Source organism: Ornithodoros turicata, chromosome 4 (assembly GCF_037126465.1).
Source record: "Ornithodoros turicata isolate Travis chromosome 4, ASM3712646v1, whole genome shotgun sequence".
In the NCBI taxonomy this organism is placed as follows: domain Eukaryota; kingdom Metazoa; phylum Arthropoda; class Arachnida; order Ixodida; family Argasidae; genus Ornithodoros; species Ornithodoros turicata.
This window is the reverse complement of record NC_088204.1, coordinates 70633113-70873113: the sequence shown is the minus strand read 5'-3', so window position 1 is coordinate 70873113 and position 240001 is coordinate 70633113. Positions and strand designations below refer to the sequence as shown.

Below are 240001 nucleotides of genomic sequence, written 5' to 3'. Positions count from 1 at the left end.
TAGAAGCAAAACAGACTTCCGCGACATCGATTTCCGACGTTCCGTTAACCACATGCTGCACGAATTTAGCCCGTGCAAAGCAAAAAAAGTATTGACTGCATCGGCTATTTGTGAGGCGTAACCAGGCAGTAAGGCAAATCCACAATATCCAGAGGGTATCCCCTGAGAAACATTATTGGCCGGAGAGATTCTGATAATTTGCGTTCATTCGGAAAATGTTCATGAAAATTCGGAAAATGTTCATGATAACAGTTCTGAAAACATAATAAGACAATCACCGTCTTTCTTCTTGGAGGCAGTCACATTGCTAAGCTTAGATAACTTCTTTTATGGTATCGTTTTCGTAGAATTATTCCGATACAATAAATCTCGCTAATAGGCAGTTTTAGCAAACCGTTGGTAAGGAAACTTCTCTCCGTTGCGGGCACGGAAGCCAGCAATCCAGCCAGGACATCGACATCTGACATTGGCATCGATCGTAGGACACGACAAGAAGCGACGCATTTCATTGCAAAGTCCACATCCCGGCACCAAGCGAATGCTCTATGTAAAACGCGTCTTACCTCGGTAGCAGGTTCTTTTTTTTTTTTTTTCGCTTTTTTTTTCTTCCACTAGAATGTTCCGCCGGGATGACAGACGACGCGGCCTATATCGCAATTTGTGATAGCATGGTTGTGCAAGTACTACCAAGTAGATACCGTTCTATAGGATACCCTAGATATAACGGCGAAAAAATCCGATCCCGTCCGGGAATCCAGGGATCCGCATTTCGGAATCGCGAAATCCCGGGATTGTAAAAACGGCTCGGGATTCCGAACACTGCTCTTTGCATGTTCACGTTGAAGCCGCGAGGATTCCGATCACCAAAAAGAAGCACGCGAATGAGAGGTCTTGTCCGAGCGAGTCTGTTTGTTCCCAGTCTTGGATTGTTTGCTTGGGTAGTATGACACCCGATCACTGCTTCATTAGCATTATTTCACTAATGGGTACTTCCGCATTCCTGCCGAGAAAAAAGAAACTGAGACCAACACCATCGTAAACATTACGGGTACTTCGCTTGAAATGTCATTCGAAAAGCGCGGCAGTATGAGCACCGATAAGAACGCTGCCGTTCCCAAACCATAACGATGGGAGAGACAAAAACGCGGCATCGCTGTAGGCCTCTCCAGAACCGTTATCGTCGTTTGGCCGCACCAGTACGTTCGCTCATATGCTGAATCTTTTACGCCATACCCACGCCAGTACCTCGCAAGCACCCGTGGTGCCTTTCCACAAGGGTAAGTTCCTTTGTTACTGTAACTCGTGAGGCTCACAGTTAGTGTGCGCAGTGAAAACCGTGTCCGCACGTTCCAACAAGGTGAGTGGGAGGCACCCAGTGGTTTTCTTCAAAAACCACCTTTTCAATTCCCAGGTATTTACAAATTCATTAACAGCCTCACAATGTACTGTGCTGGACAAAAGTTTACGGAACACGTTCCTGCGCATCCGGTGGTGGTGGTGGTGCTCGTACGGTACCATTCGCTGCTGGCGTAGTCCGTCTGACGAAGGCATGCATCGGAGCGTGTTCCGTAAACTTTTGTCCAGCACAGTACATTGTGAGGCTGTTAATGAATTTGTAAATACCTGGAAATTGAAAAGGTGGTTTTTGAAGAAATCCACTGGGTGCCTCCCACTCGCCTTGTTGGAACGTGCGGACACGGTTTTCACAAAGTATATAGCAGGGAATACGTACGGTGTGTGGGAAGCAGGTTGAAGATAGATATGCACAATGTGTCATAAGAAGTATTTAAGTTATTATATTAAATGCCACAGTCAGAAAACGTAAACAAGATAAAACACAAACACATCAAAATGAAAATAATTAGAGTAGTAAATACTTCAAAAAGTTCTATTGCTGCACACTACACAAATGTATACCTATTGGTGGTGGTGATGCGATGGAAAAACTAAACTGGTGGAAAAAACTAAACCGATGGTGCGTGGCGCTACTACAGCGATGGTTGCACCCTCCCCCCCCCCCCCCCCCGAAAAAAAAAGAACAAGAAAAACATGAAATGAGCAAGAAAGCTATCGCTGGTGACTTGCCAACGCAGCAAGCAAGAATTAATCCAATGCGTTATCGAATTCCCTTACGAAAAATACCTTTCTAGAAAAGTTCTGAGGGGAAATAAACTATCTGACCTCTAGTTTTCTGAGGTTTCGTCATAACTGAGGTTTTTAATAATAATTGGGGGTTTACGTCGCCACGGCGGTTGGTCTGTGAATTGCTTTTGCCCAGCTTAAGGTTCTTTAACGTGCGATGAGAGCTCATCATACGGCACCCCGTACTTAACGTCCCTCGCGGAAGAGGCTTGTCTAAGCAACTTGTACTCTGCCACTAAGTTACCGGCGTCCTTGGCCGGGTTTGAACCCGCGATCTCGGGATCGGAAAGTGACTGTGTTTCCTAGTTCAAGTTCTATAGGATTAAACCGGACATGCAGAAAATGGGAAATTGGATTTCACTAGAAAATATTACATTGCGGGGGCGACGGGTGTTGTTCCTGCGAAACGATTCATTGGGAGTGTACCGCTCAGTTACGTACAAGTATTTGTATTTTCCTTTTACATTTACTTGTATCCATGTATTTTGATCTATGTGCTTCCATTATGTATTTGTGTCTCGATTTGCATTTTATGTATTATTTAGAAAAAAAAAAGACAAAACTTTCTCCAGGGTATGTATGTGGGTAACCCGTGGGAGAAGCGTATAAAGTGGGTCGAAGCCAACGAATGTCGGTTTGATGAAAACAAATGCAGTGTTGGGTAAATTACAAAAAACAGGACACCACGGAAGCATATGTCAGCCGTCTGCATAGCTTTGCAGTTTTCCTGCTCTCCCTATTGCCCTTGGAGTGACCTCATTGGTCACTCTCACAAAAAGATGACTCAAGAGAGATGACAGATGAACGGAAGTCGTACGTGGTTTCTTAGAATACTCCCTTGTTGCTCTCTTGTGAGTGGACAGAAAGGGGCAGTATATCGCGCCGGTTTCTCCGAGCATTTTCCTCCTTCCTACCCAATGAAAGTTGCCAATGGCCGTTCGTAAAATGCGCAGTCAACCCCTACAGCGAAAAGCCGGATGTGCCTGTCTATGGGCGACCACATATCTGCCTTAGGCGACAGATTTACATATACTAGGAATGCGGTTTACAACTCTGTCCTGCCCTTACACTGTTAAAACAGAACTTCACCATATAGCACGCTCATAGCCAACCAGCATTCCGAATGATATCATTCTGTGTATTGATTTGTTGAAAATGGGAGGAGCAGCCTATCTGGGACACACTGTCTCCTCCCAGATAAGCGCCTCCCCGCTGTTCTGAACGAATCAGGACACAGAATGATATTATTCGGAATGATGGTTGACTAGAAGCGTGCTATGTGGTGAAGTTCTGTTTTCACAGTGTAGTTGATTAGACGAAATATTGTTGCTTAAAAGCTGTAGAGCAACTAATTTCGAAGTCGTTCAAGCTGGAGAAATACTGAAATCAATGAAAACTAGGAAAACGAAGGAGCCATACCCGCATTGTGCCCAGTGGCCTAGCCACGGGGGGGGGGGGGGGGGGGGGGGGGGCTCGAGCCCCCCCTACCTGCCACGACGGACCCACGGAAATCGCGCAAATCCGAATAGAAAATAATATATGGGGAGGGGGGCGGGAACAGTGTGACGATCGCGAAAGTTCTTACAGTTCATGGCGTCTATCTAATCGGCACTCATGAATGGTTTTCAAAGTATGAGCTTTTCAAAATCCTTCCGATCTCGTGACACCGCCTCATTGGACATCACTGCGTAATCGTATTGTGAACGCCCAAATCAATTACCGCATTTTGCGGTGTGCACAAGTATTGTGTGTTGTCGCACCCAGGATCAGCGGGGGGGGGGGGGCGTTTCGTATCGAGCCCCCCCTACCTCGGCGGTCTGGCTACGCCACTGATTGTGCCATACTCAACTTACCTGATACGCGACTTCTTGTTTGAGGAGGATCTGGATTAAACGGTAATGTGGCACTCGGCATAAAGGTCACAACGTCAACAACACATACATTACAACTACGGTGTTTCGCCAGTATGATGGGAATGTTTCGACATGGGTTCTCGTTTCGATGCGATCCAAAGTCCGCCGTGATAATGGGTCATGTATCACATCGATCGATCGGCTGCCATGTGGTCTCCAGAAGCCAGAACAAAAACGTCTCTAACAAACAGTGTCGACGGAATCGAGCTCAGTGCAGGAAAAGCAAGTCAGAGAAAGCTACATGCAACACATGCAATTCCTGCATATTTTTCATTTTCCTTGTATTCAACCTAATCTAGGCACAAAAACACACGCCACTCTGGGTTTGCGACTTGTTGGTGACACTGCACTCTAAAAACGGTGACACTTTAGTGACACGTGAAATTGGTGTGACACTTTGGGGCGAGCCCAAACTTGGATTTGGAATGTGTCACAGAGCGAACTTAGTCCATATACAGTTACCGGAAACGCGTTTTTGTTGCCACCGAAGTGGCTGAGGTGTCGTAGATGATTACTGAAGCCTGGGAGGGCGTTTGAACACTGGAGTTGTGACACTTGCCGCAGCTGCGGCCGTTGCCCGTGACACATGGTTTGATATTTTCGCTGTTTGAACGCTTCGGATCTCTATGTTTTCTCATTCAGTTACCAACAATGTGCAAGTCTTCGGTCAGTTCAAGCGAGGACGCTCACGAGGTTTCTCGCGTCCGGTTTTATTTGCTAATGTAGCTTATTTAACTCGCTTTCGGGAATACTGTGACTACTCAGACGTTGATGTTACTGGAATATATCGAGGAATCTGTGCGTATATGACCTATGCTAGTGTTTGTCATATATGAGGTCACACCGTTCACACCCGTGTGCACGGCAGGATGGTGCATCATGTGAGGGCATCCTTCAGTGAAGCACGGACGTATCGGTAAGTTATTTGGGGTTTGTTTTCTTTTCGGAACGACGAACGCAATGAAATCATGTGAATACAGGGATGCTGGAGGATAAATTGGAGCAAAGTGTGCCGCATTGTCTCTGTGTCTCTGCCCCCTGTCGAACGCGAGCACACTTTCGGAAACTCCACCTTGCTTTCCCTAAAGCATTAGGAAATACTTGACTTTATGCATGTGAAATTGTTACCAAGCAGACAATCGCATGCGCGCGTCTGCACCACGGGCACGGGCGTATTCGCGTAATGAGCGTCCTTCACCAGTGCATCTGTGCGCCATAATTCTTTGACATCCAAAATCAAAAGTTACAGCGATGGAGAGAAATTCAGAGTTTTTTGAGTAGCTCCCGAGAATGGAGGCTTTGCGGCCTGTTTTTCTTCATACTTCATTGCGCCGTTTCTTCCGATTACGTTCTGCATTTCGTTTGTCTTCACTTATCTTTTTTAATGTGCCGTGATCTGAACTGACCACTTTAGGACCTGCAGAACCCCTATTAGGAAATTTCAGAATAGCGTGTGAGTCGCCAACGCAAGCGCAAATGAAGCTCTTTTGCTAATTATTCAGTTACCATGCTTCCCTTCAGGACACCCCTGTATTTCGAGATGCAGTTCGAGCAACGATTGCCATCTTAGTCAGGGTTCTACGGAATCAAGCAACCAGGAGGGTCTTGCACTCCGTGCTTGCCGCGCGATTACCTCGCAGTGTATCGATTCTGAAATAAAATGTTTCTCTTTTCACGTGACCCCTAGCATGTGAGCGTGCCTTCCCCATACGAGTACATCGGGTGTCAGTGTCCGCTGCATGTTTAACCCATCTCTGAAGTCTATAGAGCCACATTCTAAGAGTCTTCTGCGTAAAAGTTAAGTAGCTGTCTCATATTCTGTCTCGTGCTGTCTCGGACGCTTAGGCTCCTTCCCCGTGTGGGCTCGTGGAAGCGCACTCAATGCACTACCAAGATTGTCATGTTTGAGATTGAGACAGTACACTCAACTTTTATGCAACTAGGCGATGTTGCGACCACGAGGGCAACGTCATGACTGACGCCGTGGGGGAATGTCCGTCCTGTGCCGACATCACATGGCTCAGAGTGTCTGAGGAAAACCCAGGAAATACCCCAAGCAGCACAGCAGGCACCTCTGTGAGGCCGACAACCGCAAGCCATTTCGCTAGCGCCACCAGCACAGTCGTGACCACGACACCACCTGCACTCTAAACACAGAGCTCATCCCATAGCACGCCGACGGCTACCATTGTACAGATCGATGTCTTCATCACTGTTGGTTTGTTGAAAACGCGAGGGTAAGCCATTTCGGGACACTTATCATAACTGCATAAGTGTCCCAAAAAGGCTTGCGCCTCCTGTTTTCAGCTAACCAACAGTGATAAATGCATCATTCTGTACCATGGTTGGCCTTCGGCGTGCTATGCGGTGAAGCTCTGTTTTTAGAGCGTGCGACGTTTTTTGTGACTCTTGTTGTGGGAGCTCTCGTGACACATGCTTCAAAAAGCAAAAAGGAACAAAAAGCGTCTGGAAGTGACACTTGAGCAAAGCGTCACTTTTTTGCAAAAAAGTGACGCTTGCAACGCGTCACAAAAGTGTCACCATTTTTAGAGTGTGTGTGAGAAAAACAGGTTTTTGACAACCACATTTTAGCACATTCTATGCAGAGCTTTACGAAACGGTTGGTGATTTGTGCTGCGCACGCTAGATCGCGCGTACATACTCGAGACCAGGTGCGCCGAGTTTGTTTTACGTAAAATAGAGGGAGCTAAGAGCGAACACAGGAAACGTTTTTTCCATTTCAGTAGAAGACGCATGAGGTTATCTCACCACAACGCACTTCTAACAGAATGTCCTTGGGGGAACCACAGGGCCTTCACTGTGAGGGCACGTGGACGACAACAAACAGATAAGAAAGGCTCGAAACGCCAAACTTTGCTTACGGTATCTTTGGCTCCGGTCCCATCCCAAGTAGCACAATCAGTGGCGTATCTAGAGCTGCCTGCGCCCATGGCAACCAGTGAGTCTGCGCTCCTGTTCAGGCATATCGAGGACACAGTTTGCCATGTTTTATATATACTTTAATGAAATCCAGAGAACTACTACACCTGCAGATGGCCCACTAACGTCACATGATAGCCTTTCTGGCTTTTGCTGCTGCAAATTTGTCGATAATGTCACTGAAATCAATTTTTTTCTGTTTCTTCTCGTTCAACACTTAGGACAGCAAGGTCGGAAAGCCTGTCCTGGCCCATTGATGCTCTTAAATACGGAAGTATCAGCTTTAGCTTGCTAAATGACCGCTCACAGCTGGCAATTGAAACCGCGATCGTAAGCTTTATCTGGACCGCAACCCGAAAGTTCGGGAAGACATTCTCATCTCCAGGGAGTCACATCACTTTACACCTGCCCCATCCCGACAGACGTCTGTCTCTAATGTCAGACGAATGTCTCTAACAGTCTTCATTAATCCTGCTCGTAATGTTCACACTAAGCATTCCCAGACAACTTATATTTTCTTTTTCCTTCGACATATTGCCTGCATTTAGTTTTCTTTATTTGGTTTTCAGTTCCCACTGAACGTTTGTTGTTGCCCTAGCATTGCTACGATATTGCTACAATAGCATTCTATTCTGTGATGTTTCCGCGCTGCAGCACGTGAAACATTGCCTGGACATAATCGTAATGTTTCTTAAATCCAGCATCTGAAATGCTGCACCAACATTTAACTAGAAGCATTCAAGTAGCATTACATTTGTGCATGAAGCGTTGACGCAGCATTTGGCCATGTCGTCAAAAACAAACTGATAAATGACAGCTGATCATCATGGGACGTTCCGAAGATTTCATTATTTCATTGTTTACGGGGAAATTACAGATAAAACAAGATGGTGCAAGCATTGTGCTACTGAAACATTGTGCCAATATGTTTGTTTCAATATTGCTGCAATCTTTCAGATGTTGCCTAGAGGCAGTGTTGTACCCGTGACCGAAATATGCATACCGATACTCGTTACTTGAGTAAAAAGCAGTGTTGTACGTAACGCGGTTACAAGTAACGCCCTTAGAGTAATCTATACATTTTTCGGATTTTGCGGATCGCGATATTTTTTTAAATTGGTACTGAAAAGTATTTCCGCTACAAATTGATGGTAACGCCATCTCCATATTGTTACCGGTACCTATAGTTTTTTTAGTTCCCCACACTTTCTTGACCGACCATATTTCTTACTCTTATGCATTGTCACTGGCGGGCTAACGCTCGACAAGAAGCCCGTGGACACGTCTACTGCTCAGGTGGTGCGCACGCGCAGGTGGTGCTCCGAATTATACCAAACACATGTTCAGTTTTTTTTCTTCGAACCTGGAGGAAATGACCAGGCTGTGCTCAACAAAAGAGTTGAGGTCAACGAACAGAGGTGCAGTCCTTGACAGTGCGTTCTGTATTCCACTGCTAAGCTGTGATGTCACACTGAGTCACGCTCACATATACTGTGTAACTGTAACTTCGGATAGGTTTGGTCATTGGACTCCACGGTATGAGTGCGCCTGATACTCACGTAACAATATTGGTTGTCATATTGGCCTCGGTCAGCTGCCGGAAAGGCTGCGGGCTGCCAAGATGGCCGAAGAGGACTTTGACAACCAGCTATGACACGGAGTTTACGTACAACACTGCTTTCTACTCAAGTAACGAGTATCGGTATGCATATTTCGGGGACGGTTACAACACTGCCTCTAGGCAACATCTGAAACATTGCAGCAATATTGAAACAAACATATTGCTACAATGTTTCAGTAGCACAATGTTCACACCATCTTGTTCTATCTGTAATTCCCTCCGTGAACAATGACATAATAAAATCTTCGGAACTTCCCATGATGATCAGCCGTCACTTATCAGTTTGTTTTTGACGATATGTCCAAATGCTGCGTCAACGTTTCATGCACAAATGGGATCTTACCTCAATGCTTCTAATTCAATGTTGGTGCAGCATTTCAGATGTTGGATTTTAGAAACATTACGATGTCCAGGCAATGTTTCACGTGCTGCAGCGCGGAAACATCACAGAATAGAATGCTATTCAAGCAAAATCGTAGCAATGCTAGGGCAACAACAAACGCTCAGTGGGAACTGAAAACCAAATAAATAAAACTAAATGCAGGCAACATGCCGAAGGAAACAGAAAATATAAGTTGCCTGAGAATGCTTAGTGTGAACATTATGAACAGGATTAATGAAGACTGTTAGAGACATTATATTCTGGAACAACACTGCGGACACACGACGGGAGACGACAATGAATGAAAGGACCCGGACGAGGACAACATACGAGGGTGGTTCCATAAGTTTCCGGCCCGAGGTAGAAAATGCGATTGAGGACGCGTGGCGCCATCTGTTGGAGGAACGGAGCACCACCCTCAACCCTCTCCATGCTTTTGTAGGTTAGAGAGCGGCATTTCAAACAGCCAGGATGCACTCTTCAGTTAAAATGGAAAAAATCGAGTACCGCGCTGTGATAAAATTCTTGACAAAAGAGGGACTATCGCCTAAAGAAATTAAAGCGCTACTGGACAACGTGTACAGGGAAGCCTCTCCGTCGTACACAGCGGTAAAAGACTGGGCTAAGCAGTTTCGACTGGGGCGAGAGTCCATTGAAGAAGATCCACGCCATGGTCGCCCAGTGGAAGTGGTAACACAAGAAAATTTGTCTCTTGTCGAGGAGGAAGTGCTGAGCGACAGGCGTCTGAAGGTGAAGGAAACCTCAGAAAGGCTGGGGCTTTCCAAAACAACCGTTTTTCGCACCATCGGTGAGGGCCTTCACATGAAAAAGGTCAGTGCGAGATGGGTGCCACGACTTCTCTCGTCAGTTCAAAAGCAACAGCGCGTCGCCTGTGCCAAAGAGTTTTTGGAGCTCTGTCAAGAGAACGAAGAAGAAATATTAAAGTCAATTGTCACAGGGGATGAGAGTATGGTGCTCTACTATGATCCCCTCTCGAAAAAGGAGTCGATGGAATGGCGCAAACCAGGAGAAGCACCCCCAAGAAAACCCAAGGTCACACAATCCACTAAGAAGATCATGGCAACAATATTTTGGGATTGTCACGGGATCCTCCTCATCGACTTCAAAGAGAGAAACAGCACAGTGAATGCGACTTATTATGCTTCACTCCTGCACTGACTGCGAGACGCCATCAAGAAAAAGAGGTGCGGCAGGTTGAGTCGAGGTATCTGGTTGCTCCAGGACAATGCCCCTGTCCACACGGCTTCTGTTGCCAAGGCTGCACTGAAGGAGTGCGGCTTCGAAGAAATCCACCACCCACCCTACAGTCCAGACTTGGCACCGAGTGACTACTTCCTGTTCTCAAACTTGAAGAGGGATCTCAGAGGACGGAGATTTCAAAACGATAGTGAGGTGCAAGAGGCAGTTTTCCAGCATTTTGCGGACAAAACTTCAGACTATTTTTTCGAGGGTATAAGAATGCTGGTTGAGAGGTGTCAAAAGTGCATCGAAGTTAAGGGTGACTATGTCGAAAAGTGATACACTTGTTTCGTCTCTATGACCATTAAAAGTTGGTCGGGCCGGAAACTTATGGAACCACCCTCGTATCTTCGTCAAAGCGCCTATGCATGCACAGAAAGAATCTGAATATCAGTAGCAGTCTTCTTCGGCAGGTCCGTGGCAAGCCGTGTGGACAGGGGCATCGTCCTGGAGCAACCGGACACCTCGACTCAACCTGCCGCGCCTCTTTTCCTTGATGGCGTCTCGCAGTCGGTGCAGGAGTGAGGCATAATAAGTCGCATTCACTGTGGTGTTCTTCTCTTTGAAGTCGATGAGGAGGATCCCGTGTCAATCCCAAAATATTGTTGCCATGATCTTCTTCGTGGATTGTGTGACCTTGGCTTTTCTTGGGGGTGCTTCTCCTGGTTTGCGCCATTCCATCGACTCCTTTTTCGAAAGGGGATCATAGTAGAGCAGCATAGTCTCATCCCCTGTGACAATTGACATTAATATTTCTTCTTCGTTCTCTTGATAGAGCTCCAAAAACTCTTTGGCACAGACCACGCGCTGTTGCTTTTGAACTCACGCGAGAAGTCGTGGCACCCATCTCGCAATTACCTTTTTCATGTGAAGGCCCTCGCCGATGATGCGAAAAACGGTTGTTTTGGAAAGCCCCAGCCTTTCTGAGATTTCGATTTCCTTCACCTTCAGACGCCTGTCGCTCAGCAGTTCCTCCTCGACAAGAGACAAATTTGCTTGTGTCACCACTTCCACTGGAAGACCATCGCGTGGATCATCTTTAATGGACTCTCGCCCCAGTCGAAACTGCTTAGCCCAGTCTTTTACCGTTGTGTAGTACGGAGAGGCTTCCCTGTACGCGTTGTCCAGTCGCGCTTTAATTTCTTTAGGCGAAGGTCCCTCTTTTGTCAAGAATTTTATCACAGCGCGGTACTCGATTTTGTTTTTCAATTTTAACTGAAGAGTGCACCCTGGCTGTTTGAAATGCCGCTCTCCAACCGACAAAAGCATGGAGAGGGTTGAGGATGGTGCTCCGGCCCTCCAACAGATGGCGCCAAGCGTCCTTAATCGCATTTTCAAATTCGCGCGCATTTTCTGCTTCGGGCCGGAAACTTATGGAACCACCCTCGCATCTCGGCTGGCATACGGTGCCCCTCAGTCGTCATTTAGGCTACTTTAGTGACGTATTTATTCAGTGTTACAGGGGGCACGCATATAAGGTTAAACAGCACGAGGAACCAGCCGCGCTGACGCACACAAATTGACCCCGATTTACCCCGAGCAAGCCGCTAGGTTGCGGCGGCATTTACAAGAAGTCATACACAGAAATTATCAGAAACGCTTGACCAGATTTGATTGACGGCATTCGGCAGGCCGCCCCAAGCGAAGCGGTGAGAGCGATCGAGGGGCCGTGCCTGTAATTATTTATTTTAGAGATGATGCTAGCCATTTTATTCGTCACCGCGGTGAGATGTGCATGCTTCACTCGATTTTCACACTATGGGCAGCGTGCGTTAGCGGGGGTGCGCTTTTCTCGGCTGAACGAAAGCGCCACCCGTGGCAATCTTGGGAGTAACAGTCTGGTACCAAGCGGGCAGCGTGGGTGCAGTTGGCTCCTGATTGACGCGCAGTGATGATTTCGCGAGTTCTGCACGCTGGTTTTGGACCCATCAACCTTCGCGATCACTTCCGTGGAAGTAACTTGAAGTGTATCCGAGTGGGTTACAGCAACATAACACATTTAATACTGATCAATAACGCTACATGTCGAGTACGAGCGAGTGGCTCCGATGCTCGAAGGAAACCGACTGCCAAGCGAGGTGAGAGTCCATCCCGACAGCGGAGGTGCACTCTGACCCGATGTTATGGGCGCCCCGAATGTGGGCCTGTCCGTGTGGAATGCACCATTGGCGTGGGTGCCGAGACTATCGTCTTTTAAACCGCATGTCTGGCACACAGCATAACTTGAAGAAAGGCGATCGACTCTGCAACGCTAAACATGTAAGGTGTATCCGAGAAGATGTTTTCGTAGACGGCACTTCAAAGATGACTGCCCATGCAATGTCTCGCGCAGACAAGCTCACGCAATTAACGCGGCACTAGCCCGCCTCGACAATCGCCCTTTCTGCGTTCGGAAGGTTCTAGGCTGCTGGCCCGCCCAACACGAGGTGCCGGCATTGCGCGCCTTTGTGGACTTCCTTACCGCCTCGAACTTGCTTGGGACTCTGTGACAACTTCGGTGACATTCTGTTCGCACTATATCTGACATTGTGCAGTGAGTGTTTCTCGGCGTCGAACGTCTCCCCCTTTCCTTTCCCCCGTTTTCCTTTATGCTTTATCCTGCTGTACCCACTCTACCCCTTTCTTGTTTCCTGTTTTTGTTTGTTTGTTTGTTTGCTCTTCTCTTTTTCGTAGCTCACCTTTTTCTTTCTTCTTTTTTTCACCCACAAACGCGTTTTGGAGTAGCCAGTTCTGACTGGGTCGGGACTAACCGCTCCATATTTTTCTTCCGTTTTCCAATCCAATCCAAGGTCCGTTTTGCTTCAGAGCCCACATTTCGAACATCGTCCTGCCGGCGCTCAACAGGAAGTACGTCGCGGAAAATCTCAAGCACCCAGGCGCTTGTCGTATGCTCTAAAGCTTCATTTCAAAACAGGTGCGCGGGGAGCGGCTCGGAGTCTCGTGTTCCCCGTGCTTGTGTCGTGCTAAGTGAGTGGAGTCTGAAACACTCGCGCTCCGGGGCTACTACTACTTAACACAACCAATGTGACAAGGATGGAAGTAGAGACGCGGGCTTCTGACGAAAAACAAAACAAAACAAAAAAGAGGGGAATGAAAGAAAGAAGAACAAAATTTTTCTTACAGTGTTTTCTCTGAAGAAATTGGTCTAAAGACTACTCAACTGTCAAAACTGCCGCCAAACACGAAACTGGTAATTCGCATAGGTTGTTGTTGTCAAGGCTGCGTCGGACGCGCACAGGACTGAAATTACATTGTAATTGCTGTTGGTCGATAACTGTCGGGTAAACCATGTACACGCAAGGACAAACATCGAAAAACTCCGATTTCGCAAAAATCAATAAACATCGAAAAACATACGCCGAACCCGCCCAAAAATAAACATCGTAAATGTGAACCCTACTGAAATGCGCAAACAGGCTGGTGGACCAGATCCATGACGATGAAAGCCTGAGCTTGGGCGCAACAAGACCCAACAACCAGCTCGTGTGGGCTCGTCAGCTTGTGTGAGGGCTTGTGTGTGTGACGTCTTGCTTGTTGTGCCCAAGCTCAGGCTTTCATCGTCAGGGGAGGATATACCGCGGAAAATGTTAAAACGAAATGACTTTTGAGCCACCGTGTGCGGCATATTATTATACTAAGATTTGCTCTATAATGTTCTCTGAAAAATAAATGTCGTTGAAAAGTTAAAAAAGAACGGATATTTTACATCCCTATGCGAATTCACGCATTTGGGAACGTAGTGTTACACTTCGAAACTCCGTAGGGTTAAATGAGAAATCCTTCGGAGAAACCCTAGCATCAGCGGAGCAACGAGGAGCGATCGAGGGGCCGTATAACAGGAACTCAATAGCTGTAATTAATTACGCTAGCAGTAATTCATTACTACCAGGCTGACTTTGGATATCACGTAATTGTAACTGCAGCATAAGTACTTTTGTAAGTAATTTGTGATGATGATGTTGATTTTTATGACGCGTTAGCAAAAGAGAGGTCAGAATGTGTCACGACAGTGTTAAAGTAAGTAGCGCGTGGTCGTTAGCACATTCGTTGCACTTGGAGTTTGGAGTTTGCTTTGGCATTTCTATAGGTATGCGCCTTCCCCCTTCACGACCTGGGATTCAACTTGATTCCCAATGTAGACGCCTTTCGCAGCGCCCACGATTTTTACTCACGCAAGAACGACAAGACTACCGTCAACGCAACGTAGCTATGCAGCAAAGTGTGCGATTAGGGGAACGTTCGCATAGCAGGTCGGGAGAGGGGGTACATGTATATTCAGAGAGAAAAAAGAAAGTAAAGGGCATAGGAGGGGATGCACGCTAGCATACCGCATAGCGGAAGTGCCGCATTTTAGGTCTAACGCGAATATTCCGAAATCTTCCAATAAGGTGCGTGTCACAAAGTTGCTCAGAGAAGAATTGAGTTATACATGAATATACAGGGTGTCCACGCTAAGTGTGAACAGATTTTTAAAAAATACAGTCGACCCCCGTTTATCCGGACTTCATTTGTCCGGATCCCGCGGTATCCGGACAAAAAGGCACGGGAACGGATTTTCCTCCATGTATTTTGTTCTCGTTTATCCGGACTTCAGCTTCCGGACTCGGACAAGAATTCCAGGGAACGAAAGTCGAAAATTCTTGTAATCCAGCTTCAGTTATCCGGACTACCGTGAGTAAGAGGAGACGCTGACCCCACTTCGTCACCCTTTTCGCTGTTTTGGGGTTATTCCCGTCACATGTCAGGGACCTACATTCCTCCGTAGGAAACCGTGCACGATGACCCCCTTTTCTATTTGTGTGCGTTGGGTCACGTTAGCCAGTCGAGTCATTTGGAAATATCTCGAGCAACTGTACGGTTCTAGAGGGGAAAACTTCAACCCGAGGGCCTGCTGCTTACGGCCCGTTGGCCGATGAAGACATTCCCCTAGCTGAGCTGCGATCCCTGATGCAGAGGCTCACTGCGACTGCCGTAGATGATGCTGCGGTATCTGACTATGTTGACGTTGATAAGGATGATGACGCGTGTGCAGCTATGACTGATGACGGTGTGATTGCTGCTGTTGCCTCCGATCATGTGCAGCAAGACGGTGCCGATGACGCCAGTGAGAAACAAGGCTCGGACATTGACACTTTGCGTCCGCACTGACATTCTTCGAGCAGCGCAACAGCGTGGCTCAGCTCTATGCAATTAGCAAAAGTTTGCAGGATCGAGTGCCTACACTACTATGTAACAGCTGTCATTGACGAGATTTCTGTGTTTTAATTAAACCTTGCTCTGTAGGACGTTTCTATTCTGTCGTTTCATTTATCCGGATGCCCCGGTATCCGGACGATTTCGCCGGGAACGGCACCGTCCGGATAAACGGGGGTCGACTGTATATCAATCACTTTTTCCGATATACAAATCAATTGCAATATAGCATATGCTGAAGGGCACTCCCTAGGGGGGCATTAACAGACTCCTAAGGCAATGTCTTAATTAACTTTCAATAATTAACTTTTTAATTATAAAAGCTACGAAGTTGCTCCAATGAGAACATCTGATCTCTTCGGTCACCAGATACCAAAGCCGTTTTCGGAACAAAAATCCGTTCGATAGATCGTCCGCAAAAAATTCGTGAAGGAACGCCATTTTTTTCTTTATTTTATTCACTGCGCATCTCTAGAGAAGCGTCTTTCCTTCGCCCCTAATACGAGAGGTTGAAAGAGCACACTATCGCCTCTTGCGTCCTGGAAAAAGATTAAAAGAAAACAGAAAATGCAGCCCAAGATAAGGGCAGTCGCGATAGAGTCACCCGATAGATTTGTGTTTCTGTTTTGTTTCAGCAAGTTAAATCTAATCTTCGACACATCAGGCGGCACTGTGCTCTTTTACTCTCTCACACTGGGGGTAAAGGAAAGCCGCTTCTTTGAAGATGCGCAATAAACCAGATAAAGAAAAAAATGGCGTTCCTTTTTTTTGCTGACGAATTTTTTGCGGACGATCTACTGAACGGATTTTTGTTCTGAAAACGGTTTAGGTATCTGGTGACCGAAGAGATCAGATGTTCTCATTGGAGCAACTTCGTAGCTTTCATAATTAAAAAGTTAATTATTGAAAGTTAATTAAGCCATTGCCTTAGGAGTCTGTTAATGCCCCCCTAGGGAGTGCCCTCCAGCATATGCTATATTGCAATTGATTTCATCTCGGAAAAAGTGATTGATATATTTTTAAAAAATCTGTTCACACTTAGCGTGGACACCCTGTATATTGAAACAAATGTAACTGTATGATCAGTTGCGTTGCCGATTAACTGAAACTGTAGGAAAAGAAATATGGTATTCGTCGAAAAAGCCAGAGAGCGGCGGCATTTGAACCACGCACCTCTCGGAATTGTAATGAAGTTATAATTATGATTTGGTAATTGGTAGTCCAATTACTTCTCAAGGTGCGACAGCGATTCATGCATTCGACATTAATATGAATCACACAGATCACTATTCATCGCCCTGTGGTAGGTACTTTGGTGGCCTCTTCTATAAAAACAACATTAACAAATAAAAAACATCTGTATGCACTATATGCACTATAGTTTCTGATATCCATACATGGTCTTTCCTACAACATTTGCATATTTGTGTAAGTTCCGTGTTTTCTTCACTATGACACACATTTGTTTCTCTGAAGCCAATAAATTCCTTCTCACGTTCATTAGTATCGCTTCGATTTTGTAAATATTTCAGGTCACGAGTCCTCCCAGAGCATACGGAAGGACGACATTTTCGACGAGAAGCCATGCTCCCTCCAGGGAACCGTTTGCAAAAGAAACGGCATCTTCCCCCACCACTATGAGGTGCGTTGCTTTGCGGGTGCAGTAACTCATCCGAGAAGGAGTGCAGATTTCGTGAGGATTACAGAACTTTTCATAGCTGATTTTATAAGGGTAACAACCCTGAAAGTCTGAAAGGTGCTAGCAACCTGAGAAGCTTTATTTGTTCGATACCCTGGGTTTTCAGAAATGTTAATTTTCGTCCCAATTGCTCTCTACCTTCTTGGGAAATTCAAATTGAAAATCACGGGCAACCGTGTATCGAAAAGGTCATCAAGTGAGCATTGCTTATCAAGTACAGCGGAAAATACATTGCATACGGATAACACTGTGTCTAAAACGAAATCAAGCTGGCTACGTGTCGGCTACGTAGCCATCAAGAGCAGCAAGTCTATACTGGACTAGAATGAGTGGTGCGCTGAGCCCAGCCTGTCGGGAGCACGTGTACTTTCCGACAGCTTCCTGACCGCGCTGAATGAGTTCTGTTTCGGAGGGGGGGGGGGGGGGCGTTTACCTGGTGCCTTGTTTGCGTGATATCTTTTTGATAACTTTGTGATAATTTGTGATTACAGCATGACGGCCTTGGCTGCCACTAGGGGTCGGGTGTGCAGTTGGTGTATTTAAGATGTGTCCCTGCCATTAAAGTTGTTTGTCAGTCAGTGCTTCGTATGTCTTGTCTTTTTGTGTCCCCTGCACCGGGGTTTTATCGCTTTCAGCTGAATGTAATCTACAGGAATAATCGGTTTCACAGGCCCCAGTGATAAGGGGGGGGGGGGCTTTGTTGTCACGGAAAGAGTTCAAGGACGAAAGGCTTTCGAAGCATGAAGTACGCACGTGTCTTCTCTCCTTGGATCGTAAACAACGATCAGCACAATGGGCTCGGCGACCCGTTGAGGACCGGATTACAATAGAGCACGATGAGGGAGGTCGTTCAGCCGTGACGTCGCATGACGCCCTTTAAGTTAGGCTCCTCCTAAGGGCCAAACCCTCTCTATAAACAGCTCTGGACAGCACGCGATTCGATCGCCTCTCACGAATTTCTGCCGAACTACTGGTCACGTGACAGCTCAAGCGCACGAGCCCAAGAGCATGCGTTCCATCCTTTTAGCATGCGTTGCCTTGCACCTTGGGCAGGGACAGAGCCAGAACAATGCCACACGCGGATCCCATTTTTGAAACCTGTTGTCTCTATCATATCTGTGCGTTATCTCAGCCAGCATGTTGGTGCCGGGACGTGCGGGCTTCAGTAACAAAATAAACAAGGGGGGCGGGAATATAGTTCAGAGCAACTTCGATGTTTCGCAGCCTGCGTGGGGAAGACTGCAGTCCATTACCTTTACCTCACATATTAAGAAGAGATGCATTGTCTGAATGTGGTCTCGACATGTTCTTAAACATAAGCATGATAACATTCCATGTTACAGATAATAGAATACAATTCAGCACATTATTGAAGGAAGTTTGTTTAACACCACATAACTTCGTTCAATAACTACGACTCCCGCCGACTACTTGTTCCTGCTCCGGCAACCCATGAACGCTCTCCGCCCCACCCCTCCCCGTTCCGGTCGCGTCTCCAAGGTCTTCGAACACCCCGACCTTGACCGCTGCTCGCACGTCTTCGTCCGCTGCGACGGTGTAAAAACACCGTTGCAGCCACCTTACTCCGGGCCCTATCCCGTCATACGGAGAACCCCGGCCTACTTCACGCTTCTCGTCAACGGCAGGGAAGACACTGTTTCCCTCCACCGTCTAAAACCTGTCTTCATCGACGCCTCCACCTTGGCGGCCGTCGCATCGCTTGGTCCCTCCGCCCCGCTTCCCACCAGTCAGCCTGAAGCCCCGTCGCCAGGACCTTCGAGCCCTTCCCGTCCACATGTAACATGGTCCAAGCGCCTAGTCACTAGTCGTCGCTTTACGGAGACTCCCTGGGAGGGGGGCAGCTGTAGCCGCACCACTACCGCCATCGACAGCGCACCCGGAATCGTGGCGCGCGATATATTAAACGGCAGCTCAAGCAGTTCGGCTCTGGCTACCAACCAGAACGGTTGTGTCCGTGATTATTCTAGCTGAGCCAACATTTCCAAATGTAGAGGAGGTGGTCTTCCTCTACACGAGTCCTGATCGGCGATGATGGAATATCCCAGCCGAAAGATGGTCGTGGCCTCACGCTATAGTTCGGTGCCGGTACACTCTAAATCGTTTCACACCTTTAAAGGTGTCAAATAGGTGTATTAACAAAGATCACACCCCTTTCACACCCTACAACTTTGTTTTGGAAGTTTCTGAGGGTGTAACAATGGTGTACTACACCCTCAGGTGAACTATGGTGATAGGTGTGTCGCCTGGGTGCATAAAGGGAGTATGCTTATTTTCGCTCACATGAACAAAAGTAAATATATACAACAACAGGGAACGGGAAGTTACATTGTAAAAGTGCATGGCGTAGATTTACAACACGTCTACCATCTCATAATTTATGCAGATCTAGAAGATCTGTTGAGATAGTGCTTAAATTTCTTAAAACACGATGCTCCTCATTGCAAGACAGAACGTACAAATACATGACAGTGCTCATCATACTCAACTGCAGTTAATATTTGTATGAGAAAAATGGCATCAGAGTTAATAACATATATGCCTGCAATCTCAACGAACACGGGTAAGTCCTCCTAGGATGATTCTTTGGCAACAACACAGCCAACAGCAAATGTGTGATCATTGTCAACTGCACTTTTCACACAGACTATAGATTCTGCGTGAATGTCGCGAACTCTGAATTGCTTCTGGGGCATGTTGAAGTAGTATCTCCTCGGAACCATCAGTAGATGTGGCATTTCCGATGAAGGGCGGCGACCACACATTCATTTGATAAAATTCATGTCTTCTTGCTAATGAAAGGGTTATGTTCTCAAAATTTCGAGTTTTTCTAGTAACATCTTTAAAATACTAGTGTTTCCCTTCGAAACGCATACACCATACAGCTAGGAGAGGACCAAACACCCTGATGAGTCGCAGATAATGAACAATGTAATGCATTTTACAGGGGTTAGATATTTGTGGGTACAACACTGCAAAGCCTTGAAGAAACGAATAAATGCAACGTTCTAAATAATGAACATGCATATGGGGGAGGTACCTGCTCATGAGAAGGTCTACAATTTTACGAAAAGCTATATACAGCTGCCATGCTTCATTGCTATGCACAGCTGCCATGCCATACATGGTTGTCTGTTTGTCGGCTGTGCATGTTTACACATATATTTAATCCCCTTGATCTGCATACATATATGGACCTCAATATGCAATATGCTGGTCATTGTGAATACACAGTTACCAGCATATTGCCACGAACCCAGCAGTTTTATTCGGCGTTACACCCTTTACACCCCAATTGCCATGAGGGTGTTAAAATACACCTTAAAAGGTGTGCGCCGTGAACATTTTGATTTACACCCTTTAAGGTGTAAAACGATTTAGAGTGTAGAACAGGCTGGCAGGCGCTGTGGCGCGCGCCAGCAGAGGCACGTCTTCATCCCATCCTTTATTGCCCACGGGCCGCTACATCACTCCCCCCCGATGCGGACGGTGTAGAGCTAGCGGTCCGAAGGTCCGCGTTGATACTTGAAGAGGAGAAAGAAGGGCCACACGTGGAACAGGGACGGCTGGTCTTGCGTCTTGTGCTGAGTGGGCAGAAGTGGCGGGATGAACGGTGCGGACAAGAGCTGGCCGGGAGATTTCCAGGAGCGGGCCAAAGCGGAGAGCAGAGTAGGCAGGTAGGCAGAACGTAATGCAGGATGGGGCGACAGAACCGCGACCGGTTCGTGAGGGGTGAGCTCGTAATGTCGCCAAGCAGAGTGCCAGGGAGGATTATCGCGAAGCACGGGGAGACCGGGAGTAGAACTCGGTGGCCTCTGTGCGGGTCCCCGGTGGAACGTTGGTCCCGGTGCCTCTTGAGCGGCATTGGATGTGCTGCCAGCATCGTCTATGGAAGCCTGGTGGGAAGGCGAGGTGGGCAGGGTTCTTAGACCGCTAGCGTAGCAGATGCGGTGGTGCGGTCGACAGAGGCGTACCGCGACCGGTACACGAGCTTGATGCTCGGGAAGGTGCCGCTGGTGGAAACCCGAGATGTGCCATCGCGAAGCGTGCGGCGACGTGACATGTGCGACCATGGCGACGTGAGCTGGGTAGATGAGTAAGGTGGGTAGAACCATGGTGCTGCGAGGCCAGGCGTTGCGATGAGCGGAGCCGCTGTAGATTGAAGTCGTCTAGCGGTTCCCCGGCAGAACGATGCACCGTACCTTGGGAGATGGCTTCGGAGTTATGCTTGCAGAAATTTGGGATGGTAACGGGCCGAATTGTGCCGAACATGGTGTTCGTTGTTCGGGTCACCAAATGTAGAGGAGGTGGTCTTCCTTTACATGAATCCTGACCGGCGATGATGGAATGTCCGAGCTGGCAGGTCGTCGCGGCCTCACGCTAGGACGGTGCCGGTAGAACTGGCTGGCAGGCGCTGTGGCGCGCGCCAGCAGAGGCACGTCTTCATCGTTGCTGCAGTAGAACTCATGTAGAGGGACACCACCTCCTCTACAGGTGTGTCATGCCGACGCCTGATGGACACAATGTGTTGGTGGAATGGCCCGAGTTGACTGTGCAGCCCTGAATCCTGGCCGCCAGGTTGGCACGCTACAGCCAATGTTCCAGAGGATGTCCACTGCGAGGCTAAGACCCCCGACGTTCTCGCAGTGCTGCCAGTGATCAACGAGCCCATCCTGCAAGTACGAAAGTACAGCTCGTTCTCCAGACTGCTCCGGGTTACGGCATGGGTGCTTCGGTTTGTTCACAACAGCAGGAGCCCTTCCCGCAAGGACAGGGGTATGCCGAGTTCAGAGGAGATTAATGCGGCAGAGCACTATTGGATTAGAACTGCTCAGCGTGAGTTTTTTTGGCTGCAGCCTATCACCTACACTTCTCTTCGGAACGCCTCTTTGTTTCGCGACGACGAAGGGATCCTCCCCATGCAAGGACATCTCCAGTACGGTGCCTTTCCTTATGCAGTCAAGCATGCTGTAGTCTTGCCCTCGGATCACCCTGTCACAGCCATGATTGTCAGGCAGACTCAGACACTGACAGACATACGGGAGGCCTACTGGATCATTCGAGGACGGTAAGTGGTAAAGAGGGTACTGCACGGCAGTCGCGTTTGCCGGCGAGCAAAAGCCCGCGCGTGTAATGAGATTGCTGCTCCCCTGCCTCGGGACGAAATACCAGCTGCAGCGCCATATGATGTGACAGGAACCGATTATGCTGGGCCACTATTTTGCAGACCACCTTACGGAGAGGGCAATGTCGCAAGAAAGTGTTACATCCTCATCTTCACTTGCACCGTCACTAGGGCAGTTCATTTAGAGCTCACAGGATCTAGGATACTGGGCAAGAGCACCCTATCATACATCAAGCTTGGCACTGTTGTCACCCAGGTGGAAGCCGTTCTGAATTCACGGCCCTTGACTTATGTTTCCGAGGATCCAGACGATCTCTCTGTGCTCACGCCTGGTCACTTCCTGGTTGGTAAACGTATTACAGCCCTTCCCTACTAGCCTACAATCGTTTTGACGTCGACGTCAAACCAGCTGAGGCGACGATGGAAGTACGTCTTTTCTACGTTCGCCATCTTGTAGTAATAAACGGTTACATCGTTGCACTGACTGGGCGTCTGCTTTTCTTGTTTCCACACTTGCCTTTTGATGTCACGATGTTCACACACAATGAACTCAACCCTAAGTGGACACTAAAAGTATGGCAGCTTTTGGTAAAGTGCATTGAAATTATTCTTTCATTAAGTATAGTTGACATAATATCATTTCCCGTGCCATGGTAATGTAAACCGAAAAAAAAGGAAGTTCTCGCCCTGCTATTTTTCGCGAACCATGCAGAGCTGACATAGTAGCGGCAATTAAATTGCGAGAATCATGAGTGCTAATTTGCTGCTCGATTAGCAGAACCGTATTTGTATTTGCAGCATGTCATAAAACAGCAATGAGGCATAATCGATGTTTTTGATTTTCTTTTTCTTTGAAACACAATAGCCGTTAATCCTGTAGCACTTCCGATACTGTGTTTGCTACCAAATTCTTGTCAACAAATGTGGTTTAGATCTGTGTCCAGCATGGCGAGCTAAACGTTTTGAACAAGTTAAGACTGTCCAGGCATGGTACCCAACACGCCAGGGTGTCACGTGGCTTGAGCACAAATACTTGGCAGCAAATTAAATAGTTCAATATCCAGACAAGCAAGCTACTTTTGAAAACTATTACGCCGAAAATAGCTACATACATGAATGCTAAGCTTGTTGTCGTAGTTCAACGAGAATTCGCATGGTGTGCGGCAATCATGTGTGTCAAAGGTCGCGTGCCTGGCTTCAATCGTGGGCACACGCCTGCAATGGTTTGGATGGGCCGCTCAGCACACCACTCATTCTAGTCCACTATAGCAAGCCACTCAGACACATTGATCAGTGTTGCTTGACAAACTGGATATTATTAGAGATGGGACGAATCCAGAATTTTACGAATCCGAATTCGGATTCGAATCCAAGGAAGGTTGTCTGAATCCACGAATCTTACGAATCTCGAATCTTTTGAATCCTTTCTTTACAAAGAGTTTAAAAGAAAAAAAAAACGCCTACTAAAAAGTGTGTTGAAGCAGAATATGATACATTTGTTTAATGAAAAACAAATTAGATAATAGTGCAGCTTCAGGAGAAACTATACCCGTATAGTTTTTTTTAACGTGTTGTTCAACGACTATACAAAAAATACATAAATTCTCGAGTCTGAATTATTTCCATAAAACTAAGCAACTATTAGAAACAAAACCAGGTTACTTTTAAACTTGTAATGTAACAGTTCCTGCCTTTCAGTCTATAGCAATGTAAACAAAGAAACAAGAAAACACCCGTCGGTCATTGAGGCTTTCGGCGGACTCAGGGGGCGCCAATTTGAAAAAGAAGGGAAGAAACGTGATTGGTGGATTCGAAAGATTCGATTCGTCATTTTGGGCAATATGGGATTCGGATTCTCGAATCTCGGATCCCTGCCTAGAATTCGAGGATTCGTGGATTGGATTGGCACATCCCTAGATATTATTTTGTCACCAGGCGTGGCCCCGAGCCGTTTTAGCTCGATTTTTCTAGCAAATTACAGATGTTACTCGTTCTCTGTCGCATTTCGAACTTGTTCCGGTGGGCTTACAGGCAACAAGCTGTTTGATTACGCCGACAATATGGCCTGCAAGAAATCAAGGTGGAGGCCTTGGACAAGTCGTATGGTTGTGCTTCGATTATCACCCATATTACTCCGGCGGATGCGCCCCTGCTTCGTTTGCCCAAATGTGGACAGCAGGGCTGGGCAAGATAGTTCAAAAAAGTATCTTCGATGCCGATACTCGATACCCTCAAAAATTGTATTTCCGATACCGATACAAGATACAGAACCGAAATTTATTTTCGATACAGATACTCGGTACTGTATCGTCGATACTTCAATACATAACTGAAATCCCGAATATAATACAGCTGGTGTTATGATTAGCGAAGTTTACATCACTGAAATAACAATATAATAAAGCTGGTAATATGATTAGGGAAGTAAAAACATTTATTCATTATTTCTAGAGCCTTTAGTGTATTTTTATAACGCACTTTTTCTGACAGGGCTTGAACGTATCCGACCGCACGGATTTAATGAAGCTGCACTGTCTAAGCAGCTAGTCTTGTTAGAACTTTAGACTGAAGCCATGGGTACGTTGAAACGATCGCATCAATAAGCAGCCTAGCAAAAAACAATTCTTTAAGACAATGTTCTTCGTGCGTACCGGTCTGTGAGCACTTGACTATACATACGAATAAACCTGAAACTTTTTTTTCTGCTGCTTTATCGTTTGGTACTGCCGTACTTACCCGGTAGCCTCTGACTTTGCCTCTGACTTCATTTTCTTGGCCGTTGTGAATTGTGAGCTGTAGAACGGGTTACAGTGCTCAAGCTAAGCCGGCGGTTATACTTTCCGCATGGCAGACGCGGAATCCACACTTCAAGTCAAGTGGACGTGCTCTTGCGCACTGAGGAGGGGGACATCAGGCAGGTCCTGTGTAAGGCGTTTTCGGCGCGCCCGCCGTAGAAAGAGACCGAAGAGATTCTTCTGGAACCAACTAGAAGCCGCGCGCGCCCACGAGCGCGTCCCAGGGCAGGGCCCAGAGCCTCCTCTCCGGGCGACCTTGACGATGGAGCGCGCGCGCGGACGTAAGCGTCGAACGAATTTATTGTCTCAATGTCAGAGAAGCCAGGCCGCAGCGGCGTAGACATGTCATATCTACGCCGCTGCGGCCTGGCTTGTACTACCGCCTGAGCGAGCGCCGCCGACCCCAAGTTTCACAACAGCCTCAATATTTGCGTCTTTTTTTAGTATCGAGTATCGTTAAAATACACGATACACTAAAAATGTATTTTCGATACCGATACTCCGATACTCTCATTTCTGGCACGCGATACCTAATACCGATACACAAAATGTATCGAAAGATTGTATCGAAGATACATGTATCTGCGATACTGCACACCACTGGTGGAGAGTTTACTTTTGCTAAGCTGTGGAAAATACCGCAATAAACACTGCACAGGGGAATCACTTAGCATTCTATTGGACAATCTTCGCCGGTGTGACCTCATTCAAATATACACAGCGTAGCAAAATCTTGCGAGAGGAATGTCTCTCACATGCCATGTTCTGTCGAACTGGACATTTCTTCAACATGCAACTGTGCGCGCTCTTGTTTTAATCTGCATTCATGTATTTGGTACTTTTTTGCTATTACACGTTGTACGGACAAAGCGTTGCATGTACAGACTAAATAAAGCAAAACATGCGTTTGGAAGTGAGCCACAATAGTGAACGAAAAGCTACGAAAACGCTGAGAAACTTTCTTTTCAGTATTCAAGTGTGTACGAGGAGGACGGTCAGCGTCAGCCGGATGCAACTGACAAAAAATTGGAGGAAGCCCGGAGATTTAAGTAAGTGAAAACCCGGCCCCTCACACGTGAACAAGTTGAGCATGAACGCATTGCGATTTTCTTTTTTTTCTTCTTCTCCTTTTTTCTTCTTTCTTGAAAGAGACCTCTTCTGAGGGAGAGGTGTCGCCGAATAGAGCCCCTGCCATTTTTACATCTGGAAAGGTCAAGTCCCGGTAGTGATATCATTTCAATGACATCACCACCTCGATTTGACCTCGGGGAATGTTCCAGAATATGACTCACGGACAACGGCCACGTGGCATACTTGCACCGATTGTGACTTCACTTACCGAACCTGAGGGCGTACCAGCTCTCCGTCCCAATGTATTCCTCTGGAACATATTATATGCTTTTTCTCGATACCCACGAAGTCACTCCACCACGAACCACTATCGAAATATTTCAGGAATCGATCGACACCAAATTTATATGTCTGCCACTTTTCGTCATTATAAAAAAGCATCAAATGTGAGTACACATACTCCCCGACTGAAAGCATGTCAGGCTGTGGCGCTCTCTGGTGACGTAAAAGAGAAACCAAGCTGACCGTATCCATCCGCCGAGCAAGCGGTGCATCCTCTCTCTGTCTCTTCTGATTACTTTCATGGCCAACTCACTTAGAGCATGACCTTGGAGACCAGTAGAAAAGGTTGCTTTGCTGCTCGTAAAGGGATTATCCCCGGAGCCTGCATGACCGTGCCTGTATAACGTAAAGAGAAATGACACCGAGACCAACAACCTTCTTCTTTTCTCTCTCGCTGCGCATGGTGTGCGTATATAAGAGTGAGACGATTTTATTAGCTTCACCTGAAGGGGGGGGGGGGGGGAGTCAAATTTGCCCGATTTTGCCGTTGCGAGTTTGCGCGGACTCAATCAACCGTTTGAGCTGTCTCATAAGGCGAACGAGAATCTCTCGTATTTCCGGTTAGCGCAAGCTGGGATTTACAGTCATTCTTTACAGTAACATCCAATAGTACTGTGCTGTAATGTTAGTAAGGCTGAAAAAAATGTTAGAAATTCTACCGTCGCCTCTCATAATATTAATTCGCTGTTTCCGTTTCTTTTCGCTGAGAGTGCACGCTTCTGTCAGTTCCACACTTCTGAAGTTTTCGGTTCTCGATACTCCCGATTGCGAAATCCACGATCCCGAAATTCGCGGGGTATAAGAAAAAAAGGTCCTTGGTTGCGTGGACAGAAAAAATGTTTCCGCAAGCACCTGCGCTGCCAAAACTACAAGGGCGCAGTTGTAGATAGCCGATGGAGCACATCAGAGCGGACCAAGTGTTACTATTCGCTCTCCTGATTTGAAATCCCATTCAATGGGCAACATAAAGTCGATATAATTCGCTGCACTAGTTCGCTGGTGATATCGTTCTCGGATGCCAGTATTTTTCTACAGTTGGCCAGATACGGGTTTTACATTTGACCCCTGCATCTTCTCTGTACGATGTTAATGTACAATGAAAGCAGTACACCCATTTATTCCTTGTTTCATGGCCCGTACAACTCCACTCCACTGCTGAAGGTATGGTTCATCGACATCCAAAGAATGAGAGAACAGCTGCAAAGTCTGCGCTGACCTACAATAGCAGAAGATACGATACAAGAAGCACGATATGTGATATAGGAGCGTCATGATGCTCACCGAGTGAGCATAATCCAAAGATGTCATTTGTTTATTTGACTGATTTATTTTTTAAAATGTTTATTATTTGAAATAAATTATTACTTGAAAAAGGGTTGGGGAAATTAGGATAACGGCATTTACAACTGCAGCTTTCTTTGTTCTTGTCCTTCTTTTATGATTGATTTCTTTATATTTTTATTTTTATCTTGTTTTGTGAACCAACAGGTGAACCAATAAGAAAAAAAGCGATCATGCAACCGCTGCACCAGTATTTCCGGCCACGCAATGTGGAACCATCTTTCCGGAGCCCAAATTCACGTTCTCGAAATAAGGAAAACCAACGAAAATGCTCGATTGCTTCATACAAAAATCGAAAATCCGCGTTCAAAAATCCGACATCACGATTTACCACACAAACTCACGAAATTTCGATGTCTGTTCAAGTCATTTTTACGAACGAACGAAAGCCACAATTTAGCGACTTATACTTAGCAGGCCGGACACGAAGTAACAGCACGTTGGTTAGTGTATTATTAGGCTTGTACAAGTTCGGTGTTTGCATTTTCATGTTCAGGTTGACTAACCTGAGTGCGGTTTGGCAGTTTTTCGCGCACAACTGTGCATTTTATAGCCAGATAACATTTGTTTACAGTAGATTATTTTTCAAGTGGGATTTTGGTCACGCACCCTCCTGCCGCAACGTGGAACCGGTGCGCTCCAGAGCTGAAGTGCAACAACATCAGTTAAATTAACGATGAATGAATGGCAACCATCTGGAGAACTGAAGTGCAGCTGGCATATAGTGTGCGGGAAAGACAGATACCACCATATCTTTATAGGGCCATTGACCTGAGGTGGGCGAGATAAACGTACTTTGGGGTCACATTCCTAACTCATGGTATAGCCCAAGATAAGTCGACACAAAGTCTGTCGTGCCGATCTCGGACACTTCTTTTCAACGACGCACGCGGTCGTCGGAGTCCCTTGTTTCAGGATTCGGCATATTTATGAATAAACAACACGTCCCAGCAAATGGACGCTGATAACCATTAGCTGTGGAGATGAGAGAGGAAGAGACCCCTTTCTTAAGTGCAGGGCGTCCCTGCAGTAGAAATGGAAAGTCCATTATATATATATATATATATATATCTGAGAGGGGAAAATCCATTAAAAAAATAAGTAAATGATGCTAGACGTGTTTGAAATTCAAACTTACAGATTAAAATGGCTTCTATGGCTGCACGTAGAGAAACAGATACTCATTGAACGAAGCGACAGCACCAGAGGACACGTGTTTCGCCAAGTTTGCGGCTCGTCGGCCCTGGGTAGCTGCGCATCGTTCGGGATTGGCAAACCAGGGGTCACTCAGCGAGCGATATACACCTGGGAGGGTGACTGAGCACTCCTCAATGCCAGAGTGCAAGCCAGTGAATTATAAAGAGGGGGGAAAAGCCATTAAAAAATAAGTAAATGATGCTAGACGTGTTTGAAATTCAAACTTACAGATTAAAATGGCTTCTATGGCTGCACGTAGAGAAACAGATACTCATTGAACGATGCGACAGCACCAGAGGACACGTGTTTCGCCGTGTTTGCGGCTCGTCGGCCCTGGGTAGCTGCGCATCGTTCGGGATTGGCAAACCAGGGGTCACTCAGCGAGCGATATACACCTGGGAGGGTGACTGAGCACTCCTCAATGCCACAGTGCAAGCCAGTGAATTATAAAGAGGGGGGAAAAGCCATTAAAAAAATAAGTAAATGATGCTAGACGTGTTTGAAATTCAAACTTACAGATTAAAATGGCTTCTATGGCTGCACGTAGAGAAACAGATACTCATTGAACGATGCGACAGCACCAGAGGACACGTGTTTCGCCGTGTTTGCGGCTAGTCGGCCCTGGGTAGCTGCGCATCGTTCGGGATTGGCAAACCAGGGGTCACTCAGCGAGCGATATACACCTGGGAGGGTGACTGAGCACTCCTCAATGCCACAGTGCAAGCCAGTGCAAGCCCGTGTCCTCTGGTGCTCTCGCATCGTTCAATGAGTATCTGTTTCTCTACGTGCAGCCATAGAAGCCATTTTAATCTGTAAGTTTGAATTTCAAACACGTCTAGCATCATTTACTTATTTTTTTAATGGCTTTTCCCCCCTCTTTATAATTCACTGGCTTGCACTGTGGCATTGAGGAGTGCTCAGTCACCCTCCCAGGTGTATATCGCTCGCTGAGTGACCCCTGGTTTGCCAATCCCGAACGATGCGCAGCTACCCAGGGCCGACGAGCCGCAAACACGGCGAAACACGTGTCCTCTGGTGCTGTCGCATCGTTCAATGAGTATCTGTTTCTCTACGTGCAGCCATAGAAGCCATTTTAATCTGTAAGTTTGAATTTCAAACACGTCTAGCATCATTTACTTATTTTTTTAATGGCTTTTCCCCCCTCTTTATAATTCACTGGCTTGCACTGTGGCATTGAGGAGTGCTCAGTCACCCTCCCAGGTGTATATCGCTCGCTGAGTGACCCCTGGTTTGCCAATCCCGAACGATGCGCAGCTACCCAGGGCCGACGAGCCGCAAACACGGCGAAACACGTGTCCTCTGGTGCTGTCGCATCGTTCAATGAGTATCTGTTTCTCTACGTGCAGCCATAGAAGCCATTTTAATCTGTAAGTTTGAATTTCAAACACGTCTAGCATCATTTACTTATTTTTTTAATGGCTTTTCCCCCCTCTTTATAATTCACTGGCTTGCACTGTGGCATTGAGGAGTGCTCAGTCACCCTCCCAGGTGTATATCGCTCGCTGAGTGACCCCTGGTTTGCCAATCCCGAACGATGCGCAGCTACCCAGGGCCGACGAGCCGCAAACACGGCGAAACACGTGTCCTCTGGTGCTGTCGCATCGTTCAATGAGTATCTGTTTCTCTACGTGCAGCCATAGAAGCCATTTTAATCTGTAAGTTTGAATTTCAAACACGTCTAGCATCATTTACTTATTTTTTTAATGGCTTTTCCCCCCTCTTTATAATTCACTGGCTTGCACTGTGGCATTGAGGAGTGCTCAGTCACCCTCCCAGGTGTATATCGCTCGCTGAGTGACCCCTGGTTTGCCAATCCCGAACGATGCGCAGCTACCCAGGGCCGACGAGCCGCAAACACGGCGAAACACGTGTCCTCTGGTGCTGTCGCATCGTTCAATGAGTATCTGTTTCTCTACGTGCAGCCATAGAAGCCATTTTAATCTGTAAGTTTGAATTTCAAACACGTCTAGCATCATTTACTTATTTTTTTAATGGCTTTTCCCCCCTCTTTATAATTCACTGGCTTGCACTGTGGCATTGAGGAGTGCTCAGTCACCCTCCCAGGTGTATATCGCTCGCTGAGTGACCCCTGGTTTGCCAATCCCGAACGATGCGCAGCTACCCAGGGCCGACGAGCCGCAAACACGGCGAAACACGTGTCCTCTGGTGCTGTCGCATCGTTCAATGAGTATCTGTTTCTCTACGTGCAGCCATAGAAGCCATTTTAATCTGTAAGTTTGAATTTCAAACACGTCTAGCATCATTTACTTATTTTTTTAATGGCGTTTCCCCCCTCTTTATAATTCACTGGCTTGCACTGTGGCATTGAGTGACCCCTGGTTTGCCAATCCCGAACGATGCGCAGCTACCCAGGGCCGACGAGCCGCAAACACGGCGAAACACGTGTCCTCTGGTGCTGTCGCATCGTTCAATGAGTATATATATATATATATATATATATATATATATATACGGCCGTGTATATAAACACGTGTGCTCTGGTGTTGTCGCACCGTTCCATGAGTATCTGTTTCACTGCGTGCAGCCATAGAGGCCATCTTAATATGTAATGTTGAATAACAGACACGTCTAGTGTCATCTGCTTGTTTATTTAATGGCCTTTTTCCTGCATTATAATTCACTGGCTTGCACTGTGGCATTGAGGAGTGCTCAGTCACCCTCCCAGGTGTATATCGCTCGCTGAGTGACCCCTGGTTTGCCAATCCCGAACGATGCGCAGCTACCCAGGGCCGACGAGCCGCAAACACGGCGAAACACGTGTCCTCTGGTGCTGTCGCATCGTTCAATGAGTATCTGTTTCTCTACGTGCAGCCATAGAAACCATTTTAATCTGTAAGTTTGAATTTCAAACACGTCTAGCATCATTTACTTATTTTTTTAATGGCTTTTCCCCCCTCTTTATAATTCACTGGCTTGCACTGTGGCATTGAGGAGTGCTCAGTCACCCTCCCAGGTGTATATCGCTCGCTGAGTGACCCCTGGTTTGCCAATCCCGAACGATGCGCAGCTACCCAGGGCCGACGAGCCGCAAACACGGCGAAACACGTGTCCTCTGGTGCTGTCCCATCGTTCAATGAGTATCTGTTTCTCTACGTGCAGCCATAGAAGCCATTTTAATCTGTAGGTTTGAATTTCAAACACGTCTAGCATCATTTGCTTATTTTTTTAATGGCTTTTCCCCCCTCTTTATAATTCACTGGCTTGCACTGTGGCATTGAGGAGTGCTCAGTCACCCTCCCAGGTGTATATCGCTCGCTGAGTGACCCCTGGTTTGCCAATCCCGAACGATGCGCAGCTACCCAGGGCCGACGAGCCGCAAACACGGCGAAACACGTGTCCTCTGGTGCTGTCGCATCGTTCAATGAGTATCTGTTTCTCTACGTGCAGAAATAGAAGCCATTTTAATCTGTAAGTTTGAATTTCAAACACGTCTAGCATCATTTACTTATTTTTTTAATGGCTTTTCCCCCCTCTTTATAATTCACTGGCTTGCACTGTGGCATTGAGGAGTGCTCAGTCACCCTCCCAGGTGTATATCGCTCGCTGAGTGACCCCTGGTTTGCCAATCCCGAACGATGCGCAGCTACCCAGGGCCGACGAGCCGCAAACACGGCGAAACACGTGTCCTCTGGTGCTGTCGCATCGTTCAATGAGTATCTGTTTCTCTACGTGCAGCCATAGAAGCCATTTTAATCTGTAAGTTTGAATTTCAAACACGTCTAGCATCATTTACTTATTTTTTTAATGGCTTTTCCCCCCCTTTATAATTCACTGGCTTGCACTGTGGCATTGAGGAGTGCTCAGTCACCCTCCCAGGTGTATATCGCTCGCTGAGTGACCCCTGGTTTGCCAATCCCGAACGATGCGCAGCTACCCAGGGCCGACGAGCCGCAAACACGGCGAAACACGTGTCCTCTGGTGCTGTCGCATCGTTCAATGAGTATCTGTTTCTCTACGTGCAGCCATAGAAGCCATTTTAATCTGTAAGTTTGAATTTCAAACACGTCTAGCATCATTTACTTATTTTTTTAATGGCGTTTCCCCCCTCTTTATAATTCACTGGCTTGCACTGTGGCATTGAGTGACCCCTGGTTTGCCAATCCCGAACGATGCGCAGCTACCCAGGGCCGACGAGCCGCAAACACGGCGAAACACGTGTCCTCTGGTGCTGTCGCATCGTTCAATGAGTATATATATATATATATATATATATATATATATATACGGCCGTGTATATAAACACGTGTGCTCTGGTGTTGTCGCACCGTTCCATGAGTATCTGTTTCACTGCGTGCAGCCATAGAGGCCATCTTAATATGTAATGTTGAATAACAGACACGTCTAGTGTCATCTGCTTGTTTATTTAATGGCCTTTTTCCTGCATTATAATTCACTGGCTTGCACTGTGGCATTGAGGAGTGCTCAGTCACCCTCCCAGGTGTATATCGCTCGCTGAGTGACCCCTGGTTTGCCAATCCCGAACGATGCGCAGCTACCCAGGGCCGACGAGCCGCAAACACGGCGAAACACGTGTCCTCTGGTGCTGTCGCATCGTTCAATGAGTATCTGTTTCTCTACGTGCAGCCATAGAAACCATTTTAATCTGTAAGTTTGAATTTCAAACACGTCTAGCATCATTTACTTATTTTTTTAATGGCTTTTCCCCCCTCTTTATAATTCACTGGCTTGCACTGTGGCATTGAGGAGTGCTCAGTCACCCTCCCAGGTGTATATCGCTCGCTGAGTGACCCCTGGTTTGCCAATCCCGAACGATGCGCAGCTACCCAGGGCCGACGAGCCGCAAACACGGCGAAACACGTGTCCTCTGGTGCTGTCCCATCGTTCAATGAGTATCTGTTTCTCTACGTGCAGCCATAGAAGCCATTTTAATCTGTAGGTTTGAATTTCAAACACGTCTAGCATCATTTGCTTATTTTTTTAATGGCTTTTCCCCCCTCTTTATAATTCACTGGCTTGCACTGTGGCATTGAGGAGTGCTCAGTCACCCTCCCAGGTGTATATCGCTCGCTGAGTGACCCCTGGTTTGCCAATCCCGAACGATGCGCAGCTACCCAGGGCCGACGAGCCGCAAACACGGCGAAACACGTGTCCTCTGGTGCTGTCGCATCGTTCAATGAGTATCTGTTTCTCTACGTGCAGAAATAGAAGCCATTTTAATCTGTAAGTTTGAATTTCAAACACGTCTAGCATCATTTACTTATTTTTTTAATGGCTTTTCCCCCCTCTTTATAATTCACTGGCTTGCACTGTGGCATTGAGGAGTGCTCAGTCACCCTCCCAGGTGTATATCGCTCGCTGAGTGACCCCTGGTTTGCCAATCCCGAACGATGCGCAGCTACCCAGGGCCGACGAGCCGCAAACACGGCGAAACACGTGTCCTCTGGTGCTGTCGCATCGTTCAATGAGTATCTGTTTCTCTACGTGCAGCCATAGAAGCCATTTTAATCTGTAAGTTTGAATTTCAAACACGTCTAGCATCATTTACTTATTTTTTTAATGGCTTTTCCCCCCCTTTATAATTCACTGGCTTGCACTGTGGCATTGAGGAGTGCTCAGTCACCCTCCCAGGTGTATATCGCTCGCTGAGTGACCCCTGGTTTGCCAATCCCGAACGATGCGCAGCTACCCAGGGCCGACGAGCCGCAAACACGGCGAAACACGTGTCCTCTGGTGCTGTCGCATCGTTCAATGAGTATCTATATATATATATATATATATATATATATACGGCCGTGTATATAAACACGTGTGCTCTGGTGTTGTCGCACCGTTCCATGAGTATCTGTTTCACTGCGTGCAGCCATAGAGGCCATCTTAATATGTAATGTTGAATAACAGACACGTCTAGTGTCATCTGCTTGTTTATTTAATGGCCTTTTTCCTGCATTATAATTCACTGGCTTGAACTGTGGCATTGAGGAGTGTCCAGTCACCCTCCCAGGTGTAGATCGCTGGCTGAGTGACTCCTGGTTGCCAATTCCGAACGATGCGCAGCTACCCAGCGCTGAGGAGCCGCAAACACGGCGAAACACATGTCCTCTGGTGCTGTCGCATCGTTCCATGAGTATCTGTTTCACTGCGTGCAGCCATAGAAGCCATCTTAATATGTAATGTTGAATAACAAACACGTCTAGTGTCATCTACTTGTTTATTTAATGGCTTTTTTCCCTGCATTATATATATATATAGATATATGCTTGTAGTGTATATATGTATATATATTTATATGTTTGTAAGTCAAACGTTGCCACGCCAGTACTGAACAGCTGTTTCGGCCTTCTTGGGCCTCATCAGCAGTACGCAGGCAGGCAACGTTTGAGCGGATGGCGTCAGAAAGTCACGTGGCACGTGATGACTCCCGTTAGGGTGTCCTAAGACACCTCTGAAAGCCCAGTGCAAAGCCAGTCAAGTGTATAAGGGGGGGGGGGAAATTAGCAGGAGCTCTTTGGCTGCACGTATAGCATATGTTTGTAAGTCAAACGTCGCCACGCCAGTACGGGACAGCAGTTTGGGCCTTCTTGGGCCTCATCAGCAGTACGCAGGCAGGCAACGTTTGAGCGGATGGCGTCAGAAAGTCACGTGGCACGTGATGACTCCCGTTAGGGTGTCCTAAGACACCTCTGAAAGCCCAGTGCAAAGCCAGTCAAGTGTATAAGGGGGGAAATTAGCAGGAGCTCTTTGGCTGCACGTATAGCATATGTTTGTAAGTCAAACGTCGCCACGCCAGTACGGGACAGCAGTTTGGGCCTTCTTGGGCCTCATCAGCAGTACGCAGGCAGGCAACGTTTGAGCGGATGGCGTCAGAAAGTCACGTGGCACGTGATGACTCCCGTTATAGGGTGTCCTAAGACACCTCTGAAAGCCCAGTGCAAAGCCAGTCAAGTGTATAAGGGGGGGAAAAATTGGCAGGAGCTCTTTGGCTGCACGTATAGCATATGTTTGTAAGTCAAACGTCGCCACGCCAGTACGGGACAGCAGTTTGGGCCTTCTTGGGCCTCATCAGTTGTACGCAGGCAGGCAACGTTTGAGCGGATGGCGTCAGAAAGTCACGTGGCACGTGATGACTCCCGTTAGGATGTCCTAAGACACCTCTGAAAGCCCAGTGCAAAGCCAGTCAAGTGTATAAGGGGGGGAAAAATTAGCAGGAGCTCTTTGGCTGCACGTATAGCATATGTTTGTAAGTCAAACGTCGCCACGCCAGTACGGGACAGCAGTTTGGGCCTTCTTGGGCCTCATCAGCAGTACGCAGGCAGGCAACGTTTGAGCGGATGGCGTCAGAAAGTCACGTGGCACGTGATGACTCCCGTTAAGGTGTCCTAAGACACCTCTGAAAGCCCAGTGCAAAGCCAGTCAAGTGTATAAGGGGGGGGGGAAATTAGCAGGAGCTCTTTGGCTGCACGTATAGCATATGTTTGTAAGTCAAACGTCGCCACGCCAGTACGGGACAGCAGTTTGGGCCTTCTTGGGCCTCATCAGCAGTACGCAGGCAGGCAACGTTTGAGCGGATGGCGTCAGAAAGTCACGTGGCACGTGATGACTCCCGTTAGGATGTCCTAAGACACCTCTGAAAGCCCAGTGCAAAGCCAGTCAAGTGTATAAGGGGGGGGGGGGGAAATTAGCAGGAGCTCTTTGGCTGCACGTATAGCATATGTTTGTAAGTCACACGTCACCACGCCAGTACGGGACAGCAGTTTGGGCCTTCTTGGGCCTCATCAGCAGTACGCAGGCAGGCAACGTTTGAGCGGATGGCGTCAGAAGGTCACGTGGCACGTGATACCTCCCGTCAGGGTGTCATAAGACACCTCTGAAAGCCCAGTGCGAAGCCAGTCAAGTGTATAAGGAGAAAAAAATTAGCCGGAGCTCTTTGGCTGCACGTATAGCATATGTTTGTAAGTCAGACGTCGCCACGCCAGTACTGGACAGCTGTTTCGGCCTTCCTGGGCCTCATCAGTAGTACGCAGGCAGGCAACGTTTGAGCGGATGGCGTCAGAAGGTCACGTCGCACGTGATGCCTCCCGTCAGGGTGTCATAAGACACCTCTGAAAGCCCAGTACAAAGCCAGTCAAATTGCCAGCCGCTTGGTTTACACACGGGGTTGACAAAAGATAAGGAACGGCCGCAAGACCGTAGGAGACGCTTTGGTCTTCCCTCTGCTTCTCTACACTCTTAAAATCAGGTGGTGGTGATAGGGCTTGCCGTTGTCGGCCTCACGCATGTGGGCAACGTGACGACTGATGCCCCGGGGGAATGTGCGCTCTGGGCCGACTTCTAAGGGAACTGTGCCGATATATGTCTGAAAGCGTCTGAGGAAAACCCAGGAAAAAGCCCAAACAGCACAGCCGAAACCGGGATTTGAACCAGGGTACCTCCCAGTCTCGACGTGACATGGCCAGCACGCTAACCACTGAGCCATTCATATGGACAAAAACAAAGGCTCTGCCTCCCCTGTTCAACAAACCGGGCGAGAACGTTGTCATTCGGGATGATGGTTGACTACGAGTCTGCTGTGTGGTGTAGTTAATTTTTAAGAGTGTACGGACTAGTTGACAGCGCTTGCGGCGCATTCGTCATCATCCATGATAGTAGCACGCTATCTGACCTACGGAACGACAGAACCGGCTGCGCTGTGTCCCAGTCGCTTTGAGATGGAATATCAACGCATCTCTTGCGGCTGTTCCGAAACTTCCGTCACCCCCGTGTGTCAACCAAGCGGATGAACACGAAATTGAGAGCCGGATAGCTGATCCAAAGAGCGGATTGGTGCACTGCTCCGCGCAAGAAATATGTAAACCGTAACCGATTAATTACTGGAAAAAAAATCACCAATCGTCGATGCGTTTTTTTTTCTTACAATATTTTTCGCTGAAGGTCCCGATGCGTGAAGCAGAGGTTCCGTAAGCGTCCGAAGTAAAAGCTAAAAGTTAAGATGTTTGTCTAATTAGTGAGCGTATATGCAAATGAGCCGCTCACTACTCAATTCATAGTCGATGTCCCAGGGATCTTTACCAAACAGAATTTTTTTCGATAGCGCCACCTGTTCACGAATTATTCAGCCGGGGGATTTTCGTGAAACACCCTGTATACATCCCCTATTCCATTATAGGTGCAGCTCGAAACTAGGATTTTACGGCTACAGGCGATGTTCTTTACCGCGGCAACCTTCTTTGTATGTGTTTGTGTGTGTGTGCGCGCGCGAGGCTGTCTGAGAGAGGATGATAGCTTACTGTTAATATCATTGAAATAGTTGAAATGACAACTGAGTCAGTTGTCTTTGTTTGAGCCAGTTGTCACATTGCACCTAGGTCAGGCTGACCTAGGTGCAACGCAAACCGTATAAAGAACAATGTCAAGCTCTCGACGCAGGCGGTACAAAAAAGCAACGAAAAAAGAAACAAAAAACTAAACGGCTGACAGCATTTATTTAACAGACAAAAGCTATAGACTTTGTGCAGTTGCACTCAGGAAGTGCAGTCGACTGCACGAAAAGCCAGTCTTTTTTTTTTCTGATGTTTCTGATGACCCCCCCCCCCCCAATCTGTCAAACCTAAACTGACCTAACGTCACTAAGGTGAGGTGCGCGCCTTCTGGAAGCTACTGCAAAAAACAAAAACCATGTTAAACAGATGTTCTGAACCGTCTTCTTTTTTTTATGTTTAGTTATGTGCAAAGTAGCACATCAAAAGCAGTCCAAGCAGCACAATGTACTGAAAGTCGAGTGCAATAGGTGTGGACAGGTATTATTTTTTCTTTTTTTGTTGATTTCGTGTTAGCACCGCGAAACAACTGTGGGTATGAGCGGCGTACAGATGTGGAGAGATGGAGAGAGGACAGCAGGAAGGAGGGGACGGGGGGTTAGTATGCGTCCTGGGCCAACTCCATGCGGAACTGTGCCGACATTCGTCTGGAAAGTCTTCGGAAGACCCAGGGAAAACCTCAGAGAGCACAGCCAGAGGTGGGATTCGAACCCACCACCACCCAGTCTTCGGCACGACCTTGGCTACCATCAACGAGCGGGACGCCTTGACGCGCTCGGCCATGCCGCTGGTGGTGAACGTGTAGATGAAATGCCTTGAACAGACTCCGGGGGGGGGGGGGGGGTGAAACTCGTGAACATTGATAAGACACATACCGTCCACCCCTATTTCACTCGACTTTCAGTACATTGTGTTGCTTGGGAAGGCGCCGTCAGTCGCAATGGTGATTGCACGGTCTTTCACCTAGGTGATTCACCAACTTGGTATCTCTAGTTGTAAAAGCAGTAGATACGCTCACACGGTTTATTTGCGGCTGTAACAAGTACATGTACAGGCTATCCTTGCAGGTGTTTTATCAGGCTTAGCGCAGAGATCTAAGTAAACAATACTGTCGTCACCCTTCCACGGCGTTATCAAACAACAGGCTTGTACAGGATGCTCGAAGAAGCGTATTTAAGTTACTGAGTACATGATAAAAAGTATCGAAGTAGAGTACTAAACGATCACAAATGTAACTCTTCAGATTGAGGATGCCATGATGAAGTTACATGTTGTGAAATTTTCTATCAAACAAATACGCACACACGGAAGATAAAAACAGATACCTGTGATGAAGGAGCGGAAGAATCGGACGTGTCCTGTCATGTGTTTTACGTTGTCCGGTGTTTCCGGTTAAAACTAAAATCGTGTGAGTCAAGCTGCGATGATTGCAGGGATGAACAACGGAACTCCGACAGGTGTCAAAAAATGCCGGCCTCAGGTTTTATTTACTCTTTCTGAGTTTCAATGAGTTACAAATGGGACTATGAGGGCGTACCCTGTATAACAGACGCAGCAGTAGATACACAGAAGTACATGAATATAACAAGCCTTGTGGGAAAGCAAGAGAAAAAAAACATTGACATACAATTGACAAAAATACATTGACAAGGAAAGTGAAACATTATGGTGCAACCTGTAGTAAGCAAAGAGCATTACCGACGTAGATAACGCAATTGCATAAGTCATATAAAGGGTGTCTTATGCCGAGAAAGAAAGGAGGACAGCATTACTAAATCATACAGCTTTCGTGTCCCACTACCATTGCGATAGATATAGACGGGAATATCTCTCAAATTGAAAAAAAGAAGACAGGGTTCTGATATGCAAAGGTAGGGAATTCCATACCTTGGAACCAAAGAGAGACATTGAAAATATTCCATAATTTGTACGTGAAGGAGGAAGTTGAAGCATGTCAGGCTGATGACGTAGGCTGTACAATGTATGAACACGATTGAGAGAGATCAAGTGGTTCGTGATAGCCCCATGGATCAACTTTACATGAAAAGTGCGATTTTATGCTTAACAAGAGAATAAATATCTTGTACTGACAAACACTGAAACGCAAACGCTATTGATTCGCAAGGGGGTATGAACAACATAACCCTCAGGGCCCTCCTTTGGGAGTGTAAAATAGGAAGAAGGGTGGAGGGATAAGTCAGCCCATAGACCTCCAGAGGCGTACGAAATATTGGAGTGGACTACAGCATGGTAAACCATTAGATGCGCCTGAATAGAAAGAAATTGTCTTAACTTAGAAAGTGCGAACAAAGCGGAGGAGATTTTAAGTCGGACAAACTTAACATGATCATTCCATGCTAGGTTTTCATGTAAAATAACGCCGAGAAATTTGACTGAAAAGACTCTGCTGAGAGGGCGACCTGCGAAGTATAGCTTTTCCTGGTCTAGGTTCAAATATTTTTGTCGGGGGCGACACATTACGTATGTAGTCTTCTCAATATTTGGAACCAGTTTGTTTGCAGGAAGCCAGATGGAGAACCGACGTAAAACGTTATTTGCCTTTGCAAACAAGCTCGTAGTGTTAGAAGCGTCAATAAAAATGTTAGTGTCGTCTGCGTAAAGGAAACCGTCTTCATGTAGGTAATCATGTAATTCATTAACATAGATAAGAAATAGGAAAGGTCCCAAAATAGAGTCTTGAGGGACGCCTGTTGTCAGTGCTCTAATGCAAGAATTAGAGAAGCTGAGTGATACGTATTGTTTCCGGTTTTCCGAATAACTTGTTAATAAGTTCAAAGCTAAGCCACGTATACCATACCTCTCAAGTTTTTTAAGCAGGATCTGATAATCAATTAAATCAAAAGCTTTTGTCAAGTCGATAAAGATGCTCATGGTAAGTAGTTTTCCTTCGATATTAATCTTTTCAGTGGCATTTACCGACGCTAAGGTTGTGGATTTCCCCGGGCGAAAACCGAACTGGAATGGATGTAGTAATTAATGTTTTTCGAAAAAGAATTCAAGCCTCAAGAACACTAATTTTTCGAACACCTTACTAATAGACCTTAGGTACTACCTAGGGGGTGACTGACATGGGTCCTTAAAGGAGCACAGAGGGCCACCCAAAGAAATTTCAGATTATGAGGTCTGATGAAAGCGTGTGTGTCATTTTACCGGATAGCACGAAATGTTTTGATGTGTGCAATTTGTTTCCCAGAAAAAAAAATACTCACATAAACATGGCTCCGCGCGTTCACCCTTAACTTGCCACTCCAGGAATAACGAGGATGAAGAGGTATGATGCCACGTCACCGATGACGTTATTAGGGGAACTCGTTCTGGTTCGCCGGTCAGTGGGGTCAGCGCCTTGTCCCTTTGCCGCCGTAAACCAGTTTTGCCAGTTCTCCCGGAGAAATGGGGATAGAAGGAGCGGCCGAATCATTACCGAGCCAGAAGAATGGCTTTTTAAGAATTCCGAACAGCCGAGTAGCAGGTGACAGTGAAATAGCAGACATTTCTCTAGACCAGTCAGCGAGCGTTCTCCTGATAGCATCAGCGCGAGGTTCCAGGCAGATCACAGGCTGGTACTGCCCTTCACCACCGTTGCGCACGGTCGCTTCTTGCGGCGTACTTTAAATTCAATTGCTGCGATAATTATGACTCTGTGGTGTGAATTACTTCGCATGGTGCATCTTACTGGCCAACACTCTTAGAAAAAAGGGAGTATGGGAAACTCCCTCGGGGGTGTTCACGCTCGTCACACATATGACTCCCTTTGTGGTGTTCACGCTACTCCCCTAGTAAGGGTGTTTTCTTGACTCCCTTGCTAGGGGTGTTCCCTTTCTGAGGCAGTCCCCTCGGCTCCCCTCCCTGGGGGTGTCCCACTGACACCCTTCCTGCAGGTGTCCCCTTGACTGCCCTATATCCAAGCACATTACAGAGAACACTAAGCACACTGTTTTCCACTCTCCCATTAAGTGATGTTACTTCATTGGTCTTTCTTTTTTTTATTATTGTTTGGCTACTGATCTCCGTTGCACCACGTTACAAAAAAAAAAGACTCCCTGGCCCCAAAACGCCAACAGGTGCAGTGGCCCTTCGTCCCTGTATTGCTCAAGAATCTAGATAGTCCCACAGAACTATCGAAGCGGAACATCCCCTAGAGACCGTCATTGGGATTGCAGTATTATACGACCCAAAATTTAAGACTCGCACCCAGAGTACAAAGGAGCGAAACACTTTCGTAACGCTAACGGACATTACGCCTCTTAGCACTTAACTTTACAGAACAGATATCCCTTTCTATCGGACACCGCGTTTCTTACTTGACCTGCCGCTTCCCTTGTCATTAGAGAGTATTTCCACGGACATTTTCCCTCGAATCAAACTGCCGATCCGAGTGTTAAATATAATTATAACAAGAAAGACCGCATTGTAGAGGCGGCATCTTTATGAGCACAAGAAAACAAGATGTAGGCACGAGCATGCTTGGAAAGTTGCACTAGCTGTTCCTCAGTATGTAATGTGGGACACTTTCCACGGATATCCGCCACCAACGCCTTTTTTTGCACAGTCAGCACTTGCGAAATGTAAATGTCCTCTGCCGACAACTACTTTGGCCGTTTCAGACACAGGCTTGTTCATCTTTTCTTTCATTAGTTGCAGGTGTGTCTCGATAATTTTAACAAATGAATAAAACTACGAGGCTTCATTGTTGCATATAATCAGGAAGAACCTCGCCATAAACATTGGGGAGTGAGGCAAACACCCCTCCATGAAGGGAGTGCACGCAACACCGCTCATTAAATACGATCATGGACGGGGGTCGCTGCAACGCCCTCTCCGTTCGCGAGGGTGTCCGTGCACCATTTGACTCCCTTTTTTTTTTCTAAGAGTGAACTTAACAGTGTTATAGGAAGAAAACAGAGTGTTAAAAATGACTTCCGTGCTACTTTAAGAATTAAGGTGATTCAATAGTTCAATAGTTCATTGAAAACATCAAAAACATATATATGAGCGAATAAAGGACCGGGAGGGCAGGCCCTGTAAATCGATCCTTATAAATAATCAATGATGTATAAAATAAGCATGTGGGGAAACATTATTACACGTAAAAATTACATTCAACATTACATAAGACAGTACTACATGCTACAACACATTCTTACACATATTACATTGCTGCTATAAAAAGAAAGCAAAAGAAGAAGAAGAAAAAAAAGAAAACATATGTCAGTGTCAGCTAAGCATTAACACAAGATTCAACACAAGATAAGCATTCACCCCTTTCCTGAGTCACTGTGAAGCCATATGAGGTTGAAAGTCCCGCGGAATTCGGGGAGAAACCGGGCTACGCCCGAATTTTAGAAAATTGGTTCGGGGTGCAAATATAGTGAAAAATCAGGTTTAACCCGAAAATGAAGAACCCTATAAACGAAGTACTGTATCCGTAAAGCTTGACAAACAACCTATCGGTGCAATACGGACTCGACCACGTCTGCATGTCAGCTAAAATTCCCACATCTCAACGTGAAGAAATGCGAACTGGTTGTTGATGTTGAGTTTCCATTTTTATGCACAAACCCCGACAGGCTGATAAACGACGACGGAATTTTACAAATAAGGTGTTCTTCGTCAGCCAAGATATTTATTTATTTGTCTATTTAGCGTACGTCGAAGGCCCCAAGGGGGCATTAGATGACGGAGTGGTGAGTTCCTAGTCAGAGACAGTATCACTACTATACATGTTATGAAAAGAGTTAGCGAAATACTACACACTAGATAAGAAGACAGAAGAATATTAAGTTACTTGAGAATGACAAAATGCGTGACATGGATTATGACAGAGCCTACATATTATCAAGATAGTTCTCAGAGCAATAGAGAAGAAGACGTAATAATGTTATCCTATGGAAGCACAATCTATACGCTCTCCATTCGCGGACTACCACTGGCAAATATATATCTCTGATGTTGTGTCGGGGTGTAGTTTGCAAACTTACTGACTCGTCACAATTACATTTCTAGACTCCGTGGGGTAACCCCAAGTACTGTCCCAGACGACTTCCGGTTCCTACCAAACGAACTGGACTTGTTCTTAAAATGTTACCCACCGAAGAATGGTGAATGGAAAGACACCACACGTCGACTGAAGAGCTACGGGAATGCTTCAGGCATTTGCAGAAGCATACGGGGCGGTCTCTGCTACGCAGGGCTTTACGCGACAGGTAAGCAGTTTTCATACCCGACACTAACCCGGGTTGTGATATTTCCTTCCGCTTTCACTCGGATTAACCCATAAAGGGCTGTTATGTGAAATGATCTAAACCTGCCACTGAAGCCTCTAGCATGGCTAACCTTTCCCTTTGTTTTTCTTTTTCACTATTAAACATATCCTCCCTGAACCTGCATTCCAAGTTAAAAAGCAAAACTGGTACCACAGATATAAAAAATCGGTACTCGTGCGGCTGTGCCCCTTTTGGTAGATGTCATGTCCAGCGTAATGGGCACGTGAGAGGACACGTGCCTACGAGGACTAATACGAATAGCAGAGGCTCGTGCTCATTTGGCGTTACAGGTCGACGTCGAGGTCTCCCGTTTAATGGGACATGTATAAAAACAAGTATTTTTCACCTGAATATTCTGACGTGCAATGCAATATGTGTGCACCTAATATACAGTGAGTAAGCGCTAACTGTGGACACAATTTTATAACGTACGGAAATATTTTCGTTTGTTCAATTGCAATAAATGGCGTCATATTGCAATTCAAATGCGCCACCTTATGGACGCACCAGCAGCCTCCTGGATCGCTGCCCAAATGAGATTTATAATTACAAGTGAGAAGTTCGTGCGCGATGACCACATGGCATTGGTACCGTTGCTGAATTCAGAAGCAGTTCTACAAACATAACGCGAGGAAATAGCCACCGGAAATAAGATATTTGGTGGTCATTCTGTGACTCTGGTAAGAAGCGCGTATTCCCCCTTAGAAAAAAAAATGCAGTAGAGAGAAAGGGCCACCACAGTGCTCCCTGCGACAAGGAGAAAAACAAATGTGTCACATGACTTTCCTTGTTCTATCCCTCGGTACTAACAACCATGTGCTAGCAAAACTACCAACCACATCTTCATCTCCTAAAAAAAAAGGTTCCTCATCCCAGGAGGAGGAAGGAGGGTACATCACATCATCACAAAATCATCGATAATAAAAATTGGCTGTACCCTTTGGCGCACTGCTTCGTATGAAATGCGATAGCATTATTAGCATTGCAGTAAATGAAGAACAATGACTCCGTTTTGTTTGCGAGAGAAGCATACGTTCGGGAGCTTTAGCAGGTTGGCACCACTCCACAGAAACGACACGATAAAGGAAGCTGTCCAAACAAAGATCGGCAACGTGACGTAAGCCGATTGACTTATCATATTTTCCCAAGGTTGCCGTTGAGAGCTCCCGATGTGCTAAAACTCGATGTTCATTCCTTAGGCCATGAACCGCATCACCATACACGATCACTCAGACGACTCCTCTTCGTCTGGGTGATCTTCAGTTCTATAGCGATGCAGATAACGGGTTTGTGGGTAGTCGCACGTACTTCTCGCGAAACCACAGGCTCTCATTGCACCGTTGCGTCTGGTCGGTACATTCACATCACCCACGATGTCCACATTGAACGTCTCCTTCATATAGTCGATAAACCACCCATTGTTGCCGTTTCTGATAATGATAAGGTATCCGCAGGACACACCATGAGCGGCACGACGGTACAGTGCACATTTTTCAGCTCGGGAAACTTTAGTTGCGTTTTCGGAGCTCATGACAGGAGAGCCCAAGCAGCGGCGCCGCTAGGAAATTTTTCAGGGAGGGGCAAGATCTCCGACCCGGGCGTCACTGCACAGTCCCACATTATGTAAGACAGGTCGTGTCCTCTTTGCGGGTGGCGGAACGAAAATACAAGAACTACGGCGGGAACTTTCAGAGACGTACAGTCTTCACAACGTCGGCAGGGCTCTGGCGAAGTCACGAAAAAAACAAAAAAGGTCTGAGGGGGGGGGGGGCAAGTGCCCCCTTGCTCCCCCTCAATGGCGCCCACGATTCCAAGTGAGGAAGAGTTTCATGTTGTCTCGTGAAATGTTTGGCGAGAGTTAGACAGCGACAATGATGGTTCTACTTGATAGTGCTCTCGATTGCACACATGTCTCCAGCTTCTCGCACCGTTTTGATGGGCAGATGCCGTGGAGTGACCGCATTTTTTCCTTGCATAGCGCAAAGTTCGACACCAGCCGCTCTGCTCTCTTGGCACGTGCGGAACGACATGCATCTGCGTGTCTCACACGGATCATCAGACATGACAACATGCACAAGGTGTTGCGGTTGTGATTTACGACAGGAGCACACTACCTTGTTGTAGGTCGCGCCTTGCAATTTATGAATGCTCATGGCGTTGGCCTAGACGAGAGGATAGTGAACGTGTTTGCGGGTGACACCCGTTTTCACTCTCTCCCTTTCTCTTTTTTCTTTTTCTTTTTTTTGACATCATGGTGGCGGCCGTTTTCATGTTGATGAAACCCTGTCCAAACTGAGAGTTTGATGGCACGTAGCGAAGCGGCCTCTATTTTAGCGGTGCGACCCGCTACGTTACCAACAAACCGGAGCCATAGACGGAGAATGAGGCCTACTTCATCGTTCTCAGTGAATTTGAGAGTCTCCATCGTACCGCTAACGATGCCGTCGCACACATCAAAAATCGTCGTGATCACGTCGTTTAAACTGTAACTGCGTGGTGTCGGAGGTGGTATTGACGATATAACGAAACGCACTGTGCTGTCAATAGGGGGTTTCAGCAGGTCGCAAGTGCTCAACGAAAACAATACAATAGAGGAAGCTGTCAAAAGAAAGATCCATAACAGGATGCCTGCCACTTCAAACAAATGAGGGCTTATCGTGTTTTGGAAACCGCTATCATGAAGACCTTACAACCTGCTAGATCACCGCCCGCAGAGACGTTTCTTATCTGCCGAGGTGCGCAATAACATACGAGGCGCAGTTTACATACCAGGGAGAGCTAACGCATCGCAAGAGTGAAAATGCTCCTCTCCACTGACACTACACTACCGAAACCCTAAAGTGCGTTAAAGAAGTGTTTTTTCGCTTTAAAAAAAATGCTGGTTGAAGTTCTGCGATTGTTCCCGTAAATTTGATTGTGCAGTGGCAGTATACAGCGCAGAGCTAAAATATTTTGCATGGTGGCTCCTGATGTACAGTTGGACAGATGAGTGCGAAGGTTCCGGGCCACGTTAAATATCACCTCATTGCTTCTTTATGGGCAGCGCAAAGCAGCAGACATGCAGTTTTTGTTGACGGCGTACATTAACAACAGCTTGTAATTGCACAGCAGAAAAGGACATGCATGTGACAGAGAACACTTAATATTGTTAATCTTCTAGTAAAACAGTGTCGTATATTAAAAGGGAGTCTGGCCATTAATGGGACCGGCCTATACCTGAGGCTACACCCACTTTTTGAGGCATATAGCCAATCACAGGTCGAAATACAGTTGTCTATTATTACATCCATCCATACTTATATACCTCACCCATATTTACTGGGTGCCATCATTTTGGAGAAAATTGATGGATTTGGATTGAAACGGATATCGCTGGTGAGAGATCAAAACGGCGGATTTTGCGCCCACTTTCATCAACGCCGTCTGCATGGGGAGAGGCATGTTGGGAAGGCTCAGAATTGCAGAAATGGTTGTTGGCACAAGTGATTGGTCAGGAGAGCGGAACAATCGATTCCTCGTAGCAGACGACTGCGAGAGGTTTTAAATTGCATAGTGTAAGTAGATCGCATCAAAAATTTGCAAAGATGTATGTATAAATAAAATTCAATTATATAATGCAAAATCCTACGTATGGGTCGTCCTTCTTGCTTTTCTTGGGATCACGGTCTGAACTAGGCCTAGGTTTAGCGACGAAGCATCCCATTTTCGAGTAAATTATGATGGCGGAGCGAAAGTTAAAATTTTTTGTCACAAAATCTCCCCTTCGCCGTTTCAAGCACCATCCTCCATTTTGGAGAAAGTTTGGGCTCGAACCTCCCCTAGCCCCCCCCCCCCCCCCCCCCCCCGTGGCTACGCCACTGTTTAGGTGGTATCGGATCGCAATCAGCCTGGGCGGCGATCTTGAACTTACACATAGCGATAGTTATCGTTTAAAGTTCGCGCACTCGAAAGCCGTTTTGATTGGCTCACTCGAGAGCTCGTGGCGAATCACGGGACAAAGTAATTGGAAGTCTCGCCGGCAATGCCAATTTCGTCAGGGTCAAGAGGCGAAGCAGGGAAGGGCCGTTTCAACCGGAAGCTGGCTATTGGTTTCGAATTCGATGGTTTTGATGTTTTATGGGGGAAAAAATACGAATGAATTTTACGAAGCTTTTTTGGTGTTTTCTTGCAAGCAATCTCCAAGTGGATATCACATTAACTGTACAATTAAAAATTCCTCGTGGACACCACCTTTAAGGACAGCCAGATAGACGACCGGAAAATGTATATTCTGCTCCAAAAAACTTGCGTTGAAATGTTTAATGTTTGCACTTCCGGATTCATTTCAGACAACATAACCACCTGTTTCCACTGTGGTGGTTGCCACGCCGATTGGACAGACGCCGATGATCCCTTTGTTGAACACAGCCGTTGGTATCCCGAATGCCAGTTCGTCCGTTTCATTGGGGGCGATTACGCTGTGAACTACATCAGGAGACAACACGAGGAGTATCTCCGGACGGTAAGACATAAATTGGACAGCTAATTCAACGGAAATGATTTCTTTCTTGCCCAATGACATTTACTATCAAGTACTTAAAGGGATGAAAGGTCATCCCACGTTATCCCATATAAACGTAAAAGACGGTTCTTATATCGGCGCCAATATCAACTTCCATTGAAAGTTTCACAGCGAAAAGAGTAAGAGAAGCGAAAAAAAAAAAAAAAAATGGGCACCGCACATACCGAAACACGCGCGGCTCTCACATCATGCGCACGCCGCCGCCAGTGAGGCAAGGCACGAGAAGTCACGTGCTTACGGCTGCCAATTGGAATGGACGCATATCTGAGCTCTCTGACGTCGGCGCTTTGTTCGCGAGTGTGTTCGAGGGCTTGTATCTCGCTAAGTATGAGACACAGAAGATATAATTAGTTTTTCTTCAGTATTTCAGCGTGCAGTACTACGCGTCTATGATGTAATGTACCACATCTGTGAAAGTGTCCCAACCCCTTTAAGCTAAAAATCTGTGGGCAGCGCTGATGGCAAAACGGAGGGCTCGGATAGAACACGGCAGACGGGGCTTTTACTCTGCCTTCTCCGCCATTATTGAGTATGAAACATGTTACGGAATTCCTCTCTACACATGTGCAAGTGCATGTTACAGGTCGGAGTTATTATAAATAAATATGCGAACGGTACGCTATGTGCAAGAGTGTATGAATACCGTGAAGTTGTCTGTACTTTGTCGTGTTACAATTACAATTCGCACTGTCCACTCAAGATCGTGGTTTGAAACAGACTTTTAATGGAGACGGCACTCCTTGTGCTCGTGAAGCAGATACGCTTGGATTTGTTTTACTTCTCAAAGATATGCTCTACGTTGCAGGAAGGCACCCAAATACGTTATACTTTCAAATACGTTGGGGAGTTCGGCGGCTATGGCCCTAGAATCTTTGTTGCGTGACGTACCAGATTTCACCTGCCTAATTTGCTTCACAGATTTCAGATCATCAAATGTTTGTTCCCTGAGGATAGCGCTTACATCCTTTAGTATCACCGCCAATTCTAAGGGGGGGAATATGTTTGTTATATAAGAAAGAACTGGAGGCGAAAGGTTAGCTACCGCTACGGCGGCTTGCTATTCCCAGGAAAGAAAAGAAAGGAAAAAAGGACGGAAAGACAAATAAAAAGAATAACACATAAAAAACACAGAAAAAGAAAAACAAACGAAAAGGGAAACAAACAAAAGGAAGACAAACAAAAGGTAAACAAACGAAAGGTAAACAAACGAAAGGAAAACAAACAAAAACAAAACAAACAAACAGAACGCAAAACGAACACGAAATTGGTCACTGTTCTCCCAGAAGGCCACTGATCCGAACAAACTGAAGAAGTGGCTTTGTTACCTGACTATATTGTGTGGAGCCTAGCAGCGTAGCTAGGGACAAGTCAGGAATCCCCAGACGAGTGATGCGCGACCGTAGGATAAGACGATGTTGGCGGTAACGGGTGCAGTGGAGCAGCAAGTGCGGGATGTCTCCTTCGACCTTCGACGTGACAGGTGGGCCACTTTGGTGACAAAAGGTGGCCCATCTTAAACAGAGCAGTGGAGTACGCACCACATTCAGTCGAAGCCTGTGGAGCAAGGACGCTTCCTCCCTGGGGTAGCGGCCTACTAGTGTGTGGGTCATCGAACGGGCAATCGAGCGCAGAAAAGGGTTCGTCCTGGCAGCGTCTTGAAAAAAGGCCTGAGAGCTATTTCTGCAGTAGCGGTGAATGGCTAGTCGCAGGCAGACGGCGTAAGCAGGACAGAAGTGGGAGGCGCAGTTGCACGAGCACTCCTGGCCGCAGAATCGGCAAGGGCATTCCGCGAGATGCCAACGTGACTCGGAATCCACCGGAACCACCGGAAAATGCAGATGATTATCCATCGGACGCCACCGAGCCGTCACTGAAAACCTCCATTCGGTTTCAGTGCACGGAGTGGAGATGTTGCAGCGTTAGTTGGCATGCCACTACAGCTGGGACATAGCTCTTCTTCAGAAGACCAGGAATGGACGTGTGCACGGGGGCAGACTTAAGGTCCACAGTAGCTTCGTATAGGAGACCAAGGTATGCGATAGTGGGATTTGTCCTTGTAGGCGCACAACAGCTTGGCCGTACGCAGAAGCAGGGCAATGCTGCGTAACATCACGAAGGTGGTGACATGGGTGCCGGACAAGACAGCGTGTGTAAATTTGGAGGTTGCCATGTCCCGGATGATGAGTACGGAAGGAACCCGCGCTTCGGCGATAGCAGAGAGAGTTTCCGTGGTCTTCGGGATTCCCAAGCAAGTGCGCAGGCTACGAGCTTAAAGATTAAGCAATTGCCGTTCCTTGACGGGGGAAATACCGTGCAACACAGGCAAGCGGTAGCGTAAAATGCCCATAATGAGAGAGGTGTGTACTTGGAGGAGGTCGGTGCAGGAAGGACCCCATGAGGACCCACAGAGGCGGCGCAGCGCGTTAATATAAAAGCCTGTGGTGGCACAGAGGGCAGTAATTCTCTCGAGACCATGTTAGACCCCGATCAATGATGACGCCAAGGTGCTTGCACACGGGAACGAACGGCAGTCTTGATCCTGTCAAGAAGAGGGGGTAGCTGCAGAATGAGCGCCGCATGAATGCCAGAGCCACGGTTTTAGTTGGCGATACCGATAGTCCTCGATCAGCGAGATATGACACAGTAGCGTCTAGAGCAGATTGTAAGCGGCGTTGCATGGTATCCCGCCGCACAGCAGAAGTCCATATGCAAATATCATCCGCGTATATGGTGATGTGGGTATGGTTAGGCAGTTCAAGGGGCAGGTGCGCTATGATGACATTGAACAGAGGGGGGAGGGATATGTTTAATAGAGTGAATAAAATAAAACAGAAATGTCAGCGAGGCTAGAGGGGCTTAGAACACTGCCCTGCGGAACCCCGCGGCGCACAGGGAACGTGGCGCTATCGCTCTCTCGCGTACGGACAAATAGGGATCTCTCCGAAAGAAAATCGCGTAGCCATGAGAGTGTGCAACCACCCAGCCCGGCTTCCTGAAGCGATGCTACTACTACGCTGTGAAGAACACTGTCGTAGGCTTTTGCGACGTCAAGAAAAAGATTAGCAATGAGCCCCTCCGACTTCGCCTGTTGCACAGAGGAAACGAGAGCTATCACATTATCGGTAGCTGATCTTCCTTGGCGGAATCCGACCATTACCTCAGGGTAGAATTGTGTGCTTTCGAAGGGCCAGTTCAGCCGGGCGTACACCATGCGCTCCATGACCTTCCCGACACAACTGGTAAGAGCGACTGGGCGAAAGGCGTCCAGAGCGTGCGGGGATTTGCCAGGCTTCAACAGAAGCACCACCATAGCACGCTTCCAATCATGTGGGAATACTCCATCTCGCCAGCAACGGTTGCAGATCGTCAACAGTGCGCTGCGGGCACACTGGAGGAGATTCTGGAGAGCTTTGTAGGAAATGCTATCAGGCCCAGGAGAAGTATGAGACGGGGATATCCGAAGCGCAGTGTCTAATTCATGGGACGAGAAGGGAGCGTCCAGAGAAGGCTCCTGCGAAGAGCCCAGGACAACCGTGATAGCACGAGTCGACGAATCCGCTGATAGTGGTATGGCGGGCCCGGTCGCTGTGGTGAGGATGGCACAATAGTCATTCGCAACCTGACGTTCCGAGTGAGCGTTGGCAATTGCGAGGGCTTGAAATGGGTGCCGCTGGGCCACTGGTGTCGAAAGCCCCTTAATCACGTTCCATATGTTCCATATTTTTGATAGCGGTGTGCGCGGAGACAGAAATGTTGCAAACCGGCGCCAGCGAGTAACGGCAAGTTTAACCAAGTGACGGTGTATGAGTTTCTGGACTCGTCGAGCTTGAACAAGGTGGCAGCGGAGACCAGTGCGGCCAGCCTTGCGTTCAGCGCGGCGACGGACAGCACGCAATCTTCTCGTATTCAGCATCTACTGCCGAGAAAGAAGCGGGAAGGCGTCGTTCAGTAGAAGCGCCCTTCACAGCATCTACTACGGTTCGACAAAAGACAGAGATGGGTGCAGTCCCGACTGGCTGGTTCGCAAGGGCCGACCTAACGGTGCAGCGGAACGCGGCCCAGTTCGTAGACTTAACAGGACTCGCTTGATGGGAACCTTGCACACCAGAGATTCCAATCAAGACAGGGAGGTGGTCGCTGCCAAGTGCGTCGGCTACGGTCTGCCAAGAGAAACGTCGCACTATGGATGATGACACAACGGTGAGATCCAAGCATGACGAGAGGCGTCGTGTTGAATGAACGTCGAGGATCCGTCGCTAGGGACGCAGAGACGCATTCGTGCGAACAGGGCCGACAATTGACGACCCCCGAGAGTCACAGTGCGTGCTGCCCCAAAGTTCGTGTTGCGTGCTGAAATTCCCACACAGAATATAGGGAGGGGGGGAGGTTGGTAAGTATGTCTTCAAGATGGTGCACATTATAAGTAGACGCAGGTGGCAGGTATAGCGAAACGACAGCGACGTTCATGGACGCAGGACGTACAGTGCAGCTGACATACTCGCCCGTACCAACAGGTTGCAGTGGTCGGCCGATAACAGGTAGATCGGAGCGGACAAAGATTGCTGCCAAATTGCGCTCTTCATGAGGTCGGGAGACGAAGGTTGTGTAGCCGGACACACGGAAGGTGGCGGGTACCCGGCTTTCGGACACACATATGAGAGGACAAGCTTACGTAAGTCAGATGCTTTAGATTGCAGACTCCTCGCGTTCCATTGAAATATGGCCGTCGACAGATACGAGACTGCTACGCAGCGGAGTCCGCTACTGGTTGTCATTGCAGGCGGTGGAGTCATGCATAAGAGGGGTTAAGTCAAAGCCAGTGCAGATAATAAAGCCACAGCTGCAGAGAACGCACAACAGGGGGCAAGTGGCAGGTTGGTGAAGGTGGAAGCAGTGTCCAATAACGTGAATAAGGCAGATCAGTCGGTAGGGCGGAACAGGGTTGGGCGTCGTCAGGGGTGACATCGTGGGAAAGAATATGTCGGGATTAAGAGCCATGACTGTGCCTGCGGCTACCGTAGTCCTACCGTAGTCCACTGAGTCACAGAGCTTCCACCTTCCGACGCGGGTTCTTCCATGCCAGGCACCTGGTCCACATTAAGCAGAGTAGCGCTCGAACGTTCAGGGACAGCGCTGGAGGAATCAGTCCTGAGTGTCTTGACGGAGGCACCAGCTGGCGACCTGGGGTTCCACTTAGAGGAATGCTCATGGTAATCCATGGCATCCGCCCAGGTAAGAGAGCCAGAGTCATCAGCTCCGTCCCCGCAAGGTCGCGCATTGCGGGCGCAGCTTCGACATTAGTACCGGGAGTACAGGATGCAGCGTCCAGAGCAGCATCACCTGCACGAGCTGCCAAATCCAGGGAACCGGGCTCATGGGGTAGAAGCGCAGGCAAGCCATGGTCACTAGCCCCCAGGAGATCCGTGTCAGGATCCTCCACAGTAGAAGCAGCTGTCATCGCAGCAGCATAGGTCCGGGGACAGCGAGCAGCCTCATGACCGAAGCGCTTGCAGCTGGGGCACTGTGGAGTGCGGCAGTCATGGCGAATATGACCCAATCGTTTACATCGAAGGCACAGTTGGGGTCTGTTTTTGTATAACACCAACACTTGGCAGCCTCTAATGAAGATAAGATGCGCGATGTCCGTGGGCGTGATGTCCCTCTTCAAACGGAGCTTGACAGAGCGAGACAGGGAGCCGACATGGCCAACCTCTGGACCTGACCAGGTGACTTTACTTGCTTCCTCCACGTTGCCGTAGTTGACAAAGGCAGCTCGGATATCCTGTTCGGTGATGACGGAGGATACCCAGTTTAGTCGCAGGGTAAGGACGGGGTTCGATGCCTCGAGCAACAGACAGGTCGTTCCCTCCACAGTCACTGATCTGTGTGACATTGAGGTAGACTTTGCTGCGGCGGTTCCATTGATGACGCAGTCCGCAATACCCCTCCCCCCACACATACATACATGCATTCATGCATCATGCATACGTACGTACGTACGTACATACATACATACATACATGCATGCATACATACATACATACATACATACATACATACATGCATGCATACACACACACACACACACACACATACATACATACATACATACATATATACATACATACATACATACATACATACATACATACATACATACATACATACATACATACATACATACATACATACATACATACATACATACATGCATGCATGCATGCACACACACACACACACACACACACACATACATACATACATACATACATACATACATACATACATACATACATACATACATACACACACACACATACATACATACATACATACATACATACATACATACATACATACATACATACATACATACATACATACATACATACATACATACATACATACATCGCTCAGTTCTTCATCTTCTAATTGAAAAACAGAGGCATAACGGAATACCGATGACGGAGATGTACCTGACCACACCCCACACCCTTCAAGTCGCCTTCGTAAAAGCCAAATGGGAGCATTGTGATGTTTTAACGCAATGTAAACGTGTGAATGTCTGACACAATGTAAATGTGCATTTGCAAACATCTAAGTGCCCCCCCCCCCCCCCCAGCAGCAGTTTCTGCAGCAGTTTCTATCATTTACCAGTGCCATGGTGCGACCGCAGCACAGCTGAGACAGGCCCTTGCGGGTATTTACCAGTTCGTTAGTAAGATTTGTGGCACTATTTTCTTTAGCTTGCAGAACGTGGCCAGCAAGAGGCCAAAGAGTCCCATAAAGCACTGGTTGAAGAGCTTTTCGATGGTGAAGATATACAGTTCTACGAAGCTTCTGACATCAGAGTAGAAGTTCTGCATCTTGCAGCTAGTCTGTTGGCACAACGTACTCAACGTAGCCGTGTGACCAGAGATGACATCGTGCAGGAACTGTCGAAGCTATGTCAACTAAAATTGGATAAAGACTGGAGAAGGTAAGTTTTACGAGAGCTATGGCATATTTTGTGTTTAACTCAGGCAACGCATAAGGGACGACGAAGTCCCGTAAAGGACCGCGGACGCCTTGGCGCGCAGTGTGTCTCCGTGAATGTGTCTTTCGTAATTTTGATGCTGCATTTGACCAATCTGTTCAGAAACAATGACCACGAACTCATCGTCTCTATCGCCCATTGCCTTTGGACACCGATATGTCGGAATGATAGGGAATGATAGGGTTATGGCATCTGATTCGAGGAGAGAAGGAGGCGTACGCCTTCTTGTGTCAATTATCATATACTCAAATTGACACAAAAAGGCGTACGCCCACCTCTCTCTTCGAATGAGAAGCGATAGCCCTATCATTCGTGGCAATGGTTGGCGCAGAGTGTGCTATGTGGTGAAGTTCAGCTTTTAGAGTGCAGATCGATCGTGCGTTCGCAAAATAACTTTTTTGGTCTTATCCTCCACACAGAGTAGCGATTCATACGATCAAAGTCATAATAATATATTCTAGAAAATGTACGACCCGTCGAACGATGTGTCGAATAGTTTCACGCCACACCATGTTACATACTACCTTCGCGGGCACACGGACGGCGACTTTCGTCCGACATGTCACTCTGGACGCGCTGTTCCATGGAACAGCGCAACCAGAACTAGTACCCTCGCTTACACCTTTCTTGACGTAATGGTATTTTCTCATATAGTCAGATGCGATAGACGAGAACGATAATTGTATTTCTTATTCACGAATATCATCTGTCTATCGTTTTATTTTGAACGCACACTGTGTGCAGTTTATTCTCGAGCGCACCGCATAAGCGAATACGAAAGAGGCGCCGTCATTGGCTGATTTTTTCGTGATGTCAACAGCCCCGCGTGAGAACCCGACGAAATGAGCGAATATATCCAACCTGCAGCGTTGACTTACTTCGCCAGAGTTCGTCCTAGGATGTTTTGCGTTCCACATCTGAACACTTTCCTCTATCGCCTGCATAACTCGGTGGTATGCGCTAATATCGTAGGATCTTCATCACCGCGAAGGGTCTATTTGGGCAAGAGCTATCGTCTCTTATGCCGCATGAGATTTAAAATCTGCAAGTGTCGTCCGTTGCGCACACCAGGCCGCAATGTAATTTTTTCAAGCGCTGCATAAATCGGCGGTTTCTTGACCGCATGGGCGCCGCTAGGATTTTCTCGGGGGGGGGGGGGACCAACCTCGGCCCGTTTGGAGGGGGGGGCATATGGGTGCCGCGAATTCAATGCGGGAGTGGAGGTGTTCGGTATTCCTCTAGCTCTGGGTGTCGAATGCGCCCGCAACTACCGTATTTTCACACGTATTAGCCGCGATTTTTTTTTCTCACGGGCGCCCTGCGGCTTATCCACCGGTGCGGCTTATCTGATGACTATTTTTTCCTGGTATTTTCCCCATACGCTGATTTTAACGAAAGGGCCGACAGTGTCTCTGGAACAGCACTGCCCTGCCGATGTACGAACAGTGCGTAACAGGGACGGGTCCACATTCGAGTAGATTGATCTTCCTGGTGCATTCCCCCAATCAGCTTTAAGGAAGGCGGTGACAGTGATTCACGTCTTCTGGAAGATCACTCACCCATCAGTCCACGAAAAACACCCGACAAGGGCACAATCCGATCTTGGTAGAACTCCAGAACTGACCTCCTCTGTTGTACACTGTGCCGATCCCGGAGTATGGACCACAGGGTTTATGGCCTTCTCTATGGTCTCCTTTGTCGCACAAATCTGTCGTCTCGTATTGCCCGCGGCTTATCTGCGGGTGCGGCTTATCTGCCAGAAAATTTTCAAAACGTCCCAAAAAAACGCCTCCTGCGGCTTATCTGCGCTGCGGCTTATACGCGTGAAATTACGGTATATTGTTTTGGCTCAGTTTTGGCTCAGGAACCCTATGCTTCGGAATTTTTACGTTTTGCCGTTTTTTTCGGCAATGTAATCCCTTGTCCATGCCAAGGCTCGCTCCTGTTTTTTGTTTCATACTACGTTTGCTGTCGCTACTACTGCTGCCCTTTGCGTCAGCGATTATATAATAGGAGATAAATATCCTTAGTCAGCATAATGTACAGCAGGCCATGCCACTCACCCGTAACTGCTCACATGAAAAGCCAGTCATTTAATTAACGAGGAACAGAAGGTTCGTTACGCACCGCACCAAGCTAACCACGTAAAAAAAGAAAAGAAAGAAAAAGTGATTGTGTTCAAATGACCATGTTGGATGGGCCAGGGAGCCTGGGACCAGGGGGGGGCAAGTGCCCCCCCCCCCTTTGACGGCGCCCCTGCTTGACAGGGCTCTTGAAGTTCGAGTTTCGACAAGTCGTAGCTTGTAGGTTTCTGCCCACTCTCATTTTCACAGTTTTTTGAATAAATAATTCATAACAATCATCGAGGCAGCAGAGGGAACACAGACGGGCTAGCTACGCAGAAACAACTGGGACTAGCTGTATAGCTAACCCCTCTGCGTTCCTTCTGCTGCCTCGATGGTGGTCATGAATTACGACGAACTACCGCGCAGCATTCCGACATTGAATAAAGTATTTTTAAGCGGAAATTAAAGAAAGCAGGAGACAGGGTGGTACAAACAGCCCAGTTGTCCCTGTAATACGGAGCGAGTCGTCGAAAGACCATGCAGATGACGATGGAGATGACAAGGATAATCAAGCCTCACAGGACGCACAGCCTGACATTGTTATTGTTATAATAGTGCTCCCTTCTGTATTGTCCTCTAAGGCCTTTTGAAGGAATAATGAAAAAAAAATCAACTTGTACTCGCTTTATCGTATTTAGAGCCCAGTTAACCCATACTGACGCAGCACCGATATCCTTCTTGCAGCATTCCACGTAACAAGAAAGGATCCTCTCGTAAGTAAACGACATACTCTCAATATCACCTTAGCCATTCTGGCGAAAAATGGCGAGCACATACGACACTAGAACAACTCTACACCTTGTTTTCCAGCCATCTTGATTGACTTGAGAAAAGAGCATGTGCATGATGGCGACGCACCGGAAGATAGGGTAAATATGTGATGTCCAGTTATCATTCCAAGTAGCAAATTATTAATATATCATAATTATTATCAATAATTATCATTCCAAGTACTGCTTGAAAGTGGATCGAGTTACACGAGACGCGAGCTCTGTCCAATATGTCAAATGCGCGTAAATGGAGCTCGCGGACAGACGGGGACACAGACCAGATATGGACGGGCGCCAACTGCCGACTGAACTGTTCAACTACCAACTGCACATTTATTACAAGTCCGAAAAAAAGAAGCAATTCCTAGTCGCCACGTTCACGACGGAAAGCCAGTTCCTCCTGCGATAATGCTATTGACGGTATGCTGACACATGTAGAGTCAAATCGACTGATTTCTTCAGCCTCTATAATTTCTCTAGTATGTGGGTTACGATGCCTCCCCAATGCACAGCTAAAGGTGCTACAGTGATGAGCAAGCCATCCCCCCCCCCCCTTTGTTGCTAACGTTGTTCTGATGCTCACGTTATCTACCATTAATCTGCCACGTAATCTGCGGTCAACGGCATTTGTTCTTGCTCGGTTTGTGTCACCTCTTGATGTGAATATCATCTAACTTAAGTTTTATTATGCTACATTATTACGAACTGAACTCGAAAATTTGCCAACTAGTAAAGTTCGCTTTTTTACTCCACCGATGTGAAGCGCGTGGCGAACGACAGGGACATTGAGGAGCTATCCCATCGGGAAAAATAGCCGAACATCAGGCTTTCTGGAGCTTCCACACTCTAAAAACAGAGCTTCACCGCATTGCACGCTGTGCGCCAACCATTGTCACGAATGATAGGGTTATCGCTTCTGGTTCGAAGAGAGGGGGGGGGGCGTACTCCTTTTTGTGACAATTTGGATATATGGTAATTGCCGCAAAAAAAAAGGCGTACGCCTCCCCGTCTCCTCGAATCACAAGCGATAACCATATCGTTCGGGACACTGATTGGCGCACGACGTGCTATGCGGTGAAGTTCTGTTTTAAGAGTGCAGAGCATAGCGCTCGACGATGTTTCGAGCGCCTTCGTGCAGTCCGACGAAAGGAGGTTGCTAAACCCAGTCCACAGACTGACAGTAGAAAAAGTGACAGTTCTGAAAATTGGTAGAGGGAAGCATGATTCCAGCAGAAGTGGGATGCGATAAGCCATGCCTGACTTATCTCTTTTTACTATCCCTGTGTGGGCTGAGTTTAGCAACCTTCTTTCGTCGTGCTGACAACGAAGGCGCGCAAAGACTTGTCCAGCGCTGAGCGCCCCGAAAAATATGATGTTCAGCTATTTTTCTCCGATGGGATAGCTCCTCAATATCCGTATCAGTTATCAGGAACTTGAGTAAATTCGGTACGCGCTTCACATTGGGGGGTAAGAAAGCGACTATTAATTGGAAAATTTTCGAGTTCATTCGTATAAAATTGACATAATAAAACTAAAGTTAGATGACATTCACATGAGGAGGAGGCAAAAACCTAGTAAAAACAAATACCGCTGACAGCATGATTCTAGGTGGCGTAGTTATTTTATTATAATTCAATAACACGTTTTCTGGGACACCCTCTATGTATATTGAATAAGATCACGCGTAATGGTGCTCATATGGCGTAATCAGAACTTGCGCGCTCCCAGGTGATCAGTGTCCGCTTTGTTCCCTATCTTCGTTTGCGAGGGGAAGGAAAGATCCCATTTCTAGCAGTACAACTCGCGATCGATTTATTCCTCCGGCACAATGGCATTGGACCATAGAATGTAACGTACGAATGAAGTACCAGTGTTTTACAGAGAAGCAGTGGCGTAGCGGGAAGCGGTCGCCCTGGGCGCAAGCGTTTTCTTTTTTTCTTTTTGCGCAGAGAAAAATTGTTCGAAATAAAAGCATTCAACTCGAAAATTTTCGAGTTCATTCGTATAAAATTGACATAATAAAACTAAAGTTAGATGGCATTCACATGAGGAGGAGGCAAAAACCTAGTAAAAACAAATGCCGCTGACAGCATGATTCTAGGTGGCGTAGTTATTTTATTATAATTCAATAACACGTTTTCTGGGACACCCTCTATGTATATTGAATAAGATCACGCGTAATGGTGCTCGTATGGCGTAATCAGAACTTGCGCGCTCCCAGGTGATCAGTGTCCGCTTTGTTCCCTATCTTCGTTTGCGAGGGGAAGGAAAGATCCCATTTCTAGCAGTACAACTCGCGATCGATTTATTCCTCCGGCACAATGGCATTGGACCATAGAATGTAACGTACGAATGAAGTACCAGTGTTTTACAGAGAAGCAGTGGCGTAGCGGGAAGCGGTCGCCCTGGGCGCAAGCGTTTTCTTTTTTTCTTTTTGCGCAGAGAAAAATTGTTCGAAATAAGACCATTCAAGCTGTTTTTAACTTGAGAAAAGTCACATTTTTTAACAATGGGCGCTCTTGGTACGATCTTCTGGAAGCCAGGTTCGATATACTCGTACCATGCCGGTGTCAAATTGCATCCTGTGTGCTTCGGCAGTAGACTGGGTCCATTGAGACACCTGCTCTTCAATGGATTGTCGAGAGGGACGGCAACTTAATGACGAACTAGATTATTTTTCAGAGAGAGGTAAAAGCTGACTGACGAACACCGTGAAGTGTGAAACTCTTACACAGGGCAAGTAATGTCTGCACTCAAACAGAAAATACAGTAATCACCAATACATATACATATATATAATTATATATTCAAATGGGCTCACTAATTTTGTGACTCATCTACTCAGTCAACAATACATATATAATCAAATTGGGAGTATTTACGCGTAAGGTGAACCATTTACAACTGAGTTGAGTTGAGCTGAAAGAGAGAAGAAAACATGGAGAAAGAGGGACTCATTACGAGAGCCGCCTACTCTAGATCAGCAAGAAAAACAAAAATGTCCTCCTACAATAAGGGCAATGAATGTCTTTGTTTTCTAAGTATTTGCATTGTGTCTTAGGTACCTTCCCCCTTCAGTCTTTAGTGTCATATTTTAGACAGCTTTTAATGTCATCTAGTACGTCTGTTCAGCTGTAAGATCGGTCTCGAGTTTAGAACAGTACTGCCGACAATGTGCCAGGAATCGCTCAAGACCTATTACCTTTCATTGTAGCCCTCACCCTGACCATCATCCGGAAGCATCGGTCCCATTGTTTTGAGAGGAACCCCGAAATATCCACTGTGAGTACATATACATTTCCGCTGCATGCGTCAATCATAGGTCACGGTTTTCTTTTGTGCGTGTGTGTGATCCACCTAACGTGTTAAAAAGTTTGCGAACAAATCTACTTGTCCGAAAATTATGAGGTCAACAGTATTTCCGTTCGTAGAACTTTTGCCTCGACCTACTGCCATTTGGGTCAGCTTTCAATCGCAACTGCATTCTTTTCCCGAATTGAACTCCGGAATTCTTAAAACGGAGGTAACATTTTTCTGTTCTTCTTCTTTTTTTCTTTTTACGAGAAAGCACGCGTAAGACTTACACCATTCCATTACTATGTATTTACTTCGTTCTACAATGGTAATAGGTGGGCAAATATTGTGAGCCGTCGTTTCCAGATCAAGGGCGAATTCAGACCTCCACTTTGGAGGGAGAAGGGTTTCGTTGTTGAGGCGCGCAGTGGGGGAAGGGAGAGAGGGACCCAAATGTATAAAGTGACACTTTGTGGGGATCGCCCCCTCAAAATGTCATCCCTCAGATCCGCCACTGCATGAGATGCATAAGTTGTCGGCAGCCGTGTGTTCACCGTCAAGTCACAGGTACCGCAAAGCAGTAGAGAGCAGTGATGGCCACTAACTACTTCTACAATAGTAACTACTAACTACTTAACGTTGTCCATCAACATCAGTCCCTTGTAGTGTTCTTGGACACCTATATGAATCACAAGCAACGATAAACTTTGGCTCAAGCCATTGCTACGATCGTCAGATACAAAACTTGCGGCATGATTCTTCCTGTGCCTTTGCAATAAACTAAGTTGCAGAATTTTTTCACAGCAAATGAGGCTTCACTAGACAAGAAAAAAAGGGAAGATTTAGTACACATGAACGACACAATTGCTCTGCACCGCCGTTCTCATCAAACAAGTAGCTCAAGGTAAAAGTGGGAACCACAACCGTGCCGTAAAGCTTGCGGCAAAATCGGAAGTAGTTGATACATGTAGTTAACCACTGGCATCACTGGTAGAGAGTGTGCCATCCGATAAGATTTATCTATTAGATAGCCTGAGCTGTAGGTACCCTTACGCCATAGTTTTCGTCACAATTGCACTCGTGAGCCTTCAGAAAATTAAAATTGAAAGTTACGTACATCACTGTGTCGAAGTTGTCACCCATTGCGCTGTGCCCGTTAAGTGCGGCGGGAAAATACATTCCATGCGGACGACACTGTGTCTGATACGAAACAAGTTGGCTACGCGTCGGCTACGTATAACCGTCACGGCCAATTAGTGACATAGGTGACGCCACCTAGATACAGAAGACCTGCTTATTGCCTCCTTTCCCTCCTTCGCTACATGTACATAAAAGGTCAGAATTCGTCTGCTACTGCGAATCGCCGTTCTGGTGAATTAAAGAACTCGCAGATGATTGCAGCTAGCTTGGAACCGGTGGACCAAAAGAACGACGCGGTTTTCAGTAAAACATTCTTGAGAAAGATATGGGTGCGGCTTGCGCTTTATTTTATAGTCGCCATTAGTAGTTTTCCCATTTGGTGCGCGGGGACGTTTAATCACTACTCGCAGACTACGGTTGCTCGTTTCCATGGCTACGACAACTGAAAGCTGGTTCGTGATTGGCTACCGCCGTGGAAAACGTGATCCTGGTTCGCTGATTCTTAGTTGTTACGTCACGTCGACGAGTGAGCAGGCTTTCTTTATCTAGGTGGTGTTGACATAGATCGTTGTTGCTTGGAGAATTGGAGATCAGTTGCCTGACGTCGCCCAGAGCTCGACTTAGCTAGCAAATGAAAAATATTGAGCGTTCTGTGTGACATTCGCAACTTGTTACGCTGGGTTTACAAGCATTTACAAGCAACAAGCTGTTAAACCACGCCGTCAACATAAACTGCCTAACTGCTGCTTTAAGATACCTTTACGAGAACAAAAAAAAAAAAAGAAAAAGAAAAACGAAGCGTCCAAACAAGGACGTATATCTGCCCCATCTGTTTGCTTTGTTCTGCTAATAAAGGCAACGCAAGTGACTTATCTTAAACAGCAATGAGAAAGAATTATGACTGCATAGGATACCGTTATATGTTTCATTTCTCGTTCTATTTTGTTTTGCACCTTCTTTTACACACCCTACAGTAACTGTAGTGTAGAAGAATAAGTTGTCTGTTGTCTGTGTTGAATAACGACGTCTGACTTGTATCAGCAGGACGCAATAAAGCTTGCCTACCACTTTACGACCTTATCGCCCTCCGTAGGGGCCCTCGCCTGTAGGGTAAGGTGGGAAGATGAGAGAGAAATTTGCAATTGAATATCACATTTTTATTTTTCGTGTTTAAAAAAAGAAAAGAACTAGGTATGGGCACATTCTGAGGGGTCAAGATGAGACACGCCGTGGTAATGAACTATACAAATTAGTTTTTGCAATCCAAGCAGACAACGTTAAGCCTGTGGGCCCCCACACAAACCCCTTGAGCCCACCATCCACATGATGTGCAATAAAACTACACAGAACTCCGTGCTATTTTGCACCACCATCCTTTGCAAACAAGGCATCGCAAGTATGATGAGTCGCATTGGTCGCTCGCTTTTACGTGCGCTTCTGCTTTGCTGGAAATATCCTAGGAAGCAAGAAATTTTGCTGGAAAATCCTAGCAAGATGCAAAAAAAAAAAAATATTTGAGGAACAAGCATAAAGACACGTAATAGTTGACTTAGCCGTTTCTAAATTATATTAAATTGCCGCGTCTTGGCCCGTGCATATCATGGGATGCAATTTTTTTGTTCAACACCAGATAACAAAGAGTGCCCATACTTTTCCTATATCTAGATGAATGACTAAAGAAATAGGATGTGGACTTACATTGACAAAACGAGCCTGCGAAACGCTGTCGCACAGATGATAAGAAACAGAAGACTACAGAAAATCGCGGCATTTTGGCGGTTTTTTTACATTCCAGGCAGAAGTCACCGATTTTTCTTTTCCCTTCAATCCGGACAATTCTCATGTGCAATAAAGCGGACGCAGAGCCAGATATGAGTACAGTTTCAAGCGCATGAAGCAACGCGTCTCTGAGACAGAAGGCGCCGAGAAAAAAAAATGTGCCTGTCTCATCTTGCCCCACCTTGCCCTAAAGCTCTCGACGACCACCCGTTTACTCCACGTGCTTAAGGTCATAGGTCGGCGAATTCACTCATGACGTTCATCACCGACATCATTCACCATCACACCACTCAGAATGATGTGATGTTGAGTGATGGGCAATGATGTTATGTGATGTTGAGTGAAGTTGAATGATGGGCAATGATGTTATATGATGTTGAGTTTGATGTTGGATGATGGGCAATGATGTGATGTGAATTTGAATTTTATGTTGAATTATGAGATGATGTGATGGCGACAGTAATGTTGAGTGACGGGCAATGATTTGATGCTGAGTTTGATGTTGACTTATGTGCGAAGATGAGATTGATTTGAAGACCCTGCGATGGGTTTTTCAAGTTGAAATCTGCGGTTTAGGGTATGGGGTTGACATTAGTCGTCGGTGGTTGGATGGGTGCATACAACTGCCCGTAGAAGTAAGCATTGCAAGTATGCATGACTAGACATGAATATGGTACCCCATTTTCAGCGTACCTGTTCTCGTGCCCTGTGATAATCTGAGCTTATCGGTAGTGGGGGAAGGTTTCAGTTGTATGTGTGACCTTGCTGCTGGTGGGTTGGAGGGAGAGGGGACTTTGCAGGTCACCGTTATGTTCAGGCTATGGAGTCGGGGTCTAGGTCGTTTGGGCGGAGCTGCACTTGGATGAATAACGAAGAGCAGGGGAGGTGGGCTGACCTTGGCGCGCTCGCGCTCTTAGTTTTGCGTCGCCTCAGAGCAGGTGTGGTGTTGACTCCAGCATTAAGAGCGGCGAGCTGTTATATCTGATGTGTCATGTGTGGGAGGGGAAGGGCTTGCCGTTCAGCGTTGTATTTAGAGAGAGGGGACTCTGTGGTGCTGCACTTGGATGTCATCCGTAAGGGACAGAAAATGAGTATTGACCTTGGCGTTCTCGCGTTGTTTGTTTTGCATCGCTTTAGAGCGGGTGTCTCAGTTGTCTCGTGACGTAAGCCCCCAATTATTATTAAATTATCAGAGCGGGTGCGTTGTGGAGGTTGGTTCTAGAGCATAAAGAAGTGGCGCATTCGGGCTTATAAATCGGTTATGAAAATCGGTCTCTTGGCACTCCTTCCTTTTCTTTTTATTACTGCTGGCAATGAAACATTCCTGATATCTGGGCGAATGAGCGGGTACATGGAAAAATGGAACGGATATTGTGCAGTATGAACTCGGGGAAAGTTACTGTCACATGAACAAAATGACAGCATCAATTGCCCGACATCGTTTGAGGCAACCAGAGCATACCACGCTTCCGCCTTATGATTTTTTTTTGCAATTTTTTACAAAGGCAGAATGCAAGCATAAATTAAAAATTGTTTAGGGGAATGTGGCATGAAACTGGGTTGGATAATTTTGGCGCGTACTCTGCACACGTACAGCCGACAACCTATTATGCTAAACAGCTTCGGGACGCAGCCCCAATGTTTCGTTGCACACAATTATGTTTTTGTGGTTTCGTTATCCGAACTTGTCTTTTGTTCCTGATCGAGTACGACGGTCAAAATAGTCTTCTGTCAGGAACAGGTTTAGTACAGAATAGGAAACGTAGTGACGACTGTGATGGTCCGCAGGTATGGTCGGTGACTGAATTCGACACGTCAATGAAGTCACTACAAGACAGACGACTCACATAAAAGAAAATACCTGTAGAACGATTCGGCCTCACGTACAGTGTGCTCTCACGCCTGGACATTTATACACTTCGTCGTCGAGAGTTTGATACACTCTGGTTCTGGAATAAAATCACAGATCACTACGACGATCCCAAAGGAACTGCGCATGGGTGCGCGCGTTTCTTCCAGGTTTAGCATAGAGCGTGACTCACATGATATTCACGTTGTTCGGCCCACGTCGTATAGGTGATATCAAACCAAACCAACGATGCTTCAAGCCGAGAAAGCCCTTTGGTATCAGAGCTCAGAGGAAAAGCAGGCCCGCGTACCGCCGAACTAGCGGATGCAAGAAACATGCCGCCAAAGAGGGTTCGCGCCGGTTGAAGCCGACTGTGAGCGGTTGAATGCAGAACCCAGTGCAGTGCTGCGTGGATGGGATGCAGACTGGAGAGACGTGTCGGCCGTTTCAGCAATCACGGCTGCCCATGGGCGTTCCCATGATTTTTTTCCAGGGGGAGGGGGAAAGTGCCAGGGGAGGCAAGCGTGGTATCGCCTGCCACCTCTTTTTCTGGAGGCGGACATTGCGTACTGTGCGGGTGCTCAGAGACATCTGAAAATAATCATTACTACTTATGTCTAAAGTAGAAAGTAAAAATTGGGCACGTATGTGCACTGGTGCGACCAGTTGTTTCAGGACGCTTGACGTGTGAAAGCACTGAATGATTTAGAAGATTATTTCAACACGTGTGTCCTTGAGGTAGTTCGCAAGTGCACACAGCGCAGCGAAAATCCACAAGACAAGGTCTATTCCATTACCTGTTGGAAAAGGATGCCACCGTGCTCACACATCCAGCTGGGAGATTGAGTGATATATTAACAGCGACCCATGGATAATCAAAAAAGAAGTGCTCATAAATATGCACTAAAAACTTTGCAGAAGTATGCATGCAACTATGCACCTCAAAATATGCATTAAACATTGTTAATGTAAGTATTGTTTTTCGTCGTTTTTGGTGTGAACGTATACAACAAAGAAGGCATGCACCCAGACATCGTCTGCTTTTTGCACCATACCACAGTGCATATTGAATAATAATATAACTGGGAGTAAATTTACGCGCATCGTAAGTTAGCCCATTTGTGTGAAGAGATGCTGCACGTACAGCATGGTAGGGCTACTGATAATTTCGACCACCCGGGGTACTTTAAACGTGCCAAAGCAGTTTTAACACACCGGTGCTGGAAGCAAAGTTTATCGCTCCCACATTGCTACCATTCTCGGCCAGGATTGAACACGCGATCATGAGCTCAGCAAGTGAACACGTTACCAACAGAGCAACTGAGGCCCGCAGTGCACATTGAAATGCGAACGCGGTAATTTTCCTAACTGCATACAGAAAGCGAAAAAGCAGAGTACGGCCCACAAGACTCAAACGCCATGCTGCTTACACCAGCGCATCTAGAAATACAGCAAGACATACACACACGCACGCACACACATCCACACACATACGCGCGCGCACACACACAAAGGCAGTTGGAGCAGATGGCAATAGACAAAAAATACGCGCTGTGCGAGTATTTTCCGTATATGCTGTAACGTACGACACATTCATTTATACGCACTATAGAATCCACTAATCATCCCCGAACCATGACCAAATGTGTTTCTGTGGTAGAGATACGACACTATATCGAGAGAGAGAGAGAGAGAGAGGGAGAAAACAAAATATGAATTTGCCTGAATTTGCCGCCGTTTCACGGCTAGATATTTGCAATACACCCCCAGATCAAACAGCCCAGTTAAAACAGCAGCACGTCGAAACCTCTCGACTGGGGAAAAAAAAAAGAAAGGAAATCCCAGCGCACGCAGAAAAACAGGGGCGAAGTCACGATACTCCTCTGCACCGTCTATTGGCACATGCCTCCTTCCCAGATCCCGGTCATTCCCCGATGCAGCGTAACCGACTACCGAACACCGACGAGCGCACTTTCATCACCCCTCCCGCCTCTCTCCACACAACCGCCACCTTCCACATACGTAGCAGAAGACGGAAATATGCCAGCTCTATGAGCATCCGTGCAGCGCCAAGAAACTTGATACCATAAAGCCACAGGATGCCAAGGCCAAGACCTGCCATGCCTTTTCTAATGTAACAATATCAGCAGTCGATCGGCACGTTGCGCAACAACCCGCAAACTAGGAGGACAGCGGCATACCAGCTGCCACGCCACTCGCCAATCCTCACCCTACGCACCTGGTATTTGCATTCACGCTTGTAGTACATCCCTATCGCCACCCCGCCCCGCCAAGCCCCGCCCACCATTGCGACAGCACGAACACAACATTTGTTTAATTTACGAACGTCTCTGTAAACGGCCGCCACCCAATAGATGACATCTGCCCAGGAGCCGGGACGCACGGTCACCGAAGCCCCGAAGCCAAGTCGTCGCCGAAGCGCAAGCATGCGCAGTATACATGGTCGTCAGTCTCATAACTGGTCCCTGCAGTTCAGATTCAAAGTCCATCATACACAACGAAGTTGAACTCAGAACGAGTTCTGAAGCTGAATTCCGACCTATGATATGATGGGCTGTGATGTCGAATAATGAGTAATGATGCTATGGGCTATAATGTCAAATGATAAGTAATGATGTGATGGGCTGTGATGTCGAATGATGGGTATTGATGTGATGGGCTGTGATGTTGAATGATAGATAAGGATGTGATGAGTTGTGATGTTCATGTTGAATGATGGGTAATGATGTGATGAGCTGTGATGTTGATGTTGAATGATGGGTAATGGTGTGATGAGCTGTGATGGTGATGTTGCGTGATGGGTTATGATGTGATGGGCTGTGATGGTGATGTGATGTTATGGGCTGTGGGCTAGGCCGGACATGATGTAATGTTGAATGAATATTTCGAAAAATGCCGACCTATGCTTAAGGAACACCTCACGATCTTTTATTATTACTAGAGTTACTAGATAGGCTACGCTTCAGAGTATGGACATTGAGGAAAAAAAAGGGCGAGCTGGAGCCACCATGTTGTTTCCGTTCACAGCCATTTATAGGGAGAGTTTGGCCATTCTCTGATCTTTTGCCGCCTCATGGGTGGAGCCTATTTTGACGTCAGAGTCGTCGTCGCGCCGCCCTGAAAGCCTGAATCCGAGGAGAATCCGCTTATCAGCCATCTGGTGCGCACCATTTTGATGCTGTCCGCCAGCTGGTCGACAGCCCTGTTGTCGCACAGAATGCAATCTACAGGAATAGCCGACTTGTGACCCACAGCCACCTGTGACCAGGGGGGCTTTGTTGTCAAACTGAAAGAGTTCAAGGACGAAGGGCTCTCGAAGGACGATGTACGCACGTGTCTTTCCTCCTTGCATAGTAAACAACCTTCAGCATCAATATGGCGACGGCGACCGCCTGACGACAAGACAAATATTGAGCACGGTGGGGGAGGTGGCTTAGCCGTGACGTCGCATAACGGGCTTCAAGTTAGGCTCCTCCTAATAGCCAAACTCTCCCTATAAACGGCTCTGTTTCCGTTTGACCTCCAGCCCCACCTCTACTTCGGAAGTAGAAATAGATCAAGTGGAAGATCGGCAGTGGAACAAGACAAGACTTCGAAGAGCGCTTCGTGGATGGCGCTGGAGGGCAAACGGACAGAACATGGCGGCCTTTTGCCTCAGTGTCGATACTTTGAAGCGTAGATTATTTTGTGACTCTAAATATAACCTTATCCTGCCATTTCCCTCTCCCCTCTCTGTGTACAGCACAGCCACCTGGGAACACTTCAGACACTTCTCCTATCCCCAATGTATTACTCTGCGGCATATCTATCCCTCTTACATGAAATAGCATATCGCTTGGCAGCTGCTGCGGTGGAGTACCCCGTATTACGACAGGAGGCCACTTGACCAGTTTGTTCTCCCGGACTAACGCGTCTGCTGCATTTCCTTTTCTTCTTTTCTCACTTCGAGTTTCTTGTGCTGATCAGCATTATGTTCTTATTTTGTCAGTAATACCGTACAGGCACGAGGGGAGGTCGGAGGAGGTCCTTCAATACCACGGAGGAAGCTTCATGGTCTACAGAAGCATTACTTTTGCCAAAACAAATAGTTTGCACCCCACCCCCCTACAGCAGCCTTTTAATAGGTTGTAGTTAATGCACGTTAATACACATTTCTACAGGGTGTGTACAGATAAACCGAAGTGGCATTTGCGCACGTAGCTTGTTGTCTACTTAACTGACGAACTGCCGGTGGAGCACGATGGCGCATTTAGGCTACACAAAAATCGTGGACGCCATACTGCGCGTAAAAAATATACAGGGCGACGAAAACGTCGGCTTTCGTGTGTTATGGACTTAGGCTGTGAGGGCAACATGGCGGTTTCAGGAAAGTTGTGTGCAGGTTCCGCTAGGGGCATTACCGATGAGCATCCATGTGGGACACCCTTTCGGTTTCTCTACCGATACCTCCCCTAGTGGTACGTGAATACAACTCTCCCGAGGCACCCATGTTGCCCTACTCGAATGCACGGAAGCCGGTGTTTTCGTCGCTCTGTTTATTTTATACGCTGAGATTTCCATGAGGTTCCATGATGTTTCTGCAGATTTCGCAGGCATAAAAGCGCCGCCGGAAGGTCGTAGGGTTAGCAGACAATGAGGTACGCAGGCAAATGGACTTAGGTTTATGTGCACATACCCTGTAGATATACATAAGCCATAGAGCAGGGCAGCCAAACTGAAATCAAGTCGCGGGCCGCATTGACCCTAGAGCACATCATGCAGGGCCACATAGAAAAGGATGGCGGGAAGTAACATAGCATAGCCCGATATACTATAAACTAAACATACACAAAGAACAAGAACGCTGTAGTTATTGTGGAGCCGGAACGATGTGTGCAGAATTCATTACTGATAAACTCCACCTGACACAGCCAGAGAAGCTGCCTTTCCAATCGAGTACTGAAAATAGGAAAAACATTTCGAAAGAAAAAAATACTATTTACATTCTCCATTGTTGCCTTTGCTTGCAGTTTCAAGATGGTAAAAGGGTAAGGGAAAAACGAGAGAGAAACAACTAGCTGATGACAAGCAATGGCTTCGAGTTTGCTACCTTAATATGACTCTTAAAAATTAAGATACAATACCCTTTGTACATAACTGTTCCGTCTCTGTTTTGTTAGTGTGCCACTGTGTGACCTCAGAAATATGAAGAGGCCATCATAATCTTCACTGGAGTTATAGTGGTAGCTCAGCAAAGTGCACGCGAAGGCCAGGTGCTGTTTGCGTAGCTTGGTGAGGTTCATGAGGCGCAAGAAGTGCTCACATGCAAAAATTCTGCATTGCACACGGAGAGTGGTGCTCCGGGCAAGGCCACAAATAATGCCTTAAAATCTGATTTTATTAATAATACTTGTTTTCTAGTTTTTATGGGGTAGCTTCCTTCTGTTTGGTGGTAAAGTGCTCGCGGGCCACAGAAGAGGTCATCGTGGGCAGTGAGACCATGAGCTAGAGCCATAGCGGTGGTGTACAAACCGCGCCAAATTCGTGTTGAAGCAGCGTAGCAGAGTTGTGCCTAACTCGTTACAAGTAACTCGTTACTTGGTAACGGTTACTCTTTTTGGTAACGAAGTAACGATTCAGTTACTTTTTAAAAAATAGTAATAGTAACGGAATCAGTTACAAAAATTGGTAACTCGTTACTGACGTTATTCGTTCCTTTTCTTCAGCGCGGGGGAGCACATTTTGGCACTCCGTGTGGCGCAATGCGTGGCCCTGCTGACCCACGACCACGTGTGACTCATCGCAGTCCCTCATTGGATGTGTTGTTGACGTGCTGAATCGTCTTAAACGAAAGCCCTTGTCTTTTCTCTTGTTTCCGCAATCTCCGACCATCATTCCCTCCCAAGAACGGGCACCAATTGTGCTATGGCTACAAAAAACGTCTTTCGACTTCTAGCATTTTCTTGTGTTTGCTAAGCTTCTGAGCGCCTTGAATTATGGCGCAGCCCCTCGTCTGTTTTTGGGAACCTTTGGGGATCGGTGGCACGAAAACCGGTGTCTTTTCTTGTGTTTTCATAACCTCCGATCACCCCCACTTCGGCAGCAGATGTCTTCACACGAAAGAGAACGAAGATCACTGATGTAAATTTCGAGTATCAGCTTCTTGTGAAGTGCAATTTCTCATTATTAATGAGTTGAAGGCAAGTGAGGGCATGTTTGTTGGCTCCTTTAACTATGCGGCGGTAACGTAAAAGTAACTCGTTATCTGTGAGCAACGAGAGCTCGTTACTTTTGTATGTTGGTAACGAGTAACGTATTTAGTTACTTTTTTCTGAAGTAACGGGTAACGGTATTTAGTTCCTATTTTTTGGTAACGGGCACAAGTCTGCAGCGTAGTATACGTACCCTGAGGCCATTTTTTAACGCAGGTACGAGAGCTTCGACGCAAGATACGCTACATTCAACAGATTCCCTCACCCTGCTACCACACTGTTGAACCCTCACAAATTGGCTGACGCTGGACTTTTCTACACAGGTAAGTTGCGTAGTTACACTGTTATTCTTTCTCGCGAACAAGTTGTAGAACCAGCCGTATGCAATCTGAAACGTTGCTCCATGCATCATTCATGAGAAACGTTAAAGGGACTCTCGGATTCGTCTTAGTGGATTCCGAAACTTTCGCGCTCGTCTTACTGATCGTTTATCGCCGACAGCAGCGCCAAGAACCGGGTGCGAATTAATGGGGCAGCTTTTGTACGATTGGACGTAATGCATCGCAAGAGAAGAGTCAAGACGTTGGGAACATGCCCAGATTCTCCCTCCGGAAATCAGAGAAAACGTCACACGGAGATGTCCAATCAGGTAGCGCCCTCTGGCAACCGGAGGGAGAGTCGTCATTTGCATGCCGCAGAGAGTACTCTTAAAGTGCCACTACGGACTAAATCTCGTGTCTTCAGAATCCTACCCATGTTATGTTTCTGAAATACTCTTGTCAAACTTTACATACCTGCTAAATATTTCGGCTCTACGTGACGCGAAAGCTAGAGAAATTTAACTTTTTTTTTAGAACTGTGACGTCATGGTAGGCTCCGGCGGAGCGCCCTGCTCTCATCTGGCAACGTTGGTGCCCTTCGTGTCTTCCGAGGGGCTCACTTGTTGCACTCCGTTAGCGGAGCCCCGCGTGACATATCATCCGACTGCTCCGATCTTCGAGAGAACACAAAAAAGGGAGAAGCCATCTCACTCATTTTCCTCTCTTTCGATCAGTGTCACGTGACTTCTACACCACGTGATACACCCCGAACGCCGCCGTCGTTGCGAGGAGACGAGTGCCCTCTCCAGAACATGCCCTCATTGTAATTTGTGGGCTTATGATTACGTCGCCCGCTCATCGCGTCATCGAAACTTGTGGAGACTCAGCAGATCTTCGAAAATTGACAGAAATGCACAGCGTTCGTAAACAGGATTGAAATTTCGCGTATATAATCCTTGAGGCACCTTCATTTGGTGGGCTAAATAAGATAAACGCTTTTTTTTCTGAGTCCGGAGTGGCACTTTAAGGGTCTCGCGAGTCCCATTGCGGGATAAACTGAGGCGCTGAAAGCTTCCGCGTCTTCAAACGTCATGAAACGTTAAAATTTTTACGTCACAACACGACTTCTCTACCCTCCTCTGCCGATTGGCTCCTGTTCTCGCGGCCCTGGTACGCAAGCTCTGATTGGTCGGTTACAAATTTAGAACTTTCGGTGTCGCGCAAGCCGGGCGACGGTGTGCCGGCGGTGCCGGAGCAATTTCATCGTATATTGTGGAAATTTTTCGGATGTTTTTTTAGTGTTTTTCACTTGAAATGTTTGCAGTATCGAAAGTCTAAAGAGCTCGGGGCACTCGCATACTTCTGCAAGTCAATCCCTGAAAGATATATATGTGTGGCATGTCTGTTTCGCTTCTTTGGTGCGACAACGGTTCAAGATGAACCAATATAGCGTTTTTCCGCTACCAACTCGATACCAGGTGAGTCAGTTCGTATTCCCTTCTGGCGCATAGCGCCACACCTGTGGCATATACATAGCATACTTTTGTTTTGTGGCTGACAGAAGTTTCTTTTTTCACGTTTCTGATTCGTATTCTGATCTTTCATGCTCAGGTATGAGCACTCAAGTCATATCTTCTCCAGAGAAGCATCTGCATGGATAACGTACTCCGATCACTTGGGTGATCTTCATCTTTTTGCACACCAGCTGAACAACCAGTGCCAACAAGTGCCTCACTGACGAGCCCTTTCAACCGAATGCCTACACAAGCAGCAAAAGGATATGGGCATCAGACTTGCGGAGTTGCCACTCCGGAGTTGGAATGATTCCGGAATCATTCCAGATTTAGCAGAGCCCGGAATGGAATTGGAATGAAATGGCGGAAACTGTCCTAGGAATGGGAATGGAATGGTTTGGGTGCCCTGGTGACAGTTTCGGTTTCAACGTGCTGGTTTCTTCCCTCGCACCCTTTGCACCGGACCTCCACACGGCCAAGAGTGAAATAACCTTGTCTTTGTGCTTTTCCGTGCTTGGTAATGTCAATCTTCTATAGCACTGCTGGACTTGCCAGTATGGTTACCGGTCCTTTTCGTTTATTGAGGGAGTTAACGGGATGGAATTGGGTTGCCAAGTCATTCCAGGAGTGGGAACTGACCATACCTTTTCATTCCGAGGAATGGAATTATCGCAAATCTCCATTCCTCGGAATGGAATTGGAACGGAATGGGAGACCCCATTCCGCAACCCTGAATTGGGCATGTTGTTATCTGTCATGTTGCATCTGTGAATGCATATGTCTGTGCAGTCGAATCTACTACACACTACTGTGTCCTTATTTGCCGGAAATGGGGGAATGCGTCCATCTCGGACACATTATGCATGTCCCGGATAGGCTTCTCCCCCTGTTTTGAATAAATCATGAAACAGAATGATATCGTTCCGAATGGTGGTTGGCTATAGCAGCGTGCTATCGTTATCTTCCCTGATTGTTCAAAACGGGAGGCGTACACCTTTATGTGACACTTATGCTGTTCATAATTGTCACAAAAAAGGCGTACATTATTATTTCATTTTGAAGAGTGTACGCGATCCAAAACAGCAGAGGAGAAGGAGGGAGAAGCGAACAGGAAGGGGGGACCCTGTGATTGGCGAGATTAATCAGCCACGTCATCAACAAAATAACAAAATAAGAGCTACTCTGCCTTCCTGCATCGGTCGGTCTGACACTGGACGTCACGTGAGTTTTCTCGACCAATAGGGTAATACCAGTCGTCGGAAGCTCAACAAAAGCCTATCGCTTCGAAAATAGTGCCGCCACTGGCGTAGGGTCCGTGAAGATGATCCGTATTCGCTGCGATAGCTGTCTTGTTGCTGATGAACCTTAAAAACATTGTTGTGAGAGCTCCTGACGTCGATTGGGTGAGAATCATTTGATTGAGGAGAGACGTCCGAGACGGGAAACGTGTCCAGTCGTTCGCGTCTTGTCCGCTACGACCGTTAATTTCTGTGCTGGCGGGCAGCTTCGACGTCTTCGAATGCTTCCGAATTAGATTGTGGCGAACTATCGTGAACGGACGATGCGAAAACGGAGTGATTGATCCAGCTGATCACAGAATAGTGGAAAGAAGGAGGACATCTCAGGAAATCATTGCACCGCCAAAGGATATAGAGAAATCCTTCGTGTGGAAGTCGTCATTCCTTCTTCCGATTTCCCGCCCATGAACGGTAAGACAAGTTTGCTGCTTCCCACTCAAGGAAGCAATGCAGGTCTGTCGTGTGAAATGTATTACAATTCATTCACTAACGTTCGAGGCATTTCAATAGACCACCTGCCCCGACACGTCACATCAAGATGTCATGTGATTGGAAAAGATCGGATCGTTGGCAAAACAAGCCCACCTTGGTGTTGCCGTCTTGTAACTTCGTGGATTTCGCGAGATGAGGTCAGGGTAGCATCTGCCTCGCATCACCTTCGCGCAATGACATCCATCATCGGGAACCACTATCAAAACAACGCATGTGATCGCTGGCTGCCAGCGCACGTGGCTTGTTTTGCCGACGACTGGTTGTGACATCTGGCGTTGTGACGTAGATTATTTGCAAAAACAGGTTGTTTATGTGCGGTGCTGTAATCTGTAGAGTTTGAGTGCTGCTAATCAGCTTACGTGACGTATGCTGGTTGTGCTACCCAAGCCGCACAATGTACTGAAAGTCGAGTGCAATAGGGGTGGACGGTATGTGTCTTATCGATGTTCTTTAGTTATACGAGTCTGTTTAAGGCCTTCCACCTACCCGTCCACCCCTATTGCACTCGACTTTCAGTACATTGTGCTGGTTGGGTAGTTGTCTCTCCCCAAGGACCACAATGTACTGAAAGCCAAGTGCAACAGGGGAGCACGGGCAGGTGGATGGCCTTGGAGACACACTTGAAACTAAAGAACATTGATAACACACATACCGTCCACTCCTGTTGCACTCGACTTTCAGTACATTGTGCTGCTTGGGTCTCGTCGCATTTGCTGTAATCGTCGAACGCTTGTCACACGTGTGTTTTGATGTTTAAATAGGAAATCAGCATGTATTGCCTGCACACAACGGATTGAAGTAAGTGACTTGGCAGACTCAGCTACCAATAATAGGCCGTTGTGCGGCGACCAGCTCACAGTGGGTTGCTTCCCGTGCCAGATTTAGGTTGAAAAGAACAGCTCTCCGTGTTCTTTATAAAGAAACAGCTCAGCGTTCACGTGGCCATCGCTGAAAACTTAACCATAAAATGCTCTTCAGTGTTGGAACACGTAATGATCCAGTGAAGCCTGTTGCAAGACATGTGTATGCATAGTGTTACTTTTCTCTGACAATTCATGACGGCAAATAAATTTGTGCTTTATAAACTTTCATCGCTTTTCGTCCCCCGCTTTTGAGCAACACCTTCCAATGTTATAGCAAGAGGGCAAGTTGAGTGCAAATGAAAAACCTGAGAGGAGAAGGGGGAGGAGGTTAAAAAAGGAGGTCACTCTGCGGATGCTCACTTCACTCTGGACCTGCACTCGCTTTGTCCCGCGCTACGATCCGAGAAGCGATGTCAATGGCTCCTGGAGATCACATGGTTTGGAGGCCCTCCATTTTCCCTGAACCACTACGGCTGTGGGAGCATCCGTCGGCTGACTGTAATACACGTTCGTACCCACAGGGATGACACAAACCAGCCATTGTTGTAACTACCCTCAAGCGGGTGCTGTTCGCAAAAGACCGCCATCTTGTCATAGTCACACGTCATAGGCAATGTCATTTTGAGGTCATGTGACTTTGTTTGTATATTGTCTTAGCGCTTACCGACATATTCCGATCGGCATAAAGTCAGGAGATGGACGTCTTTTTCCAGCGTAAACTATACGATGCTTCTTCGGCGACATTGTAGCACATTTATCAGATCACGTCAGCTGAGTTAGTCGTAACACGGGGTCGTCATCACATTTTTGGAAGTGGTCAGCAGCACGAGCCCTCATGTACAAAACTACGCGTTTCATTAGAGGATTATGGATATAAATAATTACCGCGATTAAAAAATTTCCAAAGCGGCGCACAGAAAGGGCAGACGTATTGTTTACAAGCGGTATAGCCGCCGATTACGGGTGCGCCCATCTTCAAGTTCACAACGTATGCTGTGATGTGCGACCATGACCTACCCAGAATGCATTGCATTTGCCCGGCACGCTTTCGTCTATGCAGCAATACATTACATTGGATGGCGCCCCTGGTGTTCGTACCCCTGGTATCCCTGCAACATGCAGACGGTGACAGACATATCATTACAGACGTCTACAATAATGTCATGGAATGTATCTTCTGGGTTGGCGCCGGACGTGTCCGTACAGGCAGAGTACAACACGGTGTTCCATGCATATTAGTTGCGTCAGAACTCACACTCACCACCGAAAGTTTACGTACTTAATCGAGGACAAGCGTGTTTGCGGGCACTTTCGTGTGTTAAAGGAAATTTTACGCTCCTGTTTCTGTGTTCGAACTGGAAACCTGGTAGTGTTTGTCTGTGTGATGCTGCACACAGAGCCTAAGCACTAGAAGAGCGTTAATTATTGCACAGTATTAATTAGGAAAATTAAATCCGACGGCAGGTTGAGCCCCGCAACAGCTAAAAAAGTCATGATCGGAGTACTCCCGTCATGTGATACCTAAGTAACATACGATGAACTTATGACCGGCTGCTAATTACCTGCCGATAATTTCCTGCCTAATTAGATAATTTTCTGCCGAAATTGAACAGAACCTGACAGCGGTGCCAGGTATCTACTGTAATGTTCGGGGATACACCAAGTGTGCTGTTTCGACAAGTGTGCCACAGGTTTCCAACGGATAATGCGCGGAAACGAAAGTGCTTGCAAGCGCTTGGTTAAGACATTCCTGATCCTCGCCGTATTTGCTCAGCCCATTTCTCTGACGAGTCGTGCGAAATGGTAGCAGCGGATGGTCGAAAATGTCTCGAACAGACCGCAGTCCTGACACCAGTGTTTCTCCTTGCGACGTCTGACGATGCGAACACCAGTGCACACGAGGAATGTATTTACCGATACACGGGAATATCACACACACACACATATATATAGTTCATTTCAAATTCAGATTTCTTTTGTGATGCCTACGCTAGGCAATGTACCAAACGGAACCCTTCCCCTGGGGAGCCCTGCGCTCTCGCAGCAGAATGTAAGTATGAGATAAATTGCGTGCTAGACACTGACCGTACTCTTCATTTATATCAGCGACACAGGCTTCCATCGCGACTGACAAGGAAGTGAAAATCGAAAGTAAAAGCATGCAAACGGATGATTTACCGTCAACCCCTCTCAACCTCTCTACAGGGTGATTTCAACACCCATTGTCCATACACCCTCATGCTCAGTGGTGTGACAAGCGCTTGTTTGTTTAAAATTGTAACTTCTCCATTCCTTGTAGGTGCATGATGGGACAATATCTTCACCATTGGTAGAACCAGCCGTTGAGTCATATCGGGAACCTCAAGATGACAGTTTTGAATGGTACATAGCCTGCTGATACAAGTTCGCAGATACTAAATGCTCGTCTAATTTGTATGTATTGGCATCGAGGCAGAATTTGTAGTGTTATGCCCTCTGCTTCACCAGACCACAAGAAGTACATCATATTCAGAACTCCACTATTAGAACTGTTTGAGAAATGCAGAACTTACGGTGCATCGCACAATGTGGGCACAGATGTTCGCGTCACGCTTCTCACCGCCAAAGCTGAGTGCCCAAGTGAACACAGTTTATCTTGGAAACGTCAGCCAGAGGTGAACAAGATGGCTCATTCCTCTGCCGTCGGCATCGGGACGCATTTGCCGCAAGGACACCTGAACTGAAGTAGCAATACCAGATTTTCGCTGTGAGGCTCTCAACATTTGCACTACACATGAAGACTGTTTCCCACGCGGCCAGGTGACGGCGATGACGGCAATTCATCCTCCGTCGACGATTCTACGGATGGCCTCGTGTCATGCTGTGTCTGCGGCGCGCCCTCGTAAGAATGAAAGTTTTGCCGGCGTTACTGCTGGACTATCCGAAGCTCGAGGGCATTCAGGTTTGGTAAATTCGACATCACACGGCGTGTCCCCAAAACATTTCGGCCATTACGGTTTCGCCACAGACCCGGACGCGGGTAAGGAAGGCGAGACTAGCCATAGCAGACACTGGGAACTCACCCGGGACGACCGGTGACGAATATAACCGAAAAAAAAGAGAGAGAGACGAGGGGAAAAGAAGGCGCGTCTCGCTATCGGACAGAAGACTCACCAACACAGACCGGAAGCCCAGGGAAGCAGCTTTTTGGGACCGACAAGATTGAGAGGCCTTCTGTGCACCAGGAATGCATGCTGCGCTCGTACTTTTTGTGAGAGCATATATCTCGCGGCTTGTAATCCTACTTTCTACTTCTCCTGATATATTTTTCGAGACTTTCCATGTTCCTCTTATGACCAACATTGCGAGCAAGAGGAGGATATCTTGGTTCCCATGTTGGCAAGGTTTTGTCGTGTGTCTTCATTCTACACCTGGACCCTGAGCTCAACATTACATTAACGTTACATCTCGGCCAGTTGGTGACATTCCACCATGTGCGCAGAATACTTTACCACCAAAACAAGACAGCGTCTAGATAGGGAGCCACCATGGCTCCCTATCTAGACGAGCCACCATGGCTTTTACCTCACCTGGAAACTGAGCGTCCTCTGGCCAGCGAAGTGAGGCAGACATGCACGACAAGAAAAAATAAATAAATCTCTCCTGCCAGGTTCGTGTATGGAATTGGCCTGCCATGCGGGATGTCATGTATTAGATAGACACGGCATTGTACTAATGGTAACTTAAGGGAATATGTGGCGGCCCGTGTGTGATGACGAAGACGTGCCTCTGCTGCCACGCGCTACGGCGCTGGCACGGCAGTTCTACCGGCACCGTCCTAGCGTGAGGCCACGACCATCTGCCCGCTGGGACATTCCATCATCGCCGGTCAGGACTCATGTAGAGGGACACCACCTCCTCTACATTTGGTGACCCGAACGTGATGTCCAAGGAATTCTAGAGATGTCTTTCCGAACTCACATTTCTGTAGGTTGATAACGATGCCATGAGCATCGAGGCGGGAGAAAACCTGGCGGAGGTGGTCGTGGTGCTCCTGTTCGGTCGCACTGGCAACCAGCAGATCGTCCATATAAGCGAACGTGAAAGGCAGTCCGCGGAGAACAGAGTCAATGAATCGTTGAAACGTTTGGGCTGCATTGCGCAGCCCAAAGGGCATGCGCAAGAACTCGAATAATCCAAAGGGTGTTATAATGGCGGTTTTGGGGACGTCTTCGGGGGCTACAGGGATCTGATGATATGCTTTTGTTAAATCAATCTTGCTGAAAAACTTCATGCCGGCGAGGTGGAAAGAAAAGTCTTGAATATGGGGCAAGGGGTAGCGGTCGGGCTTGGTGATGACGTTGAGAGCCCTGTAGTCTCCGCAGGGACGCCAGTCCCCGTTTTTTTTGGGGACCATATGAAGAGGCGTTGCCCAGTCACTAGAGGAGGCGCGGACGATTCCAATGGCGAGCATGTGCTCAAATTCACTGCGGGCTACCTTCATTTGATCAGGAGAGAGTCGTCGGGGCTTGAAATGCACCGGCGGACGTCGCCACACGCTTCACGATGGCACTCCTCGGGCTACCACCAGCGGCACCTTCCCGAGCATCACGCTCCTGTACCGGTCGCGGTACGCCGCTGTCGACCGCGCCACCCGCATCTGCTACGCCAGCGGTCAAGGAACCCTGCCCGCCTCGCCTTCCCACCTGGCTTTTGTGCAACATAGTGGCAGTCCAGTCCATCCACTTGCGGTCAAGGGGCACCGGGACCAACGTTCAACCGGGGTCACGCACGGAGGCCACAGTGAGTTTTACTCCCGGTCTCCACGTGCTTCACGATGGTCCTCCCCGGCACTCTCCGTGGTGAAACACTACGAGCTCAACGCTCACGAACCGGTCGCGGTTCTGTCGCCCCACTCTCTTATCACTTCGGCCTACATGCATGCTCTCCGCCTTGGCCCGCCCCTGGAACCCTCCCGGCCAGCTCTTGTCCGCACCGTTCAGCCCACCACTTCTGCCCACTCATCACAAGACGCAAGACCAGCCGTCCCTGTACTGCGTGTCGCCCGTCTTCCTCCTCTTCCTGTATCGACGCGGAATCTCAACCGCCAGCTCTACACCGCTCCGCGTCTGAGGGGGGGAGTGATGTGGCGGCCCGTGTGTGATGACGAAGACGTGCCTCTGCTGCCACGCGCTACGGCGCTGGCACGGCAGTTCTACCGGCACCGTCCTAGCGTGAGGCCACGACCATCTGCCCGCTGGGACATTCCATCATCGCCGGTCAGGACTCATGTAGAGGGACACCACCTCCTCTACATATAGAATTGTATTGTTAGAGATAGAGATCAGTGGCCAGTGGAGGATATTTGTCAACAGATGCGGCTGCACACCTTTGCTTGCTGAGCATTTACAGGTGATGACATACACGAAAAAGAGTAATATTTTAAAGGAAGTCTTCCCAAGAATTCGAAAAAAAAAAATTGGTGAGCATCACACCGAACACGAACCAACTCCTGCATACCGAATACAACATTAGCATTCATTTTGCAAGAGTAATTAATTCGTAAATGATGACAATTGCAAACCGAAACTTAAATACGAAGAGCAGAAAACACAGCTGCATACTACGGCGGTTCGTCCGGAGGAGGGTACCGTGACGTCACCTTGCATTGTCGCCTGCTTCCAAGCCTGCCTTCTTTGTTCCTTGTCGGATGCCGAATGATGTCAGCTGCGTATTGCTTTCAGCGACCTCTCGCTTCACAGAAGCGAAGCGCTCGCTTCGTAATAAAGTCGTTTGAGTAAAATATGCGCAGTTTTGGACCGAGATATTTCGTACACATGTTCCTGAAATCCCAAAGATTACGGATATACAACATCCTTTCTGGTGATTTTTTTGCGGAGCCCTACTTTAAAGGTTTTACTGTTTTTAAAAACGGCACGAGATAGAGGTGATGTATAAACGTGCCATTTTACTACATTCTGAAGCATTTTTGGGTCTCTGTATGGACCATTTCGCATGCGAATGCACAGCGCATACATGGCTCCCGTTCTGGCTGAAAACAGCAGCCGGAACCATTACTACGCTAATGCTACAATATACCATTTTCCCGTTCCTGGAATCCTTCCGTCAGTGAGTGCTAGGCTACGCTTCTCGGGTTTCGGCACCAAAAATGGAGGGAAATGACTCGGGAATGATAACGAGAAGCTTTAATGCAGAATGGCTGCACCATCGCTGCACCGCAAACACCACCTAGACAGAGAAAGCCTGCTTACTCGTCAACGTGACGTAACACCTAATAGTCAGCCAATCAGGATCGTGTTCTCAACGGTGGCAGCCAATCACGAACGTGCTTGCACCGGTCATGGCCATGAACACGAACCACCGTCATCTGCGAGTGGTGATTGTACGTCCCCGCGTACTAAATGGAAAAAATTGAAAACTAAGCGCAAAACGGCCCCAATTTTGCTCAAAACTGATTTTCTGGAAAGTGTGTCGCACGTTTTGTCTAAATATTCGGGTCTGCAGGTTCCAAGTAAGCTGCAGTCATTTGCGGGTTCTTGAATTCGCAGAACGGCGAATTGCAGTAGCAGACGATTTCTGGCTATATATGTTCACGTCGCGAAGGAGGGAGAGGAGGAAATAAGCAAGCCTTCTGTATCTAGGTGGCGTTGGCACTGAACTCAACAAGTGCGAGAATCTTCTTTCACTTCTTCAAAACAGTGGAGCACAGCATATTGGTCTGGCATGGGATGGCATTGCGGGCTCCAGGGTCATGTTGCATACATCAAACGGACTCTTAAAGATTGTACAGAAAGAAGCAGTAGAAACAGGGCTCGAAACCTGAGATTGATACTCAAGAAGTGGACACAAGCAGTACACTGGAACAAAGGACACGAAAACGAAACAAAAACAACAACAACTTTATTTTGAGATGGAGAGTGGGGAGGTTCATCGCCAGAGGCGATACTCTACCCCATTGCTGGTGGGGATGTGGGGAATAAAATAATGAGCCCCTTCACATTAACGATTGAGGTCCGATGGTGTCCGAAAACGAAACCGTGCGGCACTTCCTCACGTGCATTTGGTTTCACCCAGTAGCAGACGACACTCGAGAGGGCGCCACATCTCACGCAAACGGTCCATTTGCAAAAAGACGTGAATACTGCACGAATTCAACACGTTCCTAATTGTTTAAAGAAGCGGAATAGGTACATATTTGTTTGTAGTGTCGCCACTGTGATTTTTCGCCCCCTTTCATGTATCCTTCGAGCTGACCCTGTTGTCTTTCCCGAAAACTGGCAAGCCGGGATATCTGACCCCGCAAGATACATGTGGTATTACATTCCGCCGACTTATGAGACACAATCTTTGTTCTGTTGCAGGTGAAAGCGATACAACCTTGTGTTTCTACTGCGGGTTAAGACTTATCCATTGGGAGCCTTTTGACGACCCGTACACGGAACACGAGAAATGGTGTCCGAGCTGTGACTACATTCGTTCCGTAATAGATCGTGAGTACATCTGCACTGTGAAGGCATATCTCTACTACATCAGTTAGCTTGCATTAGGTTTGCATGCTCGAATGTGCTCAGTGAACATGCAGTCGTACACCGCTAACTGACCCGCAATTTTTTTTTCAAGGCAACAACCGTGACTCACGGATGACCAGCATGGTCCCATGCGCTCAACCACAAGGTTACACAGTCGAATATGAACGTATCGGGGCAACAAACTCCCATGCACATGGCAGTGAAAATCCCATACAAAGTAAGACACCCTCCCGTTTCGGCATCCATGAATAGACCTCGGAAACATTACTGGCGTTTGCATTGCTACGTTAGAAGACATGCTCCCATCAATTGACGAATTTTCTGCCCGTACCGACAAAATACCTGCCCGCTTGGTGTTCTTATAGGCGATAATGTGTACCCGCGCTCGTGTTTTCCAGATGAGCGTACGCCAGACATTTTGGGGCTGAGCAGCTCAGGTCTCGTCCAGCAAGAGCAATATGCGGCATCGAGGAACGCATACACCGTTCCTCATTCGAGACCAGTTCACCCACACTATGCCACGTTAGCAAGCAGGGAGTCGTCTTTTGAGTCTTACCCAAGAAATGCCAAGGGAAACAAGGAGAAGATGGCCAAGGCAGGATTCTTCTTCACTGGTAACACGTAACCTTTTTTTTTCCTCTCGTGAGTCCATATCGGCTTCTCTGCAGTCGCGGTACTAGTCTGAAAACCGTAGGTTTTACAGCACGAGAAATATACCAATACGGTAGCGTTTCCTTGAGTTTGGGGAAAGACACAAGAGAAAACACGGAGTACAAGAACGGCAGAACTCTCGAATGAAAAAAGGGGGTGTAAAATGGGGGTGAAAAAGAAAACAAACAAGAGAAACACGTGTTACTGTGTAGCCCTTCGAGAATGCCATTCTTCTAATTCCACAGGTACTGATGATCGAACTACGTGCTTCCAGTGCGGGAACTCTCTGTGCAGTTGGGATGAAGACGATGACCCGCTACTTGAACATGCCAGGTGGTATCCAGACTGTCCTTATGTGGTCCTCATCCTAGGAGATGAAACGATCAAGGACGTGAGACAGGCGCACAGGAATACCCTTGCACAGGTACGATGTTTTGGTAAACGAGCTGTAGACTGTAGTGCAAAAAAGTTCGAACTCTCACGTTATGAATTTCGAAGTGTTGTGTCAAGTACATAACGAAATTTTGAAGTCCCATATCCGTTGTTTACTTGAATAGGTCCCGGACATAGGTCCACATAGTCTCTATATGTGGACGCACCTGTGTCGCCCAGTCTATGCCAGAATCCTCGCATTGGTTACGGTGGCAGTTTACCAAAGTGCACGCGAAGACCATGTTGCTATGTCCCTCAATGATGGAACGTACTTGAAGCACTAAGTGCACAAATAGTAGTTTAAAGGGACGGTCGCATACGTTCCGGTCGATTGAAAATACTTTGTCACATAATTCCTCGCGGACCACACACCACGGTATCGAAAATCCCACGCGAAATACCGGTGTATATAGTTACACCGTTATCCGACGGAATACATGACAAGAGCAGACGATGGATATTGAGGGTATGCCGGAATTGCCTCTCTGGAAAAAAGAGAAGACGTCATTCTGTAACCAGCCAATGATGGCACACCTTTGAGGAAAGGAATGCCGCGGCCGTATATACCGGCGTCTCATAGAATTACGAGCGCGTCTTGACGACGCCTTTCCTCCTCTGCGTGCCGCCCTCTCACTCCTGACCATATGGAATGACGTCACGCCGCTGGAGCTTCTGCAGCCACAGAGGTGGCGCTGACTTTTAAAATTCGTTCAGTTAATGTCTAAGTACTTTCGGAAGGACAAAAATTTGCCGGGTGGACTGCTGGCCGATGCCGAACACAGTGGTGTCGATTTCGTAGAAGGATTTCCAAATGCGACTGTCCCTTTAAGTGCATTTCTGCATTACTTGTACGTTACTTTAACTACATTTTAAATCATGTACTTTGTAGAGTACTTGAAGTACTTTTTCCCAGTACTTTTCCGTGAAGTACTCCAGGACCCAAACTCGGGCTCCAGACAAGAAATCACAAAAAAGTATAAGACTGCACCCTACTAAAGACGCTAAAATGACAACAAGAAGACGAAAACACGAAGCTAACGCTCTCTGTGTGTTGATAAGTCTGTGTTTTCTGTGTCTGTTTAGTCTGTGTGATCTGCGCGTTTTCGTCTTCGTGACCTCATTTTAACACTTCTTGTCGGATGCGGTACGACAGTCACAGTCCGCTTTTAAAGAGTACCTTTGTGTATTTAAGGAGCACCTTACTTGGTACTCCACTTTAGGTACAATGGTTAGGTACTTTGCCCATCACTGTCTGTAACCTTGTGAGGTTCATAAGGCACAAGAAGTGCACACATGCGTATATTCTGCCTATCATGAACAGGTGCAGCACCCGGTAAGAGCAAAAATAATGCATCAAAATCTGGTTTTATTCCCAATAATTCATTTTTTTCTTTTTTGAGTGGGAGCTTCGTTCTATTTCATTGTCAAGGGTCCATGCGCCACAGACTAGGTCATCGCGGGACACATGGAGCCCGCGGACCTCGTGTTTTGTAGTAGAAGCAGGTGACCACCAGGAGGTGATGACCATTCCGTTTGTTACCAAAATAGCTTCACTTTGACACAGATGTATCCGGATAATCCGGATAATCCGATTTGGGCTTCAGTGCTTAAGTAGGCTATTCTAATAACGACTCAGGCTTGATCTTACAGCGCCAAACCGCAGAAATCTGTCGATCGGATGATCTCAGCAATGTGTTGCTGCGTCATCTGATGTCGTCACCACTTGTACACCGTCTGACAGCGCAAGGCATTGATCACCTCATCGTGGAATTAGCGATACGGAAGAGGCTTAACGGCGAAGGGTTGATTGACGTACTGGACGAACAAGACCTGCGTCGGGCTTTGACGGACGTTGTCTCGTTGCCGGAGAACGTCAGAACAAAAGAAGTTCCAAGTGAGTAGCAAAGCAATTCATGAAATAGCGACCACGCTCACTGATCACGGGAAACACGTTCCTGTATGTTGATAAAGCATACATTCGCTTGGCATAATGCGAGGAAATAAAATGAGTAAGTATAGGGCGTTACGACGACTATGCAAGCATTATCATGAGCACCTGAACAAAATGATATCCGAGCCCTGACAACGACAAAAACAAAACCGGAACCCATTCAATCCTGATGATACCTTATAATATGCAGAGAGAGGATTCCTGTAGCTGTTGCATGCACCAACCTCGGCTAGTGCAATGGGAGTTTAATGCAACAGTAACACGATCCCTGATTTCTCCTCTGTCCCAGCTCCTCTCCCCACTCTTGGGGGTGGATAGGTCTGCCCTAAGATGGCGCTGTGTTCTGCCGTCACTACGGTTGGTGATACAATTGAGAGCGCGTAGCTCTCGTAAAGTGCATGGCGCTACTACCTTCAGCATCTATGGATGTCCTCACACATTTCTTAAGATAGCATAACGGGCCAAGGAAGTGTTCAGATTACATGCTGTATGTCATGGTTGGTAGCTATATCTCTCGGCTATTAAGTTAGCTTCTGCGTGTCAACCCTAGAAACATTTCCATAGCGCTGAGTAGATGATGACACGTGCACACACACATAGAGAACTGATGCTGAGATGGGGCTGACCAGCAAGGTGGGCGCTGCCCCATTGCCAATTGTAGAGAATGAAAGGTGATGGTGGAGATGGCAGTTCAGGTGACCAAAGCATGCTGGAGAGGCCGGTTGATAACCGAAACTCTCAAAAGTGACGGATACGCTGATACATATGAGCGGGACTCGACCACGGGCCCAGTACCTTGCGGAGAGTAACAAGGTGGTGGTCGAATGCATGCATCCTATATGTTGCAAGGTCTCGCGTTCTCGCGCAGTGCATGTGGTACAAAGGTCTGATGGCGCGCGGCCAAAGCGCCGGCTTCATAACTGGGGCAGAACAATATACAGTCAACCCTCGATTTATGAACACCCTCGGTTCCCCGAAAAATCGTTCATAAATCGAGGGATTCATAAATCGAAAATTGCGTTAAGTGAGTACTATCGAGCAAATCGAACAGTATTTCCGAGTTGGAATTGTGTTTACAATGCAATATATTGTGTAATTTTGTTTTCGACCATGCCTTCTGCTGTATCAACCTCACAAAGAACAGACGTTAGTGCAATCACACTCTGTTTATTATGCAATACTAAATTGTTTAATATTGCTTTGGATTTTAATGGTTTTGGACTTTAATATTTGCTTTAATTTCTTTGGACCATGCATTCCGCTGTGTCAATCTTGGAAAGAGGAGATGTCACCACATTCGCACTCGACTGGTCTCGGATTTCCTCCGGGATTTTTAACATCCGTTTAATAATCCCCGGGTGACAGCGACACCTTATTCATCAATTGAGGTCAGGAACAATTGGTCGCCCCTTGTGCGACTCCGGAAAACCCGTTTGTTGTTCGGATTTTGAGGGGTTAAGAACCGAGGGTGCAATAACTGGAAAACGTTTTGTCCGTTCAGCCATCATTCACAAGACCATGAAATAAACCCTTTAAAGGTTTCTGTTGACTTCGGAACGATCCGTTCATAAATTGAAGGCAAAAACGCTGGTCAACTCCTAGTTGGTTCCCAGAAATTGTATTATCCCCGCTGTATTAAAACTGGCTCTTAACTGGGGTAAACGCAACGTGCAGCCGCATGCGGTGAGGAAGGGATGCGCAGTGTCGCAGAAGGCCAGGAGGAAGTGAAAGTGAGAGAGATGGATCCACGGCGTGGAGCAGAAAGTAGGATGTGCACCCACTGAGATCTCCTATTGTCTGCAAGAGTAGAGCAGAGTAGATGACAAAGAGTCGCGTATGATCTTTCCTCTTTTTCATCACTCACAAACTGACATACCTCGAACGTGAAATCTGGTATCATTAAGCGCTAAAGCAACACCTAAATTAACTACGTCCACCTTTTTTTCTGTTTCGTCTACCATGAGCCACACACTCTCAGAAACAAAAAAGGGAATATAGCAAACTCACTTGGGGCTGTTCATGCTCTTCACACATATGACTCCCTTTGGGGAGTGCACGCAACACCCCGCATTAAATACGGTCACGGAAAGGTGTCGCTGCAACGCCCTCTCAGTTCGCAAAGGTGTGCATCATTTGACGCCCTTTTTTTCTACGAATGTACATTCTACATGCCGGAACAGCTGTCCAGTGCTGGTGTGGCGACGTGTGGGAGTTATCAGCACACATTCTACACATTAGTTTGCGAGCGACGGTTAGCCGACGTTGACGTGGTATGCGCAAGGTGCACCATAGTCATACAACAGTACCATGTCAGATAAGATAGCATGATCGCACCATAGTCCCTCCCTACAGAGCGCCGTAGGAGAAACGCGGTGAGTTCACGACCCCCTTTAATTTGAGAGAAAAAACAAGCAGGAAACAAAGCCTTTCCGCTTTCCAAAGCCGTCCTTCCGTTGATGTGTGATTCTTTTACTTTGTGCAAGTGGTTCTTTTCAACGGTAAACCAATGCAGCGACTTGAGCTGTCCCACAACTCTTCTTTCTGATATCCTTTCTTGTTTCCTTTTCCAATAGAGGCTGATACAGGTGACCTAAGCAAGTGCGTCATCTGCAACACGGAGGACCGCCGTATCATATTTCTTCCCTGCAATCATCTGATCGCGTGTATCGGGTGTGCCGCGTCCTGCAGCGTTTGTCCTTCCTGTAAGCGGCCGATTGCAACCAGGAGGCAAGCCTTCTTAGCCTGAAAAGGACGGGGAGAAGGGCCGGTCACATAAAGAGGAATAGGCAGCCTGGGCCTAGCAAACAGACGACATAACGTACACTGGACAGGCGCAGGACGGCAATGGTTCGAAGAACAATACTGCATCTTCCAAAAGCTTCAAAGGACGGAAGAACAATACAATACTGAATAGAACATATAACCATTTTGGATAAAACTCTAAGATTTTACTCAACCAGTATAGTCACTGATAGAAATGTGTGATTGTAAGTGCACACGGTAGAACAGTTGCACATATCTTGGATATATGCACAAGTGCGGCACGGTGTTCCCTCTAGCGTGGAGACATGTGTGCTGTACGATCAAAAGTTCATCACAAACTTTTATTTCGAAAGTCTCCAATCCGACACATGTGCACTGGTGCACAATGTGGCAGTCGCCAGTTAAGTTACTAGTTGGCGGTCGATGCAAGGTGCTATCCTTCAACGCCTCCACACCCGCGAACATTCTTATTACCTTGGACCTCAAAACCTTCAACCCGTTTATTATCAGAAATACCTTGGCTTTTTCTCCAAGTGTTTTGTTTTTGTGTTTTTGTGGTGTATCCAAGTGTTTTTGTGTCATATGTTTTGGTCAGAAAACATTACTCATGTTTTCTCATGTACGCGAGCTGCGCACTTGCACGGTAACCTGTTCAAGAAGGTTGCTTACATATGTTTTAGAGACCCACGCTGGAGTATGCTTCTCCAATATTATACTCTTATCACGTGACCCTTTCCCACTTAATCGAAGCAGCGGAGAATCGAGCCGTGTGCGACATCTTCGGCAACAAAAGCCATAACATAGAATGGTAGACAATCCACCGCGCCGGTGAGGAAATCCTAAAGGAAAAGTTTTAGGACGAGAGCCGCCGACATTTTGGCTAGGCGCCTTGCTGATCATTGCTATGGGTCTCAAAGGGTCAGGAATGACGCTTTAAAGGACGACGACGGGTTTTCGTTAAAATACCCACGCACCATCTTGACCTATAACACGTAAGAACCTTTAACCCGCCTTTGCTGAACGAAAATATTCGCGAGACAATAGACCTCATGTAAAATTAGCTTTCTTCCTACCAACCTTGGGCTTACTTTGCTCTCATTCGTTTACATCTCACGTGTGCAACTGAAATGTGCGAACTCACGCATGGTTTACTCTGCATACAACCCTAAAGATTCCACCGAATGACGCTGTTACTTTTGCCTTCCTGCTCTTATCTGTCATGAGGTTTTCTGCCGTTGAGGATGTCATTGGGTTTTCTCTGGGTCTTTCCGGCAGACTTTCTAAACTGCTAACCCCCCTGTCTCCCACGCCTTCCTGCTGTCCTCTCTGCATGAGTTCCCGTCCGCAGTTGCTTCGCGGCGCTAGCAGCGGATAAAAAATAATAAGCTAATTTACTCCCGAAACGTTTCCCATCCTACAACTCAAGAGCTATTCTATATGAACTATTCAATGCGCCGGGATGCTCTTCACCTGCGATTGCCTTCACCGGTGCATTCACAAGTAGTGAACACAGGAAAGACAGAAGCAGTGTCGTTTACCAACAAAGTAAGCCCTACAGTTTTTGCCTAAACTGTACGGCACAGATCTACGTAGGGTGTCTGCTGTCGAAGACTTTGACATCTGGTTGGATCACCGTCTCGCGTCTAATGTGCGCGTTGATCATGTTGTAAAAAAAATAAATAAATAACAGTGTATTTCTTGGTCTTATTTCCACACTGACTCGTGACTTGAGCGGACCAGATTGTTCGCAGACATCAGTTGCTTATCAGGTTCTCAGCCGCCATCCTGGCCACCAGGGGGTTGGACTCCCTCTTCTTCCATAAACCGGGGATGTTAAGCGTTGTTGCGGGTACGAACCCACGCCATGGCCGCGCAGGTGGACTACCTGGGAGCCGAGGAAGAGCCCCTGTGTTGGTTAGAGAGCTGGTGGCAGTAGCCAGGCGTCCTAGGAATGTGTGTGTCCTTTGTTCGAGGTCTGTGAAGAGGGAATGCTTGTTAATAGATGTTGCCGCATTATCCAGAAACTGGAGTTCTTTGAGCTCAGAGTGGACACTGACAGGCTTTTCCTTAGCTTCCAGGTACGTTTGGGTCACGCTAGAAAAGGTAGGGAGACCAAGCGCAGTTCTTATTCCGGCGCGATGAAGGCGCTCAAGGGCCTGCCACTGTGTAGGCGCAAGGTCTACGTACGGCGCCACGTAGAAGGCGTGACAAGATGAGGGTTTTGTGAAGGGTGAGCAATGACCACGCATTGCAGCCCCACGATTTACCGCTGATTCTGCGAAGCAGGTTCAGCGTTTTCTTTCTCTGTGTGGTTCTCTTACCTGAAACGCAGAGTGCACTACTATAATGTGCTTCATAATGCAGCAAAGCACACCTGACTTCAACAACACGATCTCAGCACAGAACTTCCCAATTTCTAATATGACTGGCGTGGATGGAACAGAGAAATCCTGGATTGGTTGTCCTGTCTGAAAAGCAACGTGCGCTTTCTATGATGTGCTTTATAATGCAGCAATCACACATGGCTTCTTTAACGCAATCGCGGCACAAAGCTTACCTACAAGAGAAAATGACATCTTGTATGCTCTATTGTTCTGTCGGTACCTGCAGTTCTTCAAGAAGGAATGATTCAGTCTCCCCCATACTGCAAATCGTTGGAACCGGCAGTTGTTGCTTATTACGAGCATGATTTCCTGGGCAGTGAGAAGAGATAGCCGAATGTGAAGCAAACACCTCGCTTTGCATCCAGGCGCAAAACATGGAAACTTATACAGTCGGACCTCGTTTTATGAACCCTCAATATACGAATTCCCTCAACTTACGAACGGTTCCACAGGGAACCAAACTTTTTCCGTGTATTTTAACCTCGTTTTACGAACCCTCGATATCCGAACTATGAACGGATTATTAGGGAACGGACCCAAAGTAGCCAAGCCACTCTGACCTCGATATACGAACGGGCGTTATGAACGTACAGAGGACAGGCCAATGGACCGGAGGATAATGAAAGTTCCTCAGTGCATGCTGTCAAGGTCTAACATACAATGTCCCAACGCCACTACGTTCCACAAACATGATTCACCATTTCCGGAAAGTATAATTCGGGCGTTTACAGCCGAACGGTTGTGAGTTTGGACCAGGTCTCCGAGATGGAAACATCTTGCCGTTCCAAGAGAAGGCGTTCAGTCCTGACAGCCGGGGACAAGCGTGATATTTGCCCTTGGAAGTAGTCTCATCCGCGCGCGATACGGTACTTTGAGGACCGGGTGGATGAGTCAAGTGTCAGACTTCTGTCATCTCTTCTAAACAGGATAGACCCTACAGAAAGTAGGGTGCAAAGCACAATTACGCAGTATTTTCAAAAATAAAACTTATTCAAATCAATTTCCCGTGGTTTGGTGAGGTATTTGCGCACTGCACACCTCGGACCTCGATTTACGAATACCTCGATTTACGAACGATTTTCTGAGAAACGAAGGCTGTTCGTAAAGCGAGGTTTGACTGTAGTTGCTGATATTAAGGTGTTTCCTTCGATGCCTAACATCACACAACCGGACCTAAATATACCGCATAATATACCGGACCTATTAGCTGCTACAGACTTCCAACATTAGGAGAACATAAATTGCAGTATACATACCAGCGCTTCACAGGACCGCAGGGCAGCCGACGAGAAAGGCGAAACGAAATGACGGTTGCCACGTCGTCCGTCGGAACTTTGAAACGTTCCTTCGGTTCCTGCTTCCTGCTTCGGTCTTCAGATTCTTCTACAGGGTTACCTGAGTGCTGCAAAAAATACTCCTACTCTCCACAACGGAGACCGCCCCGACGACCTTTTTTTTTTCGTTTTACAGAGCTGCCCTGTTAAAGGAGGTAAGAACTCCTATATGCAAGCATTTAGTCACGGGTGTAATAGTTGTAATATTGTTCTTCTATGCTTCATAATTCTATTTACAATTCATTGTTGAATACTTCTCCTTCATAACGTGTGCAGCGTTAATACAAAATGCACCTTCTTTTCGGATACGGGCGAGTAGACGTACCGCCACCCAGATACCTCTGTCCATTGTTACGTCATTTGAAGGATTCTAGCACCCAATCAGACGCCAACGCCGAAGTACACATGACGTCCTGCTCTACACTCTTAAATAAAAGAAACAAAACAAAAAAAAAACAGGGAAGAAAGAACTTCACCACATAGCGCACCTAGCCAGCCATCATCCTCCATGACAACGTTCACGTCCTTGATTTGTTGAAAATAGGAGGCGGAGCCTATTTTGTAGCCCTAATGCCGCACATAATGGGTACATAATAGACTCTTATTCCCGTTATCAACAAAAGTGCGGGTGTCAAAGCCTTGGAGGCATGGGTGATGGGCTTCTCTTTGCCATCAATCTTATGGTAAATCACAGCGCCAACGCCTACTGACGACGCATCAGCTGCCAGGTACAGGGTCTTACTTGGGTCGAAGTTCGCCAAGGAATCGATGGACGAGGGACGACGATCTTCTGAAATGCTCGGGCGCACGCAGGGGACCATTCCCACCGTACATATTTCCTCAAAAGTATATTCAGAGGTGCGCACGTGTCCGCGAGAGCCTAAATGCACCGTCCGTAATACTGAACAAGACCTTGTAATGTAAGGCATGTAAATGTAAGGCACCTTCTTGGCCTCTTCACCCAGCTCCAGCTGTAACTGTAGGCTTTCGAAAGGTCGAGCATGGAGAACTTCTTTTCACGTTCAACCTGGAAAAAAGTTCTTTGAGACGGGGCAAGGGTTATTGGGCAACATGCAGTTGAAGGTTTACCGTGACGCTGAAGTCGCCACAAACACGTACCACCCCATTTGGCTTAAGTACAACGACGATTGGCGTAGCCCACTGCGAAACTTCCACTGGAGTTGGAACCCCATTGTTTATTCGTCTCTCGAGGTCATCCTCCACTGTGTCCCGCAGTGCAAACGGCATCGGCCTCGCTTTGCAAAATTTCGGGGCTTGCTTTTGACCAAAATTGCAGATGAACCTGCACATTCGAACAGCAGCACAGACCAGCTTCAGAAAGATCTTCGTATTCACGAAGAATGCCCGTCAGACTTTCCCGGCTGATCTCCCACTTGACCTACAAACCATGGCGTTCAGATCTGGCTTCAACTTGCGTAACCATTCCCTGCCAAGCAAACTGATGCCCTTGAAATTTGTGAAGAGTGCTTCAAGCTCATAGCTCTCTCCAGTGAAGGTCACCTTCACCGAAGCTTTACCTTTCAACGGAATCAGCTAATCTGTAAGTACTTTGTGCCGTTGCACAGCCGGATCGAGTTTCGGCTTCCCAAGCATCAGCGAGATATCTATTCCCAGAATTGTGTAGTAAGAGCCCGTGTACACCTGCAGTGGAACCAGCGTTGATGATGAAAGTTAAAACGTCCTCCTCATCCCTAACAGCCACGACACCGGTGGTCGTCTTTGCACGACCATTAGACGGACGTGAGGGCTACTTCTTCTCCGTACACATTCGTTTAATGTAACCCATTTCGTTGCAAGCTCTGCAGCGCTCCTTGGAGAACCGACAGTTGGACTCAGTATGATTGGTGTTGCCGCAACGAAATCACTTTCCCATGTTGTCGGATGTCGCCGTTTCGCACATTACCGGCATTGGACCAAGCTGACGGGTAAGATATACCTCGGCCCAATTAAGGAGACTCTGGTTCTGCCATCAGAAAACTTTCGGAGAGTCGATGCCCTGTTTATGTCGAGGTCGACTTCCTGGACCAACCGGGTTCTAATCCGTTGGTTGCGAAGTCTAACAATAAAAGCCGTAACTAAGGAACATGCGCGAGCGTCAGTTTCTCTTTCGTACTCGCAGAACGCCATGATGGATCTCAGCCGTGCAAGAAAAGTCGTTGCCGTCTCGTGTTCCTCCTGCCGCGCGGAGAACAGCTTCATGCGTTCAAATTCGTTGAACCGCTTTGACGAAAAATGCTCCTCCAGCTTCTTCAACAAGTCAAAAACAGGAAACGTCAGTGATGGTCTGTGGTTGAACCAAGGAATGCAGAACCGCTTATGTCCGCTCCCAAAAGCGCGATCAAAGTGTTCCTTCGATCGACGTCGGTGCTGATTCTAGAAACATTGAGGTATGCTTGAAAACGAATCTGGTACAGAGTCCAGTCTTCTTTCTCGAGATCAAACGTATGGGCCGACGAACCAAGAAGTTCCACTCGGAACCGATGCAGTCTGAGGAGTACTGCGCTGTCGCAAACCGCAGGAGGCGCCATCCCAGTACTTAGATGCCTCCAGAGCTGAGCCTCTTAAATCGTCGGTAATGTAACAGGGTGACCGCATATCCTTTATTTGGACCGTAGATCTCTGCAGGTTCGGAGCACAGCTCCACTCGTGACGCGCGGTTCATCAAGCCACATTTGCGCTGACCACTAGCGCCACTACAACAGAGAGCTAAGGACTTGTTGGAAAACAATCAAGTGTTAGCTTTTTACGACAGCACAAAGCTACCGAAGTCAACCTGTGATGCATCATCTTATGGCCTTGATGTCGTGTTGTACTGACGTATTGCTTTTGGGTCATTGGTACATTTTTGGCTGCTGAGGCGAGTAATTATTCCCGCATTTTAGGAGAGGATTGAGGTATGATATTTGGTGTGAAGAAGTACCATAAGTACCTGCATGCCGGCCACTTTCAAATAGTTACATGTCGTCAACCTCTCATAACAATTTTCAATAGCAAGAGGCATACTAACCATGACAGGAAGAATTCAAAGGTGGATAAACTTGTTCATGGACCATGACTAGGAGCTTAAATAACGGCCGTGAATTGAGCAATGTAGAGTGTTTCTTGCCCGAGACAGTGGATTACTTCTCCTCATTGGTGGAAATACCTTTCACAGCTCACGAAATAAATTCAACAAGAAACTGAACAAGATATTGTACTGAGAGATGTGTATGATATGGCCATCTGTGGATGGCCACAGAAAGTGGAAGAAACGCGCTGGCCATGTTTTGTATGTCGCTACGAATTGTCCACCGAAGAGGGTTGTACCTTGTGGAATAACCAAGTGGCCCTTCCAGACCCGCTCAGAAAAACATAGCGTTGTTGCATGTACATGCATCTTGGTATATATATATGTGATTATAATGTTAGTATGTGTGCTCGGTGCGGTGCCATAAAATGGATGACGATTTCGTTTTTTATTTATTTATTTTCAATACTGTGAGTCCCAAGGAGACCGTTACAGGGGGCTTAGTAATACAGAAGGAAATACAGAAGTCGAGAGTAACACATCAACATTTGAGTAAATGAACACATCAGCACGTGCGAACATAGGCATCAAAACGTTTCTTGCAGTGGTCACGACTTACCAAGTATGTCCAAGGGATACCAGGCTATGAATAAAAGTAGAAATGTCATCTGTACTTTCTACTGACTGGGGCAATGAGTTCCAACAATGTAACAATGCGCAGAAAATACGAATATTTAAACACATCTATTCTAGCATCATATAGCTTCCCAGCCTTACTCTGCAATCCTCGCAGTGGCCGCGATAACAGAGGTTGTATATAGTGTTTAGTATTTATATTTAACGTATTGTGGTACAATAGAAAAAAAATGTTTTTAGCTTTCCCATTTTCCGTCTCTGTGCAAGGCTTTCTTGTCCCAAGACTTCTAACATGCGAGTCACAGAAGTCTTTTGAAATTACCTACTATAAAACGTGCGGCCATTCTCTGAATCTGTTCGATTTGCCTGATCAATTTGATTGTAAATGGGTCCCATACAATATTGCCGCATTCTAATATAGGGCGAACCACAGTTTTGTATGCCGTTAGTCTGACTTCTCTGGTATTTAACTTCAGTTTTCTTTTCATGAATCAGAAACGATTTTTCGCCTTGAACCACACTTGGCCAATATGACTATCCCACTTTAAGTTAGATGCTACAGTGAACGCCTAAATATTTAAACGAGTCCACCCTCTTTAATTTGTGACTTTGTACACTGTAATCAAACTGTGCCGTAGATTCCTTGTTTGTAATGTGCGAATAAATGGTCTTACCGCAATTTATGCACATGCCGCTGTCAGCACACCATTCTGATATTCTATCTTGGCAATTAGCAAGAGAAATTTGATCATCAGCATCTTTCACAGGACAATATATTAGGCAGTCATCTGCAAACAGTCTGATAGTTACAAGGCTATTAACACAAGATGTAATGTCGTTGACATATATCAGGAACAACAAAGGCCCTAACACCGGCCCCGGAAGTAGCCCTGAGGTGACTCGGGCGCAGTCAGACGCGCAAGTCCGTAGATCCACGTGCTGCGTGCGTTCTTTTAGATAAGTACGACGCGATCCAATGAAAAATGTGCGGGCTTATTCCAGTGTCAATCACCTTCTTGATCAATTTCTGATGGGGTATTTTGTCGAAGGCCTTACAAAAATCCTGGCACATGACATCAACTTGAAATCCCTGATTTATGTAACTGGTAAAGTCATGTACAGCCTCAATGAGTTGCGTAGTCGTAGATAAACCTTTCCGGAAACCGTGCTGGTTTATTGAAAAAAAGTTGATGCTCTCACGATAATTTCTGATATATTTGCTAATAATGTGCTCAAGAAATTCACAGCACTCTTAAAAAAATGTATATAAAAGGTATAAAAAGGGTATAAACCAGGTCTAAAGTACGACATTTATATCTCATTACCACTGTCTATACCCTGTTTAAACCATGTGTAAGGTATAGATCACTGAGCTGAGGGTATAATAAAGTACTTCTCTATTACGTTTATATCTTCAGCGTTTTGTGTACCTTTTCTTCCGCAACATGTGGCATCACATTAATTTGTGACGGCGACTATATAATATCAGTTAAACGATAAGTTAATTTAAAAACATAGTCAGAAATACAGTAGCATTCTAATTAGTTTGGGCAGTGACATCTGGAAGCCTATTACTTGACCCCAAATTAAATAAATTTACACGCCCTCACTTCTTAAGTTGCATCCCGGGCGAAGGATGGTCTCCACTATGCGTAGCCGCGGTGTGTTGTATATGTATCTGTTCTCCAGCAAATGCCAACTGCTCCTGCAAATATTTTTGCTAATATCTGTTGGTGTTGCTTCTTGGTTTCCAATTTGATGCTAATTGTTACTTCATATCTTTCCTCTGCGATTCACATGCATGCTTTGTGAGTTTGTGCGCGAGCGTCTTCAGGTATTTTCTTGTTTCATTATCGTTCCTTTGGTCCTTTTTTTTTCAATATTTGTGGAAAGTTGCGCTGGGAAACGGCTACTCGGATATGACGCTGAAATAAATCGAATATTGCCGTTTTCGTCAATTATACCACAGGGTCTGCAAAATATGCCCTGTCGTGCGGATACGTTTATACCCTGAGGTGCAAATAATATATCTTCAGGGAGGTATAAAGATAAATACCTTGAGGAACGTATAGCGTTTATACCTCAAAAGGTATGCGCCCTGGGACAAGCCGTTTATACCCCAAAAGGTATAAATTTTTCTAACGGTGAAGACTGGTTCGTTAGCGATATGGGCCTACTTTCTTATATCCTTTTTATTGCCAGATTTATAGATAGAGCCTGCTTCGAATCTTGTGGCAGTTTACATTCACACAGCGATTTTTCATAAATTGGGGTGTATGCGTGTGCGTTGCAGAGTTTATTGCGTCGAATAAATCTTCCCACTATGAAACAATATCAGTATACCTCCGCAAAAAATCGTTTGGTATTAAGTCAGGCCCGGAAGATTTTTTAGTGTCCACATTTAAAAGCAGATTTAAGATACTGTAGCAGCAGCGTCATAATCATCACCAGCACCGCCATCAGTTACGCGCAGCACTGCGCGTGACCCGAGCTTTCGTTTTCGGTTCATCGCCATTAACCGTCATTAAACCCATCAACCTCAGTAGAGCCTGGTCGCCTCATTTCTCGCTCTACAACTGGTGACCCGAACGTGATCCAACGTTCCACCATCATGAACGGCGACCAGCACTCCACCAGCTCTTCGCCTCCCGGCCGGCCACCGCCACTTCCACCGCTTGAGGCTTCTGTGGCACCGCTCCGCCTGCCGCCTTTCTCCATCTCCGACCCTCAGCTGTGGTTCGCGCAGGCGGAGGTTCTCTTCGACGGACGCCGCGTCACTTCTCAAGCCTCAAGGTTTGGCTACGCCATCGCAAACCTTCCTCCCGAAGCTGCGGCGGAAGTCCGCGACCTAATCATCCGCCCTCACCCCGAATTACCCTACGACACCCTAAGGGACGAGTTAATTCGCCGCACATCTGCTTCGGAGGAGCGGCGATTGCAGCAGCTTCTGGATTTTGCTGGCCTTCCATCACCAGGAGCCGTTGCCGCCCTGGCCCCCCGCACCTCCCCTCCACCGGTGGACGTTGCAATCAATGCCATCAGCACGTCGCTCCAGCAACTCCAGACTACGGTGGCGGCCCTGGTGAACCGGGTGGACGCCATTCCCCCGCAGCGACCACGTTCCCCTCGGCGCCCGTTTTGCCGTCGCTGCTCGCCATCCCGTCAACGGTCTCCTTCGCCCTCTCAGCACCACTTCTGCTGGTATCATCGAAAATTCGGCGATGCCGCAAGGAACTGCCAGGCCCCTTGCTCGTGGCCGGGAAACGCTCCCCCCAACCATTAACGGCTGGCATGGCTGGGGGCAACAACAGCCGGCTCTTCCGGATCACGGACCGCGTGTCCGGCTGTCGCTTCCTGGTGGACACCGGGGCTGACGTGAGCGTCGTTCCACCAACCCCCGCAGAAAAACGACACCGACAACCAGACTTGGCTTTGCAGGCCGTCAACAAGTCCACCATCTCAACTTACGGTCAACGCTCCGTCACCCTTGACCTCGGCCTGCGCAGAGTATTTCGTTGGGTTTTTACCATCGCCGACCTCCCCTTCGCAATCCTTGGCGCCGACTTCCTCCACCATTTCGACCTTCTTGTGGATATTAGACGCCAGCGCCTCGTCGACAACACTACTTCTTTGCACGTTTATGGCGCTCCAGCGCATATAGCCGCCATTAGTCCCACCATACGGCTACCGTTGCCCACTGCTTTCGCCGACATAGTCACGGAGTTCCCCGCTGTCCTGCGCCAATCGCACGCCTCTTGCCCACCTCGCCACAGCGTCACTCACCACATCGTGACACGGGGCCCCCCTGTCTTCGCTCGCCCCAGACGGCTGGCTCCAGAGCGCCTCGTCATTGCCAAGAGGGAATTTGAGCACATGCTCGAACTGGGGATCATTCGGCCTTCCTCCAGCCCGTGGTCTTCCGCTCTCCACATGGTGCCCAAAGCAACACCTGGTGATTGGCGCCCATGTGGGGACTACCGTGCACTCAACATCGTCACGGTACCGGACAGATACCCGCTTCCCCATATTCAGGACTTCACCGCGAATCTTGACGGAGAGACCATCTTCTCCAAGATAGACCTCATCAAAGCCTATCACCAAATTCCCGTCCATCCCCCTGACATCCCGAAGACTGCTATAACCACCCCTTTTGGCCTCTTTGAATACGTGCGGATGCCCTTTGGCCTGCGTAATGCTGCGCAGACATTCCAACGATTCATCAACGAAGTGCTCCGCGGCCTGGACTTCGCATTCGCATACATGGATGACATCCTCGTCGCAAGTCCATCTCCGGAGGCTCATCGCGCCCATCTGCGCGCCCTGTTCTCGCGCCTGGAGGACTACGGAGTCTCCATCAATGCCGCGAAGTGCGAGTTTGGCGTTACCACCCTTACCTTCCTGGGACACACCATCACCCTGCAAGGCATCCGGCCACTCGCATCCAAGGTCCAGACCATCCGAGACTTTCCTGCCCCCACTTCTCGCAAAGGACTTCGTTCATTCCTCGGCCTCGTGACTTTCTACCGACGTTTTGTGCCTCGCTGTGCTGCCTTGCTCCAGCCTCTCTACGCAGCTCTCGGCGCTGACCATCCGAAAGAGGCCCGTGCTGCCCCTCTGGAGTGGACACCGGCAGCAGAACGCGCGTTCGTAGAAGTCAAGCAGGCCCTGGCAGATGCTGTGCTGCTCCACCATCCTCGTCCTGACGCCAAGACAGCGTTGTTCGTCGACGCCTCCACTGCTGCTGTCGGCGCGGTCTTGCAACAGCGTCAGGATGGCAACTGGAAACCTCTCGGTTTCTTTTCCCAACGCCTCTCGCCCGCCGAAACACGCTACAGCACCTTCGGGCGTGAGCTCCTCGCCGCCTACCTGGCATGCAGACACTACCGCCATTTTCTCGAGGGCCGTCCGTTTGTGCTGTACACCGACCACAAGCCTCTCATGTTCGCCCTGCGATCGGCCTCCCTCAACCACTCGCCTCGTGAAACCCGCCACATGTGCTACCTCTTGGAGTTCACGACCGATGTGCGACACGTCGCAGGCGAAGACAATGCCGCTGCCGACGCACTCTCGCGGCCGGACGTCAATGCTCTCCATCCGCCCCCCGCGGTCGATTTGGACGGCATCGCCCAGGCGCAACAGGCCGATGAAGAGCTCGCCGCCCTTCGTTCATCCCCCGCCTCATCCACCACTTTTCGGGAGATCTCGCTCCCCGGTTCGACGGCAAGTCTATGGTGCGACACCTCTACTGGTACCCCGCGCCCTTTCGTTCCCCTGGCCTTCCGCCGGCCTGTTTTCAACGCCCTCCACTCGCTGTCCCACCCTGGCGTGCGCGGCACGCAAAAGATCGTCGCAGAGCGCTACATATGGCCTCGCATGAATGCCGATGTCCGTGACTGGGCGCGGGCCTGCCTAGCCTGCCAGCGGTCCAAAATCTACCGCCACACCATCTCGCCTCCATCGCGGTTCCTTCCGCCAGATGCACGTTTCGACCAGGTCCACATCGACTTGGTCGGCCCGCTTCCTCTGGCCAAAGGCTACCGCTACCTGCTCTCGTGCATCGACCGCTTTACCCGCTGGCCGGAGGTAACGCCGATTCCTGACATCACGGCAGAGACGGTGGCCCACGCATTCCTCTTCTCCTGGGTTTCCCGATTCGGCGTCCCGTCCACTGTAACCACGGACAGAGGACGCCAGTTTGAATCGGCCCTCTTCCGTCACCTGTGCAGCGCCCTCGGAACCCATCGCATCCGAACCACGGCCTACCATCCGGCTGCCAACGGCCTGGTCGAGCGCCTTCATCGGCAGCTCAAGGCGTCCCTCCGCGCCACTGACCACGGCGACACAACCTGGCCCGAGCGTCTACCCTTCGTCCTGCTTGGCCTTCGCGCCGCGATCCGCCAGGATGACTGCAGCGCGGCCCACATGGTTTACGGCTGCCCGCTCCGCCTTCCCGGAGCATTCTTCACCCCATCGGCCCCGCTCGTGCACGACCCTTCCTCCTACATCGACCGTCTCCGCCAGCTCTTCCGGGACCTCAAGCCCACGCCTACCCGCTCCGCTCCCGCAACACGCGTGTTCGTGAGCCCCGACCTTCATCAAGCCACCCACGTCTTCGTCCGCCGGGACTCTGTGCGCTCCAGCTTGCAGCCTCCCTATGACGGCCCCTACAGGGTCATCTCGCGAGCCGGGAAGTTCTTCCACCTCGATCTTCCACGGGGACCTGACACTGTGGCCATCGACAGGCTTAAGCCCGCATTCCTGGAGTCTGCACCTCTGGTATCGCCCGACCCGCCCTCCCTACGTCCGTGCTCAGCTCCTGCCTCCAGCATTCCTTCCCCTCCACGTCGGGTGCATTGGGCGCCGCAGCTCGCACACTACGAGCCGCCCGCTGCCTCGGGTCCGGCTCCTGCACTCCTTGGCCTCGGCGCCCGACCTTTCCGCCAACCTCGGCCCTCCTCGCCAGCCCTGTCATCCGCCACGGGGGGGAGCCCTGTAGCAGCAGCGTCATAATCATCACCAGCACCGCCATCAGTTACGCGCAGCACTGCGCGTGACCCGAGCTTTCGTTTTCGGTTCATCGCCATTAACCGTCATTAAACCCATCAACCTCAGTAGAGCCTGGTCGCCTCATTTCTCGCTCTACAATACCTTGTCTCGTAAGATCTATTGCGGTACTCATGTCACATGTAACTGGCACAACCAGCTCTTCACTGCATGGTGTATAAACCGTTCGGAAGTATTCATTAAAAGCATTAGCTACTTCCATGGGTTCTGAAATGAGTTTACCGTCGTAACATATTTTGTCAACTTACCGACTAGACTCCTTAAAGAAGCCCCCAAAACTTCCTTGGATTAGACTTCGTGAAACTAACCAAATTTGTTTCACAGAAATTAGGTTTTGCTTCTTGCAATTTAAGCTTTAACAATGCCTTATTCGCGTTGAATGCAACTTTGTTACCAGTACGTCGCAGACGCTTGAGTCTCCTCTTTAAATTGATTATTTCTCTGGTCATCCAGGGATTCGATTTGCCAATTATCTTAGTCTTGGTAGGGATATACATTTCTAGGCAATAATGTACACAGTTTTTGAATCGAAGCCATTTGTCATCGACGTCCATGTCATTTAAACATTCGTATACATCCTGAAGAACATTTTCCACGTGTATCAAAACACAATTCTCATTAGCAGCTTTGAAGTTTCGATCGTTATTGTGAAGGGGCTCGTTATTTTATTCCCCACATTCCCACCGGCAATGGGGTAGAGTATCGCATGTGGCGATGAACCTCCCCACTCTCCAAAGCCAGAAATAAAGTTGTTGTTTTGACAGATTTTTTAACAACAGGTTTCCTTTTCCTTTTCGGATCCGTCAAGATAGTTTTCAATAACCATATCAGGATCCGATAGCCCATCACAAACAGAAATCTCAGTATTTCCAACTGTACTTGTTACCAATACCAAATCCAGCACATAACTGCTGGTACCATGTCTTGTAGTTTGACGAACTTTTTATACTGGAAAGCTATCTGTAACAGGATGTCCGATTCATGTTTACCGGGCCCGTGGGCCTGCAACGTATCCCAGTTTATGCATGCCAAATTAAAATCTCCCAAAAGTATAACTTTGTGGTAAGGATTCACATGTTTTTTTTTTTCTCCTATCATCATCATCATCATCACAAGCATATATTCGTACACATTAGACAAAAAGCAGGATTCACACCTCGGTGGCCTATAAACAATGCCAATTATTATAGGCGACCTACCAATTTTAATCTTACACCATAGCGTTTCTAAAGGAAACGGGCCAGGTAACAAGGAACGATGTATTAAACTATTCAAAAAAAGGGCTACTCCACCACCCCGAGTATCAACGCGGTCATTGCAAAATAATTTGGAGGTATTTATATGATATATTAGATATTAGGTTATTATGATAGGTATATATGCTCGCATGTGATGTAATTTGGAACAGCTTGCTAAGGAGTGTGATATCATAATATTTAATATTACCCTTTCTGTACCAAAGTGTAAAAAAGTCTGCTGAGCACGTGCCGTTGCAACCTTGGCCAGTAGCAACTATAGGAAGAATCATGTGGCAACGAGTTCGCATGGACTTCCCTGGTGTGGAAGGAAAAGCTTTGCAATCGTTGACATGCACATATTCAAAGTGAGTGGAAGTCAAAATAATGACATCAACAACAGCAACAGGAACGATTGAAGCTGCAAGAACATGTTTCGCTGGGTATGGAATTCCCATTGAAGTCACAACAGCCAACATACCACAGTTTCGGTCGACGGAGTTCAAGGCACTGTGTGAACTCCGCCTTATCATTCACAGTCCAATGGAGCTCTCGAAAGAGTGTTTCAGTTGGTAAAAAAAGAAAAAAGTTTTGTTGAAGGCAAGAAAGGCTACGGAGACAATGTTCTGACAAAAGCGTATCCTTCAACACCACGTTGACAACTTCCTATCCGTAAACGAAATGTTTCTTAGACTGCAACTCCGAACGCACTTATCAATGCTAAAACCAAATTCAGTGACAAAGTATACCGAGAGTACTGTACATAACAAATTGAGGACTGTGGGAGAACGAGAAGGTTCCGTGTGTTTGTGTGCGGTCAGTATGTGTTTGTTACTACGGCCAGAAATGAAAAGATCAACTGGTGACAAGGAAAAGTAATAAAGGCAATTTCGGATGTCACATTTCTTGTGACGGTACGACCAAATGTTCGGTTTTGTCACGGAGCTCATTCCAAGGTGAGAATCAGTGAGGAAATGTTTGGACAGAATGTGGAGGAGTCGAAGAAAGGGAACAAGAAAGTGCGGATAGGAACGCCACTACGTCGATCAAGGCGCAGCGGAACGGCGGATTGACTGATGCTGATTGTAGTTTTTGCCGTTAGAGTATTAAGTGATGTCACATGTCATATTGTATTGTGTGTGTGCGTTTTTTCTTCGTTTATTTAATATGTAAGCCCTTTTGGGCACACAAAAACTTGGCCAAGTATACACTGTGAAGCGGTGCCGAACATTGCCGCACATCGGTCTCATGCAGGGCTTTTCGGATGCGATAGTCCCATTAAGCGTGGCGACGCCTTTACCATCCGCCGATACCCACTCATTTGCTGAGAGCATTCATTCAGTAAATGAACACCACACATGGGCTTGGATACAACAGTACAATAAACCGTTTGATAGAGACATCCAAATTTAGAGACCACGTACATGGGCCACGTCGATATATCAAGTTACAATGAGCGATTAGTGGTCAGTGCCCTTCCTGTGCTAGAACAGATCACATACAAAGTCCAATCGCGTGCAAGTACTATGTATCTACTGTACTCTTGTACCGCGCCATATGAAATACTCAGATAAGATACAACTGGAAAGCAGCAGTAAAACTCATATCTTGAGAGGTGTCTATACGTGCCTACTGCCAGAAGTGTCCACGCCCTACCGAGGAAAGATCTATGCAATACGCAAAATCTTCACTGGCCAACGGATATGGCATTGTGTACAGCAAGATCTCCGGGTAAGTCGCATAGGATGAGAACATTATCATGTTTTCTCCGTAATATTTGGTAGCGATCTCCATGTCCCCTTGCGGCTTCCTCGATTCGAAAACCCCCGCGTTGTGGAAGAACATTGCATGAAACGGCTTGCAGTTCGCCGTGCTAGTTTGAATGTTGTAGTAAGGTACATGCCCAGGATGGATATATGTCAGTGTATAATTGAAGTCACGAAGAAACCGCGAATGTAGTTCCGTATCGGGACCACTGGCTTTTTTTAAAGAAAGATGAATAAAAACAAAAATCAAACGCTTTGACGTGAAAGAGGAGCTAATTAGTAGCGAAATTAAACAGGAATGACCCTCGTATATTGCGTGAAACGTATAAAAATTGAATTTTATCGCCTGTTTCTGGAAGGCGATCCGCCATCTTTACTCCGGACCTTCTGATCTAACCCGAGGCACAGTCTCGACGCCCGCACCGCCTAGTGCGTACCTGCGGAGGGGGGGGGGGGGCAGCGCCCCTCCTCATCAATTTCTAGTCCACAGAATTTTATAATTCTTACATTTTTAGATTCAGTATATGACCTTCTTCCACTTCTATGGAATATTTACCTTCCTAACGCTTTCACTAATCTTTAAAAACGAGTGGTCCCGATACGGAATTACACCCCAAACAGCCAATTTCGGAACTAAAATCGGAACCATTCCGTCTACACAAAAACCAACATAAAGAAAGCGGGTACTGTGCTCGCCATTAACCTGTAGAGGAGGCGGTATTCTTCTACATGAGTCCTGACCGGCGGTATTGGAATGTCCCAGCGGGCAGATGGTTGTAGCCTCACGCTAGGACGGTGCAGTTAGAACTTGTTGGCAGGCGCAGTGGCGTGCGGCAGCAGAGGCTCGTCGTCGTCATTTTCGGTGGCCATCACAAACCAAATTCCCGTTTTTGTGGCCTCGCTCCGCTACTCGCTCAACTATCACGGAACAGTGGAAATAGCAATGGACTGTTCCGTTGGGTGTGGTCGGTTGCTTGCATGCTATCGCTCGTTGAAAACACGTGTACAGCCGTGCATCGCAGTCGTGCAGACGAAGAGGCCATTAGAAACCGCTATGGAGCTTTGTGACTATCGTTTGTTGCTAAATACCTTGTCAAACTTAAAACGAGTATAGTATAACGTGTGGCTTCGTGTCGCAGGAGGGCTTCGTGAGGAAACCTTTTAGACCGAAATTCGAACTCATGGATAGTGATGGATAGAAGGGGAAAAATTCAATCGAACGAAACTGATTCCATGTCCTTTTTTTTTTACAGGAGTTCCCTGTTTGCGTATGTACAGTTTTTCTTAATTCTTTATATATATATATATATATTTTTTTTTTCATTCAATGTTATGACAGCAGCGTGTATGTATAGTTTCCGCAGTTGAGTTTTACGGTCAGCCAGACATCCTCTCGCAGAGAGTGTGTAACAAATGGCTAATTTCCTGAAAATCATTATTGAGTTATTTGATTTGTGAATTCCGCGCAAAAGCGAGCCAGTAGAATGAGAGAGAATCGTTGTTCAAAGCCATTCTACCTTTGAAAGTCGTGAAACGAAACGGTACCCGTGAAATATCCATCGCCGAAGTTCGCCGTGCAAATGAGCCGAAACCAAAATAGCGCACCTCAGGAGCGTATCACCTTCGCCGACGTAGTCCTGTTTGGGACGGAGGGCTATGAGGGATGATGAGGGAGGGATGATGAAGGCAGATCAGAGCGAGAGATAGTAAAAAGTAAAACCTCGGGGGAACAACACGTCATCCTTATCAAGACTGACAGTGACAAAACAAACATCAACACGTATCAAACATTGGGAGTTCCAAGCACCTAATTGGCTTCATTCATGGCGGAGATACATGATGGCGAAATGCAGCAAGCAGACAAGGACATTGAAAGACATCTGCTTGCTGCATTTCGCCATCATTCACGGTCGGTGAGCACAACAGACGGCGTGCTAAGACATGCGTCTGCAAAGTCCATGATAAAGAATTCTTTATCATGGACTTTGCTTGCAAGCTTCAACGATCTATCTTACTCTTTGATCAGAATGTTTAGAAAAAATTTGTGTGGATACCAAAATGTGGGCACATGAACTCCAATGTGGTGGCGTCAATAGAACTTAGTTGAGAGTTTTCGGCCGTGTTGCTCACTTCCTTAACCATGTTGTCCGTGTCTTCGTTGCAGTATCCTTCTACACTATGAACTGTCACCAACTGCCCCGCCTGATACCCGTTGTAAGCTTCCGTAGAACTTCTCGTTGCTCGAAACCGGCCTGAATAGGTCCGATACCGAATACTTGGTGCATACTACCAGCAAATGAATTGGCAGAAGCTCACGCGTTGTATCAACGGAAAGATGTCTTGGCATAAACCAACATGGTATAATGCCACATTATTTGATACAATATAACCGAATAATTTCCGCATATTTCGCGGATGGCGCATTCCACTCGCGATTAACATGGATTCGAAATTTCCGTGGGGCTGATCTTCTCACGTCCTGCCTTCGATGAACAACACATGCAACCCGTGGATCATTCACGTCACGCGAAACACACTTCCCCTCTCTCTGATATAAGCATACGTCACGGTTGACACGCATGGCCTAACAGTTGATGGGTAGGGTAAGAACGAGCAGAACCGTTCCGAAGGTGGGGCGGGAGGGGCAACCACCCCGTACGCCTTCCCCAGACTTGGGCGCAGGACGACAGGCGAGCTTTTCTCACTTGAATGTTAGTTGCAAAATAGTGTTTTGTACTGGCGGAACATTTATGCAACAAAAGGAACGCTTATTTGTAGGTGGTTAAAAATGATGTGTGTGCTCACACATGAATCCTAAAATGACTAATTGCCCCCCCCCCCCCCCACACACACACGGCTGCACGTTACTGCATGACGGACGCATAATATTGGGAGTACACAATATTGAGAGCAGACTATTTGCGTTCCTGAGCTAAAGCAAGTGGCTGATGCTAAAGGACAGAGGTGCATTCATCAGCAAACCTGCAAGAGAAGGTAGAAAATAGAGCGATCCGGAGAAAGCAGGCTGAAGCAGATGTCTCAGCTCAGGAGATGCCGACGCCTCGAACAGACTTTTCTTTTTTTCCTTCTGGTAGAAGAGACATCTGGAGGAATTTCCACGCTCTATGAAAACAGCAGTAATTTTAGTACTTTGGGGTACTAAATGCGTTGCCACAAAACTTAGTCCCTTTACTCAGAAATACACGGGTCTTAAAGAATGTCACAGAATGGGGATTGCTTTCCACGCTGTGTCCTAAGAGTCCGAGGTACGTAATTCATGTGCGCGAATGAAAATACTTTGAATTAAACCGTCAACCGTGATATGTCGGTGTATGTGGGGGGGGGGGATGTTCGTTTGTCGAAAGAAAGAAAAATAACAAGAAAGGGGGCTGTCTGCCTTCCGAGACGGGCGGCAAGTTGCCACAGCGAGAGAGAGAAAGACAAGAAAGAAAGGGGAAAATGAAAAAAATACGGGACACACTGCCAACAAGACACACGACACATGGCGATGATACGTTCAGCGCGAAGTTCGGTGGCTGTACCATCCGGTGGTCACCTTCGGTTCCCACCATACGGTTCACCATAATAGCTTTCAGTTGGTCACATTTGCTACAGCATGTCACATATTTGATGGTCGCATTAGTTGGTCACAGGTTTGTTGTTCACAGTTGATCACACGTTGTTGGTCACTCAGTTCCCAGCGTTGTTTATTTCTTATTTGCTGTCAGAGAATACCCAAGAGGTTACTGTCCTTCATGAAATCTAGGACTATGCTATGTGTTGCCCGCCGCGTTGACATTGGTTCAGTGAGGTTAATGAGTGACTCCAGAAGGGGGGGGGGGTCTGGGTGACCTAGGTTCCTCATTCTTTCCATTAGACGTTTCCTCTCCTGTTTGTATGTTCTGCAGCGAAGCAAGATATGTTATATATTTTCTTCGACATCCCAGGTGTTGCACAGTTGGTGATATGTAGAGTGGCACAAAATCTTGCGGCATGCATCGCGCACAATTTCGCAAGAAAGAACTTCTCGGAACTCGCCGGAAATCTCCAACGCACGACCTCCCCCACATAGCTACCGCCCTCGGTCGGGATCGAGCCCGCGATCTCGAGCTCAGCAAGTCAACACGTTACTAACTGATCTAAACGAACACAAACCACAAACGATATTAGAAAGCACACATATCTTTGTGTAAACTACACGATCGAGAGCCGATCCTCTCGCAAGCATTCCTGCACTCCGCCAGCCGGCTTTCACGTGTTCTGATTGGCGCACTCGAGAGGATTCCGTATGACGTTTTGACGGTCGCTTATCACCTCATCTCATCTCATCTTGGCTACAGTCGTGACTCAGCCCACATTCGTGAGGCCAACAACGGCAAGCCGGTTTACGCCACCACCACCACAACCACCCGACACCACCGTTTTGACGGTTTTGGGCGAGGAACTTCCGGCATGCACTCAACCTCCGCCGTCTGCTCTTGGCGCACGTTTACTCAAATTGCGTGCAAACTATGACGTTTGGAGTGAAACTTTCATTGTTGTGAATATTATCGGCACGGTGATACAGCCACAACACAGTTTGGGGGAGCGCCGCCGCTGGACGCGACTGTCACCTCATGACGTAACATTATGACATATGGGGAATTCTAGTCACTCTAAAAGGTTCTGGAATTTCAGCATTTGTTCTTCACAACATGCAGGGATAAGCAGGTTGATCACAGGAGTCGTCCGCATTGGTTTGTTCAGAGGAATGCCGACGACTGGACAAAAGTAAAAGCAACGTCTAAGAAATTTGATGCGTTGTTATGTTCACGTGCACGCCACATTTCCTTCATGGACACACACCACATTTCGTGCATTCCAAAAACCTCGCGTATATCCTGGTTAAGCATCGTTCGTTCAGGGTCTTCGTTACAACGACTGATCGCGCAACCACACCAAAGGTGGCGTCTGCCTCCATAGGTAGCTCTCCTGCTTGATGACAATATGTGCATATGGTGGAAGATCGCCTGTGAACCCCATCGGTAACCGGACAGATTGGTTCCGCGTGGAAGGCGCGGCACACATATTATAACATGAAATCATCACAATAGACGCCACCAGCACGGCAAACTACACACACTGCGGAGACGAGTACATCTGTGCAGCACCGATTCTGAGGTTACTGGATATTGTTGAGTAAGAAGAACTGAAACTAGCCTCCGTTCAGGTTGAGAAGCAGACATAGAATGCCTCGTTTATTGCTCAGCGCGAACCCGGTTCGTGCCCGTCTTCCTCCTCTAATGAACCGATCTTCAACATCCTCCCCCGAGGCGCTGTTTGCTTCTGCCTCTAAAAGGTACAGTCGCTGTATCGGGCGTCCGGTCCTTTGTACACTCGGAAGGAGGACCCAGAAGGAGGACCAGATTCTGGCACTGCATGTAACTGATGAAACCAGAGAAAGCGCAGAAGATCCCGCTCTTCCGACCTGATGCAGATCTGCAGGAACGCTTTACGTATGTCGGCGGTGAGGACTCTTGGGCCGCATCTGAACAGCAACAGGAGCTGCAACGACTCTGCCCCGAGCTTCACTCCTTTGTCCAGCACGTCGTTGAGCGAAGGACTCCTGCTGCAGTGCACACACCCAGTCATTACATGTTTACATTAACAATCTGTGCTATATAGAGAGAGCTATTCCGTTGCCGTCTGTAATCTTCTAAGCCTTTTCGAAGCGATAACTTTCCAGTCAACACACTACTGCAGATAGAAAAAACGTTGGATATCAACAAAATGAATGCAGAATCGATGATGAAAGCGAACGTGAATTCATGATGTAAAATGTTGCTTCGGAGACACGTTAATTGAGCAAGTGCCAATCAACGCATATTTAACGTGTATGAAATGAAGTTTATATGTGAATACAACGTACCAGACTGTACGACATGAGAACATAAAATAAACAGCGATTGACAACGTTTCTCCTACGCTGCCATGACGATAAAAATTACACGTTAAGAGTAAGTTTACGTTTATTTAAGTATTTCCCCTTAACACTTCTGTCCCCTGTCTGTCTGTAACCCTGTCTGTCCCTTTAGACATACCCAGCCTGATACACAAATAATTTCGCAGGAAAGTGGGGAATAGAATCATTCTTTACCCGAAGCACACAGATGCTGGCTTGCTGAAGCAAACGATTACGTATCGCTTTCCGAACATTTCATGCAGGGTACTCTTCTCATCTGAACACCTGAGCACTTGGACGTACCATCTGTCAAAGATTCTGAAGGGCGAACTGATGAGCTACTCGTGACTGTATCAAGATCATTTTGAGGTTATTTACGTTTCCAAATCGTACAACGTTCGTTTATACAGATCGCGATCACAATATAGCCACCTGACGTCCTCTCTTCGTCGAAAAACACATGTAATTCGTGGCTCATTCAAGTCACGAGAAACGCACTTTCCCTCTGTCATAAGTCGGTCAGGCATAAGTCACCGTTGACATTCATGACGTAACAGTTGATGAATACGGTAAGAACGAGCAGAACTGTTCCGAGGCCGAGGCGTTAGAGGCAACCACCCAGGACGACTTCCCCAGAAGGGTCGCCGGACGAGACAGGACTTTGACAGTACAATTAAAGTTCCGAGACAGTGTTTTGTAGTGGCGGACCACTTATATGCAACAAAATAAACTCTTATGTTTGTGTGGTTAAACATGATGTGCTCACAGGTGAATTCTAGACTGCCTAATTCCCTCCACGCCTATTATTCGGCACTCGCATTTCCCCAAAAAACATCTAATTAAAAAGTTAATTAACGAACTTTAGGTAATTAACCGTCCAGTCGAACAGAATGTCCGGCCTCATAATCACCCTGCAAGAGTATGCCTTAGTGCTGCTCTGAAACCTTTTCTTTTTTTTTTCAGATATGTAGGGGACAAAAAAGTCACCCCGTATAGGAAGAGACCATTAAAAGCAAAACTCTCGTTTTCTATATATCAAACCAGAAACATGTGCTATAACTTGTTATTTGTCTACTGTTCACGGCGTGGGCACGACGTGATAAGAAAGTTGTCTTGTGTTTCGAAATATTGTCTCTCATATTCCCAACTTTCCAACAACAGAAATCTTTTCATCCTCGGCTCACGTTTCATCTTGGCTCCTGGCGCGAGAGATCAGCACATTATTCCCGGATCACTGTTTCATCATGCTGCGTTCGGCATCGTTCAAGACCTTAACACAATTACATCATTACTACAAGACCAGAGAGGACACCACCAACGCTAAATCAAGGCTATGCAGAGACGGAAGATCGTGAGTATACACCCTTACTAAACATTTCGTTTCAATCGAGGACCTTGAAGGAAATAAAAATACGTGATCGACTTTATAATTAAAATTGCGAATTCATTTACTGTGTTGCATATGTAGTGACAGATACACACCACTACAACCTGTGTGAGTGCCTCAACAATTATAGCGGCTTCAGTTTGAGTTTGAATGTTAAATATCTATATATATAGCAGAAATCGCTGTGCAAGTTGTCATTTAAATGCAAAAGCATTAATGCAGTAGCATCGGGGGCATTTTCCGACGATGGACAGTAGAGGCTGCCTGTGGAGACTGAAGGAGAAGACGTATAGTTGGCAAGCTTGTGATGCCCTTGTCAAAGACACAATCTAGAACCCTTCCAGTACGGGTTGCAGCTTTTTTATCGTCTCTGGCTAATCATGCAAATCGAAGAATTCCTTCATAAATACGCGAGCCAGTTGTTCTCGAGCTTCTTAATGTCCGTATTGGAGTCTCCTACACTGTTAACCAAAAAAGTATACATTGATTCATAAAGAGGAGTAAACGGCTTGTGCCATAGCGAACCCATTTCTTCTTTATTTTCTAACAGCGTTATATTCTCACCCACCCACCCATTTAGGGGATCTTTTTACCGCTTCTAGAAGGAGTAAGCTTATACTCCTCCTGGGCTGTAATAGATATACCCCTTCGATAAAATTTTGTCGCACACGATATACCAAATGAGGAGTGAAATACGAAATACCAAACGGGACAAGTTCAGCACGTAACTTTGGAACCACAGCAGAACAAATGTGAACTGCAACACACATTTATTAGCCATAGAGACACAAAACAGGTTCAAATACACACATGCGCACAATACCCTCAATTTCGATTCCAAACCGGCTCGGCGATTAGTATCGAAGTGTCCAGTATGTATACAATCGCACACAGCAAAAAATAAATGCAAACCTAAAACGTCACAGAATACCTACAGGAACGACACTGCATGTTCTGACACATGAATATCATGACTTCTCAATGCACCATTTCGTTGAAAGCACGTCTTCCAGCGTTCGAACATCCAGCGGCCAATTTCCACGGCTAAACTGCAAAACAACCAAGGCTACGTCGTAAGCGAGTCACCAGGAGAACAATGGAAGGACCTGTAAAACAACATGACCTCACCTGCATATCAGTCACATTGACTCCTCTCATGACCAGTCAAGATTATACGCAGCCTGAAAATGATAAACATACCCTCAATTGACTCCCTTGGACAATGTTATGTCTACGTAGCGGTTTTGTTCAGCCTTACATAGGACTTCAAACGTCCAGCTAAACATGATTGTTGGGTAGCTTAGCCAAAAGTGATTACTGTTAGAGGAGATTGTGGGGACAGCGCTCTCCTGTTGTCTTGAAAACCGAACCCTGCGGTTGACACAACTCTAACTAGTATATGTATACTCAATAAATATCAGAGCAAAAAATTCAGTGGTAATTTATGATAAACGCGAGATAAATGCGTTAGCATTAAGCGCCCTTTCCGGTTTAAGCACCACGAGCAATGAGGTAGAGTACCACGACACGAAACCAACCACGAAATGTAGAATCAACGTTGAAATAACATTGCAAATCTACAACACCATCGTAGAATCTGCGATAGCGTGCAGCGTAGATTCTACGTAGAAAATGTCCGGTCAAAAACACGTAGAATCTACTATAATTTTATAACGCTATTTCTACGTTGACTGTTGTTTTTTCTACGTTGATAGAACTTTCACCAAATGTTGTGAATTACCGTTTATTCTACGTTGTCTATTGCTACCTCTTCCTACTATGCGACACCCCTTCTGCTGGGGCAAAAGCGCAGGTATCCCCAAACCTAACTGTGTCCAAATACAATAGTACAAATGTGTAATAATGAATATTCAATAAGATAACGAGGGGCATGACCATTTACGTGCTTGTTTATTAAAATCTTAAATCAAGTAATGAAACATGTACAAAAAAGATAATCAGTGATAATGGTCATAATAATCATCATCACATGGACGGTCGCTACGCCTCTTCGCAACGGTCATATCTGAAATATAACCAATAACATAGATCATTCCCTCTAGTGGGACAGCGGCTCAAACACTACCATAAATAGACGTCAAAAACAGACACTCCACAACCAGTGGGAACACGTGCATGACACCTACCGCAGCATCTTTCGGAGTATAGATGGTGTGATGCGGAAGCAGCCTAATCACTGGCATATCCAAGCGATGTCTTCGTCTTCTCGTTTATGCCCTGCTCTTTATTGTTGTAGAGATACACCAGGTCCTTTACACATGCTTGACGCTGTCTATCGATGTGACGAAATCACATGCAGTTCAAGCTCTCTGACAACTGTAACAGAAGCTATTAGTTCATACAAAACTACAAACAGCGACACTAGCTCACTCAACAACCAGATTAGCGGTCATAGAAACAACAAGGAACCTTGGAGAACAGCGCAGCCAGATGTGGAAAGGTAACTCATTTCCTTTGCAGCCAATCTTATCTGTACTGTCACACTGCTCATAGAATAGGCCACCGCTGCTTTCACCACTCCCAGCTCAAGATATCACGAATGTTGGTCATATTTTATTGCAATGTGTCGTTGCCAGGGGGCAGCACTTGCCGTTTTAGTTTTGTGCTCGCGGATCTCGAGACATGCCATCTCGTTTTTCTATTCTCGGCTCACTTTCGTTCTTGGCCTGTCTCATTAAACGAGCCTGATCCCCTCGACTCTGAGTCTGCGTCCCTGTTTGCTTCTACCGTCTTACAGCTCCTGCACAACAGGTTATGGGCCCAGGACACCTAGGACTGTGACTCGACGACGACTGTCACTGACCAAGCGCATCTTTGCGGAGAAGCAAGTGAGAAGTTGGGACCAGGAGAGCGGCGGAGAGACATGGCGCTCTCGGACGATAGCGCTCTCAGGATACCGAAACTGACTTCGGAAAACTATCACGCTTGGGCGATTAGAGCAAAAGCAGCGCTGGTGCACAAGAGCTGTTGGGAGGCAGTGGACCCTGGCTACATAGACGGTGAGATGACTATTGACGAAAGGAGGACCAACAACAAGGCCCTCACATTCCTCTTCCTCGTGGTTGAGGACAGTTACTTGGACGATATCGGGGCCTGTACCTCCGCCAAAGCCGCATGGGATATTCTGCGGGAGATCCATACGAAGTATGGTCTACTACATATCCTGCAACTTCTACGGGACTTCGTCAACGTGAGGAAGAAGCGCGGAGAACTGGTGAAGGAGTATTTGAACAGGTTATGGGCCCAGCACGCTTCCACAGGCTAATGGGTTTGCACAGAAAACTCTCCAATGGAGGCTACGCATTTACGGACAAAGAAGTTGCCTTAGTGATGCTAATGGGTTTGCCAGAAGCTTACGATCCACTCATTCTCAAACTCGAGCAAGATGAAGCCACGCTCACAACTAAAGAGGTCAAGGCAAGGCTACTCGTCGAGGAAAAGAGAAAACAGAGGCGCGACGAAGAGCACGTTTCAGAGACGGACGAAGATGCGAAAGCTCTTTTGTCGAAAAGCAAGTTCAGACCCAGGTACAGAAAGACTAAGTACGACTCCAAGACTGAGAGACCTTCTGAGCATACGCCCGGAGGACGCCGCGATGAGGCAAAACGTCATGTGAGATGCTTCGCGTGTGGAAGATTTGGGCATATCGCCAGGGACTGTGAAGAAGGTGACCGTGATGACCGTAGAAACCAGTCTCAAGAAAATTTCAACGAATCACGGGCGAAGAAGGCATCCCACAGGGCGCTATCCGCGAAGAAATCAGGCATGAAGGAAAGTTATATCTGGTACTTAGACAGCGGAGCCACAGACCACATGACATCGGACAGGACGAAGCTCACAGGGTTTCAGGAATACTCATCAGTAGTAGAAGCCGCCAACAAAGAGGCGATGGAAATTCTAGGCAAGGGCGAGGCGACCTTCAAGCTCCCAAAGGAATGTGGTGGAACAGTGGTCACACTGAAAGATGTGCTGTATGTACCGGATCTGGACGGTAACCTCCTATCCGTCGGAAGGATGGAAGAACGTGGATACAAGGTCACATTCAATCAGGGAAGCTGTGAGGTGAGAGACCAGAACAATGAACTCATTGCATCCGCATCGCGGAAGGGAAGATTATACAGAGTAGAGGAAGAGAGGCATGTGCTGAAGCTAGCCAAAGCGGCGGACTACGCACTATGGCACCGTCGACTAGGACACCTTCACCAAGAAGCCGTGCAAGAACTTTGCGGAGAAGTTCTGCATAGAGACGAAATATGCTCCACGTGCGTGCGGGGAAAGCAACGAAGAAAGAGCTTCATATCCAGTAGCGGTTCTTCGTCTCGTGCTGGAGTACCATTGGAGCTCATTCATTCGGACGTCGTGGGGAACATCACTCCAACGTCCATAGGAGGGTCTAACTACTTCGTGACGTTTATCGACGATTTTTCGAGGTACGCAGTCGTATATCCGATGAAGAGCAAAAATGAGGTGTTGGAGAAGTTCGACGAGTACCGACGAATGGTAGAAAATCTCCATGGAACCACCATCAAAGTTCTTCGCAGTGACAACGGTGGAGAGTATACGGGGAAGCAATTCTGCCAATACCTGGTGAAACACGGCATTCGACGACAGCTCACCGTGCCTGGAACACCACAGCAGAACGGAGTGGCCGAAAGGTTTAGTCAGACGCTCTTGGACATGACTCGATGCCTGCTGATCGAATCAGGCCTCACCAAAACACTATGGGCGGACGCTGTTGTTACGGCAACATACCTACGCAACAAGTGTCCATCAAAGGCTGTAGGGGGTCTTGTGCCAGAAGTGTTGTGGCTGGGAAAGGAGGTCAGCATCGATCACCTGAGGGTATTCGGATGCAAGGCCTGGAGCGCACAGAGTCGGCGACAGCAGAGAGCAAAGCTGGACCCAAGGGCAATTGAGTACATTTTCCTCGGCTACCCGGAGGGCGTCAAGGGGTACAAGCTTTGGGACCGGAAACGCGACAAATTCTTTGTGAGCCGTGATGTTGTCTTCGGCGAGAACTGTTTCCCGTACGGTGGTAGACCATGTGGAGAAGGATTTCCGGCACCAGACGACAATGAAGAGGCGCCCACCATGGTCGATGGCACGGAGATCCTCAGCAATCTGCATGACGAACTGCAAGAGATCCCAGAGGTGACATTTACATTTGAAGCACAAGACGAGGGGGATACGAATGAGGCAATAACTCCCGTGCTGCAACAAGACGAGCCGTCAACCTCAGGAGTACCAGGAGTACCCGAAGAGCGAGAACAACCCAATGATCTTCAGATGCCGAGGCGCTCCGAGAGACTAGCGTCGAAGCCACGCCCAAACTATTGTTGCGTTGTAAAGCGAAGCGACTCCATCCCCGATCCAACTACCGTTGAGGAAGCACTGTCTATGCCGGATAGTTCGGAGTGGCGGACGGCAATTGAGGAAGAGCTGGGCAATCTAAAACGAAATGGGACCTGGGAGGTTGTACCAAGATCAAGCGACAGACGAGTCTTAAAATGTAAATGGATATTTCGTAAGAAATATGACAAGAATGGCGACTTGGAGAGGCATAAGGCGCGGACATCATGACAAAGGCTCTAACTGGCAAGAAAACTCATCATCATTGTGAACGTCTTGGACTACATGAACTCTTGCGTGTGGGCTGAAGGTAGCGACGACTCATTGAGGGGGAGTGTTGGTCATATTTTATTGCAATGTGTCGTTGCCAGGGGGCAGCACTTGCCGTTTTAGTTTTGTGCTCGCGGATCTCGAGACATGCCATCTCGTTTTTCTATTCTCGGCTCACTTTCGTTCTTGGCCTGTCTCATTAAACGAGCCTGATCCCCTCGACTCTGAGTCTGCGTCCCTGTTTGCTTCTACCGTCTTACAGCTCCTGCACAACAACGAGCACCTATAAAATAGTGCATGAATCGAAGAGATGTGAACAGATATCTGCATTTTGCAACTTGTAACATATGAAATAACTGCGCTACGTACTGTTTGAACGTGCGACTTCAACAATGGAGTAAAGCTCCGTTGCAAACTGATGTCGACACTGGGAAGGCATTTACAGCAGCCATAAACCAACATTCGGATACACCAAACTACATATCACACACGCGCACCACATACAGTGCCACAGTTCGCATAAATTTGTCAGTGATACGCAACCCGATTCTGCAGGCACAGAAAAGGACACAAAGCTGTTTACTTCGGACACTAAACTGTTATGCACCACACTTCCACCACATGTGCTCGTTGAGAAAACAAGGACGCACATATCTTAAGTGAGGCAAACTGAAGAAAGAAAACTCACCTATGAAACTTGAAGGGCGGAGAACAAAGGAACGCAGCCTCTCGCACACTGCGGCATTCGCTGTTAAGCTCAACATAGTTGTTCACCGCATTGGCCAGTACTGCCTTTTTGCTCCAGAGATTGCAGTACAAAATACGCATGATGCTGACGTTCCCAAGACCTTTCCCTGTGACAAAATGAATGTCCATCCTACCGAACTGCCACGACGACGCGCCTCGCCACTCGCCAGCCTTGCCACACAGCCTTGTCATACAGGCCTTGCTCTACACGCGAACGGCACAATGGAACGTAAAAATAAAATACAGTGCGAAACAATTGGGTGCGCACTGAAGAAGCAACGGGTTTTCATTCGTGATAAAGGTTGACAATATGTTGAAGGTACAATGTAGAACAAACGCAACTATTTGCTGCGTATACTACAGTTGATTTTTTTCATGAAAAATCAACGTCATCAGTCCACCATTGACCAGGTACAGTTGAACCAGCGTTGGTTCAACGTTATCATTCTACATTCAACATTTGTCAATATTAGACAACGTAGATTCTACGTTCCACCAACAGTTGCTGTTAACTGGGAAAGCTGTTGTCGTTGTTGTTCTGGTTTAAGCCCGACTTCCGGTTGTCCACTCCCAGTCTATGCTTGCGGTACAACTCAACATTCGGTTGTCCACTTCAGATCTAACCTGACTTCCGGTTGTCCACTTCCGGTATCCACTTGCGGTCCAACTCTACTTCCGGTTGTCAACTTCCGGTCTAACCTTACTTCCGATTGTCCATCTAAACCCGACTTCCGGCTGCCCACTCCCGGTCTAACTTAACTTCTGGTTGTCCACCTCCCGTCTATACTTAACCTGCAGTATCAATTTCCGGTCCAACTCGACTTCCGGTTGTCCTCTTCTGGTCTAACCTGATTTCTGGTTGTCCGCTTCCCATCTATACTTGGCTTTCAGTATCCACTTCCGGTTGTCCACTTCCCGTCTATACTTGACTTCCGGTGTTCAGTGGTGGTCTAAACCTGTCTTCCGGTTGTGCATTTCTGGTCTAACTTGACTTGCGGTTGTCCACGTCCCGTCTGTACTTGACTTCCGATATCCACTTCATGTCCAACTGGGCTTCTGGTTCTTCACTTCCAGTCTAACCTGACTTCCTGTTGTCCACCTCCGGTCTATACTTGACTTCCAGTTCGAGACTTTCAATTACCATGTGTAAGTCCAATTAATGAACTTTTAATTAGCCTCAATTAGTTTCAATTGTCCTGTAATTAACATTTAACTAACGAACGTAAGCGCAGGTTAGCTGAGATAATTTTGAATTTCGTTTAATTGCCTCTAATTACATTTACTTGCCTTAAATACTCTCAATCCCCTCTAACTGACGTTAATTATATTTAATTACCTTCGGTGATCTGAAGTTACCTTCGGTGATCTGAAGTTACCTTCGGTAATCTCTAATTTCATTGAATCTTTATCCTAATTATATACATATTCATGCAAAATTCATGCCTTCTCCGGCCTCTCACTCGTCGTATCTCGAGCGTATATTTCGGTGCTATTGCAGCTGAAATATTGAAAGTTGACTTACCACTTTGTTGCATACAGAAGTTCAGTAGGTGCATAGCATGTTGGTTCTCGGTTTCCAGGTAATGAATAAGTCTGTTAACACAAAACAATTAATGTTCTAGGTGTCACACGGGTCGCGAGGTCGAACCAGAGTCAGGCTACTCTGTAATTTTCGACGACTTCAAGTTACTACCAAATGAATTGAACTTGTTCCTTGAACACTACCCACCGAAGTCGATAGAGTGGATGCATTATAGTAAGCGACTCAGGAGCTACGGAGATGGGCAGGTGATTCCCAAGAAGAAACGAGGTGCTTTCGCTTACTTTGGGTTCTTCTTGACAGGTAAGTTGTTCGTAACTTCACTATCGATATCGACACTAAGTACTCGTTTCGACCGACACACAGCCGTCCGCGCGTCCTCGGGCCTATATGCACAGCCCTTCATAATCAGTGGATGGATTGCGGAAGCATCGTTTCATTTCTGAACAGAGTGACGCAGGCGACGCAAGGCGCAAGGCATTATAGACGATACGCTTGCGCTTTGTGGCGGAAGATAAATAATCCAGCGTTGCTGCACACGTCCGGAACCCCACGCAGCGTTTTGCGCAGTGCGTGTGACGACTCCTCACCTATTCACCTACCTCACCTACTCAAAGCTCTCGGGTGCCTATTGTAAAACTGTATGATGAAAACAAACGCGCTTCTCCGCCGTACTGTGTAACCAGAGGGTTATTGGGCCCTACTTCTTTCTGAATATACGCGCGGACACATAGAATAACAGTAGCTTTGTCAATAGCGACAGCGGCTGCATGACGGGAGGTCATGTGATCGGCTCTGTTACTAGCTGTTATTGGAAAACAAACAAGTCATTGCGCAGACAAGAAGTCAGTCTGCCTAGACAGGAAGCAGGTTGCTCGAGAGAGAGGAGGAGGAAGGGGAAGGCGCTGGCCTTGACTAGAGACAGCGGTTGAGGAAAAGTCAGCGCGTGCCGTTTTAGGGACGCGCCGACTATTCGTCAGCCGCCGCCTTTCAGATCATAGCTTTGGTGTTGGGAAGGACTAAATACATATTTTGCTTTTCTTAAATGTTCGTTCAGCCTTTGCAGTTTACATTACTGTTCTACTCTTTTCACCTTGGCCTTTAGCAACTCGCACGCGTGGTTTAAGGGCACTTGGAGACTGTGCCAAATGGTTCGATGTAGCACACGGAACAAAAGAGAGCAGGTGTAAGGCTGTTGCTATCAGAGAAGGAGACAACGTCACTATTAAAACCCAGTTTTGGTAATCTGGGTCATCACGAAACTTTAATACTTGCGTTAATAGTGTGCTCAATACAACCAAGTGTTCATCTATTTCAGGAAATATAACCACTTGTTTCCACTGCGGTGGTTGCCATGCCGATTGGACAGACACTGATGAACCGTTTGTTGAACACTGCCGTTGGTTTCCTGAATGCCAGTTCATCCGTTTCATGGAGGGTGATTACACTGTAAACTACATCAGAGGACAACACGAGAAGCATATGAAAACGGTGACGTAATATCTGTTTACCCGCTAACAGCAACTAGAGACTTTTCAATAATCGTAAGCGCAAACCGATTTCCGATTCCGCGTGACTGTCAGCAAAGCCTGCAGAGTGCGAGGCTGATACGTTTTACGGCCCAACGACTCCCTAAGCGTGAAAGGGAGCCCCTTCCTGTATCCGTCCCGTGAAATCAATATGGCGACCCACATGCTCGACCAAGGGTTCGGGAACCTAACGGATTACATGCAAGCGCTTATAGGTGGCCGATACGTTCACGCATCATTTGTCAGGCACTTGATAGACGAAAGGAAGCGATAAAACGATGACACAGCACTTCAATATAACCGTTGAGCAGACGAAACATCATAGTGCGCAGCGCCGCATCCATTCAGTTTGTCCCGTGGCTTATAGTTGCCGTCACGTCGGCATCGGAACTGTACCATAGGGACGCGTCAGTTTCGCAAAAACACTTCAAAGGACATCATATTCGCAAGACGTATAGGAATTGGGAGTCGGAGTGCGCTTATGATTCTGCAAGGCTCTCTACAGTTGAACACCTCCGCGGGATATCAGAGAAAACGACGTAGTTTGGTGCCCAGTATTTTTAAACATGTCAAGCAGATTTACAGGAAGGGGGAACCTATGAGACGATGCCAATGGGGCACGCTTAAAGACCCGGTCGCATCCAGGAACCCATCTATCAAATATATACCATTATATTTGGCATCGGCTGCGAATCTACTTTGTTATTGTAATGCGCTAACATCGAAGGCTCGGGTCAAAGGAAAAACGGCGGTGTCAATATCTGCGGACACGAGAAAGAAACGAGAAGGAAGGAAGGAAGACGTAGGTTGAATGGAAGCAACGAGGACAGCGGAAAACGACACGCGAGTTACGTTTTCGTTAGACTCCGACTGCGACTTTAGACTCTCAGAGACTGCGACGGATCCTGATGTGTCCATCCAAATCAAGGGCGTCTCCTACATCACTGAAGCCACTCCCTAACACGGGGAGTGATAGGGCCTCGCTCAGGGGAGAAAGGCGCCGTCCAGACAGCCGCACCGACGCGGCACCACTTTCTCGGCGCCGTTCTTTGATTGGTGGTGTAGGGAATGACGTTTTGTTTTCGCATTTTTCCAGAGAGAGAATTCCGGCATTCAACATCTGGCATCTGTTCCTGTGATGTATTCCATTGAATATTACTCAAAGTGCGCAACTATTTCGCGTGGAATTTTCGGTACCGTGGTCAGGGGTTAACAAGGAATAAAATGACACCATAGTTTCGAAATCGATTAGAGTGAAGGGATGGGATTGTCGTGTTTGCATGCAGGAACTGTAACTGCGGAGAAGACAGAATGACCAGTACAGGAAACACAGGACGGTGAAGGCACAACCGGCAGGCTCACGGAGCAATTACACAATATCTACCGCCAGAGCGCGCGCTTGCGAACAACTATCGAGATATCAAACAACCAAAACGAGTGCGACACGTCTTGGGGGCGTTTGAATTGCGACAGGCTGCTATCCTGCACCACGGCGATCGTCCCTTTAAACAACGAAGAAAAAAAAGAGGCTGTTTCGGTAGAAAAACCCCTGCTTACTGATATCCAAGTTGTGGGTTCGGGCCTAGCTTGGAATGGCAGCGACTTGGTGGAACTGTAGAAGCTGCTTAGATGTATATTCCTCCGTTGGAGACCTTTACGTACTGGATTCCCAGTGCTGTGATGTCAGGGCACGGGGAGACAAAATTAGTCCATGATTCGACACATCGCTCATCATCACTGTTGTCGCGAAACATAAAGCGCGTGATCATCACGACGTACACATGCGTGTTCATTAAAAAGTTTCTGACTCTCTGTTCTGCAGCTCGAAGATCGTGGACGACAAGAAGCTGAAGTGTTCCACAAAGCACTCGTAGAAGATCTTTTAGATAATGAAGATATCAAGTTTTATGAAGAACATGGTGTTAGCGTAGAACTCCTGCACCTCGCTGCAACCTCTGTGGGTCATCATGAGCACGTAACTGCAGACGACATCATCCAGGAAGTATCCAAGCTGAGCACTCTAGAGCTGCCTCTAGACTGGAGGACGTAAGTTTAACGGGCTTTACAGACTTCGAAGCCATAGCACTTTTGTCCGTATCATGTACAAGAAGGAAGGAACAAATAGAGCGTACTCGCAATTAAACAAGTGATGTCTTGGAAATTCGCTGTCCTAGGGCTCGAACACAGGAACACAACAGCTACTACTAGAACAACAACATCTAGAAGCTACTTAAGATACTTAATAATATGAAAAGGTTGGTAATGGTAGTCGTCGAAAAAGCGGGAATTGCGTGGTACGTTTTTTTCCGCCACGCTCCTGTCTGGCGTTTTTGAAGATTGCTATATTTCTACCTTCACGCAATTTGCTTAGAAACTGCGAACGATGCACCACGCACTTTGTGTCGAGAAGTATTGAGTGTAGACCGCCCTGGGGACAACTGCTCAACATCGCCTGCTTTATTCCACCCTCTTAGTAGTGTCCGGCGTATGCAGTAACTAGTTGCCTATGGCATTGATGCAGCAAATCTTCTAGCCATTCGTCACATGGAATGGAATGTGATGTGATGTGATCTAGCCGGTAGAAAGCTGTCAGTGCCAGTGGCGTATATGGAGCCACGTTGAAGGGTGACTTGTTGTTAAGTTGCATGTGCTTTTTACCTTGCGTCTCTGGTTTCTAACTTGCCTAAGATAAACTTGGTTGTTTGCTAACTAAAATTTGTACCTTTCGCATAGCATTCCACGTAACCAGAAAGGACTTTACCGTAAGTAGACGACGCGTTTTCAATCTCATGTTGGCGGCTCCATTCGTCATCTGTGAGCCGCCATAATTGTGAGTTAATATTGTGACATTCTTCTTTCAGCCACATTGGTTGACTTAAGGTCAAGGCACGTCCAAGATGGAAACACATCAGAAGATGAGGTAAATACACAATATCTCGTTGCCATTTCACGCAGCAAAAAAGAAAAAAAAAAACAAGTTGTTGCAGGAACAGCGGACTAACGCAAAAGTGATGTGAGCAGAATCATCTCAGAGTTTCTCAAGACAGAAAAGGGGAGATGCCAAGGGCTTAGAAGGACAGTCGCATTCATTCCAGTCGATTTCGAAACTAATGTCATTTATTCCTCATGGACCACTCTCCACGGTATATACCAGTCTACTGTGGTATACTTTGACGGTTATTGGATAGAATACATGACAACAGCAGACGCCAGGGGCCGTTTGCATAAAGCGGTTTGAGATCGATCTCACACCTGAGTTCGATCTCAACGTCGTACTCAGTGTCTGAACCGGTTGCATAAAGCAAATTTGAGAGCAAAGATGAGATCGCACTTGAGCACGTTCTAGTGTAGCGTTCTCAGATTTTGAGACAGGTAACTACCACGCTCAAATGGGCTCTCAATTTGAGAATGGCTGCTCTGCTTTCAATAGAGACGGTATAGCTTCTTGATCTGCCACTCGCATGTAGCTATAGTTGCTTTGTAATAGACTGGTACATTGTTTCACTGCGTTTGTAGTCAAATTGAAAATTATTGACCTAATGACATCCATTCGTTTTTCAACTTCGCGTGCCAGCTGTAACCTTCCGTCTATTTAATTTGGGTTCCCTTTCACCGCCGTTCAACCGCTGGGAGACAGCGACGAGATACAGACGGCATGTGCGGCGACATGGGAGATGACATGTAGTCGTCTCCATAATGCAAAACAACAGAGCACACGAAGTTTGATGCCCATTTTATGAACAGAGGTGCTATACAATCTGATGAAGTTATTGAAATATCTGTGTGCAAACCTTCACGCTGTTGTGTGAACTTGCACACTGAATAAAATGCAGACGGCAGAACCTCCCACCACTTTGAAAGCCGTATGCTCGTGTGCCTTCCACAGATCAGATGATGCTACGTGAAGGTATTGCACTGCACAGATTCGCGACACAGTAATATTAGGCCCTGCCCCCTCTAGCTTGACGGGACTGACAAGAGGCAAAAGACGACGACCACGAGAAGTAAACAATCTCCGAGTGTCATAGAAGGAGCACGCTCCGACATCCGTGTTGTATGGAGCACCTTTATCCTTCATGATATTGGACGGTTTGAGCGCATGACGTGGCTTCCGCTCGCCAGTTGCCGTGCTGCCGATCTCAAGTTCGGTCTCACTTGAGTATGAGACGAGAACGGTCTCAAAGTGGTTCATGGAATCGTCTCTGACTCAAGTTCGAGACTTTACTCATTTGAGCACGAACTCACCGTGAGATTGTTCTCATCTCCGTTTTGTTTTATGCAAGCGACCCCAGATGTTGACAGTGTGCCGGAATTTATTTTCTGGAAAGACTACGAAATGTCACTCCCAAAAAACCCATGAAGGCGCCGCTTTAAGAAAAGGAATGCCTGGCTACAGAGTTACGGGGCGTCTGGACGGCACATTTTCCTCTGAACGCCACCCTCTCACTCCTCCGCTCTGGGGAATTACCTGAAGCCTCTGAATCTGCCGAAACAGCGCTGATATTTGAAATTCGTTTATTTGATATTTAAGCACTCCTAGGGAGGAAAAAAATAGCCGAGCAGATTGTCGGCCGATGGCGAACACATAGTGGTACGGGTTTCATAGACGGGGTTCCGGATGCCACCGTCCCTTTAAAGGAATACGAAATGCACCTCGAATATATATACCGGGTGTTTCACGAAGGCCCCCGGCTCAAAAAATCTCAAACAGGTGGCGCTGTCGAAAAGCTTGCTTCTCTGTAAGTATATTGCTGCTGCACTATTGCTGCATATTGCTGCACTTTAATGAAATTTGTTGTACCAGCTGCTTAAACGCTCCTGGCCACCTGCCGGTTCTTTCTACTTTTACACGTGTCGAAGTACGTCAGTTGCGTGTCAGATAAAGCAATGGAAGGAACACTGACACAGGCCTGACCCAAACAAATGTGTTGGAAGTTAGCGCATGTGTTGTGTTCCTTCTTAAGTCCTCGTCTTATAGGGCTCAGCAGCAATATGGTCTCATACCAACAAGCCCAGATTTCGTCACTCTTCTGTGAGTATCCCTGAGACATCAGCCAACAGCTGAGCAGTGAGCGGTTCACTCGCATGCGCTCACCAATTAAATAAAACTTCTGACTTTTAAATTTTACTTTGGACGCTGCTGCGTTCTGGGACCTCTGTTTTAGCAATCGCATCCTTCAGCGAAAAATATTCCAGAAAGAAACGCGCTTCGACACTTTGTGTTTTTTAGCAGTTAGCACACCGCCTAGGGCGGTTCGCTTATGGTGTTTTCGGAGATGTTATCGTTAACACATTCCGATGTACTTAAACTCGCTAATGAACAGACCACAACAGACGTTTCGCTATTCCCTCTCCTTTACCTGACTGGTACACAGTGCTGTCTAACTGTTGCTGTCGTTCAGTAGATAACAGTGTGTTTTAGTGCATCGTGCGCTATCGCCCTTGCGTACGTAAGGGATAGCGTGAGAGCTCTCTCTTTACATTTTGTGAGGGTGCGGAAGTGCCAACGCCATCCTTTACGCATGCTATCGCGTTTACGTACATTAAGGATAGTGCACGCGCAAAACCAGTGCGCGGAACCACCAAACCTACTCCCTTATATACGCATAGGGGTAGCATACGATGCAGCAAAACTCACTCACAGGGTAGTAGCGGGGTAAAGGCAGGATCGGCGCACAGTTGTTGGCCAAAAAGAGGTGGGCGTCGTCACGACCATCGCAAAAAAAAAAAAAAAAAAAGAAGAAAAAGACAGATGGAGGATAGAGGATGGAGGGTGGAGGTGCGTAGAGGGTGCATGAGTTCGTCGGGGAGAGCAAAGTGTTAAATGGGTCGTTGAGCAATACCCGCCGCACTATTGGACGGAAGACATGACTTCGCAGACTGGTAGCCAATGATGGCCCAGAAGACGTTGTCGGAGCTCACGTCCTCTTTCAATAAATCAATAAGAGGGAAGAGCTTGAGCCTTGTGGATACTCGGAACACGAAACTGTTCTCGTAGAACAGCATTCTATCATCTTCATCATTCAAATCTATCTTGCGTTACAACAGATGACATAAGCGCACATTATAGGCAGTTATAGAATGGAGTATCCCTGCGCTTTGTAGCCCAAAAGAAATACGGAATCACTACTGCGCATTGTGCATGATACTGTGTGTTCTGGGCATGCGCTGTGACGGCCCCTTATTTGGGGGGGGGGGCAAAGCGTATGGGTACACTATCCTAAATCTGCCTAACGTTAATGTCGGAAATGAAATCAATTATCTTGGCTATGACTTATGGTGCACTATGTGCTATATGCACTATTCGCCAACAGTAACTAATAGGGTTTCCGAAGACTTCCCAGACAAAGTGTCAGAACAGTTCCCCTTGAAGTCGGCCCAGGACGCATACTAATCCCCCTGTCCCCCATTCCTTCCTGCTGTCCTCTCTGCATATGTCCACATTTGTACCGCTCATAGCCACAGTTGTTTCGCGGCAATAAGGCTCAATAAAAAAATAATTGAGGGAGTTTAAATACGTAGTCTGCCATCGCAAGACGCGTCAGACAACGATACGCCCGAGCACCGGGTGTAGGTAGACAAATGACTGAAAAGTATTTGCGTTACTTTTATGTGGGTACGTCTGTATCCCGTTACGTTATTAAAGGATAGCGAGTCTAGTATTGCACCACATTTGAGCGCAGTAGATTGTAGCGGTATTCGTTTCTTAAGGCTGGTTTAGAGTCCGACGGAGCGGGGCGTAACTACGCGCGGCGCACCGCCGAGCATCGCGAGCCGTCGCTGGTGAGTTCATAGTTCGATGACTCTCGGCGAAGCGCGGCGCGGTGTCAGCGCGTGACTACGCCAGCCGCCGTTGGGGGCGTAGAACAATGCTCTACATCTGGCGCTGGCCAGCGAGCTGTGCACTGCGTGGGACTCCCATTTCTCAACATGGCGTCGCCCATTGAGCTTTTGATCGACACTGGAAAGGAATATCTGTGCCTATATAATAAACGACGGATGGACTAGAGAGGCAAGCAAAAGAACAAGAACAGCTGGGAAGGCGTGGGACTTTCTTATTGAATTCGGTGTTCATGTTTGGGGGTACCAAACGTATTACAGTAATACAAACATAACAGTGCCAACGATGGAAACACGGATTGGCTTTAGTCGGATTGCAGCACGCAGGTGCAGATATGACTGCTTTCCCACTACGAAATGTGAAAAGCTTCGGTGTTTTCGTTGCGGTGCGCCGAATCGCGTCGGACTATGATTCCTGTAGGATGAGGAAGCGTGGCGTAGCGAACGCTGGCTGTCGGCGCGCAACGCGGGCGGCGATGGGCGAAGACTACGTCGAACTCTAAACCAGCCTTTACTTTCGGCACAACACGCACAGTGCGTGTTGTCCCGACACAACCGAACACAACTTCCAACAAATCTCCCCGTTGCCGTGACCTCGCTCCGATAAGCACTGGAGTGGCGGCGAGCATCGCAATCAGTACCGCGTCTGACCCATATTCTTTTGAGGGGTGGCAGGATGTTGACATGCTGTCGTCTGTTGTCAACACCTGTGGAAACGGTGTCGCCAAACAACAAAATCTGGGAATATCTTCCAGACGGCATTGCAACCTGTCTACTTCGCCACCTTTGAGATTATTGACAAGTTTGCGACAAATCGTCATTTTATGCGAGGTAATGATAATTTCTGGACTTGAGATCATGAATTCATGCTTTGAACTTATGAGGTAACACTTATGAGGTAACAATGGATGACCATTGCCCTCGCAGACGTCGCCAAATATCTACCAGAAGACGTTGATGCAACACTTTCCCTTCCATTCAGAGACTGCGCTTCAGCACACCACGCTGAGATATGAAATTTCTTTAGATATCGACACGTGGAAGGTATTGCATTAATTTTGTTTTTCAAATGAAAAAGGAAACACGGTTCATAGGCCGTCTTGACCTTAGGATTTTAGGGCATCTGAAGACAACGTTGTGGTGCTGACCGCAGTTTCCAGATGAGCATACACGAATCCCAATTTTTAAAAAAATGGAATGCTTTTTGGTTGCAGCACCCAGCAGGGCCGTCGCGTGGATATCCCGGCGCGTGTGTCTCCAACAGAGTCTTAGCTAAGCCAAAATACCCACGGTAAGTGTTGTGATAGATTGCAAACGGATGTATCGTACGTGAGAGTACTACTGTTCTTTAAAGCAAACAGTATATCATTTTGAGGTCTCGACATTTACATGTGTTCAATGAAAGACGAACGACTGTATACCGCAAGCGTATCGCTATATAGTTGTCTCGTAAGGTGTAATATTAGCAATGACTCCGATCATGTCTGTCTCACGATTATTCTAATTTGTGGATCGCATAGCTTTAATGTTTCATGTTGTAGGAGTTGTCATTGTAGGCGTTTGCGAAGCTTGTCGACTGTCTACTTGCATTAGCATTGTAGCAGCAGCTTTCAGTCTCTTTCGAGGATGCATGTATAAATTCTGTACCTGTCATTCCTGAAATGTACAATATTTGTGAAAGCCGGCAGGAGAAGTCGAGAGAACACAAAGCTGACGCAATGAGAGCTGATTGCGCTTGTCGAATAAAGCCTTGTATCGTATCTTGGTACCCGGCATAGCGGTGTCGGGAAGTACCGGCAACACCATGCCGCATGCCTTTCTGTAGGGCACTCCTAAGAACAGTGGCGCGAACGCCATGTTCGTAAAATGACCCAGTCCACGACGGTACTTCATTTTGAGGAGACGGGAGTACCCAGAACGTAAAGCCCAGTTAAAACCCTTCTGGCAGCTGTGTTTCCGAAAAATACTTGCTTCGGGGTGTTCATGCCGAACACATTTCCTATATGACACTTCTCAATTACACGTATTGCTGTTTACAGTATGATTTGTCTGGCATGTGCTTCTGGGTTGTAGTGTCGTATTTCTTTGAACGTGCACGGGAAAAAATCACTCAGAGGTATGTTGTCCGTACCAAAGGTGTGAAAGTATATTCGGTTTCATATTTCAATATGTCTTCCTACATTTTAATTATCTATGTATGCTGTGAGAAGACGAGTGACAGAGGAAGAGTATGAATATTATTTTCGTTTGCATCTTGAATGCTTCTTATGTCCCCTGAGTGAAGCACGTATTTAATGGTATATAATTACGCATATCACAAAATGAAAATAAATAAATAAAAAACTAAAAAAGCGTGATACGGTGACTCCCTACCCAGAACAGATCACGATTGCTGATTATCAATAGTGATCTTTCTACTGACTGTTTAAAGCTACATCAATACCTTCTTTGCAATGCCATCGTTTAACCTAGGTTCCAGAGGTTCGAAGATAGGCGTGCGACATTCAATGGATTCCCTGTTCCCAGAACGGATCTCCTGAACCCTGAAAGACTGGCTGGCGCAGGTCTCTTCTACACAAGTAAGTAACGCAGATGCGCTGCACTATCCTTACTCAGATCTTGGCTCACCGGTAAAACGTAAATACCTTCACGTAAAGAAATCTGGAAGTGCGCGGAATCAAAGGACACTCACGAATGGTTTGCATCGCGAGCTGTCATAATGGCACCAGCTTCGGGTGACATAGTCTACGACACATCATAAACACCAGTATTCTAATTAGTAGTTAGACACTTATAGTGCGAGGAAAAGGCCTGGAAATAAGGCGAACTGGCGGTCGTTTTTCGACGCTCAAATAAAACTCTCCTTCCGCGTTTGCCTTTCGTCTGTATGAGGGGGGGGGGGGGGGGGGGTGAGCGATGTCGCAGCGGTCTGTCCCAAGCAATCTGCCCCCGTAGCGACAGCGTTTTCCCTCACCCGCGTACAGGGGAAAGAAAAAACGAAGCGCTTCCACTTGAGCGTCGAACAATGACCACCAGATCGCCTTATTTCCAGGCCCTATCCTTGCTCTATAACTGCCTCGAGTTTTGTTCTGAAAACGGTAATGTTACCAGTGACCCCAACGGACTCGATGTTCTCATTGGGTCAATCCCCTATCTTTGATAATCAAAAAGTTAATATATCGACATAGAAGCTCGCCTGTGCCCTCTTGAGGAGGGCCTTTTGGCGTAGAGGATATCGCCATTCGTTAAAACTCGGCAAAAGTGATTTTTCTATTTTTTAAAAAATGACTTCTATAGTTAGGGTGGACACCCCGTATCATAGATAGCTACGCTGCATGTAAATATTATGATACTGTCAGAATAACTGGGAATAATAATTTTTGTTTTATTGCAGACAAGAATGATGAAACAGCGTGTTTCTACTGTGGAGGATTCATTTCACATTGGGACATTTTTGATGACCCTTACACAGAGCACGCAAAATGGTTTCCGAGCTGTGACTACATATGCTCGGCGATGCAGGGTGAGTTTATTGACGTGATTAGGCGATCCATGCAATATACCAGTTATAGCCGATTGCATAACATGATCGTCGAGAGCCTTTCGCGAAGAAAGAAAGTGTCCACAAGGGTTTCAAGTCTTTGGACTCATGACATTTTAATGATGCCATATATAACCTCGTCTGGTTTCATTCGGACAAAGCTTCCACCTATTTTCGAAGGCTTGTTCCTGTGTACACTCTTAAAACGGCCACTTATAATAGAGCGAAAAAATGTGTATGCGTATTTACTTCTAAAAGTAACAGGGGGTATGGATGGGAATAAACTAGCGTGATCCAGCATTGACACTGCATTGCAAAATGTCGGGTAATCAAAGATGAAAGTCACTGAAAAGGTTAGCCAGCTGCAGGACTCGAACCCACATCTTCTGGATTGCCGGTCCAGGGCTCTACCGGGTAATATCGGGTTGTGGTTGGCTGTCAAGATCGAAAGTAGAGTGAAATTAATTCTCAAATCTGCTGTTTCTCTGCGCTGTGCATGCGGAAATGTTTGTACACAAAGGTTTATAAAATAGGAAGTGACTACTTCGTCCCGCTGCAGAAAGCTGAAAGTATTCCGTTGACACAGTGCACACCAGAACCGCCATACGCGTTACCGGTTCTCGAGTAACAGTTTCTTCACGGGTTACATCGAGCACGTTGTGATCGCATAACTCGATGAATGCGGGTGATCTGGACGCTGCCTCTAACCTCAGGCCACCAGAGAGTTTCGTCTAAGCTCGCTACCCATTATGCAACCTCAACTGCAGGAGTTACGGCCGTTTTCAGAGGTAACGTGAGAAATGATCGTTTTAAGAGTGTACCTTATACTTGTGGAGGTAAAAACGCATATATATTTTTTTACCTCTATTAGTACTGAGCATTGGAAGGTTGTACGTTCTGCACCCTATTACTCAAGTTATGTGCTACCTTAAAACATGAGCACCCTATACCGCAGACGTCGTACGCAACGCCCCTCAAGTCTCTCTGTAATGAACTCCATGTTTAACGTCGATCTAAGAGATGCACGGGTATATCCTAGGACGGCAACTCTAAATATGAGACATTTATGTTTCTACGAAGGAAGACTCATTCTGACGCCTATTTTCTTTTCCTTCAGGGTCCGCGAGGCACCATAGCAGAGGCGAGCAGCGTAAAACGGGAAATACGGCAAAAGATACAAAAAAAAAAAAGAAATGTTATACAAAACGGCTGCACAGGAAGACACAGTTGAGAGAGGCACAATCCTGTTTTTTACGCATCCCATATGCGAAACTTATTTATTTAGTCCCCGGGATCTTTATCTTTGGCAAATATATATTAGCTATATAGTACTAGTATAGGCTATATAGTACTTTTCGGATGCAACAGGGCTCTCCATCCTGCTTTGATTACCGGAATCATTATCTCCATCATGATCTCTCATTACCTACAAATGGCACTGGGGCAGCGCCCAGCCTGCTGGCCAGCATCAGCCCCATCTCATCATCGTATCTTTAAGTGTGTGTGTGTGGCAGTTGCAGTGCTGGCAGTGGTTCTTCTGGGAAATATGGTATCACGATACCGATATTTCTTACTTGAGTAAAAGTATGGAAGTACCAAAATCTAAACTTCTTTTTTAAAGTAACGGAGTAACGCGTACCTTGATCGATACTTTTGAATGAAAATACTAATATGATGCAACGAAATGAAATCTCGCTTACGTGAAAACAAAAACAACAATAGATGATGACGATGTGATGGGGTCGCTTACGTGAACACCTCATTTGTATGATAGCAAATTGGGAAAACAGTTTTGCACTAAAAGGACAGCATATTCATTATGTAGCCCGGACACTTTGACTTTTATCGATAGCTGCTTCTCAATGTCTTCTTCTGCTATCCTAGCAGGCCGTGGTCTCTCCGGCAGCTGACAGAGGCCAATATGCGTGGCCAATATGCCTCTTCTGTGTTTCGACGATGCGACACACGGGACAAGACCTTCACGAAATTAACCCCTTAACAGAAGTCGGGGTAAAAGTATCGGTAACGATACGGAGATCGCGTGCCCAACAATTTGTAACAGAAATGCTTTTCCGATGCCGATTTAAAAAAAAATGTTTTGCGTTCCGCACTGCAATGCCGAAAAAAGTATCGATTACTCTAGCTAACGCCTTACAGTAATTGATACGTTACTTACAACACTCCTAGCTGGTTATGGTGAAACTACCTAAAGCCATTTGATTTTGAACATAATTGCATATTCTTTGCACAAATGCCTATAACACACTTCCTATCTCTCGAATTCAACCAACTCAGGGAAAAGAGGGGCTGTCGCCATGAATCGAATCTGGGTCTTCTGATCTCCGGTTAGATATGCTAACCGCTACACCACACCGCTTCCCAGCTAGACCGCCTCACTCAGAGGGGCAACGGACAACCAACCAGACTATTCCCATTATCTCCTTATAGCTTTGTCACCCACTCTCTCATTCATGGACGATGCATAGCGATTCTTGTTGTTACGCTGTCTCATCGCTCTCACTCTTTCTCCTTTTCTCCTCGCGCGCACACAATAAACGAAGCTGCAAAGAATGAAACTGAATGAGGAATGTGGTAGAGGTAAACATTGCTTTCAGCACCGTGTGTCGAAGATTTCCGGCGCACGTCAAAAGAACTCCAGGTGGTCCAAATTATCCGCACTCCTACCCTGCGGCACGTGCAACATGTCGCCACACTGGACAGACATACGTTACGTATAACATCACGGTACCATTATTTTTATTGAATGAGGAATAAAATGAAAATGAAAGAAGAGTCATGAAACTTCAGTTATTACATGTATAGCTTGCATTCGCAAATTTACTTTTCTACTCTCTGCATCACGCAGCGGCAAAGCGTGACTCCACGTACGGTCGCACCAATGGACATTAAATTACTTGAAAGAAAGAACTGATGTTATGAGGCTGGAACAACATAGAAGGGACAAATACATACAAAGCTTCAATTTGCCTAAGAAATTAACGCTGAAAGTCACTGAAAAGGTTAGCCAGCTCTAGGACTCAAACCCACATCTTCTGGATTACCGGTCCAGGGCTCTACCAATTGAGCTGAGCTAACACGCCTTCTCAGCGACTTCCAAGGGTGCGTCTTCTGAAGGGACAAACCAGCCACTCTCTCTCACTCATCCTCCTTTCACTCTTACATTTTTGCTCACTCATACACACAATCATACGACGGGATCGACACAGGCGGCAATTGTTGAACATGAAAGAATTGATGTTCCGAGGCTGCAACTGGAACTGGCAATCCAGAAGATGTGGGTTCGAATCCTACAGCTGCCTAACCTTTTCAGTGACTTTCATCTTTCATAATTAAATTACTAGTAAGAGGGGTTGGTACACGACACCCCAGATTATCTCAGATAAACGTTAAAGACGGTTCCTTGCACCGATGTGAGCCTACATTTCAAAGTTTAGAACGAAGACGGTAATAGAAGCGCAGAAAATCCGGACTGCGAATACGGAAACTCATCCGGCTCTGACATCACAGCGCGCGTCGCCGCAAGCCAGGAAGCGCGAATGAGGTCACGCGCTTACGGCTACCAATGAGAGCTCTGATGTCTGTGATGTCGCTGCTTACTCGGGCGTGGGTTCAATGGTTTGTATCTTGCTAAGTAGACACGTAGACAATGAGACACGTTGACACGTAGAATCTTTTGTTTTTCCCTGTACACAGCAGAGTATACAATGCGTGCATGATGTCATGAACATATTTCACACTGTCACAAACCCTTTTAACACTAATTAAACTATAGTGCTTCATATCTAAATAAGCTTTAAAGGGATGCAAACTTCCTCTAAGTACGTCGTTTCCGCGCTACTTGAGGGTGTCCACCTTTCCCAATCACAAGCGTCTTTAGATCTTTGGACGAAGTTCACCTGTTTCGATGCATAAGCTACATGGGTGACCCCTTTACCAGGTACCACGTTATGGTGAAAGCAACTACGGAATATAACTAAGACACTTCTATAGTGCCGTATTTTCCACGCGTCAGTTTCTTTGTTTATTTTTACAGTGTGCCAGTGAAAAGGCACTTCGTTAATGAACGTTCATTTCTGATTCAAGGACACATTGTTGACTCTGAATTCTACAGCATGCCACCTAGCGCTCAACCGGAGGCTGTCAATGAAGTCGTCCATGGACCTCCTGTGGCAACCGACGCACACGGTACCATTTTCCGATCACTCGTCAAGAAAGACCACAAACTGCACTCACAATAATACACCTAGTCAGCTTGTTCATTTCTACAGCGTGCCCGTGAAAAGGTACTTTGCTAATGATCGTTCACTTCTGGTTCAAGGACACATTGCTGACTCTGGGTTCTTCAGCATGCCCCCTAGCGCTCAACCGGAGGCTGCCAATGAAGTCGTCCATGGACCTCCTGTGGCAATCAACGCACACGGTACCATTTTCCGATCACGCGCCAAGAAATACCACAAACTACACTCACAATAATAGACCTAGTCCTTAAGTGAACTGCTTGAAGTCATTGGGAGGCATTACCCATATGTTCAAGTTACAAGTATGGGCACACCAGTTGCTCCTACGTGGGCAAATATCTTCATGTAGCCCCTCGAAAATGAGGTCCTTAACATCCCCTCACACTAAAACCCATGACGCACAGCTCTCGACATACTTGTCTGGAATCCAGAGCTTGCGATTTTACGGCATGCTACCCAGCATGTGTTTATTAATCGAACAAAAAATATATCATGCAGCGCCTTGAACAGCATGCTATTACACTATGAAGGATATCGTTGAAACTCTATGTAACGACAGAATTTCTGTACAATTCTGGTTGCAACGCGCTTCTACACACACGGGTAGAAAGTTCTACTTTTTTTTCTTTCGTTCTACTTTTTTTTCGGGGAACACACAAATGGACGAGGCAACAAAACGACACGACACTGCACTGCACGACACGACACATCAGTGCAGTGTCGTGTCGTTATGTTCTCTCGTCCTTTTGTGTGTTCCTCGGCACTGGAGGGTTTTAATCCATTTACAAAAGCATGCATCACATACCTGCCCACATTTTAACCCTATTTACGTAACTGATTTACTATTTTTACAATGTGACTGTAACTGTAACTTACTTTTCCCGAGTAACTTTGCTACGTATGACTTTTTCGTCATGTGTGACTAAAATACTGGGCAAAGCGAAATTAGAAACGTTTTTATTATATCATTTATTATATTAATTACTATTTATTATTTAAAAATTAGAAATTAGAAACGGCAAAGTTTTGCTCGCTTGTTGCAGCGCTTTCACGCTTCCGTGCATTCTCATACCAGGTGCTTAGTTTCAGAAACTGCCGTAGCCGATGACGTGTCACGGGTTACACGTAGGCCTACGTCAGACGTCTTGGGGCTGAACAGCTCCGACCAGGAGGAGGAATTTACTATGCGGAACAGCAGCTACACTGTTCATCCTTCGAAACCAGCTCACCCCCAGTTTGTCTCGTTAACCAGAAGGGAGATGTCTTTTGAGTCTTATCCAAGACATGCCAAGGGAAACAAGGAGAAGATGGCCAAGGCAGGGTTCTTCTACACTGGTAACACATCCACCTTCTTTATATCTAGTGATACCGCGTCGTTCTTCTTCTCTTATGTCGTGCTATTTTTCTCAAGGCTACAACTTCAGACTCGCTGAAGAGATGTAATCAAAGCCTCTGCAAGCGTTTCTAGTGCATTTCTAGGCGCTGGTACCTTCACCATGCGGGGCGAGTACGAGATGCACCCAACATTATTTAGAACAACTGGTATAGCCCATTAACTCAAAACCACAGGCCAAAAGAGAGAATTGGGGCGCGACTCACCTGCCACCGGCAGGAGGGAGAAAGAAGATGTGAAGTAAATGGAAGTAGGTGAAGGTAGATGCCGCAAGTGACGTCAGGTCACTTGTCGGGGGGACAGTGAGCCGCTCTCTGCCTTTGTCGCGCGCAAACTGTGTCCGCGTGATATGGGATAGGAGCAGACTTGTACGTAACGTTTAACAGGTAATTGCGTTACTAGTAATCAATTATTTTTGAATAATTTGTAACGTAATCGATTACTTACATATGGCCAAGTAATTCTCTGAGCAATTCAATTACAATTTTCAGTCATGAATTACCAGGTAATCGATTACTTTAAGAGTCAAGAACCCACATGGTTGGGGACGACAAACCCAACTGCGTTCTGCAAATTCCAAGATCGCCGTCTTATATCTAGGATTTTTTCTGTAACAGTTTCTTACCCGAAGTCAACTGTTACAGTTTTCCGCACCTGTAGTGTATTTTTGAGTGCACTGTCCTCTATCCATTCACGTGGAACACTTTTTCGTAATCCGGCCTGCATACAGTAGGTTGGACTGTAGGTTGTACAGGTCCCGACAAAAGTTTATGGAACACTGGAGCGGTGTATATAGTCATCTGAGCGACACGGTTGCTGCAAACAGGAGCAGATAGACTTACAAACAGTTGACCGGGTACTCAACGCACCTCTCAGTAAGTGTGTCCACTCCTGTTCTCCGCTAGGGTGTCGCTGAGATCAAGAAATACGTAGCACTGGTGTTCCGTAAACTTTTGTCGGGATCTGTACCATGAACCTGATGAGTCACTTGTGGGAGTCCCAGTCGGAACTCTTTTGTCTTCTCTCACTATTCGAAATACACAGAGAACATAGAACTCTCAATCCAGATAACCTATTGCGGCTCTTGTACATTCATGAGCTCCTGTCAGTCTTGTGCGGAACTCCCTTGATGTCACAACGATGTCGACGTTTTGCAATGACTTGTCGCCGTGGCCTAACTATCGGGTATGTTCAGAGCGGCGGAGAGAAACGTCAGACAAAAATCTTGTTCTACTGTGCATCCCTAAAGCAAAGTTTCTGTCAGTTTTGAGCTCTAACTCATGCAATTTCTCGGTGCCTTGTAGCATGCAGTGCTCGAGGGTATGCACGACGGCATTCAGGCACTTCTGTTTGTACTTGTTCCTTCATATATCGAAAGTAATTGGCAAAGTAACGCGTTACTTTTCTAGACTTTACGTCATTACTTTTTCCGGCGAGTAATTTGTAACGTTAAAAAAATACTTTTTTAGTAACGTGTACAAGTCTGGATAGGGCACACATATCACGTCTGTTACATCAAAGTCTTCCTTGAGAACCTTTCTCCACCTGTAACTCTAAATTTACGAATTCTCTACATGGTCCCTTTAATATAAAGTGTCTGCGCCCCGTGTACACGATGCAGAAAGGAATGGACTATACTGATCGGAATGGTTGGGCGATAATCTATACTCCACGAGCTTTAGAGCTCCCAGTAAGCCAGTTGGCTTCTACTTGGCTTATATCTGGTGACTGGGAGCGCTGAAATATATGCGTTCGTCAGGTATGGAAGGGCAGGAGCACGAAACACGCAGCTTCACAGGGAAATGACCCTCTGTATCGATTGCTGACTAGTGAGTAAGCATGCTGGTGCTGGGAGACGCCAGTTTGCGCCTCCCATATTTACCGTATCAGGAACGCTTCTATGGGGAAAAAGATTTGCCTCTCCGTTAAAGGGGCACAAAGCAGGTCGACGAACATTCTCCAATTAGCATGCCCAATGAAAGAACATAGCTCAGTATATCCAAATATGAAATTCTTTTGCTTCTAGCGAGCGACTTTAACACGAAACAATGCCATTCAAAGAGCATAATCCGCGCGAGCCTCTCCTTCTCCTTGGAACCGGGTCACGTCACTATATTCCAACGTATAGCAACACCGAATTCTAGGCGCTGGAGGTGGGGAAGATTTCGCTCTCCTAGCCAATGACGGACCCCACGGAGACTAGCTGCAGCTCGCGAGGGCACCGGCTGCGGGAACATCGCGGTGACCTCGCGGAGCATTACAGCACAAAAAACATAGTGCGCATGTGAAATAGAATATTGAGTGTTTTTGGTACAGTTTGAACTGGTTAACTTGGATTGGACAAGTGGCAATATGTTTAGAGTTGACCTCGCTTCTCGATATTACAACAAAATTAAGGTATAAGCGTCCCGCATTCTAAATGGCTGATGATGCGCCGACGTCAAAGTGACGTGTCGCTATTGTCGCCAGGTCACCGCAGGGCGGGACATGAGGGCGAAAGAGTGCAGTCAATATTTCGTCGGTTTGGAGCCATTGTTTACTTTTTTGCGACAACACTTTTTTTAAAACGTTCACCGTCGGCAACGCATCACAATGTATTTAAAAAAAGTGCGCCTCGTATACCTGTTTATTACCCCTTTAATGTCTCGTCCATGCTGTTCCTCTAATTCGATAGGTATTGGGGACCGCACTACCTGCTTTCAGTGTGGCAACTCCCTTTGGAACTGGGATGAAAAGGATGAGCCGCTACTTGAACATGCAAGATGGTACCCAGACTGTGCTTACGTAATCCTTATGGTAGGCACTGCAACCATCAACGATATTAGAGAGGCACACAAGAATACCCTGGCAGAGGTAGGATATGTTGATACGAGAATAACAACGCTAAAATTCCAATGCTTCACGCCGTCGAGGTCTGTGTGTCGCGCAAACTTGCCAAAGTTATCGCTATACAGGGTGTTCCAGAAAACGTGCCATTGAATTATAATACAAAAACTACGCCACCTAGAATCATGCGGTCAACGGCATTTGTTCTTACTAGGTTTTTTCCGACTACGGATGGGAATGTCATGTATCGTAAGTTTAATTATGTAAATATTTGCGAACTGAACTCGGAAATCTGTCAAGTAAAGGTCACCTTTTTACCCCACCAATTTGGAGAGTGCGCCAAATTCACTCAAGTTCATGATAATTGACAGTGATATCCGCGAGCTATCCTATCGAAAAAAATAGCCGAACATCATGCTCTCGGGGGCTAGCGCGCGATAAATTTTCCAGCGCAATCCTTGTCAGTCCTTGTAGTAAGAACAAATGCCGTTGACAGCATGATTCTAGGTGGTGTAGTTTTTGTTGTTGTTATAATTCAATGACACATTTTCTGGGACACCCTGTATTATTAAATGGGTACATTATTAAATGTGGATTTTGCACATCCGGCAGGTAATTAAGTAAGTCTTGTTCACATGAACGCAGGTGCTATTGGCATCGAAATGTCGTGAGGTCAGCGGCGCTTGTGTAGCTACCTCTTGTTGGCTGTTAAAATCTGCTACCTGTTCATTATTATATACACCCTATAATTAGGACACCTTTGGTTCCCTGTTCAGCTGTCCCACCTTTGGAGGTGTCACACTTACAGAAGATGCCTGAATGAAAATCCCTTAAATGAAAAAAAAAAAAAAAGATTAGAAAGACACCAGATTTGACAGCCTAAAAATATTTTCTTTGTATTCTTTTTACACAGAAAAGAAACTTGCAATTGTTGGTTGTGTGGAATTTTATCTGACATAGTTCAGGTGGGCAGTGTTTATCTTTAATCTGAGGCATTCGTTCCGTCACAGGAATGTCCCTTGCGCGGCAGTCACGAAAGAAATCCAACACCTTCTCGTTCACACTCTCGTAGGAGGCCTTTCGAGCCAGCCGTTTCCTTTTGCTGTTGGTACTGTGCAGCCAACCCCTTAGGATTTCATCCTTGGCCGCGCTTATCCTTGAAATTGTCGATTTCGAGACACCTCAGCAAGGAATCTGCAGGATGCTCCAGCTAGAAGGCGGTCGACAAGTTCCTTCCCCTTGTCCAAACACAGATCCCGGAGCTTCCCTTCTGGCATCTTCACTAGCTAGCTGTCACGTCACAGAAGAAATGGCCACTGCAGCCACCAAAGCAGATTGACCAAGCTTGGGCACACAAAAGGCACATTCCAGAACAGTGTCCCACATAGGGAAAAAACGGCTCTCCCACTTCCGAGATAGGGAGGTGTTCCACTTAGGGAAGATAGCTCCCATGTATTTCTTATGTTCGTGTTCCCTCTCATGCTGTCCCACTTAGGGGAGTGTCCCAGGTACGGAGGTGTCCCAGATGAGAGGTTTCACTGTATAATATGCAGTCTCATTATACCCGGGTACATTCTGTAGTTAAGGAACATTAACCGCACCTGCTCTCGCAGCGACGAACTGCAGAAATCAGCCAGTCAGATGAGCCCACCAATTACATCCTGCAACACCTGATGTCGGCACCAATCGTCTACCGCCTGACCGCGCAAGGCATTGATCGTCTCATCGTGGAACTGGCTATTCTCAAGAGGCTTAATGGCACGGGGTTGATTGACGTGCTGGACGAAGAGGACCTCCGCAGGGCATTGACGGAAGTTGTCTCGTTGCCGGAGAACGTGAGAACGAAGGAAATTTCGAGTGAGTACATATAGGTAAATCCTGGGATATTGATCATGTTACTACAAAAAGGTCTATGGGTATTGATAGTAACGAAAATCTCCAACCAAGGTACAGGAAGAGCGTGGGGCGCGGACAATTGCTCACCAAAAACTGCTGAGGCCGCACAATTGCTCACCGCCTCTTTCACCACACTTATATTGTGATTTTATTTCGCGTTTATGGCGCTTGACTTTTTTATGTTAGCTGAACTTCTCTTTTAGCTGTGTAAGTTGCTTCAAAGAGACCTAGGAATTCACCAGTGAAGAGGGTGAGGCGAGAGGTCGTCCACTTGAAGGCACACCTGAAGCCTCTTTGTCAGGACCTGCGTCCATGGCGCGTTCCTAGAGGATTATTTCCCAAGGGGGGGGGGGACAAAAAGTGCTACCAGGGGTGCAAAGCGAGCAACCACGTAACCTCCTTCCCTGGAAACGGACGCTGCGGACTGTGCGGGTGTTCACAGGTTCACATTGTGATGACTCGGAGAAAAAAATCATGACCTTGGAATAAAGAGTGCGCAATTTTCACAAGTGACCTTGTCCCCCTCTCGGTACGCTCATCTGCGTCACCAGGATCTTCCAAGACACGAGACGGAGAAGATTTAAAATCACATCATTATTTAACCACTAAAATTCACGAATTTTCTATATCTGTCCAAGTCGGTTTAGCGAACGAAAGGCACATCTTAGCGCCCGTTAGGCTTAGTATGGCGGAGACGACTGAACACCACGGTGGTTACTTTATTATTAGGTTGGTCCAAGTTCAGTGTTTGCACCGCTATGTCCAGGTTAGTCTAAGTTCGCTGTTGGCAGTTTCCCGCGCGCCACTGTGCATTGTATAGTCAGATAACATTTATTTACAGTAGTTTGTTTTGAAATGGCGATTTCGATCACTTTATTTCGAGGTACACCCAAGTTCAGCTAACAAATAAAAAGGCAAGTATATGGGGTGTATGAGCACCATAAACGATAAATAAAATCACATCACATAAAAACGAGAAATAAAATTACATACAGGGTGTCCCAGAAAACGTGTCATTGAATTATAATAAAAAAACTACACCACCTAGAGTCATGCGGTCAACGGCATTTGTTCTTACTGGTTTTTTCCCACCTCCTCATGTGAATGTCGTGTAACGTAAGTTTAATTATGTAAATTTTTGCGAGCTTAAGTCGGAAATTTGCCTAGTAAAGGTCACTTTTTTACCCCACCAATGTGAAGAGCGTGTCTAATTTAGTCAAATTAATGATAATTGACAGGGATATTCAGAAGCTATCCCATCGGAAAAAATAGCCGAACATCATGCTCTACGGAGGTCGCACAGAATAGCGCACGATGAATTTTTCAGCGCAATCTTTGTCAGTCGGACGAAAGGAGGTTGGAAACCCAGCCCTCCCCGACATCGCAGAAAGAGATAAAACAGGCACGGCTTATCACGTCCGACTTTCGCTGGGATAATGCTTTCCCTCTCCCAATTTTAGGAACTGTTACTTTTTCTACTATCACTCTGTGGGCTGGCTTCGGAACCTCCTTTCGTCGCACTGAGAGCGATTGCGCTCAAAAAGTCATCGCGCGCTATGGTCCGGTGCTCCGAAAAGCATGATATTCGGCTATTTTTCCGATGGGATAGCTCGTGAATATCACTGTGAATTATCATGAATTCGAGTGAATTCGGCACGCTCTTCACATTGGTGGGGTAAAAAAGTGACAGTTACTTGGCAAATTTCCGAGTTCAGTTCGCAAATATTTACATAATTAAACTTGGAGTACATGACATTCACATTAGGAGGTGGCAAAAACCTAATAAGAACAAATGCCGTTGACCGCATGATTCTAGGTGGCGTAGTTTTTTTATTATAATTCAATGACACGTTTTCTGGGACACCCTGTATAAGTGCGCTGAAAGAGGCGGTGAGCAATTGTCCGGCTTCAGCGGTTCTGTGATGAGCAACTGTCCGCTGAGCAATAAAGCGTGGAATGCGCATGCAATAGCTACACAACTGAAATTACAAAAGGGGGCTTCAGTTTCGTGGCTAGCGACATTATATCGGTTCTGAAGCAGCATGACTGTTCACACACAATGGAGAAGAGCTCTGCACGGGACGACTTTTCCAGCCAGATCCGACCTGGGCGTCCCTGTTTTGATGCGGCCCGAACCGGTGGCTCGCCGAATAGAGCCCGGCCTGGCATTTCCAGCCGTGACTTACGCTTATCTTTCGCAGATTTATCAAAAGTAACGACGACCGTTAAGAGCATCAACTGTTTACTATATGCAAATTACTGTAAATATACAAATACTTGAGCCCTAATTCCCTGAACGCATTCTAAGGCTATTTTTTTGTTAACTGGCCGCTGTGTTTATTCATGTGATGCGCAATGGTTTCCTCCACGTGTACCTCCAACCCATCTGTATGTCTGTCCGAACTTCTCTTGCCAGCTCCTATGGATTGCGTTTTGCTTCTGTTTTCATTTGTATGCATTTGTTTGTATTTCTCTCATGTAACTTGCTGATTGATATTCTTCTCATATTTACCAGGGAGTTTATAAGGAGAGACGACAAGGAACTGGCGGTATAACACCGCAACGCATCACGGGACCAAAGTTAATTCAGGACACACGCAGGCAAGCGTGCGTCATCGATACACTGCAAGTTTTTGTGTAGATAGAGGGAGGGCTATGACTTCGGCGGCAGTGTATTGACGTGACGTAGTTATAGGGGGTCCGCCAATCGTAGCCAAGCTTTCGACGACCACTCAGCCACTCGCAGACGCAGCCTTTATGCATTTGATATCGTCTGGGGCGATTGGCGGTAGTGGGCGAAGCGGAAGACACAACCATGCTGCCTCTGCTTTCGAGTTGACGGACAGGAATGGCGCCGGGGGATGCCGAGTGCCGTCATCGTTACGTACGATGGTGTTATTGAGAGTTTGTACATTTCATGACAGCGATGAAAGACCCACAAACGCAACGAAATCTGCCCCTCTTTAAACGGACGGTCGCCATATTAGAAGGGGGAGAAAAAAAAAACGAATCAATAAACTCCCGCTGACTAAGGTAGCTCTAGAATGTGTCGCTTTAGGCTATCATGTAAAATAATTGCTTTAAGAAAAGGCGTTAGTACCCTCTGCCCCATTTACCGTGAAATACAGCAGGAAATCGCTGGATAAGACACACGTAAACCGCTGGCAAGTGGTTTAGGCAAACCTAGGTAGGCAGTTGGTGGCAGCAAATTGGTAGGCAAACCTACCAATTCGAGGATTTGGTGCTCATGATGGCGTATATGACATACGAGGAGATCATCTTTATCGGTTTACCCGCAAGATGCAGTTGAAAAAAAAAACGTAAAAAGCTTACTTCTGACCGTATTGGCGGTGTCAGTTTTTGCCCCTTCCCTTATTGCCTGCGGCTTCACCCGCACGAAGTCGCTCCTATGGGGGATCGCCACACCAGAAGTTCTGCTATATAGCCTACTTGGCAATGGCCCCCGTACCAGCTCAAATGGCCCAGCTTCACGACAATGATGTGTTCGACGAACCATTTTCGCTCTGGTCACGAAACTTCCCCTATAGGTTGACATAGGGACTGCGGCAGCCGCGTGAGGGCGCGCGGGTTAGCAAGGTGTGAGCAAGGGGTACGTGTGTGCAAGCAGACAGCTTATGATAGCGCGTGTTATGCCGTGCCCGGGATATTCATATTTTGGTATCGAACGCGTACATCGTTGCAGTAAGATGCGGACGTCATGCGTTGACATTAAAACGTGTGATACGCCAAGGGAAGGCGCTAAGTAACGATGTCTACCATGTGAGGACACTAAGTGAGAAAAGCCAACACGCTGGACGGTACGTCGAGTCGACTGCGGACATCGCATAAATGGCATCGCACAAATGATATAAAATAGAACTTAATGGGCTCGCAGTTGGTTTTGGAAAGGAACACGCCCTCTATGGGACCTGCGCAAAGGAGGAAAAGCAGAGTAGCACCATGTAAGTTATGAGGATGCCGGTGTTCGAAGGGCCGCTGTTGAGGATGCGGCTATCTGAAGAAGTTGAATCGGAGGAATAATGGGATGGGATGAAAATAAAAAGGGGGATATGCCTTTAAAGACAGAAAAGAAAGCACATGCAGATAATGCAATATGTACGAGACAGGTTTTATGGATATTTTATTGCTGTTGACGTACTGGCAACAGATAACTTTCATTGCACATAAACACGAAACGAAGCAATTGTAAACATAAGCAGCATAAGTCATTATCCTTCCTTAACACGAAGAATCTTCACTCTGTAGTGAGCACAATGCAAAGATGGTGGAGCCGGGGTAGTCCAGAAGGAATGGGTTCGAGTCTTGCAGCTGGCTAGCATTTGCAGTGACTTCCTTATTTTACATAGGCATTTTATTACAGGCAATATACTTGATGTTACATACACAGGCCTCAGAACGCCAAAAGCGATATAAGGTGAAAATAAATAATAATACAACTCGGTGCATGATTAACATTTAGCTATAGGAACAGTCCAGTGGTCCGTATTTGCACAATTCACCACCACAGTCGAGTTTTGCATTCCAGTGCAGAAAAATTCCTTACTGTGGCATGTCCTTCTCCCTCATGTCTTTCTCACCGCTCGATGTGCCATCGGCATTGTCGCGTCTCACAACGAATTCGTCTTCCCTGATGATGTCAGAAGGATGGAAGTGTTTCTCACACACCCGTGTCCACTTCGAGTCAAAGCTGTTTGTACCGTCCTTGCGAGGGATACCACGCTTCCACTTTTCTCTTTCTGTTGGATCGGATGGCAGCGCGAATAAAGAAACTTTCTCACCAGAATTATCGTACCCGGACCGGCATACCGGGATGCAACACGTCCGTGGTTAGTGATGTTTTTGAACTTTTGGCGAACCCGCGGTTCGACTGCGAACCTGGTGGTTCGCAAGGTTCGCAAGACGAACCTTCGAATTTGTTGTCAGTTTCGCAAATGTTCGCAAAAGTTCGCAGCTGAATTTAGCTGATTTTTTTCGTGGGGTCTTGGATGATAGGTAAGCGACGAAAGTCGTCCCCAGACCAGAGCCCACTAGTGTTCTGGCTTCGTGGTAAACATAGTTTGTACATTTAAGATTGAACTGCTAAGAGTTTTGCGCCGTTGTCCTTGTGTGCTTTGTTTTTCTTAACGCTGTTAACAATAAATCTACCAGAATATACGCTTAAAAATCAATGCAGAAAAAATAATCGCTGAAATATCTCCCGTGTATATAACAACGCAAAGGAATACCGTTAAAACTAAATCGTTTCATAATCCCCTTAAATTCACCGTACGGTTGCTACGGTCACGTGGTGGGGACGTGAGTGACATGAACAATTCGCTTCGAGAAATAGTCCCGAAGTCGGCGAATGTCAGTGGACTCCTACTATGACTATACTTGATAGTTCAATACTTCGTACGCGAAACAGTCGTGCTCCCTTTGAACGTCACTGCAAAGTGAAATCAGGGCACATGCAGGAAAGAACGGACGCTCAACACTGTCACTTCCTTCCTATTGGTGCTATCAAAATAACGCGGGACATGCATATAATGCCTTTCTACACTAGAAAAGAAGACGTAACAACACACACACACACACACAGAAAAAACATGACAGCCATGGCAGTCCTCTAGGTAAGGGGTTTGTGCTAAAAAGGGCAAAAACCACAAATGTAAGCTACATGTACTGCTATCCTTTGCGTGGAGATACATATGTCTTACTCCGCTGTCGCGTTGAACTACAGAAAATATTTTGAAACAGTTTATTTTTCACGATATATTTCGCAACGATATATTTTTCATGGTGGATGATGCATTCCTTCCCCCTATTGAAGACACAGAGAGGTCCAGAATCTGGATTTTAATGAAAGGCGGAAACTCTGGCAGACATGAAGAGGGCCCAGAACAGCCAAGGGGACCATAAGTTCTCGTGCTCCCCAGTTTTGTTGGCTTCCGTGCGCGAGCGGGATGACGTTTGTCCGTGCCCCACGATGACGGTGCTGATTAGCAGTTGTCCGGGGCCGACGGTAGCGACAGAGTCGTGACATGGATTATTTAGCGATTGTTTTTGCGCGGGGAGTTTTGCGCCGTAGATTCCTTATCGCGGAATTTTACGCGGTTTATTGTAAAAAAGATGTCTTTTGATTGCGAAGTTTTTCGATGATGAATAATCAGTGAAAAAGACCCTCGTGTGCTGCGTGAGAATGAACGGCATAACTCTCCATAGAACACAATGGGTCAGACACTGAGAAGGTCAATAATGAAATCAGCACATGCACGTAAGAGTACCTGGGATGGCTCTTATTTGTTTACAATGATGGAATACTTCCTCGGATTAGTTTTAAACAAATGAGGCAATGTTTCGTTATAGAACATGTGTTGTTTGCCTCTCTAACTGCGTGAGTGTATAAACGAGATGCGTTTGAATACGTATCGTACGTAAATATTCAAATACGTAAATATGTTTCATCGGTGGGTTTCCGGTTTGACCGTCCCTTTGATGTGGGCCGTTTTTACTGCGTCACCTTAGTACTCATAGGTTAGTCCGTTGTAGTCGCCTAATCTCAATAGTCTGTCCATGTACTCAGGCCTTATCTGTCTCGTTACCACTTGTTTTACTTTTCACAGAAGCAGACACAGGTGACCTAAGCAAGTGCATCGTCTGCAAAACTGGAGACCGACATACCATCTTCCTTCCTTGCAATCATCTTATCGCCTGCTCCAGATGTGCCGAGTCCTGCAGCGTGTGTCCATCCTGTAATCGCCAGATCGCGACTAGGAGGAAAGCCTTCTTAGCCTGAGAGGGAGATGATTTCATTTACACAAGCGCAGCTTCTATAATGAAACCGCAAATTAACCAACCACGCAGATTTTTAGCATAGAGTAGACATCGTAGAACGGGAAGAAAAACAATGTGCTAGTTTCCGGTGTAGAGTAGACCTTAGAAGTAGACCTTAGAAGTACACCTTAGAATCAAACAGCATCAACAACTTTATTACGGGAGAAAAATTTCTTACCTTAGAATCAATCTACTTACCTGATGTCGTAAAAATGATGGGAATAAAAAGGCTCTTTTTTTCTAATGCCGAGTACCCTTTCGGCTATTCTAAACAGACATGAATGTATAACATACAGTGTGTCCCTGCTAACTGCGAACAGCGTGTATATATATATATATATATGCTACAAAATTGAGGTTCGAACGACCAGGATGTTGAATATAGATAGGGGAGAAAAGACACCAGAGACTGAAGTAGGGAGTGGGGGAAAGTTATTTATTAAGCTGGCATTTAAACTAAGGGTCTGGGGAAGTCTACGTTTCGGCGGAAGCTCCGCCTTCTTCGGGACTGAGACGAAAATCTATGTACAATGTCTTTTAAAAGGTTACAAAAGTGTCGTCACAGCTGGAATTGTACCAGCTGTGACGACACTTTTGTAACCTTTTAAAATACCTTGTACAGAGAGAGAGAGAGAGAGACTCATGGAAGGATGCGACAACACCAGAGGACACGTGTTTCGCCGTGTTTGCGGCTCGTCAGCTCTGGGTAGCTGCGCATCGTTCGGAATCGGCAAACCAGGGGTCACTCAGCGAGCGATATACACAGGTGTATATCGCTCGCTGAGTGACCCCTGGTTTGCCCAATTTGAAATTATTGAAATTTCAAACACGTCTAGTGTCATTTACTTGTTTCTTTAATGGCTTTTTTTCATTTATTTTATATATATATATATATATATATATATATATATATATTTCTTATATATTTCTATATATATATATAATAAATGAAAAAAAAAGCCATTAAAGAAACAAGTAAATGACACTAGACGTGTTTGAAATTTCAATAATTCGTAGCCGTCTGATATATTAAGCCGTCCTATATATATATAGGACGGCTTAATATATCAGACGGCTACGAAGTTGAATAAAAGTGAAATACATAAGACGTGGACTATAGATTACAGGAACGGGTACAAAAAATAATTTATTTAATGGGTAATTTAACACATAGATTAAAAAAAGAGTGGTCGACGTTTCGACAGTGGCACTGTCTTCGTCAGGACAAAAGAGGTACAAGGGTTGCATATTGCTTAAACGGGTTCCGTGAGTGATGTCACAATCGGTGAAAGTATGCCACGTGGCAGTTGTCCGTGAGTCATATTCTGGAACATTCCGCAAGGTCAAGTCCGGGTGGTGATGTCATCTTTCTTGGGGAGCCAGCTCAGGGTGAGCTGTACTGAGGCCATAGCTGAAAAGAAAAAAAGAGGAAAAATAAAAGGAAAAAATGGGATGTATATCCCATCTTTGCGACCAGGTTCCTTGCTGTTGAAAGTACACCGGGATCTTGGTTAATGATTGATTGGAATTTGTAAATGAGGTAAGACTCGCGTTGTTCGCTGCCTCTATCGGAGCTAAAGTTTGATTGAAGAATCAAAAGGGCGACGTCATTTATTGAATGACCAGGCTGGTTGAAATGACAAGAAACAGCGAGATTTGTCTTTTTATTAACGTCCGATCGGTGGTTGTTGAACCTGATCCGGAAATATGTTTTGGTTTGACCTTCGTATTGTGCTTGACACGCGTTGCACTGAATGGCATAAATCACGTTGGATGAATTACAGTCAAAGTCACCATGAATTTTGACGAAGAAACTAGAATTTGTGCTGTTAAGCACGTGGGCACTTCGCATTAGTTTGCATATTTGACATATGCGGCCATTGCAGGGTGGCAGCATGCCGTCGGACTTGTTGGTCGGTTGACTTTGGAGCTGACTAGATTATAGAGGAGGTTTTGTGTGCGCCTGTAGGTCACACGTGGGGGTTCCGGTCGCATGCGCTCTGACTGACGAAGAATACTGTGGTAGCGATTAAGTATACTGTTGATGTTGGAAACATTATTGTTGAATGTTATAACGAGGTTAACGGAACCATTGTCTGATTTGCGGTTGCGGTTTTGAACAGAGCTTTGCGATCTGCCCTGCGGGCTTTCCTTATTGCGTCCTCAACTAAACTGGGTGGGAATTGGCGACTGATAAATGTTTACTTGAGTTGGTTCAAATTTCTATCCAGATCACTGTCGCTGGAACAGATGCGTCTATAACGAAGTGCCTGGCTGTAGGGGATAGCAAGTTTAGTGTGCCGCGGGTGGCAACTTTGAAAGCTAGGTACTGCTGGGAGTCGATAGGTTTACGAAACAGGTCCGTAGTTAGGACCCCGTCCGTTAACTTTACCTGGACATCCAGGAGTTAACAGTTAGAGCTGAGTAAGAATGGGTGAATTTGATAGACGGATGTGCTTTGCTAAAATTGCTAATGAATATATTTAGGTCGTCCTCCGAATATGGCCAAACCATAAGGATATCGTCCAGAAAACGCTTGTACAACGTCGGCTTTTTCTCTCATTGGAACAGAAATGCCACCCATAAATATGTTTGCATAATTTGCACCCTTTGTGCCCACCGTGCCTCTGACTTGCAAGTAATGTTTACCATCAAATGCAAAGTTGTTATTTTTCAGAATAAGGTTAAGGAACGTGAATAGAACACAAGGATCGTAATAGTTGTCCGAATATTTTAAAAATGCCCTTTGAGCTGCAGCAATGCCATCTTCGTGGGGGATGTTGGTATAGAGGGAAGAAACGTCTAGCGTGACCAGCAAACTTGAGGGAGGAGGTTGTCACTGACTTAATATTTCCAGGAACTGATTTCTATATCAAATACAAATCACTGATACAAATGATACAGCGATACAAATCACTGCCATTATCTTTGCGTGGATAATGGCGTGGAAGTTGTTCAATATTAGCAATTCTAAATTTTGTTTTGCCTCTTATGGGTTGCACATTCTCGAGTTCCGCTGTGTTCGAGCTCTTGAAAGATTTTATGTAGAATGGTCTCTCGTAGAACGGGTCGAGAGAGGACGATCGGGCACCAATTGTGCAGTAGACTGAATGCCTGTCTTGAAGTGGGGTTCTTTTCTTGCTAAGTCGTACCTTTGCTTCTGATACGTCTGACTTTCCTCGAGGTATTCTTTGGCTTCCACTCGTCTTTTTGCCAGCTCGTGGAATCTCTGTGCTTCGTCGAGCTGCTCTGAGACGACTCCAATGTTAAGTTGGCTCGGAAGTGTCAGTTCATACCCATGCATCAGAAAGAAGGGACACTTCTTTGTCGCCTTTTGCTTTGAAGCATTGATTGCGAGCGTTGCCTCGTGCAGTGTCTCATCCCAGTTTCGGTGTGAGTCTATGAGTTTTCTGATGACGGTCTTCATGGTTTGGACTGTGCGTTCGATCAGACCGTTGGCTTGGGACCATTAGGGCGGTGTGGTTACGTGGGTGACACCTAGCCTCCGGTGCACGGCTGCTGTATGCTTGTTGACAAACCCTCGAGCCTGATCGGTGATGACGACGTGAGGAAGGCCGAACCTAGGTATCCAACGGTTTCACAGAAAGTCTGCGTAAAACTTCGATGAAGTCAAAGGCACGGCTGATGCGTCTACATATCTGGTGGCATGGTCGATACACACCAGAACGTGAGAGTTGCCGTTTCTCTCAGGCAGGGGTCCGAAATGATCGAGAGAGATGACGGCATTGGGAGCCTCTGGAATCTTTCTTGGAGTAAGGAGACCTTCGTTCGTAGTTCTCCTGTGGTTTATTCGTCTGCAGGTGTCACAACTGCAGACATATTCTGCGATCTCAGACGACATTTGAGGCACCAAAAATTTTCTGTATTTCGTCCTTCGTTCTTGATACATCCATGTGTCCAGTTTAGTCATGGCACACTTTCATTACAGTTTCTCGAAGTGTTTCGGGGACGACGACTACTTGACGACTGAAATTGTCACGGACGATGGTTTTTACTATGATGCCGTTGTTCAACTGATAGCTGTACCCTGGCTGACCTTAGGCATGATGGATCGACAAAATGGGTCATTGGCCTGGTGATCGCGCAGACAAGATCCAGGGCTGGATACGACTAAGTGACACATGGTGTCCTCTGCACTCTATGAGGTTTTGAGCTTCTCCGAGGTATCATGCAATCTGGATAGTGCGTCAGCTGCTGCATTTGACTTTCCTGGACTGTGTCTGATGATGAAGTCGTACTCCGCGAGGTCGAGTGTCCAGCGTGCGAATCTGCGGTTCTTGAGGCCGTTTTGGACAAGATAAGTGAGACACATGCTGTCTGTGACTACGGTGAATCTTGATCCGCGCCTGAGGTATATGCTGAATTTCTCTATTACTGCCCAGTAGAGGGCCATGCATTCCACCATATTTGTTACATTCCAGCGTGCATGAGGGAGTCTCGAGCGTTGAGTGCCCTGCATGCAAATTCGACGACTCTTTCTATCTTGCTGTGTGTTTGGGCGAGGATGGCACCAAGACCAGCCTGAGATGCGTCAACGTACACGGTGGTGGGACGTTGAAGCTGGAACGCAACTAGCGTGGGCGGATTTTTCAACTTTGGTTTGAGGTTGTCAACTAGTCGTCTAAATTTGTCTACGTCGGCTGTGCGCGCGAGGTCGGGAGTGCGTCCTTCGGCGTTGATTACGAAACCAAGAGATGTCACTTTGGATCGTATGAGCTGGCATTTCCTTATGTTGATTCGGAGATCGTTTTGCACTGCTCTGATGAGTGCTGCTTCTAGTATCTCGAGCGCCTCTTCTATCGTTCTGGAGCCTTGTCCCACGTCGTCCATGTAAGTGGTTGTGTTTGGAAGTCCTTCGAATGTCATGCGCATGACTGTTTGCATAGTATGGGGAGCCTTGCAGAAATCAAACGCCATTCTTAGGTACTCGTACTTCCCATCTGGCGTTATGAATGCTGTCTTGTAGACATCTTCTGGCTTTATGCGAATTGTTAGGAAGGCAGTCTTGATGTCCATCGTTGTGAAGTAGTGGGTCTCGTTCCTCGTGATATCACCCAGAGAATCCTCGATTATGGGCATCGGGTAAGGTGGGTTTATAGTCTTGTCATTAAGTTTGCGGTAGTCATGGACCATTCGTCTTGGGGTCGTAGGATGGTGTGGTTGATCCACCACTATTGTTGGGGCGGCGTATTCGCTGTTGCTTCTCCTGATGATTCCTTAATGCAAGTACTTGCGGACTTCATCATGTATGAATTGTCGATCTGCAGGTGAACAGCGATACGGTCGAGACGACACTGGGATATCATCCCGTAGTTCGATTGAGTGCTCTGTGTGCGGGCACGTGCCTAGAGGATGATGGCTGGTCGAGAAGGCTTTGTGATGTTTAGCAAGAATTTCTCGCAGTTGTTTACGCTCTTCTGGAGATGCATCTGGGGTCATCATCTTGGCTGCTTCGTCAATGTCCTGTAGAAGATCTGCTTCGGGATTTTCGGCTTCCGGGTGTAATGCGACGATGGAGCATGGGGCGGTGTCCTGGACTCTAGCGGTCCCGTGTCTGGCGAAAGATACTTATGTGCTTCTGCTGACTTTGGTAATACTGTGGAACTCGATTTTATGTCTGTCAGTGGGACGACCGTGACATCATTTGATGGGTGGAAGGTGACATCGACATTGGCTGCATGTCTCCAGTCTGAACCAAGAAGTTAATCAATAGGAGACGGCAAGGCCGTGATGACCACTTTCGGAAGAGTGACTTGAGTTTCGCCAACCGTGACTGTTATGGCGGTGTACTCGCTTGGTTGGACTTGTCGATCAGGACTGTGATAGGTTCCGATGCTGACCAGGGAGTTGTATTCGCATTTGGCGGCAAAGCTTTGCTGTCAACGTCTGATATGTTGGCTTTGGTGTCGATGCACGCTTTGATTGACGTGTGCTTGAGTGAAGGAAACAGTGCGCACTCTTTGGTAGGGGAGGCCGCTGGCAACGTTTAGCGGTTTCCTTTTCTTTGGCTGCACGTTTCTGTTCAGCTCGTGTTGTCGCTGCAGTTTTCGGTTCGGGACAGCCTCGAGCAAGATGCCCTGGGCTGTTGCAGTTGAAGCATACGTTGCCTACAGTCTTTCGAGGTGTCTTGTCCGTGTGCCCAGGTGTGTAGGCGTTGTCATCTTCTTTGAACGTTCTGTCATCTTCCTGGTTGCCACGTTGAGATGATGGCTGGCAAGTACGAGCACTGATTTGCAGCATTGCGTGGTGAGAGCTAGGGTTGACCCATCTGTCGTCCTCGAACGCGTGAAGGATCAGAGAAATGCGTTCCACAGCGTCCACTCGATGTGGGGCCTTTTCCAGCATGGCGTTTTTGGCGTATATGTACTGGACTATGGTTTCGTTTCGTCGCAACTTTCGCTCCTTTTGATAATCAAGAAAAGCTTGGAGCGCGCGTCATTTTTCGGGGAAAGCGTTCTGTAATCGCGCTCTTCCACGTGTCCGAGTCGTGTATGAGACAACCGTACGACCGTTGCCAATGACGGGCTGCGCCACAAAGACGTGCATTGCGTTGAGCATAGTCAGGTTTGGCGTCCAGTTCGCCAGTGATGCGATTCGTTCGGCCTCCAAGATCCAGTGCTTGAGACTTTACTTTTCGTCGCCAGCGAAGGTTGGGATTGGCACGTGTCACCCGTGGAGTGGACTTGGAACGCCTGCGAGGGACGTTGTAAGGTGTTCATTAAAGCTTCGATGATGCCCCTATTGTCCGTTACGTTCGGTGAGCCTGATGTGTGGGATGCGGAGGTTGACGTTGCCATAGCTTGTGCCGATTCGTCGTTGCGTTGTTCGTTTATTCGGCAGAGCTTCGCGTTGCATTCCGCTCGTTTTTGTTGCGTTCGTTAAGGCATTCAATGCCTTCGTGATGGCACGTATTTGCTCCTTGATTTCCAGTATTTCGTAGCGGAAATCATCGTTCGAGCTGTTTTCTGCCATGTTTCTTACGTCTGTAGCTTCGTGGGTGTCGGCATTTCGATGGGCACGTTCAAACTTTACTCACGGCTGAGATCTGTCGTCAATCCTGTCGACTGCGCCATGTTAGCGGTTTCCCTGGGGTGACCAGCGTTATATTTTTACAGATGGATTTATTTAACTGAGATTACAAACGATGACAAAACGTGCTCATTGCTGGAGCGCGTACACCCATTGTTTTTGATCGGGCCGAAAGTTTTTCTTGATGTCTCTGACACTGCGGCTGGCTCTGTCGCTTTTTGATGTCTGTTGCGCTGGCGCTGACACATACAATACACAAAAAATCTCTATTATGGTATTGAACTCACGATTTTCCCGATAAAACTCTTTTGCAAGCGACAAATTGAAGCAGAAGCATCGGGTCGAGAGTGACGGATATTTCGAACGGAGGTTAATCATTTACAGGGGTTCTGTTCGAAATATCGGCATCTCATGACCTGAGGTCTCTTAAGTAGTATATTATCAGCTCAAGTATCCGGAAACTCACAGAGAGGCCTGGACGCCATTAATTAGCAATTAGAGCACTTTGGGACCCCCCACAGTAATTAGGATCATTCAGCGAGTCATTACACTAATTGGGGAGCACCTAAGATGTGTCCAGACCACTGTGTGAGTTCCCGGATACTTGAGCTGATAAAAAATAAAAAATAGATAGAAAATAAAATAAATAGATAGAAATAGAGTGGAGAGAAACAATTTATTTGAAAATCAGCGATGCCGTGGTGAAGAAACCGCTCCGGAAGACTCGAGTGACCACCGCCCGCCATGTTGGTAGTTGGCACCCAGCAGTTGCAGAGATCGACGACAGGTGGCCACTTAGTTGCCAGGCATCACACCAGATGGCGCCACCATCATAGCTCTAGGCGAGAAAGACAGAACAAGACACTAGCGGCAGGTAGAAAATGCCAACACTGCTACACAAGTCTAGGCATGCGAGAGAAAAGGTGTAACCTCTACTGCTAAACAGCATGGAGAAAACAGTACACATTGGGGAAAAAAGGCAATCAACTAGGCCTAACCACAGCATCACAACACTATGCACAAAGCGGGAACCGCTAAACGTGCGTCAACACGGAAAAAAGGCTTAGTCACTGCTGAACAAGTCTAAACATGCGAGAAAATGCTTAACACGAGCGCAGTCAAACATTGGCAAATCACTCGTTGGTCACCGCTAAACACGGCGAACATGCGAGAAAAGGAGCGCGGCAAATCACTCACCTTTTTCCCCGCGGCGACTGCTCATCAGCCAGGCAGAAACTGAGCGGGCGTGGGGACTGCGAAGCACACGTCTGCTCTCCGCGACAGCCAGCCAGAAACTGAGCGAGCGCGGGGAGTGCGGAGCAACACGTCTGCTCTCCGTGACAGCCGGAGACCAACTGACCTGGATGCCGCGCTGTGGCAGCTATGGATGCGCACGCGCTCCTAGCGCCCTCTGCGCCGCCCGCCAGCGGGTGGTTTCAGTTTTGCCTCTCCGCTCCTCCCGCTGCGCGCGTGCGCTCCTAGCGGCAACGGGTGGCTTCTCAGTTTCGGTTTCACTCTCCTTTCATTGAGGGCGCGTTTATCTGTATAAAGGCACCGCGCTCGCGTCATCATTCTGACCGATACGTGGAAAATGCCATATGTGGTTTATTCTCCTGCGTTTCTCGGCGGCGAGGAAGACAAAAAACGAAGACCTTCGTGAATTTATTCGCGGCATCGTGGAGGAAGCCTTTCAAGTCCTCCGCCTGGAATGGTTGCAAGCGCGTCAAGAAATGTGTCAGGACAAGATGAAGACGCTCGACCGCATCTTAGCGGCGGACAGACTGGCGAAAAAGAAGTCAAACTTTAGCCTGGATAATCTGTATTCCGAACGCAGTTCCGATGTAGACGACGACGACGACGTGTAAATAAAAGCGATGCATTTCTCTTCGAGTCTCAGTCTCTTCTTTTTCTTCGTGCAACGTGTACGCACGCAACATGTCTTCCCTCGAACCTTTTCGTTTCCGTCATCCTTTTCGCTGTATCTTAAGCGGCCCCTCCATGTGCGGCAAATCTACTTTCGTTGCGAACGTGCTGAGGAACCCGAATGACGTGGTGGACAAGCCTCTGTCACAAATATTCTACGTGCGGAAATATGCTTCGCCGAGCATGCAGGACGAATTTGGGGACTCCGTAAAATTTACCAAGGAGCTACCGCGAGAGTGGGACACGTTGCGCGCTACGCTGATCCTCGTCGACGATCACATGACCGACGTCAGTTCCTTGAAGGAGGTGACCTATGTTTTCATTCGGGGTTCTCATCACGCCAACGCGTCGATCTTCTTACTCGTTCAAAACATCTTTTTCGACAGTAGCCATTTTAGAACTATATCCTACAATGCCAGTTACGTCGTCCTGTGGCGCAGCGTGCACCAGATGGAACATTTCGGGCAACAGCTATTTGGCAGAAAAAGATTATTTTTATAATTTTATAATAATATATAATAATTTATATATATAATATATAATTTATATATTTATATAATATATAATTTATATATTTATATAATATATAATTTATAATATATATAATTATATAATATATAATAATTTATTATAAATAAACTATTTTCTGGACGCATATAAACAAGCGATGTCGTCGCCCCACGCTTATTTACTCGTGGATCTTCACAAATATACGCACGAGGATCACAGGTTGCGTAGCAATATCTTTCCGGGCGAACGTCAATATATCTACGCCCCGAAATGAATATCCGCCCTCACCTCACTTTACTCAAAGTACTCTCCACCCTACCCCCTCCGCGCCGTCGCGACGTCTTGAGACGTTCTTCCTCGTCCGACATGAAACACCCCTCCGAAATTTGCCTCAATGCATTGAACGGAAAGGTGGCTCTAGTTCCAGACACGTTCGCGCGTTTGAAGAAGCACAGACGCTTTTTACGACGGTTCGCCTACAAGAAGATTCACAAGAACCCGCAACGTTTGAAGCGCTATCTGTCTCAGCAGCGAGGACAGGGCGTTCTTTCGTCGGTGGTTCCTCTCCTGCTTTCCGCCGTGTTGAACCTTTTCGTCAATGGCCAAGAGAATTGAAGTGAACACCTCCTCCTCCATCAGAAACATTCTTTCCTCGAAGGAGAGTGACGATGTCAAAGTGAATCTCATACTGCAAGCACTGTATCGCATACTCAAGCAGTACAGATTTGACCCCTACGACAATAAAAACACGGCGTCCGATGCTACAAATGACTTTGACTATTCGCTCCTCTCTCCAGAGGTGGACGAAGAGGAAGCGGAAAGGGTCGTCTCGGAATTAAAGAAGGTTCTTTCTTGGGATCGCGAGGGTTGTGTCTCCGTGTCGGGCAAGCCCATCAGACACTCCTCCGTTTACGAACTCGTCAATTATTTGTTACAACCAGACCTGCCAAGTTGGGGGAAAAGGAATTAGGGAGACTCCGCTGAAGGGGGGGGGGGCGTTTTTGCGATTTCGAGACAGTCTTCGCTTCTCGGTGCCACTCGACGTCGACACACTTTAAGAGAGCAGACTCGTTGCTTTTGTGGGTACATTTGTAGGCATTTATTTGTACATTATAAGTTAAAGTATAGCAGCACTTTCTATTGCACGTGTAGGAACTATGTCACACAGAACGTCACATCACACCAGCTACACCAGTTCACCAGGCTGTAGAACCTTTGTGGCAGCAGACCTTGCTCTCTTCAAAAACTCCTCTGAATATGTCTGGCTGTGACATGGTACACTGTTCTGGCACTTTGCCAACAGAACATGCCCAAGGGTCTTATTCGACATGGATGCCCGGAACTGTGTCCTTGTTTTTTTCACAATGCTGAATTGTCGTTCACACTCAGCATTGCTATGCGGTATGGACAAGATACTGAGCATAACTTTTGCAATACGGCCAAGCACCACGTTCGCATTGTCCGATCCAAACGCTTAACAGTTCGCGATTGGAATGTCAAGTGATGCGAACGCATCGGTGACCAATTTGGCGATGTTTCGCCCACTTGCTTGTCCCTCCAAGGTGCTTAAGCTAAGCATATGGCTTTCGATCAGGCCCGTCTCCTCCATATAATATGTCACAACAATCGGGTACAGCTGTGCATGGCTATCATTGCTCCCATCAAGAGCTACTGAGAAAACACTTTGTTTCAGTGCGCGTACCATACGCTCCTGTGCGTAGCTTGCCATTTCACCAATAATTGCCGTAGTCTTAGTTCTAACAGAACCGTACCGCTTCGCGATGTCCGAAGTCGGGAACATCTTGCAAAGCAGAGGACCCACGTGGTCGGCTACAGTCAGAGGGATGCTATGCTCCAGTAGAAACCCGGCAAACAGGCACTCGCGCGGATAACATCGTTGCCACTGTCGTGTTTTTGAAAAAAACGTGAAAGTTCATGCTGATTCTCTTGGCACTCAAGGTGGCTTGCGTGCTTCACGGATGCAATGTGGGCAGCAACGTCAGTCTTCTCGCCGTGCGAAACGCTTACGTCACAACAACGAACTGTGCAGAAGGCATGATGCTTTCCTTTCCGTGACTCCACAATACAACCAAATTCATTCGTATATTGCTTCAAAAATCAGTGCAGATACTTCTTCCGGTTGCGCAGAGCCATGGATGCAGCACCGATGGCATCAAGAAGCAGAGAGAAATGAAAGTTATTCTTCCGCGAGTGTTCTCACGAGTTTACTCCTTGATGCGTCCTTCGTGCGCGCAAAAATGTAGCTCCCCTTTTTATTGGCTAAAGTATGGATGGCAAACAAGTGACCTCTACCCCCTTTATCATTGGCAGTCTCGAAAATCGGATTGGATCGACTGGAGCATGGCTCGGGGTTGCGGTTTCTGCCTATGTGGCCAGACCAGAAGGGGGCGCCTCGCTAGATGCGCCTCCGAAATCTCCCGGAAAACTATGTTTTCCGTGAGATTTCGGACGCAGTCGTACAACCGTACAAAAAGATCAAAATCCGGGAGTCTCCCGGGTAATCCGGGAGTCTCCCGGGTAATCCGGGAGACTTGGCAGGTCCGTACAATGTAAGACGGGAAAGAAACCTTCCTGGTCCCCTAAAGTCTCGAAACTATTGCGTCTGATTTCTCTGCCCAAATCTCGCGAGCCTCAACAGCAGCAGCAGCAGGCCTCCATTGCGTGGAGGACTCATGGAGGGATATGAAAAGCCAGCGGGTGGTTTGGGGTGTGTGGGCCGCTATAGAAAAGCGCGTCACTTGAGCAAAAAGAAGGCTCTCGCCATTCTCAGAAAGCTGGATGCCTACACGCTTCACCATCCGGTCAGAAGAAAGTTTAATAGGAGACGCATCAACGCGCTCAAGATCAACGACGTGTTGCAAATGGACCTCGCCGACTTTTCAAAATACAAGAGATTCAACGGTGGCTACCGCTAAATTCTCGTGGGAATCTATTCCCTCTCCCGCTTTCTGCGCACCCTCCCGCTAAAGACGAAGCGCCCCGCCGAAATGAAAAGGGCCATGATGAGACTTTTTCGGGGAGGTAACGCACCTACACACATCTTTTGCGACAGAGGAGGGGAATTCTACAACAAGACCGTCAAGGAGTATCTCTCACGAAAAAAGGTCCACATGTATTCCACCTTCTCTCCTGTAATCAAAGCATCGCAGGCAGAACGCGTGATACGCACTTTACGCGACAGAATATTCCGCGATTTTAGAGTAACCGGAAAATACCACTTCGTTTCCGCGCTTCACAAGATCGTGCACGACTACAACAATACCAAACACAGGACTTTGGGCATCAGCCTGTCCGAAGTCACACCCGAAAACGAATTGGAGCTGTTCAATAAGATAAATGGGAATCCTGTCGTACCCTCCGTGAAAAAGAAGCTCAAAGTGGGGGATAAAGTCAGGGTCCTACTACACAGAAAAGGTTTTCATAAGAGCTCAGAAGGGAGTTGGTCGCCTCAGATTTTCACCGTCTCCCACCTGAGAGACACCTCCCCTCCCATCGTGCACCTGGAAGATTACCGGGGTAAGGAAGTGGACGGATCTTTCCACCCGGAGGAGGTACTCATCGTAACCCGAGATCCCAATCAGCCTTGGCCAGTAACGAAAGGGCTGAGAAAGAAGCAAGTGAACAGTCAGAGCTTCTCCTTGGTTCGCTGCTTCGGTTACGACAAAGAACACGACAGTTGGGTTCCGAGCAGCGACGTGGTCAAGATTGGGAAATGACGTCAGACATCTACGTCCACCTGCTCTCGAATGCCAGCATGGATAAGTTTCCCTCGAATAAACTCAACGCCTTCACGGTAGCTTTCGATAGTCCGTTTCAGCTCTTGAATTGGTATAAAGTCGGTCTGATGGATCTCAGCATAAGCAACGATTTTTTAAATATCGGGTACAAAAGGCAAGATGCGAAAATCGAGGTTTCTTTAGAGGACACGGTCGAAGCCGGGAGAACTTTTCGTGTCACCTCGGATCTCGAGAGGGATTTGGGAAAAGCCCGTTGCATTTCAAATATGCACCGTAATTCCCCCACAATAATTCCCGTGTACACGGGACCCCTTTTCCAACGAGGGGGCGGTGTGTTGAGCAACATATCCAAGTTTATCGTTCCCATCAGGCAGCAAATAAAACCGATCGCCAAGAGAACGTTGAAGCGCTTGGCGCGGAATTTGGCCAATGGCGAAGGAATATCGCGCGCAGTAAAAAAGACGGCCATAGCAACGGGGAGAGACGTGCTGGATTCCACGGAGGGCTCTGGAAACAACAATGGGAAGAAACGCAGCAAAAGACAACAAAAGGCGCCGACACACGACGCACGATATCTTTGGTACGGCGTGAAGGTCACACATCCGCTGTGCGCGCTCCGTCCATCATGACGTAAACGAAAGGAAAAATACAGACGTCGATCTGTCTAACGAGTGATGTGATGATATTCGAATCCCCTTCCATTCAATACGGCGTGGAAGATACTTCGTACCAACTTTTTCATCCGGTCAACGGGGTAAATAATTCCATGATCGAGTTTTGTATTCAAAATTTACAAAGGGCACACTTGGATCTCTACGGTAGTTTCGTGTCTTTGACCGCGCGCATTGTTCGCGATGACGGGGAAGAAATGGACGAGAAAGATGTCGTTTTCCCAATAAACCATCTGTTGAGCGGCATGTTTAAGACGGTCACCGTTTACGCGAACAACAAGCTTGTCAGTTCCAATGAGTTGTATGCCTACAGGAGTATTTTGGATGTCGTGATTCATTCCACGCCCATGGCTCAAGAAACAGTGCATGCGGCTGGACTCTATGTCGAGGACACACGGACATTTAAAGAACGATTACGACGTCTCGTCTCGCGGTCCGAAACAACGTTACGAGGCGACGAAGGGTGGAAAATACTTTAACCTGGTCGGTCAGATCAATACCGACCTGTTTCAACAGCCGCGCCTGGTGGTACCTGCCGTCGAGATTCGCGCCGTTTTCCTGTTAAACAACGACGAATTTAAACTCATATCGGTCCTCAACGACAAGAAAACGTACAATTACGAGGTGGACATTAAAGAAATGACGTTACACTTGAAAAAGGTGACGCTGGCACCTCCCCTATTTTTGGAATACGAGCGGCGGCTTCAGACCACGCCGGCCATCTACGTGTTACGCGGATTGGAAACCAAGGTGCGGAGCTTGAGTGCCAGGAGCTTGGACGCTCACTTTGAAAACGTTTACCCCGAAAGGGTACCTTCCAAATTATGCGTCGCCCTGCTCGCCACGTCCGACTTTCTCGGCGACATCCAATCGAACCCCTACAAATTCCGTCATTACGACCTGTCTCATTCGATGCTCTCCGTGGACGGACAGCAAGTGCGAGCCGAGTACGACTTTAGGAACGACCTCGTCAAAATTCCCTACTTTAACTTCTTGCAAGAACTGAGTGAGAAACATTTCAAGTATAGCTACGAGCGATTTAAAACGAACGGGTTCCTTCTCTACTTCAACTTGGACGTGGACAAGTGTTCTTCTCCTTCGCATTTGAACGAGTTGCGAAAAGGAAACGTTCGCCTGCAATTACGCTTTGCTAACGCCCTTCCACACGCGGTCACCGTCCTCTTGATTTCCGAGTGTCCCAAGCTCATGTGCGTCGACAAGGACCGTACGGTCACCTTCCCATAGAAAAGATGTACGAGAGCGACATCTTGGAACTCATGTCCCTGAACCCCCTCGCTTTCTCCATGCTGAGAGGCATTTACGCTTCCGATGAAGCCTTCGTTTTACGCAAGCCCGGCTATTTAATCATCAATACGGAAGAGCGAAGAAAGCACAGGCAGCAATTGGTGCTCTACCTGAAAAACTACGACGGGTCTGCCGTGTTTTTCGACAGCTACGGACTTCCCCCCATCAAAGCAAACCTTCGAAGGACTTTACCTGCAGTGGACGAGTATAACGACAAGTGTATTCAATCACCCTTTCCGCCTTACTGCGGGCTTTTTTGTATCTACGTAGCCACGCGCATGTCGAAACGCTACAGCTTGAAAAATTGTGTATCCATATTTTCCTGTAACCACGAAGAGAATGACGAAACAATAAAACGTCTCGTCGTGAGCGAACTCGTTTCATAAAATAGTCTATTTTTTTCATGACATACACAAGACGCTTGCAAGACGATCTTCCAACGTGCTGACCCGACGCTCGTCGTCGCCGGTCACCGTGACGTCGAGGGATGTGTGGAGAATCCAGTAGCGATGGACGATAGGTCGGTTGAAACCCGCGTTGATGAGATACGGGTCGACTGTCTCTCCTCGTCTATACTTTTCCAACAGCTCGAGCTTGTAATCTACGAAACGCTTCATTTTCTTTGCAATCTTCCCACTGACGGTGAACAGACGTAAGGGTATCGTCTTGAGAATCGAGCGAAAGTCACCCTCGCAGCTATCGCCGTGAATATAATCGCGTATTCGCAGCAAGTCCCGATACATTCGTGTTTGCACAAAGGTTGCAAACCTCTGCTCGGGCGTCATGACTGAGACGGAATGAGAGTAGGCAACCTTTTTTATTGATCGTGAGAGGTTACACATGAATCAGGCTCCAGCTTTGGTTTCGTAGCCGGGAAGACAGCCCAAATACGGACCAAGGCTCGAGTCTAACCAATGGCTGGGGTTTCTCGACCAGAGTCCACCGCAACGACAGGTGGTCAGTTGATCGCCGATCCGCAAAAAGAAGGTGTTCGGAGGAGGCTTGAAGGTTAGGACCAGAGGTAGATCTCCCGTCAGTAGCCATTCATAATCTGCACGAAAAGAGCGTGAGAAACGCGTGTTTTTTTTTAATCTCAAACACATGTACAATCTTCGTCAGTCACAGAGTGACACTGATGGTCCATCTTCTCTATCTTCCTTCAATAGTCGAAGTCCTTCGCAACGTACGTTGAACGGTACCGTCCGACAGGCGAGAAACGGGCGAATCAATGGGTCCGTCCAATGCTTTTGCTCTGAAAAATGTGAACGATTATAGAACGTATTAAAAAATAACGAGGAAGCGTACCTTTGGACCACAATCCACCGCAGTTGGTGCAGAAGAAGCGGGCGTTGCCAATCTCCCGAAATATGTGAGGCGGGAAAAAACCGACTTCACGCACCGCAAAAGTGTTGCACACTGGAAACGAAACTCTTCAAACATTTCGACGATGATGACGTCATGTGTATTACTTACGAGGATCTACCAAGCTGATCATGATGGCACGAGAATGACGATCAAACATTCGCTTCGACATTTATAGCAAAGCTTTTCCTCTCACTCTCTATGACGTCATTGATCGTGTTTGAACATGTTAAGACGTGTTTGAACATGTTTGGACGTGTTCAGACACGGGCGGCGAACCGTCGAAGTCGCCCCTGGACACCAGGGATCGGAACCGAAACTGAACCCGAACCGAAAACCGGAAAAAAACCGTTATTTTCTGACGAACCCGAACCGAACCGAACCCGAACGATTTTTTGCTTGTCCTGAGCCGAACCGGAACTGAACCGAAAAAATTGATACGGTTACCGGTTCGGGAATCGGTTCAGAGGTGAATTAATTTTACTACTGACCGACCTTTTTTTGCTCACCTGAAACGGTTATCTCACGCCTTTCTCTTACAATCGTGTACAGTGAGCGTAAGCTTGCTTGCATGTAGCAAAATTACTGCCCGTGGACCGGTTAAACCGAGGCCGAAAAAAGTAACTGTTCCAATCCCTATAAATGCCCCGACCGCTGACAGATTTTTTTTTTGTCTGTGTATGTGCGGGGGTGGGGTGGCTCTCCCTGAGCCGAACCCGAACCGAACCGATATACCTGAACCGGTTCAAGCTGATAATTTCGGTTCAGCGGAGCTAAACCCGAACCGAACCAATATGCGTGAACCCGAACCAGAACCGAACCAAAAAAAATACCGGTTCCGATCCCTGCTGGACACACTAGTTCTTCTCTATCTCTCCCTCTCTATGACGTCATTGAACGTGTTTGAACATGTTTGGACGTGTGTAGACACGAACCCCGCAATACGAAAAACGTCACGCAGCACGAATTAGACTAGTGGTGAGTGTGTCGCGTCCAGTGTAGGAGGTTCCTGGGTTCGAATCCCACACTGGGTCTTCTCGTCGTCATATAGAAGTCGTCCCAGAGTGTTAGTTAGACATTAGTGTAATGTTTTATTCAACGTCGACGGTGTCGTTGTTATATGCGACATCGCAAAAAGACGCGAAAGACGGAAGGCGGGGTGGTCAAAGTACAGACGACACCGTCGCAATGCGAGGAGGAGGAGAGCAGTGTAGCGACTATAAAAGGTGCGCTGGTTCTACGACGATTGATCGAAAGCGACGAGGGGCATCCATCCACGGGGTGAGTCGTTTCGTGGACCAAAATGTAAGTCGTCCGTCGCTGCTGTGAGCGTGTATTCTATGTATGGTATTGTTTTTTTTTTCAGGAACCAATAGCCGCTGTCACCGCATGACACTGAACACACACACAGGGACTCACCCCATCCTCTCTCATCATCAATCTCAAGCGTTCCTCAACTGAAGGGAAAAGTGAGCATTGTTTCGTGAGAGGAAATCTCGTACTGATTTTGTTTGACCACAGTGCCACGCTGTCTCGTATGTCAGTATGACCCAATCGATGCCATGCTCGTGGCCGTAGAAAGAGAGCACGAAGCTAGAATAGAGAATCTCGGTAATAGCCCAGTCGTCCTTTCAGATGACGACGATGACGACAGAGTCAGTAGTCCGCCTTTCGTAATACCTGAAACGGACGGCGACGACGACGAACCCCTAGATGGACATGACAATGCAGACGAATTGCTCATGTGGGAAGGGGATCAGTCGTATGCAGATTTCATTCCTCTGTCTGGTAGGGTTCGAGATGAATTACCAGATGCAAGCCCATAATTTGAAAACGAAGCTGAGCCTGTCCAGGGTCGTAGAATCGTTGCATTGCGAGAACACGTCGTAGAGAATCATCCCTCCGTCACGGAGAGACGATTCCTTCCTTTTTTTGTCACAGATGAGGCATTTGACGGAACGGCTACTAGGTACACGCTTCTCTGTTCCCCACACGACGACAACGTCGACGATTTGTGACTTTCTACCGAGCATAGCTCCAGTCCTCGAAGCTTATCCCATGCCTTTCAAATTTTGTCTGTGCTCGAAGGCGCTCATGGTTAAGGACGCAGCCGACGGGTTGACCTCTCATCTCCTCCACGTGAACCTTCACTTGAGAGTTGTTCATAACCGCCAAGAAATCGAAGGCGCGATAAATGCTGCCATTGCAGAGTCCTCGCAACGCATAGAAAACTATGCGAGAGAAGGATCTGGTTTCACCTCGACCGACGTCCAATGTGTCGACTTAAAACTAACGCGCGTGAAACCGAAGCGGATTGGGTGCACGATCGAGCTTCCCGTAATGTTGAAGAGAAAAACAAAGACTCTCACAAACGTTAAACTACCGCCGAATCACGAAAACGAGTGTTTCAAGTATAGCGTGCTGGCACTCTTGCATCCTTTGAGGAGCAAACCAAACCTTTATGTCAGATACCACAAATATATGAATCCTTCGAATCCGGAGACGCGTGCAACGTACTGGCCGCCCTGCTTTCCAGTCACTTACGAAGACATTTCCCTGTGGGAGAGAAAAAACAAAATCTCTGTGTACATCTACGTGTTTGACGAGCAGACGAGTTCGATATCTACCGGGCGGATTACCTGTACGCTCTATCAGGATAAAGTCCACCTGCTCGAGGTTAGGGAGCATTTCTATGGAATCAGAAAATTTAGCTCTTTCATGGGCCGAGGTGACTATTTTTATTGTGAGAAATGCACGAGCGGTTATAGGACGAGAGGGGCGTTGGAACAACACGAACTTCTGTGTCGAGACGTAAACGAAGTAATTCTCGAAATGCCAAAAGCGGGGGAAAGCGTATCCTTCACCAAGATACAGTACATGCATCCCTACCCCTATTTTGCGGTGTTGGACACGGAAAGCATACCGGAAAAGGATGCACTCGTTCAGGACGCCTCGAGTGTGCACAGGATGAGCTCGTATAGCATCGTGCTAGTGAGAAGTTGTGATGGAAAAATAATGGGCGTAGATGGCTATTTGGGACCTAACGCGGCAGAAAAATGCTTGCTCGCGCTGAAGGCATTTAGCGATCAAATCGATAGGCTGAACCGTCTTCCCTCACCGTTGGTCATGAGTGTGGTAGACCTTGTTCGACACGAGTGCGCGACGCACTGCGAATTTTGCGGGTGCGAATTTAACCGACATACGCGGAAGGTGTCGCATCACGACCACACCCGTTTCGTGGACCCCGGTTCATCGAATTTTGTTGCAACGCTGTGTGATACGTGTAACCTTACATGTCGTAGCACCAAAGAACTCGTCGTGTGCGTGCACAACCTGCAATACGACTTGAGCTCCATTCTCCGTCACATGCACGTTCTAAATATGGGAGAACCGTGGATCTTCGCGTCTACCTCAGAAAAAATACGAGGCTTCAATATTGGCGAGCTCCATTTCCGCGATACCCCGCAGTTTTTCAACCTCTCGTTGTCTAACCTGGTAGAAACGCTCCTCTCCAGCAGTGGTGAGAGTGCGTTTCATTGCATTCTCTCTCGCAGACAGGAGAAGCACGGGTCATCGTGGCAGTGTGGTAGCAGAATGGGTGTACGAAAAGAATGACCATTCCTTCATCGTGCTGGTACCGTGAGCCGCGCAATGACGTCGGCACGATGAAGATTCCCCTTTTCTGGCACGTCTGATCATCTCATTCTGTTCGTGAGATCAGACAAGTTAGGGAGGGTGCAGGCATGTATCGTCCAACTCCTTTGTTTGTATTCAATAAAGATGTTTCAGTGAAAGAAAACACAGAGACTCGTGTTATTCGCACTGTTTAATGTGTTGCATGTCGATAACCAAGCGGTATTTCAATATATCGGTAATAAAGTTGGCGATGTAGACTGCTTGCAAATGTCGCTGCTTCCGCAGGGCGTGCTTAATATGAGCGATGGCACGAGCGAGAAGGTCCACGATGTCTGCAGCGATGTAGTTGAATTCTGCGTTGGCCAGACTCACAAATTCGCTCATCAGTCCCAGGGGTCCATCCGGAACCGTTATGCAGACGTTGTTATAACGGGCGTAGATCCGACGCACCATCTCCTGCAGCGGCCCCAGTGAGATCTCTCCTATATTGCCAAAGCCTACCATGTCTATCACGTAGTGAAAAGCAGTGATGACGAGCTCGTTGCGGGGACTTTCGCTGCTGAAACATTCCTTCTCCACTTCTTCCCAAGAAGCGTGGGTGCGGGAACAATTTTGTAACGAGTGGTAGCTGAACATCTTAACGTATTGATGACGCGAGCGCAGTGCGCGCTGCCTTTATACAGATAAACGGGCGCGCAAAGATAGGAGAGTGAAACCGAAACTGAGAAGCCACCTGTCGCCACTAGGAGCGCGCGCGCGCAGCGGGAGGAGCGGAGAGGCGAAATGGAAACCACCCGCGGGCGGGCGGCGCAGAGGGCGCTAGGAGCGCGCACGCGCATCCATAGCTGCCGCAGCGCGGAATCCCAGTCAGTTGGTCGCTGGCTGTCACGGAGGGCAGATGTGCGCTCGGTTGCTCTGCAGTCCCCGTGCTCGCTCAGTTTCTGGCTGGCTGTCGCGGAGAGCAGACGTGTGCTCCGCAGTCCCTGCGCCCACTCAGTTTCTGCCTGCCTGATGAGCAGTCGCCGCGGGGGAAAAGCTGAGTGATTTGCCGCGCTCCTTTTCTCGCATGTTCGCCATGTTTAGCAGTGACCAACGAGTGATTTGCCGATGTTTGACAGCACTCGTGTTAAGCCTTTTCCACATGTTTGGACTTGTTCAGCAGTGACCAAGCCTTTTTCCGTGTTGACGCACGTTTAGCGGTTCCCGCCTTGTGCATAGTGTTGTGACGCTGTGGTTAGGCCTAGTTGATTGCCTTTTCCCCCCGATGTGTACTGTTTTCTCCGTGCTGTTTAGCAGTAGCGGTTACACCTTTTCTCTCGCATGCCTAGACTTGTTTAGCAGTGTTGGCATTTTCTACCTGCCGCTAGTGTCTTGTTCTGTCTTCCTCGCCTAGAGCTATAATGGTGGCGCCATCTGGTGTGATGCCTGGCAACTAAGTGGCCGCCTTCGTCGATCTCTGCAACTGCTGGGTGCCAACTACCAACATGGCGGGTGGTCACTCGGGTCTTCCGGAGCGATTTCTTCACCACGACATCGCTGATTTTCGAATAAATTGTTTCTCTCCACTCTATTTCTATCTATTTTGTTTTATTTTCTACCTATTTTTTTATTTTTTATCAGCTCAAGTATCCGGAAACTCACACAGTGGTCTGGACACGTCTTAGATGCTCCCCAATTAGTGTAATGACTCCCTGAATGATCCTAATTACTGTGGGGGGTCCCAAAGTGCTCTAATTGCTAATTAATGGCGTCCAGGCCTCTGTATGAGTTTACGGATACTTGAGCTGATAATATACTACTCTCTTTTGCTATTTTTCCAAATACACCAAACACATGACATACACAACACGAAACATATTTCTGTCGCGGCAGGTCGCGGTGGAGTGCAAAAGGACGTAATTCATTGGTGTAATTCATCGATGTAAGGACGTAATTCATTGGTGGGCATTGGAGTGGAAAGGCTTCCTCTTGCGCTTCATAGCGACCGGCCGCGACAAAAATATGTAAACCGAAACCAATTAATTACTACAATAAATGACCTTCTTTGGTGGCAGATTTTTCTCTAAAAGGCGTCCACTGAAGGTCCCAAAAGTGGTAGTACCCATTTTAATGCCGACGGCGCCCTGCTTTAGAGGTTACGTTTTTTCACGAAACTCATTTGATTTTTTATTTAAACAATGAACGCCTCCCACTCATTCACACGGTGCGCAGGTTGTAGGCAGTATCGGACAGATACCTGTAAAAAAGAAAGCTCTTCGATTGGTGCACCGGTTCGCGAATTATTTAGCCTGAGACACCCTGAGACTGAGACACCCTGTATATCCAAATTGCCACAAAAAGGCGTACGCCCACCTCTCTCTTCGAATCAGAAGCGATAACCATATCATTCGCGGCAATGGTTGGCGCGCAGCGAGCTATGCGGTGAAGTTCTGTTTTTAGAGTGTTGCGACATATAAAATTACGTAGTACAGGCGAGCTAGTGGATGAACTTCATAACGGCAACCCTGAGCGGGGAAAAAACACATCGACAACACGACACAGCTGATTTGTCGTGTTGTTTATGTGTTTTTGCAGGCTCAGGTTTGCCGTCAGGAAAAGCGTCATGGGATGCATCTAGCGCTTGCTACGGGATATTCCGTCATATAGGATATGCGGTTAAATTGCGTATTCGGAGCCACACCTCAGTTGCGCGCACTGCTAGGGGGAACTGCGATTGGCCACTCGGAGTAGCTATCGTGTGGAGAGAGAAACTTCCCGAAAGCTTCCCGAAAGGAGCTTCGGCCATATAGTAGGCGCGTGGCGTCGAGGAAACAACGCCATGCCATTTGGATACACTGTGCCGCAAGAGGCTCCTTTCCACCACGGTAAGCTTATGCGCTTTATACGCTCCCTATACCTTATAGGCTGTATAGAGCTATAGGGAACGTGTTAGACACCTGCTTGGATCGTCCAGTCCAGGAACGTGACGTGCGTTTCTCCCTCTGTTTCTATTACACGTTTCCTTCCACTCGGAAGGATATTTTAGTTGCAATGCTCTCGCAGGCTTCCAGCAAAGTACATCACATTGACACGCCCGATTTGTGCAAAGCACGCGCCAAGCATTGCATTACATTTATTTCAGCACCGAGTTTGAACGTCTCATCTGAGTAGGGAATTGAAATTTTTAGTGAAAGGTTGGTTGTCTTTACAGTCCCTAATAACAATTAATCAAGATTTGAGCCATTTTACCCGGAAAAAAGAAAGTACGAAGACTATCTCACCAGTTCGCAAAGATTTCCTAATTCAAGTGTCACAGAATTGTATTAGCATTTGTACACGGTTTTTGGTATTATAGTAAATGGTATTTCGCTGGTAAATGTGACATCGCGAAGGGGACGCGCGTCGTTCAGGCGACAGCATTGGGTGGATGTGCGCCACGCCATTATGTATTCGTCATCTACTTGCTTTTGCGTATTCGTCACGTAAAATATGAAGATGGTGGCAAGAGTTGGTAAAATAGCAGAAACAATCGCTGCGTGTACATGCATGCGACAGAAGCTTATCGCATCGACTGATCGCAATAAATCCACTGCGACTGGGCCACACCAACCAATCCACTAGTCGGAATAGCTGCGATAACTCGATCTGATACGCTTCTTTGGCATTCATGTAACCACGGCTAATAGAGATTGTGCAGTGACGTCAGGCTTGGTCACGTGACATTGGTAAACATATTGCCGCACGGGAGTCATAGCAGGGCATGCCGTGAGTTGTCACTGAACATTTGGGGGGTTGTTAAGGGGGTGTACGGTGGGGGGTCTGGATAAATCACTGGTGAGAACACACGCTGCAGCCTCATTCGGCCCGTAGTTAGACGCCTGTGACGCATCCCCGTGTTTTCCCATATCACGTGGCTCCAAGGCGCTCCAAGGCTGTGCGTGACGTCATCTGCACGGGCCTCATTGGGCTTGCAGCTTTCCTCCCTTTCAATCCCAATGCAGGTCCCATCAGGGTCGAGGAATTAAAGACGTCATGTGCCGCTAGACAACAGATATAGACGTGCGTGGGGTGTACGGTACAAGTCCGCGCTACCCTCAATCCCTCACAGAAAATATTACTGTGGAACAGGTGTCCAGTAACTAGCTCACCTTCAAATTTCCATCTCGGTATAGTTTGAAAGATATGGAAATTCAGGAAGCAAACAATCGGAGCCATTGGGATAAGGAAGTTTTTGAAAGTCCTACGCAAGCGCCCGATTGCGACTCCGTCGGGAACGTACTGGAAGCCACTCCAAGTGCATCCGCAATTCACTTCTCAGGTACCTGGAGACGTTATCGTGAAACGTCTACGTTACCCTGACAGTCGCTGACGCATTACGGAATACACAGCTCGAAAACAACTGATAAGCGGCGAAAGGTCGTTTTCGACACGTGAGGCAGAGCCTATTTTGTAGAACATTGTACAAAATAAGCTTCGCCTCCCGTTTTCAACAAATCAGGGGCGAGAACGTTGTCATTCCACAGCGTTATCCGTTACTTACGGAAACGCGACAACGTACGACGAACTAAAACTCCCTAATGATTCGCTGTCAGGCGACGTAGCACGCCACCGCAATCGTAAACGCCGCGGTGTGAATCACCACTTAAACGTTATTCTCTAAAGCGAGGCTTAGAAGGACACTCTCAAACGCTAAACGAGGAATGGGCTCGACTCTCCAGGTTCGCGTTGATTTCCAAGACAGAACATTGCCGTCTCGTCACGCCATTCTTTGTCATTACAACCACCACCTTCCACCGTTTTATTCCACTCGCTCCACACGTTTCAACGCACACATGTGTAGCTGCGAAACATTTCACCCTCACTCTCACTTGCCCTTCCTCAACTGCTTACACCTCCGGTCAATCCTGCGCGTCATCTACGAGGTCTTCAAGCCCTCATCACCTTTCTTACACTGTTAAACAGAGCTTCACCACATAGCACTCTCCTAGCCAACCGTCTTTCTCACCGGACACTCTGTATACTACATGCCCGTTACTTCGGCGAAACAGTGTACTACAACTATGATCACATTCTTCAGAAACTTAACCTACCCACCTTATCTCAACCTTAGAGCATTACGCGATTGTCATTTCCTCTACAAGCTTGTACACGGTATCATTGACTGCTCTGACTTGTTATCTTTGGTGCCCATTCAGATTGCGTCCAAATAACTGTGCTCCAGTACCTCATTTATTGCAGAATATGAACGCACTTAGCCACAGGCATGATGTGATGTGAGATGATGTGAATAAAGAAAAAAAGGGGATGTGAGTTTCGATGAAGTCAAACTGGCTAACCCAGTACACATAATACAGAAAGTTCAAACCGATGATGAGATGATGAAAACACAAAGGGATGATGTCCAGAGACGAACAGAGATGATAATGGAGTTCAGCATGTAGTTCAAAAGTTCAGGCTCGGGAGTCCACACGAGAGAGGCTTGTCTCTAATGCCCTTCGAGCATCGACATACTTCTGACACCTGAGAAGGATGTGTTCTACATCCTCTACAACGCCACACTCACTACAGTCCGCAGAGTATCGCTTTCCGATTTTGAAGATGAGACATGCGCTGTACGGTACATTGAGCCGTAGCTTATGTAGGACAGTTGTCGTTTGTCGCGTAAAGGAAGGTGGTACTCGAAAGCGTAACCCTGGGGCGACCTTGTACAGAAGCGAATCCCGAGCCGGAGGTGTTGCACATTCGTTGTTTGAACTCGTTCAGCATTCGCCCCGCGTCACCCTTGGTGAAATAAATGGGCATCACCTGGATGCGCCTGAGTTGAAGGGCACCGGCGTGCAGCAGCGTCCACAGCTTCGTTACCTGCAATGCCACAGTGGCTAGGGATCCGCTGCATTTGGATGTCATGAGCTTATAAAACTGCTGCATGGTGTGCGCGTAAGACATCTTGTGCTGCTGTCGCCAGAGATCCCGTAGTAAACATGGTAGCTAGGGTCTATAATGCACATTTTGAGTCGTTATAGATGGTCGAGCGAGCAACTGAAGATTGTGAGTTGATGAAACTTATTGCCAAGAGGACACCATAAAGTTCAGCGGCCGTTGCAAAGGTGACGTGAGACAGCCGCACCGCTCTCTCGATATTCGCCTTCGGGATAACAAATGCACACGAGGAGCCGGATGATGTCGTAGAGGCATCCGTGAAAATCTGCATCCTGCCTGCAGAGCTGTTTAGTAGCTCAAGACTGAACTGACGAAGAACATGCGTTGGTATATCCTTCTTTCCCGGGAGTCCAGGCGCACTAATTCTTACGTCAGGAAGCTGCAGGACCCATGTTGGGATATCCGGTAATGCATGTGGCTTGTGTTTAGGAATAAGACAACGTTGTGTCTGGATAGCTTGGGTAAAAGAAGAGTGGTGACTACTCATAATGGCTCGAAGCTGAGGATGGCGATGGTGACGCGTTGCCAACCGCACGTAGTGGCGGAACGTTTCTTGCATCCTGAGAGCTGACACAGATGGTTCCCGTGCTTCTGCCATGGCGAAAGCGTTTGACGTTGCTCGAGGAAGACCAAGACAGAGTTTGACGCTCTTTGCTAGGATAGACTATAACACCGTCTCTGTGGTAACAGGGAGGTTGTGTTGCAAGGGAATGTGATGAGCAACCATCTGACTTATAAGAGATCGGTGAACTCTGAGCATTGCCCGAGGAGATGTGCTCCACCGGAAACCGCATAAGTAACAAAGAACATTAAGACGACTCTCAGCTCTTGCTTTTAGACAGCGCACCTCCGCTACCCATGACAAACGCTTGGCGAGAGTAACGCCGAGAAAGCGCTGATGTGGTACACGACGTACCTGATGATGATCAATTTGTAGCTGAAATCTTTTAAGATGGCGACGCGTAAAAGGCAGCATTACAGTCTTTTCTGAAGACGGGTCCATGCCTCTCTCCAGGAGGAAGTGCACTTCGCGATCAAGTGAAGTCCGAAGGCGACGCTGTAAAGCAGGCCACTGCTTTCCCGATGACCATATGCAGATGTCATCTGCGTAGAGACTAACAAATACCCCTCTGGGCAAGAGGCGAGGCAGGGCAGCCATGACAGCATTGAAAAGTAAAGGATTGAGTACGCTCCCCTGTGGTACCCCTGCTGACAATGTATGTATACTCGTGTCGCCTTTTGCTGTTCTCACGAAAACAGACCGACCATTAAGAAAAGCAGCAATCCAGCGAAGAGCCCGGCCAGTGACGTTGAAATTGTATAGGTCGTAAATGACATGGTTGTAGCTCGTCGTATCATATGCTCTCTTTATGTCCAAGAAAGGAGCTGCTGTAAGCTCACCCCGAAATCTAGCTTCTTCAATGTGAGTGACCAAGTTGTGATGCAGTCTATCGAGGTCGGAGCCTTTCTGAAACCTGCCATTTCGGGAGGTAGCAGACGCCGGAACTCTAAGAACCACTCTATTCGGCGTAGGATAATCCTTTCCACAAGCAGCTTGTGAGACTGATGGGCCGAAATTACGTCAACTCTCTAGGTGATTTTCCAGGCTTCAGGACTGGCACAACTTGCGATGTCTTCCATGACGGAGGGACAAAGCCGGGTCTCCAAGAGTCGTTGATCAAATTCAAAAGTAAAGTTCGCGACGTCGGTCCCAAGGAGGCTCTAGCTTTGTATGAGACCCCATCGGGCCCTGGAGCTGACCGTTTCGTGGACAGGTGGATGGCAGCCTCCAATTCCTGTATAGTGATGTCACTGTCCATATATGGGTCTTCAGCTGGCTGTGTAAAATCAACCGCCCTATAGCGCGGCGTGTGCGGAGTCCCTGTGGGATGTTGTGTATGACGCATCTGAGGGCCGAATAAAAAGCCTGCAAAAGTCTTCCCCAACAGATTTTTCGGGCGTGCCCTGATGAACGGCTAGTGCTCCAAACGGCTTAACTTGTTCAACCGGGGAGCTTAGGCCCTTGGTGATCCGCCAGACATGTCCCGTAGGTGTGTATGGAGATAATGTAGAACAGAGTGCCATGATGTTGACATTTTTTCGCCTTATTCTTCTTTTACTTTATCCCTTCTAAACAATGCGCAACCAGATTAACACTTTTGACTTCTTTCACATTCCTACACTTTCCCGATGTTTGCTTGATGTTTTGTTTTGCTATTTTTGTTTGTTTTTTTCTACCATGTTAGAACAGACATTGACCTTGTTGGAGCACCATCCGGTAGACCGCACGGTTGTTGATGGGCACCGTTCAAAATAAAGTAGTATTCTTATTATTACTATAAAGCGCTTGATTTGGGTAGCACATCAACATCCCATCATTTTCATCGCCCGAAAACACCCTACACCCTCTGACGTGAAATGACGTTGTACTTCCTACGCTTCTGATCCGTACGGTTTCGGTTTCAGCTCATTTGCATACCCGGCAAATTGCAGCTCATAGCATACTCATTGCCGCCAACGATGGTGTAGAGTATTGCACATGAAGATGAAACTCGGCAATTATAATTATTAAAACAGAGTTGCTGCCGTTGCTGTTCAGAGATGCATATTTCAACGGACGTGTTCCTTTGATTATTCTTTTTTAATTAATGGCTTTCAAAAAGGATTCTCTCGCGTTCTGGTATCTCGATTTTGTTCGAAATCCCTTAATTAAAGAGTTTTTTTTTGTGGAATGGGGTAAAGTATCGCCCCTGGCGATGAAACTCCTCATTCATCATTTCACAATGAAGTTGCTGTTGTTGTTGTGAAATTTTTGGTAATTAGTCGTCTAGTAGTTATACGTACTCTACATATACTCTTGAGCAGTTGTCCGCTTGGCCGTCTCACTGAACTGAAAAAAAAGAAAAGAAAAGAAAGAAACAACATATATATACAACATAAACAACATAAAACATATGTTCTATAGGGTGCATATATGGTTCTAAAGTACTATGTAAAGGATAAAAAAAAAGCTTCCTGTCAAGACACGTCATCAGTGAACATTACGCGTTTCCACGAATTAGCGAATGTGGCCGGAAAACGTCATCGGAAGTTGGCGTCCCTCTTCTAGCCACAACGCGAGCGCCTCCGCTCTTCACCCAACATTGGAAGGGTGCCAGCAGCTGATCAGACGAACATCTATCTTCGGGGAGCAATGTTTATTTCTTTCTTTATTTAAAAAAATGCCGACCAACAGAAAAATCCTCCTAGATATGTGCACTGTACCCACATTAAATTACATCTTGCAGCAAAATGATGAGTACAGCACCATAAGGAGTTAGAATCCTGATCCACTCACACGCACGACTATGGGTCCGTGTTTCGTTCAATCAACATCTAGCAATCGAATACAGAGACCCGAAAACGTTATGCTGAGATATCACTGTAACGCATTACAAGGGTCTGCTGGACCTGGGCCACTGCATAGTGTTACAGTGTGTACCTGGTCATGTTGGCATACCTGGCAATGAAGAGACTGACCGGGCTGCCCTACGAAGTGATCAGATACCTTCAGCCCACTCTATCATCTTGCCCAAAGGTGACCTTCGGGCCCTTGTCCGTGCTATCTCTGCAGACAAGACGAAATCACAGTGGTTGCATGACACGACACCCTACTCTCTGCTCCACGCAGTGGATCCGTCTGTCTCTCTTTCTTTGTCGCTTCCTCATCGCCTTCCGCGACACTACGCATCTGTTCTTCACCGTATGCGGCTGAATGTTGTATTTACCCCAGTTATGAGGCAGCGTCTTGGGCGTGCGCCAACGGACCTTTGCGTATCATGCAATGTGAGCGCTGACCTGCATCACCTACTTATGGACTGCCCTGACTACCAGCGGGAACACGAGATGTTGCCGCACGGGCTGCATGCAATCGACCACCGCCCCTTGGCAATTGACGAGGTGCTGGGCCCATGGTCCAGTACTGTTCATACGCACCAAGGTCTCCGTCACCTGTGGGATTTCCTGTCATCAACAGGGCCCTCTACCCTGTTTTGATTAGCGGACTCCTCATCATCTCCATCATCTTCTCTCATTAGTATAAGTGGCACTGGGGGCGTCCAGCCTGCTGGCCGGCATCAGCCCCATCTCATCATCGTATCTTTATGTGTGTGTGTGTGTGTGTAACGCCATTTATCTCCACCACACATCTTAGGTTGTCTTCTTTTTTTTTTTTTGAGCGCTGTTTTATGTTTTACAAATTTCCGGTTCAGAGTTCGAGTCCTGGCTCCGGGTGTGTTATCTGCGTGATGGGCTTGAGTTTTCGTCAGACTATGTAAAGGAAGTACCACCACAGTTTCCCGTGAAGTCGACCCAAGACGCAGAATCATCAGAATCAACAGGCCGCCGTATCGGCACACACTATCACATGGTCTTATATCAGTTTTGTAGGACTCCGAAAGATATGCGGATGCATGCAAGAAAATCTAATCGGCTTGTTTCTAATACACCAGAAGGGAACTGCATTATTTGTCGTTATCAACGGCACGTTATATATCGTTATGCTGTTACGTCGCCAGTGCGTTTGAGTTATGAGAGTGCACAGTTGATATCAACGATAACGGCGATTATTAACGTTCGCTATCTTCTAGGCTGAGAACGAGCTAGAATGTTTATCTTTTTCTCTCCTCTTCAAATTTTCCTCTTTCTTGTTCCTGCTCACTCTTCTTCCAATCTTTTCTGCCACTTTCCGTCTTCCTCTCTTTTTTCTTTCCTCAGCATCTTCTCCTCTTTCCTGTTTCTGCTGCCTTGTTCTCTTTCCTCTTCTTTTCCTTCTTCCTCTCTTTCCTCTCCTCATCTTTCTCGTTCCTGCCAACAAGATAGAACCGGCAGCCATATTTGAAGCCATCCTGGATGGCGCCGTGTTGACCTCGCCTTAACTAGTTTGCAAATGGCGGACATTAGGGACTCATGCGGTTAGCGTCTTTGCCTGCGTACGCTTCGAGATTCCATGGCACTTATTGGTTCCGTTATGCTGCCAACAATTTTTCCCAAGCGTATACAGAATATATACTATGACAACCACATAACTAAACAGTGTGATAGCGAGATGTATGAATAAGACCACCAGAGAAATCATTGAGGCCGAAGGATAGCAGAACTCGGAACGTCACGTGTCAGCACCCCGTCTTTGGCGCTGTCTGGCTGTTTGGAACTGGCTTTTTAGCGAATTCAGCTGATTGTTTTCGTGTAGAAAAAGTTGCACTGGCTCGAGCGTGCACGTCCCACGGCCGCGTCAACCCAACGTGCGTTGCGCACTCGCGTTTCATTGGTCCTTCGGTTTGCTCTTCGTTCGTTTTTGCCTTGACAGAAGGAGTGCGAGAGAGAACGGAGAGGGTTGCCTACTGGCATCGAAGCTTGCCAAGCCGGTTGCGCACACTGTTCCCTCTCTATCTCGTTGGTTCCGCACCCTACGTCCTCTCATTTTCTCGATATGTTCCTTCTTCCTCTCTCTTTCTCTCCCCCTCCTCCCCTTCTCCTCTTTATTGTTCCTGCTCGTCTTATATCTATGTCTTTTTGTCTCTCTTTTCCTTCTCCCTCTCTTTTTCTCTCCTAATCTTCTCCTTTTTCTTGTTCCTGCCCCCTCTTCTTCCTCTTGCAATGGTGACGGTAATAGAACAACAACAACAACTTTTTTTAGCTTTGGAGAGTGGGGAAGTTCATCGCCACAGGCGATACTCTACCCCTACTGACGATAATGGGAAGACCATAATGGAAAACGCTATGCTGATCTATTGAAGCCCAAGACATGAAAACTATATATTAATGCATGTATCAAACCATGTACGAGTATCAAAACCAGTGATATCTCCCCGAATGGCAGGCCAATAAAAGCAGAATTGGCAGGAAGATGCGTTCTCGGTCTCTGTCTTATTTCTCTGTGTCCCACACGTGATATCTCACAGAAAGTGATGGTAGCCGGGAAAAAGATTGGCGCTACCAGCATTTGAGCGAAAGGGTTGCGGGATTCCCATTCATCATCATAAAAAGGAACGTTGTTTTCTGTTGTCGCAGGATGTTGTTGCAGTGAACGTTGTAGCGGGGCTACTAACAGCACAACTATGTACAACGCACTGAAAACGTCAACGAAGCAGGGTAGTAAATACGTGCACCTTAGACACATCACCTTTTATAGTGTTGCACACGCATACTCACACAGACCAAAAGGTACTCAGCGGCCCGCATCTTTGCTCAAATTGCTGGCATAGCCTGAGTTACCTGATATGTTGCTCACTGGTGTCATTCTAGTGAGCATGCATTCAACGCCAGTAAAAATTGAACTTACTAATCGTGGCTACTCTGGTCGTGTCCGGTATCCTAGTAGAATAATAATAATGGATAAAAGAGTGAAAGGCGCTCTATGCCCTACGTTGCCTACTATCATTATGGTCGACACTATAGAATTTACTTGATGTTTGTTTTGTCAGTGATACCTTCATGTATTTATATACTACAAATGTTACGTGTATTTATATGCTAAATTTATATTTATGCTATTTATATGTTACGCCAAGTACTTCACACGACGTGTACTTCACATGTATTGAAGGTTGCATTTTATAACTGTTGCAGGAAAAAGGACTGTTCCGAAGAGAAGGAAGGTATGACATTTTCTTCGGAAGAATCCCGCCCGTAGTCTTTTAGGATCTCGCTTTGGGGACAAACATGTTCATCGAGAACGAATAGCGTCATCCTCCCTTGCAAAATAGAATGTTCTTCGCCCAGCAGGTGACGTAGCCATACGGTGGGGCGAACAAACTCACTGAGGTGGTCAACGGGATGCGTAGATGCGAGATAACTCCAGCTACTTCCTGAGTGTATGCTAGGAAACAATAATATGGAAACAAAAAGAATAAAAAGAAACCAAGTAAGCAGGTCGCGGGCTTTCGGGCAGTTGTATCATTGTGATCGTATATCATTGTTCTTCTTCCAGTTGGCTGACTTAGATTCATCTTGTAATACCCAAAATGATTCCAAACAAAGACCAGTCCCCGTACCCTGCTATCGCTTAATTAAGGAACTGTGAACTGTTTACTTTTCGATTAACTGTGGGAGATGTCATGGGAAACGCACTGCACCTGGATCCCCATTCATTTATTTTGTGGGGTCGTGCTTAGTGTGTCCTAACTCTCACGCGCATCCCAATCTTGCTAGAGGAATGCAATTCGAATATCAAGCTCAATCACACTGCGCGTTTTGGCACATTAGGCCCTATCTGTAGTATCTGCAGCACCGTTTAAATGAACGCGACAGAAACGGGTCGAGTTGGTTTATAACAGCAAATCCTCTCCCATCAGGCTGTATCAATCAATCTTCCAGGGAGGATTAATGTGAGGAGGTGCGCTAAGGGCAACACTATTCGTTTCTGTCGGGTTCATGTAACCGCGGCTTGTGTGTGTGTTTTTCTTGTGCCGTCATGTCTTTAGTATCTGTTGGATGTTCCCTGTGCTTTCCGTACGTGTACGTGCAATTGTATCCGAAGCTCTCCACGTGAGTGTGCAACGTACCTAAAGGCTGAGAAGCAAACGGAAGCTCGCGTTACGACTGACGCGGCGGACGCATGTTTCGCCAGTCGAAGCTGCTGGGGGCTGGGGCAGAGCGTGAACTCCTGTATCACGGGCGACTCGTCCGTCTGTTGCATATTGTGTCCTCCTATTAAAGAGTTGAACATAACATGGGTTGTCAGCAGAGTGCGGATAAGGTTCCACGCATCAGCCGACCGACCCATCGCTGGACACAGGTGCGAACTTTTAGTATCGTTTCTCATCGTGTGTCAACGAGCATACGACCAGTAGGCCTAACATTCCGAAACTATGGACGGTTATTCGCAACAACCGCCCCTGACCTACCAGCTCGCTGCACCAGAGCCGTTTACATTTGTACCAGAGCAATGGAAAACGTGGAAAAGACGATGGGAACGGTTCCGCACCGCCTCAGGTCAGGTCTCTATGCAAAGAACGAAGCTGAGCAAGTCAACTGCTTCGTGTACCTTATGGGTCCCAAAGCCGAGGAGATTTTCGCAACTCTACCTTTCCCTGCAGGAAAGAAGGAATCGTACGCCGATGTCGTCGCGACCTCCGAAGAGTTTTTCATCGTAAAAGAGAACCTTGTGTACGGGCTGTGTTCAACAGCCGCTCACAACGCGAGGGTGAGCCGGCAGCGGACTTCATCCCTGCGCTGTATGCGTTGGTTGAAACATGTGATTACGGCAACCTCAAAGACGAGCCTCTTAGGGATCGAATCGTGGTCGGAGTTCGAGACAAAATACTGTCCACAAAGTTGCAAATGGAGAGCGACCTGACCTTGGAACGAGCCGTACTGCTTACCAAGCAAACTGAAATCGTCTGCGGCAGCAAGAGAATCTGAAACATTCCGCCAACGCGGTGCCAGCTCAAGCCGTCCATGTTGACAGACTACAAGCGAAGTCACAACAGACAAAGAAGATCCAAGCAAAGGCTGTTTCAAGTTCAACGGAGGAACATCCTGAAGCGACACAATCGTGCTACTGGTGTGGGAAGCCAGGAAAACATCCGAGGCCACAATGCCCTCCAGCAAAAGCTCGGTGCAACAAGTGTGGCAAACCGGGTCATTTTGCCTCAGTATGCGAAGCGAAGCGGCTACGACAGGTTGTTCAGATGCCTCAAGGCACACAGAATGAGGACGAAGTGTTCTTTGCTGGAGCAATCGCCACTGCTCAGAAGAAAGTGCCATGGGAAATATCGGTCCTTGTTAATGATCAGGATGTTACTTTCCGTCTGGACACCGGTGCTGATGTCACTGTCGTGCCAACTAACCTGCTATCAAAACTAAATAGCGTCGACCGTTGTGAAGCCAGAGATGGTCATCCTTAGACCAGCTAGACAACGTCTTGATGTCCTTGGAACTCTGCATGCAACTGTTGCATTTCAAGGTAAAAGTGTCGAGGCAAATCTCTACGTCACAAAGGGCCTGGATGAACCACCCCTTGGGTTAGACCTTATCGAGAGTCTCGATATTCTGCGCCAAGTGAACGGAGCCTGCGTAGGACCGCTCCTGGATCCAGTCAACGAGTACCCAGAGCTGTTTCAAGGCTTTAGGCAAACACTCTACGAATGCGAAATCAGATTGAAATCCGAAATTGAGCCCGTTGCTGTGGCATCACCACGGCGGATACCGGTTCCTTTGTTGAAGGCTGTAGAGAATCAGCTCCTGAAGATGGAAAGTGAAGGCATTATTACCAGAGTTGATGAACCAACTCACTGGTGCTCTCCCATTGCAGTAGTGCCTAGAAAGAACGGGGATGTGCATATGTGTGGACTACAAAAATCTCAACAAATGTGTGCAACGAGAATACCACCCAATTGCAAGTGTAGAACCGCTCCTCGCTACACTGGGACAAGCCAAGTTCTTTTCTCGCTTGGGTGCATATTCACGGTTTTATCAGGTCAGGCTGCATCCAGAGTCAACTCTTCTTACCACATTCATGTCCCCGTTTGGCCGATTCAAGTTCAACACGCTGCCCTTTGGTATCTCCTGTGCTCCAGAGCACTTCCAGAGAATGATTCACCAGCTGACAGGAGGACTAGATGGCATTATATGCCATATCAACGATATTCTAGTCTGGGGCAAAACCAGGGAGGAACACGACAACCGCCTAAAAGAAGTCTTGAAGAGACTAAAAGAGAAAAGGCTCACACTCAATCGCAAAAAATGTGCGTTTGCACAAGAAACAATCACTTTTTGGGGCATGTGATCAACAGAGATGGGGTCACACCAGACCAGAGTAAGATAGCTGCCATCGTGGGCATGCCAGCACCTACAAATGTCACTGAACTCAAGAGGTTCCTCGGAATGGTTAACTTCGCAAGAATGTCTCACTTACTTGGGACTGTGCTCAACAACGTGTATTTGAAGAAGTAAAAACCTGGCTCATGTCACCACCAGTCCTGGCACTGTACTGTCCAACGAAAGAAACAATACTACCAGCCGCGGCTTCAAGTTATGACCTTGGAGCAGTCCTCAAGAGGACAAAAGTTTGCGGGTCGTTGCCTACGCATCCAAGTCAGTCACAGAGGCGGAAGGTGGTTACTCTAAAATAGAAATGGAAGCCCTTGCAGTCACATGGGCATGTAAGAAATTCAAAGACTACGTGGTCGGATTGAAGTTTCACATAGAAACAGATCACAAGCCACTTATTTCCCTGTCCACCAGGAAACCAGTAGACGATCTCGCACCGCGCCTTCAGCGCTTACGTCTTAAGATGATGCACTTCGACTATACAATGCCACATGTTCCAGGCAAAGAGCTCGTAGTTGCCGATACATTGTCCAGACAACCACTCCCCAAACAAGAAAATGCACATCTCGCGGAGGAAGTTGCAGGGCTTGAAGAGGCTCTTATCCATCACGAACGTGTCCCAGATGTAAGTCACCAGAGACTTTTCCATGCGCAAAACCAGGACTCCGTGTGCAAAACTTTGCGTACACACACAAGTCACACACACACACACACACAGTAGTACACACACACAATGTCACAAGTGTGAAAATAATGCTTACCATTCTGGCAGTTCAGAAATGAACTTAGTTTGCATGAAGGAATTCTGATGAGAGAGCAGAGATTCCTCATACCTGCGGCATTGCGTCCTTCAGTACTTAGCCCTCTCCACGACAGACACGAGGGCATAGTCAAATGCAAAAGGCGAGCCAAAGAGTCTTGCTGGTGGCCAGGCATATCGCATGATATAGTTGCTATGGCGGAGAAATGTGTGAGTTGCATGAAGCAAAGACTGGCTCGGAGCCAACCTCTTATTTCAACTCCTTTCCCTGACCGCCCATGGCAAAGGGTGGCAATGGATCTTTTTCATGCCAATGAGAAGAACTACTTGCTAGCAACGGACTATTACTCCCGCTACATCGAAATCGCTCTTCTGGAGAACCAGAGGCCGAAGACAGTCATCATTCAGTCAAAGTCGATTTTTGCGAGACATGAGATTCCGGAAACGGTGGTCACGGACAACGCGCCACAGTTTCACTCAGAGTTCACCATTTTTCCCAAGGATTGGGGTTTCGCCCACACCACTTGGAGCCCCAAATATCCACAAAGTAATGGTTGTGCTGAGGCAGCGGTAAAAATGGCGAAAGCGAAGATCTCGAAATCTTCTGACACTTACAGAGCGCTCTTAGCGTATCGAGCTACGCCCCTGGCCAATGGTTTCAGCCCTGCTGAACCGCTGTTGAACAGACGGTTGTGCACACATGTACCCATCGCGGCGGAACTGCTGCTACCATCTGTGACCAATGCTGATCAGCTGAGCGCATTTGAAGGCGAAAGAAGAAAGCGTCAAGAAATAAATTTCAACAGGCGCCATTGTGTCCGAGAACGTGAGGAGTTCCAACCTCAGCAGAAGGTCTGGGTAACTGACCTTAAACGCCACGGAACGATATTGAGTGTGGCTGACACTTCTCGGTCCTACTGGGTTATGACAGATCAGGGCACCGTTCGCCGAAATGCAAAGCACTTAGTGCTTGACCACCGAGGAAGCAGCAGTGATCAGCTGTCTGTTTTCAGTTTGCCCTGCGTCCCTCCTCTAAGTCCATCCGATGGGACAACTCCACAAACAATACCGGAAGCGTCTGGACCTTCGTCACGTTACGGAAGACATCTGAAGCCACCAACGCGTTACGGGTACGACCAGAGTTAAGGACGGAGACGTTGGATGTTCCCTGTGCTCTCCGTACGTGTACGTGCAATTGTATCCGAAGCTCTCCAAGTGAGGGTGCAACGTGCCTAAAGGCTGACAAGCAAAAGGAAGCTCGCGTTACGTCTGACGCATTTTTCGCCAGTCGAAGCTGCTGGGGCAGACCGTGAACTCATGTATCACGGGCGTCTCGCCCGCCTCTTGCATATTGTATCCTCTTATTAAAGAGTTGAATCTAACTGTATCTACTTTTCCCGTTGTACCCCATATTAACATGAAGATTAGATGTGCACGAAGGAAGATAGGACGGAACTATTAGGCATGTTTCACACCAACGTTTTTTGTGTTTTCATAGTGATCGGAGAAGCGCGAAACAGTTGAGAAAATAGTGCAGCATTTTTCTTCTTTTTTCCTTTTTTAGCGTCTACAACAGTACGATGGAAGCGATCAGCATGAATGGAATGCACAATTATTGCAACATATCATCAGACCTTCGGTGACTTTTGAGATATTGAGGTAAGTGCAAGAGAAGCACCGATTTCTTAGATATGAACAAGTTTAGCAAGAGAGCATTGTGTATCATAGTTAAAATAGTTCTCTCATCTACTTACTCACTGTTTCAGAGCCATAACATATTTTCAAAACATCTTGACATGACAGAGGTGTCGTCGAACGGAACAACTACAAAATTTTACGGTTCTAAAACATGGAGAGATGATAAGGTTTCATTAACTGTACTACACAAAGTGTAGAACACACACACGGGGCTCTTGATTGATATACGATTAAATGATGAAATGGCGATTTTCTTCAATATGTGTACCACCAGTGGCTGCGACCCTCCATACGGCGCTGTAAAGACAGGTAGTGTCTGCTTCTGTGCGTTCAGTCTTGAGTTAGCACAGTTTTCCTTGTACGGTATATAATCGAACTAGCTATCTAGATCTCCTATCGATCTACAGCTCCTAGACTTTTGTTGAAAGTCGTTAAGTACGTGCAATATCTGTAAAGGTGCAAAGCTCTTTCTGCTTTGAAAGTGTGATGAGTATTTATGTTTGCACTTTACTATGGGATGCCCTGTACTTAGAAACCGGTTTCCTCGGTAGTCCCAGTGCTTGAGAACGTGCAGGAACGCGTAGGTTACAAATATACAGTGTGTTTCCTCGAACGTGTTAAAAAAATGCCATTAAAACTAACTTGTCCGAATGTTATAGGGCCAAAGTTATTTATCTTGGGGCAGCTTTTGTCATAACTTCCGAGCGCTTTTATCGATTTTAATTCGCGAGAAATTGAATTTTTGTGCACGAAATTCCAAAATTTGCCGAGTCAACCCCACGTTCCTTTGCCAGAAACAAAAAGCACATGCCAGACTTAACCCATTTCATTGCGAAGCACACTCCTTCCTACAATGGTATTAACAAACAAACAAAAAGTTGTTCCCACAAGTTGTGGACCGTTGAACCCATAATCTTCAGAGAAGTAGACTTTTTTAAATACGTTAGGTGAAATACGCTGCATGTGTACCTCCTCCTAAAACACGAAACTACTATAGTCTCCATCTTTGTTGAACTTACTTGCTCCACAACTGCAGAACAAACTTTTTTGTCGTCTCATCCTCGGCGGTCGTATAGGGGAACGTGGGGCACACTGAGACGAAAAAGTTTGTCGATTTTTTGTTCAGAAAAGAAAAAAAAAACTTGCATTTTTAACTCCACCTGCTAGAACAAAAATTGTTGTATATAGAGATGGGACGAATCTCGAATCTTTCGAATCCTTTCTTTAAAAAGAGTTTAGAGAGCCAGAAAAAAACATCTACTGAAAAGTGCTTTGAAGCAGAATATGATATATTCGTTTATTGAACAACAAATTAAATAATAGTGCAGTTTCAGGAGAAAATATACCCGTATAGTTCTTCTTGAACGTAGTTTATTTAACGTGTTGTTCAACGACTACAAGAAATACGTAAGTTCTCGAGTCTCAACTATTTCCATAAAACTTAGCAACTATTCGAAACAAAACCATGTTACTTTTAAACTTGTAATGTAGCAGTTCCTGCGTGAACTCTTTTAGTCTAGAGCTGTGTAAACAAACAAACAAGAAAACACCCGTCGGTCGATGAGGCTTCCGGCGGACTCCTGCGGCGCCAATTTGAAAAGAGAAACAAACGAACGTGGTTGGTGGATTCTACAGATTGGATTCGCCGTTTTAGGCTGGGATTCGGATTCCCGGATCTCGAATTCCTGCCTAGGATTGGAGGATTCGATTGGCACATCCCTAGTTTTATACTAGTCATACAAAATAAACGTTATCTTTGAAGAGGTACTCCGACACACTGCGAAAATATAAACGGGCGAGTGGCTACGAGCGGCGTACAGATGGGAACAGAGGACAGCAAGGAGGAGTGGGGGACAGGATTTTTTCTCTCTTCTGAACTGCTAGATAGATATAGTAAAGAAAGTAATCAAGACGTAGGCCGAACTGGTGCGACCAGCTCTTTGAACAACAGAGTTGAGTTTGGGCTTGAATTATTTCGCACGCAAGACAGTTCCCCGGCAAGAACAGTGCTCACTTAAAAATCCCCGCGACTACCAACTTCAAGCTCTTCTCGGTTCTTACTGTCGACAGATGGATCAACGTTCTCTGTGGTCAAGCCGCACGACAGCCATCATAAGCGACCGCTTACTGAGTCATCAATAAGTAGCGAATGCCTGGTAAAAGGATCAAAGTAATGATATTTGCAAGCGCTGTAAAAAAAAATCTCTTGAAAGTTAATCGCGTATGAAAGCAAAGGTGCAAAGGCCATTGGTGCATCGACAGAAGGGCAACGGCATAGGCTAGCTGGTATATATGTGTAGATGAGCAAGAGGAACGAGCAAGACACGGGCTGAAAAGGACGGACACAATACAGATTCTCAAACACAGCAAAGTTTGTTACGACAAACGCAGCACCGAATACCCAGAAACCTCCGAAAGGGAAGGAGGGGACAAGGAATGGTTTGCTAACACGCTTGCTGCAGTTGGCAATTTGAACAGACTCTTTCAGTGATCTCCTCCAAGTGCTGCTTTCCTTGAAAAGTATTTAATAATCTGCCCAGACAGCACAATGTGTTGCAAATGTGTTGCATCTATGTTACCGGAACGTTGAAATGTTGCAGGATGTTTCATGCCCACATTCATCGTTGTATCACTATATATTTTTCAATGTTCATTCGATGTTTCAGAGGTTGCGTAAAGCTAACAATGCGGTGATGTTACTGAAGCAATGTTGGATATGTTATACTGAGGTAATGTGGCGTTTGCATTGTTGCAAGGTTTATTGCATACCTTGACAAACTAAGGCCGCTCCCTCGATCGTGCCGCTCGCAAAAGTATCTCCTCCCACCTTCCCGCCGTTCCTTTTTACCAGGTCCTGTCTTACTCCCTTTCCACCCTTTGGCAATCGCGCCCTCCCGTGGCGGCTCCTTCGTCGCCTTCGCTGCCTTGTACTGGCGCCCCTATAGTCTCCACAAGCTGCAGAGGAAGGAATGACCTTCAGTCCGAAAGCAAGAAAGTCAGTCAAAATGTCCATCAGCAGATTTCGAGTACCTCGATATTGACGGCTACAATGAAACGACCTTTATTTCTCACGAAGACGTCGTTGATATTGGACGAAAGAGTAGAGAACTTCGACTTAACATAACAAAATAACAAGGTTTACTCAGACGTTTCAGACGGACATCATCAGTGCCAAACTGAATGAGAGATTACACAATCGGTCGCTATTTAAGGAGATGGGAGTATTGTTCGGGAAGTATGTGCCAAGACTCTAGAAACTTTCTGGGTCCCTATCTTTGTTCTCGAGACAAGGTCACCGTGTTGTCGAAGTCAAAACAACCTCCCGTGTCCCAACAATGTTCGTTTGGCACTGATGACGTCCGTCGCATGACGGACGAAACGTCTGAGTTAACCTTGTTATTTGGTTATGTTAAGTCGGAGTTCTCTACTTTTTTTGTCCAGTTATGTCGTCTCCCGGCTTTTGGAGTATTCTTGCGTCATTGATATTGTCGGTTGGAATGACCACAGCCGTCAATCAGATGACGACACTGAAAAAGCACGTGTGGTGACACTCCAAGAGGCCCGAAACGCACTCGCAGCTGCTCTACTGTTTTTTTTTTTTTTAGCAAGACAGTAACGTTCCTGGAGTTAGTGCCATAACTAAGAGCTTAGGAAAGCTTCGTGCTTTAGTAATCTTGCACAAGTGAGTATGGACAGTTTCATATGCATTACGATATAAGTATTGCCTTCGTGGACAGCTCAAAATATTGTGTTTCACTGATCGGAATGCCCCACTATCCGGACATTTCCGCTGGGAACGGTCAAGTCCGCATAAACGAGGTCGACCGTATACGACGTCTAAGACGTTTAAGAATGTTTAGGGTGACCATTCTGGGCAGAATTAATTTGGACTGGGTGATGCATTACGTTCTGGGACAACACTGCAAACGCGCGATTGGAGACGACTATGGACGGAAGGCTCTCCAGACGAGGACAACACAGGATAAAGAAAGTTAATTAAACACAACACTTGAAATTATCTACAATCCATTCTTGTCCACATGCGAATGCGTGCTGGGACCCTCGATATGGCGTTCTTCCATAGCGTCAGTGCAACCAGAGTTCTTGAGCCCTCGCGTGGCATTGTGGTTAGAATGATCGCTGTCCGTGTTAAGACTAGAACGCGACACGGGTTCGAATCCTGGATGTGATGTCTGCGGGTTTCCCAAGGTTTTCCGGTAGGCTTTTCACACGAATGTCGGCATCATCCCCCTGAAGTCTGTCCAGGACAATTCCTGAATATGTAGGCACACTATGCTTATAGCACATATATCACCAAGACAACACTGCAGTGCTCCTTCACTGTTGCTTTTGTAACGTTGCTACAATGTAAACTAACTGGTCATTAGCAATGTTGCATCAACACTGTAATGTCACATTTTTGCAATGTTGTTTCTGTAACAATGCCGCAACATAAAGAAGGCGGTGATTAGCAACATGACACCAATATTTCATGGCAATCTTGGAGGAATGTCACTGCAACCATTTGTATTGATTGGGCATCAGGTGGGAGTAAGAAGGAACAAGTCTGCCGTCGCGCTTGCTTTCCTCTGTCAAACGTTTTCCAGCTTACAGAAAGTATAACGGTAGCGGAGAAAGAGTGCGCCGCTACCCAAATCTGTAGCGGTAGTAGGTTTTACGCAACCATTTTTCAATGTTGCGGCGTCGCTAGTCCGCTAAAGAAGAGGGAAGGGCGCTACTACTAGCGCCGCTGTGTATTGAGACACTGCCGTGCATTGCACAAAGCAGCGTTTGTGTTCGCTGAACACACAACTAGGATATCTTGCAGAAGGAAAAAACAAAATGGAAACAAGCTGGTCTAAGCTAGTTGCTGGTAAAACTCTCCTGAGTCGGGAGATATATGCAGACGATGGACGCAAATGAACGGTAATATAATTCCCTTCTACTTCCATTATCATCTGTTATGTTCTGCATGGCCACTACTTTCTTTATTGCATGCCACAACTTTGTATTACAAAAAAAAAGACCCTTTGCTCGTTCTGGAATTTTCCCCACGTAACCACTAACCTCCTTATCTTTCGCTATGCTTGCCAATTCTTGCCTGTTGTCCCGTTTCGTCCACGTGTTCGTGAACCTTCCCTTTTTGCTGTAACCGGTCTGTAGCCTAGATCACTACGTTCACATAATCCCCTCCACACTCTAACAAAGCAGCCATTCACTCCGGCCGTAGAAGCCCGTTCGGACCCTTTCTTCCCTCCGGGCTGTTGACCCACAATTCGCATGAACCTTTAAACAGGTCACACCTAATCCTTTAAATACCATGCCAATGATGAGGACGGTGCCCAGAAGAAGAACAGTCTCTGTTCGAAATATCGGCGGCTTCTGTCCTGAGGCAACTCCCTTCCTACATCTCTACCGGTTCGCTGGATTTCTACCCATCTACGTAATATATGTTAGTTCTCTGGGGCCCCAAAGCGCTTGTATGCTCGACCTCAAGTTTTCTCACTAAAAATTAGTCGTGGTTCTTGCTGGACAACGTCTCTGAAGAAGCCCTTCTCATAGTTACTGTATAGTCATCTGGCTGGTCTAGTCCCCAAAGAAAGCGCATGCAGTCATGCACGTTTGTCAAGGCCTACCTATAAAGTACGCACGCCATACTGGACGCTCGACCTGTGTGCTCTTTCCGTGTGTACGTACACACTTGCGTCCCTTAGCAGGTAACCGCCGGATACATCCTACTAGAACATCTAATATCCTTGTATCAGAAATAAGTCGTCCACGGGATTGATAAGAGCAACGTTCGGTATTACTTTATCAGAACATAGTACTTCGCATGCTCTGTTGCTTGTACACACATCACGTTGGGAAAGACACTCGTGGGAAAGGATGCACTTAAATCACATTTCCCTTCTTAAAAAAAGAGAAAAGGACACGCAAACAAATTGAACCAACGAAACATGTTAAGCACCCCCGACCTCGACGTATGCCCCACTCTCAATTCGCGGACTACAGTCTCCACCGGCGGATATATATCTCTGATGTTGTGTCGGAGTGTAGTTTGGAAACTTACTGACTCGTGACAATTACTTTTCTAGATTCTTCTGGGTAACCCTAAGCACCGTCCCAGACGATTTCCGGCTCCTACCAGACGAACTGGACTTGTTCTTAAAACATTACCCACCGAAGAATGATGAATGGAAAGACGCCAAACGTCGACTGAAGAGTTACGACGATGCTTCAGGCATTTCCAAAAGCAGACGTGGCAGTTTCTCCTACGTAGGACTTTACCAGACAGGTAAGCCGTTTTCATACCCGACAATGACGGGGGTTGTGATATTTCCTTACGCTTCACCTATTACATTAACCTATAAAGATAACCTATAAAGGGATGTTATGCGAAATGATCTCAACCTGCCTCTGAAGCGTCTAGCGTGCTAATCTTTCCCTTTGTTTGTCTTTTTCACCATTAAACATTCCCCCTCCCCCCCACCTGCATTCCAAGTTAAAAAGCAAAAGTGGTAACACACTGATATAAAAAAATCGGTACCGCGAATACCGACACTCGTGTGGCTGTGCCGTTTGGTAGATTGTCTACGGAATGACCAAGGTATATTTAAACAGGTAGCGCAACCCCCATAGGCCCCTGTGTCTTCAGAATGACGCCATGATTGAGACGGTCAGCGCCATCACCAGCTCCGGTGGCGCAGCGGTAACGCGTGCGCTTGGAGACTGGGAGGTCCGCGGTTCGAATCCGCGGGCCGGCTGTGCCGTCTGGGGTTTTTCCTGGGTTTCCCTCAGATGTGTAATAGGCGTATGCCGGCACAGTTGTAGAGGAGGTGGTGTCCCTCTACATGAGTCCTGACCGGCGATGATGGAATGTCCCAGCGGGCAGATGGTCGTGGCCTCACGCTAGGACGGTGCCGGTAGAACCGCCGTGCCAGCGCCGTAGCGCGTGGCAGCAGAGGCACGTCTTCGTCATCACACACGGGCCGCCACATCACTCCCCCCCCTCAGACGCGGAGCGGTGTAGAGCTGGCGGTTGAGATTCCGCGTCGATACAGGAAGAGGAGGAAGACGGGCGACACGCAGTACAGGGACGGCTGGTCTTGCGTCTTGTGATGAGTGGGCAGGAGTGGCGGGCTGAGCGGTGCGGACAAGAGCTGGCCGGGGCGCTGGCGCGGTTCCAGGGGCGGGCCAAAGCGGAGAGCATGCATGTAGGCCGAAGTGATAAGAGAGTGGGGCGACAGAACCGCGACCGGTTCGTGAGCGTTGAGCTACCACGGAGAGTGCCGGGGAGGACCATCGTGAAGCACGTGGAGACCGGGAGTAAACTCACTGTGGCCTCCGTGCGTGACCCCGGTGGAACGTTGGTCCTGGTGCCCCTTGACCGCAATTGGATGGACTGGACTGCCACTATGTTGCACAAAAGCCAGGTGGGAAGGCGAGGCGGGCAGGGTTCCTTGACCGCTGGCGTAGCAGATGCGGGTGGCGCGGTCGACAGCGGCGTACCGCGACCGGTACAGGAGCGTGATGCTCGGGAAGGTGCCGCTGGTGGTAGCCCGAGGAGTGCCATCGTGAAGCGTGTGGCGACGTGACGCAGAGTACGAGACCATGGCGACGTGATCTGGGTAGATGGGTAAGGTGGGTAGGACCATGGTGTGGCGCGGTCGGGCGTTGCGATGAGTGGAGCCGCGGTGAATTGACGTCGTCGCCTAGCGGTTCCTCGGTAGAACGTTGCACCGTACCTTCGGAGGTGGGCTTGCGTGTTCAAATCACGTTCGGGTCACCAAATGTAGAGGAGGTGGTGTCCCTCTACATGAGTCCTGACCGGCGATGATGGAATGTCCCAGCGGGCAGATGGTCGTGGCCTCACGCTAGGACGGTGCCGGTAGAACTGCCGTGCCAGCGCCGTAGCGCGTGGCAGCAGAGGCACGTCTTCGTCATCACACACGGGCCGCCACACAGTTCCCCTGAAGTCGGCCCATGGACGCAGCTATCCTTCTCCCGAGCAGATTCCGCTCGGTCTTCCACTTCACCCTTTCCTCTCCTCCTCTCCACCACCTTTCCCTTCCCGAGAAACATGCCGCCTAATCAGGCAGGCAGACCTCTCGGGTTCCTCCCAACGACACTCCTCCTCATCCTCCTCCTCCTCCCGTCAGCGCCATCCATCCGTTGCGCGGACTACTACGATTGTAAATAAATGACGTCACAGATGACGTCACTGGTATGAATAATAATTAGTGCATAATTAGCCATGCACGTTTACATTGGCCCACTTCACTTGCTCTGTATTCCCTTTTCCGCGCCCAGTCAACAATACCAGATGAGAACACAGAAAAATAAAGCATATCAGGTCTAATGTATCATATCAATTCCAAATACATACGGTTATCACAGATTTTGACAACTCCAAACAGAAACGCATCGTGATGACCATTCAGAAATTAGGAAGGCTCACATAAGGCCCATTTCTCACCCAGAGCTATACGTATACCTAGTGATTAGACATTTGCATTTATTCAATGAGTGGCCGTTATAGGTCCATTGCAACAAAACACGACTTCGTTGGTGCACAGTTGGTTCCTGCTAACACTCACACTATCATGGCCGCTCGTCCCATGGCGAAATCTTTTTTTTTTTTTTTTCGCGGGCCCAGCAACAGGGGATGCATTGTATTCACCTGTTCACACGTGTTAATCTTGGTCTACAGCACGGGAATGTGAACGTCGCTTCCTGTTTGACCCAAAGAGTGTACGAACTCCGTGTATTACAATGCACGGACACACGGTACGGATACAGAGACGCACGGATAAACACCCCCAACTGTGGCACATGCGCAAACGAGCAGGATACGGAAATGTAGTGAGCGGTAGATGATCTCGTATATGTGCACGAGCGGGGCAACAGAAAGTTTTTTCTACATTGAAATTATGAATAACCTATTAGTACACACACAAGCGACGCCCATGTTGCAAAGTTTTTCTGTTTACAACCGTACCTCTACTGTCAACACCCAGGATCGCTCGCGCCTCTTGCTGGTGGCCTTGCCGATGGGTCTGATTTGGTATTTTCGCTAGTTTTCGCTACCAGTTTAGATATACCTTGGAATGACCGCGGAAGAGATCACGTGCTTACGAGCGTCAATAACAATAGGAAAGGCTCGTGCTCATTTGACGTCACACCTCGATGTCGACGTGAGCATATGCGTGTATGTCTCCAGTTTACTGGGACCATGTAGAAAAACGAGCCTTTTTCCCATGAATCTTCTGACTTGCAATACCATGTGTGTTAACCTCATATACGTACAGCGCGTAAGCGCTAACCGTGGACACAATTTTATAAAGCACGGAAATACTTTATTGTTCAATTACAATAAATGGTGTCATATTGCAATTCGAATGAGCCACCTTATGAACGCACCAGCAACCCCCTGGATCGCTGCCCAAATTAACTGTCATAGATGTGCGGTTTAATTACAAGAGAGAAGAGAGAAGTTTGTGCGCAATTACAACGTGCCTTCGGCACCGTTACTGTATCCAGAAGCAGGTCTACCCAACATAACGCGAGGAAATAGTCATCGGGAATAATGGACTATTTCGTGGTCGTTCTGTGGCACTATGCAGAAGCTCGCATTCCTCAAGGTAACCAAATGCAGTAGAGAGAAAGGGCCACCACAGTGCTCCCTGCAACGATGAGGCGAAAAACAGTCTGGAACTGGAACAAGGAACAAGCTGTTCCTTGAAGTGTCTTATCTCTTAGCTCGAGAAAATCTAGGAACTATGGGCTCATCTGCTAAAAAAGAAGTCTCCTCAGACCAAGAGGAGGAACGAGGGTACATCACATCATCACATAATAATATCGTAGGTACTAAAAAATATGCTGGTTGAAGTCGTAACCTTCGGTTGCAACAAGGCGCAAGGAATGCTAGGGAAACAAGCTTTTTGTGTACTGGCCTTTCCCAAAAATGTCTTCCTGGCTCTGTCAGAGCTTGGGGCACGCTAAATTGAAAGTGTATAAGCTCATATGTATGGGAGCTGTTTTGCTTTAGGGCTTCAAGAGCCTTATGCGATATCCTAATTTTCTTTTCTTTCTGCAAGTTAAACATTACCTTCGCCAAAGGGAACACTGTATCTGCTTGTGTTCCGGATTGAAGAGCCACGGAGAAAGCGCCCATTTGCCGGGGCGGCAAAAATTGCCACGAAATCTGCCTTTCTTTCTCGGGCCATTTCCTCGTTTTATATGCGATCCCTGTACCACGAACGACAATGACGTTAGTGCAGCAAAATGAACAGTTCTTCAGTTAAAACTCCACAATCAAAAGAGAGTTCACTGGTGAAACTCATTTAGGACAATGAGGCAAGAGGAGTGGGTAATTGAGTGATCCATTTCCCTATATTTTCAAATTTCGTCCATAGTTTAGTAATATGAGTGAGACGTTGTCGCAAAAGGCTATAATAAATAAACCATGACCAATAAAAACAGAGATATACAGAGTCTTTTTTTAGGCCATACAGATTTTTCACCAAGAAACTTTAAGGGCTATAGACATGCTGTTTTCACTTCTATCATCTCTGGGCCGGCGGACGTTCTTGGCTATATGTTGCTCGACCGTCAAATGACTAATTACCTAAAAATCGATAATTATTATTTTTTAAGTATAAAAGGTACGAAGTTGTCCCAATGAGAACATCTATTCCTTTCGGTGACCTGATATCGTAGCCGTTTTCAGAACAAAAATCCATTCGTTAGATCGTCCGCAAAAAATTCGTGAAGGAACACCATTTTTTCTTTATTTTGTTCATTGCGCATCTTCGGAGACGCGTCTTTCCTTCACCCCCAATGTGCGATGGTGAAGGAGCCTCATGCGTCGAAGATGCCGCCACAGTGCCGCCTCGTGCGTCGAAGATGAGCTTTAATTTGCGGAAACAAAACAAAAGCGCATGTATCGGGTGACGCTATGGGAACTGCCCTTATCTTGTGTTGCATTTTCTGTTAATCTTTTTCCAGAACGCACGAGGCGACAGTGTGCTCTTTCCTTCACTCACACTCGGGCCAAAGGAAAGACCGGTCTCCGAAGATGCGCAATGAACAAAATAAATAAAAAAATTGTGTTCCTTCACGAATTTTTTGCGGACGATCTACCGAACGGATTCTTGTTCTGAAAACGGTTACGATATCAGGTCATCGAAAGGGACAGATGATGTCATTGGGACAACTTCGTAGCTTTTATAATTAAAAAGTTAATTAATGATTTCTAGGTAATTAGTCATTCGACGGTCGAGCAACAGATGGCCAAGAACGTCCGCCGGCCCAGAGATGATAGAAGCGGAAACAGCATGTCTGTAGCCCTTATAGTTCCTTAATGAAAAATCTGTATGGCCAAAAAGCGACACCCTGTATATGTCTCATATACTCACATATTCGTATACGAAGAGGGGAGTCAAGTCCTGTAGATCACATAAACAAAATAAACAAAATACAGAAGCCGGCTTCTGTATTTTGTTTATATACTCACATATTCTTAGTTGTTGTTACCACACCTACATGTTAATTCGTATATTTGCAATTGCGATTTTTATTTTTTTTTTTGCAGAAAGTTACGAATGAGTTGTACGAGGTCGCGTTCGCAACAGCGTCTATCATTAATTGGCGTGTGTTGTTCCTCAAAAATGTGTCCCATAGGCGAGGGGCAAACCAACGACAGGGAAGGATATTCTGCCTTGTAATTATGTCAGTTGTTGTAGACAATGCAGTGAAGAGTTCTTACGATAGCCCTCACCGGGTATGAAAAGAGCGAAAATGAGCTCAGCGAAAGAAAAACTTTAGCTGAGAGCTGAGATATTTCTAAACTAAAATGTTTATGTACGATGTCACATAGAATCACGCTCCGGCGGCTGTCTTTCTTGGATAAATCAGCGAGCTTTTGCGCGTAAGGTTTACCTCTAATTCGCATTATTGAATTTTATTTCGTCATACGTACGAGTAAGTCGATCGTGAATGAAACGTTTATTAATAACGTTACCGAATTAATAATTATAAATTAACCAATCGCATTAGTTCGGTTAACTTAAAAGGACGATCGCATCTGTTAACTTCGATTTCGAGACTACAGTGTCATTTAATTCTTGGCGGACCACTGATCACGATATCGAAAATCCCACGCCAAATACTGGTGTAGTTTAACTATTATTCGACGGAATACAGGGCAAGAGCAGACGCTTGATGTTGAGGGTATGCCGGAATTCCCTCTCTGGAAAAGCGAGAGGACGTCATCCCGTAACTGGCCAATGAGGGCACGCCTTTGAGAAAAGGAAGGTCGCGGCCGTGCGGGTGTCCCATAGAGTTACGGGGCGTCTGGACGGCGCCTTTCCTCCTCTGCGTGCCGCCCTCTCACTCATCTGTTTACGGAGTGACGTTACACCACCGGAGCTTCTGCAGACGCAGAGGCAGCGCTAACCTTTAAAATTCGTTCAGTTAATATCTACGCACTTTTCGGAGGAAAAAAATATAGCCAGGTAGACTGTTGGCACCGCCGAACACAGGGTATCATAGATGAGTTCCGGGATGAGACCGCCCCCTTTAAATCTACACCAAACCATAACGCCAAACTGCTACATGAAACAGTTGAAAGGATAACATAAGGTAGAACACGGTTTTTGCTCTTTGTAACTGAGGTGACCCCAATTATTGTTCCTTTTTTTTTTCTTTTTTTTTTGTGGGGTGGGGAGGGGCAGCTCGCCGTTGCTGGAGACACATGAGTGGGCATCGTCACGACTATAGTAAAAAAGAGTTTTCTTTTTACTTTGGCTGTCGCGTGTTCTGCAACGAAGAAATCGAGCTCTGCCGAAAAGAACGACGAGTGCAGGTGACAGAGAGAGCGTGCGCGAGGCACCTATTTCAGTACATCTTTATGCTACGTTCACACTACGTCAGTGATGGCCGCGAATGTCGCGAACGACGGAGATGCCGGTGAACTTGTCACGTGCACACAGCAATCCGTGAATCCCGCGGACGCCGCGAAGGTGCCGAAAGCCGCAGCGCGAGAGTAGAGATTGCTTCTACTTTCGACGGGAGTGCCGGGAAAGACGCGAGCCTGGACCAATCAGCGCGCTCCGCGAGCGAGAATGCTGGGACGGGAGAACAGCGGCGTAGACAACAAACATGGCGGATGTGTAACCTGGTCTACGAAATTCTAATCAGGACTCTAAGGTAGGATTAAATCGTGTACGACAACAAACGCAAGAGGAGCGGAAACGTAGATACGAAGACCGCATCATAGCAGCTGCTGAAAGAAGACGAGGAAGTAAGTGTGTCAACTGTGTTGAGACATGTGTAGATGCACGTCGTCTGCTGCTCGAAGCGGGCATCGCTTTGCAGGTAGCTGTATAAAACGCAATAAATACGTATTTGGCAATTGTTATTCTGATGTATCACAACGACATTCTACTTCTTACAGGTGTGGAGCTTGAGTACAGTTCCAAGAATGAAACGGATCAGTTTCTGTAGCGGAGTACGGTGGTGCCAGTAGTTCCCGGCATTCGGAACACAGTGTGAACGAGAGGGTCGCGAATGGCGTAAAAGCGGTGAATGAGTTATTTATTTATTTATTATTCCAAAACCCAAGGGACGACAAAGGGTCATTACATGGGTAAACGATAAAGAAAAAACTAACAACAGCCTTTGCACACTATTAGTTTAAAAGGAGAACAAACAAGAATTATAACAATAATAACAATAGTATTTCATTGCATAACGATGGTACACTGGCCACAGTAGACCTAGGGAAGGAGGTCTATGTGACAACAGAGTTATTAATGAAACAAATGGGAAAGTAAATGCCTGCAGAAGGTTAGGGGATCTGCGATGTTAACAATGTTCTGTGGGAGTGAGTTCCACTCGGTTATCAAAGAGGGAAGACCTAGATTAAGTTTCATTAAGGACACACTTGATTGAATGGAATAGTCCGATAGGATGAAGCGGACGCACCGGTTCTGGACTGACTCAACAAGTGTTTCCAAATATGACTGATGGGGATCCCATATCGAGGCTGCATACTCCAACTGAGGTCGAACCAGGGTGTTATATGCAATTATTTTAACATTTGAGGGCGCTTGTCTTATGTTGCGTCGAAGGAAAGCAAGTGAGCAATTGGCCCTCTTACAGATGGCTAAGATATGGTCCTTCCATAAAAGGTTAGATGAAAAGGTAAGGCCCAGGTACTTGCATGATGTGGAAGGGAAAGAAAATGATTGGATATAGAGTAGGTAACAGTTACAGGTTGTGCGGAACGGGTGAAACGAACAAATACGCACTTCGGCAAGCTGAGTTCCATTTGACAGACTTTGCACCATTCACCAATTAAGTTAAGATCGCGTTGTAATATGACCTGGTCTGATATACTCGATATTGCTCGGTACACCACACAGTCGTCTGCGAAAAGCCGAATTTTTGAAGTGATGTTGGTGGGGAGGTTGTTAATGTATATGAGGAATAATAACGGACCGAGAACGGTGCCCTGAGGGACACCCGACGTGACAGAACAGAAGGATGATAAGGTACCGTTAACTATCGTGGGGTACCGTTAACTATCGTGGGTTCCCCGCGTTCGCGGCTTTCGATGATGTAGTGTGAACGTAGCATCAGGAAGTGGTGTTGGCGGTGTCGATAACAGCTTGCCGTTGCTAGCTTCGCAGCTGTGGGCATCGGCACGACAAAAACACCGTTAAAAAATTTATCCATCCGTGGACAGAAAGTGTCAAGGAACGAGGGGAACATCGTGACGTAACGCGGTTCCCGGGCACCTGACTCGTGACGTAGAGCGGCACAGTTCAAGGAGGTATAAAAGTAGCACATGGGATGAGGGAAAAGGAACAAAGAAAAAAGGCACGGGGGTCTCCCTACGTCACGCGAGGGTGGTTTCGACCGGTCGCGGCTGTGTTCTTTGATTGTTCCCGTAAATTTGATTGCGCAGTGTCAGTACACCGCAAAGCTGAACTATTTTGCATGGTTGCTCCTGACGGACATCTCGACAGATGAGTAAAGGGTCCGAGTCACGTTAAATCTCACCTCATTGTGCAAGGCAGCAGACACGCAGTTTATGTTGAAGGCGTATAAGCTTACGGCGGGTTGCTTGTACACCCAGGAGAAAAAGTCTTGCACATTACAGAGAACACCAGATATTGTTAATCTTCCAGTAAAACAGATCGGTGCGACATCTTGTGGGAAATAATGCGCCTGATGGCTACGTAGTCATCACGTAGCCAACTTTTAATGCAGACTGCACTCCTCGTGCTCGTGAAACAGATACACTTCGATTTGTTTCATTTCTCAGACATATGCTCTACGTTCTAGGAAGACACCAAAATACGTTATACTTCGAAATACGTTGGGAAGTTCTGCGTCTATCGCCGTAGAATCTTTGTTGTCTGCCGTACTAGATATTACCTGCCTAATTTGCTTCACAGATTTGAGATAATCAAATGTTCCCTGAGGATAGCGCTTACATCCTTTAGTATCACCGTAAATTCTAAGTGAAGCTCGTTTCCATTGATGACGCAATTCCAATATCCAACAACAACACCAACATCAACAGCTTTATTGCGAGATGATGGATAGGGAGTCTCATGGGCTGGAGCGATACTCTACCACATAGAAGATGAGATCCAATGACTTCATTGTGGCCCCTGAGCAAAAAATATTTTTAAAAGAATATTGGGGTCAAGCTTCATGAACGATCGTGGCGTTATCACTGGGTGCGTAGGTGTTGAGGGTTCAACGGTTCAAATCAACCGTGACTGTGGATGTATTGGATCATAACATGGGTTCCCACATTGACTCTGATGTAATTGTGGTAGCCATTCTGTGCATCATGACAACATCGCTCAGTTCTTCAGCTTCTAATTGAAAAATAGAGGCATAACGGAATACCGATGACGGAGGTGTAGTTGACCCACCCTTCAAGTCGCCTTCGTAAAAACCAAATGGCAGCATTGTAATGTTTTAACGCAATGTAAACGTGTGAATGTCTGGCACAATGTAAATGTGCATTTGCAAACATCTAAGTGCCCGGGAGCAGCAGTTTCTATCATTTACCAGTGCCATGGTGCGACCGCAGCACAGCTGAGACGGGCCCTTGCGGGTATTTACCAGTTCGTTAGTAAGATTTGTGGCACTATTTTCTTTAGCTTGCAGAACGTGGCCAGCAAGAGGCGAAAGAGTCCCATAAAGCACTGGTAGAAGAGCTTTTTGATGGTGAAGATATACAGTTCTACGAAGGTGTTGGCATCAGGGTAGAAGCTCTGCATCTTGCAGCTAGTCTGTTGGCACAGCGTACTCAACGTAGCCGTGTGACCAGAGATGACATATTGCAGGAACTGTCGAAGCTATGCCAACTAAAATTGGATAAAGACTGGAGAAGGTAGGTTTTACGACAGCTAAAGCCTATTTTGTGTCTGACACAGGCGACACATGAGGGTCAACGAAGTCCCGTAAACGACGATGGACGCCTTGACACTCACTGTGCCCTCTGTGAATGTGTCTTTCGTAATTTTCATGCTGTATTTATCATCTTACCAATCTGTTCAGAAACAATAACCACGAACCTGAGATTATACTCAAAATCAAAGACAGAGGCAGGGTGGTATAAACAGCCCAGTTGTCCTTGTAATACGGAGCGAGTCGTCGAAAGACCGTGCGGATGACGATGGAGATGACAACGATAATCCAACCTCACAGGCCGCGCAGCCTGACATTATTAGTGTTATAATAGTGCCCCCCCCCCTTCTTTAATGGTCCTCTAAGGCCTCTTGAAGGAATAATGAACAAAATCAACTTGTACTCGCCTTATCGTATTTAGAACCAAGTTAACCAAAACTGACGCAGCTCCGCTATCCTCCTTGCAGCATTCCACGTAACAAGAAAGCATCGTCTCGTAAGTAAACGACATACTCTCAATATCACCTTAGCCATTCTGGCGAAAAATGGCGAGCACATACGACACTAGTACAGCTCTACACCTTGTCTTGCAGCCACCTTGATTGACCTCAGAAAAGAACATGTGCATGAATGCAACGCACCGGAACACAGGGTAAATATGTGATGTCCAGTTATCATTCCAAGTAGAATATGAGGCAGGCTCTAGAAAGTGGATCGCGTTACACAAGACGCGAGCTCTGTCCAATATGTCAAATGCGCGTAAATAGGGAGCGCAGACAGACGGGGACAAAACCAGACATGGACTGGCGCTAACTACCAAATGAACATTTATTAGAAGTCCAAAAAAAGAAAAAGAAAACAATTCCTAGTCGCCACCTTCACGAAGGAAACCAGTTCCTTCTCCGATAATGCTACTGACGGTGTGCTGACACACGCACACTCTTAAAAATGAACTTCCCCGCATAGTAAACTCCTAGCCAACCATCATCTCGAATGATATCGTTATCTGCCCTGATTTGTTGAAAACAGGAGGCGTACGCCTTTTTTGTGACACTTATGCTGTTCATAATTGTCACAGAAAAGGCGTAAAATCAAATGAAAATATTTTTGCAAGATGGCAAATTCAGTTGCCACACAAATGCCGTTTACCCCGTATTTTTCCGTCGCTCCGTTTTTTTAGAAATTCCGCATGACACGTTTTTTGAAACACCCTTTATACCTATACATCTATCAATATCTCTATCTATATCTATACACACTACATGTTTATACTGCAACCTGTATGCATAACGGCAAAAGGTGGGAGGAAGGAAGACTGGACCGAGTCATTACGCACATGCTAGCCTAGGAGATGGCTTGTGAGGGCGGCTTTGAACTTCTGTGGATCGTGAAGCAGGATTATGTTCGAGGGAAGAGCATTCCAAAGTTTGGCTGTGCGAGGAATGAAAGAATCAAGGGAGTAGTTATGGTGACAATGGACCAAGCCCACCTTGTACAGGTGGCCAACCCTCTGGGAAATAAATGTAGCCCTGGTAAGCATGTCTGAATTAATGGAATTGTTATGAAAGATACTATGAAAAAGTGATAATGCAGCGATGGTGCGACGTGCTTCAAGCGAAGGAAGGCAGAGTTAGTCTTTCATACTCGTGATGCTGGACTCGGGACTGAAATTATTACAAATGTACCTGACCGCTCTGTTCTGGACAGCTTCTAACGCTTCTATGTAGGTGATTTGGTAAGGGTCCCATATAGGAGAAGCATATTCAAGTTTTGGACGTACAAGCGAAGTATATGTACGTTTCTTAACGGCGCTAGAACTATGATGTAAATTACGGCGCAAAAACCCCAGGGAACGGTTAGCAGTTGAGACGACGTGGGAAATGTGTCTGGCCCAAGACATGTCGTCAGAAAGGTACACGCCCAGATATTCGCAGGACGAGACGCGTTGCAGTGCACTTGGTCCAAGTCGATAACTGTACTCCATCGTTTTGCACCGTCCGAACGACAGGACCTTGCTTTTGTCTATGTTAATTGGTAACTGCCATGTTGTACACGACTGCGAAATTTTGTCAAGGTCGTCCTGAAGGGCCCAGAGGCCAGAGAATCAGAGATGGTACGGTAAACTACGCAGTCATCGACAAACAGTCGTATTCGTGATAATATTCCCGACGGTAAATCATTAATAAAAAATAAAAACAAGAGTGGACCGACCGACCTGGGGGATCCCGGAGGATACCGATGACGGTGAAGAAGAAATCCCGTTAGCAACGACGAATTGTACCCTATTGGTTAGAAAGTTGCGAATCCCGGTAAACGTTAAAGGGTCTAATTGAGTTTCGATAATTTCAATAAAAGTCTATGATGTGGCACCCGGTCAAAGGCCTTCGCAAAATCAAGGAAGACTGCGTCAACCTGGTTTCCCGTATCAACTGATAAAATAATATCATGGGTTAGACCCGAAAGTTGTGTCTCACACGATAAGCCTTTCCGGAAACCATGTTGACAAACATAGAAGAAATTATTTTCCTCAAGAAAGAGAATAATATTCTTGACAATGATATGCTCTAGGAGTTTGCAGGCGACGCAAGTTAGGGATATCGGTCTATAGTTAGTTGGGGAGTGCTTGTCGCCACCTTTGTGTATTGGGACAATCTTTCCCATTCGCCAGTCACTAGGGATATCGCCGCTTTCAAGAGACTGGCGAAAAATCAGAGTAAGAAACTTCGCCGACTCCAGTTTAGTGTTTTTCAGAACTTTTGAGTTGATGTTATCCATGCCGCATGAAGATGAAAGCTTACAGTTGTCGATTAATTTAACGATACCCTCGTATGTGATGCAAAATGACGGCATTAGCGGGATATCAGGGGAAGAAATGATGGGAATATAACGTCAACGGCATTTGTTCTTGCTCGGTTTTTGCCACCTCTTGATGTGAATGCCATCTAACTTAAGTTTTATTATGCTAAATTATTACGCACTGAACTCGAAAATTTTCCAAGTAAAGGCCGCTTTTTACTCCACCAATGTGAAGCGTGTGGGGCATTTACTCCAGTTCATGAAAAACGACAGGAGTACTGAGGAGCTATCCCATCGGGAAAAATCGCCGAACATCAGGCTTTCTGGAGCCCCCCGAGCATAGCATTCGACGGTGCTTTGAGGAGGTTGCGAAATCCAGCCCACAGGCTGCTAGTAGTAAAGTGGCAGTTCTTAAAATTGGGAGGGGGAAGCATGATTCCAGCAGAAGCGGAATGTGATAAGGCATGCCTGACTTGTTTCTTTTTACTATCCCTCTGTGGTCTGAGTTTAGCAACCTTCTTTTGTCGTGCTGACAACGAAGGCGCGTAAAGGCTCGTCCAGCGCTATTGATTTTTTTTTTATTCCGCAGAAGAAAATTGTTGGAGCATTCAAACCGATTATAACTTGACTTTATAATGGGCGCCTCAAGAACTGATGGGATTCAAGCGAGGTTCGATATACTCGTACCATGCCGGAGTAAAATTGCATCCTGTGTGCTTCTGCAGTAGACTGGGTCCGTTGAGACACCCGTTTTTCCATGGATTGTCGAGAGGGACGACAACTTAATGACGAACTAGATTATTTTTCAAAGAAAGATAAAGGCTGACTGATGAACACCGTGAAGTCCGAAACTCTCACACAGGGCCAGTCATGTCTGCGCTCGAAGAGAAAATACAGTAATCATTTTTGTGACTTACGTATACTTATTCAGATTGGGAGTAGATTTACACGCATGTACAGGTACATTTACAGGTTTATTTTTGAAGCGTGATGTGGGCATGCTAACGCTTGTCCCATCCTACAGTTGGCGATACAAGATTTACACGTGAGGTGAGTCAGCCTATTGGTGTGGCGACATGCTGTACGCGCCGCAGGGTAGGACTGCGGATAATTTCGACCACTTTCTGAACCATTTACAACTGAGTTGAGTTAAGTTGAAAGAAAGAGGGAAGCATGGAGAAAGAGGCACACGTTACGAGAGCTGGCTCCTCCAGATCACTTAGAAAAACAAAAATGACCGACTACAATGAGAACAATGAATTTCTGTGTGAATTTTCGTATATTATTTGCATTGCCTCTTAGGTACCTTCTCCCTTCAGTCTTTAGTGTCGTATTCTAGATACCCTTTCATGTCATTCAGTACATGTCTGTTCAGCTGTAACATAGGTTTCGACATAAGAGCAGTATTGCGGACAATGTGCAAGCAAGGGCTCAAGAGCTATTACCTTTCATTGTAGCCCTCACCCGGACCATCTTTCGGAAGCATCGGTGTTTTGAGAGGAATCCCGAAATATCCACGGTGAGTACATATACATTTCCCCTATACGTCAATCACAGGTCACCGTTTTGTTTGTGCGTGCGTGTGTGCGTGTGTGATTCGCCTGACGGGTTAAAAAGTGTGTGAACAAACCTGCTTGTCCGAAAAGTATGAGGTCAACGGTATTTACTTTCGTAGAGCTTTTGCCTCGACTTACGACCATTTGGGTCAGCTTTCTATCTCAACTGTCTTCTTTTTCCGAATGGAACTCCGAAATTCTCGAAACGAAGGCAACATCTTAATTTTCTTTTTTTTTCCCCCTTTTTACGAGAAAGCACGTGTAGGATTTGCGCCATTCCATTACTATGTAGACACTCCGTTCCACAATTACCATTGTAGAACGGTGTGTGCAAATATCGCGAAAGCCGTCGTTTCCAGATCAATGGCGAATTTAGACGTCCATTTTGGAGGGTGAAGGGGATCGTTGTTGAGGCGCACAGTGAAGAAAGGGAGAGAGGGAACAAAATGTATAAACTGACATTTTGTTGGGCAAGATCCGCCAAAACCCCCAGAAGATCCCCCAGATCCGCCGCTACATGAGACGCGCAAGTTATCGGCAGCCGTGGGTTCTCCGTCAAGTCACAGGTACCGTAGAGCAGTAGGCTCTGTTGAAAGACGGAATTCACTGAAACATCTTCTGGATTGCCTGTCCAGGGCTCCACCAATTGAGCTAAGCTAACACACCTCCTCATCAACTCCCAAGGGTGCGTCATCTGAAGGGACAAACCAACCACACTCTCTCTCTCTCTCTCACTCATCCCACTTTCACTTTTACCCGCATGTAGCATGTTTTCTTACTCATACACACATTCATCGCAAGCAGAATCGGTTGAACAGTATGGTAATCGATGTTCTTGGGCCTTTCTGGCCTGGGGGATTTGTCCTTTCTATTCGTGTTCCAGCCTCAGAACATAATTTGCTATCAGTTTCAAGTAGAGACTGTACCATGAGGGAATATTTGTCTATATGATTGCTTGAGCCGTCGGTACTCTTACGTCACAGTTTTCGTCACAATTGCACTCGTCAGTCTATAGAAAATTCAAATTGAAAATTACGTACAATACTGTGTCAAAGAGGTAACACACTGCGCTGTGCTCCTCAACGGCGGGAAAATACATTGCATGCGGACGACACTGTCTCTGATACGAAAGAAGTTGGCTACGCCTCGGCTACGTATAGCCGCCAGGGCACGCACGTCAGTCAGGGACATAGGCGACACCACCTAGATACAGAAGAGCTGCTTATTGCCTCCGCTCCCTCCTTCGCTACCTGCACATAGAAGTCAGAATTCGTCTGCTACTGCGAATCACCGTTCTGGTGGATTCAAGAACTCGCATGTGATTGCAGCTAGCTTGGAACCTGTAAACAGAAAACCCAACGCGCTTTCGAGGAAAACAGCCTTGAGAAAGATACGGGACCGGCGTGCGCTTTACTTTAAAGTTTTCCCATTTAGTACGCGGGGGCGTTCAATCACTACTCGCAGACGACGGTTGCTCGTCTCCATGGCTACGACATGTGAAAAAGCTCGTTCGTGATTGGCTACCGCCGTGGAAAACGTCATAACTGACGTCACGCCGAGATGTTTTCCCTCGACAAAGCTAGCTAATGAAAAATACTGAGCGTTCTGTGTCACATTTGCAACTTGTTACGCTACACTCTTAAAAATGAACTTCACCACATAGCACGCTCCTAGCCAACCATCATCTCAAACGATATTGTTATCTGCCCTGATTTGTTGAAAACGGGGGTCGTACGCCTTTTCTGTGACACTTATGCTGTTCATAATTGTCACAAAAAAAGGCGTACGCCCCCCGTTTTCAACAAATCAGGGCAGATAACGATCTCATTTGAAATGCTGTTAAACTACGCCGTCAACATAAACTGCCTAACTGCTTGTTTAAGCTACCTGTACGAGAAAAAAAAAGAAGAAACGGCGAAACAAGGACGTACATCTGTCCCATCCGTTTGCTTCACCCATGTCCTGCTAATAAAGGCAACGCGATTGCACGTGACTTATGTTATACAGTAATGAGAAAGGATTATGACTGGATAGGATACCGCTGTTATATGTTTCATTTTTCATTCTTGTTTGTTTTTTGCAGCTTCTTTTACACACCCTACAGTAACTGTAGTGTAGGGGAACAAGTTGCCTGTGTTGAATAAGGACTTCTGACTTGTATCAGGAGGATGCCATGAAGCTTGCCTACCACTTTAGGACCTTATTGCGCACGTGCTTCAAACCGTAGGGGTCCTCGGCTGTAGGGACAAGATGAGACAGGAATTTGCAATTGAATATCAAATTTTTATTTTTCGTGTTTCTAAAAAAAAAAAAGAGAGAGGAAACTTGCCACAGGCACTATCTCAGGGGTCAAGAGCTCCCGACCTGTAAATGCTGAACGGACGTAGCCGGTCTCAAATAAACACAGAATAAACTTCTTTTTAAAGAAAAGATTGCACCACCATCCTATGCAAACAAGGCATTGCAAGTTTGATGTGTCGCTAAACACCAGATAATCAGGAGTATCCATACTTTGAATATATCTAGATGACTAGAAGACATAGGACGTGGATTTACACTGACAGAGGAAGCCTGCGAAAGTCTGTCGCACAGATGACGAGAAACAGAGGACTACAGAAAATCGCGCCCTTTTGACGGACGCTTTACATTGCAGGCAGAAGTCAGCAATATTTCTTTTCTCTACAACGCATACACCAATGCGGACAATTCTCATGTGCAATAAAGCGGACATGCACAGCCACCTATGAGTTAAGTTTCAAGCGCATGGAGCAACGTGTCTCTAAGACACGGGGCGTCGAGCAAAAAATGTTGCTTCTTGCCACGTGTCTCATCTTGCACCACGATGCCCTAAGGCTTTCGACGACCACCCGTTTACTCCGCATGCTTAAGTCACACGTCACAGTCTTTCATTATTGCTAGAGTTACTAAATAGGCAGCGCTACAGAGTATCGGCCCTGAGGCAAAAAAAGAAACGAAAGGGCGAGCTGGCGCCGCCATTTGTTTCCGTTAGGCCTCCATCCGTTGCCGCATAACACGCTGTGAACTAACCATTGCCACGAAAGATAGGATTATTGCTTCTGATTCGAAGAGAGAGATGGGCGTACGCCTTTTTGTGACAATTTGGATACATGAAAATTGCCCCAAAAAGGCGTACGCCCCCTCTCTCTTGGAATCAGAAGCGATAACCCTATCATTCTTTGCAATGGTTGGCGCACAGCGTGTTATGCGGCGAAGGCCTGTTTTTAGAGTGTACAGAAGCCCTACCTTTGCCAAAAGAAACAGTCTTCACATCCCACAGGCGCACAAAAGCCTTCTAATGGCTTGCAGCTAATGCACCTTAATACACATTTCTACAGGGTGGGTGCAGCTACACTCTTAAAAATGAACTTCACCGCATAGCACGCTCCTAGCCAACTATTATCTTGAATGATATCGTTATCTGTCCTGATTTGTTGAAAACGGGAGGCGTACGCCTTTTCTGTGACAATTATGAACAGCATAAGTGTCACAGGAAACGAAACTGAAACAAACGCGAAAAACAAACTGCGAAAAAACTCACGAAAGCTGTTAGGTGGCAGCTGGCTGCTGTGCGAACGGCGAGCACAGTGAAGGTAGCGCACGACACCGGGACCAGCAAGCGCCTCAGACTGGATGTGACGCATACGAGCAGCCCCAGCTGACGACCGAAGGAGGAGCCTATATCGCTCCTGGAGACTCTGAAGGTATTCCTCCATCAAAGGGGTTAACGGGCGCCCCCTGCGCAGCCCCATTTTTAAGCAGACAATGCTCTATCGATTACGCACAGGATCTGCGTTCACGAACTCGCAACTGTTCAAGATCGGCTCCAGGGAGGACTCCAGTTGCGGACACTGTAATCATCCGGAGACAATTGCGCATATCCTGACAGAATGCCGTGCATACCATACTATGCGGGAAACTCATCTTCCCCACGCCAGGCCTGGCATACTGACGGACGTCCTCTTCCCCGAAGGTTCTTGTGCGGAACGACTTTCAAAAACTCGCGGCCTCGTGCGCTTTCTTCAAGAAACGGGCCTAGCGGAGAGACCACTCTAGTGCACCTCTCACCTACAGTGTGCTTTGTGCCTCCGTCACATCAGTATCGGTCATCCTGCCTATGCATCACTTTGAAGTACTCAACTCCCCTCTCCCACTTCCTTCTTCTTCTTTTTTTTTTTTTTGGCTATAGTCGTGACGACGCCCACTTGAGTGCGGCCAACAACGGCAAGCTACCTCGACCCCCCCCCCCTCATTTTTAAGCGTGTAGACCTAAGCAGCATTCGCGCACATAGCTTGTTTTCTACACTCTAAAAACAGAGCTTCACCGCGTAGCACGCTGTGCGCCAACCATTGCCTCGAATGACACACTCTTAAAAATGAACTTCACCACATAGCGCGCTCCTAGCCACACTCTTAACTCCGTACCCTTTAGTAAAGGGTAAAAAATCGCAATATTTTACCCTCTATTTCAGAAGCTACCAGGTACCCTCTGAGCGACCCCTTTTATAAAAGTTACAAGGAAACCCACTAATTAGAGGTTACGGCCTTCAATCCAGCACCTGCCCGTAAAGGTTACGCCAACGTGCGGCTTTTTACACAGGATGTTCATTTTTATTCGCAACAGAGTAGCGCTCATTTCGCAGGTGGGTTATGTGAATCTTTGCTAATTAGTCGATCCGTAGTTACAAACACATGCGTCAGGAAATGTCGGAAATGTTTGTAACTACGGATGGGTTAATTTGCGAAAATTAACATAACCCACCTGTCAAATGAGCGCTGGTGTGATGCGAATAAAAACAAACAACCTGTGCGTGGGATATGGACAGACATTTACAGAACACACCAAGGTACCAAAATGAACCAGCAGAAAAGGAGATCTTGAACATATGTATATTACAAAAACAGAAGTCTGTCGAGAGGTGACACATTGTGCACAAGTGCGATTCTGGTGTGAGGAGAAACCATGGTCGCTTTACCATGTATGTGGAAAAAAGAACTATCTTCTAAGTGAGAAGCAATGCATAAAAGTGCGAGGAAGCTAGCGAGTCAAAACAACTGACCTATGTTTGCTAAGCTGAACACACCCAACGAAATGGAGAACTGCAGCAGAAAAAAAATTTATTCCATATTCGTGTTGCAGAGGCGAGCGCAAATGGCAATACAGTATTACATAAAACGCACACAACCTTGAGGAATATGAGTGTACAGTAACGCAGGAGACACTACATTACTGCGTTATCAGCGTTGGAGGCGCTCTGGGACGAGTTTGTGAGGTACTGCATTGCGCTGGTGACGGTATGTGAACCTTCATGTGGGATCCTGGGAACAAAAGTTTGGGCAATGAGAGTAACATTTACGGAACCATTCAAATCCGTACAAAGCACAAGGTACAAAGCAGCATAAATGCGGTAAGGCGTTCACTCCGCGATTGAGTCTTTGAATATCGTAAGAATACAACAAGTAGGAAGCTGCGAATTATATATCTCGATGCATATATCCGCAGCTCGCAAAATGCACGCCGGTGTATTGACTTGGCGACCAAGTAAGAGCAGAAAAGTAGCAAGCGTAAGTGGCGTTCATATGCAGGACCGCAAAACGCTTGCCATAATCACAACAAACCTGCGCTAAGAGCTCTTGCTATCAAAATAACGCACGTACCTAGCACAAAATGTACACTTACCCAGTGTATGAAGTGTGTGAATTAGGGCTGCGGTGGTGACGTTCGTTTTCGGTTATATATTCTTTGCAATCTTCGCACTCACTACACTTTCCCCTGAGAACACCGAAAATATACTTGTTTGCTAGCGACATCTAGCTTTTCCGTTGTTCCTGACGATACTATGATAAACGCGAGGAAAACCACTGATTAAAACAGATTACACTTGTTAACGGACGGACGACGAGCGTTAAGCGTTTCAAGGAAACCGCTCTCAGTGTGGATAGACCTAGACCAGGCTCGGCTACGCAGCGAAATCGGAAATCTTGGTGGTTGCGGCATTGACAATTGTTTTCCACCCTTTAGAAAGAAACATACTATCAGTATTTCAGACTGCGAACATATAATCTGTGTTCATACAGCATTGATAACATGTAGTTGACGTATAGGTGACGCTGAAACAGATAAAAAATAACAGCGTAGATTCGCAACTGTCGTCTCGAATGGGAGGCTGAAACGCGGCATTATGCTGAAAAACAAAAGGAAAAGAAACGATAAGAAACTAACAAAGAGATTATCGTTGGAGATTTCGCTTAGAAGTTACAGTGTCGGAGTAGAGGGTACATTTATAAGTTACAACAAGCTGTTTTTGTTTTTTCCGAGATGTGACTTCTATTCGTGTTGTAAAGACATGACCTTGGTCGCTTTTAACCTCTAAATATACGTTACAGTGGTGTAACCTATAAGAAATCTCGAAATCTACGTCTATATAGAAGTTACATGTTTCTAAAAGTTACAATAAAAGGTACGGGTTTAAGAGTGCAACCACCATCACGAATGACAACGTTCTCGCGCCTGATTTGTTGAAAACGGGAAGCGGGGCCTATTTTGTGCACGGCATTATGCACGGCACAGAATAGACTCCCCCTCCCGTTTTCAACAAATCAGGTGCGAGAACGTTGGTATTCGTGATGATGGTTGGCTAAGAGCGTGCTTTGTTGTGAAGTTCATTTTTAAGAGTCGAATCCCGGTGCCGGCTGTGCTGTCTGGGGTTTTTCCTGGGTTTTCCTCAGACGCTTTCAGACATATGTCGGCACAGTTCCCTTAGAAGTCGGCCCAGGACGCACATTCCCCCAGGGCGTTAGTCGTGACGTTGCCCACCTACGTGAGGCCGACAACGGCAAGCCCTTTCACCACCCACCACCACCACCATCATTTTTAAGAGTGTAGGGTTATTGCTTCTGATTCGAGGAGAGAGGGGGGCGTACGCCTTTTTGTGACAAATTGGATATATAGTAATTGCCACAAAAAGGCGTACACCTCCCCGTCACCTTCACGTTGAAGCGAAAGCGATAACCCTATCGTTCGCGACAGTGACTGGCACCACTACGTGCTATGCGGTGAAGTTCTGTTTTTACAGTGTATTTAATTGATTAACTTCTGGTGGCACACGATTGCGCATTTATGCGTTGGAATGCTACAGAAAAATCGTAGGAGCAATACTGAGCGTAAACAATGTACAGGGCGACGAAATCGTCGGCTTCAGTGTGTTAGAATAGGGTAACATGGCGGTCTCAGGTGAGTTGTTTGCAAGTACCGCTAGAGGCACTACCCCGATGAGCATCCATGTGGTACATCGTTTCGGTTTCTACTCCGATACCTCCCCTAGTTGTGCCTGATTACAACTCTCCCGAGGCAGTCATTCTGCCCTATTCTAATGCGCAGAAGCCAGTGTTTTCGTCGCTCTGTTTATTTTATACGCCGAGATTTCCATTAGCTTCCATGATGTTTCGGTAGATCTCGCGTGCATAAAAGCACCGCCTTAAGGTCGTGGGGTGAGCAGACAATGAGGCACGCAGGCAAATGTACTTAGGTTTATCTGCACATACCCTGTAGATACATGAGCTAGACTAGGGGCATCAAACTCAAATCAAGTCGCTGGCCTCATTGACCCCAGACCACATCATGTAGGGCCAAATATAAAAGGATGGCGGTACTTACCATAACATGGCCCGATATACAATAAAGAAAATATACACAAAGAACAGGAGCGCTGTAGTTATTGTGGAGTCGGAACCATGTGTACAGAATTACTGTTACCTCCACCTGACACACCAAGAGACGCTGTCTTTCAAATCGAATACTGAAACTATAAAAAACGTTCCGAGAAAAACACTATTTACACCCTCCATTGTCGCCTTTTCTAACAGTTTCAAGTTGGTAAAAGAAAGCGAAAAATGAGAGAGTAACAACTAGCTGATTGATTGATTGTTAAGAGAGTAACAACTAGCTGACATTAATGACAAGCAATGGCTTCCAGCTTGCTACTTTAATACGACTCCTAAAAAATAAAATACAGTAGCCTTTGTACATAACTGTTCCGTCTCTACTTTGTTAGTGTGCAACTATGTGACTTATAGTGCGAGATAGATTAGCCCATCTTAATCTTCACTAGAGTTACAGTGGTAGTTTAGCAAAGTGCTAGCGAAGACTATATAGGTTCTGCTTCCGTAACTTGGTGAAGTTCATAAGCCGCAAGACGTTTCTTTTTCCTTTTTTTTTTTCTCATTGGGTAGCTTCCTTTTCTTTGGTGGTAAACGGGCTCGCGGGCCACAGAATAAGTCACTGTAGGCCTTGAGACCATGAACTAGAGCCACAGCGGTAATGCATAAGCCGCGCAAAAATCGTGTTGAAACAGCATATAGTATACGTGTCCTGAGGCCATTTGTTAACGCAGGTTCGAGAGCATCGACGCAAGATACGCTACATTCAGCGGATTCCCTCACTCTGCTACCATGTTTTTGGACGCTCACACATTGGCTGACGCTGGACTTTTCTACACAGGTATGTTGCGTAGTTACACTCGTGATGGTGGTTGGCTAAGAGCGTGCTATGTTGTGAAGTTCATTTTTAAGAGTGTAGGGTTATTGCTTCTGATTCGAGGAGAGAGAGGGGCGTACGCTCTTTCTCGTGAACACGTTGTAGAACCCGCCGTATGCAGTCTGAAACGAAACTCTATGCATGATGAGAAGCAGGTTGCAGCAACGCAGCCATACCGGCACTACCTTCGGATGTTTTTTTTTTCTGCGTTTTTCACCTAAAAATGTTTTCAGTATCGAAACTGTAAAGAGCTCGGGGCACTCGCATAGAGAGAGAGAGAGAGAAATACATGATGACGATGATATGGGGATGACTTCCGCTCATTGAGCAGAATGCTACCCCATTGCTATTGGGGGAAAATGAGAGGATGGTGATGAGGATGATGCTGATGACGCTGACAGAGTTTTAGAGAGAGTCGTACAGGCCGGTAGTTTGCAGGAATTTGATGAAGGGTCGCAAGACGGACATCTGCTTTCGTGTTTCCCATGGTCTCAAAATGAGTCTGAGGTCAAGGGGTCGGCTGTCAATCCGCGCAAAGTCGTTTGCCAACAAGTGACGCTCCCTCCGATAAGTGGGACATGCGATGATCACATGGTCCGCGGTCGCGGGCACACCACACTCCGGGCACAAGGGATTACTGGCACACCCTATCTGGTAACGGTAGTACGGCGAAAAGGCAACATTCAGCCGTAAGCGATGTAGGAGGGACTTAATGACGCGCGGTAAAGATGTCGGTAAGCGACACGAGAATGTTGGTTCTACAATTCCCAGTATGGTACAGGCCGGGACATCCCGACGCCATTGTTCGACGGATGACGAGGCAGCCCAGTCACGAAGAAGGGACCGTCTGTCGCCCCTTGGGAGAACAATCGGAAGACACTTGCCCTGGTGGTGAGTGGCCGCTGCGGCAGCGTCGGCAACGTGGCTGCCAGAGATTCCGCAATGACCCGGAATCCATAGAAAAGCGATGGTGTGGCCGTGGGCAGTTGTGGACTTCAGTAGGCGTAGAATGTTTATCACAAGTGTGGCCAGTGAGCCGCGGAGACCTGAGGTTTTCAGGCATCGAAGAGCTGACGTGGAGTCCGTACAGACTACCCATCGCCGTGGATCGCAGGTGGCCGCATATTGTAAAAACAGCAGGATTCAGTACAGCTCGGCTGAGGTCGAAGAGGTGCGATGGGACAACCGGCAACCCCGGGTGAGCGGTATCGAGGGTACCACAAAAGATGAGGATGACGAAGTTTTCGTTGAGGAGCCATCCGTGAAGACCGTGCAGAACCCGTCATATGCGGTGCCCATGAAATCCATAGTCAGTTGCTGTAGTACGAGGTCGGGGTAGCTTCTTTTGTTGTCCGTAATCCCTGGGACAGAGGCGGTGACGCCTGGCGACGGAAGTGTCCACGGGGCCGTGCTTTCAGCGGCGAGGCTGATCACGAATTTCGGAACGCGGGATTTGAATGACATTATACATCCGTGGATCGGCGTGCTGCGCCTTGCCCGAAGTTTCCGGATGAGCGGGTGGTGGCGATGGTGTGGAATCAGGCGGAGATACTGGCGCACAGTTTCTGTGTTTCGGAGAACTTCAAAAGGGATGTCGCGGGCTTCCGCAACCACTAGCCTTGTCTCGGCCCCGCGGGGGACACCGAGGCACACCCGTAGGCTCCGTGCCAGCATAGCGCGGATCCTCTGTGCTAAGGTGCTGGGGAGATCGTGAAGCACAGGCAGACTGTAGGCGACTGTGGCACGAATCAAGGCGTTATGCAGCATCAGGAGGTCCTTCTCATCGCGTCCCCACTCGCATAGTTCTGCAAGTGGATCACTGAAAATATATGTGTGTGGCATGTCTGCTTCGCTTCTTTGGTGCAACAACGGTTCAAGATGGACAAATATTGCGTTTTTCCACCAACTCGATACCAAGTAAGTCAGTTCCTATTCCCTTCAGTCGCATAGCGCCACGCCTGTGGCATATACGTAGCATACTTTTATTTTGAGGCAGGTAGAAGTTTCTTTTCACATTTCTGATTCGTATTCTAATCTTTCATGCTCAGGTATGGGCGCTCAAGTCATATCTTCTCGAGAGAAGCATCTGCATGGATAAGGTACTCCGATGACTTTCGGCACACTAGCTGTACAACCAGCGGCAACCTTTATGTCTCTGACGAGCCCTTTCAACCGAATGCCTACACAAGTAGCAAAAGGATATGGGCATGTTATCTGTCATGCCGTATCTGTGAATGTGTGTCTCTGTGCAGTCAAATCTACTACACGCTGCTGTGTCCGTATTTGCCAAAAATGGGAGGAGGCGCCTATCTCGGACACATTATGCATGTCCCAGATAGGCTTCTCCCCCTCTTTTGAACGAATCATGACGCAGAACGATATCATTCAGAATGGTGGTTGGCTAGGAGCGTGCTACGTGATGAAGTTCTATTTGAACAGACGCTCAGACGCTTTCAGACATATGTCGGCACAGTTCCCTTAAAGGTCGGCCCAGGACGCACATTCCCCCAGGGCGTGAGTCGGGACGTTGCCCACATACGTGAGGCCGACAACGGCAAGCCCTATCACCACCACCATCACCACCATCTATTTTAACAGCGTATTGTTCTACTGTCAAATCTTCCTCGCGAGACATCAGATATCTGTGAATGCAAAGTTACTTCGGCAGATAACGTGAACTTCAGAAACAATGTTCATGCCATGTCAAGCTCGTGTTCGGTGCAGCTAACGACACACAGCATGCCTAAAATAAATTATTTATAAATAAAAATTATCTAAATAACTTATCTAAACAGTAAAGTGTTTTTTGTGACAGACGCACCCAAAGCTTCCACGTTTGCTTGTTGATGAATGATTAACTCGCACTGCGGTGTGTCGGCCACACATTCTTAAAAATGATGGTGGTGGTGGAGATGAAAGGGCTCGCCGTGAACTTCAAATGAACTTCACCGCATAGCACGCTCCTAGCCAACCACCATCTCAAATGATATCGTTATCTTCCCTGATTGTTCAAAACGGGAGGCGTACACCTTTATGTGACACTTATGCTGTTCATAATTGTCACAAAAAAGGCGTACATTATTATTTAATTTTGAAGAGTGTACGCGATCCAAAACAGCAGAGGATAAGAAGGGAGAAGCGAACGGGAAAAGGTGAACATGCGATGGGCGAGAGTTATCAGCCACGTCATCACCAAAATAACAAAATAAAAGCTACTCTACCTTCCTCCAGCGATTGGTCTGACACTGGAGGTCACGTGAGTTTTCTCGACCAATACGGTAATACCAGTCGTCGGAAGCTCACCAAAAGCCTACACTCATAAAAATGAACTTCCCCGCATAGCACGCTCCTAGCCAACCATCATCTCGAATGATATCGTTATCTGCCCTGATTTGTTGAAAACGGGAGGCGTACGCCTTTTTGTGACACTTATGCTGTTCGTAATTGTCACAAAAAAGGCGTACATTATTATTTAATTTTGAAGAGTGTACGCGATCCAAAACAGCAGAGGATAAGAAGGGAGAAGCGAACGGGAGAAGGTGAACATGCGATGGGCGAGAGTTATCAGCCACGTCATCACCAAAATAACAAAATAAAAGCTACTCTACCTTCCTCCAGCGATTGGTCTGACACTGGAGGTCACGTGAGTTTTCTCGACCAATACGGTAATACCAGTCGTCGGAAGCTCACCAAAAGCCTACGCTCATAAAAATGAACTTCCCCGCATAGCACGCTCCTAGCCAACCATCATCTCGAATGATATCGTTATCTGCCCTGATTTGTTGAAAACGGGAGGCGTACGCCTTTTTGTGACACTTATGCTGTTCATAATTGTCACAGAAAAAGGCGTACGCCTCCCGTTTTCAACAAATCAGGGCAGATAACGATATCATTTGAGATGATGGTTGGCTAGGAGCATGCTATGCGGGGAAGTTCATTTTTAAGACTGTATCGCTTTGAAAATAGTGCCGCCACTGGCGCAGGATCAGTGAAGATGATCCGTATTGGCTGCGCTAGCAGTCCTGTTGCTGATGAACCTTAAAAACATTGTTGTCACAGCTCCTGACGTCGATTGGGTGAGAATCATTTGATTGAGGAGAGACGTCCGAGACGGGAAACGTGTCCAGTCGTTCGCGTCTTGTCCGCTACGACCGTTAATTTCTGTGCTGGCGGATAGCTTCGACGTGATTGATTGATTGATTGAAAGAAAGAAAAAAAAGGGGATTGTAGCCCTCATCACGAGGGCCGGCTACCCCAGATCACCTAAGTAGCTTCGACGCCTTCGAATGCTTCCGATTTAGATTGTGGCGAACTATCCTGAACGGACGATGCGAACACAGAGTGATTGATCCAGCTGATCACAGAATAATGGAAAGAAGGAGGATATATCAGGAAATCATTGCACCGCCAAAAGATATAGAGAAATCCTTCGTGTGGAAGTCATCATTCCTTCTTCCGATTTCCCGTCCATGAACCGTAAAACAAGTTTGCTGCTTCCCACTCAAGGAATGCAGGTCTGTCGTGTGAAATGTATTACAATTCATTCACTAACGTTCGAGGGGGGGAGGTCAAGGTAGTATCTGCCTCGCACCACCTTCGCGCAATGGCATCCATCATCGGGAACCACCATCAAAACAACGCATGTGATCGGCGGCTGCCAGCGCACGTGGCTTGTTTTGTCGACGACGGTTCGTGACACCTGGCATTGTGACGTAGATTATTTGCAAACAGCAGGTTGTTTATGTGCGGTGCTGTAATCTGTACAGTTTGAGTGCTGCTAATCAGATTATGTGACGTGTGCTGGTTATGCTACCCAAGCCGCACAATGTACTGAAAGTCGCGTGCAATAGGGGTGGACGGTATGTGTCTTATCAATGTTCTTTAGTTTATACGAGTCTGTTCAAGGCCTTCCACCTACCCGTCCACCCCTATTGCACTCGACTTTCAGTACATTGTGCTGCTTGGGTAGTTGTCTCTCCCCAAGCAGCACAATGTACTGAAAGCCAAGTGCAACAGCGGAGCACGGGTAGGTGGATGGCTTTGGAGGCACACTTTAAACTAAAGAACATTGATAACACACATACCGTCCACCCCTGTTGCAGTCGACTTTCAGTACATTGTGCTGCTTGGGTCTCGTCGCATTTGCTGTAATCCTCGAACGCTTTTCACACGTGTGCTTTGATGTTTAAATAGGAAATCAGCATGTATCGCCTGTACACAACGGATTGAAGTGAATGACTTGGCAGTCTCAGCTACCAATAATAGGCTGTTGTGCGGTGACCAGTTCACAGTGGGTTGCTTCCCGTGTCAGATTCAGGTTGAAAAGAACAGCTCTCCGTGTTGGTTATAAAGGAACAGCTCAGCGTTCCCGTGGCCATCGCTGAAAACTTAACCATAAAATGCTCTTCAGTGTTGAAACACGTAATGATCCAGTGAAGCCTATTTGAAGCCTATTGCAAGACATGTGTATGCATAGTGTTACTTTTTTCTGACAATTCATGACGGCAAATAAATTTGTGCTTCATAAACTTTCACCGCTTTTCGTCCCCCGCTTTTGAGCAACACCTTCCAATGTTACAGCAAGAGGGCAAGTTGAATGCAAATGATAAACCTGAGAGGAGAAGGGGGAGGAGGTTAGGAAAGGAGGTCACTCTGCGGATGCTCACTTCACTCTGGACCTGCACTCGCTTTGTCCCGCGCTGCGATCCGAGAAGCGAAGTCAATGGCTCCTGGAGATCACATGGTTTGGAGGCCCTCCGTTTCCCTGAACCACTACGACTATGGGAGCATCCGGCGGATGATTGTAATACACGTTCGTACCCACAGGGGTGACACAAACCAGCCATCGTTGTAACTACGCTCAAGCGGGTGCTTTTCGCAAAAACCGCCATCTTGTCATAGTCACACGTCATAGGCAATGTCATTTTGAGGTCACGTGACTTCGTTTATATATTGTCTTAGCGCTTGCCGACATATTCCGTTCGGCATAAAGCCAAGAGATGAACGTGTTTTGCCTGCGTAAACTACACGATGCTTTTTCCGCGACATTGCAGCCCATTTATCAGATCACATCGGCTGAGTAAGTGTTAACATGGGGTCACCATCACATTTTTGGAAGTGGTCAACAGCACGAGCCCTCATGTACAAAACTGCGCGTTTCACTAGCGGATTTTGAATATAAATAATTATCGCCATCGAGAAACTTCGAAAACGGAGCATGGAAAGAGCAAGCGTATTGTTTACAAGCGGTATAGCAGCCGATTACGGGCGCGGCCATCTTCAAGTTCACGCGTGTGGTGACGTTTGCTGTGATATGTGATCATGACCTGCCCAGAATGCATTGCGTTCGCCCGATACGCTTGTGTCTATGCAGCAATACATTATATTGGATGACGCCCCTGCGTTCGTACCCCTGGTACTCCCTGCTTCCCACAGACGGTGACAGACATATGATTGCAGACGTCTACAATCATATCATGGAATGTCTCTTCTGGGTTAGCGCGGGACGTGTGCGTACATCGGAGTACAACACCGTGTTCCATACATATTAGTTGCGTCAGAACTCACCCTCACCACCGACAGTTGACGTATTTAATCGAGGACAAGCGTGTTTTCGGGCACATTCGAGTGTTAAAGGACATGTAAAGTGAAATTCGCCCCCCCCCCCTGTTTCTGTGTACGACCTGGACACCTGGCAGTGTTTGTCTGTGTGATGCTGCACACAGAGCCTAAGCACTAAAAGAGCGTTAATTATCACACAGCATTAATTAGAAAATGAAATCGGACGCCCCGCAAGAGCTAATGAAGTCATTATCGGAGCGCTTCCGTCACGTGATGCGTAAGTAATACACGATGAACTTATGTCCGGCGTTAGGAAGCGGCGTATACTAACTTCGAGATAACGTGTCTAGGTTTGTCCCGGCACGCTATCAGCATCCATGACAGCCATGAGGGCCCATGTTTCGATATAAAGATTATAAAGAAGACACTTAGCCATGACCATATTATCTTACTGACAGAGAATGTAGATCACCTCCTGAGCGAAACACCGACAACTTGCAAAGGTGTGAGCTACGGTGAAATAGGTCTGCGGTCTGCAAAAGCCCTCAGCCCGAACCAATGACTGCAATTGGACTGGTATGAGGGACAACATGGGAAATTTATAATGAGAAATTGAGAAAGGGTTAGAAAAATTGATGTGCACAGAAAAGGTCTAAAATTTTTCTTCAAATGCTTGCGGAGTCAATGATAGGGATGCTTCTGAAGAGAAGCCTGTGTTGAAGACATTGGCATGTCCCCACCTGATGTCCTTCTTATACCGATGAAGACGTCATGAAATCCTGTGATGTTTGATAGGCAAGGTGATAGCCTATGTTCTCTTAGTGCTTATAGACTGGAACGTGTTTGTAGCAAAGACCTGCGCACTGAAAAGAAAAAAAAAAGCATGCATACATTTCGTTACTGGTTGGTGGAAGGTGAAACACTTGCAAATTGATATGGACACAGTACGGGGATGTTCTCCTTTCTTGTTTGTTTGTTTACTGCTATCACTCATATGTTTTTTCATAAACGCAGTGATCAATAAAGCAATATTTACAAGCTTTGATGTTTGTAGATGTATTTTACTGTGTAGTGGCTGTCTGGTTACTCCAGAAGGGTATATGGCAAACCTCTATTGTGCATGAAAAGGATACTCTTGTGATCTTGCGGTGTTCACGACAAAACCATCCAGTGTACCTCTGCCAAGATGGCATGCATTGCTGCCCATAAGCACCTGAAAGAAAAGTAAGAGCTTCATCTCAGTGAAAGCGAATAAACATACACATGGTCAGACAGCACCCACTGCATCACACGTCAAAGGGCAAAAACCTTTTTATGTCAGAAGGAAAGTTCCTGCTTATGACATGTACAGCACATGCTTTGAGGACTTTTCTGCAGTGCTTTCCTAATGGTTCCCAGAGCTACCTGGTAAACTGTTTGTAGGCAACGTACCGAAACCTCCTTCATGTACCATGGGCAGCGTAAAATTATGACATGTAACTTTGCTGATAACAAACTGAAGGCACACGTGAATGAACTCACTTGTTCACTTCGCTGTCCCTGATAAGAGCGTAGCCGTCGCTGTCTTTCACGTAGCTGTAGGGCACCTAGTGCACCTCAGTGTCCAGCCACAGTATTTCGCAGTAGTGATTTTTTGAAATGCAACCGCTGCGCTGCTCCAGTAACGTCTCATTTCGCGACAACAAAGGCATTCCTCTGCCGTCGGCATCGGGACGCATTTGCCGCAAGGACACCTGAACTGAAGGAGCAATACCACATTTCCGCTGTGAGGCTCTCAACATTTTCACTGCACATGAAGACTGTTTCCCACGCGGCCAGGTGACGGCGATGACGGCGATTCATCCTCCGTCGAGGATTCTGCCGATGGCCTCGTGTCATGCTGTGTCTCCGGCGTAAGAATGAAAGTTTTGCCGGTGTGACTGCTGGACTATCCGAAGCTCGAGGGCGTTCAGGTTTGGTAAATTGCACATCACACGGCGTGTACCCCAAAACATTTCGGCCAGTACGGTTTCGCCACAGACCGGGACGCGGATGGAAAAGGCGAGACTAGCCATAGCCAACATTGGGAACTCACCCGGGACGAGCGGTGACGAATATAACCGCAAAAAAGAATCAAGGGGAAAAGAGTGCGCGCCTCACTATCAGACAGAAGACGCACCATCAAAGACCGGAAGCCGAGGGAAGCAGCTTTTCTGACCGGCAAGATTGAGAGCTCTTCTGTGCGCCAGGGATGCGTGCTGCGCTCGTACTTTTTGTGAGAATATATATCTAGCGGCTTGTAATCCTATGTTCTACTTCTCCTGATATATTTTTCGAGACTTTCCATGTTCCTCTTATGACAAACATTGCGTGCAAAAGGAGGATATCTTGGTTCCCATGTTGGCAAGGTTTTGTCGTGTGTCTTTACTCTACACCTGGACCGTGAGGTCAACATTACATTAACGTTACATCTCGGCCAGTTGGTGACATTCCACCATGTGCGCAAAACGCTTCACCACCAAAACAAGACAGCGTCTAGATAGGGAGCCTCCATGGCGTTTACCTCACCTGGAAACTGAGCGTCCTCTGGCAAGCGAAGTGAGGCACACATGCACGACAAGAAAATAAATAAATAAATAAAAATCACTCCTTCCAGGTTCGTGTATGGAATTGGCCTGCCATGCGGAATGTCACGTATTAGACAGACACGGCATTGTACTAATGGTAACTTAAGGGAATATAATTGTACTGTTAGAGATTGAGATCAGTGGCCACTGGGGGGTATGTGTCAACAGATGCGGCTGCACACCTTTGCTTGCTGAGCGTTCACTGATGATTCGACATACGAGAAAAAGAATAATATTTTAAAGGGAGCCTTCGCAAGAATTCGAAAAAAAAAATAGGTGAGCATCACATCGAACACGAACCAACACCTCCATACCGAACACAACATTGGCATTCATTTTGCAAGAGCAATTAATTCGTAAATGATGACAATAGCAAACCGAAACTTAAATACGAAGAGCACAAAACAGAGCTGTACGGTGGTTCGTCCGAAGGAGGATACTGTGACGTCACCCTGCATTGTCGTCTGCTTTCACGCCTGCCTTCTTTCTCCCTTGCCGGATACCGGATGATGTGAGCTGTGTATTGCTTTCAGCGACCTCTCGCTTCACAGAGACGAATTATGGCTTTACGGAATTACGGCTTGCTTCGTAATACATTCGTTTGAGTAAAATCTGCGCAGTTTTGGACCGAGATATTTCGTACACATGTTCCTGACATCCCAAAGATTACGGATATACCACATCCTTTCTGGTGATTTTCTTGCGGAGTCCTACTTTTAAGGATTTACTGTTTTAAAAAGAGGCACGAGATCGGAGGATATACGTGCCATTTTACTATTCTGAAGAGTGTTTGCTTCTCTAAATGGACCATTTCACGTGCGAATGCACAGCGCATACGTGGCTCATTTCTGGCTGAAAACAGCTGCCGAACCATTACTAAGCTAACGCTACAATATACCATCTTCCCGTTCCTAGAATCCTTCCGTCAGTGAGTGCTAGGCTGCGCTTCTCGCTTTTCGGCACCAAAAATGGAAGGCAATGACTCGGGAATGATAACGAGAAGCTTTAATGCAGAATGGCTGCACCATCGCTGCACTGCCAACACCACCTAGATAGAGAAACCTGCTTACTCGTCGACGTGACGTAACAACTAATAGTCAATCAATCAGAGTCGTGTTCAAGACGGCGGCAGCCAATCACGAACGTGCTTTCACCGGTCGTGACCATGAATAGGAACCACTGTCATCTGCGAGTGATGAATGTACCTCCTCACGTACTAATGGGGAACACTTGGAAATGAAGCGCAAACCGGCCCCGATCTTTCTCAAAACTGGTTTACTGGAAAGTGGGTTACACTTTTTGTCTAAACGTTGTCTATATATTATATATTGTCCTTTTGTCTATAAAAATTTTGTCTTCAAAACAATGGTGCAGAGCTTATTGGTCTGGAATTGGGATGGCACTGCGGGCTCCAGGGTCATGTTGCATTCATCAAACGGTCACTTAAACATTGTACAGAGGGAAGCAGTAGAAACAGGGTTCGAAACCTGGGACTGATACTCAAAAAGTGGACACACGTAGTACGCTGGAACGAAGGACACGAAAATGAAACCGCGCGGCACCTCCTCACGTGCATTTGTTTTCACTCACTAGCAGACGACATTCGAGAGGGCGCCACATCTCACGCGAATGGTCCATTTGCGAAAAGACGTGACTACTGGACGAATTAAACACTTTCCTAACTGTTTAAAGAAGCACTGTTACATATTTGTTTGTAGTGTCGCCACTGCAATTTTTCGCCCCCTTTCTTGTATCCTTCGAACTGTCCCTGTGCAGCTTCCCGGAAGCTGGAATGCTGGGATATCTGCCCTGCAAGACACATGTGGTGTCACATTCCGCCGAAAAATTGGACATAATCTTTGTTCTGTTGCAGGTGAAAGCGATACAACATTGTGTTTCTACTGTGGGTTAAGACTCATCCATTGGGAGCCTTTTGGCGACCCGTACACGGAACACCACAGATGGTCTCCGAGGTGTGACTACATTCGTTCCGTAGTAGATCGTGAGTATATCTCCGCTGTGAAGGCGTATCTCTACTACATCAGTTAGCTTACATTATGTTTGCATGCTCGAATGTGTTCAGTGAACATGCAGTCGTACACCGCTAACTGACATGCAGTTTTGGGTGTCTAGGGTGTAATTCTATCTAAGGCCACATTTTGCGAGAACAGTACCGGTACAAACGCACGAACACTGAGGAACGTCATCGACATTTACTGAAGAAAACAAAAAGAAAAACAAAGAACACTGTCTCTATGCATAGCGATCGTTTGAACAATGACAACAGTGCTGCGCAATGCCCGAGTTCGAACCACTAGGTGCTTTCATGTGTTTATGCACGAGGTGCGCGCTTATTGGTGTTCTTATAGGCGATAATGTGTACCCGCGCTCGTGTTTCCAGATGAGCGTACGCCAGACATTGTGGGGCTGAGCAGCTCAAGTCTCGTCCAGCAAGAGCAATATGCGGCATCGAGGAATGCATACACCGTTCCTCACTCGAGACCAGTCCACCCACGCTATGCCACGTTAGCAAGCAGGGAGTCGTCTTTTGAGTCTTACCCAAGAAATGCAAAGGGAAACAAGGAGAAGATGGCCAAGGCAGGATTCTTCTTCACTGGTAACACGTCATTTTTTTTTTCATCTCGTGAGTTCATATCGGCCTCTCTGCATTCGTGGTACTAGTCTAAAAACTGTTGGCTTTACAGCACGAGAAATATACCAATACAGTAGCGTTTCCTTGAGTTTGGGGAAAGACACAAGAGAAAACACGGAGTACAACAACGACAGAACTCTTTAGTGAAAAAAACGGGGTGAAAAAGAAAACAAACAAAAGACACGCGTGTTACCTGTGTAGCCCTTCGTGAATGCCATTCTTCTAATTCCACAGGTACTGGTGATCAAACTACGTGCTTCCAGTGCGGGAACTCTCTGTGCAGTTGGGATGAAGACGATGACCCACTACTTGAACATGACAGGTGGTACCCAAACTGTCCTTATGTTGTCCTCATCCGAGGCGTTGAAACGATCAAGGACGTGAGAGAGGCGCACAGGAATACCTTTGTACAGGTACGATGTTTTGGTAAACGAGCTGTAGACTGTAGTGCAAAAAAGTTCGAACTCCCACGTTGTGAATTTCGAAGTGTCGTGTGAAGTACATAACGAAATTTTAAAGTCCCATATCCGTTATGAACTTGAATAGGTCCCGGACACTGGACATAGGTCCAAATAGTCTCTATATGTGGATGCACCTGTGTCGTCCAGATGCTTCTAATCCAGAATCGTCGCATTGGTTACGGTGGCAGTTTACCAAAGTGCACGCGAGGACCATGTTGCTTTGTCTCTCAATGATGGGACGTACTTGAAGTGCTAAAGTGCACAAGTAATACTTTAAAGGGACGGTCGCATACGCTCCGGTCGATTTCGAAACTATTTCGTCACTTAATTCCTCGCGGACCACACACCACGGTATCGAAAATCCCGAGCGACATACTGGTGAATAGCTTCACCGTTATTCGACGAAATACATGACAAGAGCAGACGACGGATATTGAAGGCATGCTGGAATTCCCTCTCTGGAAAAACGAGAAGACTTTATTCTGTAACCAGCCAATGATGGCACGCCTGTACGGGCGTCTCATAGAATTACGAGCGCGTCTTGACGACGCCTTTCCTCCTCGGCGCGCCGCCCTCTCACTCCTTCTCTTACAGAGTGACGTCACGCCGCTGGAGCTTCTGCGGCCACAGAAGTGTCGCTGACTTTTAAAATTCGTTCATTTAATGTCTAAGTACCTTTGGAACAAAAAAAAAAAAAAAAAGTCGGGTGGACTGTTGGCCGATGCCGAACAAGTGGTGTTGGTTTCGTAGAATGGCTTCCGGATGCGACTGTCCCTTTAAGTGTATTTCTGCATTACTTGTATTTTAGTTTAACTACATTTTAAATCATGTACTTTGTAGCGTACCTGAAGAATTTTTTCCCACTACTTTTCCATCAAGTACCCCAGTACCCAAACTTGGGCTCTAGACAAGAAATCACAAAAAAGTATAAAACTGCACCCTACTAAAGACGCTAAAATGACAACAAGAAGACGAAAACACGCAGATCGCGCTATCTGTGTGTTGATAAGTCTGTGTTTTCTGTGTGTGTTTAGTTTGTATGATCTGTGCGTTTTCGTCTTGCTGACCTCATTTTAGCACTTCTTGTCGGATGAGGTACCACAGTCCCAGTCCGCTTCTAAAAAGCACATTTTTGCATTTACACAGCACCTCTGTGCTTTTAAAGAGTACCTTTGTGCATTCACAGAGCACCTTTGTGCTTTTAGAGAACACCTTACTTGGTACTCTAAGTACAGCTTTGGGCTACTTTGTCTATCACTGACGGTAACTTTCTGAGGTTCATGAGGCACCAGAAGTGCACACATGCCTATATTCTGCCCATCATGAACAGGTGCAGCACCCGGTAAGAACAAAAATAATGCATCAACATCTGGGAGCTTCGTTCTCTTTGATTGTCAAGGGTCCATGCGCCACAGACTAGGTCATCGCGGGCCTCGTCTTTTGTGGTAGAAGCAGGTGGCCACCAGGGGGTGATGACCATTCCTTCTCGTTTGTTACCAAAATAGCTTCACTTTGACACAGATGCAATCCGATAATCCGATTTGGGCTTCGGTACTTAAGTATGGCTATTCTATTAACGACTCAAGCTTGATCTTACAGCGCCAAACCGCAGAAATCAGTCGATCGGATGATCTCAGCAATGTGCTGCTGCGTCACCTGATGTCGTCACCACTTGTACACCGTCTGACAGCGCAAGGCATTGATCCCCTCATCGTCGAATTAGCGATACGGAAGAGGCTTAACGGCGAAGGCTTGATTGACGTACTGGACGAACAAGACCTGCGCCGGGCTTTGACGGACGTTGTCTCGTTGCCGGAGAACGTCAGAACAAAAGAAGTTCCAAGTGAGTAGCAGAGCAATTCCTGGAATAGCACACAGCGCGCGTGGTACAAAGGTCTGACGGCGCGCGGCCAAAGCGCTGGCTTCATAACTGGGGCAGAGCCATATAAAAAAGGAGTCTGGCCATTGGGAGGAGTCCCAAAAAGAGGCTCGACCTGTCAGTCACAGTTACGGGCCTTTGATTGCTTTGCTTTTGCCTCCATGACACCTTACTGCTACCCAAAATGGCGACGAAAACAAACAATTTCGTGACAAAAAAAAAATTCACAGACAACTCTGATTTTACGCTGCAGATGTACATTCTTATATCAGTTCCTCGAAAATGAGTACGGCTCTGAACTGGGATAAACACAACGTGCAGCCGCATGCGCTGAAGAAGGGATGCGGAGTGTCGCAGAAGACCAGGAGGAAGCGACAGTGTGAGAGATGGATCCATGGCGTGGAGCAGACAGTAGGATGTCATGTCGTGCATCCACTGAGATCTCCTCTTGTCTGCAAAGAGTAAAGCAGAGAACACACAGTCGCGTTTGGTCCTTTCGCTTGTTCATCACTCACATACCTCGAACTCTCTTGACATGCATAATGTAAAACCCCGAGACTAGGGAACACGGAAGGACAGACACAAACACGAAGTCTCAAACACAGCTGAAAATTTTACTTCACATACAAGAATTATATACAACCAGAGGGAAGGGAACAACCAGTTGAGGACAAAAAGGGTCTGTTCGGGGGAGCAAGAAGTCTGCTCAAGGCCGGACCGAGGATTACGGATGGGTTGCTGACACAGTTCCCACAAGACGTTATGCATAGGGTCTCTCTCAAAAGTCTTATGTGGGGGTCCAATTCAGAAGCCTTTACAATTGTTTCATCCCATAGAGGGAAGCAATCTGAGCATGCTTCCAAATGCTTGGCAATTTCGGACCCCACAGAAGACTTTTGAGAGAGACCCTATGCATAACGTCTTGTGGGAACTGTGTCAGCAACCCATCCGTAATCCTCGGTCCGGCCTTGAGCAGACTTCTTGCTCCCCCGAACTGACCCTTTTTGTCCTCAACTGGTTGTTCCCTTCCGTCTGGTTGTATATAATTCTTGTATGTGAAGTAAAATTTTCAGACTTCGTGTTTGTGTCTGTCCTTTCGTGTTCCCTAGTCTCGGGGTTTTACATTATGCATCATCTTCACCAGCTCGCTTGCTTCCTAGCCGTTTTTTCTCTTGACATACCTCGAATGGGAAATATGATATCATTAATCACTAAAGCGCAACACCTAAATTAACTACATTCATCTTTTTTCTGTTTCGTCTACGTTGAGCCACATACATTCTACGGGTCGACGGGTGTACTGGACAGCCACAGCTGTCCAGTTCTGCTGTGGCGACGTTTGGGACTTATAAACACACATTCTACGCATTATTTGCGAGCAGCGGTTAGCCGACGGTGACATGCTACGTGCAAGGTGCACCATAGTCATACAACAGTACCATGTCACATAAGATAACATGATCGCAATTAACCCCCCTGTCGAGCGCCGTTGGAGAAACGCGGTGAGTTCACGACCCCATTTAATTTAAGAAAGAAGAAAAAAAAAACAAGCTGGAAACAAAGCCTTTCCGCTTTCCAAAGCCATCCTTTCGTTGATGTGTGATTCTTTTACTTTGTGCACGTGGTTCTTTTCAACGGTAAACCACCGGAGCGACTTGAGCTGTGCCACACCTCTTCTTTCTGATGTCCTTTCTTGTTTTCTTTTCCAACAGAGGCTGATACAGGTGACCTGAGCAAGTGCGTCATCTGCAAAACGGGAGACCGTCGCATCATATTTCTTCCCTGCAATCACCTGATCGCGTGTATCGGATGTGCCGCGTCCCACAGCGTTTGTCCTTCCTGTAATCGGCCGATTGCAACCAGGAGGCAAGCCTTCTTAGCCTGAAAAAGACGGGGTAAAGGGCAGGCCGGGAAACGTAAAAAGGAATATGTGTCATAAGCTAGTAACGCGATGCGTTCTCGAGGTTACATTCGACGTAAAACCCATTATAATTATTAATACATTCCATGTATAAACCCAGCGTTCGACCCACGACCTACTCTATACTAGAAACCCGGACGACTGGCAATCGCCTATGGGAGAGCTGGGTCATGGGTTGGTTACGCTAGTGGCCGCTGCAAGCGCCACATAGGATTATTGGGGAGAGGGAATGACACTGTAATTCCGTTTAACGCTGTCATAGTCACTGTCACTGTCATAAAGAAGACCCTAGTAGTTGTTTTGGGGTACTTGGACAAAAATAAAGTTTATTTTTATTATTATTATTATTATTATTATAGTCTGAAATCTCCTAAGGCAGCGAGTTCCCATATTCCTATCATGCTGTTGTTGTAACCTATTTGCGATATACTCACCTCTGTAACCATTCTTGCTCTGAGGCTAAATGAATAAATAAATGAATAAATAAACTCTGGTCAGGCGCAGGATGGCAAGGGTTCGAAGAACAATACTGCATCTTCTAAGAGCTTCAAAGAACGGAATAACATAAAATATTGAATAGAACATATAACCATTTTGGATAGAACTCTGTCTACGATTTGACCCAAGCACTGTAGTTACTGATAGAAATGTGTGGTTGCGCACAGAAGGGTAGTTGCGCATACCTTGGATATACGCACAAGTGCGGCCTGGTATTCCTTCTAGCGTGGAGTTATATATGTTGTACGATGAAAAGTTTATCGTAAACTTCTATTTCGAAAGGGTCGAATCCAGCATAGATAAAATCGTACACTACGGCAGTCACTGTCTGGACGGATACAAATATCGTTTAATGTCTTCGCCAATTACTTTGATTTATGTCATGACTCCTAATCGTTTTAGACAGCAGGTGCTCCAAAACCTCGGCTTGGTGTGATTGTACAACCAAGGTGCACTGCTCTGCGGGCCTGTGCTGGGTCCAGAGGTGAGCACGTAAGGGTGAGTGCGGATGGTAATGCGAGATGAGGAAATTTGGTGATGGAAGTTTCAAAAGAAATGGTTGACGGGATGAAAAGCCCGTGGGAACAATAGATACACCATTTAGCCAATAAAAACTATGTATTAACTTTGGTTGTATTAATGGACGTATTAATATTTGGATGTATTAACCGGTTGTTTTTAATTGCTCACTGATCCAATTCCTAAGATATGAAGGCAATGTCATTTAGAGTGACACAATACAGTTATTCCCTCCTACGCGGATCAAAGAAGTCATTACAACGTAAACCACTGCGTCTGTTGCGCTTTTCTGCCTTGAAATCGTATCGATTCATGGGAGCCTGCTCGAACCTACATTCGAAGCTTCTATTCTGTCTGAGGAAAGTTCCTTGCAAAAACAACAAAAAAGATTAAGGTGGAGAAACTTTCCAGGAAGAACATTTAATGAGGGAAAGAGTGAAGTGAGATGACGTGAGGAAATTTACAGAAAAGGACTGAGATTATAGGTGAGGTGAGGAAGTTTTTCAGAAAAGAGAAGATTGAGGAGAGGTGAGGTGAGATGGGTGGAAGTACTTCGACTAGCAAAACCTCAGGTGAAGGCATTTGCACAACCCTAGCTAAGTCTTGTTCTTGGAATGTTTGGCCGCTCGATTATTATTATCAGCGATTATTTTTCGAGAAAAAAACTATATACATTTAATATTCACAATATACGTGAACGTATATTTCATTATAGTTCGTGGTGTTCCACGTCTGTGATGGTTTTTTTTGTACATTTCTAAAACCTTCGAGTATCTTCTGAGTTCTGGTTCCATGTATACAGGGCGTGTTTTTCTCCCTTACAGACTTTTTTACAAAAACAAAGTTATACGGCTTGGCGAGCGTCACCTCTTAAAGAGCATGTAATTACATTAACTAAAATTCAGTAAGGAACTCTTTAATTAGGGAATTCCGGGTAAATGCGACACAGTGAGTCCTGCACGGGTCGAATTCATATCACCCGCATCCGACCCGTAACGGCGGCTTTAAACCCGCACCCGACCAGCGTCCCGTTACAAAAGGAGACCCGCATCCGCCCGCAACCCGCATATTTTTTCCAAAATCTCATCCGCAACGCAACGCTACCGTTAACGAGATGAATGGTGTCGCCCTACGATTAGCTGTCTCTCTGTGTATGGTTTCCCGCACGACACCACTTTACGGGGGCAAGAAGGGCGGTTTCAGTTTGTTAGTGCCTTAGCATTAGGAGTGTCAAAATGGAAAAGCTGTATTCACGTGTCTGTGTGTGTGTCCGTGTATGATATGGTGAAGCCTCACTGAGGCATAGGTATAAGTGGATATGCAAAGGGGACATAAGAGGGCAAATCTAAGGGGTGGCAAATGAATTGAAGTAGTTGAAGGTAATTAAGAGTATGAGGTAAGAGTACTCAAAGGTAGTTAGAGGTGATTGAAGGTAACTAAAGCAAGAAACTTGAGTTTAAAGGCTACCGGAAGTCTAGTTGGACTCGAAGTGGCTACCGCAAGGATGGGCCGGAAAAAGCACTTAATGCTAATGTATTTCTTACGAATTTACCGCTAAATCACCACTGAATTGAAATTGAGTAACTTGAGTTCTTTGTAACAGTGTTTTGGTAAAATGCGTCGACCGCACCCGACCCGCTACCCGCACGACACTGAAAACCTAGACCTGCCACTCGCAACAACGTGCGGGTGCCCACGGGCCCCACTGGCCGCACAGGACTCTAGAGATAATCCTCGTGGAAATCCATTCTATCTTTCAAAAAATCCTGAAATGAGATCTGCTGTGAAATATCCATCGCTGAATTGAATTATCAGACGTACGGATGGGCTGCTATGAGCCAGATGAGCCGATACCATACCATTTTTGTGTGGAGTCTCTATTGCATAATGTCGATTGACACTTCTTAATACATACACGGTGGCCAATTTGGAATAGGTTGTCAATAGACATTTTATGGCCCATGAATATACAATAGTATATACATCGAAAATCAGTATGAAGGACATAGATATTACATTTATGAAGTCAATAAACTAAGAAATGCAGTATATAGTACAGAGACTCAAAATAAAGAGTCAATATAGAGTCAATGTTCATTTTCGTAAGGGATGGAGCAAATCTGCGCTCTGACGTAAAGAGAGCACGCATTCTCTACGAAATATCGGTACTGTTCTATCAGTAACAATGTGATTAACTCTAAGACAAATAAAAACTAACACGGAACACACAGCATGCTACAGTGAAACGCTAATTGCTGGTTCCATCACAATATTCTGAAGCCGAGACGGAAACTCATATTCCCCACGCCAGACCTGGCATACTAACAGACGTCCTCTTTCCCGAAGGTTCTTACGCGGAACGACTTTCAAAAACTCGCGGCCTCGTGCGCTTTCTTCAGGAAACGGGCCTCGCGGGAAGACCACTCTAGCACACCTCTCATCTAGAGTGTGCTTCCGTCCCATCAGTGTCGGTCATCCTGCCTATGCTTCACTTTGAAATCGTCAACTCCCATCTCCTCCCATTTTTGGGGGGCTATAGTCGTGACGATGCCCACTTGAGTGCGGCCAACAACGGCAAGCTACCTCGACCCCCCCCCCTCCCCCCCCGAGACGCAAAA

The 240001-nt window shown here is 46.9% G+C and overlaps 3 protein-coding genes and 1 long non-coding RNA gene across 5 annotated transcripts; 3 read left to right on the top strand and 1 right to left on the bottom strand.

Moving 5' to 3' along the window:
- Positions 1 to 1147: 1147 nt before the first annotated feature.
- LOC135391810 (E3 ubiquitin-protein ligase XIAP-like) lies at positions 1148 to 236872 on the top strand. Its single transcript, XM_064622281.1, has 15 exons — positions 1148 to 1277; positions 16984 to 17093; positions 26058 to 26137; positions 44381 to 44580; positions 48969 to 49141; positions 55948 to 56180; positions 207847 to 207875; positions 207973 to 208031; positions 211633 to 211694; positions 220143 to 220249; positions 231326 to 231454; positions 231854 to 232069; positions 232340 to 232518; positions 234166 to 234409; positions 236158 to 236872. Exons 1-15 carry the CDS (start codon positions 1211 to 1213, stop codon positions 236328 to 236330), a joined length of 2061 nt encoding a protein of 686 aa, XP_064478351.1. The 5' UTR covers positions 1148 to 1210; the 3' UTR covers positions 236331 to 236872.
- LOC135391811 (E3 ubiquitin-protein ligase XIAP-like) lies at positions 73624 to 92927 on the top strand. The gene is made up of 7 exons (XM_064622282.1): positions 73624 to 73730; positions 85256 to 85384; positions 85515 to 85640; positions 85822 to 86037; positions 86320 to 86498; positions 88157 to 88400; positions 91031 to 92927. The coding sequence occupies exons 3-7, from the start codon at positions 85535 to 85537 to the stop codon at positions 91201 to 91203; spliced, it is 918 nt and encodes a 305-aa protein (XP_064478352.1). The 5' UTR covers positions 73624 to 73730; positions 85256 to 85384; positions 85515 to 85534; the 3' UTR covers positions 91204 to 92927.
- Positions 107987 to 152790, top strand: LOC135391808 (death-associated inhibitor of apoptosis 1-like). 2 transcript variants are annotated; one of them, XM_064622278.1, is made up of 16 exons: positions 107987 to 108132; positions 115270 to 115459; positions 123505 to 123725; positions 124741 to 124913; positions 126774 to 126997; positions 127685 to 127713; positions 127813 to 127871; positions 133006 to 133082; positions 134264 to 134370; positions 135186 to 135314; positions 139437 to 139538; positions 139672 to 139773; positions 140675 to 140926; positions 143659 to 143837; positions 145424 to 145667; positions 152330 to 152790. In XM_064622278.1, the coding sequence occupies exons 1-16, from the start codon at positions 108105 to 108107 to the stop codon at positions 152500 to 152502; spliced, it is 2289 nt and encodes a 762-aa protein (XP_064478348.1). In that variant the 5' UTR covers positions 107987 to 108104; the 3' UTR covers positions 152503 to 152790. The 2 variants fall into 2 exon arrangements, with proteins under 2 accessions (XP_064478348.1, XP_064478349.1); XM_064622279.1 differs by lacking the exon at positions 107987 to 108132 and adding an exon at positions 114395 to 114477.
- LOC135393412 (uncharacterized) lies at positions 117390 to 117911 on the bottom strand. Its single transcript, XR_010422620.1, has 2 exons — positions 117643 to 117911; positions 117390 to 117521 (listed from the first exon to the last, which is right to left on the bottom strand). It is a non-coding gene; the product is annotated as an uncharacterized LOC135393412 (long non-coding RNA).
- Positions 236873 to 240001: the final 3129 nt, after the last annotated feature.

Bases quoted from the DNA above. Each gene is read 5' to 3' on its own strand.
- LOC135391811 (XM_064622282.1), top strand. From the start codon at position 85,535: ATGACCAGCATGGTCCCATGCGCTCAACCACAAGGTTACACAGTCGAA. The intron at 86,499-88,156 runs GTACGATGTTTT...TTGATCTTACAG, and splicing joins ACAGGAATACCCTTGCACAG to CGCCAAACCGCAGAAATCTG. The intron at 88,401-91,030 runs GTGAGTAGCAAA...CTTTTCCAATAG, and splicing joins CAGAACAAAAGAAGTTCCAA to AGGCTGATACAGGTGACCTA.
- LOC135391808 (XM_064622278.1), top strand. From the start codon at position 108,105: ATGGCATTGTGTACAGCAAGATCTCCGG. The intron at 108,133-115,269 runs GTAAGTCGCATA...TTCCAACAACAG, and splicing joins GTGTACAGCAAGATCTCCGG to AAATCTTTTCATCCTCGGCT. The intron at 139,539-139,671 runs GTACCATTTTCC...TTCTGGTTCAAG, and splicing joins TGTGGCAACCGACGCACACG to GACACATTGCTGACTCTGGG.
- LOC135391810 (XM_064622281.1), top strand. From the start codon at position 1,211: ATGCTGAATCTTTTACGCCATACCCACGCCAGTACCTCGCAAGCACCC. The intron at 220,250-231,325 runs GTATGTTGCGTA...GTTCTGTTGCAG, and splicing joins CGCTGGACTTTTCTACACAG to GTGAAAGCGATACAACATTG. The intron at 231,455-231,853 runs GTGAGTATATCT...TCGTGTTTCCAG, and splicing joins CATTCGTTCCGTAGTAGATC to ATGAGCGTACGCCAGACATT.